Below are 273,999 nucleotides of genomic sequence, written 5' to 3'. Positions count from 1 at the left end.
ATTTATTTAAATATATATGGCCATGCCAAGAAACCTATATTACCTCCAGTTCTATGTTCTAACATGGCAACAGTTTCATAAAGTTCTACAATGACAAAAAAGAAAATCCAACATCAAAACACATTAATACATTGATATCAGGTATGAGGTTTACAGCTAAGTGTGGAAATTTTCATCATAGGCCTCACAGTGTTGATAACACTGCTAGAGTGGATTGATGGAAGCTAGTGTGGCTTGTTAAGAATACATCTAAAGTTTTTTTTTCATTCTTTATTTTTAAATTACAATGTAATTATATCCTGTATCCCCTTCCCTTTCTACTACAACCACTCCCATGTACGCCCCATCCCCTGCTCTCTCTCAAATCCATGGCATTCTTTCAAACTTAGGAATGTGCAATGAATGGCTTTTAAATGGACTAAAAATAGCCCAAAATAATCTGACTTGGGTTGAAACATTTTAATTTTCCACAATCACAAAATTAAGTCATTTGGCCTTGTATAATCTTTACCAGAGGTGTGTTAAAGCTCTTTTTCCCCTTCCCCTTGGGGAACTTCAGTTTATAATACAAAGAATATTATTGAAGACTTAAAACAGAGCATTGCTAAATCCTAGAAGGAATAATTTACCAGGAAGAAAAATAATTTTAGAAGTAGGTGCATCTATTAACAAAGCTTTAAAATTAATACAGAAATTTGTGTAAGTGCTGGGTTAGACTGATAGAGCAAGCTTTGTGATATACCTTTGTCAATAATTTGTTATGAAAATACAAAACAAATGTATGGTAGATTGGGCAGCATAACTAATTAACCTGATGTATCATGTGAATGAATATAAATATATATATATGTGTGTGTGTGTGTGTGTGTGTGTGTGTGCATATGCATATGCATGTGCAAACATTTATGGAATGCAAGTCAACTTTTGAAGCATGAGTTTTAAGTCAACTCTAAAGAATACATATTTTAAGTACACAGGAACATTTATGAAAACTGACCACAAAACAGACCACAATTACCAATCAATGAGAAACATCTAATTCTAATGCCATTAAATTAAAAATAAATATGCACAAAGCCCTAAGTTTGAGCCCCAGTACTGAAAAAAAAAAACTAAAAATCAAGCCATATTAATGGAGACTAAAAGGGAATAGTGCCTTCAGATTTACCATAAAACTTTAAAAATAAGTTCACAAGAATCCAGTAACTTTATGCTAAATTTTAACAAGAACAGAAATAACTGCAACATAAAAACATTTTGGTTACTGAGATAAAATACCCTGGCTGAAAGCATCAGAGTGGAGGAAAGTGTTTATTTGGCTTACAATTCCAGGTTCCAGTCCATCTTTTCAGGGAAGTCAAGACAGGAAGTCAAACACCTAGTCACATCACAAATCAAGAGCAAGAGTGAATATACACAGCCTTGTTTGCATGTACTGGTTTTCATGTAGCTTTCTCCTGACTCATGTAGCTCAGAGTCCTCTGTCTAGGGAATTATGCCATCCATAATGGGCTGGGCGGCAGCTATGAAAAACCTGAGGTCTTCAACCTATGTATACAAAACTCCTTTCCTCTCTCTCATTTTATTTATTTATTCATTTATTTATTCATTTATTTATTTATTATTTATTTATTTATTTATTATTTTACATGTCGATCCCAGTTCACTCTCCCTCCCTCCCTCTTTCCCTCTTACCCTCTCTGCCCCTTCACATGCACCCTAACCACCCTACCCCAATTCCACATGTAGGGCAATGCCATCCAGGTGGGGTCATGTAGATATGTCAAGTCATTTGAAGTGGGGACTAGGTCTTCTCTCCTGTCTCTAGGTTAAGGCAGTATCCATCCATGGGGGATGTGTCTGCAAGGTCCTTTTGTGCACCAGGAATACATCCTGGTTCCACTGTCTGAGGTCCCTTAGACTGCTCAGTCCTTCTGGCTGAGACCCATATTCAGGGGGGCCTGAGTCAGTCCCATGCTGGATTCCCAGCTATCAGTCTGGGGGTCTGTTAGCTCCTCCTTGATCATGTCAGCTGTCTCTATGTGTTTCTACAACCTGGTCTTGTCCTCTCCCTCTCCATCTGGATTCTAGTTTGACTCAATGTTTAGGTATGGGTGTTTGCTTCTGTTTCCAACAGGTACTAGATGAGGGCTCCATGACGGTGGATAAGTTAGTTGTTGATCTCACTATCCGGGAAGGACATTTATGGTAGCCTTTCCATGGTTGCTCAAATTGTTAGTTGGCGGCAGTCTTGTAGGTCTCTAGACCTTTCTTTACCTTTCTTTAGGTTCAGTTTTCTCTTCAAACCAATTTAGGCTCCCTCTTTTATGTTCTCTCTCTCTCTCTCTCTCTCTCTCTCTCTCTCTCTCTCTCTGTCTCTCTCTTCTGTCTTCTATTCCTCTCTCTCATTTTAAAACTGACTGATAATGCAGGGTTTGAGAAATGTCTAAACCTTCAGGCAGTCTCTGATGACTATATTTTTTTTGTTATTTTGTGAATATCATTTGGTTATTTATTTCCAGACATTTTTCTGGAACCCTAGAAAAACTATATAGGTGTTGATCCTCTTGCTCAGATCTCATATTTACCTGCTCACTAAAACTTATTTGTATTCTGAAATTAATATGTGCAATCATCATGTACAAAGGTGGTGAAAGAAATAGGTCAAATGAATGATCCCAGTTGAGGTCAAACAAGGTGACATTTTGCCTTTTTGTCTAAGCTTTCAGATAATAACCAAATGTCTTTTCTAGAGATAAACTTATGCATCATGCTTTTCATGTATGTGTGTGTTTTGTTAGTTTGCTATTGAAAATGGCTCCCAAACTTAATGGTGAAGTGTTCCCTAATATTTCTTAATTGTAAGAAAGCTGTGCGGCAGGTACCTTATGGAGAAAATACATGTGTTAAATAAAACTAATTCAAGCATGTATGATGTTACTGTTGGCATGAGTGTAGTGTTAATGAACTGACAATATGTAGTAAATGAATTCTGTTTAAAGAGAAATACTTGTAAAACTGGTATATATTGATTAGTTGATAGAAATTGTGGCCAAAGCCTGGCAAGAACCCAACCCTATATTTCCCCAAGAAGCATTCTTCCAGTATTTGCTAATCTAGTGTTCACTTAGAATATATAGATCAAAAATACTATAAATACTATGAATAATGAGAATCAAATGGGTTCTCCAAAGATGTTCTTCTTTTTTTAATTTTGTTTTTCAAGAGCATTTATCTGCTTAACTCACTGTGAGTGATTTAAGGGTATTTATTGAATAATTTATTTGTTTTTACTAATTTATAATGACACCTCTGTCATATAGTAAGCTCCTACATGCATATGGCTCTGATTTTAGGCTCCTTGTTACCATCCACTGATCTCTGGAGCTATATTTTCACAAATGCTTCATTATTAAATACTATAGGTTTATATATTTTTTAAATTTCTGGTAGTGTGAACCCTCCCCTCACCTGAATTCTTTGATTTTGGGGGGGGCATTCTTCTGCCCTCTGTAAACACTTTAGAATCAGCTTATTGAATTTGTGAAATTAGCTATTCTATTTTGATTGGAATTGCATCATTTATAAATTAGCCTTTACTGTAGTGACTCTCCCTGCTCATAAACATGACATGTTCCACATTTCAGAATTTGTTCACCTATTTTAATGAAAAATTTATGTCATTTCTATAATTACATAAGAGATTTATGCTGAGGGGGAGAAAGTTTGGAGAGAAAATAGAGAAGGGGGAAATAATGTAATTATAATCTCAGAAATAAAAATTATTTATGCCAAGAAATACTATGTGAGTTTCTGCTATTGTTATTATTCTATTTATTTTTTTAATCTTCCTCTGTCACAGAGTTCTATTTTTAGAGTTTGATTATTTTCTATTCTTTGGTTACTTTAAGTATTTCTTGTATGATCGGTATGTATTTGTGGGGGAGAAACTATTTATGTGTTTGTACTATGTACAGACACTTGATCAATCTGGATTGTTCACTTGTGGGCTTTGTAATTTTTTATTGTGATCTCATCATTAGTGGCACTTTGTTGCTGTTGCATAGGTTTGTATATGTGGAATAGTTCATGATATTTGGGATGTGGGAGCTTTTCTTCCATGTCTTTGTATGACTTGTTCCCAGGAGTATCAGTGCTTAAGGAACTGTTCTTATGTAACTTTTTAGTTTGGAGTCTCTGAATTATGTGGGTAGAGTGAAAGCAGTGTGAATTGTAGTCCTGTGGTTTTAAATTCTCAGAGAGCTTTTATTATTTTTCCATCCAAAGCCCAGTTGCCCTGTGGTCTCTCTTGTTTTTAAATCTTCCATAAATAAAATAGTTCTTTGAGGGTCTTGGCTTTATGTGAAGTTCTCAGTTTAATTCTCTACCCCCTAGAGCCCAAAGCCTCATTTTCTGTGCCTATGTAGAGGTATTAAATCCCAAACCCCTAGGTTCTGGAGACAAATACCCCCTGTTATCTCAAGCATTCACTCTTCTGCTTTTTCTTTTTCCCCATTGTTTCTGGCACCTAGGGGTTGGCTTTTATAATTTGTGAGCCTCATTGTACATTTAAAATAATCATGCAAGATTTTACTTGGTATATCTAGGTGATTATAGTAAAAGGATTTTCATGTTGTCTGAGTTGCTATATTGCTAGCAGTGATAAATAGGGTTTTTGTGTTCTGTGGTGTGATGATATATGGCATCCTTAGTATTTTTTAATAATCTTTAGACTTTGGTTTTTTATCCAGTGATTAAATGTTCATAATATGCCATGTATTTGAATTATGTCATGTATCATTTATTGGACCACAATTTTAAAACCATGGTAGGACTTCTGAATTTCTATGACAATTTTTACATAAATGGTATCATATTGCATATATCATTAAAAGGAAGGCCACACCTTTTTTTCTTAGCACTTTTCCTTCCCCAGCATTAACATGGCCTTCATCCATTCTTCCTCACACACAGAAATCATATTCACCCACTATAAGACTTTCCATATTCCTACTCCCTGCATACAAATCTGTATAGAACCACTTATATCCTCATATATATGTATATTCATATGCACTTTAAGACAATTGCAGAGTTCTTATTTTGTACTGCATTGAAAACAGAATTAGATAATCACTTTTTTTTTTTTTTTTTTTTTTTTTTTTGCATTCTGCTTTTACTGGTGCCAAAGGTCCAGGGAGCTGTTACACTTCCTGCTCTTTTATCATTTGAATGGTGATATATTTGAATGTGCCACCCCCAAGGTAATGTGTTGAAAACTTAATCTCGACATTCATATGCTAATGATTTTTAGAGAAAGGGCTTCTGGTGAGTAAGTAGAATTAGAAAAGGCCATCAGAGTGAAGGCTCCATGATGGCATTAGTGAATTTATAAGAGGAGAGATACCTCAACTAGTACAGGTCTTCTCTGCCATGTGATGTTTCCTGCCGTGTTGTGTTATGCTGTAGTAAGAAGGCCTGTGTAGTAAAAAGACTCCAAAGCCATGCTCTAGAACATCCCAGCCTACAAAATCATGTCCTAAATATATTTCTTTTGTTTGTAAATTATCCAGTTTCAGGAATTTTGTTCTAGGCAACAGAAAATGGACCAAGACAAATGTACAAATCATCAGTATACTGTTTAATGAATTCCTACATGCAACCGGCACCCAATCAAGAAACAGTCTATTGTGGTATCAAGATGGCTAAGAAAATAAGGGGACTTGCCACCAAGCCTGGTGACATGAGTTTGGTCCCTGGAACCTACATGGTGGCAGGAAAGACCTTACTCTCCAAATTGTTCTCTGACCTTCACATGAACATGGCATGTGTGCACTCACACACATATGCACAAACACATATACAATGAATATGAAAACAATTTGAAAACAAAATAGAATGTTACCAATGCCCCAGTGTCCCTCCCACCTATGCCTCCTCCTAAAGGTACCCCATCATCCTCACTTTAACCACATGAACTTCTTTAGCCTCTTTTTCTTTCGGATTCTATAGAAAAGAAACCAAACAATAGTATTCTATAATATAACACTATTTATAGCATTAATAATGCACTTGCATTTAGTTATCCCATCTGATGGCTGTATAATACCTCATCATGTGAATATATCAGAATTCATCTACTGGTAGACCTTGGAGTTATTACAGACAGTCCTGCCATGAACATTTTTGTTCCTTAACTTATTCTTTTCAACAACTATAAAATATTCTGTGTTGTGGAGGACTACCTTTAATTCAGTCACTCTGCTTTGATTAATGGGCTGCTTGTATATTGATAATAAACTTGACAGGATCTAGAATTACCTTGGAAACAAATTTCTGAGAAGAATCATCTATACTAGGTTAATTGAGGGAGAAAGACTCGCCTTAACTGTGGGCAGCACCATTCCCTGGGCTGGTGTCCTGGACTGCATCAAAAGGAGAAGCAGAGCATAAGCATTCATCACTCTCTGCTTCCCAACTGTAGATGTCACGTGATAAGCTAGATACCTTATGTTTCTGACATTATGGCTTCCTTGTCGTGATGAACTGTATCTTCAAATTGTGAGTCAAAAGAATCAATTCTTAAGTTGATTTTTGTCAGGTATTTTATCATAACCATGAGAAAGTTAACTTATACAGAAACTTGGTACAGAGGGTGAGGTCATTGCTATGATAATTCTGACCATGTACTGCTTAAGCTATTGGAACTGGGTTCCAGGAGGACTGTTCAAGAATTTGGAACTTTGTGCTCTAAGAGTTTTTCTAAGAGCAGAGATCAATAGTCCATTCTGGTTGGAATCTAAATAGAAGAATGCTGAAAGAAACAGACACTGGAGGCCCAGCTCATGAGGTTTTAGGGAGAAAGAAAAAAAAAGGAGAGAGGAGAAAATGGACACGCGCGCGCACACACATACACACACACACACACACACACACACACACACACACACACGGGAGAAAGAGACAGACAGAGAGACAGATGAAATTCTATGAGGAAAGGGGTTTAAAGTTGTGGGCAATAGCACAGGTGCCCTGAGGGCAAGACCCCAGAAACTGAGGGCTATGGGCTATGAGAATGCAAATCCATTTGAGAGACTGTGAACTGAAAATGATGCTGAACTAATTCCTTACTTCAAAATAACTGCAGATTCAGTTTTATAGGTATGATGGGCTTCTTAAGGTTGTGCCAAAGTTCAAGAAGGCTGCTGAGGCCAGAGAATGCCCAACAGGGTCAGATTCTCTGAACGAAAAAAAAAAAGGTCCCGAGAGCCCATTGCATAGAGCTGGATAGATAAAGCTGGAATTGAAATGAAGAGTCCAGAATGTTGGAGATGCCAGGGTCATGGGACATCTGCCAAGGAAAACTTCAGCTGTGGAGTAGAGCTAATCCACGAGAAAGGCTATATATGCTACAGATAGCAGAGCTGGAGGGGTGGAGCTGCTTAATCCTTTTGGAGCCCTATTCCATTAGCACCCCAGATTTTTAACATGGATCTGCAAGATTTGGTATTTTCCCTTCTCAGTTTCTATCTTGTTTTGGGTTTGATCTTTCCACACTACATCCACATTTCCTCCCGTGTGGAATGGGAATGTTTCCTCTGTGCCATTGTATTCTGGGAATATGTAAAAGGAGTTCACAGTTAAAAGGCTGCCTAAGCCTCAGAAGAGAGTCTACAGTTAACACTCTTGAATAGTGTTGGAACTGTTTGATACTATGGTAATTTTGAAGTGAGACTGAATGCATTATGCATTATAAGGTGGCCATGAAGACATGAAGTAGAAAGTGATGGCTGAAAAGTGATACGTTTGAGTATCAAGCTGGCAAGGGATGAGCCTTTGAAGTTTTGTATTGATTGCCAACTTGACAGCATCTAGAATTACCTTGAAGACAAGTCTTTGACACATCAATGAGGGGTTATTTAAATTATGTTAATTGGAATGGGAAGACCTACCCCTAACCATAGGTGACACCATTCCCTATGATTGGGTCCTTGACTGCATAAAAAGGAGAAAGATGCAAGCATTCATCACTTTCTGTTTCCTAAATGAAGATGTGATGTTACCAGCAAGCTACTGTATGTTCCTGTCTCCAAGACTTCCTTGCTATGATGAACTATACCCTCAAACTGTGAGTCGAAATGAATTTAGGCTGAATTTTTTAGGCATTTTATCATAGCAATGAGAAAATTGATCAAATAAGAAGTGTGTTAGATTACCAGAGATCAAATTGGCTACCCTTGGGGAGATAGGAGATAAATAGAAGCAAGGGTGAGGATGATTCTGGGGAACTAGTAATCTGGTTCTTCATCTGTGTGCTCTTTGTATGTGGAAATTAATTAAGCTATGTTCTGGTGAGCTGTGCATTTGTCTCAGTGCAGCAATAGTCTTTAAAAATTTAGAGCTGTTGCTTGAGTGTATATTAAAAGAACAATACAAACCCACGGTGATAGCATTATCATCAACAATGTATGGAAATCCCTTTTCCCTCATCTCTACTAACAGCAGCTGTTACAGCTCTTTCCATGTGTTGTGAGCCTGATAGCTACAAAATGATATATTTCCAGGTTCTTATATTCCTTGGAGGGCTGGAGAATTTGAGCATATTCATGTGCTTAGATTTAAATTGTTTCTTCATGTTTTGGTTATCTTTTCTTTTGGTTTAAACATCTTTTTTTCTCATCAATTTGTAAATTAATCCTAGCTGGGAATGGTGACACATACCTGTAATCCCAGCATTCTGGGGGCTGAGGCAGGAGGGCTGCAAGCTCCTGGTTAGCTTGAGCTAGTGAGACACTAACTGAAAAGAGTTAACACATTAGTTGTTTTAATTGAAACTTATTGCCATGTCTACTATTTCTCTATTAACCTTCTTCGCATTAATTTTGGCTATATAAAAATATTGTCTGGAATGTTCTCACATGATCTTCATTTTTAGATTTAAGTCTTTATAGTACAATGATTTATTTTTACTCTATATGTACTTTATTTCTATATTTTTATGGTTTCCCCCTTTTCCAGTACTGGGGGAGTGGACTCAGGCCTTGAGCCAGTCAAATACTCTACCCCTGATCTAGCTGCCTGCCCCCAGTACTATGGTTTATTTTTGTATTATTATATATAGGTGCCCTGCCATGCCAGCCTCATTTATTGACCAGTCCACATTTGTAGTTGTCATAAACTAATTTCTAAATAATTTTTGATCATTTTCATACTATTATTATATTTAGTGGGTGGATATACTACTATGATCTCTAATAATACAAGAATCATTCTGCTGTCTACTTTCCAGCTTTCTTAGCTATATCCAGACATTGATTTCTCTACTGGAAGTTTAACATAACTTTATGAAATTAAAACAAACAAACAAACCCCATAATGCTATTGAGCTGGGCATGATTGTTCATGCTTGTAAATGCAAAAGAATTGTGACTAGTTTGAATGTTACCTGGACTACACAATGAATTCCAGTCCAGCATGGAACTCCAAAACTAAAACAAAAGCCTCCAAAAGATTCTAATTATAATAGAATAAATTTATATTTTACATTAAGAAAATTTTGTTTTTTGATAAATATACCTATCATTTGTTCATATATTGTTTCCTTTTTCTGTCTTATATTTATTTCTTCTATTAAATATATCCCTAAACATTTATATTTTCTCACTATTTTAATGGGTATTTTTTCAGTTCCTTTTGCATTTATAGGTACGTACAGTTAGAGTAAAAGAGGAAAAAGGCTGTTTGTTGTTTTATCTGGTATCTAGTCTCCTTAAAAAAAATACTGCTATTAATTCTAGTATTGCATGCATTTTCAACCTAATGAGTTACAACATCAGTAGAAATAATTTATACTTCTTATTTTAGGTTGTCACATTTAGTAAAAACAAATAATGATCAGGAAACTGAATTTCATGTAAACAATGAAAAGTTTTTTTTTTTTTTAATGAAAGTATGTGCTTTTTGCTTTGTTTTGTTTTATGTTTGGAGACAAAGTCTTACTACATAGCCCAGGGTGGTCTCTAACTTGAAGTCTGTCAATCTTCCTGCCTCAGTCTTCCAAATGCTGGCATTATAGGTGTGACCTACCCTATTTTATATTTGAGACATATGCTGGACAGAATTCATTGTTAGTTTGAAATCCCAACATGTCTGGATGGCGTGCATTTTTTTTTTTAATCAGGCAACAGTGATGATTCCTGCTGTTTTATTTTCTTTTTATGCTGCATTTGCTGAAATCTATAAAGAATACACCTCTTACCTAGGGTGCACATTAGTATGAACCAGGAATCTAAGATTTTTTTATTTTGTTTATATTCAAAAGATTTTTATTGAATGTTTCCCTTTTATTGATGTCATGGTTTTATTTACTATTTTTTAAATTAATTCATTTATTTCCCCTCCCTCCTCTTCTCCTAACCCTTCCCCTCCACCCTCTCTGTTCCTACCCATCCCCAATATATTCCTCCTCTGTTTCTGATTAGAATAGACCCTGACCAAACCAGTTTCCTCTGACCTCAGAAATCTATTTTTAAGAATTATAATGACAACAAGTCCTTAGGTTCAGATGGTTAACCGGAGATCTATACATTTAAAAAGTTTTCTAAATATTCTAATGTATACCCAGTGTTGAAAGCCACTGTCTTAACATTAAATGATAATGATGTCAGTGTGCGTTATGAATTTAACTCAAGCCAGGCAGTGGAGGTACATATCTTTAATCCCAGCACTCGGGAGGCAGAGGCAGGTAGATCTCTGTGAGTTCAAGGCCAGCCTGATCTACAAAATGAGTTCCAGGACAGCCAGGGCTATTACACAGAGACACCCTGTCTTGAAAAACAAAAACAACAATTCAAAAGTTGTGTGTGGCCTTTGATCCTAGCACTTGTAAGGCAGAGGCAGGCGGATCCATGTGAATTAGAGACCAACCTGATATACAGAATGCAAGATCCTGTCTTTAAAAAAATACAAAAACCAACAGAATCTGTCAAAAATGTTCCAGTGGAAGGCCTCACATCTAAGACTATATGGGCAGTAAAAATAGGTTTGATAGCTTTTTAAAAAGACACTGTGGTGTTTTGAATAGGAATGGCCCCCACAGATTCATGTGTGTGAATGCTTGGCCTTGTTGAAGGAAGTGTGTCACTGTGGGGGCAGGCTTTAAGGTCAATTTTGCTCAAGCTTCCCTCAGTGTGACTTTTAGTTCTCTTCCTGTTGCCTGTAAGATGTAGCACTGTCAGCTCCAGCACCATGTCTGCCTGCACACGGCCATGCTCCCCACCATGATGATAATGGAGTGAACCTCTGAAACTGTAAGCCAGAAATGTTTTAAGAGTTACCGTCGTCATGGTGTTTCTTCACAGCAATCAAAACCGTAACTAAGACAGGCACTAAGTTAAGTGGGTAGGAAAGGGGGTGAATCCAGAAGGGATTGGGGAGAGAAAATAAATATGAACAAAACACACACTGTATAAAGTTTTCAGAAAACTAAATACATTTTAGTTTACATGGTTTTATCTGCTTCTGTTACTGGGGTGTCACTCTAGATTCCTTAACTTCTCTGTCCTTGTCATTTCCATTGAAAGAATTCAGACCAGGCAGACAGAACATAGTGTAGTAGATAGGTGCAGTTTATTACTGAATAATTGAATAAGAATGGCAGTGGCCAAAAGGGCCTCTGTGGAGGAAGATAATCACAGAATGAGAATTGGACACTGGCCAGAGACACTACTGTCCAAGTGATTGGCAGGCCCATTTGGTTTGACTCTTGGAGGAAGGGGCAATGATTTGTTCTTCCCCCTCCCTTCCTCTCTCCTTTCCTTTCTTTAAATTAAAAAGTCTCCTACTACATAATAACCTTACATGGTTTAGGGATCTTGGATCCATGTTAGCAGTAAGGTTTTTCCTGCTGGCTGGTCTGGTCCCACTGCCACACCAGCCCCAAGTAACACACAGAGATTCTGTATTTGATAGAATGCTGTAGGCCAGTTACTAGTTTCTTATAGGCTAGCTCTGTCTTAATGATTAACCCATTTCTATTAATCTAAGTATTTCCATGTGGTCTTATCTTACCGGAGAGAGGGGCTGGTTTCTCTCTCTATCCTCCATCTTGGATCTCCTCCCTATCACTTCCTCTCTCCTCCTTGTCTCCTAGTTCCGCCTATCTTGCTTTCCTATTGAACAACAGTGCTTTATTCATTAACAAATAAGAGACACATATTTACAGAATGACATCTCCCATCAGATCTAGTTGAGGTAATTAGTAATTAATGAACTTCTAGGCAATTCAAGATGTCACAACTCTTCCTGAAGCTAGAGATGGAAGTCAGGTCCTGTTCGTCCAACTGGGAAGTTCTGTTTTTATAAGCAGTTGGTTATATGGAGGGGTCCAATCCTACTAACTTCTAAGGCTTTTATCTGACTACTTAAGTGACCTATTTTATTGTTTTGTTTGGTTGTTGTTTTAAGACAGGGTTTCTCTGTGTAACAGGCCTGGCTGTCCTGGAACTCACTCTATATAGCTCAGGGTGGCCTCAAACTAAGAGAGCTCTGCCTGCTTCTGCCTCTTGAGTGCTGGAACTAAAGGCATGCAGCACATCCTCCCAGCAAACTGACCATTTTAAATAGTTGCCTTTATTTTAAAGATTTATTTTATTTTTATGTGTACACATGTGTGTGAGAGAGAGTGTATGCATGTGTGTGCATGTGCCTGTGGAAGCCAGTAGCACTAGATTCCCTGGAGCTGGAGTTTCAGGCAATTGTGAGGCACTTAAATGGGCGCTGGAAATGAGATCTCTGGATTCTTTGGTAGACATTCAGTTTGAGAGATGCAGGAGCAAGTAGCCCCGAATTCATTTGTCTACCAAGCTCTGATGACATTCAGTCTAGAACCAGTGTGGTCTCTAAGCATCCTTTAATTGGTAGATAGATATATCCTTTCAAAACTGTTTTTGTGCTAATTGGTCCATTTGTCAATTTTGGTAGCTTCAGTTTTGCAAAGCAAACATCCTTTCCTCTGAAATTTTACAGATTTACTTCTTACTGTCATCATAGTTCTTTTAATGTTTACTAAATCTCTAGATGAATTATGGTCTTAATCTCCTCTGGTGAAACTCTGCTTGTTTACTCTTTTTTTCTTCGTGAGCTGGCTTTTGAGGAGTCTTGTAAACTAGAGTGTAAGCCCCAGCAGATGAGGGGCTGCCACTCTATATACCCAATATATATCCATATATACACAATATATATTCATATATACCCAATAAATATCCATCCCAGGAGGACATTTAACAAATGTGGCAATATTAGGGAGAACAGATTAAAGGGGTCCAGTGAGCCCAGGTCCATCTTCACGGTACAGGCACGAATTTGGGTTTAACAGAGGAAGAATTTGAGCAAGGAATAAAAGTCATACATACTTCAACAGTCCTCGTGAGACTTGATGATACTCATCTTTGTCTCAGTGCAGATCCTGCAAGCTGGGCCAGGATGTTGTTACAGTCATCATCCAATTTAGTTCTCAGGATATAATCTCTGTAGAGTACATCCTCACTGTTATAGATAATTGCCCTCATCTGGGCAGGGCAGTGTGGACAGCCCTACAAGACTTTGCTGTTTCTGGGATCCGAGGTGATTGCAGGTTTAAATCAATAATTTATTTCTATATCTTTAGTATTGAAAGAGAGTGAAATAGGTTAGGTGTCAGTGGGTGCTTAGACACACCTGCTTTGAGGGATTAACATACCTATGCAAATTCAAGCAGGAATCTGACTCCAGGTTAGGGAGATAGGTAGCAAAGGAAGGAAGGCAGAGGTGCCAGGCTTTCATCCTGCTCTTAGTTACCTTGTGGGCCCAAGTCAGGAGTCTGCATTTCAGCAAAAGCTCTTTCTTTCTTTCTTTCTTCCTTCCTTCCTTCCTTCCTTTCTTTCTTTCTTTCTTTCTTTCTTTCTTTCTTTCTTTCTTTCTCCCTTCCTTCCTTCCTTCCTTTCTTTCCTTCCCTCTCTCCTTTCTTTCTTTCCTTCCCTCTTTCTTTTCCGTTGTTTGGTTAGGCTTCTTTTGTTGTTGTTGGTTGGTTGGTTGGTTTTTCGAGACAGAATTTCTTTGAATAGCCTTGGCTGTCCTAGAACTCAGTCTGTAGATCAGTCTGGCCTTGAACTCACAGAGATCCACTTGTTTCTGCCTCCTGCGTGCTGGAATTAAAGGCATGTGCCAGCACCACCCAACTCAAAAGAAGTTTTTAAGTGGCTATTCCAATATCCTCTCCTATGAATCTTTCCAGAGCACACACGCACATATATATGCAAAAATCCAGGGTCTCCTGTAGCCCAGGATGGCCTCACACTTACTGTGTAACCAAGGATGACTTTGAAATTCTGATTCTCCTGCCTCCACCCTGAAGGCTTAGGTTACAGGTATGTGCTAGTGCACCCTGATTCTGTGGTCCTGGAAATAGAACCAAGGCAATGTCCATGCTATACAAGCGCTCTACCCACTCAATTGTGTCTTCAGCCCTAAGTGCCAGCCTTTGTACTTATTTGTCTTTTGAGCTATAGGGGGTGATCTCTTTTACGTGTTCCTTATTCCAGTTATTTTCATCCCTTTCTTTTCAGACAATATATCCTGTAGCCCAGGCTAGCTTCAAAATCACTGTGTAACTGAGGAAAACCCTCACATTCTTGAGCCTCTAGCCTTTACCTCCTAAGTGTTGGGATGACAGACATGCTCCACCTTGCCAGCATTTCATATCTTTTCCCTAAACATTGTATTCTGATTTCCGTTGAATTATATTAGTTTTCTAATTTTGTAAGATTGTCATATAGACTTAATTTGTACAGATTACTTAAAATAATGATGACATCGAAGGGTAAGCACTGCTTTCAATGCATGTATCAATTTTAGTGTGAAGCATTCGCCTTTACATTATTTTCTAGGGAGTAATCTCCCTTTTGATTTTTCTCTCTAAGAGTTTTCTCGAAGCAAGGTCCTTATTTTCTACATTTAAGAGTCCATATTTAAATTTTTCTGTTTGATTTTTCCTTAAAATTTTAATTGTCTTTGTGTCCATGTACCTAGCTTATGGTTATAAATGTTTCATATAGGCAAAATGTCTTTCAAGTGAAGAATATATAATATTGTGAAATGTATATTTGTTTCCACCCCACCTCCTGGCATACAATTCTGAAAACCTTCTCAATCTTCCAAGTCATGTGCTCTTTTGCATGTCAATGAGTTCACTGCACCCTGAGAAAGTTTCTGATTGGGAGCTGAACTCTGAAAAGACCAGAGCAGGATTAGAGTCCTGAGGCTTTGAGCTCTACCCACCAAGCTCCAGAAAGGGGGGGGGGGGTTAAATTCATAGCTGATGGCTGGGACTTTAATCAGTTATGCATATGTAATGAAGTCTCCTTGGAAATCCCAAAAGTACAGGGCTTGGAGATAAGCCAAATTTATGAAGTCTTTTGGATGTCCATCCCTGCATGACCTTTTCTATTCATCTCTCCATATCCCTTGTGGCATCTTTTATATTAAACTAGTAACCGTGTTTCACTGAGTTATGTGAGACACTCTAGAATATTAATCAAACCTGAGGAAGGGACTGTGGCAACTCTGATTTAAAGCTGGCAAGTCAGAAGTGCTTGTGGTTGGCATCTGGAGGGGGCATTGGTGCAGTCTTGTGGGACTGAGCCCTTAGCCCGTGGAGTCTAACCCGACTTTCAGGTAGACAGTGTCAGAACTGAATTGAATTAGAGGATGCCCAGATGGTGTCTGCTACAGAATTGCTTCTTGGTGGGTATGGGACCTCCCCAAACATCTGGTAACAGAACTGTTTTGTGATGTGAGATTATGGTAGGAGAAACTGAATTTGAGCAAAAAAAATTTTTTTTTCTCACACAATCTCTATGCATTTGCTTTTACCATAAATTATTAGTTATATCATTTTTGTTTGTTTATTTGTTTTCAAGACAGGGTTTCTTTGTATAGCCCTGGCTATTTTGCAACTTTTGCTAATTAAATGTATGTAGTTCTTATTTCTAGTGTATCTGTGCTAGGTGCATATGCACCTGTGTGTACATATGCATGTATACATTCATCTGTAGACCAAAGGCCAATGCTTTCCACCCTTTTGACATAGGGTCTCTTGCTGAACCTGCAGCTCACGGATTCATCTACACTGGCTAGTTAATGAGTTCTGGGGATCTGTCTGACTTTGTTGGTTACAGATACACATTGCCATTTTGCTTTTATGTTGATGCTGGGAACTGAACCCAGGTTCTTCCACTTGCATGACAGGTACTTTACCGACAGAACTATTGCTACAGCTCCAGATATATTTACTTCCTAGAGGTGTGAATTGAATGAGCCCACTAAAACTAAATTTTATTTTGTTCTGTTTATATTCCTACAGACTTACTACTTTATGCTTTTGACATCTATGTATTTAGTACTGTTAGTTTATAAATATTGTGTGTTTTTAGTTGTATTTCTGTCATATATATTGTCCTTTTGGAGTATGTTTTGAGCCTTAACTTTCTCCTTACCTCTGCTCTTGCTGTTTTCTTTTCTTAAAGATTTATTTTATATAGTATTCTGCCTGCATATTTGCCTGCAGGCCAGAAGAGGGGACCAGATCCCATTACAGATGACTGTGAGCCATCGTGTGGATGCTGAGAATTGAACTCAAGTCCTCTGGAAGAGCAGCCAGTGCTCTTAACCTCTGAGCCATCTCTCCAGCCTTCTTGCTGTTTTCTCACTGGCACTTTTCTGATTTTTTCTTGATTAAAACTTTTTGTAAATTATTTATTTTTATTTTATCTGAATGGGTGTTTTTGCATACTTGTATGTCTGTGTACCACATGAATGCATTACCCACAAAAGTCAGAAGAGGGGATCAGATCCCCTGGAACTACAGTTGCAGATGGTTGTGAGCTGCCATGTGGGAGCTGGGAATTTGAACTGGGGTCCTCTGGAAGGGCAGTCAGTGCTCATAAACATCGACCCATCTTTCCAGCTTCCTTTCTGAAAATTTTTTCTTTTCAATCTCTATCATTTCATCCATGTTTTTCTCTAAGTAGCATATATCTGGACTATTTATTTATTTATTTATTTTGGTTTTTCGTGATAGGATTTCTCTGTATTGCTTTGGAGCCTGTCCTGGAACTGGCTCTAGCTCTGTAGACCAGGTTGGCCTCAAAATCATAGAGATCTGCCTGCCTCTGCCTTCCGAGTGCTGAAATTAAAGGCATGTGCCACCAATACCTGAATCATCGAACTCTGATAGTCTCCTTTCTTAGGCAAATTCAATTTAATCACCTTTGGTAACTTAGAGATTGACTTTTCTAGTTTTATTAAATTGCCACTTATTTAATTTCCCCCTTGTTAATATACACTATAGACAAATACACTTTTCTATTCTGTTTTGTTGTGTTTGGCACAATCTTTCTGAGTAGCCCAGGCTGGTGAGTACCCTGAAATCCTTCCTGGCTCTGCCTCCCAACCATACATAGCTGACAAACACCCTTCAGTGAGATTTGAAGTCTTCATTTTGTTGTTTTATTTTGAGACTGAGTTCTACTGTGTAACTTGGGCTAGATTTGAAGTTATTATACAGCCCTGGCTGGCCTTGACCTCAAAATTATGTTGTCTCTGCCTCTTCAGTGCTAGGGATTACAGACCATGTGTCTGGCTCTAAAAAGTCTTTTGCATGACATCTTAAGTGAAATATAACAAATGGCTTTATGGAGTTGGAAAGTCAAACTGGCATCCCTTTGACTGTAATTCAAGTGCCCCTTCCACAATATTGGGGATCCAGAGCAAAGACAGGCATTTCTAATTAATGAGCCTGGCTCAAGTTTAGGTCAGCATAGGGTGGCTCTGGCACATCAGCTAGGGTCTCAGATGGTGGGCCAGACTGACCACAGGTAAGTAAGTATATCAGGTGGAAAGCATATCAGATGGTGAGCATAATAGGCGATAAGCTTATTAAGTAATGAAAATGTTAGATTGAGAGCATATTTGGGGATCAGCATATCAGGTGAGCATAGTAGTAGGTAGTAAGCATATACAGTAGGGATAGCTGACCAATAGTGTTCAATGGACCCACATGTCTGGTATGGAAGTATTATGTCAGTTGGTTGTCTTAGGAATGTGTCTTCCTGGCATGGGATTTGTGGCTTCTCAGGGCAGAGCTTTAGACCTCTGAGTCTTGAGGGTTCAAAAGATGACAGTCTAAGGAACCTCTAATGCCCGTCATCAAGAAGTAGTGCCAGGATTGTTGGAATGGGTAGTCTACCTTGGATCCGTGTTCTAGGCTTTGTCTCTAGCATCTTTCCTCTCCAGAGAAAGACACATATCCATCTTCTATATACAAACATATCCTATGGTGGGATCAGAGGCCATTTCTGCCACATGGCTGTCTTCTTGGGGGTCTCTGGACCACTTGGGATGGAATTTATCTTAAAAGAAGCCTGTCAGATACTGTCATAAGCCTTCCAGAAAATGTTCTCAGAGCTCCAAATAGATTATCCTGGGCCAATGAAAATGAAACATTTCTTTGTTCTTGGCAAGAATTCCAGCTCCTCAGCTTGGGAACACCATTTATTCCATACCAAATGGAAACTTCATTTGGGTATTATGTTCATTTCCAATTAATAAATTACAAGAGAACAAGTTAATTCATCACTTCAAGCTTGGTTCATGAAATCTTCCAAAGCATTGGAAATATAAGATGATAAAGAAATCCCTCACTGAGATAGGGGGTGGGTTTCTTTGAGGTTACTTATACATTAAATAGCTCACAGGAAATCTGCACTTCAGGCAGCCCCCACCTTCGGAGGAATCCAAATGAGGTCACAGTGTTAGAACTTGAAGTGCCTCAAATATGTATGTTGAGTGATGAGATTGGCTTTGTCATGGCTGTAGGGATTCTTAGTCCAAAGCCTGGCATTGTCCAAAGTGGCAGACAATTCCTGGTCATCGCTATCTGCTATAAACCCTACCCTACAAATCTCATGGGAGAAAGCTGCTGCCTTCTCCCAGAAGGTCAGTGTGGTGGTAGACTGCATGAAGGAACTCTGCTCAGGCTTGCTGCTAAAGCATGCAGTGCAATGAGTGTTTCCTTGCTTTGTAGCAAAACTCATCACCTAGGCTTCAGGGGAGGCCTGGACAGCTCCCCTCCCCTGGGAATGCCACCTCTCCCCTGTCTCTTGACTGTGCTTTTCTGCAAAGCTCCCTTGGTGTTCAGGGATGCCACTGAATGGCTGGTGACACTGATGTCAGTGACGAAACCAGCAGGTCCTCAGCATGTCCTCTGAGCACTGGTCTCAGCATTTGTTATATGGAAACTCAGGAACGTTTTATAGCCACCCTGTGAGGGAAAAGACTATTGTCATGACTACTGCTTCACAGAGAAGAAAACAGAGACCCAGATAGCACAGGCAGATACTGGGGGCTGCATGTGCTAACTGGTCTATGCTGCCAGGTACTGCCCTGGTCCCGGAATCCCAAAAGCTACTCAGGAGACTTCATTTGAGCCCAGAATAGCAATCTCCTTTTTCCAAGTTTTATGTTAAAAAAGAATTTCATATATTATAATATCAAAATGGTCAGATTTCCCCCTATTGTATTTCCTGGTTTTGGCAAGCCTAGGGTGCCATCCACCCCAGGCAAGGAACGCCTGGCACTGGGGAAATGATTCCCTCCATGTCTGCTAAGCCCCAGTCTCAGAGTTCTCCTTCCTGGCTGCCCAACTGCCCCTTAGTGATCTCCATCCTTGAAGCTTTGTCCCCAAGAAAGAAGAAATAGGATATAGTAATCCTGAAGTGAGGTATAAAGTCCCCAATCCAGCAAATATAAATGGCAACTCCAAGGCTGTGTGATTCACTTTGCCAACATGACTCATGTTCTGCTAAAGGTTTCCATGAACAATATGTTCACAGTCTGGTTTAATTATAGCCTAGGTCTGCCACTGGCTCGGTGAGCCCCAGAGGCACCCGGCCCTCACCCCCAGAGTTGCCAGTTAAAATGCTTCCCTGGGGAGAGGACACTGGAAATGTTTTTTCTGCTGGTTCTATTGGTCACATGACACAGTGGGAAGCTTCTGCAGGACCCTCGGTGAGGGTTGCCCCCTCCCACCAAAGGTGTTAGAAAAGCTTGTGCTAACAGGGTGTTTGGACTGATGGGGCTTCCCCTCTGCGTAGAGTTGAGAGTCACAAGCACCCAGTGTGGGTGTTCGGAGTGATCAATTGAGAGAAAGAAACAGGGTTGAGTCAAAGCTCCCTCATGCGAGGGTGGAGGGAACCCCAAGACTGCCTGATGAGCTTGGGGTGGTTCTACACAGAGGTCTGGTAGCAGTGGACAGAAAATGATAAACAAAGCCTGTCCCATCTACTTTTTAGGCATCTTGCCATTGCAGTGGGAAGACACCAGGGTTCCTGCCTGGGAAGGGTATCATTTTACAAATGGAGAGTGGACCTCTGGTTTCCTCCCCCTTTGTTCTAGCTATTAGAGTCTCTGGGGCAGCAGGAGCTGGCTGCTACCAGTGGAGGGGAGAGAAGGCATTTGGGGCTGTTTCTAAAAGGAATTTGCTGAATGTTTGTTAGGTTCCAGGGGCTTTCCCCTAACTATATTATACATTTTAATGTTTGTTTAGCATTTACTATGTGCCAAATGGTATCTATGCACTATACAAATGTTAATGTTTATCTCTTTCAACAACCATAGGAAGCACAGGTTTGATCACAGAGGCAGTCACTGTGGAGCTGCAGGCAGCTGTGAAGAGACACCATGACCACAGCAACTCTTATAAAGGAACATTTAATTGAGGGGCGGCTTACAGTTCAGAGGTTCCATCCATTATCATCATGGTAGAAAGCATGATGTCGTGCAGGCATATGTGATGCTGGAGGAGCCAAGAGTTCTACATCCAGATCCACAGGCATCAGGAAGAGAGAATGAGCCACTGGCCCTGGCTTGAGATTCTGAAACCTCAAAGCCCACCCCCTACTAACCCATGTCTTCCAATAAGGCCACACCCATTCCAAAGCCTTACCTCCAAATAGTGTCCCTCCCTATGAGCCTATAGGAGCCATTTTCATTCAAACCAACACAGAGCAACACATATGGCTTGGTCTGAGACCAATGTGCTGGGCAATTCTCCCCACCCAAGGTTGTGGTGAAGGGACAGAAGGTTGAAGAAAAGCAATGCTGTTTGTTGCATGCTCATGACCTCTGTTGTTTGCTGCAGCTCCAAGCTATGAAACACATACCACAAAACTCAACAAAACCCACTGGAGTTTATTGGGAAAAGAAGCGAAGGGAGGGGTAGCTGTTGGTCAACTGGGAGAGAAATGGAAAGAGAGAGAACAGGTAGCAGGTGCTTGCTTAAAAGGGAAAGCTTGCACATGTGTACAGAAGCCTTCTTATGTGACCACTTAATATGCACGACGTAGCCACACAACGCAAGGCCCTTTCTGCTGTCTAAGTATCTGCCCGAAGGCCAGTCGCATACCCTACCAGTTGTCATGGGGCAGGGTCAGCATAATGCCAGGTTATAAAAAAATAAGATCATCGAGCATATCCAGGTGCCCTCAAATCAACCATCTATGCCTCCTGAATGAATGTAAAGGTCTAAGAGGCATCAGAGTTCCATACAGCCTGCGAACCCTGGGCCCCAGGTAGGAATGTTGATATCCTGGCTGACCCCACCCCCTGACAGGGTACGAAACCAGCCTTCAGGCAGATACGTAGACATCTCAAAGGGCCCTATGTTGCATGGATACACCATGCCCGTTATGTGGCTGCATAAGGATTGAACACATGTGCAAGTTTTCCTTTTAAGTAAGTGCCTTCTACCTGTTCTCTCTTTTCATTTCCGTTCAGTCGGCCAACAACCACACTTCCTTTCGATTCTTAATAACCTCCACGTGGGTTTTGTGGCTCGCGTTTCATTGCCTGGAGCTGCATCAAACAAAAACCACCTCATCCTTCCATAGTTGCAGATGGCCATGGTAGGTGAGTCTAGCACTCCATCCCATGTGTTTAAGGGTACCCAGTGGCCCAGACAAAAGGCAAGGTCTGATTCTTCAGCCTTCTCCTGATAAATTCCAGGTTCATTCCTGTGGTTCTTTTCTTTCTGTGTATCTCTTGTGTGTGTGTGTGGGGGGGCATCTGAGCTATGAGGCACATTGTGGACCATGCGTCAGTTGTTGTTTTTCATTACTGCTTTTGCCAGGCTACCTGGCCTACCAGCTTGTTTCAGCCTTAGGCTTGAAAGCCATGTTATAGTAATGACAAGCTATGTTCATTCCTGTTTGATAAATCTCTGATCTCAAGGATTGGGCTATGACCTACCTGTAACCTTAACTACATATGGTTCTGTACTGCCTGTTCTAGGAATGGCAACCACATCTTTGTTTCAAAAAGGTTTTATTCTTTTATGCCCACCTTTGTTTCAGAGGGTCATTAGGACTAACTTGTGCTTATGTTCTGCTCCTGTAACCCTACCTATCTGCCCACCAAAGCCATTGGGAAACCCCCTACCCCTGAGCTATAAAAGCCTTATCTTCTCCACATGCAATGCTGACCTCCTGAACTCCACCTTAGGGAGAGGAAGCCTGTGTACACAAATAAAAATGCTTGCTTTAATTAATTTGGTCATGATGAATTTTGGTCAGTGGTCTTTCTCCTTGCATCTTTGGAATTGATAGCTTCTGGGATTCTTTCTCCTATCACATTGTCAGGGGTCTTGGATTCCAGAGGCACTACAACATACAGCTTTACATGGGCTCTGGGAACCCAGACTCAGGTTCTCATGCTTGATGGCAAACACTTTACTCACTGAACATCTTCTCATTCCCACTCTCCCTTTTTGTTGTTGTTGCTTTTGTTTGTTTGTTTTTTCAAGACAGGATTTCTCTGTCTAACAGCTCTTATTGTCCTGGAACTAGCTTTGTAGACCAGGCTGGCTTCGGACTCTCAGAGATCTGCCTGCCTCTGCCTCCCAACTTCTGGAATTAAAGGCTTGTTCCTGGCCCCACTCTCCCTTTTAAGAGCATCTATATTTTTCTCAAGGAAGGCAGGCAGCTCCAGCCCACTTTGTAATAAACAGGCCCTTGAGTGCCAAGAGGCAGAAACTATATCAGTTAAAACTGTAAGTGGGGCTTAGGGTCTGCTCCCCTTCTCTAGTGCCATACCCTATGCCAGGCTGCAGGGGAGAGACCTGCTTTGAGTGGAGCACAGGACATGGCATTCTAGGTGTCCACAGCAGCTGGTTAAACTGGCCTCCGACCAGGCAGGCCATCTTGGGGTCCCCAGATTCCATCCTCTCACACTCTTTCTACTGGCCGTTTTGTAAGACTTGCCAAAACTTCCTATGATGTAAATTACCACCCACTTTGCATACTGAATAAACACACTGAGAGAGCTGAGTCACCATCCATAGTCATAGTTCGAAGGTCACCTATGTGAATGCGAATTTACTTTGAGAAGCATCCTGGCTTGACTTTCAGAGTACACAAGTGCTTGCAGACAGTGCCATATGGGGGTGACAGTGACAACTGGCTCCTGAGCTTCTGCCATATGCCAGCAATTCATGTATAGTATAGCATTATATGCATTCACTGTTGCATTCATTTATTGTCTTGCTGACTTCTAGACCCACCACACAGATATGAATTGGAAACTGAGGCACTCAGAGACTATGTGTAATCAGAGGCGCTCTAAGCATCATATATGTCTGCTGGCAGAGCCTCTGGAGAAGACAGGATGGGGGCAGGCAGTAACTAGGGGAAGTTAGGACCCAGATCAAAAAACAAAGTTGGTCTTCCTTACAGCCATGCCAAAGGCTTACCACCTGGCCAAGGTATTTAGGGTCTGTCTATATTACATCTGAGGCCCTGATTAAGAGCTTTGGCTATTTCCAAAATGCTATCTACCCTTCTTCGGACCTTCAAGTGGGCCCTTTGAAAGAGCTTACTAGGTTGTTGTCCCAAGACCCGCAAGCTGGGTGACCTGGAGAAATGGTCTCAGCAGAGCTCTAAGCATGGACCTTGGATCCCCTAGAGGAATTAGGGCCAGCAAAAGCTGAGCATGTTGGTGTCATGAGCCATGACAAGACAATGTGTTCTTGGCAACTCCTTTGCTAACATGACTGCAAAATCCCAGGCTGGATTTAGGGTGTAGGGTGTGTGGTGTAGATGTTCCACATATGAAACAAGCTCTGCCTCCCTCTTTTTCAACACCCCAGGAATACCAGGCAAACAGCTCACAGGACAAGGCCATTTATCCCAGGGCCTCCTCAGAGCCAGTCCTCTTGTCTTACATGATTTCTGCCCATTTCCAATTTCTCTACCCCTCAAGGTATATGTTCCTGGCTAAACTTCTGGAATTTTCCCTATGGCCACCTTTCCTCAAGGAGGGTCTCCCTTCTTTTAGCAAGTGATTCTTATTTCTTTTTTGCTTTCTCTTGTTTTTCTGATTATGCCTTTTTTCGGGGGCAGAGGGGGTGAGAGTCAAACTGAAAACCCAGCCCAGCACATCTTTGCAATCGCATGGGAAGCAGCGTTTGAGCAACTTGCAGAAGGCAAAAACATCAGCCTCCTGACTTGAAGAGCGGCTGCTCCTAGAAACTGGTTATTGTACCTGGTGCAAGTTTAGCCACTCTGGGCACTTGCCCCTTACCTTCTCACAGTAGAGCAGAGCAGACCTCTTCTCCCCTTTGTCTCTAGATAGCCTCATTGCTCTGATTCTCTTTAAAGTAAGCATTTATATCAGGCCTCTGCTCAAAACTTCCCAGTGACTTGAGAAAAAAAGCAGTGTAGATGCTCCTTTACCCCTGACTTCCTTGTACATTTTAGGTGTTCTTCTGCCTCAGGACCTTTACACAGGGTGCTCGCTCTAACACTCTTTCCCCATCCATTGCCTGGCTCAGTTTTGCCTCCTCTCCAATCCTCCCATACCACAGGCCCCGCCCTTGCACCTCTCTGCTTTATTCTTCTCCATGGCTCATCTCATCTCACCCAAGCACATCTAATTACTCATTCCTTCATTGCCTAGTGCGGAGGAGGAGCTGGAGTTGGCTCTCACCCCCTTGGTCAACTACAGGAGACCGAGATGGCCTGTGTTATAATGCATGAGGGCTATTTGGCAGATTCCATGGCAGGCTAGGGTGACTGAGGGGAGGGACAAACATGCCAGGCAGACAGCTTAGTGAAGTTTTATTAGAAAGGGGAGGGAAGGGGAAGGAAAGAGAGAAGAGGTAAAGAGACACAGAGGATAGAAGAGAAGAGGGAGACAGGAGAAGTCCTGCCTGCCCCAGGGGAACAGTAGGCAATAGAGGAGTGGGAAAGACCCTAACTGGGCAGGGGTCTTCCTTTTAAAGGGGTCCTTTGCCCCTTTGTGCAGACTATGCAACCATGGAACCCTGGGCTGACCAGAATACTGTCTGAGTGCATTCTGCCAGGTGACAGGGGCAGGCTATAATAATGCCTGAATCTGACAGCCTGGCCTCACCCAGCTGTACTATCTGTAGAGCACTGCACTTTGACAGATCATGTTAAGCAGCTGCGGCTCCAGGGAATGCATTTGCTGGAGGTGCTTTAGTAATCCTCTTGCAGGGGTTGCATCCATCACTCAGGGAGGGTTTGGAGGAAGCAGCATGCATGATCCCATGCACTCTTCGTGGCAGTGCCAGTGGTTCCCTTACTCTCTTGCATTGCTAAGCAAACATGGCTGCCCTGGTATGTGCCCAGGAGTGGGATGCCTGGCATTGAGTGACAGAGGATGTAGGCTGTGTTCCACCCCCAGAAACCTGTGCATCGCCTTGGCGTGGAGCCAGCAGCTACCAGACTGCCTTGCAGCCTGTGTTTGTTTCTTCTGTTGTTCAGACTCGCACCTTGCAGTTCTAGCACTGTTTGCACCGACAAGCCAGCACTATAGAGTGCCCAGACGGTTCCAGACTCCCTCTGACCCCCTCATCTGACCCCTCTCATGCTGGTGACTAGTTTGGATCCTTACTAGACATGGGGCCTCTAAACCCCAGCCTGTCTATCTTGGCACCAGGATACATGTATGCTGGCAGGACCAAGCTGATGGCCAGCTGGTGCCACCCTCCCCCGTGTGTGCATTCAGTAGAGCAGGTCTTTCATGAGTCCCAGGCCCTGGGCAGGAAAAGGAGGGGATCAGGCCACAAGAGCCCAATCCTTCTGGGTCACAGGGCCCACTCAGGGCAGCTACTTCAACTGCTGCACAGAGGGCTCCTCCCCTGGTGTAGTGCCCACTGCAAACCTCAGGCAGCCTGCACTGGAGCTTGGCAGCTTGTGCTTAATGAGGAAAGAAATGCAGGGAACTTGTGCCTGTCTCTCCAGACAAGGAGAGGGATCTGGGGGAGGGGGAAGCCTCCTCTAGATAGCTGTGCCTCCCTCTAGCTAAGGGGAGGGCCTCCCAAGCTCACAAGAATGCAGGAGCTGGTCCTGGTGACAGCTGGGGAAAATTATTCACACTGTCAGGAGGGAGGCTTATACCATGATTCTGTTCCAATTCTTTATTTTTAAATCCCCCAGCTGGCTAGGGGCTTAGAAGGAAAGATGTGACAATCATTTGCATCTTGTTCCAGATGGGCTGTCACTCAGTGTCCAGAGAGCCTAGTGGGGCTGGGCTTGTGGTCACAAAGAATGCCTGGCCCATCAGCAACTGCCCCAGGCTTTGCTGGGTTGATTTATGTCAGCTCACTGGGAGCGGAGGACTCTGTGGTGGTGGTGGGCAATCTAACTGTGGCTCGGCAGCTGCACTTCCAAAGAGAACAAATATACAACTGTCTGGATTCTAGACAGGGGTGACATTTCCATGTGTTCTCTTCACACTTGCCACACAATGTCCACGGCCAGTTGTCTGGATCAGACACTTGGGGTGGGTGGGTGACACAGGTCCTTTTCTGGCCAAAGAACAAAAATTAAGACCCATGACCTCAATGACATTTGTATAGGATGGCTGGCCTCAAGTTCATACATCATCCCTATGCTGTAAGGTTGAATCTGCCTCAACTGTACAAGGTAGAAGGTCAGCTAATGGCCTCTTCCACCAGCTGGTACTGCATTCCTGCCCAAGGTCTTATACTGACAGCTTGTGGCTGTTTGCAGTCCATGCTGATGACAGGTGGCAGTACCTACATTCAGTTTTCTGAATGGTAGAGGTGGCACACTTTACCTTTGTGGCAGTGTCCTACATCAGGGGCATCTGTAAGCCTAGGAGCAATTGGAAGACCTGATTCTGGTGATATGTGACTTAGCCAATCTTCTTTATGGAGTATCTTTCATATTTACCCAGCCAGGGTTTGATTCTCTTATTTTCAAATAAGAACTAAGACATTTGGCCAAAAGTGACACTACAGCCACGAGAGCAGTTACTGGTATTTCTCCTTGGCAAATCTATCATGAATGTGTAGCTGGGAAGAACCTTTGAAATGGAAGTGGGTGGGGTGACTGCTTGCAAAAAGGACCTGAGTTTAAACCTTCAAACTCATAAAGGTCAGGTACAGCCACACACGTGCTGCTAGCTCCAGCATTATATGTGTACTTGGATGCACGCACACACAAGTGGGGCATGTGGGAAAGTAGAGACTAAAGGCTTGCTGGCTTCCAGTTTATCACCAGATCCAAGGAACCTGCTTCAAGGGAATGATGAGGAGAGCAAAAGAACACATCTTCCTCTAGCTTCTAAATGTGCACAGGTGCACACTTCTACACCTACGGAATATCCTAAACAAATAAAAAGCAAACAAACAAAAAATTATGGAAGCAGCTATCCCTTGTGGTCAACCCAAAGCCTTGTCCTTTGCAAAGTTTGGCACCTCAGCGGCACTAGCTGGAGGTTGAAGGCTTCGACAGCCACCAGATTTAGAACAGAGATGTGAATGTCAACAGATCAGCATGAATAACTCTTGGATCAGCAGCTTGGTCAATGTCCCTTCCTCTGAGGGCTTCAAAAATGAGCAGGCTGCTCGTTATCTGCCACTGTGCATGCTCAAGTTTTTATGTGCTTAGTTAGTGATGCCTGGTCATGGCAGGCATGCTGTAAATGCCTTCAGATTCATTTGTTCATTTTTCAGAATAGCTATGTACTGCAGTAAGGCAAAGGGAAAGTCACACAAGTTCAGAGATCATTGCTTCTATTGATTTCAGTCCCTCTAAGATATTATAGTCCCTTAGAAATGTATGTCTTCTCTTAGAAATATAGTTTTCTGATGGAATTTTTCCTTACCACCATCAGGACCCTGCATAAGATTGGAAGCTAGTCTCAGTAACCCATCTTTTCATTCCTCTGAGGATTCCCTCAGTCACTCAAGGTTATGGTTTTTTCTAAGTGTCCTTCTGATGGAGAGACAAGAGGCACTGTGCTCTGAGAGGACAGAGTGCTGCTTTTTTCTTCACAAGCAGAACTATCAATGACTATGTCTGGGAGAACAGAAGACAATCCGGGAACATGATGTTCTCCCATCCTGCAAAGAACACAGCTGCACATGGCAGGGACTTCAAAAGCTGGAGTCACCTTGAAAGAGAATGGTACACAGGGAGAGATGGGAGACAGTTGTCCTCTTTGACAAAAAGGAAGCAGAAAAGTCAAAGGTGACTGGTTGGACTCGTGCACAAGTCAACAGAATTGAGAGATGACTCCGCTGTAATTTATAGAAAGAGAGGCCAAACCTCCTGTTATCTTGTCCAGAAATAAATGGCATCAATCAACTGGCAAAGTGTTATTCTTGCCTCTTGATTGGTGGGCTCTCCTTTTTGTTCTACAAGGAACATTTGCATTCTTCCTATCTGGGAAGCTGAGGCCTAACAGCCACACTTTCCTAACCCTGAGAAACAGTGTAGACTATCCTGGAAGATGTTCATACACACCCCTGCCCGGAGCCACTGACACGACACAGCCTTCCCTCACTTTAGATGCCTTGATGTTGTCTAGGGTATATCTGATCACCAAACTGCCAAAGGAAGGTTCTGTATCAGTTAGGAGACCTCTTACTCTTTTTTGCAGATGGGTAAACAAGGCACACAAAGTCAACTCCTTCACCCAATATCAAGTACTGGTGCCAGTGCCAGGAAAGTGAGTGTGCCTTTGGTAAAATCAGGGCAAGCAGATCCAGGGCAGCCTACTGCCTTTCAATTTGATATGATAACTATTAAACTGACTCCTGCATTCACTAATGTATCCCGAGACCATATTCTAGTCCCCTTGCAAAGGTTAAAAACTGGCTTGTCAGCTTTGAGAGGGCAGAGAGGAAAAAGAGGTTCCCTGCCACGCTTCTGGGGGCTGGGGTACAGCCAGCCAAGACAGAGGCCACAGAGGCTATGAGGCCTTCTCCCCAGGCAAGGATGGTGTCAGGATGGGAATGTCGTCATCCTCTCAAACATCTGTCCCTCTTGGGCATGGCATCGGCTGCTCACTAAAGGGATCATCTTGAAAGCATGCTCTCCTCCCTTGAAGCTGGCAGCTTGCTGCCTGTGGAAATGCAGTCCTATTTCAGGACTTCATTTGAAAGATTTCAAAGAGCAGTTGGGAAGCTGCAGTGAATTGCTTATTGTGGCTCATCTCCTTGGCCAGAGTCTCATTTTGAGCAAAACCCAGCATCTGCCACTTCTCACGTCACAGCCACATCACTGGCAAGCTAAGAGTGTTCAGAATTAGCACAGGGCCCAGTCTGAAGGGCTCTACTTCTAGAACTTCTCCCATGCAGCACTGGGCATGTTCGTACCTTGTCTCTTTCTCACTGTATGTTTGAAATTATCTACCAAGGAGTCTCTGTCAGTCCATTAATTACATGACTCTGGTTTATGTTGAGAATGTCTTAAAGGTAGGTATAAGAGGGCAGGAGAGATGGCTCTGCAGGTAAGAATGCTTGCTGTTCTTCCAAAGGACCTAAGTATGGCTGCCAGGCCTATGTCAGGGTGGTTCAAAACTACCCCAAGAGCTCTAGCTCTTGGGGATCTGATGCTCTCTTCTGGCCTCTGCAAGCACTCCCACATAGGTAGCATACACTCAGACAGACACACACATGAAGATAAATACATTTTTTTAGAACTGCCTAGAAGTGGTAAGGAACAGCAGGGCAGCCTGCCACTTTCTGCTGTGAGAATACAGAGAAGTCCTGGATCTCTACTCCAAAGGATGCCGTGTACCTCCGAGGACTATCTTCCCTTCCTCTCCACACAATCTCTGAGAAGCTGATCCAACAGCCTGATTTCTACTTCAGAGGTGAAGAGTCACTGTGAATTGGAACCTATCACAAGCAGATGGCAATGTAGCACTTGGCCATAAGCTGACTTTGTCCTTCACAGAAACTACTCTTTCTGTTGTTTATTCCTGTCCCAACATGGGGGGCAACCAGGCTTAAAAACAAAAAAAAATTGAGTCAGGGTAGGAATAGAAGACAGAAGAGAGAGAGAGAGAGAGAGAGAGAGAGAGAGAGAGAGAGAGAGAGAGAGAGAACATAAAAGAGGGAGCCATTATTGGTTTGAAAAGAAAAATGAACCTAAAGAAAGGTCTAAAGACTTACAAGACTGCCACCAACTAACAATTTGAGCTTCCGTGGAAAGGCTACCATAAATGTCCTTCCCCGATAGTGAGATCAACAACTAACTTATTCATGGAGCCCTCATCTAATACCTGTTGGAAACAGAATCAAACACCCATACATAAACACTGAGTCAAACTAGACTCCAGATGCAGAGAGAGAGGACAAGACCAGGCAGCAGAAACACATAGAGACAGCTGACCTGAACAAGGAGGAGATAACAGGCCCCCAGACTGGTTACTGGGAATCCAGCATGGGACTGACTCAGGCCCCCCTGAATATGGGTCTCAGCCAGAAGGACTAAGCAGTCTAAGGGACCTCAGACAGTGGAACCAGGATGTATTCCTGGTGCACAAAAGGACCTTGCGGACACATCCCCCATGGAGGGATACTGCCTTAACCTAGAGACAGGAGAGAAGTCCTAGTCCCTACTTCAAATGACTTGACAGATTTATATGACCCCACCTGGATGGCATTGCCCTACATGTGGAATTGGGGTGTGGGATGGGAGAGGAGGGTGGTCAGGGTGCATGTGAGGGGGCAGAGATGGTAAGAGGGAGGGAGAAGGAACTGGGATCGACATGTAAAATAAAAAATAAATTAATTAATTAAAAAAATTAACTCCATTCACCAGGACAATGGCAAAAGATTCTCCAGACCTTGTTGGAATCCAGCCTTCTCTGCCATAGTTCCTGACCATACCCATCTGAGAGGGCTTCTGTAGAAAATGGTTCAGGCTCCCAGGCTATTTTTAACGGGACATTGTTTCTACAGGAACACACCACTAATTACCATGGCAAATGCTGACTCATGCTCAGAGCATGCATGACAGTGCTCTCTGGGAGCTGGGACACAGGCCTTTCCTTCCACAGGAACCCTGCCTGTTCCAATCTTAAAATAACAGTCTGGCTATCAGAAGAATCAGAGTCTTACCTTCCTTTTTAGTTTTTTTTTTTTCTTCCTGTAATTTGTAGACAGTCAGGACAAGGTCCTCTGAACACTATGAGCTAATGTTATTTAAGGCCAATTTAGTTCATTTGGGCAATGAAGAATTACAGAACCTGAACAGAGTGAGAGGTTAGGTAAAATTTCCAAAAAAGACAGAATTATTCTGTTTGGTAAACAGTTTGGTTCTCAGACAGTCTGTATTCTGTTAAGATGTTCCTCTGTCAAGGTCTGCTTGTCTAGCTATTGTTGCTGGAAGGATCTTTCCACCTTCAAGATGTGTCACTAGCTCATCGAACCTATTTCTGTAACTCTTGGTGAGAGCCAATTTAAGCTGGCTTCTCAGTTCACTCTGCACTCAGAAGAGACCAATTTCCAGTTCCTTTTCAGAGTCCATGAGACCAGATGCTGTGACAAATGTTCCAGTGAAATGAACCTAGAAAATGATCCCAGGGTGCTTCTCAGGGGAGCAGGGGGGGATTCATCAGCTTTATCTGTGGCTTAAACATGCATTGCTTCCCGCTAGAGTGCTGTCATCTGCCTGTGAAACCTTTTGATGGGGTATGCTTTGGGGAAAGGCAGAAGAAAATTCCCAATGAGGCTACAGGACAAGTTGACAGATTCAGAGGGTGACCATGTTTATGGGTTAGGCCTTATTGCATCTGGCAGCCTGAGTTGGGCAGCAGTTCCTGCAAATGAGAAGCCACAGCTTTTGTTAGGTAGGTCATTGTACCATAAGCCCCACTAGGAGCACTATCATAAAAAAAGTGGCAAATTCCTGTGGCTTGGTCTTTTTCCAGGATGTCTGTGGCTCCGAATGACACCTGCAGCCAGAAAAATCAGGAAAAGAAATGAGTGGAATCAACCTCTTTCCTTCATAAAGCAGTCCGCATGTCCGACTGCTAGACTCCAGATGGGTGAGGCTGGGAGCTGGAGGGTAGGCCTGACTATAGGAAGCCAGTGCCCTGAGGCAGGTAAGAGAATGGCAGCAGCAGTGTTCTGCCTCTGTTATGGATGCTGTGTTCTTAGAGTCCTCTTTTGTTGCTCAGTACTGATTCTTCAAGAGGACAGCTTCTTTGCCTGACTCAATTATTCTGTGTACGGGGAAAGCAGTTTACCAAGAGCCAGGTATGCAGCAAGTGGTAGTAGTGTCTGGAATAAAACCTACACTAACATAAACCACTTTCCCCAAAGGTTGTCAGATTTCCCAAGTGGCCACTTTGCCATTTCCTAACCAAATGGTTGACATTTGTTAGCCATCTGTGATGACATTTTCCTGGTTTGAATATGTCTCCCAATTGGACACAATCTCTAGCATCAACAGGCATAAATGGCAACCAAACTGACTACTGTGCTTTGGCAGTGGGGTGAGTGGGTGGCCTATTCATACCCACCTGATCCTGCAAAAACAGCTGATTGGCCAGCTGCACAATCTGGTCCACATGGATGATGCCCCCGATACTGTCCATCTCTGTATCCGAGAGTAGTGTCAGTACCATGATGGCTTCCACGAGCAGTTGCCGATATTCGGGCTGGGACACACGGTTGAGCACTGACTCCACATGGACAGCAAACTTGATCTCACATGGAGTCATCTACCAAAGGGATCAGCAGGTTCCCAGAGTGAGATTTGGGACAGACAGAGCCCTATCATCAATGTTTCCCTTAGCACTACTGGGGCTCAGCTCAAAAGGTGCCTTCCTCCTGGACACTGACTTGACTCTGGAGCAGGGGCTGAATGCTTTTCCCTGAGAGCCAGCTGCCATTGTTCTAGTTCTTTTTGTCTACCCACTGTACGGGTAACTCCTGGGGAGCAGGGACCATTCCTTATTTCTTTCTCTTAAAAAGAAGAGAAATTCCCTGTGGCAGGAAGCCTGGTACCTTGGACAGGGTAAAACCAAATGAAATCTCTTGTTAAACGAATGCTTGGAGGTATCAGGTGTGGCTAAAGATACCCCAGAATGCATGGAGGGCAAATAAAGAACAGGAAAGACTGTTCATGGGTGAAGTGGCCCCTGCATGTGTCTATTGCGTGGGGGATAGAGTTTGCATGGAGTTTTAAGGGTCCAGGTAGTATACTCTTAAAGGTATTCCTGAGGAATGATAGACAAAAGGTGACAAGAAAGGAACTTTGCACAATTTTAGGGTGAGATGGCTAAAGTGATCAGACCTACAGATGGCCTGTCTACCTAGAACAGACTTGAGAGGCACATGCAGAATCAGCCATGAGGCGAAGCCATGGAGGGGCTGGTATTTGGGTTTTGTCACCCTACCTCTTGGGTTGTTGAGGATGGAAGGACATAACCATCGATGGACAGACCATGACACTAGAAGCAGAACACAGACATTTCAGTCAGATTGCAGAACACAAGTGTGTGCTTGCTCACACACTCATGCGTGCACACACAACTTTCCTTGCCCTGGAAATCTGCACGAGGGCTGGAACATGCCAGACTGTCAGAGTTATTTTTAGAGCGCTGTTCTCACTACCCACAGGCTGTGTTTTTGATGGAACAATTCTGGGGGAACCAGCAGGCATCTTTCAGATTGGTGCAGGAACAATGTCGTAGGGAGCTGCTGCGTCCTCCTCCCAAGAGGCTCTGCATTGCACTTGGCAACTGGGCCCAGGGGCCTGCCAGACCCCCTTTGGTGTCATAATGAAGGGAGATTTTCATGGCTCCCATTGGTGAAGTTATTCTCCTGCGCCTTTGCAGCCATCTATTTTCGAGATTTCTATAATAAGCACCAATCACAAAAGGCTGGAGCACATGCACACACACACGCAAACCCATGTATATAAATACCAATGGGGCGCAATACAAAACATTGCTTTTTCATAATAAAAGCTTCTTGGTATTGGGCCAATGGAAGTCTGGCCAGAAATGTATGGTGTCCCAGGAAGAGTGAGGAGATTTTCGAGGAACAGCTGGGGCTTGTCTAACTGGCTACCTTTTACCCTTCAGTTGGCAACAGCTTCCCTGGCTTCAGGACAGCCTAAGGGCTCCCCACTAAGATCTAGAAGGGTGAACCTCAGGCCTCTGCAGGCTCAGAGGGCATACCCGCTCTGCCCTCCTACCCAGCTTGGCAGCTGTAGGCCTCAGGCGCCAGAGCATAGCCCTGGAAGCTATGTGACTGGCCCTGGGCACCTGCTGCAGAAGGACGACAGTGGGCTGTGACTTCACAAAGGACCTAGAACAGGTTCCCATTTGGGATCATAGCGGTTGTCCTCTCTTCTACTGTGAAACAGGCTAAAAAGGAATAGTTCAGAGGAAAAGGCAATTTGTCTTGCTTTGCAAGCTTTTAAATAAGGCATAGTGTCCCTCCATGGGGGAGGTGGGATAAGCTCTGGTGGGGCCTTGGGAGTATGAATGTGGGAGAAGATGGATTGTGGGGTGTAGAGAAGTGGCCCTGACTTCCCACACTACCCCCACTTCGGCAGCAGCTGGTTGTAAGACAGGCCCTCCTGCACTCAGGTGTGTGTGTGGTGCCCTGTGGTCTGTGGATTTGTCACTTCCTGTCAGCTTCAAACTATAAACTCTGAGGAAATTTTAACAGCCCCTAGGCAGACGGGAAGCACTGCCCTCTCTCGCTGTCACATGGCTAAGGGGTAGGAGCTCTGGGGGCTCCATTGTTTAGCCATGGAACAGGGGTATCCCGGAGCAGGAGGGAATGTATGCCTTACATGGCTCCTGGGGTGAGGCTCTGTACCCCCAAGACCTAGCAGGAGCAAAAGCTCCATCACATGGTTGAATGATAGGGGGGCCATGTCTGTCAGCCTCAAGCCATGACCCAGAGTTAATGCTGCAGGCTCTCTGTGGCACTAATTTTTGTTCAAAGTCTCCCCACCCTCTCTGCTTGTTGCCTAGTTTTCTATGATCCTAAACTGTGTCAAAGGGTTCCACACAACCAGGGCTGCTACTTTGTTGTGCCTTACAGGGCCATTTGGCAATGTCTAAAGTTATTTTTGGCTCCATGTCTGGGAGAGGAGATGCTACTGGCAATCAGTGGGTAGACACTGCTTCCTATACCACAGTGCCCAAGACAGTACCATAGCAGAGTTACCTAGCTTTAGATGCCACAATGCCAAGGCAGAGAGACCTTGCTCTAAGCTGAGCCATTCAAGATTGGGGCTGCATATTCTAGAGCCATCTGCTTCTTGCTACCTGGCATGGACATTATGCTTCCTGAATGCAGGTAGAGTCTGGCTCAATTCCTGAGTCTGCGTCTCCTCAGCACCCACCTCACCTTCTGAAGTATCTTCCACACTCTCTGGTAGAATCCCACGGGGACCCTGTTGATGGCCCCATCCAGCCTTCTCCTGCGCAGCCACTGGCCTTGCTGCTCCCCCCAGCCCATGTGGTGTCCTCCGGAGTCTGTAGATGATGTGCCTGTTGGAGATGATGGGGTGCTGGACCTCTGTAAGACAGATAACATTTGGCCTTCAGAAGCAGGTGCCCACAAAGAAAACTCAGCAAACTAGTCAGAATCTCTCTCCGCATGTCATCAGGGGCACAGGGATCCTGGGCTCCATTTGGTTGGCTACTTGATGTTAGATTTAGTTTCCCATGCTGTTTTGGTAGCTTAGCTCTTCCCAGGTCCTAAGAAGTAGCATAACACCAAGGGACACTGAGCTCACAGGTCAGAGGCCAAACAGATCCAGGTGTGGGCTTCAGGTAGGCTGTCATAGCTAAGCTCAAGAGTAGCTGTGAAAACACCTGGGTTGATGCTGCCTGTACCCCTACTACTAGCACCCCCAATTAATCTACATGTTAGGGACATAATGTTTCAGAGAGCTGTCAGCTGCCACTCACGCGGTGAGGCCACAAAACCCCTGAGAGTCCTTGTTGCTTGTGATGAGTGCTCAGGGGGCAGCCATCACCCAGAAGGCCACTCCCTCAGAGGTCACTGGCCAGGCATGCAAAGCCTACTTAAGGGAACCAAGCCACAAGAGTACTTGGAGAGGTAGTCTCAGAGAAGATGATCTGGGTGGGAAGGAGAGACAACCTGGGGTGGGGGGCAAATGCCCAAGAGCCTCATTTACTTCAGCAGTGACACAGAGAGTGACCATCACCTCCCCATAGCATGAATACTGCAGACAATGTCATGTCATGTATGTATGTATGTATGTATGTATGTATGTATGTATGTATGAATGAAAGATCAGGAATCGAAGACAGAAAGTCAATTAGGAATTCTTGCTTATCAGTCCTTGGGGTTTGGGGCTCTACCTCTGCTTTTCAATCCTCCTCTCTGCCGTCCTGCTCTTGGCCCTAAGTTTTCTTCTAAGGTGGCCTTCTGCTTGGACGTGCAGACCACGGTTAGAGGGTGACATCTTTCCATTTCCTTGTGGAGGCTGCACTCCACAAGGGAAGTGCTGGAGGGCTGCTGACCACTGGGGTCAGGTTGGAACGACTGCCAATAGGCAGAGATCAGGTGTGGAAGTTCCCACACCTAGGAGCGATCCCTCAGGTTGGAACAATGCTAACACACATCTTTGCATATGTTTTTGTTTGGACTGTTTGGCACTTTTGTTTCTCAACGTGCAACATCAAATTTAAAGGTTTAAAAATAAAAACCAAATATTAAGCATACCAGCAGGGCAGGAGGTGGGATTCTTCTCTCAGAACTCATTTTGACTTCAACAGATCTTATTTTGAAAAGGCAGTTAGTTAGGCTGGGTTATTTTGCTGGGCTCATTACTGCCATTTAAATAAGGCAACAATTAGCTACAAATAAAAGTAATTACAGCCACACTCATCAATGACTCAGCTGATTTTCTCCTTCTGGTTTTGGGAGGCAGATTCAGACTCGCCTCTGCAATTAGAACATTTCCTGGGCCTCCACTTGAGCTAGCTCCACATGCTCAGCTGGGGCAGGAGAATAGAAAGTGCTAGCTAGCCTGGGGGCAGCAGCTCAACACTCAATATAAAGGCAGGAGGGCTGGGATGTGGGTCAGTGGTGGAGTGCCTGCCTAGCAGGCTCAGGTCCTTAAGGTCTGTCCCCAGCACTACAAAACAAACAAGGAACAAGCACAGAACCAGTTTTGAAAACTCAAGAAACTCCTGGGAGTTGGCAAGGTGAGCACGCCTCACCACACTGTATTGAATTTCACAAGCGAAGATATGATAGTATGAGATGGAAAATAAAGTTCAGTTCAAGAACATTTAAACTTGTCTAGAATTTTCTCAAACTTATAGTTGAAGGTAACTTCACCATCAAATTAAAGTCCTTAACCCAGGGGATCTTAACCTTTCTAATGCTGTGACGCTTTAATATAGTTCCTTATGGTGTGGTGACTCCCCCAGCCATAAAATTGTTTTCCTTGTTACTGTTATGAGTCATAATGAAATATCTGATATGCAGAGTACCTCTTGATATGTGACCCCTGTGAAAGGACAGTTTGAACCCCCAAAGCATTTGTGACACACAAGTTGAGAACCACTGCCTTAACCTTCACGCAAACCATCAGAAGTCAGGGATGCTTGGAATGTGTGAGGTCCTCAGTTCCATGTCCAAAACTGAATGTGAACTTGTGGACATACACACACACACACACACACACACACACACACACACACACCCTAAACAGAAGTGGAGACAAAGTGGGAACATGGGAAAGGTCACGAGAGAACTTGGACAGTACAGGCATGGAGGAGGAGACAGGGAGGGCTGTGAAGCCAACACAGATTTACCGCAGACTTGAAGGAATGCAAACTGTTGGCAACAGCCTGGCCCACGGGAAAGAACTACAAAACAAAAAGAATAGACTCAGTCACGTGCAGTGACACCAAGAGACACCAGCATTTGTGAAGGAACACAGCAGCACGAAAAGCACAGAGACTGAAGGCAGAGACAAAGCTTAGAGAGGCTCTCGGTGAACAACTGTGACAGACGCAGGACCCCACTGCTCCCTTTCAGCCCAGCCTGAGTTTAAATAGCAGGTGTTGCCAGGTTCTTTTCCTTTACGGAGCAGGCCTAATCAAACTAGGACACATGTTCCAAAGTCACAGCCACGCCACACTCATGCTTTATGTTGCATTGTGACCATCTATAGAGGTCAAAATATCCCTAACTGCCCCTAACACCTGGAATCCAACAGGTATCCCACAGATTATTGTTAAATGTATACGGGGAGCAAGCTGATGACTTTTGACCATATACATCTTTCCTCATCTAGAGGAATTAATTTGCATGCTGGTCTGTGTCTGTGCTGTGCTTGCAAAAATGAGTAGACACTTACAATACCATGACACCTGTTAAATTTTGACCAAAGAACATTTTCTTGACACAAGTAGCCAAATACAAAACTGGTACTGGCTGACTGACTATAAGCACAACAGAATCATTTCATCCCCTCTCAGGCAAGGGCAGCACTAAATGGGAGAAGCCATCCATATTACCCATCATCAGGCTTCTGAGCTGTGGGTAACCAGAGGGACGGTGCCACCGAGTGGCTGACAAAGGAAGATGCTCGGAAAAATCACTTCCTTAGAAGGAGCATAAATGAAACTGAGAAAACACTCAATCTGCAGTATGTGCCATCAAAGGTTTCCTTTCTCCTGGTCCCATAGATATCAAATCATTAGAAAATAAGACTCCAAAGGCAGGTCTGGTAGTGTGCACCTGTAGTCCCACCTACTCAAGAAGCCAAGGTATGGGGATCCCCTGAGCCCGGGAGTTTGGGGACAGCCAGGGTTGCATGGAGATCCCCATCTCAAAAAAAAAAAAAAAAAAAAAAAAAAAAAAAAAACAATTTACCCATTTTTTTCTAAAGGGAAGGAGTATATCACAGGGTGATGTACATGGTGTCCTGACACTTGACACTATTTTCCTTCCAGGATTAAATCCCCACAAGTTGGATAAGGGCAGGAACGAGTAGCATCACCTTATTCGTCCTTATTCTTTCTATTGAGATTACTAACCACACTCCACTCTTTTAGCTCCCTCTTTTTGCACAGAAGTGATGGTGGAGGCAGAGCCTGGACCACCTCTTTCACAAAGAATCGTCACAAAGGCTGAGTTTGATAAATGGAATTCGTTTGATCAGAATCATGCTCTACCCTAAATGATGGCTCTAACTGGCCACCCTAAATGGATTTTTTTAAAGGTCCAGGGCAAGGTCATCTCTCCTGCCTTCTCACCCTGCTCTTTGCCTCTGGGGTTGGCCTGCCTGAGCTACTGTGCCATTTCACCATGTGCCCACATTCACACTCTGTATTTGCAGCTTCAATTTCCACATTCAAGCCAGACAGAGCATGCAGCTAACACAGAGAAGGACAAACAAAACAAGGCACTTCACCTGCTCATCAGCACTAGCTCGCCTAGTCATCTGAAAGTAAAAACATCAGGAAGTGAAAGCCCGCTTCAAGTTAAAAATACCCCACGGCCTCCATTGCCCTCTGGTCAGCCAGGCCATGCTGCTCCCACCTCAGGGGCTGGCCTTTATTGCCTCACAGACTCAAGCCAGTGAGGCTCTGTGACTTAGTGGATGAGCCGATTTCCTCAAGGTGGATCATGGCCATGTCCTAGTACAGGTCAGGTACATCAGGACTGATAAAGGATTGAGGTGCAGACCTGTGAATGTCAGCTCCAAAAGACTTTTTCGTTTGTCTGGTTGGTTTTTTTGGTTTTTCCAGACAGGGTTTCTCTGTGTAGCTTTGGAGCCTATCCTGGCACTTGCTCTGTCCAAAAGACTTCTATTGTGAGTTAGATTAAGCTGAACAAAGAAAAGAGACAACTGTGGATGGTGGGAAATGAAGGTATCACGATTATTTCAGTCTATTTCCACATCCTCCTGGCTATTTCAGGAGGCTAGTTCAGGAAGAACAAATTTGATAGAGAAATAGTTGTCTCTTTTGGCATGACTCCACTTTTAAAATGTTTATGAGTATTTGCCTACATTATTATATGTGTACCACTTATGTGCCTGGTGCCTGCAGAGGCCAGAGGAGGGCATCAGATCCCCTAGAAATGGAGTCACAGACAGCTAGCTAAAGGCTGTCATGTTGATGCTGGGAACTGAACCCAGTCCTCTCTAAGAGCAGCCAATGCTTTTACCTTGTGATCCACCTCTCCATCCCTATGACTCTACAAAAATAAACACAGACAAGAGATTATTCTAGGATGTACATGTAACATCACATGAAGGCTAAACATTAGTGGGCGTGAGTGCATGTCAATGGCTTTGGGGCACCTACCTGGGATATAGGGCTGTATTCAGATCCTACAACTTCTACACAGAGCAGGCCAAAAGCCTCATGCCCTTGTCTTTCTGAGGCTTTTGGAGGTGAGCCCTGGTACCTCCCTTATGGCTGCCATGCTAAGGCCTTCTTACCTGTTTCATCTCACTCCTCAGTCTGGTGATACCACTCCTCTCAGTTTTGGTGACTCCAGTATGACCCACCTCATGGATGGAGATGGCAGGGCTGGATGTGGAGGAGTGAATTGGGCGCACTGAAAGGGAAACACACACATGAGGTTTTTAGGGAGCTAGTGCATCTGCCTTGAGAGACACACTGTGGAAAACATGCTTCTGAGGTCCGTACCTCTTCCCTATTTGACTGTAAATTTGATGAGAGGAAGAGGCCTTACCTGTCCCAGCCAGGCCCAGGCTTGCAGTGCTAAAAGAAGTACAGGCTTACCACATGAGGCCTGAAGGTTTGTGTGAAAGTGTGTTGACTTAGTTAGGGGTTCTTTTGCTGTGAAGAGACACCATGACCCTGGCAACTCTTATACAAAGAAAAACATTTAATTGGGGTGGTAGCTTACAGTTCAGAGGTTCAGTCCATCATCATCACGGTGGGGAGAATGGTGATACGTAGGCAGACGTGGTACTGGCTACATCCTCATCAGAAGGCAACAGGAAGTGGCTGTGACACTGAGCAAAGCTTAAGCCAGAGACCTCAAAGCCTGCCCCCACAGTGACACACTTCCCTCAACAAGGCTACACACACATCAACAAGGCCACACCTTTCAGCAGTGCTACTCCCTATGAGCTTATGGGGGCCATTTACATCCACAGTACCACATATGAGTGCTGCTTAAGCAGCAGACACACAGAGAGAGACAGAAAACTCTTGGCTGACTGAATTATTTTTGAAAACTAGTTTTTTACTTATGCAAAACACATTTTCTTTGTAGAAAAGTGAGACCACCTAAAGAAGCCCTCCTACTAATGGGGACCCTATGTGGGCATCTGCACTCAATACTCTTCCATTCCAATGTTCCTTTTGTAGTGGGAACACAAAGATTACTTTCTATAGAATCTTGCCAAAGCCAGGAAGATGGAGGGCAGTTGGAGGGAGGAAGCCACCAAGGAGACCCAATGATGGGTCAATAGGGAGGAGTGGCACCAGAGAAATGGAAAACAGAAGCTCCATTGTGTTTGACGGAAAGTGTTGGAAATAGTAATTTTAGGATTTAGTCAGACTTTCAGCTTCCTAGCTTATACAACATTAACAATTATGTGGTAATTTGAATATAATTGGCCCCCATAAACTCATAAGAAGAGGCACTATTAGTAGGTGTGGCTTTGTTGGAGTAGGTATGGTTTTGTTGGAGGAAGTGTGGCACTGTGGGGTCACGCTTTGAGATTTCCTCCGCTTAAGCTTTGCCCGTTGCCTTCTGATCAAGAATGTAGCCAGCACCATGTTTGCCTGCATGCCACCATGCTCCCTGTCATGATGATAATGGATTGAACCTCTGAACTGTAAGCCACCACCCTAATTAAATGTTTTCCTTTATAAGAGTTGGCATGGTCATGGTGTCGCTTCACAGCAGTAGAAACCCTAAGACAAGTTATAAGACAATGAAGAAATACTTGTTTGAAAAAGAGAACATATCTTCTGTCCTTACTCACGATTAGACATGTCATGGCATTCAAATGGCATTCCTCAGTCTTGGTTTTATAAGCATCTAATATAGCTTTACATTTACTGGCAATTATCTGTCAAACCATTTTCATTATTATGATGAGCATTACACATTAAATATTTATCTGTTCCTTTTACATTTCAAGGATTGTGTACTTGAAATAACTGTAAATTACTTTTGGGTTCGGATCTCTACCATACTTCCTCAGAAAGGAGAAAAGCACGAAGACAGCTGACTGCCCCATGCAGCTTTGTGTGAGACTGGCACCCACTCAGGAAAAATAAAAAGTACCCAGTGTCCTTCTTATTAAATAAAAGGAATGATAGCCCACAGTGTGTTTCTTTGGCTTGAGGAAATAAATTCATCGATGTGTCTGCGAATCATTTAGCTTTTTTATGAGGAAGAGAAATGATAATTGCTTTAATTATAATTAGGGAACATTTGGGAACAAGAATCACACCAGGACTTGGGTGATTAGATTTCTTAGCACTGCAAGCAGATTTGCAAGATGGATAAAAACTAAATGAGTAATGCTGGGATGAAGGAAGTGAACTGGCCCCGACAGGTCATAGAGCATTTCCTCCCACTCTCCAGACAGTGACATAGGACCTGGCTATAAAAGCTTGATACAAACCAAAGGCCAGACCACAAGCAGGGGTTTGTAATGGCAGACCTGTGATCCTGAGCCTTAGAGTTACCTCTCCTCATGACACTTAGGGCTACAGGAGATGCAAGGTACAACGGTATGCAGTTCACTCAGCCTGTCACATACCACTGTAACCTACAAAGAAATGCAACCCTTTGAGGGAACTCCCTGTCCCTAAAAGCAGGAACCTTGATCCCATGTCTCAGTTTATCTCCCTGAAAGAGGAAATGCATAATCCCTTCCTTGTGAGGAGCTGTTGACACTGGTGTTATCAGTACGTGGGTTCCCCATGAAGTCCTCTCAGCACTGACTCACCGCTTCTCTCCACACCAAACTCCTTCCCACTCAGAATATGATGCAGGAGGTTCTTCATGTCGAAGGGGCTGAGGTTCATTAGACTCTCTGAAGCTTCTTCTCCTGCAAGCAAACATCTTATATGAGGCCCAGGCATGGGCTGGGAGTGGGTGCTTTGGAGTGGGAGAGTATGGAATAGAAGGTAGTGGCAGGTCCCTTTGCTCAGGACTGCTTCACTGGTGCTGCAGGCCTGAAAAACACTGGCCCTTAGGAAATGCATACACCTCTGTTCGGGCCTGTACGGATGCATTTAATTCCTAGACACAGATTTTCTTTATGCATTGCACTAATCCCTGATGTTGGGATGTGTTCTGCAAATGATGCTTATACTTATTTCTTTCAGTGAAGGCATTATTAAGTGGAGGGTGGTATCTTACAGTGAGGCTATCACTGTGGCTTAGCTGTCAGGTTCAGCAAAAGTTCTCATGGAAACATGGCTGCTGCCTTGCCAGCCCCAGTGAGGAATGCTGTTGTGCTATGAGGCCTAACAGCAAGCACTGCTCACAAAGGAACCTGGGAGAGCCTAGGCTCACCCACAATGGAAGCCTGTTCAGAAGTGCTTGAGCATGGCTCCCTGCACAGCTAGGACTGGGTGGGTTGGCAGGGATGGTAAGCCACAGCCAGTTACCTGAGCAGTTCAGGCTCCGTGCCAACTCTGTGGCCATCACCTGAATGATCAATCCAATCCGGAGTCTGAGCATCTCTGCAAAGAGGCTAGGCTGGGCCCGGACATACATAGCCAGGTAAACCACGATCTCCTGGTGCAGATGAGAACAAGATTTTAGAGAAACTGAGAGGCCTAGGAAGGTGTGACCCTGCTGGCCCATCCTGTATCAGCATCTGACCTGTGTGAGGACAGCAATGCTGATGTCCTGTCCACTGGCCTCATAGATGAGTTTTGTGAGCTCCTCTGGGGGAAGAGGCCTAGGAAAGATCAGCAGGTCACACACAATGGGGGCCTCAGGGCTGGGGGTTTCCTTGCTCTCAGTGTAAGATCCCTGTTTTCTATACTACAAGTATCTATGAGACAATATGGTCTAAAAGCCTCTGCCACCCTTCCTCAATAGTGCAATGCTCTTGCGGTGCTTCTCTATAGGCTGGAGGTCCTCCAGCAGGGACTTACGTAGAGATGGTCTTCTCCCGGGGCTCAGGGGGCAGGCCCACTGTAAGTTGCTTCTGGTGGGACAGCAGATCTGCACAGGCCTGCACATTTTTTAGAGGGCAGGGAAGGTGCACAAAAGAATATAAATTAAGCAAAAATAACTGAGAAAGTTAAGTGCCAACAGCACCCGAAATTTATCTTTATGAACTTCATAATCCACATTGGCCTGAGAAATTCAAACATAAAACTCAGGGCTTAGCAACGCTCATAGGCTGTATTTCTGTAATCTTTGAATCTGTCAAGTATGGCCCCAGGCCTGGTCCAATCCACTACAGCAACACCCCAGACTTCCTATTATTCCAACAAGGCAGGGATGAAGTTTCAGAAAGCAAAGATTAGAGTAATTAGCCACACTGTGTTCTTAGCTTATGGGCTTGTCAGTATTCACATGTAATAATGACTAGCATCTTACTGGAATATTTGCTTAAAGCCACAGGAAGTGGTTCTGGATTTTGTAGTCTCGTGGATATAAACATTATTGATTACTGTACTGTGACATGTGGGTATAAGTACTTTGTTTTATGTGATTGCTTAGTAAAGCTTTCTGTGGTTACAAAAGAACTAAACGAATCAACTTGAAATTTTCTTCCTCTCTCCTCTCCTTCCAGAGCAGTGAAGTCAGCAGAGGGCCTGCCCAGTGCTGTGTTTGGTTCCCTGAGTCCCCTTATTGACAAGAAGCACTTGCCTTGAGCTTCCACAACTAGAAGACTGGGAGAAGGAAGCATGGGGCTAGAGAGAACAAATGGACAACCTGGTAGACATGCTTATTCTGACCTCAGCCAGGACCTCCACTTTCTTCCTGAGCAGGCCTGAAATGTAACGGATCAAACTCCATTCTTGGTTCAGGCCAGCTTTTCCATAGAGCTCACTGAGAAGACTGTGAACAGTGACTCCGTGTTGTCCAAACAGATTGGTATCCCAGCTGGGACCCCTGAAAGGAGGCAGAAATACAAAGATAAAGGTCAGAATGTCTAGCCTGGAATGCTGTACATTTTGCCAAGTATGTGGACATTTCTCATAACTTTGGGTCTCACCAAGAGGGTTCAGTCCAAGCAAACATTTCTTTTTAATTAATTTTTATTTAAATTAAAAACAATCTTATTTGACATACCAATCTCAGCTCCTCCTCCCTACCATCTTCCCAGTCTCCCCACCATCTCCCCATCCCACCCACCATCCACTACTCAGGGAGGGTGAGGTTTCCCATGGAGGATCATCAAAGTCTGTCACATCATTTGGAGCAGTGCCTAGGCCCTCTCCATTGTATCAAGGCTCCATGGGGAAAGGGCTCCCAAAGTCCATTCATATACTAGGAATAAATACTTGTTCCAATGCCAGAGACCCCATAGACTGTCTAAGCCCCCCTGATGGGAGATGTCATTCTGTAAATATGTTTCTCTTATTGGTTAATGAATAAAGTACTGTTGGCAAATAGGAAGGCAAGATAGGTGGTATTAGGAGATGATGAAGATTCTGGGTGATGTAGTAGGGAGAATCAAGATGTAGGGACTTGAGAGAAGAGGTCCGAACCCTCTCTCCAATAAGATAAGACCACGTGGAAACAGATTGATAGAAAAGGGTTAATATTTAAGACAGAGCTGGCCAATAAGAAACACTAGTAACAGGTCAACAGTGTTATATCTACTATAGCATCTCTGTGTGTTATTTGGGGCTGATGCAACTCTGGGACCAGGATGGCAGGAAAGCTTCTCGGTACACCCCTCAACTGACACCCACATTCAGGGGGCCTGGTTTGGTCCCATGCTTGTTCCTAAGTTATCAATCTGGACTCCATGAGCTCCCCCTTGTTTAGGTCAGCTGTTTATGTGGGTTTCTCCAGCCCGGTCTTGACCCCTTTACTCATCACTCCTCCCTCTCTACTTCACAGACCTTGAAAGAACAATACTCAACTTTATATGGAAAAACAAACAAAAAACCCAGAATAGCCAAAACAATCATGTACACTAAAGGAACTCTGGAGGCATCCAATCTCCAATTTCAAGCTCTACTATAGTATTATAGTAATGAAAACAGCTTAGTATTGGCACTAAAACTGATAGATAGACCAATGGAATCGAATAGAAGACCCTGATATTAACCCACACAACTATGACCACCTGATTTTTGAAAAAAACAGCTAAAATTATACAATTGAAAAAAGAAAACATCTTCAACAAATGGTGCTGGCATAACTGGATGCTGGTGTGTAGAAGACTACAGATAGAGCCATATACATTGCCATGCACAAAACTTAAGTTCAAATGGATCAAAGACCTCAATATAAATCCAGCCACACTGAACCTCTTAGAAGAGAAAGTGGGAGGTACCCTTGAACAAAGTGGTACAGGAGACTGCGTCCTGAACATAACTGCAGTAGCAGAGACACTGAGATCGACAATTAATAAATGGGACCTTCTGAAACAGAAAAGCTTCTGTAAGGCAAAGGATGCAGTCAACAAGCAAACATTTCTATACCATGTTTTCTAAAATAAAAGTCTAGTGTTCAAACATCACTGTAGTATCCTGGTCTCACCCAGACTTCTGGAAGGCTAGCATTAAGAGACAGAGAAAGGGAGAGAAGTCATGTGTGTGGTGATCTTGGGTAATTTGGATGGATGTGATCATGGCTTGGCATTGCTGAAATGCCAACAGGACAATGAACTATGGAGAACTAAGTTCAACATGGTGAAGCCCATAAACTTACTGCTATGTCTTAGATGCTTGTGTCCCTCTCAAATCCCTATACTACAATCCTAACGCAAGAGTTATAGTATTGGGATGTACAGCTTTTGGAAAGTAACTAGGTAAAGAAGTAAGATCCCTCATAATCCATCAGTTATGAGAGGCCCCAGAGAGCTCATACCTCCCTTCCACATGTGAGGACAGGGTAAAAAGGCACCATCCATGAGGAAGTAGGCTGTCAGCAGACACTGTATCTTGGACTTTCAGTGTCTAGAACTTTGAAATACACTAATGGTGTGTTGCCATAGCAGCCCAAAGAGATTAAGGCACTTACTTTAATACATAAAGAATATACAGAATGTCTGCTTGGTCCTGTAGGTTTGAGCAGTCTTTCAGTTGCCCAACTAGCTTCTCACAGTCCATTTCACCACGGTCATCTCTGGGCCAGTGGTAGTCATATTCAGGAGTCTGGCCGTTTTATAAAAGCCAAAAAATAAGGGAAGGAGTTGAGAACAGGAAATTTTAGATGACCATAAAATGAAATGCCAACTTTGTTTTTGTATGCTAGCACCTTGCTAGGCTTCATATTTTTCAGGAAATCTTTTGTACTTTGTTATTTATGGGCCTTTGCTATCTTCAATAGTGATCTGGGTCAGTTAACATTTGCAAGGCACTAGACTGAACAGGTTAAAATGTATGCAAGTTTTATTTATTCAAAGTTTAAAAATAGACAAAACCAACTTCTACTGTTAAATATCATGTGCCTCTCCCCACCACGTACTGGGAATGGAACCCAGGATCTTACAAGGCAAATGGTCTACCACTGACTTGCACTCCCAGGCAGCAGTTATCTTTGGACTATGGGGTGGGGGTAACTATCAGGAGGCACAGAAAGTGGCCAATGACAAGTGCATATTGAATTAGTAGCAGTTCATTGCACTCTACTCATGAGTGCAGTTTTCTATCTGTACATTATAGTTTAATAAAATATTTATTCATTTTCTTGAATAAGGTCTCATCATATAGCCCAGGTTTCCCTAGAACTTGCTACATAACTCAAGTTGAATGAAAAATTGCTACCTTCTGCCTCTGCCTACATAGTGTTGGAATTACAATCATGTGCATCACAACATAAAGTGCATGATTAAAACTACCTAAAAAAATGAAGTTAGGTTAAAATATTCTTCAATAGGCATGGAATTCACATGGAATAATATCAAGAAAGCTGTCTGAATAAAACAATAAAAAGAAGGACCAACACCCTGAGATCTTATGTTTTTGAAGAATATCATTACATTAAGAGGATGAAGAAGGTAGACGTTGTGATGCATGTTTCTAATAACTACTTAGCAGGCCAGTGCATGAGGATTGTGAATTCAAGGCCAGCCTGGGCCAAAACCTGAGACACTGTCTTTAAAAAAACCAAACCAAAGGATGTAAGTAATAAATAATAAAGCCCCATGCTCTGTTCTGAGCTCTGGCTGGATCAGATAAGGTAGGGAAGACAGTTACTGCCTGTGTTCTTATGATCAAGCAGTGGTCAGTGACAGGCCTTTTCCTCCAGGCAAAACACAAAGGCATGAGCTCATGCAATAAACTCAGAGCATGCAACGATGCAAAGTGCATTCTAGACACTAAGCGCCTGGGTTCACATCAACACGTAGATTATCTCAACTGGGAAACCCTGAGTATAAAGAAATACACTCTTTATGTGCCACCGTTTGAGATCCCTCTTGGGACTAACCAAGTATTACAAAAAACAAAACAAAACAAAACAACTACAAATACTTTACCTTCTTTAGGAGTGGCTGAGGGGAGTCAACAAGATTCAGTGACTTACGGTGTCCACTCAGAACTTTAGTTGGCAAAACCATTGGAAAAACTGGAAAAGAAAATAATGGAGAAAGCTCTTGTGAGGAAGAACAATGACAAAGCCCTTTTGGTAGGTAAAGGGCATATCAGGATGGCAAACAGATTTAAAAGAGGTGATGCTTGACTCCACTCCTCTCTCTTTTTTAAGGGCTTGTGCACCCCACACATGGCTTCCATTTACTCATTTATTTAGTATATGAGTGCTCTATCTGCAACGTATGACTTTATATAAGAAGAGGGCACCAGATGTCATTGCAGAGGGTTGTGAGACATGGTGTGCTAATTGGAAATTGAACTGAGGACCTCTGGAAGAGCAGCCAGTGCTCTTAACTACTGAGCCATTCCTCCAGCCCCACACTCCTCTCTTTCATTTTCCAGATGGGGAAACTGAGGCCTAGTGAAGGTAGAACATTTGCCCAAAGTCATAGGGTTTCATGATCAAGGTGTCTGGGTTTCCTTCTCAGTTTCACTCTGGGATTGCTGGCTGCTCTGGATTTTACTTTTCATTAGCTCTGTATGCCTGTCTGTAGTCATTCAATATGGTGTCTCTGTCCTCTAGGCTATTATCACAACACAGAAAGCTAAGAAGTAGCTCGTGTATATTTTATGTGTGCACACATACATGGGGAAGCCAGGAATTTGTGTCAGGTGTCTTCCTCTCTTTTTTTGAGATAGGGTTTCTACACTGAACCTGGAATTCACTCATTCAGCTCTAGGGATTATCCTCCCCCAACTCCCCACTCCCACCACCATAGCTGCAGTGCTGGAGTTATAGATGCACACCTAGATTTGACAAGGGTGTTGGACATATGAAGTCAGATCCTCATGCATGTTTAGCAAGTCCTTTACTACTAACCATCTCCCTTACTAACACATATTTAAAAGGGATTCATAAAGCAAGCTAAAGTGGTCCACAGCTGTAATTCCACCACTCTGCAGGAGAACGACAGGTTTAAAGTCAGCTTGCACTATATAGCTGGGTTCATGGTCAGTCTGTACCATACAACAAAACAAAATACCAAAACCAAAACACCAAAGCAAAAAAAAAAAAAAAAAAAAAAAAAAGCACCCAACTGAAACCAAACAAAAAAGACAAATCCTCAAGAACAGGTTAAAAATAGGAAAGATGATAATTGCAGCATTTTCAGGAATAGAAAAGACAAAGATTGAAAGGTAAGTGATTTAGAAAACACAGAGACTGCATATATGTTAGGGTAGTGGTAGCTTGGTGTTTTTGTGGGACTCTGACTCTTTTCTAGCTCTTGGGACCCGTTTCCTCCTACTGGGTTGCCTCATCCAGCTTTGATATGAGGGTATGTGTCCAGTCTTATAGTTTCTTGTTATACCATATTCAGTTGATATCCCTAGGAGGCATGCCCTTTTCTGAAGTGAAATGGAGTAGATCTGGGGGGGAGGAGGGAAGGTGGGGAGCCAGGGAGGAGTGGAGAGGGGGGAAATTGGAGTTGGGATATAATATATGAGAGAAGAATAAATAAAAAATTTAAAAAGGGAAAAAAGAAAACACAGGGTCAGAATTCTCCAAGAATACGATGGGGGAATCAATGAGCCAGTTACTCCTGCCTTAAGAGAATCCTCAGATGTCGCAGGAATTTGCTGTCCTAGGTACTTCTGGAACTGGTATGGAGCCCAAGGGAATAAAAATAAAGAAGACTGAAGAGACAGTGTGTGAAATGCACTGTGCTCACTATATGTTCTGCTTTTCTGCACACAGCACAGCATGGTGTCTGTCCCTTTCAGGAGGACAGAAGACAAGAAGACTCTCCAAAGAGAGTAAAAGAGGGAGGATGCCAGGGCACAGATATATTAATACATCTCAAGGTCTGAGTTCATTCCTTAGAGGGACAGACTAGGGATCCAGGAGAGTAGTTCTTTGCCCTTCCAGTAGGAGAACAGTAGCGTTCCTCTGAAGAATCTGCCCATACCTCACAGGCCTAAGGCCAGAAGTTCCACTTGGAGGCTCTGCTGCAGTAGCAGCTATACACCCTGTACTACAGGAGGGATTCTAAGGTGAGAAGTGGGAACCATTCAGAGAGAAGAGAGAGTAAAGACAGAGACAAAAATCCCCATTATAAGAAATTATATTACATGTATGGAACAATAGATAGAATTTGGGGAATGAAAATTAAAACATAATACCAAAAGTGAAAAAAACCTTGAATGAAAGGAGAACAAAAAGTTGAGCTAACTGCACTCAGAACAGTTTAGAAATATGGAAAACAGAACAGAAATGATAAAAATTTCTCTAAGAAGTTAATAAAAATATATGAAAGAGATACAGGGATAATATGAGTCAAGGAAATGAGTCGGAAGGCTCACTGTGTCCCCAATACAATGGATGAAATGATTCCCAGGTCAAGACATACAATTAAAATTTCAGAACCTGTGAATAAAAGATTTTAAAACTTTCTAAAAAATAAGCTAATATTTGAAAAATCAAAAGAAAAAACTCAATATAGGAACCTCTTCACCTAGCCAGATCTCCCACATCTTTCTCCAGGGTCTAGCCTGGTTAGTCTCTCCCTCATCCACCCAACTTTCCCACCCCACCAAACCTAGCTTGGCTCCCAACCCAGTGCCCCAGCCTAACCTGGTCACCCCAGCCTGCACCACATCGATATTTAGGTTTCCACCAAGATGGACCTTCCCTACCTTCCAACCCAAAGGCCACTCCTATGTCACATTAAACCTTTCCATTCAGCTAGATCTACATCCACAGTCCAGGTCTGGAACAAGAGGCATATCCTATATGTCAGCCTAGTATATTCTAGCTAGGCCTATTTCACCCACACATCCATTTTTTGGTTCCAAGCTGTTCTATGCATATCAGACTTAGAACTAATAAAAGAACTCCACAAGCCTGGATCTTATCACACACACACACACACACACACACACACACACACGCACGCACGCACGCACGCACGCACGCACGCACGCACGCACGCACGCACGCACGCACGCAAGCCCGCACGCACGCACACACACAGATAGAGAGGGAAGAGAGAGAGTAGAGAGAGAGGGAGAGAGAGAGGAAGGGAGAGAGAGATATCAAGCTAGGACATTCTTTCTCAAGCTTATAAGTCCTGTTGAAATTTTTGCCAACAAAAGTTACCTAGAATTTTTTTTATTTTATATAACCAAGTCCATTTAAATGAAAACAAACATTTATAGACCTAGAATTTAAAAAGAGCATGCAGTACAAGTTTGAGAACCTGAGTTCCCACACCTACATAAAAAGCTGGACATCCCCCACCTACATAAAAAGCTGGACATGGCTACATGCACTTGTAATCCCAATAATTTGGAGGTGGAAACAGAAAGAGCCCCAAGACTTGCTGGCCAGCAGCCTAGCCTACTCACTGAGCTTCAGGCCAGTGAGAGACTCTGTCCCAAAAACATAAAACGAAACAAATTTAACAAGATGGCAAGCATCCTTGTTGAGGAACAGCCAAGGTTTGACTGTCAGCCTTCATACACACACACACACACACACACACACACACACACACACACACACACACACACACGTATACACATATACATAAACTAATGATATGAAGTGATGCTTTTTTACAAATTTGAAGAAAAATGTATTTTTAATCTAGATTCTACACCCAGACAAATGGTCAAATGGGTGTAAGATATTTGCAAGCATTTTCAGGTTCAATGTTACCAACTACCTCTTCTTTCTAATAAGACTACTGGATGTCTTCCTCAAAAACAATAGTGCCAAGAAAGAGAAATAATTGAGGTATAGAAAACAGAAACACTAACACAGAAAGCAAGTAAAGGGAGCAGGGTTACAGCACAATTGGCCTAGAAAGGAGTAGATGTTTTGTAGACTTTAAGAAAGAAATAGTCTCAAGAGATTAACTAATATAACTCAACTTATGGAAATTTTATTATGAGGACATTGGAAGACTTAGAAAAAACAATGCTCATTTCAGGAAAACCATAAAGTAAAAATAGGAACTTTATCATAGTACACTATAATTTTCAGTAAAGAATACTATCTATCTATCTATCTATCTATCTATCTATCTACCTACCTACCTATCTATCATCTATAAAGTGTGAAGACTGATTTAAATTTTTAGACAATTCCCTTTGTAGGTTAGGGAACAAAGTAGGTACGTGGTAATTTATGACATCTAAATCTTGATCCACATACTAGAACATTATAGAGTAAATTGATACCTCAAAGGACAGAAGTAAATACATTATTTTAGAAATATGGAGATATGAAAATGCCAGAAGAAACATCTAGAAGAGCTGAAAGTGGTCATATCGAAGTAGAAAGATGGGGGAGGGGGCACATCTTGTCTTTTAGGATTGACTTATATTAACACATTACTTTGATAACAGAATGTATCTTAATGGACAGAAGATGTTAATAACATACATGGAGTATCCAAACCCTTTGCTTTGGCCATCACAGAAAGTATGTCCCGAGTGGAGTGGATAGCACTGAAAACATGGCTGTCTTCTGACTTCTTACAAAGAGGGGGCAGGTAGCACTTCGAGGATGTGCTTTGAAGAAGGTGGCTGATATACTGGTCAAGTTCATCTTGGCTTTCTGCAATTGGACAACCAAGGAAAAGATTAATGAAAACAAGCTGTTGAGTAGACAACATTTAGCAACACACATTTGCACCTCCACTGACACTAAAAAGATAAAGCTAGTGACAGGTATGTCATATGTGCATATAAATTTGTTGTTTGAAAATCTTCATTCTAGGCCAAGGAAATCCAGAATGAGACAGTGTTTAAGTCCCATCATCCCAAGGTAAGCAGTAGAACATGAAAATAATGTGAACAGCAGCTGGCAACCTGTCAATCTTAGAATAAGCCAAGTCTTAATGGAGCTTTCTGCACCATTAACACATGTTATCTCAAAGTAAAAAGTGAAGGCAGGTGCTGGTAGTACATGCCTTTAATCCCAGTACTCGGGAGGCAGAGGCAGGCAGATCTCTGTGAGTTTTAAGACCAGCCTGGTCTAAAGAGTGAGTTCCAGGGCAGCCAGGGCTGTTACACAGAGAAACCCTGTCTCAAACAAACAAAGAAATGAACAAACAGAACAAAACAAACAAAAAGCAAAACAAACCAAAAAAGTAAAAATGGGTCACTTTGAACTGAAACCACATTCAGATTAAGACATGCTATATGTATTCGGTTTTACCACTCACATCTTATCAAAACTAGGTCATTCTACCATTCCTTTCAAAAGTCAAGCAATGCATTGCTCCTTTACTTTTTCTAAATTTAAATTAGAAACAACCTTATTTTACATATCAATACCAGTTCCCTCTCTCTCCCATCATCTCAAGCCCCTCATCAACCCTCTCCCCCTTATTGTCCCACCATCCACTCCCCAGGGAGAGTGAGGCTTTCCATGGGGGATTATCAAAATCTGTTACATCATTTGGGGCAAGGTCTAGGTCCCCCTCCCCCTTGTATCTAGGCTGAGAGAATAAGCCGTCATGGGGGAATGTGCTCCCAAAGCCCAATGGTGCACTAGGCATAAATATTGGTTCCACTGCCAGAGGTCCCATAGACTGCCCAGGACTCCAGCTGACACCCACATTCAGAGGGCCTGGTTGGGTCCTATGCTGGTTCCCCAGCTGTCAGACTGGGGTCCCTGAGCTCCCACTTGCTCAGGTCAGCAGCTTCTGTGGGCTACTCCAGCAAAATCTTGACCCCTTTGCTCATCACTTGATTCCAGGAATTCAGCTCAATACATAGCTGTGGGTGTCTGCTTCTGCTTCCATAGGCTACTGAATGAAGGCTCTAGGATGACATTTAATAGTTAGCCATCAATCTCATTATAGGCGAAGGGCATTTAAGGTAGCCTCTCCACTATTGCTTAGATTGTTAGTTGGGGTCATCCTTGTAGATCTCTGGACATTTCAGTAGTGCCAGATTTCTCTTTAGACCTACAATGGCTCCCTCTATTATGATACCTCTTTTCTTGCTCTCCTCTATTCTTTCCCTGACTCAAACTTCCTGCTCCCCCGTGTCTTCCCCTCACCTTCTCTTCTTCTCTTCTCTTTCTCCTAACTCCCTCTTTCCTCCCCCCCATGCTCCCAATTTGCTCAGGAGATACTGTCCCTTTCCCCTTCTCCAGGGGACCATGTATGTCTCTCTTAGGGTCCTCCTTGTTTCCTAGCTTCTGCTTCCATCAGCTACTGGATGAAGGCTCTAGGATGGCATATAAGGTAGCCATCAATCTCATTATAGGGGAAAGACATTTAAGACAGGCTCTCCCCTATTGCTTAGATTCTTAGCTGCAGTCATCTTAGTATATCTCTGGACATTTCCCTAGTGCCAGATCTATTAATGGCTCCCTCTATTAAGATATCTCTTTTCTTGCTCTCCTTTATTCTTCCCCCAACTGGATCTTCCTGATCCCTCATGTTCTCCTCTCCACTTCTCCCCTCCTCTTTCTCCTATCTCCCTCCCCACTCTCCCTATGCTACCAATATGTTCAGGAGATCTTGTCCCTTTCCCCTTCTCCGGGGGACCACGTATGTCTCTCTTAGGATCCTCCTTGTTTCCTAGCTTCTCTCTAGGTGTGGATGGCAGGCTGGTAATCCTTTGCTTTATGTCTAATATCCATGTATGAGTGAGTAATCTGCAGGCAAATGGATGGAACTAGAAGAAAGCATCCTGAGTGTTTTTCCTTTAGGAATCTAATTGTAAGGGTCTGTCAGTGCAACTCAGCAGTACAGGCCTGCATGAAGCTTTGGGTTCACTCAGGTCAGGATTTAGTTTAAAGAGCTGTGAAAACCCCTTTAAGAAGTGCAAGGAGCAGCTGGTGCAAATAAACTCACAGAGGTCTGAGGGGCAAATGGAACCATATTAAAACAAATATAAAAAGAAGACTGGTAGGATGGTTCAGTGGGCAATGGTGGCTGCTGCCAAGCTTGACAGCCATAATTCAATCCTCAGAACCCACAAGGTAGACCAAGAGAATCAAAAGTTGTCCTTTGACCTCCACATATATGTTATATGTCATGGTATGACACACACACACACACACAGAGAGAGAGAGAGAGAGAGAGAGAGAGAGAGAGAGAGAGAGAAGAAGAAGAAGAAGAAGAAGAGAGGTGGATGAGATAGAGAGACACAGAGAGAGTATAAGTAAATAAACGAGAATACCAATTTATGAGGCTGGAGAGATGGCTCAGTGGTTAAGAGCACTGGCTGCTCCTCCAGGGGTCCCGAGTTCAATTCCCAGCAACCAAATGGTGACTCACAACCATTTGTAAGGAGATCTGGATCTGGTGCCCTCTTCTGGTATGCTTGCATACATGCAGGCAGAACAATGTATACACAATAATCTTAAAAACATATCAATCTAGGAATAGTCTTGTACCCGAGACTTTCCTACTGTGCTTATGAAGCCCTGCTTTCAAGGGCACCAGTGTAATTTAGGTTCTTAAACCAGCATGTTATTCATTTGAATGAACAGAATCTTCAGAAGCCTTGTTCTTATTTGTTTGCTTATAGGTTACTTTTCAATTATTGTCTGTATTTGGGTCTTAGGCAATTTTGACATAGTGTCAATGTTCAAACCAGTTCAACCAACAATCTACAGAAGTTTGCCCCAAGGTACCTGGATGACTGCTGTCTTCTAGGAATCCTCCCAGATCTGACTCACTGTCAGGACTCAAGCTCCTATCACTGATGTCATCAAACAGCTTCTCGTCACAGTCTGGATCCAGGAAGGTCAGGTATGTGTAGAATGAGGTAGTGAGGAACTCTGCGAGGTTTCCTAGTTTTACTCTGTCAAGAAGGTAATGCCTCAGAGTTAAGGTTCTCTATGTAAGGGAGTCATCGGAATGACCTACCATCCTCAGATTGACACCAATGCACCCTGTACTGGACCTACTGTATCGGCCTGAGAAATGTTCCACTGAAAACTGGCAGCTTGAATCTTGCTAAAGAGGTATCAACAACCAAGATACTGGGAGCCCATGGAGTTTCTGCCTACAGAATTGTCAGATATTGAAGTGGAGGACAAGACCTCCCTCTGAGCTCTACCAGCATCAGATCAGAACTTAGTTAATCTATGTGAGAGAACCTAAGAATCTCAAGTAGAATTGTTTATGGAGGAAATCAGAGTATGCAATACAAACACCTCCACAGGTGCCCAAGTTTCAATGGGCAAACGGCATATGACAAGATGACAGTTAGGGAAGAAAAGCCTGCCCTCAACTGAATCAAAGCCTTCTCATGGAGAGCCAAGGGCCAGTTCCAAGGCTTCTTTTGTTTTACCCTGCGGTTGAGGAGGTCAGCCAGAAAACCAAAGTGCAATGGAGACCTTTCTCAAACAAGGGTGAATGGAGTGGGCTTTATGAGGCTAAATAGAGCTCAGAGGAAGGTGGTCACTTAAAAAGCTTTTAGCACTGTGAGACTCCAAGTGGAGTCTGTATGGTGAGTTCAACTTTTTAACAAAACAAAACAAACTTAAATATAAAGAAGCCCAAATGGTATTCAACCTTAATTATCAAGAATTGAATTGGGGGCTGGAATATTGCTCTGAGGTAGAGAGCATGTAAGCCCTGAGGCCCTGGATTTGATTCCTAGCATTGGAAAACAAACCGTAATTGAGTACAACAGGTAACTGAAGGAGCCTCAGCACTCCAATTTGTTGCATGGTTCTCTTCCTGGTGCTCTGTAAACAGGAGGCCCAAGGCCTAGGGTTAGCAGTTGGTTTTAAATCCCCAAAGGGATTCTATACCTATTTGTCTTATAGCCCTGGTACTCTGAGCTCACAGTTCCTTATCCATAGATGAGACTCCAGTTTGCCACAAAGCAAAGACTAAATGAGACAATATTCAGGGCAAATTGCAAAATTCCTAACTGTACAATATATTCTTTTTTACAGTGATCAGATTTCAATTAAAAAATGTATTTGGTAAGATGGTTCATATAGAGCTATGATATTTTCTTTTGGCCAGGATGCTATATACCAGGTGACAACTTAGCCAAGCTAGAGACAAATTGCTCCACAGTGAATGCTGATGGGAGCTGCAATACTAGCTTTGCAAATGTAGACAGTATCACACTGGGGACTATCTTGACTGATACTCCTATGAGGCCAAGGGCAGCCAGCATGGGAAGCCACTTCTAGGTTACAGTGGGGGCCACAGGAAGCTACAAAGGCACAGATGCCAACTTCAGGAGCTGCAAAAAAAAAAAAATCACTTGAGGCCAAAGTTAGAAAAACAGTTAGGTTCACCTTGAAGGACAACAGTGAGGTGGAAAAAGGAGACAATCATCAAAAGATCTTTTATAAGTTGTCGGCCTAAGCCTAAGACCATGAGGACACAAAATAGATAGGGTGCTGTAGACAGGCAGGCCAACAGAGGGTTGTTTCTTGCATATGGTGTTTTAGTTCTTCTGTAAGATGGAAAGTGTTCTGGAGATCGGTCTTACATGATGGGAGTGTACTTGACATACTGAGCTGCATACTTAGATATAGTATAAATGGCAAGGTATTTTACCTAAAATTGAAAAAAAAGATGCTTTTCCTGTGGCAACAGGTGGGACGATGCAAGAAGGGGTAACTTGACTTCCAAACACTGTCAGCAGCTGGTAAGCTAGTTCAAGGGACTCCTCTCTTTGCCTGGAGAAGACCCCCATGGTCTGGCTGCAGAGTGAGGAGGCTCCATTGGGGAGTTCTCTGACATATCAAGAGATTCATGGAAGATGAAGATACAAAGAAACCTTCTGGCATGTGTCACTCGGACAAAATGAGAAGGGGATTCCTGTAAAGTTAGATACTCTGTTCACCTGAGAGTTACCTAAGTATCACACTCAAGAAAGTCGTACTCTTAGACAACAGACCCAAATAGAGCTCATGCTACTGAAACTGGTGGACAATGACTTATGCACGATTAATCAGGTGCTTTGTTTCTGAGGGGCATTGAGAAGTCTGTCAAATGTGTGAATTATTATTCTTAAGGTGACAGTGTACTCAAGTCAGCTTTTATTGAGCACTTGCGAGCCCCCCCCCACACACACCGGTCCAGGAAAGAGAACACCTGCTCACTTCTCTATGACAGTGATCTTCTGGTGGCCAGGAAATGTAGTAGGATATTCACTTTGTCTCCTTCTGCGGCACTGACCACGCCCATTGGGGGTGGAGCCAGGGGCGGAAGTGACCTGTAGAACTAGGTCTGAGGAAGAAGGGGGGGAGATGGACACACACACACACACACACACACACACACACACACACACACACACACACACACGATATCACATGCCTCTTGCAAGCTGCACAGGGACAGGAGACTTCTGGAGGCATTCTTGGAAGCAGGAACCTGCTGGTGTTCATCTGCCAATGTTGTGAGTTATTTCTCCCTGAATAAACATCTGTTCGGCCTAATTGTTTATCCTGATCCTTATTAAACCGCAATAAGGAAAGTTTAACAAACAACAATCAAATGTTGCTTTAGACCTGGTTCAAGCTTTCCAAGGGAGATGGAATTAGCTTCATTTCCTTCTTACTCTAAAATTCTGTGTGTCCAGGTTCAGAAACTGATACAGTGGGAAAAGGACAGTGAAAGACTCTCAGAAAGGTTAATCCTATTCTTATTTAATGAAAAGAAATCCCAACTTACCTAGCACCTCCAAAATATCCATCTTCTAGTTTCCTAATTGTAGAAAGAACTGCAGGATGAATGTCTGATCCATCATTGGCTAAGGAAAAAAAAATGATGAATGAGTTTTCGTCATCTGGGAGTACAAAGGACTGTAATACTCTCACCAGCACAACCCAATCAAACCCCTTATGAAACAACGAAGGCAAACGGCTAAGGATTCCCATCAGTACTTGGCACTGTCCACAAGGATTGTCCTAAACATTTAGATAAGAGCCCATGACCCAACAGATGGAGTTCATGGAATTACTGAGCATGGTGTGCGTAACAGGAAAGGTGAGCGTGGGGCGGCCGGTCATCCGCCAGCAGGTGCATAGATAGGCCAATTCAATCCTCAGCATCTCCACAATCATCTCGTTGTCCAGGGCCAGGTAGAAGTGATGCTGGTCAGTGAACTGAAAGTTAGAACAGGCCAAGTCAAGGGACATCCTTCACTTATTTCCACATGACACCCATCACTCAAGGCAGCAATGATCCTGAACCTGTTGCCAGGGAAGATGTTTGGTATTGGTCTCAAGTCTCTCATCAGGGGGCCACTTTCTCCAAGATGAGACAACAATCTGTCACCTGTCCAGAAGCTGTAGCTACACTGGTATGAAAGAAAAAGGTATGTTGCTAGACATGCCTTCAGCTCCTCCCATAGGGGATATAGGTGTCTTGCTCACCACTAAGAGCAAATCAAGAGTCTATAATTGATGCCCCTTTTGGGGACCCTTGGTTCACAAACATGTCTCAAGTGAGGGAGAGCTGGGGAGATTGTCCGTCTGACTGATGCCTGCTTAATGCCTATCAGAGGCACTGCCGCATAATGATAAAAAAAAATTGTTCTCTTGACCTGTGTGTTTTGTATACTCAGCTCTGCATTTAGAATTTGGTACTAAGGGAACTAGTTTGCAAGGTTTAATGTGGCAGCTACTAAGGTAAGACCCCACAGTCAACCACATGTGCAGGCAGGCAGGCAGGGATCCATGCTGTGTCCGCAACTGGCAAAGTGATCACATTGTTTATCTTTCTAGCTACTCAAATGGATAAAAAAATATATTTTGGTATGTTCTTCCACTAGGTTAGTTTCCAGAAGGAACAAAAATTTTGAAGATAAATACCACAGTCAGTGTATTCTGAATCTCAGTAAGGGGTTGGAGACCTGCAAATCAGTCCAGTTGTGTGTCATACTGAGGGTCCTATGACAGCCTTCACAAAGGTTACTGACTATTAAATTTAGGTGATGCGAGCCAAATGACATGTCACATTGTAAAATAATGTGAATTTCTGTAATATTCATGTCTGGACATGATGACATACTCATTTTGATTCAAGTAACATCAATTGAGCACCTACTGTAAGCATTTTCTATTCTTCCATGTCTGAAGTAGAAATGCTTGCCAGACAGAAAGGAGAACTCAGTGAGAGGATGCTGGATCATTTTCTACTGCACCCACTTTTCCTTTCAGTTTTGTTGTGGTTCTTTTTGAAACAGGGTCTCACTCTGAAACTCACAGACCAGGCTGGCCTTGAACTCATAGAGTTCCACCTGTCTCTGCCTCCTCAGTGCTGAAATGAAAGGCATGCACCGCCACGCCCAGCTGGCCTGTTCTTTTTACCTGGGGTGTAAAAGTGAAGATCTGGTTCCTAATCACGTAGAGTTTAGAGGTACCAAGGACACCAATGTGTCGATAGGGTCGGCCACTCAACTTCATATTCTTATTTCGTCCTGTTTGAAATATAAGGGAGAAATTGGGAGTTAGAGAACATAAAGTAACAGCTATTCCTTGTGACCTACTAAGGCTGGCCTTATTTTTGTGTCAGATAATATACTCAGGGATTTGTTTTCCTAACACCATGGCCTTTTGAAAAGTGGGACAAAGCTGAACAGAGAAACAAATCCTACCCCCTCTCTTCATGCATAGGCACGAACAATACCCGTTTGATCTATATGGTGTAGAACTACTAAAAGGTCTTTATTAACACCAGCTTTGAACTTACTTAGTAGTCAGACATGAACTAAATGAATTCAGATTCTAAGAGAACCAATTCCTACTTTAATGGGTAAAATGAGCATTTTGGGTACCACAGATAATGATTAGAAGCTGTATATAGATCCTAGGACTCTTTCAACTGTGACATTTCAAAGGGGGTTGCTAATTCTCCAGCAGACCTACCAAATAGTGGGGCCCTCCTATGGAAGTATGGGCTGGTTGAATGAGGGGAATCTGCTTGCCTGCCCATTCTTCTTAGTGTCTGCTCAGGTCTTCAGAACTTATAACGAAGTTTTCCTCACAACCAATCTAGAACCTAGAAAGGCCCTTTATGCCAAATAGACCCCAATACTTCCCTGACCTACCAAGTTTGGCATATATGTGACTAAGAATCCGGCCTGGCTGGACTCGAATTGGATGAACGTCAGCAATGCTCTGGATGTTTATTCCATGTTGCCGCAACAGCCCCTTAATGTGACCGTTTTCTGCCAAAACAGCGACTGCGAAAAAGGATAAAGAATCAACATCACATCCATGTCTCATGTAGCTGCACACTGACACATGCAAGTGATTCCTCCTTCTGTCTTGCATTAGGCAGGTTAGTCCATTCCTTGTGGTTGGCTTTGGAAATGGTGGTGTTTGTCCTGCACTCCTTGCTTTTCTCTGTGCTTACTGTACCTCAACACACACAATGCATATCTGACAACTGCCTATTCATGCAGGGCAGTCTGAGAGCTTTTAGAAATGGTCTTCAATAGGCTTCACACCATCTTAACCTATCTGAAAAACTGTCTTACCTCCCTCTGGGTCTACAATTATCTAAATATGCCTTGTGTCCTTTCACACAGGGTTAGGAATAGAAACAGCTACCTTAGGGAGTGTCAGAAATCTGTGCTCTTGCGCACAAAAAGCAAGGGAAATGAGAATATGGCAGAGTCTGCTTACATGGAATGTTTTAGCTTGGGAAAGAGAGGGAGAGGACATCTTTCTTTTCCTCCATTGTTTTCAGGATTCCTTGGAGAAGAGCAAGCTAACGAGGAAGGAAGGGAGGGTGAAAGCAGGTGACAAGACCTGAGACCTCCAGGGACAAATGAACTGCTTTCCTTGGGTTCTGAGTTTTCATCAGGCTCAGACTCTCTTTTCAGAGTGACAGTTATGAATGATGCTCAAGGACTCATTAGTGCTCCAATGATAATCAAGCTTTAGATCCCAGAGAACAACCTTGTTGGAAGTAAATCTGTGGGTGGGAAGAATCCCATTGTTTTGGGGGCCTGACAATGAATCATACATGCACATATTCTTTAAACCTTTTTTTTCCTGTGTCAAGGTCTTACTATGTAGGCTAGACTGGCCTTAAACTCTCTATGCAGCCAAACGTGACCTTGGCCTCGGATTCTACTGCTTACTTCCCTAATGCAGGGATTATGGGTGCATGCCTCCATGCCTCAGTATATATCATGCTGAAAATTGAGCCTGGGGTCTTGTGCATGCTAGGTAAGCATACTACCAACTAAGCTACCTCCCCAGCCTGGCTTTGAACTCATGACCTTCCTGCCTCAGCCTCCTAAGTACCAGGATTACAGGTATGCACTGCTAGAACCCAGCTAAACACCCTTTAAATTTTTTCAAAAAGGAACTAGGGAACAGTGTGAATGAAAAGTTTACATTGATTTTATACATTAGAGATGATAGTAAACACGCTCACAAACCTTGTACTACAACATCAGGCTTGACTGAAGTAGAAAATCTTCTATTTAAGGGATCAATTTCACCAGTGGCAAGGAATCCCTAAGAAGAGAGGCACATTAACACTATGAAACACTGCTTTAACTAAGATTTCACCTTGCACTTACCCTTGACCATGACATATTAGGGGGTCCAAACACTCAAAACCTTTTTCCTCATATTTGTTGAATCTCTCACCATAGCTGAATATGCTATTCAGAATGCTCCTGGATAAATGTATTGCATGCTTGGTGCTTAGTTACTCAAATACACCCCCACGTTGTGAGAGTGAAAAGAAACGCATCGCTAGTGCTAGCTGAGTCCCTGCATGTATACTGCCACACTCCTACATGTCATCACCATACTACAGGTGGGGAGGCTGAGGTGAAAGCTCGCACAGTGAGACTTTGGTCCAGGGCTGACTGCTTTGGAACAGAAAACCCTCCCCACCTTGTTATCCATGTTCTTTAAAAAACTCCTTCTTGCACTTTCTGGAAATGATCCAAGCATCCAAAGGGGATGAAGGTGATCTGAAATGGAGTGGACCTACTGCTGGGCCCATAGGAAGACTTTTACATTGGAGAGGAAGTCTCAGAGGAGTGCAGTTAGTTATTTCCCACCTCACATGTTCCGAAATCTGAGCTGGAATGTATTGTACAATTAAGCCAAAATTTTACTTTATAGGTGAGGCACTTGAGGTTCAGAGAGGTTATGAGACCTGCCAAAAGTCATGGAGCTGGTTGGATACAGAGTTGACTTTCAAAATATGTGTGCACTCGTATAAATAAAGCCATAGCCATGAAACTTGGGACATTAAACATACCTGGGAACCACCTCAACCTCAGCAACTAATGTTCCCAGGTGATGTGCCCACTGTGCTATCTTTCACTGGTCTGTACCACACCAGTAACCCAGGAACATTCTGGTGCACTGTCCTCTTCCCCAGTTTTATAGGTGGTGAAGCACACAGGCTGGCCAGCCTCAGGTGGCTAGTCCCTTTCTTCTTTAGGCTCCTTCCCCACACCAGAATTCTCAGCTGAAGTTTCTCACCCAGACTGGGAGATTCATTTTAAAGCTTTTCCAACAGAAGCCTGGAGGCAAGAGGGAATGGGTCAAGAGGTGGGTGGTGTGGGCTGTGGTATTTGAAGGATGACCCGTGCCTGTTGTCTCATTTTGGGGAGAGATATGAAGAGCCCTTCTACCTCTTGTGTCTTAGGCTGAGAGAGCTTCCAGCCTATCTAATGACTTCCTAAACCCTGTCTCTTCTTGGCTGAAAAGGTTCCTATGACTGTTGAGCAACAATGCAAACAGATTCTAACTACATACCAGAGATTCCGGTAAGAGGGAGACAGGGAACACGGCATGCAGGTGATCTGAACTGATTTATTGTAAATATGAATATGCAAGGCCAGAGAAAGCCCGGGACCCAAAACAGCCCAGGCGACCTCGAAGGTTATGAAGTTGCACAAGCTATTCACAGTCACTCAGTAAAGAGAACCACTGTGCTCTTCCCAGTTTCCTGTACCTCCTATCAGATAGATGGCTTTCCAGCCTAGAAAGCCTACCTCTGCCAGCAGGGAGCTGAGGATGTACAAGGACTGTCCCCAAAGATGGGGCAGCTTCCCCAGTGGAATCCGGTCTACTGTGTGTGGGTTCTTGTACTCTTCATCCACCTGGCAGGGGAAATGAAAAGTTCAAGGTCAGAATGTCAGAGGGCACAAAGGTCAGCAATATCTTACATTAGGGGAACATATTGAAGATTTATAAAGCAGTTCTCAGTCTCCAGAAAAATTCTGTGCAACACAGGATAGTGGACTCAGAAGGCAAAAAGTTATTCTTTCAGCAACCCAAGGCTATAAGCAACAGAGGGGTATTTCAAATCTTGTTGGCCTGGTCCTAGGCTTCCCATAAGCATACCTGGGGCCACTGGTCCTGGAAGCTTGACCTGCCTGCTTCATACCCAGCTCTGGGCAGCAGGAAGCTCCACAGCACTCACTTATGGATGGCTGTGTTCTCACTTAACAACAACAAATCCAGCAGCCTGCAATATGCACGTTGCATAGCTGGATGTCAAGCCTGGTTTCTTCTGCCTTACCATCCCCAGGGATGTGTGCCCATGCCAGCAAATTACCAGAAGGTGGCACTATGCATTGAGGAAAAGCAATAGTGCCTCTACCACTCCCCAGCCCACCTCCTTTAGAAAGTGCAATTTCCCAGGAGCTTTATCTTACCAATATAAGCTTCTGTGTTTGTTTGTTTTGTTTTGTTTGTCTTAGCACCTGGCAACACCTGCTTGTTCTGAAGACAGTGTCAGGTACAAATGGGATGCTCTCCTTCTAAACTCCACGCTTCCCTTTAAGGTTTTAGTCATTGGAACATTGATTAGGGTAGTTACTCAAAGGAAACAGGAAACATTTATCCCTCTATAAGGGAAAAAAAAAACTATCACAAGTGTTTCTGTGTGTATGTGTGTGGGGGGGGGTTCATTCTCAGTACTGTGGATTAATCAGTTATGTTATTAATATACTCAGTAAAAATTTATATTTCTTGGTAGTAAACATTAAAAAAACACTTAAGTTTGGCACACACTGAATGGAATTGTCACTGGTAGTCAAATAGTCAAGAAAGAAATAATAACATGGAAGGATATTCTCCAAAATGCAATAATAGCATTAAGAATAACAAATGTTTTCTTCTTCCCACAGAACTCTGTATATATTTTACAATGTTTAGAGTTACTTTTACAATTGGCTGGCACATAAAATATACACCAAATACCAGATATACTGAAATCCAACTATTAAGTAAGACTGCAACAATCTAGAATGAGAACTACCTAATGCAAAGAACAGAACTCAGACAAGCTTTCTAGGTCAAAAGATGAACTTGTTCTGCCCTCTTTTCCACTAAAGTTCAAGCCTATCTCTTCATGGAGGCATCTCTCTCCTCCCTACTCTGGTACTTCTGAATGCATCTGACCATGTCTTTGCTTCCATCTCTCCTGTGGCTGCCTCCATCTCACAGCCTAGTTCTGCTTTCACCTTGCCTACATACTCAAAGATACAGAACCACCTTGTGTTCCAGGCCCTAGGCTGTGCCAGGCTGCTACTAAGTGTTTGCTGGACATACTTTCACTAATTCCCAGTTGTGCAGTGGAGGGCCCAGATTGTGGCACCTTGCCCAAGCATACAGGCTGCATGCCACCACGGTCCCAGGCTTTTTCTAATATGCACAAAGCTGCCATATAGGTTTGTGGTATCTTGCAAGATTCCTCCCCAGTGGTCTCTATGTTATTGATGTGACAGATGAACCTTGCCAACTCTCACCTGCAAAGCTAACAAAATGGAATTAAGGTAAAATACTGTTCAATGCTTGTGCCTAGTATATAAGCTAAATACACCGAATTGGAAACAATTAGAAACAATTAGAAACCTAACAGTCAATGTGATATTTAGGATACAGAGTTGTAAAGTAACATTTTATGATTTACAACTAGCATTATCCATCAGAAAGCAAAGTACAGATCTGACACCAAGCAGTGACTGTGGTTGGTGTATGTGCCTTTTGGGAGCGCAGGATTGGCTAGTTTCTATCATAAAATAGTGGTACCATCTCTGAAGGTATGCATTTTCCCTGGTTTGGCATCCAGCTTCCTCCCATTGATGCCTCAGTACTAGAGAACGAGCAATCTGAACAAGAAATATGAAAATGTAACTGTGGAAAGTGACCCAGACACCCCTTAACCTCATCAGCATTCACTCTATCCATAAAATACAGATACAAATATAGAATGGAGAAATCTGCAGGAGACTCTGTGACACAGAAAACATTCCTGGAGGATTTTGTAACTTAATATGTATGATGAGGTATGACAAAAGCCTTGTCCTTAACGTGTCCTAAGAAAGCTTGGATAATGTGAAAAATGTCTGGTCATGCCACAATGGGAATATCGAGTTGCTGGATGGTCAGACTCAAAAGTCTAGGCTGGCAGGAATGAGTGGTGTCTGGTCCCTGAGTGGAAACTGGACGGTCTTAGATTAGACAAGTTCCAGAGGCTCCGCAGTATAATTGGGCTCTTTCATATCCTTTGGTCATATGTGTATGGGCTTGATTCAAACACAGATTAGGTATGTTCAAAAGTATTAGCTGCTGCCTCCCTAAGATATCCACAGTCACATGTTTCTCAAATCCATAATTCCTTACAAGGGATAGAAAAACTAGCCCTTAGAAACCACTTCTGGAGAAAAAGGTCATTTGGCCTAAAAAGTAGGTGGAGAATAGCAAAAAGCCAAGCCCTATCTCACTCTGTAAAGATGAGCAGCACAAAGGGTTTGATAACACCTGATTACCTTGTCTGGTGGGATGGCATAGAGTTCTGGCACCAAGTGGATCCCACCTTTGCCTCTGATTAATATTCCCTCCAGAGCTTCTCGGTATTCTTGGACCTGGAAAACAGCCCCAGCACGTTTAGTGTGACAGAGGTCTGACAGTCAATGATGCATGGCAACACAACTTAGAAAACAATAACAAACTAAGCCTCCTGGCAACAAACAGGGCCAAAAAATTACTAAAATGTTTGGCTGTAGAAGACCCGAGAGGGACTTCTGCTGACAGTAAATGTTAGGAGAAGGGGACACTATTGCTTGTTGCTCCCTGAGTCCAGTCCCACTTGCCAAATTTCCAGGGAGAAGGTAAGGGCAGCTACAGAGGAAGTAGCTGTTTGGTTCTCAAACTTTCCACAGTACTGTCATTTATACTATGTACCATTCCCATACCCCTCTCATTTAAATTTTCTCTTAAGTTTTCTCATATATAAAACTTATTTTACCAAGTTTAAAACATCTTGGTTTAGATATCCTATATTAGGCAGCATATTCTACTTCTGCCTAATATACTTTTTTTTTCTCAACGTTCTGGGGGAAACAGCTCAAGTTAGCTAAGTGCAAGTGTGAGGACCTAAGTCTGGATGCCCAGAATCTACAGAAAATGCCTGGTAACACATTTATGACCCCAGAGGTGGGAGAGGCAGGACTGAGACCAAGTTGACTGTGTTGTGTGTTATTTTGATTGCATTCTGATGCTTCTGAATCTGTCAATAAAGTCTGTTTTGAACCAGAAAGAAGAACTAGCTAACCATAGAGGTTTTGGAGGACTGACGAGAGATAGACACAGGAAGTAGTAGGACTGGCTTTTCCTCCCTTGCTCCTGACCCTCTGAGTGAATCTGGAACTTTTCTGTTGTAGCTTCTCTACAACAGCTTTTAGCTGCCACCCATTCCTGACCCCAAACTCCACAGGTTCCTGGGCTCCAAATATCTCCAGTGTTAGCTACCCACCACCATTGGCTCTGCCTTCAGGACATGTAATACATTGTGGAAAGAGGTTTTGCTTTCATTTCCACAGGAGAAGAAAAGCTATGGATAACATCAAAATTGATAATTAGATTTCAACAGGAGAGACCTCTTGATTAAAAGAGGCAATAGTTCATCAAACAGCATTTTTTATCAGAAATAACGTGCCAAAAGGTAATCTCTCCAATGTTAGGAGTGGGGCAGGATTTTGTTTTTGTCTTTCCAGCAGAATGAAGGCATCCAACTAAGGAATTTGAAGACCACTGCACAAACAAAACATCTGAAGAAAAGGGATGAATCATCCAGACACAATGACCCAAGAAAAAGAGTAAACTGGCCTAACAGTATAGCACATTTACAACAGGATAAAATTTAATAAATCTTCCCAAATGTTTGTTTCTGCTTTTCTCTAGAAATATAATAGACAAATGGTCTTTCTGTCCCAATTTAATTAAAATTAAAGTCAGTTTTGGAGCTGGAGTGTGGCTCTCTCCTTCTCTAAACCCAAGCATGCTTGTTAAAGGAAAATCCAAAATCTCTGTCTCATACCAGAAGAGCCATTTTATATGGGACAGAAGAAAATCCAAAATTAAGGGACTATTCTATTGCCACTAATCTCATAATTCTTTGATTTTATTTTGACTCTTTAAACTTTTCTTTTTTCCTTTTTCTTTTCTTTTCTTTTTTTTTTTTTTTTGTTTTTTTGTTTTTCAAGACAGTGTTTCTCTGTAGCTTTGGAGCCTGTCCCAGAACTCAATCAGCAGGCCAGGTTGGCCTCCAACTCACGGAGATCCACATGCCTCTGCCTCCCGAGTGCCAGCATTAAAGGTGTGAGGCACCACCACCTGGCTAAAACTTTCCTTAAGGTATAAATATTACCTCAAAATTTATAAGATATATATGTGTATATATATATATATATTTGTGTATATATATATACATATATATGTGTGTGTATATGTATGTATGTATATTTTAAACTTTCTGTCATGACACTTATTAATGGTCAAGGCTTCATCTATTTTTGTGTACATGGTTTCAGGCTTGAGTCTGAATTGGATAACTAGGAATTAAGTTTGTGTATCCTGGATGAACTTAAATTGTGGTCCTTTAACCTCTCCAAGATCTGTTGCATATAACATTTAAAATGTTTAAGTTTTCTGTAGTGAACCATGACCATTCCTAATAGCGACCTTTGAAGTATCCAAAAGGATGATGGGGCCCAGAACAACAATTCAACCTAGATTGTGTTTATGCAACTAAACTGACAAACACCCCACAAAGACCAGTTTTGGATTACAAAGTGCTCAGGACAATTTCAAGAAGGCTACCTGAGATGGTCCATCCTCATGCACTACTCCAGCCAGGGCTTTCTAGGACATAGAGACTGGCAACAATGATTCAGCTAGCTCTCCCAGAACCTGGCCATTATCTTAATTTTCTCAGGGTCCCCTAGACAACAGGAAGCAGTCTAGAGAACAGGACACCCACATTCCCAAGAGGTAGGGTGGGTAGTTTTTGATCATTCAGTGGGTTACGAATATTTGTTATTAGTTTGGGTGGTTGATTACAAGTTTTATCACTAATGATCAGGAAAAAAGGTGAACAAAGGAATTAGATTCAGGGATCTCATTCTGAAAAGAAAAGGGGGGGTGGAAATGATAGGATAAAATGACTTGACAGATTTTGAGGATCCTTCCTGGAAGACATCATCCTCCCTGTGGAGTGAGGGTTGGTGGGATGGGAGGGGGTCAGGGGCATGGGAGAAAGGGAGGGAGATGGAACTGGGATCAATATGTAAAATAAGAAAAAATAAATATATTTTAAAAAGAAATGATTGGACAATAGGGTAGAGTATTGAATCTACTTTTAAACCAAAAAAGCAACTAGTAGTCATAAATATTTTACATTGGTATTGATTTTTCTATATTGATACAAACTTAAGGTTATTTTTGTTAGCATATACTGTACATGTTTCTACTCTTGTTTAAGTTATTGTACCTATGCAGCTCATTTAATAATGCAATGTACATTTCTAGGCCTTGAAAGCTATTATTACAAACTATTTAAGATAATAAAGAAATGCAGGTTAGTAGTTAGTCACCTGTAACAGTCAAACTTGTATGTTTTCAAGGTCAAACAGATCTATTTTAGATAGAGAGGTAATCTTCAAACACTTCAGAGATCTACAGAATATGACATTTAAAATGTTTTAATAATATGAAGCTTTTCATGCAGCATCTCACTGTCATGACAGTGGTTCCTGAAAGCATCAATCTACTTCAAAAAAGGATAATGAGCCATTTGGGCAAGAAACTGCCCTTGCCTCAACTGCTGACAGTATGCTGTACAAACTGGACAAGCAGGACACGAAAGAAAAGATGGATGCAGAGCTGACAATTCTGTAGTTTTAGAAGTTGTTTGCTCTGTACTTCCTATTTACTAAGGTAATAGTCCTTTGATAGAGTTGAACAATAGGTAGTTATGGGTACAGTTTTCCTTAGTTATGATAGAAGGGAAATTAGGTAAAGCTTTGAACTCATCAAGATTGAGTACATAAAGGAGTGTTTTCTCCAAATATGCCAAATACAACTGGACTAGACATTGTAAATATAATTCTTACCTGATAATTGTTCTTATTGTTTATAGTTTTATTATGTTAGAGTTAAACCTTTCTTTTTATTGAGACAAAAGGGGGTAAACATTGGGAATAATTTTTTTTTTTGTACTCTGTGATGATTGTCACTCTAATTGATTTAATAAAAAGCTGAACAGCCAATAGCTAGGGAGGACTTCGGGGGAGAGAGAATGCTGGGAACAAGAAGGGCAGAAACATGAAGAGTTGCCAGCCAGAAATGAAGGAATCAAGGAAGCATCATGGGCAGTACAGAGTAAAAGTAATCAAGCCACAAGGCAGAAAGGAAATTAATGGAAATGGGTTAATTTAAATTATAAGAGCTAGTTAGAAACAAGTCTAAGCTATCAGCTAAGCTTTGCTAATTAATAAGAAGTCTCTGTATTATGATTTGGGAGCTGGCAGAGGAGACAGAAAAATCCACCTACAGGGTCCCTAAATCTGATTGGCCAGCCAGTCTAGCTGAATAAATGAGTTCTAGTGAGAGACCCTATCTCAAAACTAAGGTAGAGAGAGAGGTAGAGAGCAACTGAAGAAGATCAACCTCTGGTTTTCACACATGAGCATCCTTTACCCACATACATGATCATGTACATACTACACACACACACACACACACACACACACACACACACACACACACGTTTATTGATTAGGTAATATTTGCTGGGGTTGGGAATATGTCTTGTTGGTATTTGTTGGTAGTAATTGACTATAATGTACAAGATCCAACTTTCATCCTCTGCAAAACACACACACACTTTGGATAATTGGATAAAGCAAAAAAAAAAAAAAAAAAAAAAAAAAGGCTAGTTTTAAAATTGTACACTGATTTTACTTACTATAGCTAGAGATATCAAAAGATTTGGGTTAATTCTTACCTAATTTATACAAAAGATATCAATGTCTAACAACAACATTTGGCATGTTTTATGCCATAAGTATTGATGTTTCTTGATTTAATTTCTACAATGTCATATACTACAATCAGCTGGGATTAAAAATGAATTAAATAGTAGTTGTATTTTACTAATAGAAAGGGAGACTACCCCTACAGTGATGTCTTCCAAGTCCCATTTCTAACCATGTAAATATAAGTAAGATAGTTCATTGAGTACAAACCACTGTAAATACAGAGGGAAGGGTATGTATGTATGTATATATAGTCTCTTGAAAAATATGCCAATTCTGGTTATTTTAGATATGTTTGTTTCATTGTTAACATTCACTCTATTAGGTCAAACTGTAGTCTGATTTACTTAATTTCAGATACAGTAATCCATGTCACATGTAAATGTTATGTCAGATACAGAGGGGATAAAAAATAATTAGGATCCAGATCATGATGCCAATAGTTTCCACATGATGTAGGAGTTTCTTTTCTTTTTATTTATTCTTTTCTCATATAAAATATCTGCACCTCACCCCCCTCCCTTCCACTCCCCTAGCTCTCCTTCTCCTCCCCCACATCCATTCCTTTTCCGTTTCCCTTTAGAAAAAAGCAGGCTTCTCACAGATATCAACCCAATACCACTTAACAAGTTATAATAAGAGTAGACACTCACTTCATATTAAGGTTGGACAAGGTGGCCCAGTAGGAGCTCAAGAACAGGCAAGAGTCAGAGACAGTCCCCACTCCCATTGATAGGAGTCCCAGAAGAGGACCAAGCTACACAAGCACAGCATTATGCAGAGGGCCTGGTGCAGACCCCTGCAGGCTATGATTGTCACTTCATTCTCTTGCAATATTTGATGTATAATATGTGGACCCTGAATTGGCACACAATACAATGCTGAGCCAACAGGAGGAACTATGAGTGAAAAACTCTTGAAAGGAATCTGCAGAGACGATTGGCTGATTAGGGCTTGGTATGAAAAATAAGATGGTTTTAATTTAAATTTAAAAAATTAATAAAAAAAAAGAATTTCAGGACTGTGGAAAGATTGGAATGTTGCAAGTCCAGAGACTGGGTCTAGCCCTCCAAAATATCCACTCCTTGCCCACTCCTCTGTTAGTACTAACACCCTGTGACTGATAATCAAAACCTCTTGAAATCTACTAACTAGTTTCCACCAACTCAAAAGCTCAAATAAGCATCTTGGCTTTATAGAAAAACTTCTATTATCGCGCTGTACCTGCCCCTCTGGTATGCCTGCCCCACCAATGTATTTTAAACTTGCCTTTATTTATGATTTTCTTCTGTATAACTATAAAAACTTCATGAAACTGTTTCCATGTTGGAATGTGAAATTTGGAGTAGCCTAAATACATGTTCCTGGACCATGAACACTTAAAATTGTTACAGAAAAGCTCTCTTATTCCCTTAAAAAAGATCTGAAGCACAGTCATTTTAATCTCCTTCTCTCCCTCTGTCCCTTTGATCATTGTTAAGTCTATTTTCACTGAAATTCAAAGTCATTCATTCAGAGAACATTCAATGGTTAGAATAAAAGACAAGAAGGTCCAAGATAAGCTTTACACACAATAAAAGAGTGAATCACAAAGGGACATTAATATTTTAAGTTTACTGCTTATGTTCCTGAGCACTGGGTTTTCAAAAGCCAAAATGCTCAAGACAGAGACTAAGGTCCATCTCCTTCTCCTCCAGACCTGAAATGTGATTGGAATGGGCTCTGAGAAGCCAGAGTGAGATAGTGGTTAACAGGATCTATTGGCATTACTGAGTGTAGTAGGAACTAGCAGATAGGGCCTACTTGGAGAAAGTTAAGTCATTGGAGTTATGTTCTTGGGAGAGTGTACTGGGGCCCTAGCATCTTCCCTGGCACATAGCCTGTTTCTTGGCAAATACGAGGTAAATAGTTTTCTTTCACTATAGCCTCCATACCACAGGACCAAAGCAAAGAGGTTAAAGCCACCTAGGAGCTGAAACCTCTGAAACAGTGAGCCAAAAAGGAATTTTTCCTCCTTTGAACTTGTTTATTTAAGATATTTCATCACAGCAATAAAAATGTGACTAACACTGAAGGGCAACAGCATAATCTAAGTGTGTCTTTTAATAAAGTCATTCTGGCTCAGGCGCAGAGAATGGAAAGAACACGGAGTAAAGCTGGAGCCTGGGAGACAGAGGGCTGATAGACTAAACAAGATGTTATCTGAGAGTATCACTAAACCACCTCTGAACTCGACCTAACAACAGCAAAATGACAGACTGATCTGAAAGGAATAAAAGGAACGCCTGTCTGAGATAGACAGGAACTATGCCTCCTAGCACTCATGTCCTTGTCTAGCTCCCCCGCCCCCCCTCCCCGCAGCACTCTTTAACTGACCATGTGATGGAGGCACTTTGCCAGTTCTGTAATAAGACTTGAGAGAACTTGGCAGCCTATGCTTTTTCATTCTTCAAGAAAAGACAACTACGGCATGAAAAATCTAATGACCCAGAGATTCTACTGCCGTGAAAAGCCCAAGTGAGGCACATGGAGAAGAACCAAGTCCCTGCCACAGCTCAGCTCTGCATCAAGGCTTAGCCGGCAGCCAGATTTCACTCACAGATCATGTGAGTGGGACTATCTTAAGAAAAGGTCCTGTAGCCCTGTGAACTATCTCAGGGGACATGGAGAGAGACAGAGATAACTTGTCCCTGCTGGCTCTGCCCAAGTAACAGAATTACGAACAAGTCAATAAAACAGCCATTGCTGTAATGCACTAGGCTTTGGCCAAGTTTTTAAAATGGCAACAGATAGCAGAAGCAATGACGTGGATTGTGAATGACTCTGCTAATAGTGATGAGCCCATCGATGGGATGAACAGACTTATGAGCACGATGCCCAGTATTTTCTCACCTGAACAGCATCACCATTGAAGATTCCATCTATGATTAAGTAAGTCCAGAACACAGGCCATTCACATTCAATGTTTTCAAAGAGCTTAAGTTCAGCAGGGTCATAATGCAAACGGTGTGGGTCCTAGAACCAAATATAAAACTTTTAGAAAAGGATGTTAGACTTCATACACAATGCCACTGTGCCTCACTGGGTTTCTCTTGCCTAACTCAGTCAGTGCAGCTTTGGTATGAGTAGGAGTCATGGGGGAAGTACTAGTTTGGGCAAAATTTCAGACACTAAATTAGAAATACATACAGACTCCTCAGTAGTTTATTACACTAAAGCATCCTAGCCTTCTAACGAATAGCAATTTGCCTATCTCAATGCTTGGTAGATGATTTGATTCATTTATATCATTATATTAGTTACTGTGGCAGTAAACATAAGGAGAAGGCTACAGACTACCTTTAAAAAAATAAGGTGTGAGCCACAGGCTTACTCATCCTTGATTTACAAGCTTGTTTTATGTTACTGGCTTGACCTGATGATCATTCTTTTCTACTTAACTCCAGGTTTGCTGACTTCAAAATTAATACTTTCCTTCCAGATATCCAACATATAATTATAATCAGTACAGGGAGAATGACACACTGGAAAGTAGATATGGAGTAGTTAAAGAACATAAATAATATTTAAATACAACCTCTCTTGGGGTTTTATAACCATCCCGAAGGAAGCGACAGCATCCATAACGGCCCTGGTAAGTTGAAGGGGAAAAAAAAGCAGAGCTGATGAAATCAAAAGAATTTTTCTTTGCCTTTTAATTTCAACTCAGGTCCTTCATCCCCTTTCCCTTGTGGTTTTCAGTGAGCAAATATGTACCAGCGTTCTTCGCTTTAATGTAAAGAGTTCTTTCTAAGTACTAAGCAAAGCAAATTCAAACCTGATGAGCATTCAAAAGAGACTATTGAAACATTCCATCTGAGTCTAGGGTGGGGCTGCAAATACGATTATCAAGGACCCAGTGAATGGCCACTCTTCCCACCGCTTTACAGTATCAGACACAGATGCAAAGGTGTCCTCGCTAGGTGAAAAAAGCCACTGGTACTTGGAATGGCTGCCTCCTGTCTATATGTCTGGGAAGCTGAAAGGATTCAATGCATTCAGGCTGTGCATGCTGGACGGTCTGATTCAGAGGCCTGGCAAGGCTTAGAGGAGGGGAGGGGATTAAGAGACAGAAGTATATGGAAGGGAGGCTTCCTGAACTATTGGCAGCTGATTCACTGGGTGCAGATGCCAGAGCTCCTCTTCAGCTTTTGGGATGTCAAGAAAGGAGGCTGGGTGTGATGGGGTCTTATCTGATGTCCCTAATCCCTGAATGGTAGCTTTGGGTGACTATTTTCCAGTTTCTTTTGCAGGTGGTGCTGTCCTGGCAGAGTTGGCTATCACTTGTTCTAGAGGCTTGTACAAGTTCTGTGTGGTTCTGGGAAGCATCCCTGGACAAGAAGCCACTTGTCCTGTAAACACATTACAGCTGCCCTTTCAGCTAAAGCTACCTAAATTATCCCCTTTTTCCACAGAGCTTCATAATGACAGTTGCTTTCTTTTCTGAATATGATTGGAGACACTTTCATTGCTTTGTCTGCAAGGGACAAATGTATTTCTTACTGAATATAGGTGGGACAGACAACATGAAGCTTTGACATAGGAAACTTGCATCCTTGGATAATTTCATGGGTTTCTGTTTGCTGAGAATGTAATATGGTCTCAGCTTACTGATCTGTTAACTGAATTTCACTGAATGCGGTAACATATTTTCATCATTCAAATTTTTATTAGAATACAAAAATACTGAGTTTCATTATATTTTATAATAAAAGTACTTCTTAATTTCTATATTTTTATAGTACTTTGTTCTCATTTATCTTCTATTTACTTTCTTGTCTTTCCCTTCCTCCCTCTACTGGCTTCTTTTCTCTCTTCAAAGCCAACCTGTCTCCTTTTCTGTGTCGTGTGCATATGTGTGTGTGTGTGTGCGCGCACACATGTGTGTAGATTAGAGATTAATGTCAGCCATTTTCCTCAATCCTCCTCAATCCCTCTCCACTTTTTTTTTTTGACAGAGACTCACTGAACCTGAAGTTCACCAATTCAGCTAAACTGGTTGGCCAGCAAATTGTAGAGATCTACCCATCTCCTCCGGATTATGGATGTGTACTGCTGTGTCTAGATTTGTAAATGGGTGTTGGGGTTATGAACTCAGGTCCTCATGCTTGCACGGCAATCAGTTTGGATATACACTTTTGTTCTGGCAGGGTCTATAGGGCTTTCTAGAGATTCTGTAAGGAATCTTCCTATAACATCTACAGTAGTGGTCCTCAACCTTCCTAATGATGGGACCTTTTAATATAGTTTCTCATGCTGTGGTAACCACCAACCATAAATTTATTTTGTTATTTCATAACTTGTAATTTTGTTGCTGTTATGAATTGTAATATAAATAATTGATATGCATGATACCTGATATGTGACCCTCATGGGAGTCACAATACACAGGCTAAGAACTGCTGATCTAGGAATAGCACACTAAGAATCACAAGGAAAAGGTATCTGCCCCATGTCATCACATGAATGTGGCATTTAATGCAGAACAGAAGAGCACTGTCCAATACTTACCTGAAGCTTGGAAATGATTTCATTTTTGGTCACATTTACTAGGTTCACATCTTCTACTGCAAAGGCCGGGAAAGAAATAATAGAAAGAAGCCCAGCATCGATTTCTTTAGATGTTGATGCTCTTGGCAACATGGAGAGAAGAATTGACTGAATAAAAAACAAGGAGGTAGTTTAAGCTAGAGAAGCAGGACTAATTAGATATAGCATCTAGGGAATCATCGCCTTGGCCTAAAGGAAACATTCAAATGAATTTGTCTATTTGGAGAAGGCCCTAATCTTAGCAACATGGCAACCACTGACCACTCTTGCTTACCCAGCCACCCAGACAATGCTTCCTCTTCCTCTTGCTCAGGAGAGGAGGGGGGTTGAAGAGAGCATGACAGTCTGAGCTTGTGCTAAGAACTGCTATCTCCCTTCTTTCCATGCCCAGCAGTCAAGATGTCTGGCTACAGACACAGACACCTGATAAGAACACTAATACAGGACCAGCAATGAGAAACGGATGCTTTTCTGAAATGGGACTATATGAATTAGGTAAGTTAGACATTGCTTTAAGGAAAAATAAAATTCATAAGATCTCATGAGTGGTCAGACAAAATGGTAAGAACTAGTTTAGTTCCAGAATTTTCAAAAGCTTATTGAGAGGTACTATATGGCCTCAACAGTAAGGTAGCTAGATTAAGCATTATACTCATAGAACAGGTTAGAGTTATAAGGGAATGTTTGGAAAAGTAAAGGAACTAATGTTGAGATCTAATGTGTACAGACACAGGCTAGGCACCTGCAAAAACAAGCTCATTAGATATTCCACCTGAAGATACAGATAAGGCATTATACCAAACTAATACACAAGGACTCTGAGACACAGGATTCATGCCTAAGGTCATATAGCCAGTGATCAAACCTGTATTTAAACCCAGCTTATACTTTCCCACCATACTATATATCTACTAAGAACACATATTAATGTATACCATAAGAAAATACCATAGACTTCATTAAGGGCTATGCTTAGTGGGAAAAATGGAATGAACAGGAAGGTGGGATTAAGATGAGTTGAGCCCTTCAGCTCTAGACTAAAGCTTTTTTTTATAGTCAACCAATTCTTGTCTCAGTCCTTTAACTATACTTGAGAATCATTTGATGAATGGCACATTCTGAGAAATACAATATTAGATGATTTCATCATTGTATAAGTATCATACTTACACTTAGATCGTGTAGTCTATTACACACATAGGCTGTATGGTACATTTTGGTCAATAAGAGACAAAATTCACTATGATACCACAGTATATGCCATCCCTTATGGACCAAAATATAACTATAAACTACATGGTTATAATCACTCCTTCTCAGGGTTTCTTTGCCTGGAAACACGAACTCTCACTGGAAGCTTTTAAAAAGTGTTTTGAGTTTAGTTTTTTTTTTTTTTGAAGACAGGGCTTCCTGTAGGTTAAGCTAGCCTTAACCCTGGCAATTCTCTGTGTAGCTGAAGATGAGTTTGAAGTTTTGGTCCTCCTGCCTCTTCCTCCTGGGATTGCATGCATACACCATCATCCATGGTTTATTGTTTACAAGTTATGTATCTGGCTCATTTTAGTCCCAGCACATAGTAGGTCCATACTAATAATTAAAGACTGTCTACTTACTGGTACCCCTATACTGTACAAATTATTCTAGTGATCTGTATTTCAAAGAAGTTCTATGAATTTGACATCTCTCTCATTTCACCTCTCCTCTCTCCCATTCTGTACACCATGCCTCCTCACTTCAAGTGAAATGCCACTTGTGAGCCACTCCATTTGGGAGCACTAAGAAACAAACCTGTGAGAAAACCACTTATGTTCTCAAAAATCACACAACAGATTTTGCTTCTAGCACAACCAAGATGCTTTGGCTGCTGCCTCCACACACATAGCATCACTATGGATTATGTTGCATGGATTATGTTGCATAGTACTTTCTGAAGTACTTGGGCAAGTTGTCCAGGTTCATTTACTCTGATCCTTATGAGGCAGAGGGATGACACCTATATACATGCCCAGTTTATGGATAAGGAAGCTGAATCACAAGGAGTCAAATCAATAACGGAATCCAAGCCTTTCCTGGCCAGGATTCTCCTTTCCCACTTTCTGGAACTCTGGAGGAATAACTATTACCTGGCAATGCTCGACCTCGTCAGGCAGGACATGGATGACTGACTTGCGTCCTCCATGGGCTCCAAAAAGATCAAGTTCATCAATTGCCTCTAGTGCTGCCTACACAAATGGATGACAATTACTTTTCTTTTTAATAAATACATGCATAATTAATTGGCAATCCTTTTTCATTTAGCAATCTAACACACACATTTCTCCTAATGGCAATGAAGAATGGCTATCGAATCTAGCTAGAGTCCTATTGTCATGGTCTCTCTTCATTATCAGTAGCTTTCCAGGATGACACTGCTCATTCTATGAATAAGAAAGAAAGCACAGGAAAACACTTCCTCACAAGAAAGTAATATTCTACCAAAAGATGGAATAGTAGCAAGTATATAACATCACGTGTGGGAGCACTAAAAATTCTTTCACTTAAGTTTTGCAGTTAACCTACCTCAGGGTTAATTGAGAAAGTTAATTTGGTTTTCAGTAAAAAGTGTATTTTTTGTCAGTTTGGCATTACAGAGCATATTCATTGTTGCTTTTAAAACTGTGGCTCTGAAGCCTTCATGCTGTCTAAGTTTATGCCTATGTTCAGCCAAATATCTTTAGCAAGAGATTCACACTAGTGGCCTACAGGCTGGATATAACCCCATAGGTATACCCCGTTTAGCTTTAAGAGGTTTCCCCCTTTTGTCTTCTGTTTCCATTCTTTTCATCTCCATCCCTGTCCTGCCTTGTCCCATCACCTCTCTTCTCTTTTTCCTTTTTAGAACAGGGCCTCACTGTGCCCCCCATGTTGGCCCCGAACCTCTGGGTTCAAGTCACCATCCTGCTTCAGTACTCTGAGAAGTTGGGATTAGAGGCACACATTACAAGGCTGGCTGGAAGACCATTTTTCTAACTGGTTTTGAGTTGAAATACTTTCAGGGACAGTTGCCAGCATCCCCCGCATCTCCCTCTTGCTCTGCTCTCTTTCTATCTGGCCAGCTTCACTGATTACTGTTACTTATCTGACCTTGCAGACTTGACGATGTGCATCTCACCCACAAAGTGCTCGTGCTACCATCACTATGACCTAGAGAGGAAGACTGGGCACTACTAACACAGCTTAACAGCAAGAACTTGGACCCATGGGTGACACCAACTCGTAAGGGTTGAGCAATTTATTTTCTGTCACATGCAGACTTGGGAAGCTATTTTTCTTGACCTATAATTTTGCTTGGCTGGAGCACAGGTGCCACTTGGATTTCATGTATTTGCTTCTGACTTTTGCAAAAAAAAAAAAAAAAAAAAAAAAAGTAAATAAAAGCACTAGTCATATTAAATTCAAATCCCTAAAAAGAGAACCAAAGAACAAAACACACACAGATGGGAGAGCAAACAGGACTGTCACCTTGGCCATTCCCACAGAGCTTGCATTCAGTTCTGGAATGCCCTGATTAGTCTTATCTCCACGTTCCCACATTCCATAATCCTGAGGGGAAAAAGGCAGCTATCAGAGGTGGGGGAGTACATGATAAATACTACAGAAAAGCAATTTCTTTATGTTAGTACAAACACAATCAAACATGGGTATGGCTTCCCAAAAGCTGTGGCTTCATATATTCATTCTGTTCTTGCTCAATTTCAGCTTAGGTGGCCTCTATAGAGAATTCTAGAGGAAAGTACTCAAGTGGAACAAAAGAACACACAAAGACACTCTGAAGGATTATTTCTAAAATGCATTAATTTGTAACAAACTCAATTTGCGGTGAACAATATATTTTACTTATCTTAAAATCAAAGTGTTGCCCTTGTAAATTTGGCCAATGCCTTTGAACTTATTTAAAACAGTTTCAAAAACTATTTTTAGCATTAACTCTTGTGTAAAGAATGTTTAGTGAGTAACTGAATCCAAGGTCAAAAGTGACTCACTCAACACACATGGTATTAAAGATTCATTCATGCAAATTAATTCAGACTACTGTCACACAGAAGACTCAATACATATATACCTAACTTTGGTGATTCATATTTTTATTAAAAACCCAAGTGTCATATGTTGTTTCAAAATGCTGCATACAATCTAAAAGAGCAAAAACCTAACAAAACCCAACATGGCTGCCTAAACATGACACTATGAGCAAATATGACACCAACAGACATGTAAACATGGAAGGGGAAAGGCTCATGAAGCCTCAACCATAGACAAAGAACTCTAAGCAACTAAGATATACTGATAGTGGGAGTAATGGTCTTCCTTAGGGATGAGCACACCAACTGGTTATCCAATACCAAATGGTCAACCCTGAAAAATATATACACAAGTAACATTACACAGACAGAGTAGATTATATTTAGACATTTAAGAACACACACATACACAAAGAAAAAAGGCCATAAATTTGAAAGAAAGCAAGGGGGGTTATATGGGAAGGTTTGGAGGGAAGAAAAGGAAGGGGGGAATGACATAATTATATTATACTCTCTCTCTCTCTCAAAAAAAGAGCAGGGTTGATACCAAAATCACTCTTTATTTTTAAATACCCAAAGAAGAATGATGAACATAGTTGCTCCTACTATGTAAAGTCATGAAAATTAAAAAGTAAGACTAATGACTTAGATGGGGGGGTAGTAAAGGCTTCTATACTCCAATCTAGCAGCCACTAGAAATTCATCCTTGAAGACTGTGTGATGAGTTTAGCCTCCACTTCAAATAAATTGAGCAATAGTTTCTTTACCAGTAGAGCATGTCAATGACTCTCTGCATGGTGGCCATACCCTCTATAACCTGGCCTCCATCTTTAGAATGCCAGCAAGTTGACAGACACTCCCATTTCTAGTGCCAATTTTCCTCTGAAGTCTGTGCCTTTACTCTGAACTCTACTCCAAATGCTTCTAACCTCTGCTCTCCCTAAATCACACCTTCCCCACATAGCCTGTTCCTGTATGCAACTATTGGTTACTCATACTATTCCTGCACTCCAATGCCCTTTCTCTTCCTCTCTTATGGAAACCTATTCATCTCCCAAGGGCCAACTGAAAGCACACCTTTCCCAAAAAGATCTCTCAAGTTTGGCACTACTGACATTTTGAGACAGGTAAGTCTATGGTGCCTCAGTCCCCATCAAGGCACCAACATGGCCCCTGTTCAGGCCAACTTATATCCTATGTGGCATTTTAAGGTGTTATTTATAATATAGTAATGTATTCAGACAGAGTGTATGGTACATTCTAAAATGAAACCCCCAATTATATCACAGTACTATATATATATATATATATATATATATATATATATACATATACATATACATATATACATACATCCATGCATACATACATACATACATACATACATACATACATACATACATATATATATATACACACACACACTTTGCATACAAAGGTGCCACATGCTAACTTTCTAGTAAGCCCCAAAAAGCTGGCTTTCACAGAACTGGCTGCTTCCTTCCTTCCTTCCATCTGTCTGTCTATTTTGACAACTGGAATAAAGACTACCAGCATGGGTACTTACAGCAACTTTATATGCAGCTTCTATGTAAAAGACAAGATTCTGTATGAAGGCCACTTCATCAAGGGTGAAAATAATACGCAAGCCTAATGAAGAAAAGTGATACTGTGAAGAGATACTGTGAGCAGAGTTGCCAGTTACACACAACAAATATTTTGCTAGCAGATAGGTAGGTCTTTTTTTTATCCCATCTTTACTTTTCTTATTGAGCATCAACAGTTAAGTCTGAAGTAAGTCCTAAGGTTGATGCCTAATCTCAGAAAGCAGAAGGGAAGAAGGAAAGACAGAAAGTGGGGGTAGCACCATCATGAGGGTGTGCCTATGTGAAGAAAATTCAGAGATAAGACACAGGCTCTCTGGAACGTTATGTTTGTGCAGAGAAGATTCTAACAAAGCAAAGGTTTGAGCCCCAACATATCGATAGCCTGTGCCTAGCCTTGAGTGAGTAAAAGCAAAACTTGCACATGCCCTGGTAAAGGCTAATTTCTGTCTATAGGTGACAAAGTGGGACCCTGCATTCCCTGCCTTATCCCAGACACAGATGCATATGACACCACAGGGAAGCAGCAACTTTTCCTCTGTATAATCTACTACTAATTCACAGTATTTGGTATGCCCTCAGTGCATCTCTCTGAAGTGCAGTGTTGCTAATGTGCCAATACTAAGAGTATAGGCCTATATGAAGTTAGGCCATGGATGGATTAGGGCCCTCATGAAAGAGGCTTCAACCCATCTGCCGTGTGAACACCAAGCTTTCTTCTTCAGAGGAGGCAGCTCTTACCAGATAGCTGAACTTGTTGGTACCTTAACCTTGGCCTTTTCAGCCTCTAGAATTGTGAGAAAAGAAACTTCTATGTTGTTTAAATTTCCCAGACTTGGGTATTTGTTATAGTAGTACAAATGGACACTGCCTCTGTCACCTTCTGATTTGTCACTCAAGTGGCTGTGGCTCACCTGAGGCAGTCATCTGGGCCAGGAACAGAAGGAAGAGGGAGGTGGCATCCACCTGAAGGTGGCCCCACTGGTCATCACCCACCACGGTACTGCAAGTAGCTGTATTGTACTTGGCGTGCAGGCTGTCCTTGGTACTCTGAGTGTGCTTGAATTTCTCCACTTTGTCCACCTGAAGAAGAAGGCAAGATGGCATCACACACATAGATAGGCAGCTTCATGGCTGGCAGAAGTCATATGTAGTCATATGTAGTCATTGAATCTACTAGAGCTATTATCTGCTATCTCTGGGAGCCAGGAGGCTGGCAAGTAGCTACTAATGAGCACTACACAGAGAGGCCATGATGGAGACATTTACCACTCGTTCAATGGAAATACCTCAACCCAGAGTTCATAGGTCAAAAAGTCTCCTTGTCCATAGATTCCCCAGCAGGGGTGTATGGTAGGTTCTCAAGGACATAGGAAGGGAAGGAAAAGAGCCAGTTTAAATGCCAACTTCTCTTTTTTAACATGGCAAAGAAAAGAGCACAATGTCTTTGGCTATGCCAACTAAGGATGGTGTGGTAGCACACACACCTCTGAACCAGTGCAGATCCTTGTAGAAGGTTCTGTGTATAATATTGCAACAAATTGTTTCATTTACCCTACACTGAACATATCAGTAAATAACGAAGTCAGTTTAAAACCATGAATTACATTGATTTATATTTTTGTGTGTACATGTGCAGATGTGTGTAAGAGGAGGGCAGAGGACAACTTGTGGAAATGGCTTCTCCCCATCTAGCTGGCATTGAATTCAGGTCTTCAGGTTTTGTGATGACTGATTCATCTAGCTGGACCCAATAATGAAAAAATTTAAAAATTCAAGCAGTTGATCTGAAGCGAAAACACCCAGAATAAACAATAAGCAGTACATCGGTTTCTCTGGGTAGTTTTAATATTGTTTTTTATATAAATAAAAAAGCTATGTTCTCCATTCTGTACACATAAATCTTTGAAAGAGGGCCTTCAAAACTGTCCTTTGAAACTGTGGTACTATAGCATAATAAATTATTGAGGACAATTTTAAGAAGAGGAAGTAAGCAAACCATTTCTGGTTTTTCTTCTTGAGGAGGTTCCAAATGTAACAAAGATGTCATCTGACTTGAAATGACATAAATGCACATTCCAATGTTCTGTAGGTATTAGTCTGTCACATCCCACCTACCTGTCTCATCATGCACTGAAGAAGGCCTCGCATCAGCTTCACCACATTCTGTGGAAATACAGCAGCATCAGTAACAAGGCTTCAAGAAAACTGATTACTCATACATGGCCAATAAGCCAGTGTTGTCTGGCAATGTTCCAGAAAAGACAGATCCTAACTATACATAACTATTCTGATTGTTCACATTAAGACTTTTCTATTCCATCACAAAATAAATATTTTGACAAAGTGATTTATCTCAAATAAAAGGGTTGGAGCAGATGCATCTTTGGGCTCTGGAATTCAGTGACTCCCATCTGACATTTTTATAAGCTTTGTATTTGGGAACTCCATGTTACATTTCTTAGCAATTTATTTTTGTTATACCAAGTACAAATTAATCCTACCATGCCCATCCAAAAGTAATGATATTTTGCCAAAAGAGCCATTTGTGACACTATTATTGGACCACTAAGCAAAGTTCTTAAAAATACAAGTGGTATCCAGGATTTTTTCATAATATGATTATTAAATATTTCAACTAATTACTATCACTATCATCATCGTTCTAAATCATAATAATGCTACATTAACTAATTAGGCACTGCATCCAAACATTGTGAAAAACATTTTACTTATATTACTTTGAATTGGAGCACCAGCCTTATTAAGGTGGGTAGTATTTTTACCTCAGTCTCTGCAAGAGGAACCTGAGCCTAAAGGAGATGAAGTAACATTTCTCAACTCTGTGATGACAAGAGGTGGAGTAAAACAGAACCTAGATAATCAGACATCATGAACTGAAAGAAGTTTCTATTTACTGGCATGTGTGTATCATGACACATACCATGCCTTACCAGTGACAGTAAAGCAAAAGGGCCTGAAAGTTCATGGCCAGGGAAAAGTCTGGAAGTCAGACCTTTCCTCCTCTAAAATCCTAGGATTCTAGTATCCTAGGATATCTAGTACAAGATAAAGTTGGCACTGTTACAATGCTTACACTCAGACAACATACACATTTGTCAACTGACTTTCCCTTAAACTAAGTAAAGCTATTTCCTATGAAAGAAATAAGAGCTTTCCAACTTGGTTGATGCTGCCAAACCCCAGTAGTAGGAAAGCATCTGGAAATGTGATAGGGGCATTCTAATAATGACAATGACAGAGATAAAGATTACTAGAACTTAATGATCAGGATCAGAGTCCCTAAATATCCCCAAATGCACAAGACAATCTCACACAATGAACGATTGTGTCAATCAAGCCTCAAGTGCCCCAACTGCTTATTACTTGAAGATGCCCAGTATTTATTATTATTTTCCATAACCAAAGGCGATGTTTCTATTAGTACTTATTTATTGAGACAGAATATCACTATGCAGCCCTGGATGGTCTGGAACTCACCATGTACACCAGGCTGACTTTAAACTCAGAGATATATCTGCCTCTATCTTCTGAGTAGCGGGATTAAAGATGTGTACCACTATGCCTAGTCCCATCGTTTAGTTAATTAACCACACATCAAATAGTAAAAAGACATTAAATCTGAAACACTGTGGTCTATTTGGGTTTCAGTAAAGAAATAGAAAATTTAACCAACCTTTCTCTCTCTCTTCTATCTCTCTCTCTTTCTCTCACTGTGTGTGTGTGTGTGTGTGTGTGTGTGTATGATGGGAGAGTTGCAAGATACCTTACATCAAATTATTGTACCAGCAAATAACTGATTCACTCATTCATGCATCTTTCTGGAGGAGCAGTCACTGACTGCTATTTGTAATGTTAAAAATTAGTGATTTCATCAGCTCACACTGAGCAAGCCCTGGTCCAATCAATGCAAACTTTGCTCCCAGAGATAAGCTCCCTTTCTGAGCTTTCCCACAGTTGTCAAATTCCCTTCACGCTGCTTATCACTCATACCCACTTGCTTACTGTAACAAGCTACAACTGGGCTAAAAGAACTTTTTCTGGGCCCAATCATCCACTAGCTATGAAGGCTGTCCAGGAATGTATGAATTAAAGATAAACCCCAGGACCAGGCATTCATTTGGTACAGTGTATACTTATCTTGAGACCCCATGTTCAATCCCCACCCCCTATAAAGATACACTTGAAATGTTCTCATGCCAAGGTGATTATACTTTCATAGTTCAGTGCTCCTTACCTAAACACGATTACTCAAAACATTTGGAAAATACATCCTGTGCTCAGGGTAGAAAAGTAAGTACATTTTTGTCTTATTGGGTATCTTGATTTTTTATTTTGGAAAATTTTTCCAGTACTGGGGAATGAACGTGGCATGCCAAGCAAGCATTTTACCACTGAGTTACATTCTTCCCTGATTTTGGAAAACTTAATGAAATATCTTCATTGAGCTATATGCCAAATAACATAGGCACAAAAATTAAATAATGCCAATTTGGCTCAAAACTAAAGGGTAACTATGAATAAGTAAGAGTCACTTCCTAGAGTATGGTGCAAACTAGAAAGGTGTTTTTAAAGGACATTTAAGAATTGTCTTAAGCAGTGGCACCAGCATTTAGATAAATAGTCTTTGGGATGTAACCAATCCCTCTGAAAAGTTCATGCTTTGGGATGTCTACCTTTGATGCATCAGCTTTTTTGCTTTCTATTATTTTTTTCTCATTTGGTGCCCAGGGTGAGGAGCTGGTACATGTAGTGGATGGCCATGCATCAACTTTTCATAAACAATCATATTATGAGAGAGAAATAGAACCAGGTAGGCATATTAACATATTGGAGGTAGGAATTTGGATGTTTTTGTTTCCCACTTGATGTGATTTGTGGTGTTACTGTTTTATCTCAAACACAAAGATAAATGTGTGGTGTCAACCATCTGAATGCCTTCATAAAGTACTCTACAGCAGAAATGAAGGACCACACCTTGAACTGTTCTGCACATACAACTATTTCCTCATGGATTTTTTAGTTCACTGAGCAGACCAAACACTGATGTCAGTCACTATTACCTGTTCCAACTCATAGGCCTTGGCTTTATCCTCATCACGGTCAGCATTCTTGCGGTAGGCCATACCCAGGCCCCAAACAGCCAGTATGCTATAGATGTTGTCCCGTACCCAGGCATCCTTCTGTTCATGGCTGGCTGATAACAATCCAGTGACCGGGTTCTATTAGAGAAGAGACACACACACACACAAAAAAGACACTTGGGCATCACCATTCATAAATTTCCTACACAATTAATGTTCACCTATGGAGGTGGATGAGGACTGAGGACTTGAGAACAAAGAGCACAGAGAAACCTGAGTTCCTTTTCTCTGTATCTCAGATGCCTCACTCGTATAATTAGAAGATGAGACTAGAAAAAGTCTAAGGAACTTTCTGATTCTTATGCTTTTTTTTAAAACCTTTAGACCAGACAAACTATTTCAATGTCTAAAAGAGAAGAAACACCAAACAGAAAAAAATTCTATCAGGCTTTACTAATATGTGTATTGTAGACGTTAGGTCTTCTTGGCCTTCATGTTTCCTATCAGTTATTAAATTACTGAAGCTAGGAACAAGATATCTGTGTTATGGGCCCTGATCCATCTTCTAGCTCTATGTGGTCAGAAAAGCTACCAACCCTGTCTGCAACTCAGATACTTCATTCATCTGACCAGAAGATGTTATGTAGTAGGGCATATGGGAACCCTCATTAGCTGTGAAAGCACTGATGTATTCTAGAAAAGCAGCAGAGTCAACAAAAAGGTTTGGATCCTCTCATGAAGTTGTTCACAAATGTTTATAACAGCATTATTCAAAAATGTTGACAAGCAGAAATAGCAAGTATCTATCAACTGATGAATAATCAAACATTTTTATTTTTCTTTCTTAAAAAATATTTTATGTGTATTATGCTTTGCCTGCATGTATCCATATACACCACATGCATGCCTGGTACCCACAGAGGTCAGAAGAGAGTGTTAGATTCCCTAGAATTGGAATCACAGATGGTTGCAAATCATGTGAGTGCTGGGAACTGAACCCAGGTCCTCTACAAAAACAAGTGCTCTTATCCATTAAGTCATCTCTCCAGTCTGGTTTTCTCTTTTCTTTATAAAATAGATTAAAGTTAATTGAGGCAATAGATAAACAACCCCATGCATATACTAAAAAGCAGTTGTGCACTTTAAATAAATGAATTCTAAAGAACCTAAATTATATCTCAATAAAGCTATTTATATATTTGGGGTACTGGGAACTGAAACTAGGTTAGACAAATATTCTACCACTGAGCTATATCCCCAGTCCAATATTTTTTAAATCCAACCCTAATAAAAACTCTGAGCTCACAGATAAAACAGTTAAGGAATGAGTCACAAAGTTGGCTGACTTCTGAAAATATACAAAGAAATATGTATGTAATAAAATATACTTTTACAATTAAAACCTTGCCACCTTAAAAATATCTTACGTGCCAGTTTAATATATTATCTGTACCACTACCCACTGTTTTTATGAGCCACCCAAATGGGTCTCTGTGTTTAGAAGTCTGGGGTCTTTGCTTGATATTGGTATACAAATGGAGGGATACTGGTGCAAGCTAAAACAAAAACAAAAACAAAACTGCATGGCTTAGTAGTACAGTGCTTGGCTGGTATGCATGAGGCCTTGGGTTCAATCCAAGTGTAAAGCAAAATAATAATAACCATTATTCAGAAGGCACTATATTATTTATAGGAAGAGTCATGAAAACTTCCATTGGGTAATTTTGAAAGGACACTGCCACAGCTACTAGATTAAAAAAAATATTGGCAGTTTTAACATGGTCCCACACAAGAAACTAAATATTTGACTTTCTTTTTTAACTAATCTACAATCTATAAAAATATCTAAAACTCAACAGCTATTATCTGTAGGAGCAACAGCATTCAATGCATTAAAATAGTTCTGCTGCCAACAACTACAAATCAATGGCTTTAAAGTCAATAAGTCTGTGGGAAATGGGGGTGCTACTACACACAACAAAAAAATACTTTCTGATTTTCTTACTGCTTTAAATCTATAAAATAGAATGTGTTATGAAACAAGAAGATGTGGGAATTTACATTCAGCTGCCAAGGGTTGAAAGTGTTATGTGTTGTTCCTATAGTGGATTGCTGAGTCTAAAAGAATCACTATTCCTAAATATCATATACATAGTGTTTGCAGTTCTATCTGTTCTGAGGCTTAATGGGTAAGCTTGTGACAGTAAGACATCAGAAGAGCCTAAGTAAGAAACCAATCTCTTCCTGGCATGCCCCACTAACCTTGAGTCTAAAACAGCTTTCCAATAACATAGGAGTGACAGCTTACACAGTGTCAAGTGTAGCTTAGATTATAAAATGTCACGATCCTGTTAACTAAAAGTCCTCTCTTTTATTCTGCTTAGTTAATCCCCACCTTAAGACTAGATTGTCTGTGTCGCTCATTCAAATACAGAGAAGCAGGAGGGTGTTCCAAGGGATCTTATACTCAAAATTACAGGCACTGGATCCATGGAAAACTGGTGTGTTAGCTGCATACAACAAAAGGAATAATTTCTGATTTGCTTACTGCTTTACATCTATAAAACAGGATGTGTTATGCAACAAGATGATGTGGGAGTTTCCATTCAATGTGACTCATAAAAACTGAAATATTCATAGTTTTGTAGATACTCTGGTGTACCAGGTTCTATTGTCCTTTCTAATAAAGATATTCCAGGAGTTTGTCTTTGTGTTCTTCTCCTACTTGGGGATGGTCTGTACCATATCCCCTGCATTTCCATCCACTGAGTCTTGCGTGCCACTCACACAGGTCCATTTCATTAGAAGCTCGGGGCCTTTGTTTGAAACAGGTATGCAAATGGAGGGGTGTCTGATGCCAATCTGCCAGCTAACAAAGACAAATGCACATTACAAAGAGGAGGGGAATGGATCTGTCTAGGCCAACCTTACATTTCTGAATGATCACTTTAACTACATGCTGCTTTTGGGTAGGTGGGAAGGTGGGGAGTATCTGGGAGGAGTTGGGAGGAGGGAAAGGGGAACCATAATCCAAATATATTGTATAGAAAAACCTATTTTCAATACAAATGATTTCATTATAATTAAATCCTCATATAACAATGCAGAAATATGGAGCTATAATCATATAGCTGTTTCAGCTTTTCCCCTTCTCTTTTTGGTGTGCTGCTTCCTGCTCATACTAGCAATCTATAAAAAACCCAGTCCATGTAACAACGTGTGTGTGTGTGTGTGTGTGTGTGTGTGTGTGTGTGTGTGTGTGTATTTATGTATATGTGATGTTTTCCCTTTTTTCTTTGTTCTACCAAAACTGAATGTCATATATTAAATATTATAGTAAAGTGATACATATACATATGCTTTGGCAAAAATTCTTGCTCACACAGAAATTTTTTTGGAGGGTATCAGTTTTTAATGACACAGGAATCATAGGATCACTGCTCACCTTGCATTTCTCACTCAGCAGAACCTGAGGAGATCCTCTCAAGCCACCTGGAATAACTCAAATTTAAGAGCTTGGAGCTGCGTAACATTCTATGGCAAATATACTTAAGAATGCATGCAGGGATCTACCCTTATGATAGATATCCATTATAGGGCTTTCATTACCACTACAAAAACACAGTAATAAATGTCCTTATGGCAGATGCTGTTTTCAATAATGGGCTTTTTTGTCTTTTAAACGGGGATGAATTTTATTTCAAGAGGGCTTCATCATCACCATCTGATGACATCCCAAAGGTTTCCACCCCAGTACCCTCACCATGGGGATAATGGTTTTAGCATACACATCACATCATAGTCAGGAAAAAGGAACAACAAAAAGGGAAGGGACTTAAATTGTACAACTCCCTCAAGGAGACAATCCTCAATGATCTAAAGATAGCCACAAAATACTGCTGTTTAAAGATTTTATGCATGAATTTGCAGATAATGCTCCAGATCAAATCTATAATCAGGATCCACTGCTGTGGCATAATTTAACTTGAATAACCTTCTTAAGCACTATAGATACAGATGTATATAGACACTTTGGGGTTAAGCCTTCACTTAGCACCTAGAGGGGAGAGCACAAATCTTATCATAATATCAGCTTTTGCTTCTTGTTCTGAATGATGCTTGTTTCCGCATCAATTTAACTCCCAGCTAGCATGTTAACACCTTGAAGAAAGACAGTCACCTGACTGCAGCTCTGTATCTCAACAGTCAGTATAAATAATATTATTTGCAAGGAACTCTAAAAATGGCTATCACTCCTAGAATGTAGGGCACTCGCAGCTTCAAGTACTCTGTACACATCATAAGCAACACTTACTCTCCAGGAGCTGTTTTTGGTATGGAGTAGAATCTCTAAATTGGAATTTCTAGATTGACAGAGTCTATTTATGTGCACTTTTAAAATAACTATTCTTCCTTCCTGTAAAAGACTTTTTAACATTTTCAACTTCTCTATCTTTTGGAAACAGGCCACTGGATTTGCTCTTCTGATAGCTAACTTCCCATTTCTTTTTAACCAGGAACTATTAACACAACTTCCATGTACCATGTTGAAGACCACAAGCTCTAGACTCCATTGGTTCAAAACTCTACCACAAAATAGCTGTAACTTGGAACAAATGACTTCAGCATCTCTCTATGAAGTGGGGATTATACCATTACCTCCATCTCATGAGGCAGTCTGTGAGGGTTAAATGAATTAATGTTTATTAAGCACTTTGGAATACTTGACACATAGTGAAAAACACTACACGTTTAATATTAACAAACTAAAAAGCCTTTATCCATGCTATTTATTTTTATGTACTCATAATTTGAGGTAATAGATAGATACATTGCCAGGGGGAAGAATTCAGAGCAAGTACCATTATTGTTATTTTAAAAAGGTTTGGAGGGTCTCCCTTTTATCATTACTGAAAATATTGCTAATGAATTTTTTTTCTGAGAGTCTCACTATGTAATTGAGACCAGTCTAGAACTCAGCATCCTCTTGCCTCACCCTCCTAAGCTCTGTAATTACAGACAGTTGTGTTCACGCCTATTAAGTCTTTTTCTGTGTACTATACCAAATTCTGTGTACCTTGCATGAAGAATGCCCCAGCCTTGTACCAAGTCATTTGCCTCACCTGCCTTATTCCATTTCTTTTTAGTTTCTAACTAGGAAAAGTAAATGAGAATTAAAAAAAAATAGGACAACAGAGCTCTGAGGTCTAGAATGCATTAATCCCAGGATTTCACCCCTATGTTCTGGTACTAAACAGGACCAAAATTCCAGTGGCTTCTAATACCAAATGATCTTTCTATTGAATGCTTTGTATCTACCCTTGGTCAGATGTGATTTTGTCATTTTCTGCTTCTAGGAACCAGAATACTGAGCAGCCTGCATCTAGAACCTTTTCCATCTCATGGAAGTGGGGCAGACAGACAACTACCCACAACAGTCAATTCTGCATAAAGGTGCAACAATCCTAAATATGTGTGAATCTAACAAAACATAAAGGAATAGATACACAGATAGATGGAACAATTTTACTTCAGAAATGGAGCCATGGGGATACAGCAAACTGAGTCCTGACAAAGATCTAAAGATAGTCCACGGAAGAAAAAAGAAAGCTTTTTTAAACAACAGTGTGGAGCTCATGGATCCAAGACTGCTGGGAAACCAGCATAGACAGGATCGATCCAGACTTCCTGAATGTGGGTGTCAGTTAGAAGAAGGACTGAGCTGATGGGAGATGCCATTATGTATATATGTTTCTCATACTGGTTAATGAATAAAGCACTGTTGGCCAATAGGAATGCAAGATAGGCAGGACTAGGAGACAAGGAGAAAAGAGGAAGGAGTAAGGAGGAGTCAAGATGGAGAGTCTGGAGAGAACAGTATGGCAGCCGGCTATCCGGTAAGAGGAGACCATGTGGAGATTAGCAGAAATGGGTTAATTATTAAGACAGAGCTAGCCGATAAGAAACTAGTACCTGGCCAACAGCATTATATTAAATACAGACTCTCTGTGTGTTAATTGGGGCTGGCGCTGCGGCAGGACAGACCGGCAGTAGGAGGAAAAATCTTACTCCTTACATATGGCGCCCACATGGCTAGTAAGAACTTCCACTTAAAATTTAACAAAAGCTTAAAAAAGGGGTTTTAGAAACAAAAGAACAGAGACAAGCAAGGTTTCTTGGTAGCAGCATTTTTCTCTGTTGGACTCTTCTTTGCGAGAGACAAGCAGATAATTGCACGGCTCCTTTAAGGGAAGATTCCTGACTCAGCATAAGCGGCAAAAAACCGCAGGGCTTTTAAATAACTCTGCTAACAATTTATTGCTGTGTATGAGAGATGTCAATGGCAGTGACCACATCTCCAAGCCTGCAGCATGCTTGCTGGATGGCAGAACAGACCCAAGGCAATGACCACAGCTCTCAGTGCTGGCAGTAAATAGCCACCGCCATCTTTGATAAACCGCTGCTGACACAGCTATGACTTTCATTTTCGCAAAGTTGTTGTTTACCTGATAAAAGACTAGTGGCTACAAAAAGATAAAGGTTTACATTAAAGACAGATTCATATTAAGAAAAATCTCTAAAGGTTTACAGTATGTTCTAAAATATATATAGGCTTGGGAGAGAAAAGGAATAAAAAGGTTTAAAAATACAGTGAGGAGTTGGGTGTTGTGGCATACGCCTTTAATCCCAGCACTCGGGAGACAGAGGCAAGCAGATCTCTGTGATTTGCAAAGTAAACCTGGTATGCAGAGTGAATTCCAGGACAGATAAAAATTACACAGAGAAACCCTGTCTCAAAAAATAAAAACTAAAAAGTAAAAGAATAAAGCCCCATAAAGAGTCAAAGCTCAGAGAGAATCTGGTTACTGTATGGTGTTATATTGTCTTTGTATCTTTTGACTACTGAGGAAATAATAGCAACTGTTAAAACAAATTCTGCTGGATCAATCCAATTTATATATTTGAAAAATGCTTTGACTCCAAAATTTAAGTTCAAGGACAAGTTACTGGGGAAAAGGATTTCTATTTTTGTTTCCACAGAAAATAAAAAGCTGTGGATTCCTTCTAGACTAATGTGGTTTGATCAAGCCAGACCCCCTGAAACAGAGTTGCTGGTGATCCAACATTCAAAACAGCTTGAACAAGGCAGCCTTGCAGACTACAGCCAGGATATCTGCATCTTCTTAGGATCCCCATAACAGCCAAAAGAGGGTATCAGATACCCCAAAGTTACAGAGGGTACTGGAAATTGAACTTGGGTCCTCCAGAAGAACAACCAGTGCTCTTAATTGCTGAACCATCTCTCCTGCCTCAAGAGTTCACATTTTTCAGTGGTAAGTTTCTAGACCACTTGAAGTTTACCTATCAGATTTTTACAAAAGCTATCTTTGAAACTAACGTTCAAGAAGAGAGAGAGAGAGAATGTGAGCTGCTACATGTGGCTGCCTCTTGCTTTACCTAATAGACCACAGGTATGCAATCTTCATTTTTTTTTCTTTTTGTGCTTATTAGCTCCCTCACCACCACACCTAGTTTTACAAACATACAAGTCAGGAGCCACATGCCTCAGGCAACTGACTCATTCCAGATCATTTATCTTAGATATTTCCAAACTTACAGGAACAGTGCTGGGTCACTTAACTTCCATCAAATGACTTTAATCACTCTCCTAGAAGATTTTAATGTTTTGCAACTCTTTCATCAATCCCTGTAGTAAGAAGGGAGCAGTTAGTGAGATGTCAATATTCAGTTTGGTGTTATGTTAACTTATGGAAGACATTCAAACTCAAGGGAGAAATCAGCTCCCCATTGGCCAATACCTGAAGTCTCAAGTATCCACAGATTACTGAACACAGGGACAGCAACAGAAACAATGTAGAAGTCATTATTTGATCCTTGCATTTGCAATACTGACTTTTATGTCTTAAATTTCAATTTTGGCTTCAAAAGACAGAGTATACCACTCTATATCTGTTTTGTTTTCTTCCCAGACCGTGTATTGATAAAAAGCTCAGCCTGGCCTAGAACTCATGATTCTCCTCCTCTGCCTCCATAGCACCTGTGGGATCTTGATTTGAGGTCTTCAAAGGATCTTCCAGGAATTCACAGTGGATTTTGATGGATAATTATATAGAGAGACACAAAGGATCTCGAGACTCCTGAAATTTCTGTGTGAAATTTTTTCAAGAGAGGACAAAATATTTGGCTAAAATACTCAAATAGGTCTACATCCACTTCTTGCCTTTTATGACCGCCAATTGTAATCTCTTTATCTTTTGTGAGATAGCTGTCACACTACTATTAATTAGCAGTCACATCTAAATATAAGTAACAAGTTAGGCATAGTGTTGTGTATATAGAGAACTCCAGCTACTTGGGAGGCTAAGGCAGGAGGATCACTTGAGCCTAGGAATTTTAGACTAGCCTAGGCAACACAGGACTATCCCAGTCCTATAATTTTTTAAAAAAAAATATTTGAAATATAAGCACAAATGACAAGGGCAACATGGCAGAAGTAAGCCTGGTGAAATATTTAAAGAAACAGCCCACTCAAGTTTCACATTTTGTTATTCACAGTAAGCTGGTATAGCTAAAGTATTCATCTCTACACTCTAGCTCGTTTTGAAAGAAGACAGAGCTTATGATGGCTGTCAGCTCACAAGAAGGATGACCTCGATTCTATATGCTGTGATTCTTTCACTGAGAGATGAGATCTGACTAGGTGATATTTTGTATCCCTATGAAGGTGAAAACAATTTTAGATCTTGTCCCTACACAGGCTGTTGCAGTCCTCTATGTGTGAGTGGAGGAGTCAAGGATGTTTCTGTTTTTCAGTGACTTAAATATTTTTAACTGACAATAAATTAAAACTGCTCTGAAAAAAGCATAGCAAAAGCACTCCTCTTTGTTGTACCACAAAAGCTACAGAAGAAGATGGCAGAAAATAGGAAGCTAGATTGCACCAGGAAGAAAAAAAAAAGATTTCATGGAGTACCTCGTTTCAACAAGACAACTGTCTCTCATAGACTATTTCTGCCTTTTATCGAACGTAGTGTACTTTTAGAAAAAGATTGTATTGTTAATTATGTATATATGTATGATATATTTATATGAGTACAGGTGCCTGTGCAGTCTTGAAGAGGGTATTGGATTCCATGGAGCTTGAGTTGCAGATGGTTGTCAGTCATCTGACATGGGTGCTGGAAACCAAACTCAGCTCTTAACTGCTGATCCATCTCCCAGGTCTCTCCTCGGGGGTGGGGGGGTGGGTGGGGGTGTGTGGGGGGTGTGGGTGGGGGGTGTGTGGGTGTGGGTGTGTGTGTGTGTGTGTGTGTGTGTGTGTGTGTGTGTATGTGTACACCTGTGTCTGTGCATGGGGAGACCAGAGGTCAACATCAGATGCTGTTCCTTAAGGAGGGATCCACCTTATTTTTTCAGACAGGGCCTCCCACTGGGACCTAGGGTTCACTTATTAGGTTAAAGTAGCTAGTCAGCCCTAGGGACACTACTGTCTTGGCCTCCCAAGTGCTAGGACTACAAGTGTGTGTGTAGTCACACACTGCTTTTTATGAGTGCTAAGGATCAAACCAAGGTCCTAATACTTGCACAACAATCACATTACCAAATAAGCTATCCTTCCAGGTCCCTGAACCCAGAATAATGTTGATGGTCCTTGAAGAAGCTTGCTTTGGTCACAGTAGGAAGAAATTCTGGACAAGGGGTTGAGGAAGCAGGGAGAAGATGAATGGGAAAGTTAGTATAGGAGATAGAGAATGACAGGACTAGTATCTTTAAAAAAGGTGGTGATAACAATATAAAAAAGCATGAGAAGTGTGCAGATTTGAGGGATGTTTAGGAGTTAACAGATTTGTAATGAAGAAAATGCAGCTAAGAGAAGAACAAGCAGAATCTCAAATAGCTGTTATGCAAATTGGGTGCCCAAACAGGTGACTATACCATGACTTATAAGGAAAGGCTTGCTGGGAAGAATGAAAAATTGGTAATGGTTCCCTCTTACCTTCCTTCACTCTTTTATTGGGTCTCATTATAGTCTAGACTGGTCGGGAACTGATCACCCAACCACAGCCTCCTGGATGCTAGGACTGCATGTGCGTAGCACCAATCAATCTCTCTCTGTCTCTGTATGTCTCTCTCTCTCTGTCTCTCTCTCTCTCTCTCTGTTGTTATACCTATATGCATGTGTTTGGTGGCCCAATGCAGATGTCCAGAGCAATCTTTTATCACTTTCAACTTTATTCTTTGGGGCAGGGTCTCTCATTTGAACTCAGAGATCACTATTTTGGCTATTCTGACCAACTAGCTAGTTCTAGGGATCCCATCTCCATCTTTGGAACATTAGAATTACAAACAGGCTGAGTGGTGGTGTACATCTTTAGTCCCAGACACCTTTAATCCCAGCACTGGGAAGGGAGAGACAGCGGCAGGTGGTTCTCTAAGTTCAGAATCAACCTGCTCTACAGAGTAAGTTCCAGGACAGCCAGGGATATACAGAGAAACCCTGTTTCAAAAAAAAAAAAAAAACCTAATTACAAATAGGATGCCATGCCTACTCAAAATTTACATGTATTCTGAGGGTTTGAAGTCTGGTTCTCATACTTGTGCACCAAGAACCTTAACCATTGCTCATGGTATGACCCTTGACATAGATGCAAAGTATACAAGTCAGTGGAGTCCATTGTTAAGTACTTACTAGGATGCCACTGGTAGTGAAGAAGAGACCAGTGGCATGAGGGATAGCTAGCCAGTATCTTGGTAGGCCACAGGAAGAACACAGCTTAAGTATGATGATGGGCAGGGGAAAAGTGTAAACAACAATGGAGTTTAGTGCCAATGGAAGATCTCTCACTGCTCTGAGCAAGAGGGAAAGAAAGGGAGCAGGAAACCAATCAGGAGTCAGAGCTGAGATGTTTCATTCATCTTTTTCATTAAAAAACTCTATTAAAGGTGGGATGAGGAAATGAAGGAACCAGAGGTGGCTTCTAGATTATCCTTAGATCATGCCCATTATTTTACTCTTAAAAGAACTAATAACAACCTCTCGTGGTTTTCTCTGAATAAAAGTCAAATTCTTTTGCATTCAGGCTGGCCTTGAACTCACTATGTAGCTGAGGATGACCTTGAACCTCCTATCTCTACCTCCCAAGTGCTGAGATTTACAGGTATGTAGATATGTACCACCATACTCAGTATTGCAGATTGAACCCAGGGCTTTGTGTATGCTAGGCACAAACTCTACCCCTAGCCTCCTTACCACTTCCTTTCTTCTATCTTCTTGGGCATACCATGCTGCTCTTTTCTCAATCTCGAGTTTATTACGTTTTGTCTGCTTTCCTAGTGTACATATTTAAGGATTTAAATTTGTATAATATTTATGTACGGCTCAAACTCCATTTTAATTGAATCCCATACATTTTTATTCAGAGTGTTTTTACTGTGATTCAGTGATATTTCATCATTTCCATTATAGTTTCTTTTTCAGATAAACATAGTGGGGTGGATGCTTGTGATCCTAGACTTGGAAGGTAGAGACAAAAGGATCAGGAGTTCAAGGTTGCTTTCAACCTATATTAAGTTTCCAACTTATGAACTAAAAGAAAGCTTAGAGCCATGTATGGTGGGGCACACCTTTAATCCCAGCACTGGGAAGGCAGAGGCTCGGGGACCTGTGGGTTTGAGGCTAGCCTGGTGTACAGAGTAAGTTTTAAGACAGCCAAGCTTAGGCAGTGAAAGACAGAAAGCTGGTGAAGATATAATTGAATGAGAGGGCCACGTTACAGCCCCAGCAAGAACCAGAACTGGGAAAGCTTCAGCCATGCATCTCTTTGAAACAAGTTTGAGACTGTTCTATGGGGACTTTTGAATGTATTTTTTTTCTTTTTCTTTCTTTCTTTCTTTTTTTTTTTTTTTTTTTTGTATTATGATATGTCTATAAGCTTTTGGAAGGGCCAGGGAGTGGAATGTGGTGGCTTGAAAGAAAATGGTCTCCAAAGGGAGTTGCACTATTAGGAGGTGTGGTCTTGATAAAGCAAGTATGTCATTGTGGGGGCGGGCTTTGATGTCACTTTTCTCAAGCTTCCTCAGTGCAATTGTCAGTTAATTTCCTATTGCCTGAAAGATGTAGGACTCTCAGTTCTGGCAGCATGTCTGCCTGCAGGCCACCATGCTTCCTGTCATGAAGATGATGGACTGAATCTCTGAAATGAGCAACCCCAATTAAATGTATTCTTTATAAGAGTTGCCATGGTCATGATTTCTCTTCACAGCAATAAAAACCCAAAGACAGACCTGAAGCTCTCTGATCATGCTAGCTAGCTGGCTAGCAATCCATCACGATCTGCTTGTTTACACCTTTTCAGTGCTGGAATTAATATGTATTACCATATCTGGTTTTTACATGGTTGCTAGTGACTGAACTGGATCCCTCATGATTGCAGGGCAAGCATTTTACCAACTGAGCTAAGTTCTCACCTCTTCATTTGTATTATTTTAATGGTAATTCTTGACTGAAAAGCCATTACAATTCCTTTACTCTCCCTTCTAGGGCAATAAAGGACTTAGAACACTTTGACACAGTCTTTCTCAGTCTTCTGTCATACTGCTTCCTAGACTTAATTATATTATTTTAAACTCTTCTACAATTAGTCACTAAAACTGCTACTTATTCTATATACCATTTTCTATTGATGTTGTTCTTTTCATTTTAAATTCCACTGTCATTATTCACAATGTAGCTCCTGCCCTAGTCTCTTTTCTGATTTATTATACCCAATAATTTCTAACTATAGAGCGCTGATTTAGTTATTATTTTTGGTTCATATTCTCTTACCACTACTTCATACTTCACACATATTAATGAGCCTTTAAACAGAGCCACTACTGAAGAAATGTTAAAAATAATATTTTATACAGGCTAAAATAAATCTAGAAATTTCTTTCTAAAAGTCAACAGATATCTGCAGAGACTCCTCAGAATGTACATTCACAAAATGAAACTTGCTAAATGACCCTTTTATAGACATAGGTCTTTCCTTTTGCCTTAAAGATTCAAATAATTATAGTAGCCAAGCATTCTATATCTGGCAAATTACAGATGTAAAAAATTCTTCTCCTTTACAGACACAATAAAGGACTTACTAGACATGCTAGACAATGTGCATAAACTACTGATCTAAAAGGAAAAATAATGATCAGCTTGACATACTTAGGAAATATCTCTGACCAGTGAAACCAATATTACTGATCACAGTATAAAAATCTAATAAAAAAACAGAGTTCAGAGCTTATAAGAACAGACTTGAAAAATGTGTGAGAAACATGCACATAACTATAGAAGATGGCACAGTACAGCAGAAAGTACAGAAACCTAGCTCATTTTTAATTATGATAAAGATTACAGAACACAGGTGATCTACCTATTATCACTCAGAAAAGATGACGAGGCCCTGAAAAAGTTAAGCCTCTACACTGTGAATAACTGTTGGAGCAGAATGGGTGCAGGGGAGTACTGGATGAGGAAGCATGCAATTGTCTACTTGCAGATTCACAGATTTTCCCAGCTGAACTGTCTGGAGTATTCTGGTTATTCAGAGGAAAAGAGAAAACATGAGGGCCTTTCACTGACTACCTCCAAAATAAATACAACTAAAAGATTAGACAACTGGTTTTTAATCATTAAAATGTTGTGGAGGAAAGTCCAATCCTGAAGCTTTAGTGAGAATACAGCTGTTTTGCTCCTGAGCAAAGGCAAGCTTGGACCAACAGCTCTGCCATTAGGGTGACACAGAACCCACAGGGAATATTTTTTTCAACAAGGATTGAAGGATGCCTTTAATGTGTCCGAGACATTGCTTGAGGAATAGGAAGGAGTCACTGAAATATCTGTACTTAGGATCTGACTATACCAATAGAACACATAATTATGGCCAAAGACCAGAAAGTGGTATCAAGCCTTCCAGAGAAGGGAGCAACCTGGGCCAGAATGATCTTGCAAGGACTGAGTAACAACATGTGGCCTATATCAAAAGCACCCACTACTTACTGATTTCACACAATGCCCCAGGATGTACACCACACATTCATTTATCCTTACAATAACCCAATCCCCATTCTACAGATGAAGGTGTTAACTCAAAAAGGATAAACAAAGAGCTGGACATGGTAGTATACAACTTTAATCCCAGCACTCAGGACACAAAATCAGGTAGAACTGTCAGTTTGAGACCAGCTTGGTCTACATGCTGATCTCTAGGCCAGCCAGTACTACATAGTGAGTCCCCTACCAAAAAAAAAAAAAAAAAAAAAAAAAAAAAAAAAAAAGGAAAGGAGGTTATACATGTTGCTCAAGGTCTCAAGGTAGAATTGAGTATTCAAATCCTGGTCTGGCATGAAAAACAAGGCTTTCCTTGGCTTTTTTTTTGTTTGTTTGTTTTTTTGTTTTTTAAAGATAGGGCTTCTCTGTATAGCCTTTTCCTGGAACTTGCTCTATAGCCCAAGCTGGCCTCAAACTCACAGACATCCTCATGTCTCTGCCTCCCAAGTGCTGATATTAAAGGCACATGACAACACTATCCAGCTTAAAAAAAAGCTCTTTTATCAGTTCTCCTTATAGCTTGTTCTATCACAGTAATGGAGGAATTCTGACAATATTAATCTGTAATTACATTCTGAGAATAAAAACAAAAAGCAACCTCCTTTTGTTGTTGTTTTGTGTGCACTGGTGTTTTGCCATAGGTGTTGGATCCTCTGGAACTGGAATTACAGACAGTTGTGAGCTGCCATGTGGGTCCTGGGAATTGAACCCAGGTCGTCTGGAAGAGCAGTAAGTGATCTTAACCACTAAGCCATCTCTCTAGTCCCAGGTTTTTTTTTTTTAATTGAGAAAGTAACCTCCTTTTACCTGCTTACTCCCTTTTCAAATATGGCTTGGCTGGGGGGGGGGGGGTGTGGCAGTGTCTTTCTCCAAAGGTCTCCAGATAAACACTACAGTCCTTTTATGAGTAATCCCCAAAGCCAATGAGCTTTGGAAACTCAAGTGTTTCTCCTAAGTTTGCAGAAAATTCTTTTGGTTGCAAAAGATAAGCTGGTCTTTAGTGAAACTCTGCTGAAGTCTTTATTTATTGCACTTAGTGTGACTATTCATAATCTCATGCAGAAATAACAATGGATATAACTAAAGGGTACCGTCTGGAGTACTGTGGCTATTATGATGTATGTATGCATATGACTTATTAAGATCCAGACATTTCTGGTTTGCAAGCCACATTTGGCCCCAAAGTGTTTCAAACAAGGAATACTGAACTTATACCTTATTCATAAATTTCACTGTGGTATAAACATTGTTTTTCTTTTGTAGTACTCCCAAATCCAATCTAGGGCACAGAGAATGCCAGGTAAGCTACCATCCTACTGAGCCACAGCACCGGCAGCACCATTCATTCATTTTATGTAGGCACGGCACTATGTACAATGTCTTGAATATAAAAGCAACATACTAAGTATTTCCTGAGTGAGGAGCCAAGGCTGAGAAATCAGCTGAGAAGAAAAAAAATGGTTTGCAAATGACCATGGGTCTCCAACTTGTAGGTCAAGCCTCAAACCACCAACTGCTACTTCCTTCTTTGACTCTGAAAGCCCTAAAAATAGCCACTGTTGATTAAAGGCAAGCAACATAGCTGGTGTCTTCACTGGAAACAAAAATAGCTCAGTGGTCTTACACTGGGGACTCACACATAACTTGCCAAGTAAAGCATTGCAGGCATATTCATACCTGAGACCATATGCTTAGCTTTGCAGCTGTACTGCCTTGATGGTGATGCTATGTGCTCAGAAGTTTTATTGGCTGCAAAGCAGCAACCTGAGTGGGTCATAGGGCCCTCTCAGGTAGATGTCTAACAGGGTAACTCATGGGAGAGACAGTAGCAGTTGCTCACACTAAGACAGATTGTTTTTTTTTCCATTCATGTCTACTGTTCCCAAAGTTCACTGTTCTTACTTAGTTGTTATGTTCAACCTAACACACCTCTTTTATCCAAAAGAAGCACCCAGGAAGGATATTGAGGGGTCCTGTTCCGATTTAAAAAATAAACAAATAAATAGAAAAAGGAAAACAAGGGTCCAAAAACCAGAAAGCTTGACTTGTGAGTAAAAAGAAAAGGAATAGCAATGAGAGGGGAGGAGGCTAATAACTGGCTAGCAAGGACTGGACTAAAGTAGAAAACCTCTTAACTAACTGCAAGCTCTCAGGTCTCAAGAGAGGAGAGAGGCCTAGGGGAGAAGGACTTATATTAAGAGGGCAGCTTTGGGACTTCTCTCGGACTGGTCTCAGTTTACCTGGTAACACAGGATGGTTTGCTGCACCAGCCTCGCGTACCCGTCCAGGCGGACCCCAGAATTGCTCCTGCTCCGCATCTCGCCCACGCTCACCGGCAGTGGCGCAGAATCTGCCCGGTGGTGTCTGCCAAAGTTGCAGCCGCCAAGCCGGTCTGATCCCCACTCAGCTTCAGTGAGTGCTCCGAATGGGGCTGGGCGGGAGGAGGTCGGGACTTTTCAAAATGATAGAACCAAAGTATGATTTGCGAGGCAAGCCAACCAGAGTTTTGCGCCGCTGGGCGTTGCGGGGGAGGAGACGGGGTGGCGGCGCTATCGCGGCCCCGCCTCCGCGATGGTTTCTAGTCCCGGCAGGGCCAAGCCGAACATACCCGTGACGAAATAAAGGCCTTTGCCATACTCTTGTTTTCGGGACTTCATAATGTGCCTCCGGGTTGCCTGGAAGCCCACCGGAGCTGGACTCGGCTCCGCCCCTCGTATGGAAAGGAATTCTCCAAGTATCCACCGGAGGGGGGAATATAGAGAGGAAGGCCAGTGGGAGCCACAGAAAGCCATACTCTGAGCAAGAATTAAGTTTTGTCATTGATCTCTCTCCTAGTTTAACCGACCTCCAACCCCAGCTGAGGCTAAAGGAACAAACCTCTCTGTCGTGGCCACCTGGTTGCCAAGGCTACCCCTCAGAGCGGCTCGCACCACGAAGTGGAACCGGTGGAGCCCTGCCCATAGGCCGCACGTTAGGAGGTGGCGCCCTCTGCTCGCAGCCCCGCCTCTGGCCCGCCTCCTCCGGAGCAGAATCCTGCTGGTCGCGGGCTGATGGGGGAAAGAAAATGGAGCAGGCCGCAGGAGACTCGGAAATACTGGACCCAGGCAGACAACAAGTCATCTTATTGGGTCAGCAGTGACAAGGTCTACTGAGCGGGCCGCCAAACTCATCTGAGACTTTGACATCCTTCCAATGACTCGCCATTGTAGCCCTGCCCTGGCCCAAACCTCACCTGAAAACAAAAGTGGAGCCCAATAAAGAAAGCAAAAACAGCAAGACCTGAACACGGTCCCCCATATACACTCCTGGCACCTGTGGCCTATGACCTTAGCCCCTAGGAGAGTCTTTCAGCTCATTTATAGTAGTATAATTTGAAAGCTGGCTTCCGTAGTTGTCGAGGTCGCTAATTAACTACAGGCTACTTACTTTGTTCCAACTACCAAAATCTGGCCCACATTTGAATTCACTTTGACCCATTTCCTTGCCTGAAACCTATCTTTGCCTTAAGGACTATGTCAGTCCATGCTCCTATTGTCTTTCCCCGTTTCCTGGTTTCCCAAGGCAATTTCTTCAGTAAAGATAAGTCAAAGAGTCAGTTCAAACTGCACTTTATTCTAGTTCTGGTTGTTTGAATTTTAGTGTTTTTATCTGTTGGGACAGACTGCATAACTTGTAGAGTGATGAGGTCAAGAGCATTTAGCACATGCTTGGCTCACAGAATAGCGTTGAAATCAGTTCTTTTAATCACCATTTGGAAATAACGTATTGTCTTGTATTATTTCTGTTTTCAGCTGAGGCATGTTTTTCTAACTGGGTTATGGATTGCTTACTGAAATAGCCTGGTATCTCCCACCATGCCTGGAACAGTGTTGATTGAACATGTGTTTAGGGCTCAATATTGATTGAATGAAAATCAGGCCTGCTTATTTGAGTCCCCTTTTGATTGGTCCTGAACTAAAACACTTAAGTCATTATCAGCTCACATACATTTTTTCCCTGAAACATTCTTATAGAAGTCTTGTCATATAGCCCAGGCTGAACTCCACTGCAGTATATATCCAAGAGTGACCGCAAACTCATTGAATATCCCACTACAGCAGTATTCCTTTTCTTAGCATCCAAATTGCTGGGATAGTAATCATGCCCAACATCCAGCTCACAAACTTTTAAACGTTGTTTCAAGCCTTGGTCCCCCTCATATCCCCTATCTTTCCTTCTCCCTTCTCAACTCCTTTTTGTTTTAAGATTAGATCTCAAGTTATGAAGTGCAGGATGTACTTCCATTCAGGACTTGCTGTGGTCTTTGGAGTAAATAAGATGAAACATCAAATTTTCATAATAGAATCTCATCTGTAATCTTTACGTGTGCCTTTACTGTTGAGTCCCTATATTCTGCTGCATCATTGCTTATTTTTATGATGGCTCATGTTTTCATTGGAAGCTGCTTAAGAATATATTTTAGAGGCCAACATCTAAAGTAGAGATTTCATGTCTTTTGACTCCAAAGTCAACTTGCTGAAGCTAACCAATTAACCAAATTAAGTTGTTTCTATGACAATTTAGTTGACCTGGAATCATTTTACTTTTCCATTACAATAGTGTAAAGACTGTTAAATTTGTCTCTGTTCCAGCTTGCTGCAGCTATATAAGATGGAGAGTTGAGGAACTATAGGGTTTGCTTCACAGTAAAGAACATATATATTACATGTTTTAAAAGCTTATATTTTAGAACTAGAAGCAGTGATGCACATTTGTAATCCCAGCTCTCTGGATACTAAGTCAGTAGGATCCTGAATCTGGGGCTATATGGATATACATATGATAAAATAACTATATGAAATTCTCATATAATTAATAAAATATTATTTTAAATGCTATTTATTGCATAAGAATATATTTAACTGCATCTGCTTTGATTTTTTGATGTTATATCTGGAAACTGAGGTGGAAGAAAAATGAATATATTGCTAAAAACACTTAATTCAATTTTATTTTCCTTTTAAAATTATTCATTTTATTTTATGTGTATGTGTGTTTTGCCTGCATGTATGTATGTGCACTATGTTTCTGGTGCCTATAAAAGTTAGAAGAGGTGAGGGAGGAGAAAAATAAGAACAAAGGAGTCAAGACCATGATGGGGAAACCCACAGAATCAGCTGGCCCGAGCTAGTGAGAGATCACTAGCCCAGGTATGACAAATGGGGAACCTGCATAAGACTGAACTAGACTCCCTTAGTATAGGTGACAATGGTGTGACTAGGACAATATATGAGGCCACTGGCAGTGGGTCCAATATCTAACAGTAATGCACAAACTAACTTAGTGGAGCCCATTCTATATGGAGAGATACAATGTCCAGCCTAGACATGTGGGTGTGGGGGTGGAGAGGTGTCTTGGTCCTGCCTCAGCTAGATGATGGGACAGACTTAGTAGACTTCCTATGGGAGGACTTAGCCCCTCTGTGGAGGAGATGGGAGGAGGGGAGAGTGCAGACAGAGGGAGGAAAAGAGGGAGAAGGGACTGGGTTCGGAATGTAAAAAATACATTAATAAAAAATAAAGTGTAAAAAAAAAGATAAAAAAGTCAGAAGAGGTTATGAGATCTCCTGGAACTGGAGTTATAGACGGCTGTGAGCTACCCTGCGTGAGCTGGGAGCCAAAATCAGGTCCTCTGCAAGAGCAAGAAATGCTCTTAATCTCTGATTTCCAGTGTCAATATTATGGTTTTTATTGTACTCACTCAGATTTTCCTGTTTTCTGTCCCTCAGATTCCAAGAAGGAGCTGAGATAGAGACAAACTAATAGTCTTTCATTGCTGATCGGGAGACAAAAATCAATCAATCAATCAAACAAACAAAAAACCCACCAAACAAGCATGCTTGGTGAGTGTGTCACTCAGTATATTAAATCTCCATTGAAATACCCTTCAAAAACACATGCCTCCAAGGTGACCTTGTTAGATCAACATGAGTCGCCAAGTGCAACAGTTTTTCTAAAGAGGACAATTACAGTGCAGCTCATTAAAATCAGCCGAAGTCCTAGGTAGAATCAATGATTGCTGCGTTATCTGGGCAGAGATTTCTCCAATGCACGGAGGAAACACTTCAAATGTTGGACACCGCTTTAACAATCCTTGAATAATAGTAGCTCTTCTGTCTCCCTTACAACAGAGTCTCAGTTTGGGGGAACAATTTTAAAACCAGAGACGGATGCTTCTCAGAAACATTTGTTTCTGTCTTGTCATGCTATTGCTCTGAATTTATGAACAAATAAAAAACAAAGAGAATTTAGCTTAAGGACCAGAATTGAAGCATAATACAAAAAACAAGGATTGTAGGAACCGAAGGACATGTGGTATTGTGCCTTTTAGGTGCACTCTGGCATGTCTCATCCACTCTCACCCTCACCCTCAAATCTAGTTTGGAACTTGGCTTCTCTGTAGGAGCTGAGGAGCCAGGAACGAGCCTGCTCAAACAGTTCTTGTCTAGAGGCAGCCAGCTCTCCCCATTTGGGATTTCCATACGCTAACTAGACTCAAAGCCTCTTAAATCTTTCCATTTTCCTGAAACCCCACTGTTTGAGGCTGTGGAAGAAGACTTTAGGATGGAATCTGAAGTGAGTTTCATACATTTCCTACAGTTCAATGGCAGCAAGCTTTTGAAAGAGGAAGATGAAATAGAAAATAGCCCTGGGAAAACTCTCCCACGTCACAAGGCAAGTCATTTTCTAATTTCACAGTCCAAAAGTTCAGAAGGCGTGTCCTCCCACTTCTGGGCCAAGGTGCCAGGGCATGGGGTGGGGGGAGAGAATGCAAACCAAACTTAAAGGTCTTAACTGAAAATTTATTTCACTGATTTTAACATTTTTTCCATTGTAACATATAAATACAAAATAATTAAATAATTTGGAGAAGAAATTTTGCAAAGACAAATGAACACACACAGAAATGTATATTCATACTATGATTAGTCTGGGATACAACATTTGCTTGAAAAATATGCAAGGGAGCTTTAGTGAAAGACCTAACTAAAAGAATTTGAAATGTTCTTAATGAGGATGTACTGTACTTGAGGCATCACTCAAACAGGTATAAATGAGAAGTAGGATAGACCCTCTATAACTAGGAACAATCATAGTTGAAGATGTATACATATTATCACAGGATAGTTCACTACTTCCAGTAGCTGCCCTCCACCCCCCGGTCACTGTACACTTTTCAAGATTTGACAAGTTTTAAAAAATACATACAAAGCTGATTGGACCAGAATGTAGCAGTTGTAACAATAACGTACCATGCAGTTGTTATTTAAAGAGCTGATTTGTTTGTCAAATGCACACTCTTAAAAAGTAACCCTGCTCTGATCCCCTCTTTGGAAAGGGCTCTAGGTATCTGAGAAGTGGCAGTGTATATATTTTCCACCTTCATAATCTTTCTGACATGGTTTAGATTACAGTGTTATCCTCTATGACCATTGTATTAAACTAAACATCTTAATGCAGATTCTGTAATCTGATCATTAGGGTTGAAGTCCGGGCATGGGTGTTGGCATTAAGTGTCAAATATGGTTACACAAATCATCCTCTGCATAAGGATGCATCCAAGAGGATGCTCAGGGCTAAAATGTGGTACCACTGTTTTCCAAACCATAAGCTCATAGGGATATATGTGCCCAGTGTGGGCACCTTTTCTTGATTGCTCAAAGGCACTTTCTGAGCTAATTGTGGCACTGTCTGTTTATAATTGTTCAGTTTGCCTTATCATTGTTTCTTGATTTCAGCGACATTTCTGAATTTCACATCCTATATGATCTCCCAAAGGAGGGTTGAATTCACTGAACAGGTAAGTTATCACATTAGATAAAATGATGCAACCATGATTCTACAAAAGAATAAATTTACACAGCAGAAAATAAATATAAAAAAGGTAGAGATAAGATTTTTGACATGTGAGTCACTAGACTTTAACTTATATACAACAAAGGCATGCACAACTAAACTCACCGACAGACTGAAGTAAACATTTTTCCTAGGATGTTATCAAGGATAACACCTTCTTTAAAATGTGACTGGAAATGAACATTCATTTTTCTTTTCCTCCATCTTATTTTGTGGTTTTAACAACAATCTTCTTTCAAATGAAAGATAAGAAACCAAATTGCAAATGTCTAAAGATCATAATTATGCCATGGTTTCTTCTTCCAAGAGTAACCACTGACCTCAATTAGCTTATGTTTCTTTAGAGGTTGCTGAGTAGAAAACAATCTGATTTTCATACATCTCACATTGTGTAAAAAGAAAACTGGACACTTTACATCATCAACATCATGCTTTGACTTTAGAAGAGGAGAATCACATTTGCTCAATAAAGTGTAAGCTTCCCCGCTTTGAAGTCCTTCTGAGTGCCATCCGGCTTTTACCATTGCAGGAATCTTCTTTGTCACTAAACATGTGCTGTTTCCCAGTGAGATCATGAAGGCACACATCTCCATTCTGAACGCTGAAAGAAACCCCATTTCTCTCTGTAGATGCATTGCCTGGATAAGGAATATCAGAGTTGGTGTCATGAAGTAGGCAGAGAAAGCACATAAGACCAAGCAATTTAATGTTAAAATAGGAACACTGGAAATGGATCTTTAAAAAGCACCCATCCTATGTTTTCATATTTTATTTTAATTCATTCTCAACAGTTAGCACAACCAATTTGAGGTTGATCAGAAACGAAATTCTTATGACAGTTTCAAAAAAGTGAAACAGTCAAAACGGAGGGAAAAAAAAGCAAGACTTTTTTTTTTTTTTTAATTTTCAAAGGCTCGTTTCCTAACTCCAATTGAACACATTGAATTTAACTCTGTATAAGATAATCTACAGTAATACTTAAGATTTAGCAGAGATCCTACAGGCACACTTATAGGCTCCTGGTTTTCCTTGTAATTCCTATGAAATGAAATTTTGTATTAAAAGATCAGCCAAAAGAACCAGCTACAAACAGTCAGAGCAAGAAGAAATCATCTCTCTCTAATCATTTCTAAATCTGTCTTCCGATGATTATCCCAATTTCCCATGAGGAAGCCATGGATTTCAACCTAAGGGTCCAGCCAGAGGACAGCAAGGTATTAATTCAGTGGTACTGTGATTTAGACCAACACCGCCCACCACACAGATCCTTAGGACACAGCGTCTACGAGCTTTTAGCTATGTAACACCATCCTGCTGATAGTTTCACCATTGAAAGGCCATGTGCAAAACTGAATAATAAGCCCATTGGTATTTTCATGGCACAGTCATAATAATGATGAGACTAGCACTGAATACATCATACATATTGTCTCAATTACAGCTAGTGCTAAGGGATGGGTGCTATTCATTCCCCATCTCACAGATGATATGACTAAAGTTGTAGAAATTAAACACTTTGCCTGAAAGTCTATGGCTCAAAGGTGATGGACTGAACACTAGAGAAGGTTGTATTCAAAGTGTGAGCTTGTGGCCCTTCATACTAAATTACATAGTTCTAAGGCAGCTTGGAACTGAAATATGTCACATTCACGCCAATGAGGCTGGGGATATGGTTAACACAACCCCATCTGTGCCACAGCTCAAACAGGGCATGTGACTATCTAAGGCAGCTGTTCTAACTTAGGCATTTTGGTTTGAGGACATTTTGGTTGCAGGAACAATTTGTCCCAGCATAATAAAGCACTCAGCTGCCAATTGCTTTTTTGAAATTTCCAGTGCCACTCCTCCTCTTGTGTGAGGGCTGACAAGCCAGAGATGTTCATTTGACAGGCATATTATCCTTTTTAAAACACATAGCCATTCTGTTGACTGTAAAGCGCTCCCCTCCCCCACTGTCAGCCATCAAAACTAACTGTGTTAAAAGGCAGTGTCAAGATAGGCTGCTTCTATAAGATCTGAGTCCCTGAAGAATGACAGCATTTTTTTGAGAGGGCTAGGCAGGTGAAGCCTCACCTCTGAGCTCTTTTCAGAAAATGGTAAACACACAGGAGTCTAAGACTTCTAGATGATCTAGCTTGATCCTTTCTTTTTACTCCTTTCAACTTGCTCTTTCACTCTTACTAAGCAGCTTTCGTCTCCCTGTCTTTACTCCAGGGCCTACAATGCATCTTTCCTGATATGGTAAGTTGGCATTGGGCCCAGAATTTTACTCGTGGTATTGACAGTGAGGAATAAAGCCACATGGCAGCAATTTCTTATCTTCTACAGCAATGGTTCTCAAAGAAGGACAATTTAGTACCTTTCTCCACAGGAGAAAGTGTCTGGGAACATTTTTGCTTGCTACAACTTGGGGCAGGGAACTGCCAGTTCTACTGGGTAGAGAGGCTAGGGATGCTGTTCAACATCTTACAGTTCTCTGAAAAGAATTATCTAGCCCCAAACGTCACTAGTACCTGAGATTGAGAGGTCTTGATGTCAAGGAATCCTGTTGTATTTTCTTTGTGTAAAAATGAATATGTGGTATGTATGCACATGCATGCTAGTATGTATATGAGTTCACACTAGTGCATGAATGCACATGTAATGTGTCCCTGAATGCATGTGGAGGCCTGGGTTGATGGAGACTCTCTTCTTGGATTGTTTTCCACTCTATGTTGAGGCCGGGTTTCTTGCTCAATCTGGAGTCAGTTTGCTTGGGTGTTTCCTGTCTCCATTGGCCCCTTGTGTGCTAAGATTACAGCAGGGCTGCCATACTAACTGGGCTTTTAAGTGTGATGTAGGGATCTTGTCCTCACCCTTATGCAGCACCCGGTGAGGCTCTCCTCAGCCAAACCCCAGTTGTATTTTTTTTTAAATCAAACTAACAGAAGTCCTTATCTGTATGAGACTAAGAAACTATTTGGTAGAGACATGAACCTTATCACAAACTGATTGAATTAGTAATGGAAAGAATTAATATCTTAAAACAATGGGCAGAGGGTGATTATCCACTGGAAGGAGAAAATGTACTGGCATACAATAAGTTTTTAATAAAGTGCAAAAGATATATTAAGAAGCAGTAGAAAGAAAAATAAGCACTATAAGCTTTATGAATAATCAACAGCCCAGTCTTGAAGAAAAAGAAAATATAAGGAGGTTTTAGCTAGAAATTTTAGACTTAATAAGTAAAAGAAGCATAGCTGTAATAATCTGTTTATATCTGGGAGACACAGATAGTGATCAATATTGCTCACAATTCATCTTCCAGCATTTGATGTATTCATGGGGACGTGGATGCTGTCACAAGGCAGCCACATTGTGGGAAAGGATTAGCAAACATGAAAAGTGAAAAACAGGAAGGTTTCAAAATGCTAAGAATGTATATGACTAATAGTATGCTTTTAAAAGATAATATTCTTTGGTAATTTAGGTACTGCTCTTACAGAGATAGTGCAGCACTGATGTCTTTGGGAAATATTTAAATTAGGCTTTGAATATAAAACCTTTTAGGTTATGGTCAATTCCTATTATGGGAAATTAAATCTTTAAAAAGTCATTCTCAGATTAGCTCTAAAATAAATAAATTTGAATTTATAAATGTTCTGGTTTATGAGGTAAACTCTATTTTGATCCACTAGTCATAGGTGTAATCATCCAGTTTACTTTTCAAGAAGAACTACTTCAAAAAATAAACACTGGCTTGAGAAACACTATATTGAGACAGACATACATACCATTCCCGCTTGCGTGCACTGAGCAATCATTATTCACTAGTAGTGTGGTGGAGTTAGTGGAGTTACAGCTTGACTGTAAGGAATTTGAAGAGCTGGATACTCCTTGGTTTACAGTCTGCTTCTTTAAACCATTAGTAGCAGTTTTACTCCAGTCTACAGCAGAATAAGCATTACAGAAAAACAGGGCGGTATGTTGAAGCTCAAATGCAAGAGACAGGTCAAAGTGTAACAAGTTCTAGTAATTGAATTCTCACTTCAAGATCTCATAGAGAACTCATACATTTGACAAGCCGGTGTTCTAAAAGGTACCTTCACTCCCACTGCATGTATTTACCTTTCAAATGACTGCCTCATTAACAGGAACCTGTGTCCTCCTGTAACTAAAGGCCGCACTAACTAGATTGTCTGGAAATATCCACTGAATTAGGAAGTAACCCAGAGCCTCTCTCCCTCTGCCCTCATGAGAACATGTATCAACTCTGCTATGGTCACTGTTCTTGAATCCATACGGATGACTGATCTCCATACACTGTCATTCTCTAAATACAGACCCCAGCACTCATCGGGTCCTGAGAGGTGGTATTCATGCAGAATGAAGCTAGCTTTTCAAACAGACCTTTTGTCTTCTTTTTAAAAAAGAAAGAAAGAAAAGGAAATGAGCTTTTTGCTCTATTAGTCAGCCATGACTATGTGCAAAGAACTACAAAGTAACCAAATACATGCCAAAGCTTATATACAAAGTCTGGCCAGTTAACACATGAAGCCACTGACAACCTGTACCTGTGAGGAAAGGTGAGTCAAGCCTTAAAGCGTTATGAAGGAAAATATTAAAAATCACTTTGGGAAATGAAGAACATGAGCTCAATAGGAAACAAACACTAAAAATTTCATTGTTGCTTCATTCAAGAAGCAGTCTGTCACTAACTCTATTGCTCACCAAATTCCCATGTTGAAAGAATTCTCCCCCCGTCCCCCAATGATCAATGAACAGCATTTTCTGTTGTACAGGTTGTGTTCCCCTGCCTTCCAGATCTGACAACTCCTTGGCAAGAATGGTGTTCATCTTAATGTATACATTTATTTTCTTGAGATTTAAGAGAAGAAAAAACAAAGGCAAATCTTTACCAGAATTTTCAGCCAGCCGTAATTTTCCACAACAAATGTACCGCCTCCACTGTTTCCTGACATTCTCTTTTGCTGCACAGTAAAAGATAAATATGAAGAAGCCTAAGGGAGAGAAAAAAAAAATCCAAACCATTCTTCAGTGAATTCCAGATAAAACCTACATCTGGGGAGTTTGCTTTGCACAGAAGAGGAAATCTTTGGCAGTTGAGGACAAAGTGAAATTTTGTTAATTGAATAAAATGTCTAAAATCAAGATCTTGTAAGATAGAGTGCTTATAAAAGGAATTGTATTTCCACAGCAAAATTCACCATCTCTTGTCTGAGGTCTTGCCCGCATCCTTCTCTGTCCTGATAGCCCAAGCCATCTACCCAGGATTCTAGCTGAGGCCTCAGATCCCATTTCTAGAGTCCTCACAATTTGCAACCTAGTTCCAAGTTCTGTCCAGTGTTATCTCCTCCCCAGTCTCATGTGCCTTTTTCCTATGCCAGGTTCCTTGCTTGGGTCCATTGAGCCTTCTGCTCTGAGCATCAGTCTGTAGAATGTTTGGATTTATATATCTGCCATCTTCCTGCCTCCCTTCAAGGCACAAGGACAATTTCCCTGATGCTCCAGCATAGAAAGCTAGCTGCAGGTTTGAACAGGCCTTTAGACTTGCTTCCTATCTACCACTGTCCCCAGCTATAGGGGCCAGGGATCCTTACTCAGCACTGTGTCTGCCAAGCCCCCAAGGCTTTTGCTAGTAAAATATTTGTGGACTGTATGGATGAATTCTGAACCATCTCACTCCCCCCAACATTACCTACTTTTAAAATTATTCATTTAAAAACACCAGATTTGCTTCTAATGGGGTATGTATGAGGGAGCCTCAAGAGGTGGTGGACATTGCACACCTTCACCTAATGTTACCCTGGGAGGCTCCCTTGGTTGCACAAAGTGAGAAACAACATGTGTGAGAGAGGTATGCGCGGAGATAGGCACCAGTCAAAAACAAACAAACAAACAAACAAACAAACAAACAAAAAAACAGCTCATCTTCAATCAATTCAAAAATACTGTAAAACTAGGCCTTTGTTCCCTTTTACGGAAGCAGCAAATTAATTGTAGTCATTTATGTTCTGGTAAGATAGTCTAGGGAAATGGAGAAAAAAGAGGGAAGTTTGCTTGCTTATTAAGCCACATGAAGGCAGGTACATAGATTTCATGTTAATGATTAGTGTGAGTTTGCATAACATATATTTTTTTCTCTTAAAATGTCTCCTACTTTTAGTATCCCATTGTTAGGATATAAAACTTTTCTTGAGCCAAATGTGGTAGCACATGCCTATATAATTACAGTACCAGAGAAGCAGAGGTGGGAAGACCACTGTGTGTCTGAGGCCAATCTGGTGACTCCCAGGCCACCAGGGGTCTAGAACAACACTCTACCTGAAAAGCCCCCCTAAAGAAAACTAACAAGAAAACCTCTTAATATAATTTTCTTGTTTGTTTTCTATTTAATATTACATAGCACAATACCTGGGTATACCAATTTAGGGACTGGTATGCTGTTAATAAAAAGAAAATCACATATAGGTAGCCGTATGTGTGTGTGTGTGTGTGTGTGCGTGTGTGTGCTTCTTCAAATAAAATAAGAACATTGGCCAAGTTAGGCCTTAGAACTGTACTTATGGAAGGGATTTCTTTGTAAACTAGCAAAATTACCTATTGCCTGATGGGGCCGCAGGAGGGCAGTATGGGAGCCAAAAGCAATATGAAAACAAGCAGAGGAGAATGTAATGGAAAAGAGTTGGAGTAAGAGAAAGCCAAGGAACAATTCTTTATTGTTTCTGCAATGTAAACCTATCAGCCTTCTGGACTTTCAATGCTAAAGCACTTCCATTAACTATTAACAGCTGACAAGACTTTTATAACACTCCTCCAAAAGGAATTGTAATTTGCTTTTCTAAAGAGTGCAAATGCTAGAGTCCCAAAGTCAGAGTGGCTGGGCTTTACTACCATGTGGGAAGCTAAGTAGTCAAGGGGACTCTCCAAGCCTACCTCAGGCCTGCTCAGGGCATCTTGGCAACATCTAGAGATTAAGCCCATGGCCAAGACCACTGCCACTTGGGTTTGTTTATTATCTTCCCAAATATCATTTTGTTTCCAATCGAAGGCTTAAACCTAAGCCTTAGGTCTGCGTGGTGAACTCTTATAGTGACATGCTTTCTGGGTTTTTCCTGTGTGTGAGTTCTCCTTTTATTAATTAGCTTAGAAAATAAAAAGGAAGGAATTAAGAAAAGGCAGAGTAATTGGCAGGTTCCTTCAAAATAGTTTCTTCAAGGAGATGACGATGGATAAAAGGAAAACACCATATCTCAAAATTAGTAAAATGGCTTTCTTCTAAGGACCCCAAAGCTCCTGTTCTAATCAATAAATTGATTCTAAAGGAGCACATCTTCAGCCACTAAATAACCTTAGAAGTTATATTTTTATTTTCCATTGGGCTCTTTGGGTTCATATTTAATGCTGTAGTGCTTACCTTGTAAGGTGTTAAAGACGGCAAAGAGATACATGAAGGTGACATTAACTGGTCCCCAGGCAAAGAAGGCAAAGCCCCAAGTAATTCCGAGTAAAAATGTGAGGCCAGCAATACTCCTGAGGTCTTGAATACTAGTTTTGCGCTGTGCTCCCAGTTGCTTCTTCCTTTTAATTCGACAGAGCTGAACCAAGACGACAATGAACATGCTGATGTTCAGTAGAAATATCACACAGAAATATCCCACAACTGTGATATAGAACACTGCATTGCTGTTGATCCAGCAACTGGATGGGGGAGAGGAGGAAGACATTAGAATGATGGAAACATGCTTGCTCCAAGTGACACACTGAATCTATAATGATTAGCTAATTTTTTTTTCTTCAGGTACAAAAGAAAAAACATGATAAACTGCTCTTCTCCACAATCATTTATAGCTCCAGGGAACATAATCTAAGTGTTTATCTTAGGACACTTGGTAATGAAAAATATTGTAGGGCCCGGAGAGATGGCTCAGTGGTTAAGAACAATTGGTGCTTTTCCAGAGGATCCAAGCTCTGTTACCAGCACCTATGCTGGGAAGCTCACAATTACCTGGAACTTTAGCACCAAGGGATCTGACACCCTCTTCTGGCCTCCACAGACATAAACATGTGGCATACATGAATGTGTACACACACATATACAGAAATAAAAACAAATCTTAAAAATATTTTAAAACTATTTTAAAGCATTCAGAACTGTGTAAACTGTAGTTATCCTAGTCTTCATGTACTTATTAATGTAATATCTTGAGCATTTCATTTTTATCAAACGTTAAGTGTCTTAATATATTTCTTCCTAATATGAATACTCTCAGAAAAATTCCTTCTAATTTGCCAATTAAATAGTAGTGTGGCATTTTCAACTGGTTAATCTCATTACATGAAGGCTCTTGTTAAAAGTGATTTTAGATTTTATCAAGATGCTGGATATAGCCAATAGACTAATTAGATCCTCCATTTCTTGGAGAATTTAATTTTCTAGTTCCCTGGACATTCCTAAGATGAATTATACTTACAAGTCATCTGGTGTGCCATTGGGGAATTTCCCGTAAGATCCAATCCCATAATTATCTGGGGATATAGTCAGGACGATAGTCACAACCATAGCTGGTACCCCTGAAACATGGGAAACATTATTCACACAATTCTGACAACCAAAGAAAGATTGGCTGGAGGTCACTCTATCTTCCTTCCTGTGGCATGGCAGAGACTGGTTAGCTATTCACCAGATTAAGTTTCTTTTCATTTTTGCCACATGGATGGATAATTTGCCAGCCAGAACTACATTCTGGCTAGTGGGCTATAAGCTTAAGTAATTTGCTACACTGTGGCCCTGCTCTCTAGAAAATACCTGCAAGGTCCTCTACTCTCTTTCCTCCCAAGTCAAGAGCAATCTTAGAAACTCCATCTTGAGGCAGACTAATCACCAACTGGAGTTCATAAATAACTATAGAGATGCCTTCCTTCCCTTCAACTGGGATGCAGGTGACTGAGAAATGATCTGCTGAGATCTAAAGACTTATTTCTTATAGCAGCTAGTGTCAACATTAAATCATACATGTCTGGGATGTAAATTTAAGCAAATCCCAACGAATCTTCCATTATAAAATTAAAATTCCTCAGTTGATTATTTGGAACCTAATGATGAATAGAAAATCCTGTTTTCACTAACTTAGGGTTGGTGATGCTACTATGCTGTCTTTCTCAAGGGCCATGAGTACTTCTGTTAAAAGGAGGCACAAGAGGGATCCTGACAGTTAAAATGGCTTTCAGCTAGGAAAAGTTGCCTCTCAGGTTGTCACTCATCAGCTCCATGCTGCCACTCTATACTACACAGAGACTAGCCAGTCAGCTTCACTGCTCTGGGAAATAAAACAACAATAACAAACAATAATGCCTTTTATAGATTGGCTGGGGTGCCTGATACAATCAAATCTGTTTTTTATTTTAATTAATTTGTAAATCTAATGATACTGATATGATGGTTTCCTAAGTAAGACATTTTTAAAGATGGAATACTGGTGAATGAAGTTGTAGGTCATTCTTGGCTTCTTTGTGGTCCTGTGTTAGAGGGCCAGAGGTGTAGGAGCTTGTCCTTGTCAATGGTACCTGGCATTTTAGCTTTCTCTAAAGAATATAAAATTCCTGCCAATGCCTGGACCTGTGACTTTCTTTCTGGACAAGTAAAGGAAACCATGTATTTTGTTATTCTTCACAAAGATATAATGACAGTCAGGGTGACACTTAATGGAAAGCTTGTAGTCCTGTGGTGTGGGAGGTACTGTTTAGGCTGAAGAAGACAAGGGAATATGGGAGTGTTGATGGTTGGAATCCAGGGAAATGATATGTATAAAGAATGAGAAAGCCATCCTGGGCTGTTTTCTAGCCTTGCAAATGGGGGCATGCCATACCATCACCTAGACTCAAGGTCTTCACCTGGGTGTTGCCTATAACTGCCTTGCTAGCCTCAATGAAGCAATTTATGTGAAACTACATCAAAACAATAGGACACGACATACTTGTGGATTATCTACTGAACTCTTGGGGGAAGAGGTATCAGCATACTATATTTCACTGAAGAGATCAGTACCAAGCTCACTGGAAAGTGCCACCAAGAGCCACGGACTTAATGGAAGGTAGAAATGGATAATATTGGAAATGATCTGGTCGTTAATGCAACAAGATTGTTCTAGAGACAGTGCAGCCCACATGGAGTCCAAAGCGCCTTTAAAAAGTTCGTAAGTGGGATCTGATTTATCAAATCTCTACATGAGTACAAGTCAGAACACTGGAGAAGTTCACGAAACACACAAGCAAACTGATACATACCCCAGCCAACAATGCAGAATTTAAGGATGTACTTTCTGATGTAAGTATTAAACACCTTGACAAGTGCCAGGTACATGTGGAATGCTTCTAAGCCCATCCATGTGAATGAGACCAAGAGGAAATAGTGAAGAAATACAGCCACAGAGATGCAGAAACCTCGGGCATTATACAGAGCGATCCAGGAGTCTAGCAGGAAGACCAGGTTGAGCAAAAGCAGGGCAGCACACAGCTGGATGAGGATTTTGGAAGGGTAATCCCTCCGGATCTTTCTAAAATGAGAGGACAAGAAAAGAATTAGCATTACAGTCTGGCAAACTTTGTATAAGAACAGTCCTCAGGCTGTCCCAGATATGCACAGATTTCCTCTCAGAGTGGGTAAGTGTACAGGGGACATTAAAACCAACAACAGCTGGGTGGTGGTGGCAGTGCACACCTTTAGTACCAGCACTCGGGAGGCAGAGGGAGGCGGATCTCTGAGTTTGAGGCCAGCCTGGTGTACAGAGCCAAGAAGGAGGTGGTGTTATTTGCACAGTCATTCCTTGTTTTCACTTAGAAAGCCACACTGACTGAATTTTTTTTTCAGTTAAGTTTCACACTCATTTTCCTCATTCCTATACCAGTTAACAATAGTTAATCTTTCACATTTGCTCAGTGTAATTTAAAAACTTAATTTGTAATTTGTTTTTTGCTGTACATTGTGCTATGATCTCTTTCAGATTGTAACCTCTTGAGTTTCATTCTCTCTCTCTCTCTCTCTCTCTCTCTCTCTCTCTCTATATATATATATATATATATATATATTCTTATTTTACATATTAGTTCCAGTTCCCTCTCCTTCCCTCCCTCCTATGCCCCCCGACCCCCTCCCATCCCATTCCCCACCCACTCCACAGGGAGGGTGATGCCTTCCAGGAGGGGTCATCAAAACCTGTCAAGTCATTTGGAGTAGTGTCTAGGCCCTCCTTTCTGTCTCTAAGTTAAGGCAGTATTCCTCCATGTGGAATGTGCTTCCAAAGTCCTTTCCTGCACCAGGAATACATCCTGGTTCCAATGTCAGAGGTCCCTTAGACTGCCCAGGCCTTCTAACTGAGACCCATGTTCAGGGGGTCTAAGTCATTGTTTCTCTCTTTTTTCTTCCACTGAATGCTTATGGCATACCAGGCATCCATGCTGGGCACAAAGATGAACTCACAAACTAGTGGAAGGCAGAAGCATACAAACAAAAAACTCACATAGCATTTCATACACAGACACTTACTCTGTGGATATAAAGGAGAAGACAGGCCAAAGAAAGGATACTACATTTTGGTGGTGAACACCAAAGTTCAAGTTGTAGATACTCACTCAAAGGCTATGTAAGTTACAAGAGTAACTGACAGAAAAATTGATGAAAGCCCACAGCCAATATATGTGATAAATGTCAGAGCCATCATTTGACTTGGTGGTAAGGATGTCCGAGATAGGTCCTGGGAAATAAAATATTCTATCAGTGATCAATCCATCTTAAATACATAATTATTTTTGTTATATTTTTTGAATATGCTAAATACCATTAGTCTGTTTAACCAACATAGGAGATAGGCACAATCACTTTCATCAGGTACAAATAAAGATATAAGGAGTTCCAATAAACTACTCGAGGTAGTAGCTAGAAGTGGAGGAATCAAACTTCAAATTCAGCTCTGGCTGACTCCAAAGCTCATATATTTGATTGCTGCATCATAGTGCACAGGGGAAACACTGGATGAGAGCCTAAAGACTGACATTTGGCTCCTGGCTCTTACATTTCTTAGTTCTATGACTATGAACAATTCTAATTGCAAAAAAAATCCACCTGTGTTTAAAGAATGCTGGGAAGATTAAATGACACCATTTAAGGATGGATGTGTGGCTAAGTGAGTAGAGCACTTGCCTAGCATGCACATAATAATAACAGTACCAATAATAATTATAAACATTTTAAGTGTATTGAAAAGCAAATAATTTGTGTTGCCCATTCTAATCAGAATCCCTTGCTACTTAAAAGAGAAAAATGTAAATGTAAATACATACCGTGAAGAAATAATTGTATTCTACATTCAAATATTAATCTTTAAATGCATTTAGTTATTAAAAGAGTGGTTTCATTGGTATATAACTATCCCACAATATTGTGCTTTGTGCTTATCTTTGTAGTCATCAACTAGCCCTCAGACCCAGAATCTAAGGCCACGGAGTAGGGGTATGTTACCATTAGGATGCCAAAACTTGTAAGGTGGCTACAGGTACAGATGGTTTCATTCAGCCTCTTGTCTTTGATGAAGCAGCCATCAGATGACCAACCTCCTCTGCCACCTGTTGGCATCAAGAGCAATGTCTGTCCCATCAGCAAAGCCACAATATAGTGACTTAACAAGCTCCCCACTCTCTCACTTAAGACCTTGAAAGGGTTTAAATTGGAACCTACCATTTCTGCCCAAGTCCCAGAAGACACATTTCACAGTTAAGTCATCCTATAGCAGAAAGATAAGTCATGGCTAATTAATTTACTGAACTGAAAAGGAATTAGAAGAACCAGATATTTTTAATTTTATATTATGCTTGACTTTTGGAGACTTATGTGATTCTTAGAAGCAAATGAGCCACATATAGGTCAGTGTGTCTTACAATATGTATAGAAATAACTTAAGGGATTTGTTTAAAAATGTAGTCGACTTGGTGGTAGAGCACTTGGCTAGATGGTGAGTTCAATCCCCAGCCCAAGGGATAGGGAATACATTTTGGCTCAGAGGGTCTAGAGTGGGACCTGAGCCTTTGCAAGTTTAATAATTCTCAGATGGCATTGATGTTGCGGGTCGGAAGACCACACTCTGAGAAGTGAAGTTGTAGCTGAAGCTCAGTATGAGACAAGTTCCCTGGAGGTGGGAGTCAGACTTGCAGCCACAGCTCTGCCCACAGTATAATTGAGCAGTGGCTAAGAGCTTGCTTTTGCATTTGTTTGCCTCAGAACCTACATGGTCAAGGGTGAAATGATTCTGGAAGTCAAAATTCTGCAAAGCAACAAGCAATTGTAGTCTTCCACAATCTCCTGTCTCAAGTCATGCCCTATATGCATAGTTTGTCCAAGGTGTCTTTGGTCAATGAACAAACCAGACAGGCCTCTCCTCACCTGACTTGGGTTGATGTGCTTCAGCATGACTGTCACATTTCTTGTTAAGTTCTTGATAGTCATGTTTGCAACACTTGATGATATGACATAGCTGATCAGAGAGAGGTTCTCCAGGGAAGAGTCCTAGCACAACAAAGAACAAACAAGATGACAATGGAAATGAAATATGATGAGGGGGTTTTAGGGCTAGAAGGACACTAAGGGCTATTTGCATTCACATTGTTTACAATGTAGGTCAGAAATTGTGATTTAGTAAAGTAACTTTTCCAAAACCAGTAAGCAGCAACTTTACCTGAAACAGGGCAGGAGTTTCAAAAAAATTGAACTGAATCCTGGAAGCCAGTTCTACCTCATTAGTTGGCAAATTACTCATCAGTGATGAAGGCAGAGTAATGGCACCGATACTGTTCTCAGGAGCTTGGGTTTCCAGAGAAACCTGGAGATCAAGTAAGAGATAATAAAAGGGTCTGAGTGGATACAAAACACTGGTCAAAACCACAGCTCATTGTGGAGAGGTCTGGAAGAGCTTAATCTGTGATCAGACTTCAGTGTTTCTAGATTCCAGTCCTTCTAAAGAGTAGATAGAAAGCACTAGAAGTGAGATTGCTTTTCAGCACCACTATACACAATATTGTAATTGTAAAAATTCTTAAATATATTGAAATTCATCTCCATGCCTAGGTCCCCCAACTGCCTAGTACTCCTTAATGAAGTTCCATGAAGATACCATTCCTTGCCATCCCTCCACACACCAAGCATCACCCCTACTTTCCACTCTCCTGTTGTGGCACATCCTCTATCCAAAGTATATATCGTTAGAATGCTGGTGATTGAATCCAAGACCTTGTGCATGCAAAACATGCCTGATATCACTCAGTCACATCCAAGCCCCTGAAAACAATGTCAGTTTTTTATTCTGTTGGTGCTTCTCTGGCTGCTCTATATACCAGGCTGGCCTTGAACTCAAAGAGTTCTGCTTGCCATCGCATCCTCAGTGCTAGAGTTAAAAGGACTCAGATGTTAAATCTTTTGAAAGCTGAATATCACCCCTGATAATAAACAGTGATTGCCTCCATCAGGAACCACAATAGGGGCCCCAGTCATGCACCAGAAAATGTTGTTTCTATAAGAAATTAGCTTGTACCTGAAGATTTTCTGGGTCTTGGGCTGCAAAGGTTGTTGTATTGAAATTACTGGCATTCACTCTGATGACAGCAAGGGCCAAAGAAGGGGAAGTTAGACTGATGGTTGTATTTGAAAACTTCAGCTGTAAGCCAATGTCATCTACCACTTTTAGCAACCTGTAAAGACAGTCGGCAGCTTTAATTTTAGCCCCCTTCCCCCCCCCCATTCTCATATAGGGTAGCAACTGAACATTATTATATTATTATGAGCCTAGTCCTTGGGGGAAAATACTTAGATATCACTAGTCATATAAGCAGTATCTTTAGCATTAGAGGGGCACCTCTTAGCACCCTGTAATGTACATTATGTAGGTAAATTGCCCATGTGTTGTTAAACACTGTTGAAAGAGAACTTGTAGAGCAAGGACAGCCCTCCTGTTCTAGATTCCAGAATGCTTATTTCAAGAGTTCACCCAATGTTATTTAAAGCACCATTTCCTGGGACAGGCTGCTTCTCTAATGCTGTAACAGGAAGAAAGGAAAAGGCAAGCAGTGGAGTATATTAAAACATTGTGTCCTTGAGAAGAGCTAGAAGGTGAACTATTTACAATGCAGGTTACTATTGCTTATCCCATAATATAAAGATGCCTACAGCAGGAACTGGAGCCTGGAAGCTCATCCATGGAGACAACAAAGAAGACCCTTTCCCCTGACCCTCTCAACTGGGAAATCTAGTTGACTGCTTCAGTTAGTTTTTGGTAGATGTTTGTAAGCCCCCAACTTCAAAAATGTCACCCTTTGCTTCTTTTCTTATTTGGGCTACATCAGTCAAATGTCTTTGCTTGATGTTTTGAGCTCCAAGTTTAGTGATGTTTTGCTATTTGTTGCTTTTCTCTATCTGCTACTCAATATTTATTCTTGCTTTTGCTTGTTATATACTTAATAAACTCATTCATTCAAAACAGAAAGCTCAGCTATCATGGCTCATTCTCTGAACCACGAAGAACACACCCTTTCTGTTTGCTAAGTCATACCTTTGAGCCAAAGGGGCTAGCAAGGCAGGTGGAGAGTGAAGGAGTTTGCTGACTCGGTTTACCATTTCACCTGCAAGGTTAGGCTCTAAGCCTCCCAAGGACAATACTTTCTCCATCTGTGAGATTTGGGCCTCAAGATCAGGAACACTGTTGGTGTTGGCAATTTCTGCATGAAAAACAAGCCATGTTATGAATACATGATGTGAAATATTGCTTCCAAAGATAAAGATATAGATCTTATGATGTGGCCAGCTCACTTCTAGGTATTTGTCCAAAAGAAGAAAATATATGTGTTTAGAAGACTTAGTTGTGATTTTTCATGGTGACATTTTTCATAATAGTTCTAAACTAGAAATAACCCATATGTCAATGAATTGGAAAATGGATGAATAAGTTGTGGTATGTCCACAGTGGGACATTATTTAATGATAAAAAGAAACGAGCTACCAATATATTCAACAACATGGATGGCTCTCCAGTTGTCCAACATTGTGTTAAAAGACAAAATCCAAACTCAAAAGTGCACATCCTATATGATTATCTTCATATGACATTTTTGAAAAGTTTAAACTACAGGGAAACACAACATGTCAGTGGTGACAAGGGGCTAAAGGTAAGCTCTGACTTCAAAGAGACACAAAGGAACTGTAGAAGTTGTGGGAAAGTTATTTATCTTGAATGCATATCAAACTGCATAAAACTATGAAACTTTCATTTATCCATAGGATTGAAGAACTTTTATTATATGTAAATTATATTTTAGTAAACCTGACTAAAACTATAAAGCCACATCAGAGTATTTATACAATGATATAAATATAAATAATTAACTAGTATTCAATTTATATTATTTGAAAAGAATTTAATATGGGTTACTAGAAGCTCTTTTATGAACGAGAAATTATGAAGTCAACAGCCAGATTATCAGCTATGTTATTTTTATAGTGTTCAATTAAAAAAGTAAACATCTTTTTTAACAACAAAAATCTGTGTGCCCCTGTCTGTCTATATATTGGTCTCTCTCTGTCTGTCTGTCTGTCTGTCTGTCTGTCTCTCTCTCTCTCTCTCTCTCTCTCTCTCTCTCTCTCTCTGTGTGTGTGTGTGTGTGTGTGTGTGCTACTTTCTTTCTTTCTTTTTTTTTTTTTGAGACAAGGTCTCAAGTTGGCAAGGCTTCCCTTGAACTCCTGATCTCTGATCATCTGGTCTTGACTCTCTAAATGCTAGAATTATACCACACCCAGAATTTTAAAAATACAAAAATGATTCTTAGTTATAACAGTAATATCTGATTTCTTATTTTATATATTCCTTTGTGGTCTATATCCATGGAACATTTTAAACTAGCTAGCTGTTGTTTGGTTCCCACACTTTTGTATAGCTATTCTGATGGCCCACGTCATTGTGTTGAGGTAGCATGTCTTATATAATCACTCTTCTGTTATGGAGTTATTAAGTTTTAATGACTTTTGAACTACTAGGTTATACTCTGATGTGCATCTTGTATGCATATGTTATTTCACTTCAGTTGCCCCAAGAGTAGAAGCATAGACTCTGGGTCCTCTTGATGGCCTTTGGGGTAGCCTGTTTGATTGTTATGGGAAAAAATCACTGTGGGCCCAGGACAAGGAATTTCAACTATAATTTATTATTCAGCTATTGAGCCTTCTCTTAAATTGTGATTCCATAATTTTGCCTAAAGTTTCTACATTTATTAAAAATAAATTGAGAGCAATGCTTACTGGGAGAGATAGTAAATCACTTGGGAGAAACTCTAAACATCCTTGGGGATGCTGGCACAATGGCAGAGGAGCAGAAACCATAACCTGGGCTCCAGACTAGTGATATACCAAGCTTGGCTTTGTCTCCCATCCTCTAATTTCTAATTTCTTCTTCTCCTTCTTTCCCTTATTCCTCCTCCTTCCCCTGTCTCCTCATTCTCCTCCTCCTTTCTTTTTCTTTTGAAAAAAAAATTGCTTGTTTTGAGGCAAGGTTTCTATGTAGATCAGGCTAGCCTCAAAATTATAGAGACCTGCCTGCCTCTGCCTCCTCCTCCTAAGTACTGGAATTAAAGCTTTGTGCTACCATAATAGGCCCTACATGTGTAGCCCAGGTTGGCCTCTAACTCAACTCCCTCTGCCTCCTTTAGCAAATCCTCCTGGTAGGCACCACCACAACTAGCCCATCCTCTGATTTCTAAAGGAAGGCCTGCTTTTTATCCAATGAACTCAAGTTCCAGATACTCTGGAATACTCTCTGTTCTTTCCCTTTATTCCCAAGCACTAAGCCCACATGGCTTCTGGGAACCCTTTTCAGTTTCCATGGCTTTTCCATATATATTATTGTTCCTAGCCAAGTGTAACCAGTGTCACATATCCATCTATCATCACATGGAATATGTCAGAAGGTGCCAAAATATATATTTTAGCTTTTGTTGCATGCTAGGGCTTAAGCCTGGGTCGTCCAAATGTTTCAGAAGAATGGTTTAATGAGGTCCTAATTTTGCTTGATTTTGCAAGCTGGAAGCCCGAATCCCAACAGCCCCCATGATCAGCTTGCCTTCTCATATTTACCTGTCTCACCAGGAGGTATGCTGATGGTGATCACCTTTTCAGGGACAGATGGAGCTGGTGTGGTAAGAGGGGGAAGGGAGGACTGCACAGGTGCCAGGGTGTGGAAAAAATCAGTTTGGGGCAGAGAGGAAGAGGCAGCTACAGATTGAACAGACATGCCAATGGCAGGACTGGAGACCAGGGGGCCAGCTGGCTGGGGAGATGGGAGGTGACTTTCTTGTGCCAGAGAGGGTGTGCTTTGGGTCATAGAGGTGTGATCAAGAGGTTCAGACAAAGAGAAGTCACTAGCAATGTGGGACAAAATGGTGGCCTGAGGTACTGGCACGGGCTTGCTGGAAGAAGATAACGATGAGCCATGTGGCTGATAAGCATCACAGAAAATGGGATCCTGCAGTTCGCTAAAGGAAAAAAAGTCAGAGAGATACATGTGAGACACCAATAAGGTACAGAGGGCTGAGTCCTCACCACCAGCAGCTACCTGGTACCACCAAGTTAACAGAGCTTCACTCTAAAAGACTGGACACTTCACATTCTCTATGCCTCTGGGACTGGATTCTGCCCCTGTTTCCTTCATACTTTTAGGGAAGAGAAATTGGCATTATTCTATAAACCCCAGTTCTGGTTCACTGATTTATCACTGTTCTAGAGCTCTATACCATACTGTGTTTCACTCAGTTGAGAGGATCTTGCACCATTCTCTCTGTCCCTGCAGGAAAGACATACTAAATGTCCCATAATCCCACTGATCTCATTACACTAGATATCTGTCTTAAACCAATTTCATAATTATAGCCAGGTATAGTGGTCACTAGCACATGGTAAGTGATCAACAAGTATTGGTTGGATAAAAATATGAATCAAGCTGGAGCCAAAGAGATAGCTCCTAGCTTGTCAGTCAACTACCTCTTAACATTGCTTTAGTTCAGTGGTACTAAACCTCAGTTATACTTGAACTCTATTAAAGACCTTTGAAAAATATATCCATATAGATAGACAGATTATATTGCAACTTGACTAGATTTAGAGTCAGCTAGGAGATACCCTATGTCTGTGAGGGTGTTTCCAGACAGCTTTAACTGAGGATAAAAGACCCACTCTGTATATGGGTATCACCATATTTGGGCTAGGGTTCAGCATTCATCTCTCTCAGCTTTGAGATCGTGGGTGCAATGTGACCAGCCCCCTCATACTTGTGCTTCCATAACAAACAGTATCCCTTCTTAAACTAAACAGCAAAATAAATCAATTCTCCCCTTAAGTTGCTTCTGTCAGGTAATTTGTTCCAGAAATAAGGAATCTAAGATAGGTAGAGAGAGGACAGATAGATTTCTGTGGCGTACCCTCTTGCCTTATGCAGTTGGTTTTGAGGTAGCATATAATGGGTCCCAGACATATATATTTTCTAGAATCTCAGGTGACTTTTGTGGTCATCAAAGGTCAAGAACTCACCTACTATCTGCACATGATCAATCTGTCTTAGGACATATTAGGGAGAAGTAACTAGAGTGGACAAATAAAAACCCAAGGATGTCTCTGATAGATCCAGTTTTAGATGGAGACAGAAAAAACAAAACAAAACAAAACAATGACACCATATTCTTAGAGCTTCTTTTATACAAGAGGAGGGAGAACGATTGTATTGAGGGACTGTGCTTGCTAGTCTGATGTCAATTTGACACACAAACTACTGTGACTTGTCAGAAAGAAGAAAACCTCAATTGAGGAGATGCCTCCATAAAACCAGCTGTAAGACATTATCTTGATTAGTAATTGATGGGGTAGGGCCCAGCCCATGGTGGGTGGTTCCATCCCTAGGCTGCTGGACCTGGGCTCTGTAAGAAGGCAGGCTAAGCAAGCCATGGGGAGAAAGATAGTAAGTAGCACTCCTTCTTGGACTCTGCATCAGCTTCTGCCTCCAGGTTACCTGGTTTAGTTCCTGTTCCGACTTTCTCCAATTATGAACTATGATCTATAAGTGTAAGCTAAATAAACCCTTTCCTTCCCAACTTGCTTTTGGTCATGGTGTTTCATCACAGCAATAATAACACTAAGACAGGATCTTTAGATAAGCATAAGAAGTGTTGCTGGATTGGGGTGAAACTCAGTTTGTAGTGTGCTTACTTTGCAGGTATGAAGCACTGAGTTTGATCCCAAGTGCCACATAAAATTGATGATCCTGCCACTTGGGAAGTAGAGACATGAGGATCTGGAGTTCAAGGTCATTGACTACATAGTGACTGTAAAATTAGTAGGTTTAATTAGGTTTAATTAGTAGGTTCTATTTCAGAGGGAGCAAGAGAGTGAGACAGAGACAGAGACAGAGAGAGACAGAAAGACATAGACACAGAGACAAAGAACGTCCTCTGGATGATTGATTGAACACATGCCTGTAAGATGCCATTTTTGTCGTCATATACTATAGCAACCCATCTGGCCATGTTGTGGAAATGTGCCTTGCAACATGTACATGGGATCGTCTTCAGGATATATGGAGGCTGCAGAAGCTAGACTCCAACCACAAGCTTCCATCATAGTGCTCTACAATAAAGAGGCTGCCTTGGACTCCTGTTGCTCATGCTAGTCCCGAGCCTTCAGCCACCGAATGAAGCACCCAAGTAAATAACAGAGCAGTAGATGACAAAACTCTTCAACGCTAGTGCATAGATACTCCTCCCATACAAGCATGGATGCTTCTTTGAATGTTCTTCCTGACAGAGGTGCAGCCTACATGCAGTCAAGTGTATTTGCTTTGCATTTAGCACCTGATGAATGCTATGTATATAGACCTAAGTGTTCACCACCCAAGTCTAAACATAGAGCAGTCCTGGCACCACATAAGTGTACTCTAACACATAAGCATGTTTTCAAAGTGTCCTTGGTGTTTCTACTAATCCTAAGGACCAATATATTTGAAAGACCCAGTGATCATACAATTCTAGACCAGTAGTTCTCATATTGGGATGACAGGGTACACTTGGCCTTCTCTTCCCTTATGGGAAGCTTCACATTTTAAAGTATGTATGTCATTTTTTTCTTTTATTGAAAATAGACTTTTTCATATAGTATATCTGATTATAGTTTCCCCTCCTTCAATTCCTTCCAGTTCCTCACCATGCCCCTTTCTATATAGATCCACACCCTTTCTCCAGGCATTTAAGGAATAAAAATAAAATGAAATAAGCAAAGAGGAACAAAATGGAATAGAACAAAGCAATCATACAATCAGAAGAAAAAGAACAAAATAAAAAGCACTAAGAAACAACACATATAGATTCAGAGACACCATGTTTGCACACATAGAAATCCCATAAAACCTCAAAACCAGAAGTCATAATATATATGCAAAGGACCTACACAGTTTAAAAAATGCACTAACTCCCTAACTATTGTTTTCTGACTATAGAAAAATAAAAAATTCTGTAAAATAAAAAATTAAAATGCAGAGAAGAGGAAAAGGATAAGGAGAAGATAGAGGTAATAAAATATTCAGGAAATCAGTCATGGGTAGCCATCTGAACATTTTCAGTGGCTCATTCATTTTTTTTCTATGTATATTTTGTTATATCCATGCTCATATCATATGTGACTTTTGCAGTCTTCTTCCTAGTTCCCCTCCACAAAAAAAAATGAGTTTATGGAAGTAAGCCTCACTTTTGATTGTACATTAAAAGTCCCAAAGAGTCTTTACCCCCTTTATTTTGAATTTTTGAGAGAGGGTCTTACTCTATGCAGCCAAGGCTGAAATTCAAACACATTATGTAGCTCAGGCTGGCTTCAATCTCAAGGTGAGCCCCTTACCTCAGCCTTTTGAGAAAAGGGCTTTAAAGCCTTAAATACCTGGGGTATGTCTCAGAATATCTGAGGGTGGTGATTGGGAATCAGCCTGTCTAAAAACTAAAATCTGAGCTAATTTTTGGCTTATAGAAAGAGTTCCACGTGTCCTTCATCCAGCATCTTCCACTGTTCACATCTGACATCCAGAATGAGACCCAAATACTAGTTAACATTTAGCACACCACAAAGATGTATCATACCAAGCTATAAAAACAATCTGTAAGGCTTTCCCAGTGATCCCAGTGTATGGCCAAGATTGAGAAACACTGTTTTAAATTAGTGGTCTAAATGGAAGCTTCACCAAACAGAAAACCATTTTCTCTGAAATTGAAAACCTCTCTTCAATCTGAAAATCCTAACCATCCTTGGATAGTGTTGTGCTGTGAAAGAAAATGGCCCCCATAGTCTCTTAGGGAGTGGCACTACAAGGAAGGTGGCGTTGCTGGAGTAGGTGTGGCTTTGTTGGAGGAGGGAAGACTTTGGGGTCTCAGATTCTCAAGCCATTCCCAGTGAATCAGCCTCTTCCTGCAGCCTACAAATCAAGATATAGATCTCTCATCTCTTTCTCTAGCATCATGTCTGCCTGCATGCCACCATGCTTCCCATCCACCAAAATGATCATAGCCTAAACTTCTGAAACTGTGAACCAGATCCAATTGTTTTCCTTTATAAAAATTTCCATAGTCGTGATGTCTCCTCATAGTAATAAGACTAAGACAGCTAGCATGGTGATTACATGTTATATGTATATTCCATTTTATTTCCACATATAATTTAATTTGTTTGTTTTTATATCTATTTGTTTATTAATGAGAAGCTCAGCAAATGTGTTACATACCACTGAAGTTTTTCTAATTCTTCTGGTGAGGAAGGACAGGGAGTCCTGAGAGAACAGCAACACTGTTCTAAAGGAGACAAAATGGAGAGGGAAAATGCATGGTAAAGGATAAAGCAAAAGCCAGGGGGTGGTGGTGAATGCCTTTAATCTTAGTACTGGGGAGTCAGAGGCAGGTGTATCTTTGTCAATTCCAGGCCAGAATAGTCTACAGAGATAGTTGCAGGACAGCCAGGGCTACACAGAGAAACCCTGTCTCAAAAAGCAAACAGGATATAGAAAAATAGAAGCCCAGGCTCATATAGTATACAATTATACTCATAGGCTGTGTAAAAAGAGTAATTTTCCAGAATCAATGATAAAATTTATTGACTGTGTATATATTAACAGTTATATATACAATATGTGCTAAAATATTTATTGAGTGACTTTTTTCTGTTTGGTTATGTATCAATCTTTCTTCAGAAACTTCAAAGAGGAATTAAGAAGTAAACATATCCTGGAGGGAATTAGAGTAAGTGAAAAAGGCAAGGTATAGAAAGACAAATATCACATGATCTCAATTACTCGTGGAATCCACAAAAGTCTAACTCATGGAAACAGAATGAAACTGGGGGTTATCAGATGATTTAAAATGAGAAAATTGGATAATTTTACTAAATGCCACTAAATTCAGTTAGACTTCAAGAGACCTATTATGTGACATGGTAACTACATTTACTATACTATATACTTGAAAATTGCTGAGAATACATTTTAAATGTTCTCAACACATAAAGAAAAACTTAAGTATGTGAGTTTATGCATATGCTAAATAGCCCGTCTTAGAAATTCTACAATCTACACAAAAACATCAGTGTACAGATAAATATACATAGCTTACCTGCCAATTAAAAATGAACCAGACAAGGCCTAGCAACAATCCACTGAATATTGTACATAGGGCCCTCCATCTCAATAGTGGTTTTTAAAATCATGTTTTCATATGATATATTGATAGTTTAAAAAAAATAGGAAAAATAACCTTTTCACACATCAAAATTCATTTGAAAAAGAACATAGTCACAGACAGAGGCATCTTACCCATTGGCCAAATCTGTACAGTTTTGAAAGTAACCATTATGGCACACACATTTGCCGTCTCATTCATTTTCATTGTGAATGTACAGTTTAATGTGCTGTAAAGAGAAATGCATACAGTCAGAATGTTAGTATTTATGGATAGTTAGTATATATATTGGAAATCTGCCTACACTTTGTAATTGATTTTGCAAACTCAAGAGTGAGGAAAGAGGTACTTACAGAGTTTACTTTGCAATATTACATTATCCCAGTAACCTTACAAATATCCCTCTTCTAGAGTGTGATGGCTATACTTGGTTGTCAACTACATCTAGAATTAACTAAAATCCAAATAACTGTGAGGAATCTCTTCTTAATAAAATTATTTGAAGTGGGAAGATGCACCTCTAATCTTGATCTTTGATGTGGGAAGATCCACCTTTATTCTGGGCCACACCAGCTGGCAGCCTATGTAAAGGACACTGAAGAAGGAAGCTTGCTGCTCTCTCTTTGCCTGCTTGCTCTCACTCTCACTGTCAGGTCCATTTCTTCATTGAACCTGAGTCTTTGGGATCCAGAGTATACTGAAGACCAGCTTTGAGAACTGAGTAATTACTAAATGTTTGGACCTTCTGTTGGCATGTAGCCACGTGGTTTGTGTGTGTGTGTGGGTGTGGGTGTGGGGGTAATCTATAAATTCTGTGTGTGTGTATTCTATTAATTCTGTTTCTCTAGAGAACCCTGACTAGTAAGTATATAATGGTCTGTACTTCACTTTCAAAACTTTATTATAAGAGACATCAGGTTCACATTCACAGATGCATCAGACCAGAGACCTTCTGTCCACACCTGGCTCCAGGTTTCTTTTGGAGGCATGCAACATTTTGCTATCCCCCCCAAAAAAACTGACTGTTTTGCCTGGTGTCCATAGGCATTTCAAATTTCAGCATAGAAACCTAGTCTAAGTTAAATATTAAGGTCTCTTAACTCCTAAAACTCCCTGAAATTCAATATCTAGGTATCAGATGACTAACCATTTAAGCTATTCTCTCCATTTCTAATGATGTAGGTGGAAAGAAATTAATGCTGAAAGTATTGGAGAGAGAGAGAGAGAGAGAGAGAGAGAGAGAGAGAGAGAGAGAGAGAGAGAGAATGAAGTAGATAGCCATGATATATAGGGATCCAATGTGCAATTTTATGGAAGACTTGCCATATCTGGTATCAGTGAATAGTTGATGAGTGCAAACTGTCATTTTATTAAGGTTCCAAATGTTCAGGTTTCTTGTAGTGATGCTTTATTTCCACAGATGGAGAAAATATATTTGTGTTTTTTTTTTTAAATTCTGAAATTGTTGGCCAATGACTAGGGCCTCTCCTTAATGGCTAGCTCTCTCTTAATTATTAACCCATTTCTATTAATGTAAGTATTTCCACATGGTCTTATCTTACTGGAGAAGATTTATTCTGGAGAAGATATATTTATAAAAAGTAAAATTACTTACTTTTGGGTCTCTGCTGTAGCACACACTATAAAGTAAGTCTGAAATAAATAAACAAAAATATGTACATTACTTAACCAGTTAGAAATGTCAGAAAAGACAAAAGACAGCCCAGGCTAATCACAGAATTTCTGAACCACAAGGACTCCTAGAGATATTGTACACCCCTGTGGAATTCTCAACATAGCAGATTCAGGCCATACAAGCTCTGTTTGGCTGCCCCAGTGTCAAGAGAGGTCACTTGAACACAAGGTAGGTCAATCTCCTGGAGGTTTTATTTGGAGAAACTTTCATTCCTATATAATAACAATCCTACCTCCCCACTGTGCCTAAACATGGCTCCTAGTTCTGAGCTTTGAAACAATGCAACAGGTTCATTTACTTTTTTAGCCTGATAGATTTGGGAGAATTTGAATGGGTGTCTCCAAGAACACAGAACTCCCTTGAATAGTAATAATGGTAAGCCAAGTATAGGGTATTCTATGGTTAGTTACCTCACTTAAGGTCTGCAGAGTTTTGTTGAGCTCTGATCGCCTGTTAATAGAATGAGAGAAATCAACGTGAAGGAGACCATTAGTGATATGAATTTTGAAACAAGGTAGCTTTTTAAGCAATTAGATCGGGTATGTGGAAGATACCACTTATAGTGTTCACTTGGAAGAGACATGGGGCATAATGAGAGATTGCTATGTGGGGAAAATCAATTATTTATAAAACAAGGAAAACTAACCAGATGGGAGATGGATCAGTCTGAGCTAAGAACAAGATATAAATTATGGTTGAGCAATCGTGTTATTCGTTAGGCTACTGCAAACCCCGAGGCATCTTCTTCTGGCAGACAGCCAAAGGAAGAGCTGGCCTGGGGCAAAGATTTCTGAGAAAGGTAAGCCACTCATCCTGGGCCTCTGTTTAATACCTCATCTGCTATCAATGGACACAGCCTTCTCTTTCTAGGACTCCAGCCCTGTTTTTCCCTCCTCCAACTCTCCTTTGGGGATTTCTCTCATCCCTTGCCTCCATCCCTGCTCCTACAATATTTTCATTTCTTTCTACAATTTCTTGTATTCCTTCTCTGACTTTTGAATCACTGCCGGTTCACAACAATATGAACAAATGGTATATAGTGTGTCCCATCTTTTGACATTGTGACATGATGCTTTCATCTACAAAATAAATATAAAAAAACACTCAATTGAATTATCAAAAAAAATCTACTAATGTTTTAAGTATGTTTACAACTTTGTGCGGGGCCTCTTTCTGTATCACTCCGCAGCTGCATGTGGCTTGCTAGCCTTAGGTTGAAAAATCCTGCATGAAGTCTGAATTTGAACTTGCCTAACAATAATGCTGGATAATGAGTTGTATTAAAATTCAAATACCAATTCACATGAAGCTGTTTAATTTCAGATCACCAGAGAAGACAACCTCAGGGGACTGTTAGTCGATGACAGATAACTACGATTAGTTTGCAAAGCAGGCAAGAACCAATTTTCTCTGCATTCTTTGGGCCTCTGTATGTAAGGAGTAGGTTTTTCCTCCCGCTGCTGGTCTTGTCCCACCACTGTGCCAGCCCCAATTAACACACTGAGACTCTGTATTTGATATAATGCTATTGTCCAGGTACTAGTTTCTTATAGGCTAGCTCTGTCTTAATTATTATCCCATTTCTATGTATTTCCACGTGGTCTTTTTTTACTGAGGAATAGGGCAGATATCTCATCTCCCAAGTCTCTCCATCTTGACTGCTCCTTACTACTTCCTCTTTCCCCCTTCTCTCCTAGTCCTGCCTATCTAGCTTTCCTATTGGCCAACAGTGCTTTATTCATTAACCAGATGAGAAACAGATATACAGAATGATATCTCCCATCATCTCCTACTTCTGACACCAGATATTGTAGTTAAATAAGGATCATGATAAGCAAATAGGCCGAATAGCTGTTTATTCAGGGAAAAATAACTTACAACCTAACTAGATTAACATCAGCAGGCTCCACCGGATGCTCTCCTCTCCATGACCCACCAGCAAGAGCGTTCCCCGGCTCCTCCTCAGACCTCCTTCCACAGGTTGCTTCCGCCCCTGGCTCCACCCACCAATGGGCATGGTCAGTGCCACAGAAGGAGACAAATATCCCACTACATCTGTATCTTATTCTTGGTGTCCAAAATCAAATCTTATTCTTGGTATCCAAAAGCAAAAATAGCTCAACTGTATCTTTCCACATGGTGTATATGAAGTTTTAAAGCAAATATTAGATTACTTACTTTAGTTCACTTAGAGACTGAACTCCAGGAAAAGTGCCATTAGCTGTATCCTGATTCTGTTGATGGTGAGAAAACATTAAGAAAACAACAAGTACTATCTCTAAACACATTCTCTGACAAAAATTACTCCCTAAAGAAAGAATCCTAACTCCATAAATTACTGATGAATAAATTGAATTTACATAGATAATGAGGGTACCCAAGAGTGCATAAATATTGGCTGAGCTAGTTTGGCTTTATTTATTTTTAAAGTCAGAGTCAAGTTCTTTCTTCTGTTCAAGGGTTGCTCCCAAACAGTGCTATTAAAGTTCTCCTTATGACAGGTTTCAGAGTTAAGGCACATCAACGTGGAAAGGGAAATTTGACAGGGCCATTACTATATTTCTAAGCACCCAGACCAGGGCCTGTATTATAGTAGACATTTAGGAAATTGTTAGGAATTTCTAAAGTAATTTGATACTTTTAACTGGTAATAGGACTGCACAATATTACCATTCTTATTCAGCAAGCAAACCTAGTAAACACTAAAATACAAGTATTAGAAAAAATATGATTATTATGAGTTTAAACCCTTAGCACAAGGCTACAAAGTCAAGGAGAAAGAATTTACTTCAATGTGTTCATAAATCAAATATATCAAGTATCAGCAATAATCTGAATCTTTGTTAGATCTTTAAACATATTGGAATGTTCTTTGGAAATTTGCAGTTAAAGAAAATCATGAAAGCCTACCTGGGTAACATTGTGGTCGTCATCATTTTGAAACACTATCTCACCTCTATAAAACACTAAAAATAAATTTTCAGAAAGAAATTTGAGATTTGTGTCCTTATAGTTTGATGATTAATACAACATATTACAAGGTCATTAAATTATTTTATAAACAGTTTAATCACAATCTTTGAGTCCTACTCTTCTATCAATGGTTAGTCATTGCTTGTCAATAGAATTTTCAGAAGATGGGAATTTCACATAGGCATTCACTAAGACAGAATGTCACCTGCTGTCCTAAATGTTTTCATTTCTACTTGAGGAAACTTTTTTATTTTAGGACAATTGGGGACTATGGTTCCAATGTGACTTTGCAAAGAGCATCTTTGAGAGTTGGAGTGACAGTGACATTGATGAGTGAGAGTAAATGTGTTCCTTGGCAGCTAGGCAGTCTTACAGAAGTTGGTTCTTCACCAGTTTTTAAATTTTCTTTTTGAGAATGTCCTACATTTACATCATTTCCTTCCTCCCTCCAACTCCCCCCAAATCCACACATGATCTTAAATTCATGGTCTCTTATTCTTTAATTATTATTGTTTTACACACACACACACACACACACACACACACACACACTTAGAAATGTAATCTGCTGAATTCATTTAACAAAATTTTATTATGATATACAAATTTCAAATGACATAGCCCATAGTTATTTAAAACAAAGATACTTCAAATCTGTATAAAATTATGCACTTTTAAAAAAATCAAGCTTTTAAAACTTTGTTTAGATTTTCTCTTGTGTATGTGTATGTGTTTGTGAGAGAAAGAGAATTTATCACCCTCATATTCTTGTTGAGTGCATATATTCACAGCATAAGTGTTCTGGTTGCATGGAACAACCAAAAAGCTACCATCTTTTGACCTTTAGCCTAATTCTTCCTGGCCAGATAGCTCCCAGCTTATTCATAGGTCCTTAATGGACCTAGAATGGAAACCTGCAAGAGGCAGACCTTTCTAGTTTTTGGCAGGGTACCATGAGGTTTCTGGTGCCAGAAGAGTTGATTCCCTGATGAGGTGGTTTTCACCAGTCACTAGGACAAATGGTCAATTCAGTCACTTAATTGGGGAAAACATTACTCCAACCATATTTCTGGCATCTGTTATTCAAGAAGACCATTTATAACTACATGTTTGATTTTTGGTTATCAAATATGATTTATATACAAAATGAACTAGAAATTAGTTACAGCCCCAAACATATGTGATTCCTCCAAATAATGGCATTATAAGGATATAGTAAAGAGAATGGTGAGAACAAAGAGTGAGGAAAATGAAAAAAAGGAAGAGAAAGTTATATAAATGTGTAAAAATAAAATGTATTCAATATTTGTGTGTGTGTGTGTGTGTGTGTGTGTGTCTGTGTGTGTGTTGGTTGTAGGGACTGAACCCACAGCCTTGTACATTTTAGGCAAATGTACACTGAGCCACACCTTTGGCCCATTTAAAGAAATCTAAACAAGCTAACAGTTCCCTCTTATAGTGTCCCTGGAATGTATTAACAGGAAGTTCATATGAGCAAATCTCGCACTTGTACAGTAAGAAGTCTTTGTAAAATACTAATTTTTTTATTTTATTTTTAATCGTGTGTATATGTATGTGAGTTTGTAAACACGAATGTAGTGCCCTTGGAGATGAGAAGAGGGTGTAGGATTCCTGTGGAACTGGAGTTTACAAGTGCTTGTGAGCTGCCCATAGGTGCTAGGAACCAAACTTCAGTCCTATGCAAGAGTAATATGCTCTCTTAATTTCTGGGACATCTCTTCATTCATGAAGTATTTAAATAGGAGATTTTCTTGTTTTCTAATCTATCCAATTGTATTTTTACTTGAAATATTACCACAAATAAGACAAAATAAAAAGGTAAAAAATCCTCTAGTGATTATTACTGAAATTGACAGCAAGGCTTTATATCATAAAATACATTAGCTTCCTTTTCTCTCTATCCGCGATCTCCAATCCAGTTCTGATCTGCCACAGCATATTTTTGGTTTTTCACATTTCCTTTCATTGGTTTTAATAAGGAAGAAAACCCAGAGAGCTAAATCAATGGGAGAAAAGAAGTTGTTTCATACCTCTGGCCCATGGCAGCAGGAAAAAAATATTCCTATTTCAAAAATAGCATGTTCTCAAGAGATTTCCACCTCAATTTAAAAAACACAGTGGACAGACTTAGAGATGGCAAAACATTACAGACACTACTGGAATAAGCATTTAATTAAACATCCAAAGGCTCCACTTTCTAAAAGTCTGGCTTGTTTTACTTTTAGCAAAGGATAATACCCTGTTTTTGAGTCATAGGACTTAAAGTCCTATGAAAAAGCTTGATGGATTTACATATAAAAAGTGACTTTCACCAATAAATTATAATTTTATTATTAACTACATTCATGAATTAATTCTAAGATTACTAGAACTAGTATGGATTTAAAGCTAAAGTGAAAATAGCGTCCCATGCTTCATAGTAAGGATGTTTATCTATCTTCTCTGACTAGAGTATGGAAAGATTATTTCAGCCAGGTCTAAAATTTGCTTTTGTTTTTATTAGAAGCTTGTAGTTACCTGATTATTATTATTTTTTTAAAAGGACAGATTAGAAAGACACATGCAGACACAACAGGGGAATAACAAACCATTTCTATGAACCAAACTTATCTGGTAATGTGTTAATGCTCACTAGAACTAACCTGAGTCATTGCAAATAGATGACAAATTGCAGATATTTTTCTGGGATTTGACTCCTGAAAGAAAAAAAGAAAGAAAGAAACCTAGGTGGTTAAGCATGCTAATAACTGTGCTCATACACTGCATTGTCAAGAAAAATTGCAAATGAAGACATCAAATGTAGACCAAAAGTATTAAAAAAATTGATCAGAATTGGCTGGATAAATTACACCAAGAATAATGGAATGCATTTTTACTTAATTGAACAGCTACGGGATGTGACTCTACTACTCTTTGGCATACCACTGTCTGAACTTCAATCCTTCTCTGAAATTTCTTTGTTCCCTCTCTAATTAATCCTTCTCCTGTCCAATATAAGTAGAGAATCATGGAAACAAATCATATATGGAGAATTTAAGTGGGCTAGTCCCACATAATAGGCCTTCCTTCTCTTCTAAGTAAGGAAAATCCTAGAAGACTTTAATGTTGGTCTTAGCTCATATACAGTACTCAACAAATGCACATTAGAAATAATAGTAACGTTACAATTTCACTTCATGAACAAAGGTTACAAAATTCAAAGTATATTTGCTGAGTACTTACTGTATTTTGTGGGTCTTGAGAGGTCACACATACAGACCCTGCCCTCAAGGAGCTTACACTCTGGTGGGTGATACCAATCAGGAAATAAAAGGGTTGCATGATGGCGCTTACAATTTACTGGATGATTCTAGCCAGGAAATAAAAAGGTTGAGTAATGGGCAGGACATCAGGCCACACAAACGCACAGAGGAGGAAGTGATGAATGGGAGATTAAATGACTATGTTTAAAACAAAAACAAAAACAAAACAAAACAAAAAACCTTATGCAGATCCACTTGAGAGACACTTTCTCCTTTGTGAAATATGTGCATCTTTTTGTTTTATTTGAAAAGGGATCATAGTTCCTTTCAATAATTGTATCTTTCTGTTGACATGTAAGAAATCCATACAAAATGGGAGGGTGTGTAAAGCAAATGCTGTTGAGGTACTAAGAATACTAGTAAAGGAACAAAGATAATTCAAAAGATTATTGTGCTAAGCAATGTTTTGTCTCTTTGTCTTCTTTGATCAGAATTATAAATCCATGACAAAAGCTTATTTCCACTGGACATTATGAGTTTGTTCCTGTGAGAAATTAGTATGGATGCAAATGAAAATTGTAATTTGACTTTGTGCCCGTGATATGTTGATTATCAGAGTGATTTATTTGGTGTATGAATGTCATGCTTCAGCTAAAATCAGATTCTGTGAATAATCTGAATTTCACACTGTGCAAAATATTACAAAGTGTATAGATGGGAGTAGCCTTTAGACCACTGAACTCTTGCTAAGCTTGTAATTCTCCTCCAAATTTTACCTGCACCTCCATTTCTGCTCTTTTGGCACTCCTTTTGCTGCTCTTCCACAATGAGAAATTTCTTTACCATTTCTAGGACTGTTATCTATATTTCCCACCCCTCCCCCAATACATGACCACAAATAATTCTTTAAATCATGACTGAGAAAAATTTTGTCTGAGAGTGGACAGATAATAAATATTTTAGGTTTTGTGAGATAGGTAGTTTCTGGGGGCAACTACTCAATTGCATGCAGCAGAAAATAATTTAAACATATAGGCAGGGCAGTCTTCCAATAAAGTGCTATTTGTAGAAAGGCAGTAAACCAGATTTTCCTATTGAAATCAATAAAAAAGCCTTTGTTAAACATGTCTTGTGTGCCTGGGCTTGCACTAGACACTGAAAAGTACATCACTTCTTCATTTAAAAAAAAGGTTCAATTGTTTAGTTCTTTTGTTTATTACATCCTGTGGATAATCTCATTACCACTAGCCCCTCTGTTGCCTTTGTATCTTAATAATGTTAGAAATATCTGTGGGTCTGGGGTGTAGTTTCGGTAGTAGAGTGCACACTTAGCATGTGGCAGGACCTGCATTCTATCCTCAGCACCTAAACAAAGAAACAAGCATACTCATAGAATCCTTGACTGTATCTGCATGCACGTTCATGTCAGTTAACTGTTCGCTTACCCTGTCTTACCCTTAGACGAAAAGATTCTTGAATGTAGACACTGGTATCCGATCACTATTACACAGACCAAAACATCTAGTACAATTTTCAGTACCCAGTGAATATACATCTATTCATTAAGAACAGATTTTATTTTTAAAAAGTACAAAAAATACAAAGAAATCACAAACACCAACCATTTCTTTAGTTTTTACTTTAGTCATAAAAAGAAAGTCTTGATATTTATAATAAGTCATACCTGATGCATTGAAGGTTTTTACTATAGTGATTTTAGTTTTTTCTGCAAAGAAGCAATTTAAATATTAGAGCAGAATTTTTGCTTTTCTTAAAAAAAAAAAAAAAAAAAACAAACCATTTGCCATGAGTATCATTTTTTTAGTGACGTGTTAAGAAAAGCACATTGTTGACATCTGGGAGATCCCATCAGTCATCTCAACAGCAGAATGAATGGAACTCTCAATCAGAGAACATGTAGCATTGGCCTAGGGTGGGTCTGAGAGTTGGAGTCTCATGTTTACCCAGTTAGATCATACCCATTACACATGCCCTTACTTGTGTAATTCTACTTCAGTTTCCAGGCACTACTACTAGGCCAACAAATGTGAACTTATAATGTAGGTAGGTAGAACTAGGTTAGAAACAGGGCCTTCAGATGACAGGCTGTAAAGAACACAAGTGGCTCAGAATGAAAGTCAGTGTAAGTATATACCAAATCAAGAACATTACTACTATAGTGTAAATCAAGAATCCTTATTTCTTCTTTAGGGGTAATACAATACTATCCTCACCATACTGGCAGATAAAACTGCTCTCAGGAAAGACAAGACCATTCAACAACTGTTGCACAATATAAACTCATAGTAGAACCAGAACTGCTCAAGTTAGGGACTCACAGACAAACAATGTGCTCTGAAGTGTCAAGCCTTAAGATTATCTTTCCAAAGACGTTTGGAGACAAAGTCTGTAATCCATACTCCAGATGATGGAGAATCAGGTTCAGAAACACTTGTGTAAGGAGGATTGCCAACTACAAGAAGATGCATTCAGGGCACAAATCTGCAGAGAAATTCTATCTCCTAGAGAAGATAGGCAAATGATGATGGAAAGACTAAGTTCAGAGCTTGGAGACATTCTGAAGAATAATGATATTATAGGGACAGTTTCATGAACTTTTGTATGTTTGTTACTGATTGAGTTCACTTCAGTGTGTGATTCATGGTAATTAGAGAGGTGATTATCACTTTGCACTGTCATTAATAATCCTTTATATGTTTTTGTTTGCCTTATTGTTTTTCTTTCCATAGCAAGTGAAGCACAACTGTGAAACAAACTTGTACTTTTGTAGCTAAATCCATAAAAATATTCAACTTCACTAATAATCGAGAATGAAAAAAACTAAAGACTCAAGAAATATATGTACACACACACACATATTATAATGTAGTCTCAGCAAAGGTACAGTGGCATGGCTATTCTCATCCACTGCTGACAGAATGTTTCAGGGTACAATTTTTCTAGAAGGAAGGGCCTTAAAATATTCCTACTGCTGATCCATTATGTTAAATCCATGGAATGTATCCTATAGAAATTAGGGATGAATGCAAAGATGTTGGCATCACAATTCTCATTGCAACAACTTCTTTTAAAAGTACAAACAACTTTCATGTTTAACATAGCACACAATGGAATATCAAGTTATTAGTAGCAAGAGACAATGGAAAGTACTTGTAATTTAATATTAATTTAAAAGAGAAATATAAAATCTGTATAAATTATAATTATTCTGTAAAAGCTATATACATAGTGTATATATATACACATATGTATATATATAATTGCACATGAAATGTATGAATATATATATATATAAATATATAAACAAAACTGAAGAGGTACCAAATTACAAACAATAATTGTCTTATTAAAGTAACTCTTTCCTTCTTTATATTTCCCTATGCTCTCCTTATGAGCTAATGCATTTTGTTATGATATTCAAAAATAACAAATGTTATTTTTAAGTAGAGTGATATGGTCATGGTAGGAAGTTTAGGAATGTGGTGACAACAGAATGATAGTCAAAGAACACTCATTCAAAGGTTGAACACCTAGGGAAATAAGCAAAGGAACAACAGAAACTTGTTTCTTTACTAATCCATCAGACCCCATGTACAAAGAACTCAAGAAGCCACAGAAGACAAGCTACAAAATTTGGAAATAATTTGAAATTACCTGTTTTGTTTAAAGTTGACAACACTTCTGAAGCAGCATCTAAAATAATAACAAACAGCATAATTACTGGTATGTTGACAAATGTGATTCTTCACAGATTCCTTAAACACTTCAATTTCCCTGAAATCTAGAAGTTAGAATTTTGCAAAATCTAACTGGTACTAGCCAATGTACCACCACCATACCCATTCTGTTTTTCATTCCCAAGATGAATTTGAGTCCACATCCATTCTTTGATAATGTATTTTCTGAATTCTTGTTATGTGTATAACACATAGCAACACTCCAGTATTTGTTAGACTTAACTATACCCACTTATGTTATTCAATATTTTTGTCCCATTGCAGAAAAGGGGATGGAAAGATTGTAAGAGCAAGAGGTCAAGGAGGACAAGAGTGAAACAGTATTTTCTGGACATGACAGGATTCCTGCACACATGAACTCACAACAGCTGTGGTTACCTGCACATGTTAACATTCTAACATGGAATGAGAAGGGGCTCATGAGATCCTGCTACCCATAACTGAGGAGCTATGGACAGCTGATGCTTTTGGGGGGAGAGAGAGTCAACTTTCTTTAAGGGTTGACCACCCTTCAGTGGATGGCTCCATAGTCAAGAGAATATGGGCAGCACAAATTGGAGTTGATGGGTTATTAAAAATTTTTAAAAGAGGGTTGTGTAGGGATGTGAAGGTGGACCTGGAGGGAGTTAGTGAGGAGAGTGGATGGTAACCAGGATCAGAATACATTGTATGGAATTCCTCCAAAATTCATAAAAATGTTACAAAAGAAAAAAATTGTCCTTTCCTCATGTTAATGAGAAATCCCTCATGAATGTGAAATTTACAACATGAATAACTTCAATAGCCCTGGGGATGCTTAGTCGCTTTTTAACCAGTGGCACATTCTTACATAGAAAGTCAAGTAATGCTAGTTTAAGTTTAGTGTTCTTAAGCAACTTTTAGAAAAATTTCATTTTGATTCCAATTGATATAAAATCCAGTTAAAATGGACTCTACTGATATTTATTTAAATGAAAATAATTCTAGAATTTATTATTAGAGATGAATTTTTAGGAAAAATGGTATGATGCAGGCACAGTGGCACATGCCTGCAATCTTAACAATCGGAAGGCCAAGGCCAAAGGATTATTTGTGAGTTTCAGGCCAGCCTTGGATACAAAGAGAAAACTCATCTCAAAACACAAATAAGCAAACAACTAAATAAACACAATGCACTATCATGGTTAAAACATAACCATATATATTCCACACATTATACACCACAATAAAAACCACTGCTGCCAAAGTTAAACTGAAGATAATCTTTTCACTAAACAAAGTAATTACACACAAATATGACAACTGCTGGCTCTTCGCATTGGGCAAATTATAAATTTAATCAGTTTCAATCAGCATAAGATACATTTATGATTATTTGTCTCTTAACCACCATACACAGGGTAGAATTTTATTTTAACCAAGAGATTCTTGGAAGTGTTGAAGTTTGATCAAAATAAGATAGAAAACTCTTCCCCCTCAGAAGGGAGAGAACAGAATGTCCTGCTCCACCTACCTCCCTGGGATAGAGTGAGGTTCTTTGTCCTTTTTGCTAACATGATGGGAAGCCAGGGTTTTTCCCCCATTTCATGCTATTTAAAAATTGATAAAAATCACCCATAAAGAGACTGTCTTTGAACACTCTGTCCTCCTTTTTCAAGCTGAATCATACTGAAGTTACTGGATATGCCTCCCACAGTTTAGTCTGTCATGTCAAGTTTGCGGGCATTGTGGTAGAGAACAAACGGAATGGAGTATTTAAAGTGTGATCAATGTTTCTAGTATTTTCTAGAGTAGTTAGAACGGTAGAGGGATTATGTTTTTCCTTCCATGATCACGGACATTTTATCAATTAAGCAAAATGATTACTCTCACATGTTGGCAGGTTTTAAGTTTTGGAGTGTTGGATTATATGTGATTCCTTAGTGCATCAAGATATAATTTAGAGATAGAAATCCTCATCACCACTCATTGTGCTTCTACCTGTATGAAGGGTTATCAATTTCTACTTGTTTCAGAAGCATTCTTACCATTGAGACTTGTGGTTTCTACCTCTTTATTTTTCCCAAGGAGAAGAAGACAAAGGTATAATTAAAACAAAAACTTAACAAATTGGACTACATCTAGGCTTAAAGATTTTCAAAATCTTGCCTGGTGTACCATTGGAGTAGGGGACAAGACTGACAAGAGATGATTCAGCTGCAGAGAGAAGAAAAAGTAAGTTAATACTTTGAAACGATTATATTTCTTTTGAGCCAAGGTCTCAATGGCTTACTAACTATTCATGAAATTTAAAGAAGTAATAAATCTTCAGATACAATTATAAAAAGCAGAAAAAGTACTATGAGACTCAAAAACATGGAGTCTGCTGCACATTTAGCATACCGTGACAATAAGTTAGGAACCATATAAGAATAAAATAAATGATAGTTGCATGATTTTTTCCAGTCAAGAGAGTTCTAGAAAACATTTAAAATAACTTGTTGAGCTATAGTTATGGATACATTGTCATGTTGACTACATTCTATTTTAATAATGTCTGACAACTGCCAGGTCTTCCCATGGTAAAAAAATATATTCAATATTGCAGTACCTAGTCCATTTCTTGGTAAGCCATTTTAAAATATGGATGCCATTAAGGCAATAAAGAAAGCTATAAATTTCTTGTGGTATGACTCCATTTATGCTAGGAAGTCAATCTGCTACACACATTTCACATGTTTAAATATTTAAGAGATTCAATGGTTTGATTTCTACCTAAACATGGAGAGACTCACAAATACTTCACAACTAAAATAAGTCCTACAGTAGAGACCTTGATTTTCAGTTGGTATGGACAAAATCTGGGTGTGTCAAAGCACTTGGCTGGCTTTTTTCAGACTGCTCATGGGTTAGCTAAAAATGCACACACCCTGTCTGTCCCATATTATTGCTTTCATATTTTGTTACTTACTATATTTATTCTTTTAAACAATTGCCAATATCTTTTTTGAGGAATAAGACTGATCCTAGGTAATTAAAGTCAAAGGGTGCTTAAGGGGCAGAACAAAATAATTGGCCAGAGTCAGTAATTAATGAATGACTATTAATTATTTTGGATGTCGACAAATGGTGACACAATTCAAAGAAGAGGCATGTTGACATAGCTGTCTTCCTAGACACTACACTGGGTCTTACTATTTGGCTTGTGCATCCCTAACCCCAGGGCACCCAGAGCCCAAGTTATGACTAGAACTCCCAAAACACTATTCTGGATTCTATACAAACAGAGTTTTGCAGACTTTGTTATGATTGTGTTTTCAAAAAGCTATTCTACTAGAACAGTTGTTCTCAACCTTCCTAACTGTGACTCTTTAATACAGTTCTTCATGTTGTGGTGATCCCCCAACAATAAAATCATTTTCATTGCTATTTCATAACTGTAATTTTGCTACTGTTATGAATCACAATATGATTATTGGTGTTTTCCATGGTCCTAGGTGACCCCTGTGAAAGAGTCATTCAACTCCTAAAGGGTCTTGACCCCAGGTTGAGAGCTGCTGTACTAGAAGAAAAATATACCACCATGCTGAACCTAGAAACTCAACTACTAGGGAGCAAACTGACAAGGACAAAAGAGCTTGGTTTGCTGGCTTAAGTTTCAAGGTTTGATTCTTTACCCCATAACATAATAACCTATGCCAATAATAGTCATTTATTTACACTGCAGTAAGAACATGGGTTTTTTTTTTTAAATATCATCTTTAAATATCCCACGAAGCAGATACTATTGTTTCCAACTTACAGAGAAAGAAACTGAGCCACAGAAAGGTTAAGGAACTTGCCCCAAATCTGAGCTGGTGGTGGAGGCGAGAGGGTGATGGTTTACTTAATTCAAACCCAAGAGACAGATTGCACAGAAAGGTTAAGGAACTTGCCCCAAATCTGAGCTGGTGGTGGAGGCGAGAGAGTGATGGTTTACTTAATTCAAACCCAAGAGACAGACTGGTTTCAGAAAATGTGTTAACATGATCAAGTCTCCCCTGCTGAGCCTGCTTCCACATCTATAGCATGAACATAAAGTTTCCTATACTGCAAGCCTGAGAGGAATGAAATGTATGAAGACTTCCAGGCACAATAGTGCATGCATGAGAGATGGCTGCATTTATTATTTTTAGACATTTGAAGGAATAACAACACGTCATTTTCACAGTCCTAAGGATGGGATACCAACTGACTCACAACCCTTCTAGGACACATGGTGTATCAGAAAGAGGACAGGTACTACACAAAGAAGCCATGTGCTACCTCTGTGTGATACGGGGCAAGAAATTGTGAGGTCTTAGATAAGTTATTCAGTAGCCCTGGGCTGGGTTCTCTCACCATAAGATACTAGGATGCTAGTTCCAGCTGTTAGTCTCACATTAGAGTACAGTTGTCAGTTTCTGAAGGTTTGAGTTATATACATTCCTCTTTAGTTTATTTGCCTTCCCATTGTCATGTGAGCTAAGTTCGTAGAAGCCTCTGGAAGGTACTGAAGGAGTTTATGTAAGAGAACAGCTCCCCCTGAAAATACAATAAGTCTTGGTATGTTTAAGTTTTTGATGCTGTTCAGACTTGTGAGTTAGAATATTGAACACAGCTAAAGCATTTAAGCAGCTACCCAGTGAAGTTCATAGTCCCTAGAGACTTATTCCCCAGCTTTGCTAGGCAATATGGAAGGATCGATATGCCTGTTTGCTCTTGGTCTTGTAGGTGTGTGTTTAATGACAATTTAACCATGCTTCTTAAAGTAAAACAGTTGTGCTTGATCGGACCATACATCACACAGCACAGAGAACTTGTGAGTGACACTCTCCTGAGATTCCCCAAAGTCATAAGATAACTCTTACCAGATGGTGAGAGCAAACTGGAATTACCGCCATTTTCTGTCAAGGAAAAAGGTGATTTAGTATTAGTTTGGTTTGTTCACATATTTGTGGGAGACTAACATTTTTTAATGCCGATGAACGTAAACTGAGCTGCAAATGACTACCAAAAGAGGGCAGCATGTTATTTTACTATTACTTTCCACACCTGTTTTTTTTTCAATTCTGTACAAACAGCTTTCTAGTGAAATAATCTTGTGTGTGTGTGTGTGTGTGTGTGTGTGTGTGTGTTTATGCAAAAGCTGGAGTGTCTTCCTCCATCTCACTCAACTTTATATTTATTTATTTGTTTGTCTACCTCTGTCTGCCTGCCTTTATGACTGTCTGTCCATCTGTCTGTATGTCTATTTATCTATTTAGAGACAGGGCCCTTCACTGAATCTGAAACTTATTGTTTGTGCTAGGCTCACTAGTCAGTGAGCTCCTGGTATATACCTGTCTCTGTTCGCCAACACTGGGTTATAGGCACATGCAACCATGCTGGATTTTTACATGGGTTCTGGGGATTTGAACACAAATCCTCTTGCTTTCATGGCAAGCATTCTTACACAATAAGCCACCTTCCCATGTTCTCAATTTTTAACTCTTTGTAGTGCTCTATATACAGTGTTGTTTAATGTATAAATGTATAATGCACACTTCAAACTATGGAGATAGCTAAGATTTAAACTGTTGTTTAATGATAATTGAATATGTAGAAAAAGTGCATATCTACACAAGTTAAATTTTATTAACTATTCTTATTTTTTTAACACTAACTTTTTTTTTCTATTATGAGTTGAACTAGATCATTCACCATGGGTGTATAAACTACAAAAGTTGCCAATTCATTTGTTTTGGAAAAATGCTTGGATCCCTTAAAAAGAAAAGCGGTTCTATTTTTTCCCCCGTGGCTAATAGCACTTGCTGTTCTACAGGACCTAGAGTCCGTTCCCAGCGCCCACATAAAAATCCAGCATGTTCATATGTGCCTGTAACCAGTGCTGGAGGCAGAAACAGACAGATAGATCCTGGAAGCTCACTGGCCAGCCAGCCTGGCACAAACAGTGAGCTTCAGCCTAGCCCAGACAGTGAGGCTAAGGAGGTGTCGGGTACCCTGAAACTAGAATTGAAAATTGATTATGAGCAAACATGTGGATTCTAGGAATGAAACCTAGGTCTTTTGGATGAGTAGCCAGTTCTTTCCACTGCTGAGCTATCTCTCCAGCCCTAAAGCTAGACGTTTAAAATTTGCTATTCTTTCTTTTTTCTTTTGGCATAGTTTTCCCTTTGGATATCGACTTACTTTTTCTATGTCTCAGGACTCTCAGTATGATGTTTTATTGTTCCACATCACCCTTCATGGTCCAATATAGCCACCTCTCCACATGTCTTACAGGCCTTGTTTTTCTGAGTACTATTCTGGATATCTCTGAGGGTTTGCCCCCATTCACTTCCCACTTACAATAAAGATGCGGTTGTCTTTTCCAATGAGTCATATATTTGAACTCTATGCTACTCTTAGGAGACAAACTATTTCCATTGTTAAAAAGTTTCATGAACAAACAAAAGGAAAAAAGTAAGTATTTTTCAGATTTTTTTCTTTTGGAAACCTACAAAGCAAATCTTAAATTGTTACTAATTTATTGAAATCTTGATTTAAACCCATAAGCAAAATTATTGGTTTGTGTCCATAAAATTTACTTAATATGACAAGACAGAATAGGGATGTTCTCATATGCTATCATCCTATCACTTAAAAACACACATTTGATTGGGTTTATCCAGGCAATCTATGATAATCTCCACATCTCATGATCTTTAATGCTAATTACAGCTGTAATGTTTTTTCCACAATATACAATTTAACCCTGTCTTTTAAAACTGTAAGTTTTAGATGATGACATTTTTATGGCGATTCTCTAAGTATTCTTTGGCTACAGAAGCTAATGGAGATGGCTGACTCCTCTTTATGTCTTAAAATATTTACTGACTACATCGTGCACTTGGAATTCGGGCATGTTCTTAAACATTTCTACTGTGTCTTAAGCCAGATAAGCCAGATAATTGAGGTGCTGAAGCAATAGCTCAGGGATTAAGAGTATTTGTTGCTCTTGCAGAAGACCTGGGTTCAATTTCCAGCACCTATATGATGGTTAATAAACATATGTAACTACAGTTCTAGAGGATTCAATAGTAGTGTTCCTATTGTCCGTGGGCAACAAGTATACATGTGGTGCACATACATACATATAAGCAAAACCCTCATTCATAAAATAAAAATGGATAAATCTTTTTAAAAAGGTTTTTTTTTTTTACTCATAGTTTTGGGGTCTAGGAAGTACAAAATTTGAGAGGCTACATCTGGTGAGGGTCCTTCTGCTATGTCATACATAGAAAAAAGCCAAGTGGGCTCACAAGACAAAAAGAGTGATAATTCCTGTGAGAATGACAATGATACATTCAAGAGGGCAGGGCCTTCATGACTTAATCACCTTTCAAATGCCCCACCTCTCAACAATATCACAAAGGCAAGTAAATGTCAACATGAGTTTTAGGGAGGGTGTATTCTAACCATAGCATACTGCTATTTCTTGTTTTCCCAACTAGATGCTAAGCATTTTGATGCTTTATCTATTATTCTCCAAAAGTTCATGCCAGTGTCATGGATCTTGTAACTATCCAAAAAAAAATCTTTATCTTAACTGATAAAATGATTAAGAAATCTCTATCACAGAAAAGCACTTGCCTACAAGGGCCTGGGTGTGATTTTTTTTAGCACCAAAATACTTAACATGTCTACATACATAACTGAAAAAGAAATCTCTATCAGCCAGGAATCAAATCATGAAATTATGACAGGTAAAGTGGAGAAAATTAACTCAGAGAAACAGTGCAAAGGTAGAGGGCTGGAACAATTTTCTAGGACTAAAGGAAGAGATATGAAGCAGAAGCTGAGACCATGGAGGGATAAGGAGGCGCCCAATGAGAAGGGAATCATGGAGGAGACAAATCCATTATTAGAGATAAGGGTAAGTCAGTCAGAGGACACACGGACACACACACACACACACACACACACACACACACACACTCTTTTCCTCTTGCACTCCCGTTTCTTTTTTATTACCACACATTGGCTAAACTTAGATGGAAGCCAATTGATAAGGGGTTATTCTCTGTGTTGTGAAGCACAACACAGGGGAAGGAGGCAGAATGGACCTGAGAATGAGGGAAAGTGATCTAGGCAGAGATCTTGAAAATACTTCTTGGATGACTATTACTCAGAATGTCATATATGGAGTAGTAGTTATGCTTGACAGTCATAGCAGAGAGATCATGTAATGGATCTTGCAAATATGTGCTGAACTGTCCATCCAAATTCATACCAAAACAATGTTAAAAGACCACAATTATGAACCCCCATTGTCTAGAGTGATAACTTCAATAATGTTCTCACAATTGACTTCATCTTTAATTAATGTCCTGTCTCTGTTCTCTGATAGCACTTTCCAAATAAACAACCTGCACCCAAGTCATAGAAGGCCATATCTGAGTGCTGCTGAAGTGTCCATGTTCCTCTCTGCTGTTTGACAGTGGGGTATGCATTGCATTTTCTAATGTGAGATGGTTGTTTTAAAATTGTGGCAATGCAATGAATCTTCCAACACACTGCCCCTTAAGCTGGATGGAAACAAGACTTTCTCTTCCAGAAGTGACTCTATAAAAGATACAGCGAGGCCCCCTTGTATGAATACTGTTTACCCAACTGAAACTCCTCCAGATTGAATTACTATTCCATAGAGAGATGATTAAAAACAAGCCACCACGCCTAAGTGCTATTATATGGGAACCCTAAACAAAACAATATTTTTGTTATTCTATTGACTTTTCAGAACTTGGATTAACAACCACTCTCCAAGAGACCTTCTTTCCAGATTTTACTATACAAACAAAAAGATTTAATAAAGGCATTTCTAATTTGGCACATCTGAAGCTTGTTTACTTGATCTGTGACTGTCTCACATCACACTGCTCAATAAGTACTCTTACATAACATATTTATTAAAAGATTAATAATGACATCATTGAAGAAAACTTTAGCTCTTAGCTGATGGAACTTCCGAGGAGAAAACAGCATTCTAGGTGGGCTTTCACCATGATGGGAAGAAGGTGAAATGTGTTATTGATCCTCCAGGGACCAACTTGCTCTTCTCCAGCTTCACATACACCTAGCTCATCCCCTTAGTCCTTTACCTTCTAGAACAGAGAAGACATGAGGCATCAGCCATTCTGTAGCTCATGCATGCTGACAATTACCACCAGGTTCGTATGACTACTATAAGGAAGTTATGAGGTCTAGAATGAGGCCTTTTCCCTGGATCCTTTAGATATGCATCAGCCAGATGTGTGTTCAGTTTTGTGATAGACGATCAGGGACATCCACACCACCAAGGCAAAAGGCAACGCAAACTAACATGAAGTTCATCTGGTTCCCATGGGCTACATTTCATACCCTATGGCCTCCGGCTCTTGTTGTTCTCCCTTCCTAACTGCCTGCCCTATTAATGTTAAGTTCCAGTGCCAGCTGTGAGGGAGGCAGTTTCATGAAGCTTCAACCAGCTCTCAGTTTGATTCAGTCAAATCCCTGTAGCAAATGCCTTGGGGAAGGGGAAAGTTAAAGGTTTGTGTGCAGTTTGAAACAGAAAACTTCTAAGACAATTAGGTTATATAGTAGTATATAGTTGTACTGTCTAACATGGCAGCCACTACTCTCGTGTGATAGTTAAAATTTAAATTAGGTAAGTAGTTCTTCCACTGCCTCCATTTCCCCCTGTTCTCTCTGTAGTGTGCCACATACTGTTTTTCCTAAAAGCAACTTAACTAGTTGAATACAATAAAAACTTCAGTGCCCTAGTGAAGGTTGAAGTGCTCAGCAGTCACATGTGGCTGGTGGCCACAGCACTGAGCAGACAACAGATACAGACCACTTGATCATCACACAAAGCCTTCTAGCAGACAGTGTTGGTCTGTAGCACTAATAGCTTGATCCACTCACAGTGAATCAGGTGCATTACTACAGGCATCTGCTCTATATGCATTAAGTCACAAAAAGCTCTCTGAGATAGGTACTTTACAGAAAAGGACTTTCAAACACAAGGCTTAAGTACTTTGCTAAACTCAGGTTAAGACATAGCCCCCAAAGTCTAGGGCCTAGAACTCTTAACCTTATGACTGTGAACATCAGAGTGATTTGGCTTGGTACAGAAAGAGTAGTTGGTTCTGCTGAATCTTCCTGCACTCAAACAGCTCTAGTTCAGATAATGGTTATCTCAGTAAAGGCATAACTGACTCCCAGAGTTTCCTTAGGGCATATGAATTTGGGTTTTCATATGATCAGTAGGAGGACAGGATGTCTATCTCACCTCATTCTACCTTCAATGACAGAATGAGCTATACCAATAAACCTGGTTAGAAGGGCAAAATCAGGTGCATTAATGAAGCTATTGCAAGCTGTGGTAAACTGGGAAATCTCAGGGCTTACAGAAATAGAAGTGTGTTTTCCATTTATACAATTCAATAAGCAACCTCAAGTACAGTGCTGGGGGTGGGGGTGGGGGTGGGGGGTGAGGAGAGGAAGGGGTGTTGTTGAGGGACCCAGATTGACAGAGGACCTGCTTTCTTCAATGTGACCAGCCCAGATTTTCCACAAACAGCATCACTTGGGGACAAGCAGGAAAAGTGATTGATATCTTTTATTTATTTGTTTTGTTTTTTGAGACTGGGCTGTTTTTTGAGACACCCTGGCTGTACTGAAACTCCTCTTCATCCTGAGTGCTGGGATTAAAGATGTGTACCACCACTGCCCATCAAGAGTGATATCTTTGTTTGTTTGTTTTTGTTTTTTCAAGACAGGGTTTCTTTGGGAAATAGACCTAGCTGTCCTGGAACTCATCTGTAGACTGGCTTTGAACTCACAGAGATCCGCATGCCTCTGCCTTCTGAGTGCTGAAATTAAAGGCGTGTTAAAGAAAGCTGAGCCACTTGGACTGACAATGTTCCCCACAAGAACCATAGACTAATAAAACCCCCATACCTGGCAGGGGAAACCTTCCAAATGGTTAATCAGGTGACTCCCATAAACTATCGATGTAGCCCCTAGTTGACTCTCAGGGGTTGAGGGTGGACCCCTATTGTTGAAGTCACTACACGCTGAGGACTCAGAACTAGCAATTATTTGAGCTGGATCTGGCTTGAAAGCCTCCTTCCTGTGGTCTAGTTTCTATGGTACCAGAAAATACCATGCAAGCTGCCAAGGAAGGGAAGCAATTAAACAGTCCTACCCAACTGAACCAGGTCAATGACCAGCAAAACATAACAGTACAATAAGTGGCAATCACATGCTGGTGGTAACCAGCAGCTAATTGGACTTAAGACCCATTCAATGGGTAGGGAAATCATGTCTGGTACTGGAAACATAGCTAGCTTCTCAGGGCTAGTGAGGTCATAGGCCTTATTTAGAAAAGAATCTACCATTGCAACTTTGTTAGAGCAGCATAACTGTTTACTATGTTCTAAATTCTATCCTTATACCTGCAGATAATTATAGGTACCTCCCATCATCAAATAAGCCTCTCCTTACTTGAAATGGAGACCATCACAGACAACTACACTAGACACATAATAGAGATCAAGAATTACAGGAAGAGTATACCCAATGGGTACATCTACACTATGATCCTGCCATAACCATGGCTCAGGGAACATAGAGGAAAAAGGAGCAGAAAGATTATGAAAGCCAGAATACCAAAAAAAAAAAAAAAAAAAAAAAAAAAAGCCTATCATCTGCTGTGAAATGGTCTCTCCTAGAAATGGCTGCATATACAAGTCTAGAACAGTGGCAATATCAATGGACATGCTAATGTGGTAGGGAAAATTTTGCAGGTCACACCCCTAGAAAAAGAAATTCAGGTAACTACTGAGAGAAGAATTAGCCTCCCCTAGGGGTAAACCCCTTTACTGGCTGTTCAATGCAGAGGAGTCAGCCTTAAAACCATATATGAACAGCAAAGGCAAACTCAGTAGGTTGTATATGTGTGTGTGTGTGTGTGTGTGTGTGTGTGTGTGTGTGTGTGTATTATATATATGGGTGTATGTATATATTATATGTAACAATATATGTATGTATATGTGCATTATATATGTAACAATAACAACCAAAGAAAAAGAGGCTATCAAGTTGAGAGTGGGGGCCATGGGAGATGTTTGAGGGAGGGTACCTAGGAGGAGCTCGTGGGAGGAAAGGAAAAGGAGAAAGTAATGTAATTTTATTTCAACTAAAATATCTGCCAGGTGGTGGTAGTACACACCTTTAATTCCAGCATTCAGGAGGTAGAGACAGGCAGATCTCTGTGAGTTCTAGGCCAGCCTGGTCTACAGAGCAAGTTCTAGGACAGCTAAGACCGTTACACAGATAAATCCCATCTCAAAAAAATCAACATGTATGTATGTAAGTATTTAAACTAAAAAGGGTACAATTGAGTAATTAATGTCCATTAAGCTAATAATAGGATATGATTAATGCCAAAATCATTGTCCCTAGCTACAATTTTCTCTCGTATTCTCTGTCATGACAGTGACAAGGTCACAGGTCAAGCAATCAGTATGAATGGAAGAAGTCCTTTCCATTTTCAGCCTAAATATGAATTCCCCTTTCTTTGTGATTCACCATCCCAGCTTTGTTGCCAGCAAACCCCTAGACCATAGTTTTTCCAGGACCCTCAAGAGGAGGACTACCATGTGATGAGTCAGCTCTGTTAACAGTTAATATGCTGGGGAAAAACACACTAAGAAAGCTTGAAATTATAAATATTCCCACTTAAGGGGGGCCTATTTAGTCAAGAAATTTGCATTTTATGGCCTCTGTTTGATGCCATATTTAACCCTTAATTCTTGCTGCCCTACTCAAACATGGAAGATCCTTATCAGGCCCCTATGCCTTTGTAAATTGGTAATTTCTGTTCTAATGGCTTTTCCTATGACAAAACAGCACACCTTGTTTCTTACTTAGGATTTCTATTGCTTTGAAGAAACACCATGACCACCTCAACTCTTATAAAGGAAAACGTTTAGCTGAGATGGCAACTGACAGTTTCAGAGGTTTATTCCATCATCATCATGGTAGCATGCAGGCAGACATGATGCTGGAGCAAGAGCTGAGAGTTCTTTTCCTTAGAATTTTCTTTATTAATTTATTTTTTACATTACAATCCCAGTTCCCCCTCCCTCCTCTCCTCTTTCTCATCTGCTCTTCAGAGAGGGTAAGGCCTTTTACATCTGGACTCACAGGCAACAAGAAGTGACCTATCTCACTGGGCAGGGCTTGAGCATCTATAAGAACTCAAAGCTGCCTTCACAGTGACACACTTCCTCCAACAAGACCACCTGTACTCCAACAAAGCCACACCTAATAGTGCCACTCCCTTTGGGGGAAACTTTCTTTCAAACCACTAAACAAGAGGGTCACAACGTTGCTGCACATCTTAATTTATTTTGGTGGCTTTTCTTTTTTTTCTTTTTTGTATGGTATTGCGACCTTACTCACATGAGATCACTTATCATGGGCTTTGAACATCTGATCTAGAACTCCTCATTTTTAACAATCCAAGACTCTGACTTGATAATCCTCTCTCTATGATAAAAATGCTCACTTTAAAGTACCCATGATCATTTATTTCCAATGTATGAATGAACATACATGCTAAGCATTCATTCAGTGTGAATAAGAGACTGTTGCTTCAGGGAAACTGACTTGGTCATGGCTCTGTCTTAATTAAGATCCCAATGTTTCTGTTTATATTTACTTGGTTATAAAATGGGGTTGATTACTTTGAAATTAAACCACATTTGTAAATCATTTTATCACAACAGTACCAACAAAACATTGTAATTACTATTCATCCAGACTGTATTCTTCTGTGTTCCACCCAGACTGTATTCTTCTGTGTTCCTGGATGGAGTTTACATTTATATAATAAAGGGAACATTTTTCCCTTTGTGAAAATAATGTGCTATCAGTAACTTATAGAGAATATTCAAAAGATAATGCTGTTATTTTATTATTTGCATGTTATACGCTTTCTAGTCTAACTATGAAACATTCTTATCTATTCTCTAACATTTGATTAGTGAGAATATCCATCCACTAACATCTGATTAGTGAGAATACCTAATTCAAGTTAAAGAAATAGCAGGTAATTTGTCCTACTTAAAAAAAAAAAAAAAAAAAAAGAACCCAAATGTTGAAGGCCTAGTGTGTGTCAGATATGGAAGTTACAGTAAGAAACAAAGCAAAGACTCTGACCTCAAACAGTTTCTACTTTGAAAAGGAAATTATTTTTAGTAAACCAGTCATTGTCTCCCGCTAGAGCCCCCAACACAGAATTTGTTTGATGGAACTGTGAATCCAGTTATGATTAATGATAAAACATATTTCAAATTAACAACAAGCAAAAATGTCCATGTAGTTGGAAGGCAATATGAATTGGCCAATCTGCCAATTCATAACCATCCAATTAATAATGCCATCATAAGACACTTGAATTTACTTTTTGAAGCAAATGTGTTGTCCATCTTGTATTTTCATTTCCTCCTTAAATTAAAAATAATTTGATACTGTACTGAATATTATAGTCTCATGAAAGAAGTCTGAATTTCTAAAAGAAAAAAATGGAAGAAAGGATATGGACCAAACAAGACATCATGTAAAAGACTAAACATGATAGTAGTAACATCCTTGGGAAAGCATCTATGCTGTGTCTTGGTGGGTTGTTTTCATGGGCCCATGATCTTATTCACATGCGCTCTCTTGCTAATTGAACTAAGGGTGTACCCCCTTCCCAAGGTTCATTTTACTAACATGCTCTCCTTAAACTTCAGCCTAATCCCTAATAAGTAAAATCAGTGGAACTATGGCTTTTATTCCTTTGGGCCTTTCTTAAACTTTACCCAGTGCTTTGGGGAACACAAATCCATCCCAGAATGAATCATGCATGGCAAAGTCATATAAAAACCATGTTCATGTGCCTCTGTGAGTAAACACTGTGGAAGCAGTTAAGAACACAAATTCTAGAGTCCTACCACCTCCATTTGCCAACTGTGTGAACTCGGAAGTGACTCAAACTTTCCAAGCCCTAAATAAGCCCTTCTGGCAGTCTGATACACACAGGGTTCTGGGGATCTTCTTTCCAGACCTTGATATTGTTTCCTTCTGGGCCCCCTTCTTCCCATTTGTAAAGTGAGAATTAATAGATGTTTGTCTACCTCAGTGAGATAACATATGTCAAGGTATCTTGTAAACCATGAAGACATAGAGATGCAGTCATGTTGTTGCTGCTACTGTTGTCTACATTAGTACTCTGTGCTATGGCTACTGAATTACACAAAGAGACACTGGGACTTCCATAAAGGGAGAGACATTTACCAGCTAGCAAGAGCCACTCTATAACCTTTCCCAATTTTGTTTTGTTTCTGTAGCTTTGGAGGTTGTCTGGAACTTGCTCAGTAAACCAGGCTGGCCTCGAACTTACAGGGACCCACCTGCCTCTGCCTCCCGAGTGCTGGGATTAAAGTCTTGTGCCACCACCACTCAGCTCAATTTTTGACAATTTTGAAGTCAAAAGATTTGTTGGCCTCATTGTAACTTAAAAAAAAACCTTTAAATGTTGCTCATGTTTTAAAAAGTATTTTTAAAAATTATATGGCTGTTGCAGAATAGAATACCTGTTTAACTATATAAAATGTGTTGCATTTGTTTTACCTTGCCTGCCTAAGGCACCTAATTGGTCTAATAAAAAGCTGTACAGCCAAAAGCTAGGCAGTAGAGGGATAAGCAGGGCTGGCAGGCACAGAGAATAAGTAGGAGGAGGAATCCAGGCTCCAGAGAGAATGAGGGAGAAAAAAAGAGAGATGCTAGGGACCAGCAGGTAGCTGTCAGTCAGACAGACATGTAAGAAGCAGGAAAGAGGGACATACAGGATGAAAGAAAGGTAAAGCGTCCCAAGGGAAAATGTAGATGAAGAGAAACATGTTAAGACAAGTTGTAAAAGTTAGTGGGACAAGCATATGATAAGGCTGAACACTCATTACTAATAAGTCTCTGTGGCATGATTTAGGTGCTGGCGGTCCAAGAAAGCCTGATACATAAGGTTTTGGGCTTGGGGACATAGATCAGTGATAGAGTACTTGTTTCGTATGAACAAAGCCCTGGTCTCAATCACCATCACAGTCTAAATAAAGATTTTGAAGTGTTTTTTCACTTTCATAACCAGAACTTTGAATAGGAGCCATCCTTCAGATGGGATCACAGATGTGAGTGGCTCCAGATTCTGCTAGAATCACTTAGGTGATGTTAAAGAAGCCCAGTACCCAGACCAATGGCATAATGGGTAGTAGGTTCATGTGGCAGGTTTTCCTTAAAAAATCTCCAGGGGATTCCATGGAACATCCAAGTTTGAGAGCCTAGCTTAGATAACAAGCCACCCAGACATTACATGGAATTCTCAGAATGGCATTATGTCCAAGGCAGAACCCATGGTTCCCCCTAAATCCAGGACAATGACTTAGGAATCTGAGCACCTTAAGACTGGATGGAGAATCTCAATAGGCCATCAAGTGAGATCAACATGAATCCTATGAGAAGGGAAAACACATCTTTTTTTTTTCTCAGAAGAAAGGGGGAGCTCATGGACCCCAGACTGATAGCTGGGAAACCAGCATAGGACTGACTCAGACCCCCTGAACATGGGTCTCAGTTAGAAGGCCTGGGCAGTCTAGGGACCTCTGACAGTGGATGTATCCCTGGTGCACAAAAGGACTTTGGGAGCACATCTCCCATGGAGGGATACTCCCTTAACCTAGAGACAGGAGGGAGGGACTAGGTCCTACCCCAAATGACTTGACAGATTTTGATGATCACTCCTGGAAGTCTTCACCCTCCCTGGTGAGTGGATGGGAAATGGGACTCGGGTGGGGGGGCATGGGAGGATGGGAGGGAGAGGGAACTGGGATCAATATGTAAAATAAGAAAAAAGTATAAAATGAAAAAATAAATTAAATTTAAAAAAGAGAAAACACATCTTTCAACAGGAATTCTTGGCAAGGTACAGCCTCCTCACTGAAGTCTATGTAAGTTTGGAGGGGTAGCATGTTTTCTACTGCAACTTAATGGATTCAGACAATAACACTGATGACATAAGAGCTGTGGAGAAAGGCCCATGCTTTAGAAAATCTCTAAGTTCTATTCTATGGTCACAAATTAATTCCAATTAACTAACCAGGATTGACTGGGCATTTAATATATACTAGATACTATGGAGGGCAATCAAGAAGTAGAAGAGGTTAATCTTACCCTCAAGCACCTGGATAGATGAAACCAGAAGGAAAAGTTCAATTCAGCATATGATAATGGCCCTCAACAATTCCTAGCATGCTATAAACATACCTTAAGTGTCTACTATGTATAACTTTTTAGCATGTCTTAAAGTTTACAGCATAATTGAGCTGTAGAAATGATAACTATCATAAACAAACAAAAATGCTGAACTTCCATCGATGTCTAGAATTGCTTTGCCTTGTTTTGGTGCTTTAATTACACAGATAGAAGAGGGAAGGGATGCTGAAGTCTGATGACCGAAAGCAGCTTTGTTGGCTCCAGGAAAATAGGTCATCAGTAAAATGCTGATATTTCATTCATATGGCTGTGTGCTCAATTCCCACTCCCCCCCCACAAAAAGTATCTTTGCCTCCCTTGCACTAAATCGTTCCAAGTTATATTAATGAATGCAAGATCTTTGTTTTCCTCCAGTTTATTCTCATACTCAAGATGGCATGCTGGCTAGGAATGGGACATAAGGAAAAGGGAGTGTGAACCTGTGAAATCGTCTACTGCTCAGCCTGGAGTGCTCAGTGGTCTCTACAGAGATTTCTCTTAACCTGGAGGGTTCCTACACTTGATGGTTAATATTAACTGTCATCTTGATGAGAATTCCAATCTTGTTGAAACCATACCACTGAGCATATCTGTGAGATCATTTCTAAAGTAGGTAAATTGAGGGAGGAAGAGGTGCCTTAAATGTAGGCAGCGCCATTTCAGAGGTCAAGGGCTTGGAATAAATAAAAAGGAGAAAAGAAGCCAAACAGTAACAATCATATCTCTTTTTAAATTCTGTGTGCAATTTGACCAGTTGCTTCAAGCTCCCATTGCAATGACTTCCCTGCCATAATGACTATATACCCTGGAACTGTGAATCAAAAGAAACTTGTTCTGATGCCCCCCACCTCTCTTCCTCTCCCTTCCCCCTCTGTCTGTACTTTGTCACAGCAATAATTAAACTAACTAGTATAGTCAGCATCTAATTGGCACCCAGTCCTAAAGGGTGCACCTAGTGGGCCTATAGTCTTTTCTCTTAGAATCCTATCCAACCTTGGATAAGTTCCCTTCAGCTATCACCACCAAGTATCCTTCATCAGGCATCTGTCTGGGTTCTTCATGTCTTTTCTGCCTTGTCTCTTCCATGGCTCTCAAGATAGCCAGCCACCTATTAGGAACCCAAGGGCCATTTAGAATCCCTACCTGCCACAAAGAGCTGAGAGACACTTGGGGGAGACTTCCCCTGGGGTTTTCTTTGCCTAAATGCAGTTCCACCACTCATTTCTAGTCTTGTCCCATGTCAATCCATATATAGGTCCTTTCCTACAATCTATTCTGAATCTCTATAATTCATTGTCACCATTCCACCTTCTAGAGAGAGTCACAGTTCAACAGAAATGACTCCATATCTGGGTGTAGGGATAGGGTCTGGGAGAGTTGTGAGATTAGCTGAGCTTCTAATTCAGTCAATGTCATGGTGATTCATAATTTCCATTATACAGGCACAATAGAGGAGGAGAGCAGCAATGGGTTTGGTAGCAGAGGATTACCAAAGACGATACAAGTCATCACTTTTGTCCACCTACTACTTCATTAACACCTACCCTGCAAGGAAGAATGGATACTAGAGAACAACATGAGACGGTAAGAGGGAAGACAGTGAAGACTAGAGAAGCAACTTATCAACAGAAATGTCTCCAGCCAGAGAGATTTCTAGACCCAGCCCAGAGAGAAAGTTGGGGATTATAGTTTATGAGCTCACCAAGCTGCTTCAAGTGTATAATTGTTTCCAAATGGTGAAGACAATTTGGCAGGAATGAAATTATAACCATCTTCCACTATTATGTCATTCACCCTCTGGAAAACAGAATAGTTGTACCTAAAAGGAGACCTCCTTCAAAGGACATAAAGAAATAAGGCATTAGCCCAGGAAGGAAGAACTAGGGAATGAAGATGAGTAGTGACCCAACAGAACTGATCTGGGCTTCCAATAGGCTGAAAATAACTCTCACAAAGTCATGTAGCAAGACAACTGGATGCATTAAAATCTGACAATTCTTTCAGTTGGCTGTTAGCCTCACAAGAGTGTCAGGCCTACCTCTCCCTGCTGACAAGGGCTACCGAGTCACCTCTCATGCTTCCAGGGTGAAGCTACTGTGTTTGCATTCTAGAGCTGGGGAGCCATTGGTCTCTAGTAGCTTGCTCTAGTGTTTCTTCTCTCCCTCTCCAGATCTCAGTGACTGGTTTTTTTTTTTTTTAAATAATCTTATTTTGCATATCAATCCCAGTTCCCTCTGTCTCCTGTCCTCCCACTCCCATCCACTCCTCAGAGAGGGTGTGACCTCCCATAAGGAGTCATCAGAGGCTGTCACATCATTTGGGGCAGGACCTAGCCCCTCCCCCCTGTATCTAGGCTGAAAGAGTATCCCTCCATAGGGAATGGGCTCCCAAAGCCAGTTCATGCACTAGGAATAAATACTGGTTCCATTGCCAACTGCTACCCACATTTAGGGGGCCTGGTTTGGTCTTATGCAGGTTTCCCAGCTGTCATTCTGGAGTCAGTGAGTTTTCACTTGCTTGGGTCTGCTATTTTTGTGGGTTCCCCCAGCATGATCTTGACCCCTTTTCACTTATTATTGTTTCTTCCCCTCTACAACTGGACTCTAGAAGTTCAGCCCAGTGCATCTGCTTCCATCAGCTACTGGATGAAGGGTCTAGGATGGTATTTAACATAATCATCAATCTCATTGTTGGGGAAGATTATTTAAGGTAGCCTCTTCACTATTGTTTAGATTCTTAGCTGGGGTCATCCTTGTGGATCCCTGGGAATTTCCTTAGTGCCTGGTTCCTTGTTAACCCCATAGTGGCTCTTTCTATCAAGGTATCTCTTTCCTTGAGCTCCCTCTCTTCTTTCTCCCAACTCAGCCTTCCTGATCCACCATGACCAAACCTACGAATACTAGGGATAGAAGGTGAAGAAAGCCAGGCGGTGGTGGCTCATGTCCTTAATCCCAGCAATAGACAGGCAGAGGCAGGTGGACCTCTGTGAGTTTGTGACCAGCCTGGTCTACAGAGCTAGTTCCAGGACAGCCTCCAAAGCCACAGAGAAACCCTGTCTCCAAAAAACCAAAAAAAAAAAAAAAAAAAAAAAAAAAAAAGAAGTCCAGTTTAGAGGAAATTCAGTGACAGGTTTTAACTCATCTCTGACACTTACTGTCCAGATCTTCATAGCCCCATGACTCTGATCAAATGAACTCACTCCTCTGATAACAGTTTTTCCATCTGTAAACTGGAGTGAAAACAATGCCTACCATGAAGAGTTTTGGAGAAAGATACATGAGATAATGTTTACAAACACTAGAAAGGCCCAGTGCAGAGCAGGTTCAAAGAATGCATTGGTTTTCCTGGCATTAGTTTACCCTTTCCCACCTGGCACTGAGGATGCATCAAAAGACATGGAGTTCACATGAAGTTCATAATCAACACAATCCCAGGTGGCACCCATCAGGAGAAGGGATAAAGAGAGAAGGACACATCAGAGAAAGAGACCTGTGAGTCCCCTCTTCATCTTTATAGAGGAAGACATTTTTGGCTGAATGCTGAAGGGGAATGTGTTTCCAATCAGAGGTGAGGAGTTGACCCCAATAAGTAGGGGTAGGGAGTATTTGAGTGAAACAGAAAGAGAAGCAAAGCCAGTAATAATGGGAACATCAAGGAGCAGGTGACTACTAAGGGCATGGGGGCACAATTCAACTGAAGAACGCTAAGAAGCAATGGAGAACATTCTTCAGCATTATCCTGTCAAGGGACAGCAGGATGTCCCTTATACAGCGCTGGCTGGTCTTGAACTTGTCTCGGTTCTTCAGTGGGAGATGTGGCTCTGAGGTATCTGAGTGATCCGAGCCAACTTATGTTCAGTGATTCTCATCATTAGGGATTTCTGCCATGGTTTATTTTTATTGTATAGATGTATAGCAAACAAGCAACAGAATCTCACACAGAAGAGAGGTTAAGATGAGTCGAACTAGAATCCAGATGTAGAGAGAGAGGACAAGACAAAGTTGCGGAAACACATAGACAGCTGACCTAAACAAGGAGGAGCCCCCAGATAGCCAAGAAGATAAAATTGAACACAAAGAAAGGTCTAGAGCATACAAGACTGCTGCCAAGTAACAATTTGAGCTTCGGTGGAAAGGCTACCATAAATGCCCTTCTCGGAGAGTGAGATCAACAACTAACTTATCCATGGAGCCCTTAACTAATGCCTGTTGGAAACAGGAGCAAACACCCGTACATAAACACTGAGTCCAACTAGAACCCAGATGCAGATGGAGAGGACAAGACTAGGCTACAGAAACACATGGAGACAGCTGACCTGAACAAGGAGGAGCTAACAGGCCCCAAGACTGATAGCTGGGAATCCAGCATGGGACTGACTCAGACCCCTGAACATGGGTCTTAGCTAGAAGGACTGAGCAGTCTAAGGGACCTCAGACAGTGGAACCAGTATGTATTCTTGGTGTACAAAAAGAACTTTGGGGGCACATCCCTCATGGAGGGATACTCGCTTAACCTAGAGACAGGAGAGAAGCCCTAATCCCTACTTCAAATGACTTGACAGATTTACATGACCCCCACCTGGATAGCATAGCCCTACATGTGGAATGGGGGTGGGGGAATGTGAGGGGAGGGAGGTCAGGGTGTATGTGATGGGGGAGGGAAGGTAAGAAGGAGGGAAGGAGGGAGGGAGGTAGAGGGAACTTGGATAGACATGTAAAATAAAAAAAATAAATAAAAAATTGGAAATCAATAAAAAAAGATGGCTAAAAGAAAGCTATATGTGGTGGTAGGGCCTTAGTTTAAATCATAGTCTGTCTCTCTCTCTCTCTCTCTCTCTCTCTCTCTCTCTCTCTCTCTCTCTCGTGTGTGTGTGTGTGTGTGTGTGTGTGTGTGTGTGTGTGTTCTTATTCACATGGGTGCAAGTGTAAATGTGCCATGGCATACATGTGGAGGTCTAAGTACAACCTTTGAGTTTTGGTCCTTGCCTGACAACCTTGTTTGAGACAGAGTCTCTTTGTTATGTAAGCAGAGCCTGAGAACATCTGGAAACACCCCTGTCTTCACATCTCATCTCCTGGTTGGGGTGCCTGGAATTATAGATGCTTATGTTTTTCCATGGGTTCTGGTGATCTAAACTCAGGTAGTCAGGCCTTCATGGCAAACATTTTTACCCAGTGAGTCATCTCACCCTACCCTGTCATTTCCCTACTTTAATGGTTAAGCTATCCAGTTCCACCATTTTCTTGTTAAAAGCATGATGGCTTCCTGGTTACATGTCCCATATCTACTCTTTGAAGGATTGTCAGCTGTGTTTTAGCATGTTGGGAAGCATTTATTTAGTTTGTGTATAAATGGGTATATTTGTTTTCTTTGTCCATGTTGTTACTAGTGTTTCCTGCTAGTAGATTTTTAGTTTCACTGTCTTCTTAATAAGAAAATTCTTTTTCTGTGTAGTTAATATTGTCTTCTTTAAAAATTCATTTGTTAGTCTTATTTGTTAGTCTAATAAACATACATTGCATTATATAACAACATTCTTTTGGCAGTTGTACACACAGAAATTAAAGCTCTTACTAGGCATGGTGGTGCATGCCTGTAATTTCAGAACCTGGGAGGTAGGGACAAAAAGATCAGCAGTTCAAGGTCATCCTCAATTATATTTTGAGCTGGAGGCCAGCCTGTACTACACAAGACCCTGGGAAAAAGAAGGAGGAGGAGGACAAGGAAAAGGAGAAGAAAACAAAACAACCATATATTAAAAAAAAAAAAAAAAAAAAAAACAGGATTGAAGCCTTAGTGTTACAGGCCCTTCCAATCCCTCCTTATGACCTTTTCCCATAAGCTTCCAAAGGACCCCCCCCCCATTTCTGAAAAAAAAAAACTGCTTCATTTGACTATGTTCTTTTTCTAATTCCTATACGGAAATGCCTTCAAGTAGATACTGTTCAAAACAAACACCAAAATAAATCCCCATACATGTGGTCATATGACAAAGATGCTAAGACTGTTCAAAGGAAAAAGGACAGTCCTTTCAACAAATGATAATAGAAAAATTGGTTAGCCACAGGTTCAAAATTAGCCCTCAATGAGTCAAAGTTAGCGTAAATATAAGAGCTAAGACTATTGGATTTGGCAAAAGGAGTTTCTTGGATTTGATACTAAATTATAGACAATAAAGGTAAAATATATTAATTAAACTTCATCAAAATTAAAAACCTGTATTTGTGGAAGGGTACTATAGAAAGTGAAAATAGGAGCTATTTCCCAATCATAGCCATAATAAATAAATAATTCCTAAAAGTCAATAACTAGAATAAAAAGACAACCCAAGTCTTAAAATGGGAAAATTATATGAATAGACATTTTTCCAAATAAGAGATAGAGTGGCTAATTAAGTGCCCCCTAAAGATGCTGGAATCACTAATCATGAAGGAAATGCAAATCAAAACCACAGTAAGATGTTACTTCATTCCTACCACCAAAACAAAAGAAAACACAAAGTGTTGTCAAGGATGTGGAGAAAGTGGAATCCTGGTGCTTTGCTTGTAAGAATGTGAAACGTATAGCCAGTAAGGAAAAGAGGTTGCCAGTTCCTCAAAAATGCAACTGACACAGCAATTCTAATCCTAAGTGGATACCCAAAGAAATGAAAACAGGTAGTCAGATATTAGGTTTATAGCAGCATTATTCACAGTAGCAAAAACAAACAAACAAACAAAAATAAAAAAACCAAAACACAGACAATCAACATGTCCAGGAACAGATGAATAAATACAAAAATGTGATACATGTACATACAACTGAATATATTTAGTCTTAAAAATGATTGAAACTCTGATACATAACTACAACATAGATGATAAATGAAAAGATGTTAAATGATATTGTTTCTACTTATATGAAGTGCCAAGAAGAGGCAAATTCATACAAACTAAAAGAATAGAAGTTATAGGAAGGATAAGCACATAGTTTTAAACTAGGATGATTAAAATCTTCCTGAAATGAATAGTGCTAATAGTTGCACCAAAATATGATTGTACTTAATGCCAATAAACAGTATATTTTAAAACACTAACTATTGGAGCTGGCAAATAAAGGCAAGTCTGATGCCCTGAGTATAATCTCTGGAACTCACATAGTGGAAGGAGAGAACCAAATCTCATAACACATAAATTGTCTTCTGAACACATACACATGCACACACACACAGACATAAATAAATGTAAATGATGATAACTATTATACATATAAATACATATTTTACTATGCTAAACATTATATACAATGACACAAAACATACATAGAAAAAAGACAGACAGGAAAAATGAAGGAAAGATCAGCAAGATGTCTCAGTGAGTAAAGGCAGGCAATTGCCTTGCAAGAAAGATGACCCTAGTTTGATCCCTGGGACCTACACAGAAGTGAAAAGAGGGAACTAACTCTACAAAGTTGTTCTCTGACTTCTCAACATGTGCCATGGCACATTCTGGCCCCAGAATAAGCACACACAATAATAATAATAATAATAATAATAATAATAATAATAATAATAATAATAATAAATGAAGTAAGGAAGCAGGGAAGGGGGAAGGAAAGAGGGAAGGAAGGGAAGAAAATTGACACCTTACCTTTCAGGGATGTAACCACAATGATATGAAAACAAGCAATGACAAGGAATATCTTGTATATTAGTAAAACTTCTTCAGGTCTGCCAGTATGGCCACACTGCCCACCAGAGAAAAGCATCCTGGAACAAAATAGGAGGGACAAAAGATAATCACAGCTGCCATAATCCTAACATAGTAATAGCCCAAGTTCATTCCTCAAGTGTGACCACCTCCAGGTTGCCTTCTTAGTAGCACCATAGTTACAATGATAGCTTGCTTGCCGAGAACTAGCAGAGCCAGGTGATCACAGGCTATCAACATGAAAAACCCAAGTTTACTAAGATCTCATAATTAAAATGATAAACATTATAAACCTTGTGGATTTATGGAAAATAATATGCGAAATACCAAAAGAACAAATTAACAACTAAACTATTTCATACATACTCATGACCACTACATAAAGCTTGTTAGTGACAATGCTAACAATCAGACATCACAAAGGCCTCTACATAATCTACCTCATTTGTTTCTATACGATCAAAGGAAAGGTACACTGTATTTCTTCCTCACTGTGACTGATTTTATTGCCATTGTTTGCGTATCTAGTAGTCAACATAGCAACATTTTTAAATGCAAACTTTATATCACATTTTAATTCAAAAGTGTCATTTATCATTCACTTATTTATTTGTTCAACCATTCTTTATCAAGGACCAATAAACGCCAGGTAAGACATTAGGGTTGAACTGGAGGTAACTAGAAGCAATTTATGTGGTAGAGACAGGGCTCAAACTTGAGGAGACCTCAGCAAATGGAGAGAACTAAAAGTGCAAAGACTGTCATGATGCTGAGGCTGACAAGGGAAGCCCAGAGAGGAAGAAGCCAGCAACACATTCACAGGCTTAGGCACAAGGAAACACAGATACCCAGTGAGGCCACTCCTTTTATTCATCCAGAGAGGTAATTACTGTGAGCAGGCTCTGTACTCCCAACTAACAGAATTTCTGGCCAAGGTGCCTATGAGTCTAGATACAATGATAACTACAAACTAGAGACAGTATGTGCACACACTATGGTGAAGGCTAGAAAAAAAAGGAGTTCAAACCTCCCAGTTCTGGCACATAATGTGAGGGTCACTGGGCAGGGCATTTTCAATGGACAAGCATGCTATTTAGTGAATTTGGATAATGGCATCAACCAGACAGTATTGCTCTGAGTAGTTATCGAGAGATCTCTGTTCAGTGGCTGATACTTGTGAGTACTCAACAAATGTTGGTTACACTCTTCATTCATTTATTCACCCATTCACTCAGCAAATCCTCCTTTTATAATTAGTATGTGCAGGGTCAAATAGTACAGGGATTAGAGTGATGAGGGATAAAAAAAGAAACAGAAAGTGCATTGCTATCTCAGTCTCCAGGTAAAGCTGACCATCTTCAAGAATCCTGCCATTTATTACTTACAAGAGTACCAGGACAAGAGTCTTTTGTTGATTTGGTATGATATTGTCTTAGACCATAAAGTGATTCTGCCTTCAAAAGAGGGCTTATGTTTTAAAAATTTATAAATTATATGTTTTAGCTAGGAGAATTTATCTTCATGTAGGTAAAGAGTAATTAAATAGGAGGAAGTAGCTTGAAAGTACCATATGGTAGGACTGAGTAAGGGCTATTCCTTGGTTAATTGTTATAATTTAAATATAGCATAACAGTTTTGGGATATGCAATGATCAATATATTGACCTATGTAACAAGATATAACAAGTGTTTTCTAAATACTCAATTCCTTTAAGATATTTACACTGAGCCATAAGTGTCTAAGAAGTCTAGCACAAGCTGGACATGGTAGCACACAACTTCAATACCAGCACGTGGGATTCAGAGACTGGCAGATCTCTGTGAATTTGAGGTCAGCCTGTTCTATAGAGTTAGTTCCAGAACAGCTAGGGCTACAAAGAAAAATCCTGTCTTAAAAAAAAAAAAAAAAAAAAAAAAACCAAACTAACCCCCCCCAAAAAAAACAAAAAACAAAAAAACAAAAAAACCTAGCACAAGAAGACATTTAAAGGGGAACTACTGAAAAGGTTCTTAGTGTGGGAAAAGCAAGAACAAAAAGTCAAAATGCAACTGAGTTAGAATATTCAGCCTTCAGCCTTCAAAACAGTCAGAAGAAACAAATAAACTGGGAAACCATGAGTAAAAGCATAATTAAATTTCTATCTGTATTCAGCTCAAAGAACAATGCCTGGCAAATCTCTCCTAAAGCACACACAAGTCTCTTCTGTGTTATAGGACTGTGTTGAGCCAGGTTATTTAGATTGAATCTTCTGTTGAAAACAGCTTAAAATCATGGATAAAATATTAAACATATCTGGCCAAAGTGGAAAATTAAATAGGAAACCAGAAAGGTAACCTAAACAGTGAAGCCACGTGTATCTCTCAATGAAGCAAATAGGTTTCAGATGTGAAATATCAAAGAAAATAGAGAGATAGGGAGAAGAGAAATAGAAGGCCAACATATACTTAAATAAAATTTAAAGATTAGAGAATAAGGAAATTCAGTATTTGGAGTAAGAGTCCAAACTGATGAAAAAACAGTAATGCAGGTTCAAAAAGTCCATAGAATCTCAAGTACAATAAGCAAATAAAAAAAGATCTACACCAAGCCAGCTCATAATGAAACTGGAGAAAACTTACGGTTTTCAAAAAGTGTTTTGACAATGACTAGAGGAAAATAAGGTCATTTCATTTCAAAGAAGCAACTGTTACACTGACAAGTCTCTTCTCAGAAGCCACAAGACAATGTAATATTACATTGTGTAAAGAGAAAATTGTACTCCCAGTGAAAATACCTTTTGTGAATGAGGACAAAACGAAGGCAGTTTCAAATAGAAAAACAAAAACAACAACAACAACAAAAAACCAAAAACAACAACAAAAACAAAAAACAGAACAAACAAACAAAACTGTGATTTTGTTTTCCACCAAAAAAAAAAAACTACAAACAAACAAACCCTTACTTAAATAAATCTAAACGCACAAGCTCAGGAAGAAGACATTTGACTTGAGATGCAAAGGAACAAAGGCACTTGAAGAAGGTGGTTAGTATACAGCCAGGCCTACCCCTAACATTCCTAAGATGGAGGGGGGGTCAAGGTTTTAAAACATGGCTTCAGGTAGGCATATTTTCTTGGTGCAAGAGACTTCTATTCTTTGGAGACACAATCCAGAGACCATGGTTTTCCAGCCACCAGGTCTAAGGATGGCAAATCTGATGAATCTGAATGGATTTTGATCATATAATAAAGAGCAATATTCTATTTTCATATTATTGATGTGATAAAACACACTGACCAAAATCAAGCTAAGGGAAGGTTCATTTCAGCTTTCAAGTTATAGTCCACCACTATGGCAGAAACTTCAGCAGGAATCTAAAGCAGAGACTATGGAAGAACACCATTTGTTGGCTTGTTCTTAGGCTCATATTTAGCTAACTTTCTTAGATAGCCCAGGCACACCTGTCCAGGGAATGTGTACCTGCAATGGAATGAGCCCTCCTACATCAATTAACAGTTAAGACAATGATGTCTTGATCTGATCTGGTCAGTACCTCATTTGAGACTCCCTACTCAGGTGACTTCAAGATGTGACAAGTTACCAAAGCTAATAAGGACAAGTAATAATAATATCTCACAGGGACTAAGGAAATATCAAATAAAAACATAAGCGTACAGTTGAGAATGTAGCTCAGTTGGTACAGCCCTTGCCTAGCACCAGATAAAAACAGGCATGATGATGCACAAATTTAATCTAAGCATTGGGAGGTAGAGGCAGGAGAAACAGGTCAAGGCCATCCTTAGCTACATAGTAACATAATGAGTTTGGTGTTATCCTGGGCTACATGGGACCTTGTCTCAAAAAAGCCAAAAAACCAAAAACCAAACCAAACCAAACAAACAAAACACATATGGTACATATGTATACATGCATACATATTTCACATATATTTTTTATTTTCAGTACTGGGATACACACACACACACACACACACACACACACACACGGGTATATCTATGCATGTATCTATCACAATATAAAGTATGTGAATTAATGTAAAGCGACAAAGAAAAAGAAAATTTAAAAATTAAAATCTTCAAAGGACCTTGAATTTATCCTTGATTGTGCTGAAGGTACTGTTTATCTTTAAAGATAGAAAAATTGAGTTGATATGTTGTATGTTTTGGGGATTGTTACTTGGTCTTGTTACGCTGCCTAGACTGGTAATGAGTTCCTGGGGTTAAATGATAATCCTACCACAGTCTTCTGAGTAGATAACACATAATTTAGTGACAGCATACTTACTTTCCAATATATTCTAATAGCTATATACGTTAGTAAAGAATAGAAATATCAGGGGTTGGGGAATTCAGTTCAGTGGTAGAATAGGCCCTGGATTTTCAGTTTCTCGTATGGTGGAGTGGAGAGAATAGGAGCAGTGAGACTAGAAACGTCCCATCAAGCTTCCTAATAATGAAGACAGCAAAAATGGTGTTTAAAATAGTCAATTTGAAAGAAGACAAAAAAGGGAGAAAGAAACTAAGAATGGTTAGGAAAATAGTAGAATATGATAAATTTTAAAAATTGCGAAGTTTGCCAGGCAGTGGTCGCACAGGCTTTTAATCCCAGCACCTGGGAGACAGATGAGGCAGATCTCTGTGACTCTGAAGCCAGGTCTACAGAGTGAGCTAGCACCAGGACAGCCGGAGCTACACAATGAAACCCTGTCTTGAAAAACCAACCAAACAAACAAAACAAAACAAAACCAAAAAAAAAATGATAATTTCAATGATTCATTATATATAAATAATACAAATGAAGATAATATATAAATGATCCCATTAAAAGGTGAGTGTAGATAGGTTAAATAAATACACAGTACAACCTCCAATTCCATCTTACTACAAAACAAAGGCACAATTAAGACTTGTTACTGAAAACTTGAGGGTAAAAGGATGGGAACATTCTATGTCAAAATCAATCCAAAGGAAAGTAATGCTAAAGATACAGTTCAGTGGAGGAGCATTTGCCTAGTATGCATACGACCTTGGCTTCAACACCTAGTACTGAAAGTAAAAGACTATTTTTCCAGGCATGGTGTCCCATGCCTGAAATCTTAGCACTTGAGAAGTGGAGGCAGGAGGATCAGAAGTTCAAGGTAATCTTTGGCTAATCTAAGAAACTCTGCCTCAGAAAAAAATTGCATACTATATTTGTATTGATATCAGAAAAAATATACTTTAAAACAAAAACATTACTTTATAAACAAGACAGTTAATTAAAAATTTAGTCTGATCACTAATAAAACAGTGCATATCAAAACATGGACTATACATAGTTGAGGACATGGTCACATGAGATCCTAGTTATACACAAGGCTTAAAATTAATAAGTTAAGGCCCCTGTTAAGAAATTTGGGAAAATAAAATAAGCCCTAAGAAGAAAGTAATGGGAAAATAAAGCCATAAAATATTGACAAAGAGAAAAGCACAAAGTAATGAATTAATAAAGTTAAAGTTCTTTTCTGAGAAGACAACTCTGGAAGGAGAAAGTGGGAGGAAAGTGAGGTGGAAGAGCTCACCAAGAGAACCAATGAGGACAGTAAAAGCTATAAACATATGAAGATAAAAGGGCCTACATGAGATCTTTATTTAAAAAATCTACACACAATGGACAAATTCTAGGGGGGAACAATAAGAAGAGCTCAACAAGAACTATTAAGCCTGAAAAAGATGTACAACTATTAAAAATCTCAAAAATCTTCCCACCAAGAAAGTTAAGGAACAAAAATTTTAGTCTCACAACAATTCTAAGAAGAGAAACAAAAAGTAGAGCACATTTGAATTCATTTTTACAACATCAAGGGGAAATCTTCATGTTTTTACTGCATGTGCATGCAAGAGGAGCACACACACACACACACACACACACACACACACACACTAGTAACTGACAAAATTCTCTGGATGCTCGCAGACATGTATAACAGCAATTGTAAAACTTTTAAATTGAAGTAATCAGAGTAGATATAAGACAAAAAAATTGGCACAATTTTTTTTCTTGAAGATAAGGTCACAAAGGACTGTAGTAAGAGAAACAATATCACATATGACAAAAGAAAAAACAATCTATTGCCTACAGATGACAGAAGCTGGTTAACTGCTAAGTCCGGAGCATGAACTCTGAAATTGCAGCTCTATGTAATATTTATCATAACACATATGAAACCAGTGCTGAAGTATATAGCGTAAGTGCATATGTGAAGCTTTGATGTTTCTAGGAACAAATGGAAGGAAAATGATTTGTTTATTCTACACATTAAGAAATTAGGCTCTTAGTGAGCCCTAAGAACTTTCTAAAGCAGACAAAAACCTTTCATTTAAAACTATTGAATCAATATTAGACTGCAAGATTGACAGTCAATTGTACACAGTAAACATATACTCAAAATTGGGGGGTATTATTCTCGGCTCCCTTGCACACTTTCACATTTCCCCACTATACTCCTGATTTCCCATTTGAATTGCTGGAGGTAAGCTGAAAGCTCACTTCATCTCTCTCCTCTCACCCTTCAAAGCTCAGAAATGTATATTCAACATGCACAAACAAACAAACATGAAATTAAGAAAGCATGCTTGGTAGAACAAACTGTGGCCTTAGCACTCATGCTCTGCCTTCTACAAGTACAACCTTGAGCTATTCATTGACATCTATGAACCTTACATCTTAAGAAATTGATAATAATGCTAGTTTCCTGGGGTTCTATAGGGATTGAATGAGGTAATATAATGTCTGCATACAATCAAAACTTATTAACTGTGATTATAAGCAGTTAAAAGATAAGATTACAGTGTGTTCTAATGCTGAGTTTGAACATAATTTGGGATACAGTCTTTCATCTAGTTTACATTCAATTTCTGAGGTTCTCTTATATGCCAGATACTATGCTAGGGCCTCACAACTCTTCAATAAATAAGGTATCTGACTTGTCCTTGACAGTTTACAGCCACTGCTTAGTAGTTATTGGCATTGTCAGACAAATAATAATGATTTTCAAACATGGTAAATGTAAAAGACACTTTCTCTTCATGACTGATGAGGCTCAAGTTGACTTAAAACAATAAGAGAAAATCAAAGCACTAGAATGCAATACGATCTTATATTGAGGATTAGACATCATCTCATCCCTACAGTAGCCACTCATAAAAGATTTTAAAATGAATTTGGTCCAAAATCTATTGCTACAAAATAATTCTATGAATATATAGAGGAGAGGAATAGGAGAAGAGACTGTGGCAGTTTTATAATTTGACACAATCTAGAACCACTTGGGAAGATAATCTTAATGAGTCATTCTTTAGATCAGGTTAGTCCATAGGAGAGTTCTCTTGATTATGTTAATTGAGTTGAGAAGACTGTCACACCATGAGTGACTCCATTCCCTAAGCAGGAGATCTTGAACTCTGTAAAAGGAGCAAACAGGCAGGAGTTATCACAGGACCAGAAATGAAGCTAGAACAGGCCCTCATTAAAAGCACTCATGAGGCAGAGGCAGGCAGAACTCTATCATTTCTAGGCCAGCCTTGTCTACACAGCGAGTTCTAGGACAGCCACAGCTATACAGAGAAACCCTGTCTGGAAAACAAACAAACAAGCAAGCAAAAATCCTTCAGATGCTGACCTGCACTGGGCTTGAAGTAGGAGTTGGTCAGAGCACATGGTATGGGTGTTTCAGCAGATCATACTGTAGAGGAAGATGGAGTCTTGGGAAAACCAAATCTCCCACACCTCCTAAACCAATATTCTGGCTATTCTTTGCTTTTGTTACCAAATCATGCCAACTCCTGCTTTAAGTCACAGCTTGTTTATCTACCTGCTATGTGAACCTACGTGGCTGTTTAAAACTTATTTATAACAATAACCTTCTAGTATTTACTTTAATTATGTGTAATTTTTCATAAATCATTATAAGGCTGTTCTAATTTAAATTTGATATAACAAGAATTTATGTTTATAAGATTTTGATAATTTATATAAACCAAAACCCCAAAACAACCACAAAAGATTTAATACCTGGCTTAGATTATTAGTAGAGCATTTGCTTAGGACATGCAAGGTACCATGATTTGACCCAAAGTACTGCAAAAAGGAAAGAAAAGGACAAAGGGAAGGATAACCGTCAGTAGTGGTTTCAGGATTTCTGTCTAGAAGAGTTAAACAGAAATCTTGGGAGGCACTCTCAAAGTTGCATGTGCACAGCCATTCAGGTGACCAGGAAAATACACCACTTTCTGTTTCAAAACATGACAAAAGCCATTGAAGCCTGGGAAGCCAGTCCAAAGGACAAGACTGCTCGACAGCAATCCAAAAACCCTATGTAAAAAGTAAGTCTTCTTCAACTTTCATTATAGTATGTCATTTCAATGTCTACTCCCACTCCGAAATCACCACCCTTTCCTGAAAGCCTACTCAGAAACAAGTGAGTTACTGAGAAGAAAGGTTCAACAAGGGTCTTTCTATAAGAAAGATCTCTGAAGGACAGAGATTCAAGTGTGAGTGAAGAGTTACAAACCACACAGGAATATACAAGGTTGTGAGGAAAAGGGAAATCTGGAATGAAGAAGGCAAAGGAATACGGAAGGAGAAAAACCCAACAAAACCAAATATGTTTATTGTTTTTACAGTACTATCATGTAGAACTATCCTGACTCACCTGACAGGAAGTTTAGAAAAAAGAGGGAAGAAACTCTGTGCACATCTGAAAACAAAAACAAGAACAGATAATTAGGCCAATGCAAGTGAAGCTTCATGGTGCCAGAAGGCAATACTACTGCACGCCAAGGTTGCATGTTGACAGTAGAGTCACAAAAGAAATGAACAATGCAAGTCCTGCTACCAGAACAGATTATAAATGGCAGGAACAACCCAGAAGCCAAGATTTTTTGGGGGGTGGAGGGGTGACCTCATCCACATAGGCATTGATGCTCAGTCAAAGTCAGCATTAATTTCGTTAGAGGTATGCGTTGATTCACCTAGGGGTTGAATCACCTAGGAGACAAGTTTCTGAGCATATCTGAGGTGTTTATTTGATTGACTTAGCCTCTGGGCATGCCTATGAGGGAACATCTTCATTAGGTTAAATGGTTTGTGAAGACCCACATAAGAAATGGGTAGCATTATGTATGCACAGCATAAAAAGGAGAAAGCTAGTTTAGAATGAGCTGCCAGAACTCTCTTTTTCTGACATGGACACCATGTAACCAGGTGCCTCAAGCTCCTGAGGTCTTGACTTCACATTCATGGTGGACTCCATGAGCCAAAATGAACAGTTCCTTCTTTAACTTGCTTCTGTCAGGGTACTTTTTCACCACCAACAGGAAAAGAAACTTAAACAGATGGTGAGGTGATTAGAATAGATCAGGGGTGTGGCAGACTCTTTTAGAGACAATTGGTCATGTATCACTTCATATTCAGTACCTTTTTCCACTAAAATTTTTTCCCAAATATTCTGTATGTTAACTTCTCTAGAACCTAAACTCCTAGACATTAAGAATTGGGTAGTTAATTACCATATGTTTGCAAAGACAAAGACATTTTTTTTTCTCTAAGAAGATTGAGATAATGAGCATTTACTGACTAAATTCGGCCCTGAGCTGAAAAGGGGAGATGGGGTCATTCGTTACAGAATGACTGAGAGAAAGACCAGAAACATGGTGGACAGAAGAAATAGGGTAGCTACACAAAAGAGGGCACTGTTGACTCCTCAATTTGTATTGTTTACAATATTTCATCACAGTTTACTTTGGCACAGCTATTAGCTCAAAGAGGACAATCACTTCACATAAATGGTATCATCTCATGTAAAACAGAAATACATAACTTTCAAAATCAATATTTTTTCAATAAAGGAATTATCTATTGGGTCATCTTAGAGCCAACTGACATACTTCTGTCATTTGTCAACTTACTGCTAAGACAGAAGTTAATGTTTAAGGAGGAATCCAGGATATGAGTACAAAGAAAAAATAAGTCACCACAGTGAGATTCTATTGATCACTGTAGGTTTTTTTTGACAGGAAAAATTCATGTCTTAATGAATTAAAACACAACATACCAAAAAAAATCTATTAAGCAATGTTTATAGAAAGCAAGAAATAATGAAGGCCAAACATGTTTTGTACTTGCATGAATGGATTACAAATGAATGGATGTTTGATTGCCACCAAAATATTAGCATAACCAAATGGAAACAAATTGTGAGTTGAGTCTGGAAATCACTTCCTTGAACATTTGTAAAAAATATTTTCTATATAGGAATTTCAAATAATATTTTGATGACATTTCACAACTCAAGCATATTGTGTCTTCCAAAACCTTATTGACAACCCAAATGAAGCATACTTAATTATTTTGGGTAATACAGCTGATAAACATTTGAATGCACCGTTCCTCAGAAGAAAACTTTGAGATTTTTGTTTTTTAATTTTATATATGTAATTTTTGTTTTTAGATTTTTATTTTACTCATAATTGTTTTTAATTTTTGAAATTAAAAGAAAATTACATTTTCTTCTCCCTTTCCCTTTCCCTCCTCAAACCCCTTCCAGGTACTTTACAAAAAACTACAGGCAACTAAGGACTGCTGATAGAGGGTGAAATAGTCTTTTCCCAGGGATGAGCCTTCTAATTAGTTACCTAATTCCAAGTAGTCAGTTCTGAAATCATATACATACATGCAACACTGGATGAACTAAGCAGGTTGTATTTGCATAGCTATGCATTTATATGTATCATTTATTTTAAAGATATTATATTAAAACACTAAAAATATCCAGAGATTTTTAAATTCAGAGATATACTGGCATCCACAGATACATCAAGGAAAGTACTATTATCACAGTCTTATATGAGGTGACGGAGGAATTCTCAATATCCCAGGAGATGACTATTTAAATGATGGCACAGTCACATTATCTGATATGATTCAATGGCTAAATGTGCAGTTGATTTAGATGACAGTATAGAGACTGCCAGTGAGAAAAGCAAGCTCGTGGTACACTAATATGTATACACAAGGCCATGTTAAGAAACAATCTAAGCTGTATATGCATGTGTTTGTTTGTTTAATGACATGGGTCAGCTCACATAAAAAAAATCATAGAAGAAAACCTTCCAATCTTTCACAAACAGCACTATTACATAGATGGTGAAGCCAGCTTTAATTTTATAGGATACATCAATGTCTTCATGTATTATATATTCAAGGAAGAAAAATGGAAGAATGAGAACTAAACAGCACTCCTAAATGAAGTTCTAGGTTGGGATACATGGGAAAGAATGTTATCACTTTCTCTGTTCATTGTCATCTCCTCTCCTACTTCGGGGCACAAAGGGTGATCTCAGAGACAAGAAACCAGTTTCCCTCCCAGAAAGTAGAAATTCATTTGATCAAATTACTGAAGACAATAGCAAAAGAAATACTGTGACCTTGCCTCATGAACACTGAGGCCTAAACTTAATCAAAACACTACCCATCCTCCTATCTGTAAATCCCAACTTACCTTGATGGATACCACACCCCCATTAGTCCTCATCTCCTGGAGCAACTAAACAGGAAGCAGAATCCCATCCACACCAGCACTTCAGTAACAAAACATAGTGGCTGCCAATGTTTGGGGATCTTACATCATTAAAAGGAAAGGGCAAGTCACAAAAGAAGCCCTATCAAATTATGTAAGACATGGCACGGAGTAGAGAAGTTTCTCAGAGAAGAACAGCTAAGTCACCAATTGCTGGGATTAACTGAAACCTCCCACAGTTGTAGAATGCCCCAAACCATGACATCAGGAGGCTGGGGATGCATCCAACTTTCTCTATTTATCAGGCTGGCTAGAACCCAGGCTAAAGCTAGTGTAACAAAAAAACAAAAAACAAACAAACAGAAAAAGGCAAGCAGTCTCTATAAATTGTTTGAGTGGGAAGGAATCTCTATATTGGTGTGTTTAGGACTCTGCTCCATAGCATAATGCTTTGCGGTAGTCTGTCTCTAAAACTCAGCTTTAACTTCCCTGTGGTTCTGGGGAGCAAACCCAAGGCTTCTTGAAGGTGGGACAAGTACTTTACCAACTGAACTACACACCCAGCCTCCCCTCTACTTCCTCCTCCCTCTCTTCCTCCCCTCTCTTATTTTGTCCTCTCTTCTTTTTCTAGGTATGGGGCTGGTACAAGAGATTCTGCATGCTAAGCAAGGGCTCTATCACTGGATTGCACACTCAGCTTTCATCATGTTGTCTTTATGCCTTTTCAAGAGTTCAGGCAGAGGTAGCCAGCCACATTCCATTCACTGGAATATACTTGGCCAGTTTCAAGCTAGAGCAGGGAAGGGAAGGAAAGGAAAAGAGAGAAAATATAGAACAGAGGGTAATGGAAGGGGAAAGAGAAAGAAGGAGCAGGGACAAAAAGAAAGGCTGTCAGTGTTGCAGAAAAGTGCCATGGTGGCAGCAGTTCCAAGAGGTGTACTAGCCACTTCTAAGCTGGACCATTCTATCTCAGCACACATGCTTTCCCTGTTGGCTAAGAGGTCATCTTTTGAGATGGCTCAGGAAAAATTCCAGATGCTCTCTCTGTCTCCCCTAGAATTTAATCATGACATTGCTCTTCCCTTAGTACTTTGGCTCTGTGTCTCAGTGTAAGCTGTTTTCTCTCTTTGGAGTGATCAATCTCTCCTTTGTCCTTACATGGAGAGAGTTGTACATTCTTTATAAAATAACCAGATCATTACCCTACAGAGGCAATTTGCTTAGATATATTTTCCTACTCTGTATTAGGGGACCCTTCCACAGTGCAGCACAGAAATCATAGTATTCTGGATTCAGGTACCACTAGTCCCACTAGACAGGGGGTCTTGGATATGGTATAATCTGCTTGAGACAAACATGTAGGCATTTGGTATATATTTACTGAATGTATAATATTTAGAAATTCCAAAAGCCAACTCACATTTGATATCTTTTGAATGGGCTATGTCCAGAAACAAATAAGCCAGTCGGTGGAGACAAGATCTTATACAGAAGGGTTGGAATATGAATAGGGTGACCACAAGGTTCTAGGATCTCTCATGTTTGTTCCTCAAAGATAGCACTGACAAACTTAAAGCATGGTCTGGTTCTGGACATGTCTACTAGGCCCCATCTTCAACACCATCACCATTTATGTTATTTGTTTCCTCTGCCAGTGTGGGAAAAGTTCTCTTCACTGATATCTGGCCCCATTCCTAATTACCAAGGCCCTTCACCCTCTAGTCCTTTCTTCTGTGATGTTAATGTCATTGACAGGGATTGTGAGCTAATCTCTGGTCCTCAGTCTGGGTCACTTTTTAATCATTACATCTGTGGAAGCACCAAGCCTTCTAAGATGCTGCATTTCACAGTTCTGTTTTGTTCTTTGACCAGGGACACAGTGCTTCGGAGGACAACAGAATAGCTTCTTAAGGCTATTGTCACCCTGTGCACTTTACCCACTGGGTTACTCGGCATCCTCAAGATGCATGGCCTGAGGACCACAGCATAAAACAGGGCATGATGGTGTATAGTTCTAACCATACCAAGTAGTTAAGGCAGTAGCATCGAAGGTTCAAGATGATTTTTAGCTACATTAACTAGTTTGAGGTCAGTCTGCTCTACACAAAATCCTGCCTCAAGGGAGGGAAAGAAGGAGGTGGAAAAGTCACATAGTAAGATGCTCACCTCTAAAAGGCTCCCCGACCTCCACTCCTTATGTCCTAGATAAGGCAAATATTGCCTTCCATACAACATGATATTACTGACAAATGCTACAATCAACACGATTTCAAGACAGGTCATGGTTCTTTTTTGTATATAAGCAATTGTCACCTTAAAGGTAAACACATCTGCAATGATTCACCAATTAACCATTTCACAAAAACATAGTCATACTATTTCACACAAAGGACATTTACAATGATTTCTTAAATGTGAGTCTCACATTAAGCTGTAGCCATACAAAATTAACTTCAAATGAACTTTCTTTCATTTACATGAAAACATCTCACCAGGAAAACTGAATATAGACAAGTAACTATAATCAACACTGATTGTTATGACTGGCACGTCCTAATTAACTGCAAGCTTCTTTCTCCACTATGAAACAATAATGAGCATTTCATTCCATATTTAAACTGTGGTTTGATGCCTTCTTTCAGTACTGAGGGAAAATATGACTGAATAATATATGGCTGAGGAATGAAGAAGTGATTGGAAACACAGAATGAACTCATCAAATAACTAAGAAAACCACACATATAAATGCTTCCTTCATTTAGTCTTTGCCTGTTTTTGACACAAGTTAGAAACAAAGTCCAGTTTGTTAAATTTTTTTGTTTCCAAATATATTTGCCATGTGATATGCACTAAGCCTTTGATTGTGCCTTAATTCAATCCTAGGGGGTAGAAGATGAAGAAACACTCAAAAGTTTTATTGTTCCCGCTGGGAATGAGTAAGAAGTTACGTTATCATCTGGCCCTAATTTGACAGATAAAGCTGTGAAAGGTAGGACATGGGTAACATTGCTATTTTTTTTTTATTCAATATGAGGACTTCAAACACTTCCTTGGGATTGCCATATCTTTGTTGAATTTGCTAGCCAAAAACAAAAAACAAAACCAAAAAACAAACAAACTTGCTAGATCTTTCATATGGTGGTAGACTATACAACATCACTTCTTCACATGTCAGTATGTCTGTCCAATGTGACTTTGCAGAGCCTGTCAAAAAGTGGAGTCTGTCTGTCCACTCCTTCAGCATGCACTGACCTTGTTCTTGCTTTGTCCTCAGGGACCATTCAAGTGAGATGCAAACAGAAGCATGGAAACAAGCCTAAGTTCGCCTGCCAAATGATGAAAGCCACATGCTGGGTCACGCCAGTGCTCCAACAGCTGGTTAGCCCCCAGTGATGGTCATGTAGCTAGCTAACTTACAGTTGACTGCAGATGCACGAGTGGTCCCAACTGAGACCAGCAGAGGGACTGTACTGCTGAGCTCAGCCAAGAGCCTGTGCACCAAAAGCTAAACTGATGAAATGGCTATTGCTGGAGACTGTCAAATTTAGACTTGTTATGGTCTGAATGTGTTTTATACTTGATCCCCAGCTGGTGGCACAATTTGGGGAAGTTGTGCAACATCTAGGGGCGTACCTGTAGGAAATGAATGATGAGGAAAGAAAGGCCGGCTTCAAGCACTACATACCAAGGTACTTCCAGGTCCAATTTCTTTACTTCCTGTTCTGTGTAGTGTGAGAAGCTGAGACATTTCAGCTGCGCACACTCATTGCCACCTACTGCCATGATTTCCCCGCCATAATGGCTTTTGTCCTGTCAAACTGGGAACCAAAGTGTATCCTTCTTCCCTTAGGTTGCTTCTTGCCAAGTATGAGAAATGTAACCAACACTGAAGTTCTTTGTTTCATAGAAAAGGCTAACTTGTACCTCTCCTTTTTCTTTCCTTCTTCCTCATTCTTTTCTCCTGTTCTTACTTCTTTGCTTTGTGTGAGCACTACAGGGAAAGAACCATTCTATTTAAGATGGTTCTGGGGTGCCTCTTGTTCAAAAACATTTCCCCAGTGCTGTAGTTTGAATAATGGACAATATATGCCCATCCAGGGATCGTGTCTTGAACAATTAATATACAGTTTGATGATGGTAGGAAATGATGGGACTTTTAAGAGTTTGAGCTTAGTGGGAAGTCTTAAGTCCTCAGAGGGAACCAAGGTAGTTCTTTATGGACTCACAAGTTAGTTCTGGTGAGGAAGTCAAGAGAAATGTCCAGAAACCTACAAGACTGACCCCAACTAACAATTTGAGCAACAGTGGGAAGGCTACCATAAATGCCCTTCCCTGATAATGAGATTGATAACTAACTTATCCACCATCCTTGAGCCCTCATCTAGTAGCTGATGGAAACAGAAGCAGACACCCACAGCTAAACACTGAGCTGAACTGGAATCCAGATGCAGAGAGGGAGGACAAGACCAGGCTGCAGAAACACATAGAGACAGCTGACCTGAACAAGGAGAAGCTAACAGGCCACCAGACTAATAGCTGGGAATCCAGCATTGGACTGACTCAGACCCCCTGAACGTGGGTCTCAGTTAGAAGGCCTGGGCAGTCTAAGGGACCTCTGACAGTGGAACCAGGATGTATCCCTGGTGCACAAAAGGACTTTGGGAGCACATTCCCCATGGAGGGATACTCCCTTAACCTAGAGGCAGGAGGGCCAGCCTAGTCCCTACTCCAGATGGCTTGACAGATTTAGATGACCCCTCCTGGAAGGCATCACCCTACATGTGGAGTGGGGGAGGAGTGGGATGGGAGGGTATTCAGGGGTCATGGGAGGGTAGGAGAGAGGGTGAGAGGGAGAGGGAACTGGGATCAATATGTAAAATAAGAAAAAAATAAAAGAATATGCCCAGCTCATTTATGTACCAGCCTTTTTTTTAGGCCTCCAGCTAGCTCCCAAATCAGTATACTGAGACTTATTATTAATTTTGAATGCTCAACCTTAGCTTAGCTCTTTTCTTGCTAGCTCTTATAACTTAAGCTGTTTCTCTTCATCTACATTTTGCCTCAGAGTTTTTTTTTTTTTTTAATCTCTCTCTCTCTCTTTCTGTCCTACTTTTCCTGCTTCTCATGTCTATCTAGCAACTTCCTGGTTTCTGGCCCTGGGTCCCTCATTCTTTCTAGATTTCTCCTCCTACTCATTCTTTTTTTCCTGGCAGCCTCATCTACCCTTTTTCTGCTTAGCTCTTGGCTTAGATCAATTAGTGCCTTATGCAGGCAAATTGAAACAAATGCAGCACATCTCAACATAGTTAAACACACATCCCTACATTATTAAACAAATGCAGCATAAACAAATATGACACACCTACCTTTACATCATTAAAGTAATATTCCAAAGCATAAACAAATGTAACACATCTTTACATTGTTAAATATTCCACAACATCTTGTCTTCCTTTGTAATGTCTCCTCGTGACTATCTGCTGTGAAAGATTGCAGCCAGGGCTCAATTGCAAAGCCTCGGGTGTTTGACCATAGCAGTGGAAAACGGATTAATATAGTCTGGAATGCTGCAGATAATGCCTGGCATAAGGGTACTATGCATGAAATGATGAAGTGAGATGTCTCTTTGGCCATCAGACTATTGTATGGAAACTGGCTGTCAACAGATCATCTCGGCATTTTCTGGTGATAATCTCTCTAGGTGAATAATTTGTCACTGACATCCGTTGAATGTGTTCCAGACATTTCTTATCCCCATTAACCCTAGCTATGGGAGGAGAAATATAATAAGAAAATACAATTTCAAGTCAGACACCCAAGGGTTAAGAAATATATCTAAGACTTCTCCCTTCCTCATGTGGCAGCCCAGGCTAAGAGGGCAGAAAATAAAACTTTTAAGTAGAGAAAATAACACACTGTGAGTGGTAAAAATGCTTAGATTTCTAATTGTTTACTAAAAAAATAAAAGAAAATCAATAGGATCATTTTGCTAATGGCATCAAACCACTCAGTGCAACTCAGAAGCCAGAAAAAGATCTTTTCTTCAAATGCTTTTCTTCCCTTCACCATATTTACAGTCTGTGCTTTATTTCCACTCCAACTTGGTTTTATTCCCCCTCCTCAGTGATATTTTCTCAAACTTTTTGAACACTTACTTTCCCTTGATGTTTTGGAACTTACTATTTTTTCTGTGGTTATGACATTAATGTTTAGAAAGGTCAAGTTAGATGCCAGGGCTGGATAAATATATATTTTCCTTTGATGATACTGTGAATGGGATCTTTTTATTACTCAGGACTCCCTGAAGGAGGTAGCATCTTCTCTGGTGCAGTAGTTCTCAATCTTCCTAATGCTTCGACCCTTTAGTACAGTTCCTTGTATTGTGGTGACCCCCCAACCATAAAATTACTTCATTGCTACTTCATAACTGTACTTTCATTACTGTTATGAATGGTAATGTAAATATCTGATTTGTAGGATATCACAAACCTACAAATTAAAACAAACAAAAACACCAAACCTGCAAGCTGAGAACCACTGTACTAGCTGTATTTATTTCCATAATAATCAATAAAATATTAGATGGATAGTTAAGTTCATGGCTCCTATCAGATAGGAAAAATAGGAAGTAAACTTTCAAGACCACATTTCTAGGACTTGACATAACCATGTTCAGGATGGTAAGAGGACATCTTCTAGAATCTCCTGTGGTGGTTTGAAAGAAAATAGCCCCCAAAGGGAGTGACATTATTAGGAGGTTTGTCCTTGATGGAGGAAATGTGTCCTTGATGGAGGAAAAGAGACCTTTGAGGTCTCTTTTGCTCAAGCTTCCCTCGGTGTGATATTCAGTTGACTTCCTGTTGCCTGCAAGATGTAGAGCTCTCATCTCCTCCAGCATCATGTCTGTCTGCATGCCACAATGGTCCCCACCATGACAATAGTGGACTGAATCTCTGAAACTGTAAGTGAGCCACTCCAATAAAATGTTTTCTTTATAAGAGTTATCCATGGTCTGGAGTGATACTCCCTTAACCTAGAGGCAGGAGGGAGGGTCTAGTTCCTCCTCCAAATGTCTTGACAGATTTAGATGACCCCTCCTGGAAGGCATCACCCTACATGTGGAGTGGGGGTTCATGAGAGGGTGTAAGAGAGGAAGGGAGAGGGAACTGGGATCTATATGTAAAATAAGAAAAATAAAAATAATTATTCATGGTCATAATGTCTCTTCACAGCAGTAAAAACCAAAACCAAGACACCTCCTCTCCTATATGTATTTCCTGATACTTTCTACAGAACCTCCCCCTTAAAGAGGAAATATTTTTCTTCATTAATTTTGTTGCATATTTTGTTTTTCTGAGACATAGTCTTATATAGAGATAGACAAGACTTGCCTGGAATTCACTGTGTAGTCTATACTGGACTCAATTTCACAATCTTCTTGCCTCAGCCTCTCAAGCACTAGGATTACAAATGTGCAGCACCACATCTGGCTCATCGTTTTGTAAAAGTAATAATCTCTTCCAGTTATACCATGATTTGAAGTAGGTAAAACACCTTTGTATACATTACCTTGTTCAACTCTTGCTTCCAAAGTAGCTTGGAGTAGGCAAATCCACAGCCCTGTGCTAAAGACTGGTGCTACGCTGGAGAACAAAGTAAGTGGGGCCCTAGGGAAGAGCCAAAACTACAATGAAAAAATGAACACAAGAAATGCAATACTTCGCCTGAAATAGGGATTACAGTGGAAACCATCTACACCTCTAGATATGGACAGTGGTTTATGACCTAAGAGGTCATGGAATGCTTCAAAGGTAAGTGGATAGAATTAGCCTCATACAGAGGCAGGGAAAAACTATGACAACAAGAAGGCACTGTGGTGGGAGGAAATAGCACTTATGTAAGGAAGATAATATAGGCCAGAGTGGGGAGAAGAAACTGTAAAAGATAACACTGAAGAGGCAGGGAAGTCCCAGATCCTGTGCAAGGTAGGACTTGGAGGCTGAGATAAAGATAAATGTTTTTTTGTTTTGTTTTTTTTTTTGGGGGGGGTTGTTTTGTTTTGTGATGAAGAGTCACGGAAGGATTTTACACAGGGGGTAATCTGTTCAGAACTTCTGACAAGAACATTCTAGCTAATGCATGGCAATGGAATTGGCAGAAGTGAAAGTACAGTTTGGGGTTTCCGTGCTCCATTCTCAAACACTGTATAAGCAATTCAATAAAATGAAAATTCCAAGTCAGGGGTATTAGCAAGGAAATTGAAACTCATATTTGGCTATGTGGTAGAAATATCTAAAGTACCATGGGAACTCCAGTTCAAAAAAGTGTGAAGATTTAAAATAATTATATATGTAAGCATTCCCTCTGCATCAGGGGTCACAAACCTCTCCTATCAATCAGTGGTTCTCAACCTGCCTAATGTGTTGACCTTTTAATACAGTTCCTCTTGTGGTGACCTCCAACTATAAAACTGTTTTTGTTGCTACCTCTTAACAGTAATTTTGCTGTTATGAACATAAATAGCTGTGTTTTCTGATGGTCTTAGGCAACCCCAATAAAAAGGTTATTTGTTCATCCCCAAAGGGGTTGCAATGCACAGGTTGAGGACCACTGCTTTAGAGGGTCAGATAATAAATATGTCCAGTTTTGTGAGCAGTCGTGTTTTTTAAGCAACCTACCATTGTAATACAAAATGACCACAATCTGTCAGTGAATGCGTGTGACTATGTGCAGGTAAAACAGGATTTACAGAAATGGGTAGCTCTCAAGGGTTTGGCCTATTGGCAATAGCTTGCCTTGCTCAATACCAAGAAGAACATGACTTTGGTATTGATGGTGACAGTGACAGTGATGGCTTGGAAGGTGGTAGTGGGGACGATGAACTATCACGTAGGAGATGGATGCGATGGGTCTGAATTGGATGCTGTGGTGGATAATTTCAGTTGCCACCTTGATTAAAGTCAGAAACACCTTAGGGCATCTCTGGGACACACCTTTCAATGGTCTGTGAGAACTTTGCCAGAGAGGATTAATGGAGAGCAGAAGGCCCACTCTGGATGTATATGGCTTTATCTCATTGAATTGGGTCTCAGCTTCCCTGACTCCCAGAAATGAGCAACATCCCATTGCCACTGCTCTGAGCTGTTCCTGCCCCCATATTTTCCTGTCTCGATTGACTCTAACCTCTGAACCACAAACCAAAACAAACCCTCCCACCCTCCCTTCAATTGCTTTGTCAGGTATTTTGATCACAGTAATAATAAAAATACATAAGAGATGTTAAAAATGGCAAAGTGCATCCACCACCTAGAGTTCACCTGACCCACGGGAGGCTCACGGGAACCTAGCCGTGGGGTCTGCATTAGAGCCCAGTCCAACAAAGTTCCCACCACAGCCCCTGCCCCTCTATCAACCTAATCATTGACCCCTCCATGTCCCAACATCCCATGGTTGCCAGGTTATACAGTGTAGGCTGTGTGAAATTCTGCTTCAAATTCTTCACCTTCGTGATCGCATAGTTTCCTCACAGCTAATGTCACCTTCAGGGTTCCCTTTATATCAATCTACAAGAAACAACCCCAAAATAAAGCAAAATATCAACAACCTAATATTGGTACAGTTGGCCGTCAATGCTGAATTTGGTGGGAGCACAGAATGTGGCTGTGCCATTCTCCTCAGCTCCCTCAGCCGGGAAAATGCTCCCAGCTGTGGCCTAGTCATCTCTTTGTTTTACTTTTCTTCATCTCTCATCAAGGACATTCTCTCCTAAAGCATCACCACTACCTGCTCCTTATGCTTACAAGGCATTCAAATGATTTTGTGTGGCTACACCGGAAGTGGAGTTATTTTTAATACTGGATAGTGTAAAGGTTGGGTGGGGAAAGCCAGAACGGGAAGCCTCCGGCAGTGGAAACTCCTCTATCACCAGGGAACTTGGCTGTAGCATCAAGCCCTGGCCTCACACCAAAGCAGGGCCATCCATTTTCTTCTTTTTTTAGTACTATCCTCTTTGACCCACCCAGCACTGAGATTTGTCAGTGTGTTTTGCCAGCAGACCTGGCAAACAGCAACTTGTCAGGTTCAATGGCTCTCATTGACTGCCTGAACAGAGTCCTCTGAAGATTGCAAAACTGGTCTCACAAACAGACCATAAAATTCCTACCACCCACAAGTGTCTGGACGCTGCCTTTTCCTAAATGACCCCCAGCACAGATGCAGCATGGGTGGCTTCAGAGCACTTTTTGAAATGATCTTTCCAGAACGGAGGTGTTCCAACTGGTGTGGGGCTTCTTTTATTTTTTTCCTTGCAATAAAAGACTGCCTCCCCAGACATTTTTGAGAAAACGGGAGCCAGCTGCACGAATTCGAGTTACTCACCAAGCAACTCATTCAGCACCAGACCCCAAAGTCTGCATAAACTGTGAGGTGCACTGGGCCTGTCAGTTCTAAGGGTTGAGACTTACTTGAATTCACTGCCAAGTTAGGTGGCATTTGTGTGCCTTAGGTAAAGTGTAAGCATCACAGTAGCAAGGTCACAGAAGTTGCTCATAATAGCCATTCTAAACCCCTAACCTGTTTGACAAGCCACACTCTGCTATTTGGTATATTGAATGGCAAAAACATTCTATTGGTAAACATAGAATTCATATGATGAGTCAGGGTGCCAAGAGCATACTAATCACAGTTCTCATACATACAGGTTATTCTGGGGGACAGATGAAATAAGTGTAGCATGAATATGAAATGAAGCATCCCTATTGTCTTCCAAGTTATCTTTGGAAAGTGTGGGCTTGAAAAGCTGGGGGTTCAGTTCATGGTACAGCATTTGTCTGACATGAGCAAGCCACAGGACTGAGGGGGTTAAAAAGAGTAATTGCAGGGGGATGGTGGTACACTTCTGTAATCTCAGCACTCAGAGGGCTGTGACAGGAAGAATGCTGTGAGTTCAAGGCAAGCAAGCCCTAGAGTGACTCTCTGTCTCAAAAAAAAAATACCTTAGGACCTTAGGAGTAGAGAGATGGCTTAGTAGTTAAGAGCACTTGATGCTCTTGCAAAAAATCTGGGGACAGTTCCCATCATTCACATGGCAACAGCTCACAGCTGTCTATAACTCTAGTTCCAGGGGATCTGACACCCTCTTTTGACCTTGGCAGGCAATGTACTCACTAATACAGTGTATATGCAGACAAGTGGACTCATACATAGACAAAAAGACAGAGTGTTTAAAAGCTACCCTAAAACAACGCCACAGATCAAAATCAGAATGTCAAGTAACATCTGGTGTGGTTCCCAGAAAGGATTGTTCAATAACTACGGAGATCTTTGTGAATGCCATTAAGTATCAACCACAATAAAGATAGATCTCTGTGGTTGTACATGAAGAGATGACAGCATTTAAAGAACTATAATTACCTGAATTTCAGCATTGTCACTGCTACTTGCTACCCCTAAACTTCAAGCTAATAACTAGGTTTCTCATCTACAAAATGTGTCTGTTCCCTTATTTACAAAGTGGGAATAATATAAATAGTATCTGTCTCCTGGCTGTTACAACATACACATGTATCAGTACTTTAGAACACACAAGATGATTCCTGGCACATAGTAAATGCTCAATATGGCAATTATCAGTTTTGTACTTAGGAAGACATAGACAACACCATTTCCCATGAATATAGTTTTGCCTGAATAACACATAATAGGCTCCTATAAGGAAAACCAAGTTATAATATCTCAAAATGTCCACTTTAAAAACTCATTTTCCAAAACTGGTATAAGTTGCCTTTATTCTATATAACATTGCCACATTGTTGTGTGGTACTGAGGATTAAACTCAGGGCCTCAAGCATACAAAGCGTATGCTCTACCAATGAGCTGCATTCCCCCAATCCAATGTTGCCTACTCATTGACAACATTTTAAAAGAGTTTTCACATATAATATTACATAAAAAATGAGAGATGGAGGGATATGATGGGATGCTTTGCTGAATCATAATGATAATGGCTATTATTTATTCTGAGCCCATCACAAATTACTTATTTTTGCTGCCTTTCTGCCTCTGATTCTTCACCCATGAAATGGGGGTAATTGCCATCTTTGTGTCCTGAAAGCTGGTCAGAGTAGGGAGTAAGTGAAGGGAAGGTTCTTGACCTGGTATTGGTGGGTAGTCCATAGCTGTTGATGTCATCATTGCCTGTTTAGATGAACCAGATACCCTTCTGACTGTTTCACATCTGCTTATGGCCTATGGGTGAAGTTGTGCTACTCTAGAAAATACTGGCTGACATGCTCATGGTCCTTCTGCCCTTTTTCCTCCTTGACCAGCTCACCTCATATGGTCCTATGCCAATCCATTCCCCCATGCCCTATTTTTCTACTCCCATCTTACTAATTAAACAGCTAATCTCTGTGCTTGGCCCTTAGTGTGAAGGCCTTGTCTCAAAAGATTTTTGTACTTTAAAGCAACTCAGATGGTTGAATTAATAAATCGGTCTTATTTTAAAAGAGGAATTTGGGGACTTTAGAAGAAGGTTCATTCTCTCATACTGCTAGGGACCTCAACCAGGCCATCCCCAATCTGATCCTTGTAATAGGACTCCACCATTGCATGGAGGGCAAGTGCTCTGTCTTCCTTGGGCTCACTCCCAGTCAATAAATATTTGTTGAGTAAATACTATGTGCCAGGCACTATGTGAGGCACTAGGAACACACTGGTGAGCAAAAGAGGCACAACTGTGCCTTCTCTGGACAGTCTACCCTGGCAGGCATTCAAACGAGTCCCACTGTAAACAGAGACAAGTCTGCAAGAGAACCGTGAAGTAAACACATGGGGGCTGAATTACATTCTTAGAGGAGGCCATAATACAGACAGCACATTGCTCATTAGTACAAAGAAGGTTAGCAAACAAAAAGTGTGGCACATATGATCATTCCTATTGAGACACAATTTGGCAGGAGTCATATTAACATTTTGCCAATGGGTTGGAAAACCTGAGATCCAAGCTGGAGAACATTCCATTTCACTCAGTTTCTCTTCTCTATTGCCCTCACTCCCTTTCCTTCTAGAGTCTAAACTAGGCTAGACTGGAACATTTATGTTTTCTCTCATGTTTTTCCCCTTTCATTAAGTTCTGCTTTCCTCTCTCATTAAGTTTTTCTGTCACTTACATTTTAGATACAGCCATGTAGGAAAAATGTTTATCCTTCAAATGACAATATGGGTTAGGCATCTCTTACCTGGAATGCTTGAAACTAGAAGTGTTTCAATTTTGAAAGTTATTTTGAATTGAGGATATATGCATAGATTTTACCCATTGAGCATCCCTAAACTCCCAAATCTGAAATCTGGCATGCTTCAAAATATAAAACACTTTGAACTTTGTGTAGGTACTCAAAACAAACAACAAACAAAAACTCCAGACATCGAAGCCACTCTGGACCTTAGATAGTCAGATGAGAGTAGTTCAACATATACTTAGAAATCATTAGGAAGTACTGTTGATTAGTTAGTTGTTGACCTAGTTACACAGTTAGAACTACAAAATGCACTTCCTGTAAAGCAGGGGATGTGAATGGGGGTGAGTACCATCTTACTGTCTTATTTGGTATAAGGTAAGACTCCACTGTCTGGTGGTAAATTTGTTCATTCCATTGCTTTTTTTTTTTTTTTTTTTTAGGTAACTTACACAATCGTAGTGATAATGACATTATTTCTGAAAACAAAATAATGAATCATACAGGCAAAACAGTTTGTTGTGTTTTTCTTTTTCCTGTGCATATAACTACACAATGAAGCAGATTAAGAACATGATCATGAGTTTGGTAAACCTGTGTGTGAATCATAAAGCATGAAATAGAAATATGAAGTAGAGGTGGGGCGGAAGAGATAACTCAGTAATGTTCAGTAAAGCACTTGTTGTGATTACAAAGGACCCAGTTTTGGTTGCTATCACCTACTAGATGGCTTACAACTGTCTGTAACTCTAGTTCTAGGGGGATCTGACAGCATCTTCTGACCTCCATAGGCATTGAACACATAAGGTATATAGACATACCTTCAGGAAAAATACCCATACCCATAAAATAAAAACAAATAAATCTTTTTAAAAAGGAGTATAATTCTCGGAAGTGGGTAGGAGGGTTGAGTCGGGGTGGTACAGCAGTCCCAAGTAAAATCCCGGTGAAAAAATGACATCTGAGCCAGGAGCAGTAGGTTAAGGGTGTGCCAGGAAACATGAGGGGACAAATGGTTCTGGCAAAGGCTCTTCCAGGACCCATGGGCTCACACAAGCAAAATCACTTCAATAGTTTGATTCCATGAACAGGTCAGAAGAAAATTAAGTGATGGGCTAACGTGGTGTTGGTAAGAAATGACAGCCAGGTCTTTGTTTCACTTGTACCAATGCACTTAGTGTCTGCAGTGAGCCTAGATATAACCAAACGTGCAAACTGGAGTCAAAATGAGCCCTGTTACTTAATGTGGCAAATGCAGACAGACATCCGGGCTGTCTTGATCAAACCAGCTCTCATCACCATCCTATCTAGCAAGTGTCCCTATTACAAAACGAGACACTGCTTTGTAGACAAAGACACCGAGGAAGGTCTGGAGAGGCTAAGTAACTTGCCTGATATCACAGAGTTGGAAGGGACAGAGTGTGTGTTTCAACTTGGGCATGAGAGCCTCAGCGTTCGCACTCTTGATACCCTCCACAGCACTTATTGCCTTTCTGCATTGTTCAGGCCAGAAAGCTGCTCAGGGTAAAGCCTGGGCTATGCTTACCTCTGGGGGGGCAGGAGCTGGAGTTGGGAAAGGTAAGCACTTTTTGGAATTAAATACTAGCACTATCCAACACCTGTAATGCTGGAAAAGCATGTTAACCTGGACAAAGTCTCAGTTTGGTCACCTGGGAACCAAAATTACTGAGACCTGCCTCTCAACACCTCCACAGACAGGATTTGGGACAGTGCTTTGGAAACGCAAAAATGTAATACAGGTAATGGCTCCCCACAGCTCTGTAATGGAAAACTCTGTTCCTCTACAGAAGGGCTCCATAGTATTCCCTGTCAAAGCCCACCAGCTTTGTGGTTCATTGGTATAGGCTGTGTCTACTGAACTCTGTAGAGACATTGTCTAAACATCAGAGGCAGTCTGTAAATGAATAAGCTTGGCTTTCTCCCAGCTAAACTCTATTTACAGAAACAGGTGGAGGTCCCCAGGTAGTTTGCCAACCTCTAGCCTAGAGAAGCATTACTTCAGAGTACAGCCCCTCAGTGCACTCCGCACCTCATTCCTGATTCTTTTTCCTAATAAGACAGAATCCCTTCTCACCCAACACACTGTACACTTCATTCAACTATTGCCTTCTTCCTTCATGTTGTCTAGGTCTGGCTTCTGTCTGCTTAGCTCACTGTTGAGGTCTCAGTGCCCAGTACTGGCACATAGTAGGAGATGATTGATAAGGGTGGTTGACACATTGTAGGAGGTTTATCAGTGTTCGAAAGAATGAGTCAAGAAACAAAAGAAATTGAAGGTTGTCTTGGGAGAGGACAACAAAATCAGGCCAAGCCAATAAGAACAATGGCAGGGAAAACCTGAGGATTGGGGACTATTCCTTCAAATAAATGCATAATCAGTTTTGTCATTCCTTGTAAGCTAAGAGAGAAAGAAGGCTTATTCCCAAATCCGGTTTTGTTTTGTGGGTTGTGAGCATATGGAAGAACTAAAACTTTGAAAATGTCCAAAGCAACCATTAAACGTTAAATGGTGTGGTGGTGGTGGTGGTGGTGGTGGTGGTGGTGGTGGTGGTGGTGGTGGTGGTGGTGGTGGTGGTGTGTGTGTGTGTGTGTGTGTGTGTGTGTGTGCGTGCGCGCGCGCACATGTACAATTCCTGCTCTCTTCCACCCTGCCAGAAGTGGGCTTGTTTATTCCCTGGGAGTATTTCACAGACAAACCCAAAGGCAAAGAAATAAGCTGTGGCTATTATCTAGCAATAAGGCTGAAAATGATGTTGAATGAATTGCAAATTGCAGAACACAGTCAAAAAGACCCTGTGATGGTGGCCTTAATGGTCAACTTGACACAGCCTAGAATCTCCTGAGTCATCTCAAAGAAGGGCTGCCTAAATTGTGTTGGCCTGTGGGCATATATGTAGGTGATTGTCTTAATTATGATAACTAATGTGAGAAGACCAAGCCCACTGTTGATGACATCATTCCTTAGGCAGGGTGTTTTCTGCTATTAAAAAAAAAAGTGGAGCATTTGAGCCAAACACAAGCAAGCATATTCATTCTCATCTTTGTTCTTGATTGTGGATGGAATGTGACCAGCTGCCTCAAAGCTCTTGCTGCTGTGACTTCCCCTCAGTGAATGGACTACCACCTGGAATTGTGAGCAAAAAATAAACTCTCTCTCCTCAATTCGTGTTTTGTCTAGGTATTTTATCACAAAGAAATAAAACTTGAATGACACCAATCTAAAGTTTGCCATGCAGAGATGGAAGAGGGGCTCATGAAGCTCCGCCCCTAACTTAGAAGCATCTGATGGCTGCTGAGGGAAGGAGAGTCAATTTTCTTCTGAGATGCAGACCCTGGTAAGGTAGGTAGGTGTGTGTGTGTGTGTGTGTGTGTGTGTGTGTGTGTGTGTGTGTGTGTGTGTGTGTGTTAAAATCTAGGATCCCCATATTAGAAAATGCAAAGTCAGAGTAGCTACAACAGCCCCAAAAGGACTAGAATTCTAGATATGTTCTTGCTAGTAGATAGTGACAAAGCACTGACCTGGCCTCAACAGGTCTCCATAGAGCAAAGTTCACATTAATTGGCTGATCCATATGTTTGATGGAGATACCCTGTTCTAAATGCCAATGTTGAATGCCTACAAGTAGCTGATTCCAGCAACAATGACCACAAGATGATATAACTCACTGTACTTTGGGTACCACTGTGATGCTAGCAGGGGAAGAGTTACCAAAGAAAAGTAGTGTAGTTGATAGATAAAAATATATACATTATGTTTTTATAACAAATTATCAATACGAATTTCTCACAATCACACTTAATATGAAAATTATCCCACAGAGAACTAATCTTTGACATTTCCAAAAGTACTTAAATTGAATAGCTCACAGCACCATTACAAACACCTGCTGTCATTACACAAAATTTACTAATTGATGAAGAATTCTAGTTGATAGAGGACTAGATAAACCATCAAGAAGTTGTCAAGTTAAACTTATACCATCTTTGAATGGTGTCAGTATGATGCCCTCATTAAAAAACCATATTCCAGGCTGGGTGGTGGTGGGGCACACCTTTAATCCCAGGTCTTGGGAGGCAGAGGCAGGCTGATCTTTATGAGTTTGTGGCCAGCCTGGTCTACAGAGCATATTCCAGGATGGTCAGGGCTACACAGAGAATTCCTGCCTCAAAAAAAAAAAGCAAACAACATAAAGGACAACATCCCACAAATCTTTCTCATACATCTAAGAAAGCAAAGATATACATTATTTTATTAAAAGGTCGATTTTGCAGGAACTGATAAGAAAATAACTTTGAAGATAAACTAACACAATCCTGGGCGGAGGTAGACCATGTCAAGATACATTAGACAGGTCTGTGCCCATTTACATTTAAACAACACATTTAAACCAAGGGGATGAATCTCAAGTTATGAACTTTTCAGGCTTCAGTCAGATAAATAGATGAGATGCTGGAGAAAGGGTTGGGAAACTGCAAAGCTGGGACTGCTGTTAAGGACCAAACTGTGCCCCAACACCCTGACTCCCGATGTGGTCACATTTGGATATAGGATATTAGGAGGAAATTAAGGTTAAATGAGGTCATTCGGGTGGGGACTTACTCCAATAGAACTGTGGCTTCATAAGAAGTGGAATGAGCTTGTGTCCTTGTCCCCCACCCCATCTCCTGCCTCCCTCCTTCTGTCCTTTCCTCCTTCTGTCTGTCTTCCATTAAGTGAGAATGCTATGAGACATTACCTCAGCTATCTGAAAGTCAGGATGAGCAATCTCACTAGACACTTAACCTTGAACTTCCAGACCTATGGGAGGGGATAGAAAGTCCAGAACCATGTTGCTACAGAGCCCTGGAAAGCAACACACAGGGGACATGATTCCCAAGCAGCCCAGTGACATGGAAGAATTTTCTGTCAGTGGCCTTATTTTCAGCCACCTGAAAGTTTGGTGCCATACTAACAAATACCAGTGAACCTTGCTTTCTTGAAATGGGATTATATTAAAAGTGAACAAAAAGCACTTTCTGACTGTTGACATCACAGCAACCTGCCTTGGTTTTGGCTGGCAATCTGAAGGTCCTGATCAGAGAGCAAGTGCCTCATTTAGGATGTGATCCCAAGAGACACAGATGGAGAATGGTAAAGTGGGACAGGAGCAGTGAGGCCACTGAGGCAGCATGTTCAGGAAGTCAGTTACCACTGGGGCCCAGGCAGTTATGCCACCTGAAGGCAAAGGACCTAGGCCATCCATACCTAGAGAAGGGAGTAGTTTGATGGGTACCCTGGCCCACTTCTTCTTTATGAAAGTTCCTAGGAAAGGAAAGAGACATACACACAGACAGACACACATACATAGAGAGTAGTAGAGAGAGGGAGGGAGGGAAGGAGGGAGAGAGGAAGGGAGAGCGGGAGGGAGAAAGGGAGAGAGAGAGAGAGGTGTGGTTTGGTGCATGCTTGAAGAATTCAGTAGCTCTCCTTCAGGCTTTTGACTCATTTGAGGAGAAACCAGGTGGGGAACCTTGAGGTTAAAAACAACTTGAGGTTAAAAGCAACGCCTAAAGTGCACAGGGATTCTTCTGATGTGCTAATACACACAACACATGGTCTTCTTCATCTTAACAGAGGTTCTTGGTTAGGAATATTCATCATTATAAATGAGCAAAGGGCAAATGAATGTACCATGAAACCTCTGGCTGCGCCCCAAGGCTTCACTATCCAAATTGTGGTGTCTGGTCAGCAGCACCTGCATCCCCTAGGAACTGAAACACAGAAGTCTTGGGGCCTAGGGTAGAGCTGATGAATTGTCATGTGCATTTTTTAAATTTCAGTTACATTAATTAACTAATTTCATATTCCCCTCCCTCTTCTCCTCCCAGCCCCCTCTCCCCACCCCACCCCTTCTGTTCCCACCTGCCAATCCACTCCTCCTTTTCCATCAGGAAAGGGCAGGCCTCTCTCTCATGAGTATCAACAAAATATGGCATATCAAGTTGCAGTAAGACTATGCACCTCCCTATGTATTAAGGCTGAGCAAGACGGCCCAGTATGAGGAGTAAGGTCCCAATGACCAGCAAAAGAGTCAAAGATAGGTCGTGTTTTCAGCATTTGGAGACTCACTATAACAACAAGCTACACAATTGTGACATACATGCAGAAGTCCTAGATCGGTCCCATGCAGGCTTCCTGGTTGTCAGTTCAGTCTCTGTGAGCCCCTGTGAGCCCAGGTTAGTTGGTTCATTGTATTTTATTATGGTGTCCTTTACCCCACTGGCTCCTACAATCCTTCCTCCCTCTCTCCCATAGGATTCCCTGAACTCCACCTAAATGTTTGGCTACGGGTCTGCATCTACTTTTATCAGTTGCTGGATGAAGCCTCCCTGATGGCAACTGGCATCAGGCAGGATGGACTGTATGTGGAAGGTTAGGTGGCTGGTTTGGTGTCCCAGTCCCTCTACTTGAAGTCTTACCTGGTTACAGAAGATGACCACTTCAGGCTATGTACCCACTATTGCTAGAAGTCTTATCTGGGGTCATTCTTGTAGATTCCTTGGAGATTCTCTTGCACCAGGTTTCTACCTGACACTGAAATGACCCCCTTTCCAGTTGTTTCTTTCAATACGCTCTCTCTCTCTCTCTGTCCCCCCAACAACCTGATCTCTTATGTTCCCATCTGCACCTGCCTACAGTCCACCCACGAGATCTCTTCTATTTCCCCTTTCCTTGGAGATCCAGGTGCCCCCCCCCCCCCGCATCCCACCATGAAACCTTGTTATCAAGTTTTTCTGGAGCTGAGGATTGTAGCATAGTTGTCATTTATTTTACAGCTAATATCCACTTATGAGTGGATATGCCATGTTTGTCTTTCTCAGTCTCAGTTACCTCACTCAGGATGACTTTTTTTCTAGCTCCATCCATTTGTCTGCAAATTTCCAGATTCCATTGTTTTTAACAGCAGAGTGATACTCCATTGTGTAAATGTGCCCCAAGGTGAAAAGTGCCACTGCAAACAATATTATGTGCTAACTGTTTCTTCTGCAAAGTAAGTACACAGAAGGAAGATGTCTCACAGCAAAAACAAATGGTATTTTTGTTCAGTTCCACCTGGTGGGCAAAAACAGATTTGCTGAAGAATAAAAAAAGTTAACCTCCTGGCCTAGTTGTAGTCATGACAAAAGAAGGCATACGCTAATTAGCTTCTCAAAGTCTCCTTTGTATACATACATCTGTGATGGTTGGTTTGGATTGTCTGATTCTTTATCCCCTCGTTTTTCCTTTATTCCTTTCCTTGGCAAACTTAACAACTGTGCCTGGGAAGTCTGAATCATTCTAAAGCCACCCAGGTGATGAACCCACACCAAAAGAACTGCCAAACATACTCAACAGTTCCAGGAGTGGGTTTGTTTGTTCGTTTTTAAAAAAGAAATATGGGGATGGAAAGACAAAGACCACAATGAATTTTTAGGAAATGAAAAGGTAAACCAAATTTCTCAAGGTACTTAAAAATTATATCTTGATATAGGTGTCTGTAGAGGAGCAAATAAGCATAGAAACAAACTCTTTGAAGGAAAAGACAAGAAACAAAAGGTTATGCGAAAACCTAAGTTATAAAGAAAAGGTTTGCACTGTATGTGGATGTAGACATATCAGTTATGTTCAAACATATCTACTAACCCTAAATGAACTTAGAGGAGAAAAGAATTGACAACTGTGCAAAAAATATATTGATAGAATTCTTTTAGCCAATGTCCTGCTGGAACATCTGTGTTCCCAAAAGATATGTAGAAAAAAGTTGTCACAGCACTATCTGTAAAAGAAAACAATGGAGAGTAACTAATGGCCTATCACCAGCAAAAGAATGAATTGTAGGAGGCAAGGGATGCACATGCAACAGCAGGGAGGATGAACCAAATACAACTAGTCAGCATTGTGGAAGAAGTGAGAGCTCCCATCCAGCACCGTGCACATTAAAAGTTCACAGCCAACATGAATGTATGGAATCTATGGTGTTTAAGATAGTGTACTGGCAATTGTTAAAGGAGCATTAAGAGGGCTTCCAAGAGCTGCTTATGTTGATTCTCAATCTGGAGGCTAGTGGCAAAGATGTGGCCATATTCTGGACATTTTTCAAGCTGTACAACTTACAATGTACATAATTTGTACTTCAATAAAGCTTCATTAAAATGTGCATATGTAGACTCCATCCACTTTCATGAATGACACAAAAAATGTCTCTAAATAATATCCATGAAATGTTAATTGGCATATTTGCCTACCTCACTACTAATGTTGCTGTGTAGGTTATAAATATTATCTAAGTGAATAATAACACCCAGTTCTTGGCTCACTTATGAGCTGTGACTATAACAAACATTTGGCTCCATTCAGAGAACCAGATCCTACTGCATCAAAGGTACTAGGTTTTGCAATTACCTTGAACATGTAATATATTCTGTCAAAAATTAAACATATATAAAACCAAAATACCAGCTGGGCTCAGTTGTACTGATTTTACTGTAAGTTTTAGAACCATATAGAGCCAATATGAAAAGCTCAACTCAATTCTAGATATACAACTCAGAACCTGCATTAGACAGTAGTCCCTGCATTCAGTCTCTAGAACCAGAAAACAAAAGAAAGATGCATTGTTATTCTTCCAATCATGTCTAAAAGTAAAAAAAAAAAACCACTTTGCTATACAACCTCCCAATTTCCGCCCCCCCATGTCTTCAGATCATGAATTTCAGATACAAAAGCATATACTCACAAACATCGTAGGTGCCTTTCCCCTAGCTTCTATCACACACACACACACACACACACACACACACACACACACACACACACACGATATCACTTGTGTTATTGCGGATACTATAAGAACAGTGAAGAACACTAGTTCCTTCATTATCCCCTTCTTCCTGCATCAGCATCCACATACACACCTGTAGAAAGGGCCATTTGAGAGCCAGAGAGATAACAGAATTGATAGGGGCTCTTGCCACTGAGTCAAGCCTCATGACCAGAGTAAAATCTCCAGAAATCATATGGTAAAGGAAGAGCACTAACTCCCAAAGAGTGTTCTTTGAATGCCACACACCTGCTATAATATGTGTGCTCAAATAAATAAATAAATAGATGTAAAGAAAATTTACATGTTTAAAGCCCAATGTTAACATGTCAATTTGTTAAACTCCGAGAATAGCTTTATGTTTAGGAGGGCCAAAAATTAATTAATTAAATATAACAGTGGTGATCTCTGATCTCTGGTGAAATAACAATACCCCTTTGTCTGGAAACCTTAATTAGGATCCCCACACATAAATTTATTAGATTCCTATCTTCAGCCAAATCATTTAGACTAACCCAAGACACATGGGTATACAATTAAAAACAGAGAACATTGAAGCTGGATATAATAGTGAACATTTGTAATCCCCTCACTCTCTCAGGAAGCTGAGGCAAGGGAAATAGTAAGGCTCTAGAGAAGGGAATGGGAAGGAAGGAGGGAGAGGGAAAGGGAGAATATATTTTGTAGTGTGTTGAAAATTATATTAGATTAAATGTATGCTTCATCCATCAATGTGCTTCAAATATCTACTATATTCAGAATACTATTGGAGACACTAAAGATAAAGCACAACAACAACAAAAAATAATCAACAAAAGCAAAGAAACAAATAGACAGTAAAGTGCACTACCGAGGATTAAAGTAAGGACAGAACAAGAGTGACTTACTGGCTATTTTAAGTTAGCTCATCCAAGAGGTACTATGAACTGGCCAGAGAAAGATGAAGGGGTTGTGCAAAGAGAGCATTCCATGGTAAATGGCTAATACAAAAGGCTCAAGAGCAGCTTGATGTGCTTGAAGAATCAATATGAGTATAGTAGGAGGAAGGAGGGAAAGGAAAGAGAGAAGAAATAGGAGTAGCTGTATGGCTGGGCATGGTAGAATGTAGTAATCCAGAAGAAAGTATGTTGCATGATCCAATTAATGCTTCTAAGATCTGCTAGCTGCTTCATGGATATTGTAAGCCACCACAATCATCCAAGAAACACATGGTTAAAGTACAGTGGTGGAGAGGGCATAGAGGGAAATGGGAATACTTGGGATTGAATTTGAAAACAAAATTGATAAGATCTGTTGATGGGATAAACATAGGACATGAATTATGTGGGTCTGAAGTTTAAACAACTAAACAGATGGTGCTAGCAAAGACTGAGATGGGTCTTCCAAGATAAAGGAGATTCTGCATGGGAGGAGTACTTTTCTTTGGAAAGGTTACACTTGATGTGCCAGATAGACATCCACGCAGAATAAGTCTTGGGCACTAAGAAAGGTCATGCCTGGGAGTGCTGGCATCTGTGGAAAGTCACTGGATTGAATGGGGTCATCTCAAGGCAATAGTCTTAAAGACAAGAAAGTCCCCATACTTACAGAGTTGAAAACTTCTGTAAGTTAAGTAGAGAAGAAGGGGACAAAAAACAAAGGCTTAGAGTAGAAAAACCAAACAAATGCAGGCTAATCGTGACCAAAAGAAGTGTATAAAAGGGAAAGAAAGAAAAGTAGGTGGTGACTATTTTTTAAGTGTTCTTCAAGATGTCTGCTAGAATACCAGGTAGGCTACCCACAGTCCTCCCCCAAGACCCAATTCCTAAGTCTCAGTCCCTAGTGCTACAACAGAGCACCAGCTTCCAGTCTTCTTCCCCATCTACCCACATCCCCTGTGGATCCCACAGACCTTCCCAAGTTACCCCACACCCCTGACTCTTTCCTCACTGTATTCTAGCTTCTGACACCAACAGACATTCCCTGTGCATACACCAGCAGGGCAGGCAGGAAAACAGGAAACACACAGCTAACATACTCTCAGAAAATCCAGAGAAGAAACAGAAACGAAGGAACAAAACATCCACCCAACAAAGACAAACCCAGAAATCAGCTGCTAGACCAATAATCACTCCAAACCCATATGCCTAGACAACAGCAAACAAACACAATCACTGTCAGTCAGGGCAATATATGTTCTATTAGAGCACAGCTATCCTACCACAGTAGGCCCTGCATATCTCAATGTAGCTGAACCACAAGAAAAAGACCTTAAAATCAACTATATGATAATAGTGGTCCTTAAAGAGGAAATGAATGAATCTCTTAAAGAAATCCAGGAAAACACAAACAAATAGTTGAAGGAAACAAATAAAATTGTCCAAGAGCTGAAGATGGAAATATAAGAAATAAAGAAAACACAAATTGAGGAAATTATAGAAATGAAATATTTAGGAATTCAAACAGGAACTACAGAGGCAAGCTTCATCAACAGAATACAAAAGATGGAAGAGAATCTCAGGCATTGAAGACGAGATAGAAGAAATGGATACAGTGGTCAAAGAAAACGTTAAATCAAAAAAAAAAAAAATCCTGACAAAAACACAGGCAGAAAATCTGGAACACTATGAAAAGACCAAAACTAAGAATAATAGGAATAGAGGAGGGAGAAGAACCCCAGTTCAAAGGCACAGAAAATATTTTCAACAAAATCATAGAAGAAAATTCCTTACCTAAAGAATGAGATGCCCATAAGGCACAAGATGCATGCAGAATACCAAATAGATTGGACCAGAAAAGAAAGACCTTTCACCACAAAATAATCAAACACTAAACATATGAAACAAAGAAAGAATATTAAAAACTGCAAGGAAAAAACAGCAAGTAACATATAAAGACAGACAGAATTACACCTGATTCCTCAATGGAGACTGTAAACCCAGAAGGGCCTGGACAGCTGTCCTACAGACTCAAAGGGATCACATATGCTAGCAAAGACTATTATACCCATCAAAATTTTCAATCACCATAGATGGAGAAAATAAGATATTCCAGATATTTCATAATTAAATCAAATGTAAATAATACATATCTACAAATCTAGCCCTAAAGATGGTGTTAGAAGAAAAACCCAAACCCACGGAAGTTAATTATATCCATGAAAACACAGGAAATAAATAATCTTATAGCAGCAAAACCATAAAAAGGGAAGAGCCCCCACACAACACAAGCACATACATACCACTACTACTACCACTACCATCAACAACAACTATAACAAATTAAAAGGAATCAAATATCACTGGTTTGATAGCTGTCAGTATCAATGGTCTCGATTCCCCAATAAAAAGACACAGACTAATAGAATGGACAGGAAAATAGGATCCATCCTCCTTCTGCGTCCAAGAAACACAACTCAACATCAAGTATAAACATTACCTCAGGATAAAGGGTTGGAAAAAGATTTTCCAAGCAAATGGACGTAAGAAACAAGGTACTGTAGCCATTTTAGTATCTAGCAAATTAGACTTCAAACCAAAACTAATCAAAAGAGACAGGAAAGGAAACTACATATTCATCAAAGGAATAATCCACCAAGTTGACATTTCAGTTTTTAATGTCTATGCCTCAAACACAAGTGCACCCAAGTTTGTCTAAAAGAAACACTACTACAGCTGAAATCACATATTGACTCACATGCTGATAATGGGAGACTTTAACACCCCACACTCACCAATAGACAGGTCATCCAAACAAAAACTAAACAGAATACTAGGGCTAACAGACATTACAAACCAAATGGACCTAACAGACATTTATATAACATGTCACTCAGACACAAAAAATATACCTTCTCAGCATCTCATGGAATTTTCTCAAAATTTGACCACATACTTGGACAAAAGCAAGTATCAACAGATACAAGAAGATTAAAATAATTTTCTGCATCATCTCAGACAAAAGCTGGATTTCAACAACAACAAAAAGTTAACAAACTCATGGAAGCTGAACAACTAGCTACTAAATGAAAAATGGCCAAGACAGAAATTAAAGAGCTTTTAGAATTCAATGAAAATACAAAGCATACCCAACCTAATGGGACACAATGAACGCAGTACTAAGATGAATGTTCATAGCCTAAATTAAAAAAAAAAATGAGAACTTAACAGCACATCTAAAAACAAAGCAAACTCACCCAGGAGGAGTAGACAACAGGAAATAATCAAATCGAGGGATGAACTCAATAAAATAAAAACAAAAAGAACAATACAAAGAGTCAATGAAGCAAAGAGTTGGCTCTTTGAGAAAATCAACAAGATAGACAAACCCTTATCCAAGCTAACTAAAAGACAGAGAGAGAATATCAAAATCAATAAAATTAGAAATTAAAATTGGGCCATAACAACAGGCACTAAGGAAATCCAGAGAAACACAAGGACATACTTTGAAAACCTGAACTTGAAAAATTGGAAAACCTATAAGAAATGGATAATTTTTGGATAGGTGCCACTTACCAAAGTTAAATCAAAGTCATATAAGCAATTTAAACAGGTCTATAACCCCTAGTGAAATAGAAACAGCCAGTAAAAGTTTCCCAACCAAAACAAGTCTAAGCCAGATGGTTTTAGCACAGAATTCTACCAGACTTTCAAAGAGTTAATGGTATACTCCTCAAATTATTCCACAAAATAGAAACAGAAGGAACATTACCCAGTTCATTTTATGAGGTCACAGTTGCCCTGATACCCAACCCACACAAAGATTCAACAAAGAAAGAGAATTACAGGCCAATTTCCCTATGAACACATATGCAAAAATTCTCCAAAATACTTGCAAATAGAATCCAAGAGCACATGAAACATCCACCATGATCAAGTAGACTTCATTCCAGAGGTGCAGGGATGGATCAATATATGAAAATCAGTTAGTGTAATCTACCATATAAACAAACTGAAAGAAAATATGCATCTCATTAAGATGCAGTGAAAGTCTTTGACAAATTACACCACCCCTTTGTGATAAAAGTCCTGGAGAGATTAGCAATACAAAACAAAATAAAGGCAATGTACAGCAAGGCCATAAAAGAAACTCAAAGCAATCCCACTAACATCAGGAACAAGACAAGGCTGTCCACTGTTTCCTTAGCTATACAATATAGCACTTTAAGTATTAGCTAGAGCAATAAGACAACTGAAGGAGATCAAATGGATATAATTAGAAAGAAGTACAAGTATCTTTATTTGCACACATAAGCAACCCTAAAAATTCCACCAAGAAACTCATAACTTCCATTGAAGTAGCTAAATACAAAATTAACCAAAAACAAAACCAACAACAAAAACAACCAGTATCCCTCTTATATACAAATAACAAACCGACTGAGAAAGAAATCAGAAAAACAACACATTTCACAATACAAATATTATAAAATATCTTAGGTAGCACTAACCAAGCAAGTGAAAGACTTGTATGATAAAAATTTCAAGTCTTTGAAGAAAGAAATTAAAGAAGATATCAGAAGATGGAAAGATCTTCCATGCTCATGAGTTGGTAGGATTAACATAGTAAAAATGATCAAAAAATCTACATATTCGATGCAATTCCCACCAAACACAATTCTTTAGAGACCTTGAAAGGACAATTCTCAAATTCATATGGAAAAACAAAATGTCCACTATAGTTAAAACAATCCTATACAATAAAAGAACCCCCCCAGAGGTAACACCAACCATAATTTCAAGCTTTACTACAGAGCTGTAGTAATGAAAACCACATGGTATTGGTATAAAAATTGACATTTTGATCAGTAGTGTCAAACCGAAGACCCAGATATACATCCAAATACATATTGTCAATTAATTTTTGAAAAAAAAGCCACAAATACACACTGAACAAAAAGACAGCATCTTCAATAAATGGTGCTGGTCAAACTGATATCTTCATGTAAAAGAATATAAATAGATCCATATTTATCACACTGTGCAAAACTCAAGTCCAATTGGATCAAAGACCTCAATATAAAACCAGATACACTGAATCTGATAGAACAGAAAGTGTGGAATAGTCTTGAATACATTGGCACAGGAAAAGACTTTCTGAACAGAACATCAATAGCACAGGCACTGAGAGCAACAACTAATCAATGGGACCTGATGAAACTGAGAAGCTTCTGTAAGACAAAGGACATGTCAACCAGACAAAGTGGCAGCCTACAGAATTACAGAATGGGAAAAGATTTCTACCAACTCCACATCTTATAGAGGACTAATATCCAACTAATATAAAGAACAGAAGAAACTAGATATCAAAAAACCAATAATCCTATTAAAAATTGGGTACAGATCTAACCAGAGAATTCTCAATAGAAGAATCTCAAATGACTGAGGTACAGTAAAAAAAAAAATGTTCAACATCCTTAGCCATCAGAGAAATGCAAATCAAAACGACTTACACCTGTCAGAATGGCTAAGATCAAAAACACAAGTGACAGCTCATGATGGTGAGGATGTGGAGCAAGAGGAACACTCCTCCATTGCTGGTGGAGTGCAAACTTGCACAGCCACTATGGTGATCAGAATGTCAGCTCCTCAGAAATTGGAAATCGATTTACATGAAGACCCAACTATACCACCCTTGCGTATATACCAAAAAGATGCTCCATCCTATCACATGTTCAAACATCTCCATTGCAGCTATATTTGTAATGGCCAGAACCTGGAAACAACCTAGATATCCCTCAACTGAAGAGTGGATGAATAAAATGTAGTGCATTTACACAACAGAGTATTATTCAGCTGTTATAAAAAGTGATATCTCCCCTGGAGAAGGGGAAAGGGACAAGATTTCCCAAGCAAATTGGGAGCATGGGGGAGTGGAGAGGGAGTTAGGAAGAGAAGGGGAGAGGTGGACATGACAGAGAAGGGAGATTGAGTCAGGGAAAAAATAGAGAGCAAGAAAAGAAATACCATAATAGAGGGAGCCATTATAGGTTTAAATAGAAATCTGGTACTAGAGAAATGTCCAGAGATCTACAAGGATGATCCCAACTAACAATCCAAGCAATAATGGAGAGGCTACCTTGAATGCCCTTCCCTGATAATGAGACTGATGACTACCTTAAATGCCATCTTAGAGCCTCCATCTAGTAGCTGATGGAAGCAGAAGCAGACACCCACAGCTAAACACTGAGCTGAACTCCTGGAATCCAGTTGCAGACAGGGAGGAGTGATGAGCAAAGGGGTCAAGACCAGGCTGGAGAAACCCACAGAAAATGCTGACCTGAACAAGGGAGAGCTCATAGACTCCAGTCTGATAGCTGGGAAACCAGCATAGAACTGACCCAGATTCTCTGAATTTGGTGTTAATTAGGAGGACTGGGCAGTCTATGGAGCCTCTGCTAGTGGATCAATATTTATCCCTAGTATACAAATGGACTTTGGGAGCCCATTCCACATAAAGGGATACTCCCTCATCCTAGACACATGAGGGAGGGACTGGGCCCTGCTCCAAATGATATGAAAGGCTTTGAAGACTTCCCCATGGAAGGCCTCACCCTCCTTGGGGAGCAGAAAGGAGTTGGAGGGGGTTGGTAGGGAAAACAAGAGAGGAGGGGGGGGTGCGAGAACTGGGATTGATATGTAAAACAAGCTTGTTTCTAATTTAAATAAAATTTATTTAAAAAGCGATATCATGAAATTTGCAGCCAAATTAATGGAACCAGAAAAAAAAATCATTCTGAGTGAGGTTACCCAAACCCAGAGAGACAAATATGGTATGTATTCGCTTATAAGTGGCTTTTAGTCATTAAGTTAATGATAACCAAGTTATAACCTATGAACTCAGAGAGGTTAAGTAAAGAGGAGGAGCCTAGGAGGGATGCATGCATCTCCCTGGGAGGGGTTAATAGAATAGATTTAGAGGGTAGACTAGGAGAAGGAGGGATCAGGTGGTGGGGGAGATAGGATGGAGGGAGACAGAGCTGGGAGAGACAGCTGAAATTAGGGGGCATTTGCGGGTGGTATGGAAACCTAGTACAGTGGAAACTTCCTGGAAATCTAGGTGTTCCTATTGAGGACTCCTAGTAATGGAAGATACAAAGTTGGATTCTATTAAATTGTTGGTCAAAAGATCCCATGGGAATACTGAAACAACCTAGGCTGTTGATAAGACAATGGGTTGTTTTCCACAAATTGGCAGTGGAACCGCATTGCCCAGGACAACACCCTCACAACTCATTGAACATGGAGAAGTTGACCTGGTGCCTACATTCAGTCTTCACGCTATATTCTAGTCTCTTTGGTGAAGGAAGGTATGCTACAGGCTTCCAAAAGAGAAATGTAAACACTAATGCAACCACAAAACCATTGACCTACAATCTGTCCTGCCTGCAAGATGTGCTGGGGCAGTGGTGGCACAGAACTTGTGGGAGTACCCAAGTAATGTCTAATTTGACTTAAGGCTCACTCCACATGAAGGAACCCGTACCTGACACTGCTTGGGTAACCAAGAATCAGAGACTAGATAGCCCAGAGACCTAGGGTAAAACCATACACTACTGTTCTAAAAATGTATCAATAAAATGAGTGTTAATGATATTCTGCTGTACTCATAGGTTGGTGTCTTAGCCAGGCATCATCAGAGAAACTTCCTCTGGCAGCAGAGAACAGATGCTGAGATCCACAGACAGGCATCATGCACAGAAAGTCTAAATGAGAGGTCTCCATCAAATCCTTCCTCTCAGAGCTCAGGGAATCACACAGAGAGGAGGCAGAAAGTTAATAAGAGCCAAAGGGGATGGAGCACATATAAGGTCACAGAGACTGAAGCAGTAAACACAGGACCTACATGGGTCTTTGTATGTATATATTGTAGCTATTGGCTTTGCTATTTTATGGGACTTTTGACCTGTCAATGAGTGGGTCTCTGACTCTTGTGCTTGCTGTTAGAACTCTTCCTTATGTTGAGTTGCCATGTCCAACTTCAATATGAAAGTTTTTATTCATCTGATTATATTTTATTTTGTCTTGTTTGGTTGCTACTTCTTAGAAGTCTGTTCTTTTCTAATGAGAAACAGAGAGTTGATCCAGAAGGGAAGGAAGGTGAGGAGGAACTGAGAATAGAAGGAGGGGAAGCTATAATCAGAATATATTGTATGATAAAAGATTCTATTTTCAATTAAAATGTGAAAAGAGAGAAATGTTCTTTAATGTCATGCGTGGTATGCTAGGGAAGGGACAGCTGCACTTGGCAATATGGAGTTTATCAGAGACAGGGGACAGCTTCTAATCCCAATTGAATTACATGAAGGGAAAATGCAGAGCAGTTTGGCATAAGCATTCTTTGAGAAGTCCTCTGAGAAGTGACCAGATAGAGGGGAGATGTGAAATTATGGGAGAGAGTAGATATTAGAACATAAGGATAAGCTTTCAGAAATGGTCAAGAAAAGGGGTTCATTAAAGAGAGAATCAAACAGGCAGACAACTAAATTTGAGGGCTGGGGATATAGCTCAGTAGTAAAACATTTGCCTTTCATGTATAAAACACTAAGTTCAATCCCCGATAGTAGAAAAAAAATAAGTCCATCACAATTGGGCAACAAAACTAAGCATGTATGTTAATAAATTATAAACCAGTAAAACATAGGAATTCATGAGTTTTTATCAATAATAAATAAATGAATAAATAAATAAAAAAGTAAGGGAGACAGTATGGCTCTTGCCTAGACTAGCTGGAGTTAGAAAAATCATTATTTTCTACCATCACATTAAAGATTGATCAGGCAAAAATCATCACTAAGCTAGAGAGAAGTATTAATGAGGAGCAGAACTTTTGTGTCTTTCCAAAGCTTGCTAATTTTAAAGGAAAAGTCAGTAATTGTGACTCTCCAGTGAGGAAATAATACAACACCTTCACTGAATTTTCACAATTATCATTGCCAATAAGGAGGCAATGAGCAACATGAGTCTCCAAGATGCCATGCTCTGAAAAGGACACATCACCTATGTCTGATGACAAGAAACACTAGATAAGCACAAATGAGGGTTGTTTTATTTTTTAAAAGATGAATCTAGGGAGATATCTCAATTAGTAGAGTGGTTGCCTAGAACATACAAATCCCTGGATTTGATTCCCACTTAAACCAGGTATGTTGGTGGCATACACCTATAATCTAAACACTTGGGATGTGAAGGCAGGAGAGTGAGAAGTTCAAGGTCATCTTTAGCAACATCACAAGTTGTAGGCAGTCAGATATACATGTGACCCATAAACAAGCAAATAAATAAAAAAACGAGAGGGAGTGGTCTCTATATTCATCATAAGTATCATTGTCCTTTAAAAGATACAAAAAGGTTGATGTAATGTCATACACCTTTAATTACAGCACTTGGGAGGCACATCTCTTTGAGTTCCAGGCCAGCCAGGTCTACCATGTCTTTCAAAAAGAAAGAAAGGAGGGAGGAATAAATGGATGGAGGGATGGAAGTAGGGAGAAAGAAAAAGAAAGACTGCAATAATAACCCAGACTAAAAAAAGAATAATAGATAGGACAGGTAATTACAATAGCACTTGACAAGTAAATGCAATAGCAGTCCTAAACCAGATCCTGTACCAGAAGGAAGAGGTCTAGTGTCAAAATTTAAATAAAAAAATAGTAGATTAGATAACACTATATTATCAGTGTTAAACTTACTGAATTGGTAGCAGTACTGCAGTGATTTAAGAGAATGGTCTTATTGTTAGGAAACTTACCCTTAAGTATTAGGCAGTAAAGAGCCAAGTAGTCATAAAACTTATTTTCTAGTGGTTCAGAAATAAACATATGTTCATGGATAAGAATACAAAAGGTAAGGGAAATAGGGCAAAATGTTAGATTTTAAAAAATACAGATAAATTGTACATTGGCATTTTTTTTCCTATTTTCCAGAACCCAGAAAAAAGATGTTGCTATGATGCAATAGTGGCATCTCATTCACAGTTTCACAGTAATGGTGGGGAATGTCGTGAGTATCTCTACAAATATAAGTGTGTTGGGAGTTTGGATAATGCAGATATGAAAAGATTCCTATCTAATGAGCTCAGGTCAAGTAAAAAGAAAAGAAAGGAAAAGAGTAGAACGACTCTTCTGGAACACTGGATAGAAAAGTCAGTGCACAGCAGGACTGGAGACTCATGGAGGTTTGCTAAGGTTAAAAGTGGCTCCAGACATTGCTATTTAGTTTTTAAACTCTTCCCATGATTCTAACAGTTTTTAAACTCTTCCCATGATTCTAACAGACATACAGCTTTCAGGAGCACTATGCCAAGGCAAAGATTCTCTACCTGAGTACTATATGACATATAGGCAGGGGACATTCTTTATGGGGGCAACCTGTGCATTATACGATGTTCAGCAGCATCTATGGCCTCTACCTACTAGATGCCAGTTAAGACAACAAAAATGTCTGCAAATATTGCTGGAAATCACTCCATGTTGAGAGCCACTACACTCAGAGAACAAAAGCCATAATTACAAATAAATAAAGGACAGGAACTATTCTCTTTCCATCATGGGTTCCAGGGATTGAACATCAGGCTTGCACACCAAGCACCTTACTTGCTGAGAACTCTTGATTCTACTAGGAGCATTTTAAGTACACAGACTTCGGAATAAAGTATTCTGTATGACCATAGAAAAAGTACTGAACTTCCTTGGACCTCAGTATTCTCTTCTATAAAGTAATAAGATTCTTGCCTCAGGTGGCTGGGAAGATTAAATGAGCTCATACAAAGAAAGCAGAAAAAGTATGCCCACTGGGCAAATAGTAGCTACCAGCCATCGTTACTACTACGATTTCCCTTTTGGAACTTACAGTCTATCAAGGGGAAAAGTGTGGGATCAGTACACAAACTGATTTAATAATAGAGGTAATAAATAACATTGTCACTAAGATCCAAATTAGGAGATGAGCCAGAATCTGCCCAGTGTTAGGTGAGACTAGTGTTTAGAAGGAGGGTTTGAGAGGACACTAGTGAAACCAGGAAATAAGTTACAGGAGTGTCTGGTAAAATGGAGTTCTGGGCAGGAAGCACAGCACAGGCAAAAGCTGGCAGGCAGGCAAATGTGTGGTTTTTATGAGAAACAGCATGGTGGCCAGTGTGCTTGCAGAAGTTTGAGAAGAAAAATGATAAAGGAGGCTGTAGTGGCATCTAGAGATTGATGGCAACTGTGGTAGGAGGTCATAAGAGAGTTTTGTCCTATGAAATTATAAGACTGCCTTTATTGGCTAGTCTGTGGGGTCAAGAATGATCTTCAGTTTAAAGTTACATGATAATTAGAGAAAGAAACATAGTTATCTCACTTTGTATCACAGTGTGAGTTAGTAGAAAAAAATGAATGTCAGCAGAACCCAGAGAATTAAAATTTTTAACTTAAATTAAAAATTATTTATTATTATTTTGTGCATGTTTCTCGCTGTGGTGTGTGTCTGTGTGTGTGGGGGGGAGAACTAATGCATTCACATGTGCTGTGGTACACATATGGAGGTCAGAATATAATTGCCTGGAATGGGGAATGGATCTCTCCTTCCACCGTGGGTTCCAGGAACTGAATTCACATAAGCAGGCTTGCATTGCAATCACCTTTACTTGCTGAGAAATCTCGCTGGTCACAAAAGGTTTTATAAAGAAATACTTTACAAACTGCGCTAGGAAATTGTATGAGAGCATGATCAAGCTAACTTAGAAGATCACCATTGTGCTGAAATGGAAGAGGGCAGATGGGAAAGAATGGAAACGATCAGTGTATGTATAATGCTTCCACCTTGAGAGATTTGGTTTCAATTATATACAGATATGCTTGAATATAAAATACATTTTCACTGAAAATGGCAGCCAGAGAAGTTTGAAAAATACCACAAAGCTCTTGTGTTTGTACATGTGTATGCTTAAAACAGCCCACTTATTTTGGGTTTTGAGTCTAGCCTTTAATGGCTGAGCCATCTCTCCAGCCCAAAATAGCCCATTTATTTCATCCCTCCCACAATGTCCCAAGTATACATCAATGGGGACAATATTAAAATTCTCCATGATTTCTCTCTAATCTGTCTAAATAAAGCTATTTGTATTAATTCTATATAAACTTCAAGAAAAATCAATATCCAAAGGTCACTGAGTGTTTGCATAGCATGTGAAAACCTGGGTTCTGTTCCCAGCACTATTGTAAACTCAGTGTAGTGACTCACGCTTGTAATCTCAGCACTTGGGAGGTGGAGGCAGGAATAGCAGAAGTTCAAGATCATACTGAGTTCAAGTTTGAAGCTAGCCCTGGATACATGAGACTCGGTCTCAGAAGAAAAAACTTGAAAGGCCTACAGTATACTATTAGTGTAAGTCACAGCAATAAATGGAACACAATAGAGGAATTAAAATAAAATAAGTCCATTTGTAACAAATGAGTTGAGAGGGTATAATGGAGAGGAGGAAAAACTTTTTAACTAACAATGTTGCAACCGGATATTTCTATGTAAAAAAATAATGTAAAAATATGTAAAAAATATGCAAAAATATGTTTCACATAAAATTAGCAATGAAGTCATACACCTATGTGTGTGTGAGAAAGAGAGAGATAGAGATGTCAAGCAATAATAAACTATGTGTAAGAAAACACAGGAGAAAAATCTTAGTGATCATTGGGTAGACAAATATTAGGCTAGTTACTGAGACGTTATTAATAAAAACAACTTGATGAATTAGACGTTATCAAAACTAAAAAGTTATGCTCTTCAAAGTAAAATCATTAAGAAAATTAAAAGGTAGGTCACAGACTGAATGAAGTTAATTTCCCATACATATGTCTGACAGAGAAATTGTATCTTATTATGGGAAGAACCCATGATTCAAAAACCAAACACTATGAAGGGAAAAAAGGAGAAGGCATGTCACAGAATATCTTCCCATGACCAAGGAATAAGGCAGAGCAAACTAAAGTCACAAATATAGGTCATTACAGAATCATAAGAGTGACTGAAAACAAAAGCAAAACCCCTCAAGGATATATGTGAAAGTAGTGTGAAAATTCTGGTTAAGCATACAATGCCATCACCAGTAGACTGTGATTGATATATATATACATATATATATATATATATATATATATATATATATATATATATATAGTGTGTGTGTGTTAAGGTAATGACTAGGAAAGATACAGTGATGTACTAAAAAGATAACATAAATAAAATAAGATAGACTGACCCAGCTCTTTCTCAGAAAGGCAAAACAAAACAAAAATAGGAGCAATGGCAAGCTCTTATAATTAATAACTACTTGAGATAGTGGTGCTTTCAATGTACAACTAAAAACAATGTACAAGTAAGAAACAAACATCAGCAATACATTTTAAAATAAAATAAACCAATAATAACAACCACCAAGCACCTGAACTCCTCATTCATCAATGGTAGGAAAGCAAAATAGGAAAACCTGACCTGGGTATGGAAGTGAGTGGTAGAGTACTCACTTAGCATGTACGAGGCCCTAGATTCAATCTCAAGCACCACAAAGTGAACAAACAAACAAAACGGTGTGAGCACTCTGAAAAAGTTAAACAGGTTTTTAAAACTAAAGTTAGCTTACCATTCAAAACAGCAACTTTAATTTTAAATATTAAAGCAAGTGAAATGAAAATGTATATTCACACAAAATGTTATCTGTGAATGTTTATGTTAGCTGTATTCATAACCATCAAGAGTTGATGAGTGGATAAAGTATGCAATACCACTCAGCAATAAAACGAACAAATAATGGGAATACTCACCCACATAGATAAAAATCTCAAATGTATTGTCATAGGTAACAGAAACTAGACTCAGAAGGCTATATAGCATATTATTTCATTCGTGGACCAGTATAGAAAAGACAAAATTATAGGGAGTGTGGTGGGAAAGGTTGAATACAAAGAATCAATAGGGAAGTTGATATGGTGGTACTTATACTACTATATGTGTTTTTAGAATCTTACACTGAAAATTATGGTTTTTCTGTAAACAAGCTATACTTCAATTTAAAAAAAAAACAAAGTTAGACTCAAGAATTGAATAGATGTATAAAATGGAAGTGTTCACCAGAATCTTTTAAAGGACTTATTTTATGATTTACCCCCGAAATGTTTCAACTACACTACCTCCCACCATGCCCCAAAGTAAGTTCCACACAGATTAAAGAATTATGTGATTTTGAAATCATACATGTTTTAAAAGAACATTTGTTCTGGAAATAGGTACCTTTCCCATGCTTTTACTGAGGTTAGGCATATGTTGTGATGTCTCTTACCTCCCTGAGTCCCTAGAATGACTGCACCAGCCATGGAAAATCAGCTTCTTTTGCTGACTTTCCACAACACCTGAGCAAACTTTCTTTGCCATTTCTGGAAGGCACCTACCTCATGGTACCCAAAACAGTGAATTTCCTGGCCCAACACATCAATGAAATTCCATTTCCCTGACTTTTTTCCCCCTCAGCAGACCCATATCCATAATTAGTTGCATTTTTTCTTTTCTGTATTTTTAACATTTTTTTTCTCCAGAAAAATACACACACCTGCAAATCTGCAGGGGTTTGGAGTAAGAATGATTCATACATAGAACACATGCCCCTATATTTGCTCAAGGTCTTGCAATAGCTAAACTGTTCTAGCCCCATTTAATGAAAGTCACCTTGCAGGGATGTGGGAATGATAAAAGCAGAAGGGAATCTGATCAGGGCTGGCGTGGTGCTGAGGCCATGGAAAACAATATCCCTGAATAGCTACAAAATTTTGGCCGCTTTTATCTTCCAGCTTTGCATTTGACCCATACAGGCAGCCAAATGAAGTGATATCCAGTTCATTCTGGAGCTCACCTAAGCAAAATTTTATGAGCCATTAAAAACTTCCCAAATAATATGGAAACAGCACACACTTTTCCAGTTGACTTCCAGATTATTTTGACACCAAACTTAATTGTATCTTGTACTGACAAACTTTTTTATTTGTTTGTTTGTTTGTTTTTGAGACAGGGTTTATGTGGCAAAGCTGGCTTTACATACATTACATAGCCAAAGATGACCTTGAACTCCTGATCCTCTTGCCACTACTTCCCCTGAGCTGGGTTTATAGATGGGCAGCATCATGCCCAGCCATAATGAAGCTCCTCTAAAAAACAACGATGCTCTTAATGCATTGTTAATCATTAATATTCACAATGAATAAAAAGCAACAAATTATGCCATACCATACACAACTAGGGTTCCATACCCATAAGCTTCCTTAAACTAGCCAAGAGACCTTCAACAAGATCCGAATAACTGCAGAAACTAACCTAATAATCCCTTTCGCAGCATCACCTGCCAGTCTGAACCCTAATCAGGCATGGCTCCGTTATAAAACAGGATCCACTACACAACTGGAGATTCTTTGTTTAAAAAAAAAAAAGTGAATTCACTATTAGTCCATTAGCAATTGATTAACCTTTTTCATCGCCTGTGTCTGGGTTAGAATTCTTAGCATTCTATCTTGTCTTTGACCTCTCACTTTTTCTTAAGATTTTCAGTCTATTGAACCAAAAAGCAGTTCTGTAGAGTCAGTCACAGAGTGTGGTCCATAAGCAGCAGTACCATCTGAGAGCTTGGACGAAAACGCAGACTCTTGGGTCCCACCCCAGACCTACTGAATCAGAACTTCATTTTTAAAAGCTCCCCGGGGGACTCATACATTTGTGCCAGGCCAAACTAGAAGTGTTTCTGTACAAGCAGCCACGGGACACTTCGGTGTCAAGCTTCCTGTGTCTCATGTGAGGCGGGTCAGCTCTTTCTCCCTCTCACTTTCTGTATGGTCATGGGGTTTTGAAACCCAAGCTCCGGTGGAAACGTGTACACCCCAAGACCACTAGTCTCTTCAGATGATAACCATCCCTTAGTTCTGAGATGCCAGTCCATCCCCTTGTACTTTGGGCCACCTGTTCTGGGCCTTGCCTGCTGGTGCTGTGCCCAGCCATTCTGGGTCCTAGGCGCACTACTTCAGTAGCCTTGCACCCACTTGCCAGACACAGTAAACCGAGTCCCAGGAAGCCTGGTGACAGCAGATCGCCCTCCCGAGTAAGGAAGGTTCATGGTTCCTTGGCTCAGAGGAGTGGGGAGGGTCTGAGATCATTTAAAACTTTGCAATTCACTGGTCCCCTCCCTCCCCGGGATAGCTTCACCTCTTTCCCACCAAACACACTTTCCCACTGCGGGACCTATGGGACTGGTGCTTTGCCTCTGCCTTTCAAGACGGCCCAGGAGCTCCAGCTCAGAGCCACCAACCCACCCAGTGACACCATCACCCTCCTAATCATCGAGCCCGCCAGGGCCCATCGCCCTTAGTTGACTCAGCAGCTAAGGTCTTAGGACCCAGAGGGGTTCAGATCCCCTTTCTCGGCCTCGCACACTTACCTGCGGGTTCCCACGACTGGCTGGCTGCTGGCGCCCTCGCGCCCTCCTTTTCCCCTTTCTGTCGGCTGCTTCCCTCCTCCTCCCTCCTGCGAGCTGGGCGCCGCCCCCGCCACTCCCGGACCACTCGCCCTCCTGCTCTGCTGCTGCCCAGCCCGGCGTGGCGCGGAGGGCGCTCAGCGTGGCGGGGTTGGGCATGGAGGTGGGGAGCGGGCGGGGCTCCCGACACCGGGGAAACAGCCCCACGAGGAGCTTCAGCCTCCACCGTGGGAAACCCCTGGGACGCGGGGCAGCTAGTCCGGTGCACTTCCCCACCCCAGCCTCCACCCAGCAGCTTACCTTTAGGGGTCTCCTTGATCCCCAAAGGCCTGGTCAGGCTACTTTGAGCACCACAGGCTTGTGATAGGTGGGAACCTAAGCTCTTTGCCAGAATATTCCTGAATGCAGAAACCAGACCTCCCCAGAGGGGCGGGGTGGGGATTGGAGACACTGGTAAAAGAGAAACATGCTGGGAAAGGACTGGGCTCAGTGAGTGGTTTCTGAAAGTAACTAAGCAGTTTGCTGGGTAGCTAGAAACTAGGGGCGCAGGGGGGGGGTTCTCATCATTCCCCTGCCTGCTGGAGAGGAGGCCAACACAGGGGACAGGGTGGCATTATAGGATATTGTCTTGGCTTCCTGTACCTTTTTCCACTGTCTGCATCTCCACCTTCATCGAATAAAAACTAGATCTGGAAAATGCAGATCACTTAAGCAACTTGTCAAAGTATCCCATTTAACAGATGGAATTCTGGAGCATTGCTTCCCAAGTATTGAGTTTTATATAGAGACCAGAAGAAAGTATAAGCCCTCTAAATCCCCTTTCTGGCTCCTCTGAGTCAAGCAATGCCTATAGCTGCAAAGTACTTTATAATATGAAAGAACAGTTCTGCTTGCTTAAAACTTGTGGGAGAACAGAACTTTCTTTACTTTGTGACCCCAACTGGATTTTTAATTCTATTCACGATCTTAGAGATATGATATTTACAAAAGGCAAACCTACAGAGTGCAGAAGCTGCCATATTAGCCACATCGAGGCTCCAAGTATATATTCCACCTGGCAGGATGGGTTGAATTTGTTTTGCAAACACCAAATTATTAATGCTCACAACATTCTAGCTACAGGAATGAATGGGTAATGTTTTCAGACAGACTTTTGACTGACTGGATTAAGGGAGAGTTGATGGAGCATAGGAAGCTCATCCAGGTTGCATAACAGGCTAAAAGTTGTGGCTAGAAAAGGATTTTAATACATAGATTGTATGTCATTCCAAAGGGTTAAATTGGTTCTGTTTGGTTTACATGTTTGCCTTATTTTGAAGCAGACTTCTTTGTACTGTATAGAACCACAAGAATTCTTATACAAAGCTAGTGGGGATGTAAATTGCTTCTAGCACTTTGGAACTCTGGCAGAATGTATACAAACTGAGTACCACTATTGTACGATAAGCAATTCCCTTTCTAGATGCAACCTTGACAGAAATGGGCTGTATGTTTACCAAAGAAGATGAGCTGGGATACCACACTCCTGTGTTTATGCTAATTAGAAAATATTCAAATGCAAATTGGCCATAGAACAGACTGAGGCCTGGCCTGGTAATATAAACCCAGCTATTCTGGAAACTGAGGCAGGAGGGTAGCAAATAGCAGGCAAGGCCAGTATGGGCTACAGAATAAGTTCAAGGCCACTCTGGGCAATTTAATGAGAGCCTCCTCCAAAGAAAAAGTGAAAAGGGGGCTGACCATGTGACTTAGTGGCATCAGAACTTGCCTAACATGTGTGAAGGTCTAAATTCAATCCCCACCACAGAAAAAAGCAAAGGGTCTGAAATGTGGTGGAGGTGGTGGTAGTAGTATCAGCACAAACTAGGATACCAAGTTACCAATGAGAATGTACAGACACTGCATGGATAGAACTCAGAAAGATTGAGAGTGAAGGGAGTCGGTCATCCATGTTGATTATGTTTCAATAACGATTAGAACAGGCAGCACTAATATGTACTGTCGGGAGTCAGGCTAGTGGTCACTGGCGAGTTAAAGGGGAGTTTCCAGCAAAGAATAAGAAGGGTTGGCAGGGTTTAGGTACTGATCTGGACCTGGGTGCTGGTGACATGGGTTTTACATGTCACATTTGTGAAAACTCATTGAACTGTTCACTTATAGTATGAACATTTACTTACTAGACACAGTTCTCTCTTCACTGAAAAGTTAAAATACGGTTTTTCATATTGAAACTTGCTGACATTGCTAAAAGAAACATACCAAAATAAGTATGCTTTCCCTTTAAACAAGTTGCTATATTAAAAAAAAAAAAAACACTTTAAGGAAACATGCCTCAAAAACAAACATGAGTCATTCCTTACCCTAAAATTAAAAATTCATATTTTGATCCACTTCCAGCCACTTGCATTCTCTCCTTGACTCACAGATCAACATAACTCTGACAGCACGTAAAGAAAAGGGAAGTGGCTAGAATCAGACCCCTTCAGCCAGAGGCAGAGAGCTCACTGCCTTCCCCAGGAAGTAGCTCTGACTACCTGCCTCCTACTCAGATACTGTCTGATAGCATAAAGGAAGACAGTAGGTGCTCAAGATTCCTGGTTAAATATTTATCCAGAGTAGCCAGAGAGCAGGTAACTTTAGAGAATAGGTGGTGCCAGAGTTTGGTCACCAGGCACAGGACAGTTAACAAATAGAGCATAGACTGAGGAGAGACACTAGGTAGGGTAGCCTTGAATCTTAGCACTGGAGGACCCTATAGTGTCAGGCCTTCGTCAAGAGAGATGGCACTGGAGGACAGCACTCAACTGGACTCCTTAGAACCTTAAATGTAATTGACCTGTGACAAGATAGTGTGCAGACATAACATCCGATGTTCTAAAACAGATTCATTATTTACCAAAGGTAGAAAAGCATGACAGGAACATGGGGATCAGGAACAAGTGAAGACAATGGGCTGATGATATAGAATATGAACCATCAAAATAAGCAGCTAACATTTTTAGATTTCTGCAAACTTAGTCCCCAGGGCAACTCAAAGTGAGAAGTGTAGGTGAAAAAGAAAATGAGACAAAAAAGACACTGATTAGCTTCTTTCAACATTCACAGGTAGAAAGTGAAAGAGCCCAGACTGCCATCTGTATGACTGTTGAACTCCTGTGCTCTTAACACCTGCATAGGAAGAAAACAATGGCATAGCAAAAGTATCTGATACAGAATCGGGAAATTGATGGTGATCTACCAGTCTGGCCACTAAGTAATTGGTATTTCCAATTAAATAACCTAGGCCTCAGTTCCATGTTTATAAAATGCAAAGGAAGTAATGAAGGCCATTGGAACTACAGTGGTAGTAACAAGGGTTGGCTGGTTTAGGTTATTTAGGCACCCTTTTCATCTACAGCAAAACTCCAGAATCACAAGTAAAAGGCATGCCTATTGTGGTTTGGCAAGTCTGAAATTCTAGAACTTGGGTTGTGAAAACAGAAGGATCAGGAGTTCAAGTCATTCTTGGCTACATAGTTTGGGATTTGTAGTAACATGTCTCAAAAAATAACCAATGGCTATGAGGCTTCAACCCTACACAAAGAACTATAGACAATTGAGGAAAGGTAGGAGCAGAACTAATCTTCCCCAGGGAAGAGCACACCAACTGGTTGCCCAGTTCCAAACAATCATCCCTGAAAACAAATATACAAGTAACATTATACATACTTGACAAGTTATGTTTAGGAATATATAGAAATACATAATATGCATGCAACAACAATTAGTGTAAAAAGAGACCACAAATTTGAAGAAGAGTAGGGAGGGCATATGGAAGGGTTTGGAAGGAGGAAAGGGAAGGGAGAAGTACTGTAATTAAGCTGTATCTTCAAAAAAATTAAAAAAGATGTCACCACGTTAAGAAAAACAAACCAAACAAAAACACTCTGCAAATAAACACTATTTTGCACCTATGGGTTCAGCGAGGAAAGCCTATGTGTACTGAATTAACAAATAGAACCCAGAATATTAGTGGTTAGTACAGCAAAGGTACTTCTTATAGTATGTATTTATCATTGAATTAGGGACTCAAGTATGCACTCAGAGCTTTTCGGGGCCAGGGGGTCCCTTGCCCCCAAAGATACAAAAGTATCTTAAATGCCCAGTCTGGAATTGATGTGTACCATTCCTACTCTCACTTATCAATTGAACTGTTTACATAGTGTACCCAGACACAGAGGTTCAGTGGATACAGGTCTATAAAGGCTCAGGAAGAGAAGAGTTGGAGACATTTGGGAGAACATCATTGGTGATTGCCACACCTGATGAGTGTTAGACTCTGGGCAGAGAAGGAGAACAAGAGATGGCCTTGGCCCTCCAGGTACTCACCCCAGTCAAAGCAAAGTGATCTAATCCTCAGTGATAAAATGTTTCCCTTCTGGTGTAGGCTTTGGTAGATCTAGGTGAGAAATTGGTCACTGCCAAATTGGGTAAAGTCACCATGAGATACAGAAACATTTTCCTCCAGAACATTGTGTTAGTTGTAATGGTGGTGAGCTGATTGCACAATGGAGGAGATAAATAAATCATGCATTCTCCTGAGGGGTAAAGAAGGCCCTCATTTATTTATTTATTTATTTATTTATTTATTTATTTATTTATTTTTAAATCACTGAATGAAGATGGTTGGGCATGCTGTCATTCTGTTCAATGAAAATTACAAATGGTAGTTTAATGAAAAATGAAACCAGACTTTGGCCTAAACCAAGATGAGGATGATGAGACCAACCCTTTCTGAGAATGTGTTCCAGTTTGGAAAGGGCTGAATGTGGCCCTTGGCCAACATAAATAATTAGAAAATCCAGAGGAAGCAAAAGGCAACCCAGTCAATTTGCACACTAGGATTAGCTGGTGAAACTTAACCACCACCCTGGCTGGCAATGAGCAATCTCAAGGCCATGGATTTGGGGTGGGGTGCGAGGAGGAGCTTTTCCAGTTATTGAGAAAGAAGACAATTTACAGACTTGGGACATATTCAGCTCAGCACTAACACAAGAACTCCAAACAGCCATTACCCTTCTGGGTTGGGGAGGGTGGTATTCTATGGTGCCTGGTCACTCAATTTGAAGTGAGTTTTCCTGCCTTTTGAAACCATAGGCCTCCTCATTTCAGAGGGGGAATATCTGGAGGAAAAAGGCTCCCCATACCAGCCTAATTTGCCTTCTCTATCCTCTTTCCCCTAGAGAGGTCATGAGACTATTAAAATATTCTCTTTCACCTCAACCCCCCCTCCCACACTAACGGTAGCACTCATTAGATCTTGTATGTATCAAATCTTACTGTGGTATTGCTATTTTCCTCATTTCGTCTTCCTATATAAATGAGATTAATGCCTGGCTGGGTAATTTTATGTCAACTTTATTCAAGCTAGAGTCATCTAAGAGGAAGGAGCTTCAATTAAGAAATTGCCTCCATAAGATTGGGCTATAGTCAAGCCCTAGGGACATTTTCTTTATTATGATTAATGGGGGAGTGCCCAGGCCACTGAGGATGGTGCTATCCTTGGGTTAGTAGTCCTGGGTTCTATAGGAATGCAGGCTGAACAAGTGATGGGAAGCAAGCCAGTAAGCAGCAGCCTCCATGGATTCTGCATCAGCTCCTGTCTCCAGGTTCCTGCCCAGCATAAATTTCTGTCCTGACTTCCTTTGGCGATGAGCAGCAGTGTGGAAATATAAGATGAATAAATCCTTCCTACCTAAGTTACTTTGGTCTTGATGTTTTGTTGCAGCAATAGAAACCCTAACTAAGACAGTGTTCTTATTTAAAAAAAAAAAAAAGTACCCCAGAGAGTTTCCTTATCCCCTCTACTATGTGAGGAGATAGTTAGAAGATAGTTGCCTATGAACCAGAAAACAGCCCCACTAACCCCAAAGCGCTGGTGCCATGGGTCTTAGAGTTTCTAGCTTTCAGAGCTGTGAGAAATAAATTTGTCATTTACAAGTATCCGTTTCATAATTTCTTAGTTTCAGTGACTTAAAATAGCCACCAGCTGCTTTCTACCAAACTAGCTCTCCTCAAACTTTAATGTGTTTATGAATCATCTAGGAATCTTGTTAAGGATAGGGAAATAGGTCAGTGGTGGAAACCCTGCCTATACATCCACAATCCCTGAGTTCAATGCCAAGCACTAGGGGGAAAATGCCTGGTTAAAATGCAGATTCTACTTCAGTGGATTTGGAATGGTATTTGAGATTGCCCACCTCTGCCATAAAACGCTGGTTGATGTTCCCTGCCCTTTCGGAAGAGGTAGTACACCAACCTGGCTTGGGCTTTCATACTTCTTTGCTATCTGTGGCAGCAGCCTCCTAACATATGGCTCAGACTCTCATTTGTAAATGGTCTCATCAACTTTCCAAATCACCCCACACCAGTCCCTCTCATCAGCAGAATCCAGCCAAGGCTCCATGGCTTGGCATTCAGAGCGCTTTGGAAATCTGTCCTCAACCTAGGCCCCCATGCGAATCCTCAATTCTCCTTGGAATCTCCATCCATACACTCTTCTTACACTGTGCATACCTGTTACATTTGCTCTGCTTCTTGCTTGACATCCTTGCCATTTAGTTTTTGAACCATACACTTTTCTCAAGGATAAACTCAAACTCTGCCTCTTCTTCGAATGCTCACAATGCCTCTGTTCTGTAAACATTGCACTGTGTGAGAATCCTAGGATGCCAGGCAGCAATCTTGCTCCTTTCTGGTCACAAATTACAAATTCCCATAGCCCTAATTTGTCTGCACCTTTCATTAATGCCCTTGTATTTTTTTTTATTTATTTTTTGACACAGGGTTTCTCTGTATTGTTTTGGAGTCTGTCCTGGAACTCGCTCTGTAGACCAGGTGGGACTCACAGTGATTCATCTTCCTCGGCCTCCCGAGTGCTGGGATTAAAGGTGTTCACCACCAATGCCCGGTTTATGGCCTTGTAATTGTAATCTTCTTCAACTAGAACCTAAGTGCCCAGAGAGCAAGACCTGCTGCTGCTTGCTCCCTATTGTGATCACACCTGTTTCTGGCTAGAGTAGATGTGTTTGATAAGCAAAGTCAGATGAGACTATAGTGACAACCCTAAAATTCAAAGACAGCTGCACAAAGACATATATCTCCTGATAAGAATCCCAAGGTCGAACAGGATATCATCCCCCAACTCAAAAGGAAGTCATCAGAAACTCACACTTCCAACATGGCTGAGGCAGAGAAGAGAAAAGTAGAAACAAGTGAGCTTTTAAATGGCTTGGGCCAGAGACAATGCACATCACAATCAACTGACCCACATTAGTTTCATGTCTCAAACTACAGGAAGGCTGGAAAACCTCCAGCTACATTGCAAGGAAAGCTGATACCTACTGTACCACACATCTCAGTATACAGATAGATCTATAGGTCTAGGAGTTAGTTCTTGATTGATTGTTCAAGTCTCTTTCTCCAAGCCTTCTGTAGCTGCATTAGATCTTTCTTAGAGTGGATGACCAAGGCCATAGTAGATATTGTTCCCAATTTATACTCTCAAACCCCTTCCCTCTCCTCCCCAGCTTCATTTCCCTGCACAAATTTCCAAACAATTTATTTAATTTACTTGTTTTTTTAATTGTCTAGCAAGAGATGCTAAGTTTCATGAGAACTAAGCTTTTAAAAATTATTTTTGTTGTTCCCATGTCCCTAGTGTCTATATATGCTTAATTGGGGTTTCTATTGCTGTGAAAAGACATTATGGTCATGGCAACACTTTTTGGGGGGTTTCTTTTTTTCATTTTTATTTTTTCTTATTTTACATATCTATCCTATTTCCCTCTTCCTTCCTCCCATCCTCCCATCCCCCCCCCAATCCACAGGGAGGGTGATGCCTTTCAGGAGGGGTCAACAAAAGTTATCAAGTCATTTGGAGTAGGGACTAGGCCCTCCCTCCTGCCTCTAGGCTAAGGGAGTATCCCTCCATGGGGGATGTGCTCCCAAAGTCCTTTCATATACCAGGGAAGCATCCTGTTCATGGCAACTCTTACAAAGGAAAACATTTCATTGGGGGTTTAGTCCATTGTCATCATGGTAAGAAGCATGGCAGAGTACAGGCGGACATGGTGCTGGAGAGGGCCTGAGAGTTTTATACATGGATCCTCAGGTAGCAGACACTGGACCTGGCTTGAACATCTGAAAGCTCAAAGCCCATCCATCCCATTTTGACACTTCCTCCAACAAGGCCACACCTCCTAGTAGTACCACTCCCTATGGGCCTTTTGGGGCAATTTTTTATTCAAATCACTATAACATGTGTACCTGGCACATATATGACATCCAATAAACAACTGATAAATGAAGCCAGGGCTTGTGACAAATGCCTGCAATTCCAGTACTTGGCTGGTAGACACAGGAAGATTGGGAGCTCAAGGTCATTCTTGGCTATCTAACAATTTGCAGCCAGCCTGACTTACATGATAACTTGTGTAAATAAAAATAGGATAGGAGGATAAAATAGAAATAACTGGTGAACAACTAAACCTGTGAATTGGGGATTCATAGGAGGAGAAGTAGTGCTTCATTTTATTGGTTTTCTTATAACCAGGTGCCTTCTTGGATAACATTTACCTCACTTAAGTAGATGCTTAGATGAAGCATGCATGGTGACTGCTAAAAGTTTAGATTCTCTAAAATTGAACATTCCCTGGGTTCTATATTAGGATTATCTCTGTACTCAAGAGTAGGACAAGGAGAGACAAAAAGTGCAAGATACTGGTGCCCGGAACTCCCCTCTCTTGAGTTTTTCTCTTGATAGACTGTGTACCCAGTAGACACTGAGGAAGTCACTGGAAAGCAGACTGCCAAATACTTTTCAGGGGCACTGCTGCTGTCCCTCCACCTGAAAAGAGAAGCTTAAAAGCACATGTTATTCTCCAAGTCACCAGGTTAGTTGCTCAGGGTCTCTCCAGGGGGCTGCTTTCCTGGCAAGAGCAACAGTAAAACTCCCCTCTTGTAACACAAGAGGTGACACTCAAGAGTGGCTTTAGTTCCTTTGCCTTGTGCTTCATCCTCCTGGCTCTTCACTCCATGAAGTAAAATGTGATAGGAGCATAATTTTTGTACCTTTTCTAAGAAATTCCTCTTTGTTGGCATGGCACATAAAAGGATTCTCCTGGATTCATGCCATTGGCCATGGAGCTCTAACACATTGTTGTTGGCTCAGCTGGGGAGACAAGATGAGTAAAATATTCTTCAAACTCCTCTGGAAACACACAGCAAGTGTTTCCAACCATACTGTATTATTTGACCTAAAATATTTTCCCCCTGATATTTGCCAACCCTTGTGTTGGTCCCTCAGAACTCCAAATGACCCTCCTTTCTCAGACCCATGGCTATCGGCTTACTAAGAGGTTCCTAAGGCTGAGGGCCACCATTCACTAGTTCAGTGTCCTTTGGTAAGTTAATGCTCATTTCTGGATCTCCAATTTAATGTATCATGTAAAAGAAGTGCCAGAACAACATTTCTCCAACTTTAATTGTATGAATTCATTTGGACAGCTTGTTTCGCCAAAGGGCAAGACTCCAACCCTAGTCTTTTTGATTCAGTAGGTTAAGGGTGGGATCCCAGGGTTTGCACCTCTAGCAACTTTAGTAAGTCATAGGCTACTGCTTTCAGAGACTACTCTGAAAGCCATGTGGTAGATGAACCTAGATGTTTCTGCATAGTGTTCTTTCAATGAGTTTATACCAGTCAATCTGAGTCAGGGTATTTTGGGCACATGCGACAGAATCTTGATTCAACTAGGTTAAGTAAGAAAGGGAATTTATCAGCTCTTATGTCTGGGAATGGCATATGCTTGATGGGCTCTGAATACAGGAATTCAAATTATGTTGTTGGAGGGTTTTTTTTTTTCACTTTCTTTCTCATTCCCCAGCCCCACCCCAACTCAATGTTCTTCTGTGCTAAGGCTTCTTCCATGCTAATCACCATAAGGCACTGGCTGCAAATACCTCCAACTTATATTATACTAGATGGTAACCTCAGAAAATAAAGACAACTCTGACATTCTATCCCAGGGACAGACTCTGATCTGCCTAGACTGGTGCATCCATCATGTGTTGAGAATGAAGGAATAAAAACATTGGGTAATCTGAGAACATACACTTGCTCTGAAGTTGGGGACTACCATATTATGATGGGCTGCACTCTTCTAAGACTATAACCTCTATAGCCGTCTTATCTATTGCTTTTTCCTTTTTCTTTTTGTCTATGTTCCAAGTAGAATGTTGTACCAAAACTCATCATATCTACCACCTCTTAGTGGCCTTGTGTAAATACAAAGCTCATTACGATTCTCCTTTGTCTCTGAAGACACAGCCATATACCCATTTCTTCTCTCAAACTAATAAGTTAACTTTAAGTATTATTCAGTGAGTGTTCCTGTAGTGGCTAATCTTGCTTTTCACATCTTTCTGGCCACATCTGGGAAGAGAGAACCTCAGTTGAGGAATTGCTGTGATCAGAATGGCTTGTGGGCATGTCTGTGGAGCATTTTCTTAATTTGCGATTGATATAGGAGGATCCAGCTCTCTGTGTGCAGCACCATCCCCAGGCAGGGACTGGGATGTATAAGATAGCTAACATGAGCTTGGAAGCAAGTCAGTAAAGCTTCTTTCCTACATAATTCCCGCCTCTGTTCCTACTCGAGTTCCTTCCCTGACTTCCGTCAATGATGGACTGTATGGGAACATATAAGCCAAATAAACCCTTTCCTCTTCAAGTTGCCTTTGGTCAGTGTTGTAATCACAGCAACAGGAGGCAAACTAGAACAGTACCATATACTTTAGAGAATTGATCATTTCATAGGGATTATATTCTGTTTTGTTTGCAAAGAAATTTAAACATTTCCCTCCAACCCCAGCCTGCAGAACAATGGCTTATTTTCAGCACAGTACCCAATTAGGAGACCTGAATTCTTTGTTACTGTTGTTGTTGTTACATATATTACGTATCACAATGGATATCTTCCATGTGCATAATGTGTTTTGAACAGGTTCACACCATTATCCTCTCTTGTCCCCTTCCCACTCTTGCTGATTCCCTTCCTCGTCCCAACAAGCCCCCCTTTCTACATTCATGACCCTTTGTAAAAAAAACAATGCATTTCATTAGGGTTATTTACAAGAGCATGGGCAGGGGATTCGTTGACAGGAGTATAAGAACCTTACTAGTGGTTACACTAATGAAGAAAAATCTCTCTCCATCCTCTAGCAACATTGCTAGACTCACAGAAAAGGGTAGAGCCTGTGGAGTGCCAATACCCCTCGATGACAGGATGTTGAGAGGGCCCAATCTTGTATAGCAAGCCTGAATATGCATAAGTACTCACTCTTGGGGAACTCCCCAAGTAAGTATTTACTTACTTGTTAAAGAACTGGAATGACCTACATGTGTGGCACCTAGACTTAAAAACTGGGCTGACCTGGGGAACTAAAATGTTGATGCGTGAGCCCATCCTCAGCGAATCTGTTTGCTATGCTGGGGTTATATACATTTTAAAGCACTCTAAGTATTTAGAACTACTAATTAGGTAAATGCTAATGGTTTTCAAGAAATAAATACAACCTAATCTCCAAGCTCACTGAATGCAGTATCTATGGCAGAATTCACCAAACCCATCTTATGAGCTATTGATGTTTTTTTCTGGCTAGTCTAACAATTTGCTTTTCTTTTTTGTTTCTGGTCTAGACTACTGTTGGTTTTGTTGAAACTGACCAGCAATCGTCAGAAGTTTCTTGGTGTATTTTGAAACAGTTAAAGTCTTTAACCCTAATCATGAAGATGTAAGACTCCTGATTTGAAGAGAGTTAAAATCATACCCTAGTGAGCTCTCTGAGCATGGAAGCTTTGTTATTCACCTACTATAATAAGCAATAAATGTTACCAGCTAAGGTCTTCCTTGCCTCTTCATCCTCTTTCATAAGAGCAGAAGTTCTTTTGTTACTTGCTTATGATAGTTAAGGATATAACTTGTTAGTGAACCGAACTGTGTGAGTCAGACATGCTTGCTCATACTTCTAATCCCAGCACAGAGTAAACGAGATAAGACAATCATCATGGGTTGAAAGCCAACGTGGGCTACAAAGTGAATTTTCCACTTCAGCCTGGGACATAGTGCCTCAAAATAAACAAAGGACAATGACAAAAATATCTGAACTTTGGATTTCTTACTACTTCAAGTGTGGTACTAGGGGTAGCCCCCCTGAGAGGGTTAGAAATGCATAATCTCAGGTCCTAGTCTAGCCCTACTACACTGGAATCTGTATTTTAATAAGATCTTCAAGTGATTCATATGCACATGAAAATATGAGAAAATTTGTTGTAGACACATTATACAATGACTTCTCATGTCCTATTTTTTTTTAATTGGCTAAGAAGAATATTTGCACATTTTCCTGACTTTTTCTCCTCTCAAAACAAAACTATTGAGACAGTATCCCATTTTTCTTAGGCTGGTCTCAAACTTCCTATGTAACCAAGGATCAAACCCAAAGCAGTGTGCATGGTATGCAAGCATTCTACATTCCCAGCCCCTTACAACAAATTCTTAAAACTTCCAAACTTTTCTGGGCAGTGGTGGCACATGCCTTTAATCCCAGCACAAACAAACAGACAAACAAAACTCCCAAAACTTAAATAGAACTGCGAATTAGATAAATGCCACTTAAACATAGAGTTCTAGAGGCAGAATACCTGCTCCAGTGCTTGGGTGAATCATTCACTCTCCCTAGTAATGGATTTCCCTACTTGTAAATAAAATGGAGACATTAATAGTACACAGGGTTAATGTAAGAACAAAATGGTATGATCCATCTAGACTCTTGCTATCAGAGTATGTTTTCCAACTCAGTAGTAACTGCATCATCTGGGTGCATTTGAATAAAATTGTTATAGTATTCTTTCTTTAAAAATTATTCTGAGTGGGGCTTGAGAGACAGCTCAGTAGTTAAGAACTTAAATAGTTTTCAGCTCAGTAGTTAAGAACTTAAATAGTTTTCATTTTCCCTGATTTTGCACTCATCCCTACAGACATGATTTTCTCATTTGAAGTCATACACTTTATTCATCATTCCAGAAAGTGAGTTTGTGAAATTAGACAACTAGAGGACATAAGGCAGTTCCTTGGAGCCCCCAGGGACAGTGTGTAAAGCCATTGGTTACACCCCTTCTGAAGCAACAAGCTTCTCTTTGTCAATGTGGAGTTCCTTTGTGTCCTCAGCCATGGCTTTTGTACAAAGAAAATATTATTCAGAGGCTAACTTTGTTCTTGGAAATAATATTCAATTCAAATTAAATCAACAAATTTTTTCATTTAATTTATTATTTTACATGTCGATCCCAGTTCCCTCTCCTTCCCTCCCTCCCTCTTACCCTCTCTGCCCCCTCACATGCACCCTGAACACCCTCCCCTCCCATCCCCCCACCCCAATTTCATATGTAGGGCAATGCCATCCAGGTGGAGTCATGTAGATCTGTCAAGTCATTTGAAGTAGGGACTAGGACTTCTCTCCTGTCTCTAGGTTAAGGGAGTATCCCTCCATGGGGAATGTGTCCACAAGGTCCTTTTGTGCACCAGGAACACATCCTGGTTCCACTGTCTGAGATCCCTTAGACTGCTCAGTCCTTCTGCCTGAGACCCATATTCAGGGGGGCCTGAGTCAGTCCCATGCTGGATTCCCAGCTATCAGTCTGGCCCGTTAGCTCCTCCTTGTTCAAATTTTAAAGCTAAGATCGTTCTCAAATTTTTAAGTTCAAATAGTAAATTCTACTATTCATCTTATAAATACAGTTGGATTTTATTTAAAAAATTGCATGGACTTTAATAATTAAGTTCTTTAAAACAATTTAAACCACACTTATACATACATGTCACTAACTTCCTAAGTACATCCATTGTTTCCTAAAACCTTCCTCAAGAATGTCACTGACTCTAATAAATCTAACAAATTAGCCTTCTAAATAAGTTCTTTCAAATGTTCTAATATTTTGACAAGTGTGGTAAACTGGTTATTTCAAACTTAAATTAATTGCTCACATACACATTTTCAGTTAGGAACATAAGGCTAATAAGCTAAACAAGCAAATAGTTAAAATTATACATTAAATTAGACATTAGAGCAAATGAAGAATTCCTACATGTAACAAAAAATTAGAAACACTATTCATCTGATACAATTGCTCATTTTTATACTTAACTGTAGATCTCCTTTGAATTAGAGTACTGGTTCAAAGCAGAGTGTAATTTTGCCTTGTAGGGTACACTGGGAGATGTCTGGAGATATTTTTGATGTTACAACAAAAGTGGGGGAAGAGAACTCCTGGCATCTAATAGTATGCTACTAAATATCCTTTCATGCGCAGGAGTTGTGATAAGGAACATTTCCCTTCCATTTTCTATTTTCTGGGAATTAACTAACAGTGAATAAATAGGAGAAAGGGCATATTAATTTATTAATGTGCCAAAGGTAATAATTTAAGTACAGAGGATAAATCACATGAAGTTGATCATCTACTCTCAACAATATTTAGGAAACCAATGAGGATTGTAGACAATATTTAAAACAATAGTAAATTATATTTCAGGGGTACTTGATGCACTTAGAGAACATATAACAGCCTGAGACAAAAATCTACTTGGCCCATAGAAGAGAAAACAACATTTTTTTAGACCACTGAATGTGACTGAAATAGAAGACAATGGTGTCTGAAGAAACACATGCAGTACTAGTAGATCTAATATGTCCAGAAAGGTTGCAGATAAGTGAGCAAGATATGTTCACCTGATGATGATGTCAACTGTGGAGATTTCAGTTACTTTTCCCTTAGACTAAGAATTATTTCTTTAAGCATTTTTATTTTAAAAAATGGTGTTGTATTTTTCTGCACTCATAATGAACAATCCAAAAAATGAAAATTTAAAAGTTAGTCAGATACACTGTAATTGCAGCAGTTGGGAGGTCCAGACAGGAGGATCAGGACTTCAAGCTCACACTTGATTACATAGCAATTTTGAGGCCAGTTTGCACTATGTGAGACCCTGTCTTAGCATTTCCCCTCCCAAATTACACTTATAATAGTAACCAAATAAATAAAATTAAAGCAAGAACTATAAAGTGCATACTCTAAAATCAATAAAATATTCTTGAAGGGAATTAAATAAATGGCCACATAACTATATCAAATGCACTAGAAGAACTGTTGTTAAAATGGTAATGACCCTTAAACTGACATTAAAATGCTGTCCTTATCAAAATGAAGACTCTACAGACATTGATCCAATGACTCATAAAGAGATATAAATGACCTAGCATACACTACATGAAACACTCTTCAATAAAAGAACAAATGTGAACCAAAATTTTACAGTCTCAAAAATTACGTCAAAGCTACATTAACTGGTAATGGCATGAAGACAAATAAATCTGTGAATATAGTTTAGAAGGAAACTCCTATACTTAGTTGATTTTTAGGAAACTAGCCAAAATAATTCAATAGGAAATTTTAAAGATTGCTTTTTAAACAAACAAACAAAAACCAAGTTGTACTGGGATGGTTGAATATCAACATGCAAAAGAATTAACTTGGATCCTTACTTTATACTACATAACTGCAAATGGATCAAAGAACTAAATGTACGGACTAAGAGCTAAAAGTAGAAAACTCTTAGAAGAAAACAGAAAACATTTATGCATGTGTTTGCTTTCTTACTTGTTTAACTTAATTGTGTGTCTATACCACAGCTCATAAGTGGAGGCCAGAGGACAACTTGGAAGAGTCAGTTCTCCTTTTTCCACCATGTTGATTTCAGGGATCAAGCTCAAAGTGCCAGGATCCACTGAGCCATCTTGCCAGGCCAAATCTGCCCAGTCCTGAACTTGGTAGTGATTTCTTCCACACAAAACCAAGAAGTACAAACAATGACAATAAAATATTATATATGTTAGACTTCATGAAGGTTATAAACAATTGTACTACACAGGATATAATTAAAATGAGAAGATAGTACATAAAATGAGAGCAAAATTACTTATCTTGCAAGGGGCTTATATAATGAAAATAGAACTCTTACAGCTCAATAATAAGGCGGGTTAATTAAAAAAAAAATGGACAAAGGGTCTAAATGGACATCTTCCCCGAGAATAACCAATGAGCACATGAGAATTTTTCATTATCATTAGTCATCAAGGAAATGCAAATCAAACGCATAGTAAGGAATTATTTCATGTTCACTCACATGGCTATGATTAGGAGAGATAATAAAGACTAATGGTGAGGATATGGAGAAATTGAAACCTTCATGTGTTACTACTAGGTAAGTTGCAGTAGCTGCTTGGGAATCATTTTAGAGATCCCTTTAAAAGTTTCACATATAGGTACCATACAATCCAGCAGTTCTAGGCTTTGGTATACACTTTAAAAAATGTAAATATAGATCACACTAAAACTTACATTTATAGATCCACAGAAGCATTATTCATAACAGCACCAAAGTAGAAACAGTCCAAATGTCCACCAACTGATGAATGGATAAACAATATATAACATACCCACATAATTTGTCTACATACAGAAACAAAGGTGATCAAAAAGATAATTCAAATTGTGATGCCCTTCACGTTGATATTTCTCTTTAGAATATTTCTACAGAAGGGCAAAACATTTGCCAGCTGTGTGTGTGTGTGTGTGTGTGTGTGTGTGTGTGTGTATGCGTGCGTGCGTGTGTGTTTCTGTACAATTGGCATTTAGTTCACATGTTCAAACTATCACACATCAAAAATCTTGGAGCACTGCTTCAAATAATGTACTGATAAGAAAAGCCTTTCAGATATCCCCATCTTCTTCGGACATCCTCCTGTCTTCTCAAAGAAAAATGAGGTTTGAACTTTTCATGTCTTCTTAGATATTTTCTTGTAACTTTGTTTTACTTTGGCACAGCATCTCTTGTAGCACAGATGGGTCTCAAATTCACTATGTAGCTAAGGTTGACCTTGAACCTCTACTTTTGGATGCTAGAATTATGGAATTATGCAGTTCTGGGGTTGAACTCAGGGCTTTGTGCATGCCAGATAACTAGTCTATCAATAAAATTGCATCCTCAACCCAGGAAGGACCACTTGTATAAAAGGAAAAATATTAAAGTTGAAGAGAGAAGACTGATACAAGCAAAAAGGTACATGAAAATACATTTTTTTCTGCATTTCCCGAGTTGCCCCTTTCTTTTCCATTATTTTGACATTTTCAAAAAATGTTCTCTTTTCTTTTCCTTTTTTCTGTTTAAAAGTTACCTTTATTTTTGTTTTCTTTAATAAACTTCCTTTTCTTTGGCCTTTGAGATGAAAATGTTTCATGGCAGGCAGAGTGTTCACTGGCTGTTTGGTGTAGGTGTAACAGGAGGGTTGATGCTCACTCCAAACTAAGATATTTACGTCTTCTTTTGCTTCTTTTATCAAGTTGTTCCTTTAGGCATCTATGCATTGGTTCAATAAATACTTATTTACCTATCCACTTCCAAGTTCCATGCTGGGTTTGAGAAACACAATATGAGAGTTCTCCCCAGCCTGAAAGGAACAAATAATTTAGCATTTTTCAACATCACCCCTTGAAAAGTAATGTACCTTTATTTCCTAATAATTTCCCTCTTCCTCTCCTCATCTCCCTAAATTTTAATTTCACAGACACACTATTGATCTATTTGTATATTTGTGGCTCTTTGGAGGCTACTCACCATTATCATATCTAAAATTTGGTCCCTCTCCTAGGACTCAATTTGCCTCTTTTGGAGTCTTTTTATTCTCATTGAGAAGACATCATTTGTTAATGAAGCCCAGAAGGAGATAAGAAAATAATGCCATATTGTCAAGGCACAGAGGACTGTATCAGAGCTCCAAACAAGGAGACCTTAAGTACAAAATTACTTAAATGCCAAAACCTTGGGTTCTCAAATTATAGCAGAAAAATTTAAATCAGCACCTTTAGTTCCTTATCATTCACAAAATATCCTTCTTTCTTCATTCTTCCACTGCTCGTGGGAATGCAAACTCAGGTTAGAGCCCACTTTGGAAATTAGTATGGCAGTTTCTCAGGAAAATGGGAATCAGTCTACCTCAAGATCCAGCAATTCCACTCTTAGGCATATACTCAAAGGATCCACATTCATACCACAAAGACATCTGCTCAACTATGTCCATAGCAGCATTATTTGTAATAGCCAGAACCTGGAAGCAACCTAGATGCCCCTCAACTGAAGAATGGATAAAGAAAATGTGCTACATTTACACAATGGAGTACTTACTACTCAGCAGGGGGGAAAACAATGGAATTTTGCAGGCAAATGGATGGAACTAGAAGAAATCATCCTGAGTGAGGTAATCCAGACACAGAAAGACAAACATGGTATGTACTCACTAATAAGTGGATATTAGACATAGAACAAAGGATAACCAGCCTACAATCCACAACCCTGAGAAGCTGGGAAGCAAGGAGGACCCTAAAAGAGGCATGCATGTTTCCCAGGAGGAGGAGAAAGGGACAAGCTCTCCTGAAAAAAAATTGGGAGCACGGAGGAGAGGGGAGGGAGATAGAAGAAAGAGGAGGGGAGAAAGGTGGAGTAGATTATGAGGGATCAGGAAGATTGAGTTGGGGGAAGAATAGAGAAGGAGAGAAAGTAAAGAGATGCCTTAATAGAGGGAGCCATTACAGGTTTGAAGAGAAATCTGGCACTAGGGAAATGTCCAGGGATCCACAAGGATGACCCCAACTAAGAATCTACGCGATAGTAGAGAGGCTACCTTAAATGCCCTTCCCCTATAATGAGATTGATGACTACTTGAATGCCATCCTAGAGCTTTCATTCAGTAGCTGATGGAAGCAGAAGCAGACACCCACAGGTAAGGTAAGCACTGAGCTGAACTGGAATCCACTTGCATAGAGGGAGGAGTGATGAGCAAAGGGGTCAAGAACATGCTGGGAAAACCCACAAAAACAGCTAACCTGAACAAGGGGGAGCTCATGGACCCCCAGCCTGTTATCTGGGGAACCGCCATAGGACCAAACCAGGCCCCCTGAATGTGGGTGTCAGTTGGGAGGGAGGGCTGGATAGTCTATGGGACCTCTGGTAGTGAATCTAGTATTTATCCCTAGTACACAAATGGACTTAGGGAGCCCATTCCACATAGAGGGATAATCCCTTAGCCTAGATACATGGGGGAGGGCCTAGGTCCTGCCCCAAATGATGTGACAGACTTTGATGATTCTCCCATGGGAGGCCTCACCATCCCTGGGAAGTGGATGGGGGGGTATGATGGGGAGATGGTGGGGGAATGGGAGGATGGGAAGGAGAAGGAACTGGGATCGGTGTGTAAAATAATATAGTTTTTAATTTAAATAAGAATTTGTTTAAAAAATAAAAGAAAAATATCATTTTCCTTTCTTTTCCCCCCCTCCTCTTTTTACTTCTTCTCCTCTTCTTCCCTCCTTACTTCCATTCCTTTCTTCCATCCTTTCTTCCTTTTCCCATCCTTCATCCCTCCTTATATTAGTTACTTTTATATTATTATGACAAAACACCAAAACACCATGAGCAAGGTAACTTATAAGAGAAAGTGTTTAATTGGGCTTGCAGTTTCAGAGGGTTAGCATCCATGATAGCTGACCAAGATATAATGGTGGGTAGCTGGAGCAGCAGCTAAAAGCTCACATCTCACAAGCTGGAGGCAGAGAACACACTGGGCATGGCATGGGCATGAGTGTTTTGAAACCTCTAAGTGGCAGACATCCTAATCCTTCCTAAACAGTTCTACCAACTGGGGACCATGCATTGAAACATATGAGCCTATGTGGGGGCATTCTCATTCAAATGACTACATTCCATTCCTCTCTTCCTTCCATGTTTCCATCCTCTCTTCCACCCATCTTCTTTTTCTCTATTACTCTCTTTCTGTCACCTTTCCTTCATTCTGCCCCTTCTTCCGCCCATCCTCACTTCCTCCCTCTCCTTTTTCCTCCCACTCTCTTTTTTTTCCTCCCTTCCTTTTTTCCTCCCATCACCCCATCCCTTCTTCCCCTCTTACTCTATAAATTTTTCATGAGTAACTGCTAAGTTCCAAGCACTAATTCTTAATCATGTACTTTCTGGTGCAGGTACTCTTTCCTTCTCTTCATCTCAGATCCCTGGCTTTCTAATTTTGTCATAAAGTAATTATTTCAAGTCTCTTGTCTATACTCCTGCTTAAATGAGTAATGAAAGGTGAAAATGTTGTCTTTCTGTGGTGAGACTTTTCACTTTTTTCCTTAGGTAAATGTCTTACTTTTCTTTTAGATGACAATGGATAGAATGGAAAAAGTGACAAGATTTTGTTATCCAGCTTACCTTATAAGGGAGGTTGCCGGACAGTGTCTATGAAATCCTTTTAGAAGGTGATAGAAACTATCATGTGCCTTTTGCTTTCTCTTTCTTTCCTGCTTTCTGGGGTTACTAGATGGCCTAAGCTCCAACAGCCATCCTGGATGTTAAGCGGAGCTTGCTGACGGAATGTGCATGCATGCTTAGGATAATAAAGTAAATAGACAGAGGGACCCCAGTTTCTGGTGACAACGAGATTTCCTTCTCAACAGTGGACCTCTTCTGGATTTATTATATATGAAGAAAAATTGAACTCTAACACTCTTTAGCCATTATTTTGGGTTCCCCCCCTTTCCAGTCTAGTATTAATACCTTTCAGTGGTGGCACTAGCATTTCAACAGGTATTAAAAGTTTAACCTAAAGGAATGAAATTGGCCAAGTGTAGTGATAACAGCTAGAATCCTAGCACTTGGGAGGTAGAGACAGTATGATTTGGAGTTCAAGACCAGACTAGGCTACATAGTGAGTTCTAGTTCAGCCTAAACTAATTAAAAAGTGAAAACATGTTGGGAAATTTAAGTACTTGTCCCTTGCAGCTCTCTTCCTCCCCACCCCGCTTTAGAACTCCCATGCTCTCAAGGTTTGATCAAGCAAGGTTGTTCTCATAACTTTCCAGTGTGCAGTGCCCGTGCCTTGACCCCATGGGTGGTGCATGATTTCCTCCTTTGCTTAACCCATCCCCTGGCTTGGGTATATAAGCTTATTACTCTCTGTAATAAAAGGTAGCAGCTTCCTCTTCACTTCTTGTGGTGGTCTGTTAAGCGTTTCAATTCCAATACCCTCCACCAAGCTCAGTAATCTGGTCACGCGTGTGCGGCAAAAACAAAAACAGAAAAGAGGGGGGAAATGTCCCCAACTTTCAGGTAGAAAGCAACAGTGAGGATTTTGAGGTTGGCCTTTATGTAGCCCTAATATATATAAAATTAGGAGCTAGGCTTTGAAATTTTCCTCTGCCTTGGCAACTCTGCAATGCTATTCAGTCTGTAAAATACCACTGAAAATGCTACTGGCTTATATAACAAGTCACTTAAATGATCATAAAATCTTTCAAGAGAAAATTTAAAAATTAAAAATAAGCTTATAAATGTTTAATGCCCCCATTTGATTGGTTTCCACAAAATCTCATCTTCAAAACTATAATAGACTTGCATTTAAGCACTCTTTTCTTCTTCCCTTTCTTTTTGCTCATTTCTGAAGTAAAGATTTATGTAGCCCAGTCTGGCCTTGAACTCATAAGGTAGCCAAGAACAATCTTGAACCCCACTTCAACCCTCCTGCTTCTACTTACTCAGTGCTGGGATTATAGGTGTATACCACCATGCCCAGTTTTATTCAGAGATCAAACCCAGGACTTCATGAATGCTCAGAAAGTACTCTGCCAACTGAGCTACAATCCCATCCTGGTTTGTGCACTCTTAGAATCTATGGTTTCTGCTTATTTGTTTCCTCTGCTAAGGGCATAAAAATCTAGAAGCAGACTTGAATAAGCTGCAAGTATCTTTATAGACACACTCACACAGTAAAATGTAATCCAGGAAGCAAATTGGTGCTCTAGCTCTAACAAGAAACTATCACTGCTTAGTCATACAGTTGAAAAACACCAATCCTATCAACTTGGAAACTATATGTAAGAATTCCAGTGGCTAAGAAAATATGAATCATGAGGGCTGGGAAAAGGAAAACTGGATTACATTTATATGATATTAAAAAAAACCTATTATGTGTGTGGGTGCCTTACACATCATTTGATACTGAGTTATGTCTAGAGATAGAGACTCCCAGGACAAGAAGTTAAGTATGTTTTCTTACTTAACCTCTAAGAGAATGGGAGCCAAGGTGAAGCTATAATTCTAAGTCTGGCTTTCTAATCCCTGCTCTCATTTCAAACACATGTTAATTCACCCAAACACAAGGTCATTTATCCATCTATAAAATTATATCCTAAATATTCAAGTTTTCCAAAGAGTGCAATTGAGCTGCCAAACACCATGAACTACCAATGGGAAAAAAAATCTCTCCTTCACAGGCATTGCAAAAGCCACGGGCAGCTTCTCACTGAAATTTGGCTCATCACATTTTCCAGAAATGCCCCCAAATGTTTATTTTGGTTTAAAGGAATAAAAAATGCTTGCTGGTTACTATAATGTGTGCTTGTGTCAAACTGAATACCAGCCCTTGAGACTTTCTTACTGCACATTCATGAATAAAAAGCAGCAATCCCAGTGTTTGCGAATATGCATATACAGCCAAAGAAGATTGTCCTGAAGCCAGAATCAAAACAGGTTAACTTTGTGTGTAACATCAGCTTCTCTCAAACAAAACAAAAACAGTTCAAAACAAACAAAACTCTAGAAGATGGATGTAAGTAGGAAGTTGTGTGGTCAGAATCTATAGCAGATAAGTTTGAGACCAACCAAATATTACCTTATTGAACAGGATTGCAACTGGATATAAGGCATGCTCAGCTAAAATCTATAATGGCCACTGATCAAAGAGACCTAGATGAAGGTATGTGCAGGGCTGAAGGAGCCAAACAGATATGTCAGAGTATCCAGGAGCATGAGAAACATGTGCTCTCCATGATGCAGAACGTGGAAGAGAATAAAACTGTGTTATGAGCTACCAGTAAGAGTTGAAGTTATGAACAGGGGACAAGTTATAATTGTAAAGGGAGACCAACTTCCCCTATCCCCAGTGTCTTCCAATCTCCTGTGGTGACTCCCATTGGCCAAATCCAAACAGAATTCAAAGATTAAAGACAAAGGGGTCTGGGACACAAAGCACAGACCCAGATTAAGGTAAACTTAAGGTAAGAAAATTAAAACGGGGTATCAGTGTGTGACAAAATGTAAAAGAATGGAAACAGTGTCAATCTCCAAATCTGACTTGAGGATTAAATGAAAGAATGCATGGATAATATGGATGGCAGACCTGCCACATGAAGAGGCAATTAATGATAGCTAGTGGACTTTTGTTTGCCTGCTTGTTTGTCCTGTTTTTGAGATAAGATCTCATATTGCTCAGGTTGTACTGGAACTTCTTATGTAGCCGAGGATTTTAAACTCTTGGTTCTCTTGCGTCTTCCTCCAGAGTGCTTGAATTACCAAAATATGCTGCCACCCAGCATTTATGCAGTGCTAAAGACTAAACCCAGGTCTTTGTGCATGCCAGGCAAGTACCTAACCAACCAAATTACATCTACAGCACCTACATCTGCATGTACACCTACATTTACATCTAAGGTGTTTTTATTACTGATGTTTCCAAAATGTGGATAGTATAGTAATCAATGTTAAGATTTATGAGTCTTAAAGCTGGCTTACCCAGATGTCCATTAAACTATATGAGCTTATTTGTCATAATAAGTGACATACCAGACAGCAGTTTCCTCTTATTTAAGGCTGTACACTGGCAAAATCAATTTGAACAATGCAGCACAAAAAAAATGAATGCAAGCTGGGCAGTAGTGGCACACTCCTTTGATCCCAGCACTTGGGAGACAGAGGCTAGTAGATGGATTCTACAGAGCAAGTTCCAGGACAGCCAGAGATGCTACATAGAGAGACTTTGTCTAGAAAAATAAAACAAAACACACACACACACACACACACACACACACACACACACACACACACACAAATGCAAAGGAGCATACCCCTGCAAATATTGGAAAAACAATGTCAAAATCCCAGATCCAGATTCAAGAGTCCTTATCTTTACAGGTAGACCCATAAAACATTCACATGTTCTACGATCTTCAAGTCTCAAAATTCTTCCTCATCTGCCTTTGATGTCTGAATTTTTCCAAAAGGACAAAGCTGTTCTTTCTGCTGCTAACGTGAAGACATAAAATGAAAAGGACCCTTGGGAAGAGACTTGTTAGATGCTTCCTGAGAAGCAAATATTGGCGGAGGCATAGGGTGTGCAAGCCATGCTGACACTCTCAGTGGCAATGTTCCCTGCCAGCCCCGCCAGCAAAGGGAGTAAAGGAGGCCACAAGGCCTGGGCTGAATTAAGAGGGTTAAATTGAGGGCAGTCTGAGGTAGTATAGCCAGTGACACCAGAGAAGCAGCAAAGCTTTGATTGGGGCCAGGGTCAGAGCCAAGAAATCAGTTTCATGCGTGGCTACCAAAAGATAAAGCCAGTGCAGAAAACTGACCTGGAACCTTAGTTGTACCCAAGAGTGAAGTGAAAATATTTAGCAATGGGAATGTCAATGTAGATTTGTAAATATAGCCATAGTTGATGGAAGTAGAGACTTTTGGAGTCTGGAGCATCTTATTATAATATAGAAACAAAACATTAAGTATATACAATCCTTTTATTCTCTAAACTATATGTATACATCATAAAAATTCTTATTAAATCATTCATTCATGAGTGCTAATAATTTTATATTTTTCCTTTATTTAAAATAGGTTTTTGCATACAGTATTCTGTTTATAGTTTACTCTCTCCAAACTCCTCAGAGATATCCCTACCTCTGCTCCCATCCAAATTCATGTGTATTTATTTTTAGAAAATATTAGCAAGGTCTTTTCCTTTCTTCATTCATTCATTCTTTCTTTCTTTCCTTCCTTCCTTACTTTTCTTTCTTTCCCTTTAAGATATGGTCTCATATAGCTCAGGCTAACCTTGAACTCACTCTACAGTCAAGGATGACCTTGAGCTTCTGATCCTTCTGCCTCCACTTCCTGAGTGCTGGGATTATAAGCATGTGCCATTATGCTTATGCAGTTGATGGGAGATGCCATTCTGTAAATATGTTTCTCATACTGGTTAATGAATAAAGCACTGTTGGCCAATAGGAAAGCACGATAGGCGGGACTAGGAGACAAGGAGGATTCGAGGAAGTGATAGGGAGGAGTCAGCATGGAGAGACAGGGAGAGTACAACACCAGCCACTCTCTGGTAAGATGAGACCATGTGGAAATACTTAGATTAATAGAAATGGGTTAATACTTAAGACAGAGATAGCAGATAAGAAACAAGTAACTGGCCATCAGCATTATATCAAATACAGTGTCTCTCTGTGTATTATTTGGGGCTGGCACTGTGGTGGGTCCAGGCCAGCGGGGGAAAAAACCTTACTCCTTACATGCAGTATTGGAGAACAAACCCAGGTTTTTCTGAATGATAGCCAAGCATTCTGCCAACTGAGCCACACCATGGCTTATAGCTGTTTTTTTTTTTTTTTTTTTGCTTGCTTGTTTGTTGACATTGTTACCATCAACTACTATCAGTGAGCAATGATCTGAAACAAAAGACAACATTAAATTCTTTTAATAGGAGCTGGGGATATAGCTCAGTGGCAGAGTGCTTGCCTCCTATGTGTGAAGTTGTAGGTTCTATCCTCAGTATTACAAAAAATTCTAACAAGACCTCTATGTAAGTTGTAATCTCACCCAGTAGGTAATTCATCTTAATATACTTCTATGGCTGATACACATTTCAGCTTCTGTTAAATGCTGACATTTGGAGATTTTCTGAATCACATAGTTCTGAGAATTTTTTTTTTTTAATTCAACATTTCTTTCCATGCCTTAATCTTGAAAATCAATGGTCAAAGTACATGATGTACTTGGAACAAATCATGCATATGAAACCAATCATACTATACAAAGTTATCTGTCTTAATGTTTTTATATTTGTGTATAAATGAATGTGTATGTGTTTGTACATGTGAGTGAAGGCATGCACTATGCATCTGACAAGGTCAGAGGGCAACCTCCAATGATAGTCCTTGACTTCCATTTTGTTTGAGGCAGGTTTTCTCTTTGTTTGCTACTGTGTATACCAGGCTAGCTTGCCTGCAAGCTGAAGGAGGTCCTTCTGTGTCTGCCTCCCATCTCATCATGAGAGCACTGGGGTTACACAGACACTACCAGGTTTTTTGAGACATTCTGTTGCCATGGGCAAAAACAGTGACAAACTAGAAATGAGTGGGTGTTACGATGTGCCAGTGCAACATTTAATTTTTGAATTCTGGGATTCAAATTTTATATTATTTTCACTGTTGAACATATTCTTATTTTCAGCTTAGTAGCTGATCATAATTAAGCAGTGGACCAGATTTGCCCATTATACCCAGGGAGCATTCTCTGTTCTATGTGATTTATTATTACTTTATTACATCATGCAAAGAGAATGAATAGAGTGTTTTATTTCAAAATTAGATTATTCATAAACTTACCTAAAATGTTGGCCAAAGCACCATTACTTTAATAAGCAATGAAGTTTTCCTGAAAAAATATTTGTCTGTTAAATAACTTTTAGCATAGCAAACTAAATCTTCCAGTTTTACTATATTACCCAAACTCATTAAAATATATTCACTCTGAAATTTCATAATCAAAACAATCTTATGTTACAGGAAAAAGAAATTATAACTAGTCTGATTCACTCTGTAGTTTTACAATCAAAATAATGTTACAGGAGAAAAAAATTGTAACTCTGATTTGCTCATCTGTTTTATACACACACACACACACACACACACACACAAACACACACACACAATTATCATATGTATTTAAAATTTGAATATAGTTTTACATGAGATACTTTGAGTACTTTTGCTAATCACTAGGTTTTTTTCTTCCTTTTTTTGATACAGGGGTTTTCTGTGTATCCCTGGCTAGCTTAGAACTTCTTCTGCAGACCAGGCTGACCTTGAACTCATAGAGATCTGCCAGCCTCTGCCTCCCGAGTGCTGGAATTAAAGGCATATGCCGCTGCCACCTGTCAATTTTTTACTTCTTTTTCCAGATTCTTTTCTAAAAAATTATTTCTTCATTTTGCTAGAAATGAGTTTTTTCTTTTGCTTTTGAGACAACATATCTTGAACCCAGGCTGGCCTGGAACTCTACAATGGAGGATGCCCTTGAGCTTCTGATTCTCCTAGCTCTCTACCTCTCAAGTGCTGGAATACTACCAGGGCAGGCACTTACCACACCTGATTTATGCAGTACATGAGGACCCAGTGCTTGATGCATTTTAGGCAAACACTCTACCAACTGAGTTATAGCCATAGTCCTATCTAGATAAGTTTTGCAGTAAGGAGAACCTTAACTCTAGGTTGCATGAATATGCTAATTCATAACAGTATTATTTTTTCCTTGAAATTTTCATTAAAATTCCCTTTCTTAAGTTGGGCAGTGTTGCACACCTGTGATCTCGACACTTAGGAGGTAGAAGCAGGAAGATCAGGAAGTTCAAGGCCATTTTCTGCTACAGAGTAAGTTATAATTGGTTTCTTTCTTTCTTTATTTTTTTAACCTCTTTTGGGGACTGACACACAGCTCCAAATAAATACATGGAGACTTATTCTTATGACTGCTGGCCTTAGCGTGGCTTGTTTCTAGTCAGCTTTTCTAACCCCATTTCTCTTTAACTACATTTTGCTTCTGGGCTTTTTCACCTCTCTTTATTCTATATATTTTGCTTTCCTTCTTACTCTATGGCTGGCTGTGTGGATGGATGGATGGCCTCTGCCATCCTCCTCTCCTCCTCTTTTGCCTCTCTTCTCTTCTCTAAATTTCTCCTCCTATTTATTCTCTCTGTGTAGCAACCCTGCCTGTTTCTGTCTCCCATCTTGCTATTGACCATTTAGCTCTTTATTATATCAATCAGGTATTTTAGGCACTCAAAGTAACACAGCTTCACAGAGTTAAACAAATGCAACATAAAAGAAGACCTCACCCTCCTGAGGAGCAGAAAGGGGATGATGTGGGGATTGGTGGAGGGGGACAGAGGAGGATAGGGGGTGTGGGAACTGGGATTGATATGTAAAATAGGCTTGTTTCTAATTTAAATAAAGAATTATATATATAAAAAAGAATGCAACACATCTTTGCATCATTTAACTAAGATTGCCCAACAGTAAATTCAAAGCCAACCTGAACCCCATGATACCCGCCTCCAAAAAAGAGAAATCCTGAAAATTTTGATATTTGCCTATGCAATGAACATTATTAGAAATTTTTATTTTGCTTGTTGGATGTTTTTCATTTGATTTTTTGACATTTTTATCAAATTGGCAGTGGGGCATTTAAAAAATATTTGGAGAGAGAACATGAGAAGGACAGAGGCCACACCATGCTCTGAATGTCTTTGGCAATAATCAGTTCCTTAACAACTTAGTGGGAGTACTTGCAGAGACTTTCCAGGAACTGAAGGAAAGGTGCAGTGGATTGAATACCGGATGGGAGGCCAGTAATGAAGATCATAATTGAAAAATACTGCATGGAACAGGAATAGGGAAAATGTCTGTGACATAAAGGTTGACAGGACCTGGTGTGAAAGCTTTTATGTCCCAACTGAACAGAAACCTTAAGGGAAGGGGCTGGAGAGATGGCTCAGTGGTTATGAGCACTGGTTATTCTTCCAGAGGAGCTGTGTTCAGTTCCCAGGACCCATATGGCAGCTAACAACTGTCTGTAACTCTAGTTGCAGAGGATTGGACACTATCACACAGATACACATGCAGACAAAACACCAATATACACAAAATATACATACATACATACATAACCATAAGGGAGACTGTGGTTAAAGATGTAGGGTATTGCCCAGAGGTGAGGAAGCACTCCTCAGTGCTGGGAAAGTGGACACTCCTCAGAAGTAAAAGAAAGACTAAGGATAGGGTGGAGAAGTAATCTGCCCAGACATAGTGCGTGAAGAACAGGGCTTTCTGTCTCATTTCTTCTCACTGTAGTGAAGAAGGTGACAAACTACAAGGAGAGGGATTTCCAGTGTTATGAAAGTTGAACAGTTGCTGTGGACAGTGAAAAGGAGAGGAAATTAATGATTGCTGAGTTTGAGATGTGGAGTTAAAGATTTTAACATCCTGGACAAGTGCTTCTAACTAATTCTATCCAACTGCCCTGGCCTAGCTTTCCAGACATGCCGATTTTAGTAGCAAATTAAAACTATGCAGCTTATATTTTGTGCCTGGGATTTTGCAGTTCCAGTTCCTAGTGCTTCCTTCTCAGTGGCTATGTTGGGTTCCCTGGACAGTGGTGGTGCAAGCCTTAAATCCCAGCACTCACAAAGAGGCAGAGGCAGGCACATATCTGTGAGTTTGAGGCCAGTCCAATATACAGAATGAGTTCCAAGACAAGCTCCAAAATTAGAGAAACCCTGTCTCAAAAGACCCCCCCCCAAAAAAAAGGAGTGGTGTTCTGATGTACGATGATGCTCTTGTTCACTATAAAGATTTGTCACTTGTATTGATTTAATAAAACGATGATTGGCTAGTAGCTAGGCAACCAGACTAGAAGAATGCTGGGAAGAGGAAAGCAGAAATGAAGTCACCAACCAGAAGTAAGATGAGAATGCTGAGAAATTACTGAGAAAATATACCAAGCCATGTGGCTAAATATAGATAAGAATTATGGGTTAGTTCAAGTTGTAACAGCTTGATAGTAATAAAACTTAGCGATAGGCCAAACAGTTTATAATTAATATAAGCCTCTGTTTATTTGGGACTAAATGGCTGCAAAACTGGGCAGGGCAGAAACTTCTATCAACAGGATTCATGGTTGTTTACAGTGTCTGATAAGGCAGGTGCACACAGTTTAGAGGAGCCCAGTCAGGCTTCCACCAGCCTTATAACATCATAAATCCCTAAACCATTCTACTTGGGCTGTTTGCCAATGGTGCTTACACAATCAAGTTATCAGTCCCAGGAGTCCTTTCCTCATAGCCTTAGACCATCACTGAGTTCTCAAAAGGTACCCTATGAGTTGTTTCTTTTGTTTCAGAGAGATTAAGTGGCCCTAAGTTCTAATTTCTAAAGTCACCATCCAATACCAAGTCCCAATGGACATGATGCCCCTCAGAGCGACAGGATTTCATCTGAGGCTTGAGTACTGTCCAGACTTTCTCAGTCTGACAATAGTCTTCTTTGCTATCATAAGCATCCCCTACCCTTGTCATGAGATGGACTCTTCAAGTCATGTCGCCAAGCAGCACCTGGATCCCCCCCGGAAGATTCACTCTGACAGGTGTTCCCAATAGCAGCAGCCCCTCCAATCTGGGCAGTACCAGAAGTGGCCTGTTGACCAGTTTCCCAGTGCTTATGCTCCAAGACAAATATGACCCCTCTCTAGTTATGCTGAATCCTGGCTTTCAGGAACTGACCCAGCCTAACAAAGTCATTTCAGGTAGGGAAGCCTAAAACTCCTTAGCCTCCCAAACATTTTAGTGGGAGCCATTTGTGGAGCATGTACCTCCTTCCCCTACCCCCCCCCAGCATTCTCTCACCTCCTGGAGGAACATAGACCCATAGCTCTTTGATCAGCAGGCCTGCCAAGTAATAGGATATAGGCTTGCCAACCAAGCATTTACTTCCCAAGAGGCAGATTTAGCACACAATATAGAATAAGATGTTGGGTCTGGGGTGGTTCAGTGAGTAAAGAGCTTGTTATGCAAGTCTGATGATCCCAGGATCCCACATAAAGGTAAAAGGAGAAAACCCACTGCACAAAATTGTTCTAGAACCTCCATATGCATGCCATGGCATGTGCATCTTGACCTTGGAACACACACGCACCCAACAATGAAAAAAAAAAAAAAACAAAGGAAGGGAGGGAGGGAGGGAGGAAGATGCTAGAAATATGCTATTGTGGCTTGTTTTAGTGTCAATTTGCCAAAAGTTAGATCACACCTGAACAACTATCCAGACTGCTGTAACTGATACAGGAAGACCCATCCCGACTGTGGGGAGCACTTTCTGATAACAATTCAGATAAAAAGAGCTCAGCAGAAGGAAGGTTACTCACCTTTCCTTTGATATATCCACTGAGTTGATTTACACTACTGTTTTTATTGGTGAACACCTCAGGAACCTTCCAGGTTTTCAACACCAGCTTAGGACTGCTGAGATACCCAGCCTGGTGGACTGATCAACTTCTGGATTATTGGATTACCCCTATAGGACTACCCCAAACACTGATGAATCTAGATTCAAGCACTGAACAAGACAGTAAGCAACATTTGCTCCATAATTTCTGATTCAGTCCCTGCCTCCAAGTTCCTGCCTTGAGTTCCTCCCCTGACCTCCCTTTATAATGTACTGTAACTGGAACATGTAAACCAAATAAACCCTTTCCTCCACAGGTTGGTTTTGATAAGTGTTTTATCACAGTGACAGACAGCAGCTGTGACATATGCCCTTCCACATCCATGAATTCTAACTACCAGTCAAGACAGAAGCCAGAGGCCACTTCCTGCCTGAAGCCTTCCTTTATATTGGTGAGTGAATATTTACTCTTCTATACATATAAAGTGTTTCACTGGTGCCTTGATTCCATTCATTCAGTTCTTCAATTAATATTTATCAAGAGTTCTGTGGAACTGGGCTCTGTGTTAAGTGGTAGAACTCAAAAATGAAAGTATAACCCTTGTATCTCAAAGGAGATTCCAAAATAACTATAAAGCTATATTCATTGAGCATTTTGGGAGCAGGTGGCAGGGCAATGAGTGGAAGGGAGTTAGGAGAAATAGAAGGGGATAAGAGGAGAGGAGAACATGAGGGACCAGGAAGATTGAGTCTGGGAACAAATAGATGAGAGCAAGAAAAAAGATACCATAATATAGGGAACCATTGTAGGTTTGAAGAGATAACCAATTCTAGAGAAATGTCCAGAGACCTACAAGACTGACCCAAACTAACCATCTGAGCAACAGTGGATAGTCTACCTTAAATGCCCTTCCCTGATAATGAGACTGATGACTAACTTATCCACCATCATAGAGCCCTCATCTAGTAGCTGATGGAAACAGAAGCAGACACCCACGGCTAAGCACTGAGCGGATCCCCTGAAGTCCAGTTGCAGAGAGGGAGGAGTGATGAGCAAAGGGGTCAAGACCAGTCTGCAGAGACCCATAGAGACAGCTGACCTGAATAAGGAGGAGCTCATGGACCCCAGACTGACAGCTGAGAAATCTGCATTGGACGGACCCAGACCGAATCCAGCATTGGACCGACTCAGACCCCCTGAACATGGGTCTCAAGTTAGAAGACCTAGGCAATCTATGGTATCTCTGACAGTGGAACCAGGATGTATCCCTGGTACACAAAGGGACTTTGGAAGCACATTCCCCATGGAGGTATGCTCCTTTAACCTAGAGACAAATGACTTGACAGATTTTGATGATCTCTCCTGGAAGTCCTCATGCTCCCTGTGGGGTGGGTGGGGAATGGGATAGGAGGGAGGGTCAGGGAACATGGGAGGATTGGAGGGAGAGGGAACTGGGATCAATATGTAAAATAATAATAATAATAATAATTAATAATAATAATAATGCTATATTCATATAAGACCTAATACTAAAAAAAATCATATGTGACTGTGGTTGTAACTCAGCAACAGAAATCTTACCTAGCATGCTTGAGACCTTGGATGTGACCCTTAGCACCACAGAAGTAAAACAAATACATGAGGTTTGGGAGACAGCTCAATCAGTAAAATTTGCCTTAAAGCATAAAAACATAAAAACACAAGGCCTGGTAGCATATGCTTGTAATCCCAACCCTAAGGAAATGAAAACACACAGGTCCCTGAGGTTCACTAGCCAGCAAGCCTAGCAATTTTAATTGGTGGCTATAGGCCAATGAAAGAACATACCTCAATGTAAGTGGACAGAGGTCCTGAGGATGACATCAGAGACTGTTCTCTGACCTCTATATGTGTTCCCACAATATGTGGGAACCCACTCACATACAAAAATGCACAAATAAATAAGTAAACAAAACCCTTAACTTTAAAAACCAAGAGAAGAAATAAAGCTTCCAAGTACATTTTTTAAAGTTGTATAATATGTGGTTAAGATTATGTACAGGTTCTTCTGAAGAGTACATTAGTGGCATACACACCTTGGTGGTAACCAAAAGCTCTCTAAATGGACTTAAGATCCACTCAACAAGAGGGAAATCTCACCTGGTACTGGAAATCTAGACAACCTCACAAGCCTAGTGAAGTCATAGATGTTGGAAGAGAACTACACCCTCTACTTTATTAAAACCAAGTAATCCTTAACTGCATTCTATTTGTCCATGTGCCCAAGTATAATCCTCATGAAAACTTCTCTGTGCAGCAGATGGAAACCATTACAGAAAACTACAACCTAACAAATTGCAGAGTTGGGAAGCCCAGTCCCAATGGATACATATGCAAAACACTCCTGCACCTAAGTCTCAGGGAACATTATGAAAGAGGGGACAGAAAGACCATAAGAGCCAGAAAACCAGGGAGCTTGCTGTGAGATGGTGTCTTCCAGTAATATCAGAAGCTACATGCACATAAAGTCTCACCAGGACTACCCAAACATGTGCAACATGAGGATGACACCAAGACACATGCCATAGTGGACATGAATAGACCAAAAGGCCTCAACCCTACACAAAAATTACAGGCAACAAAAATTGTGTGTGAGGGAGAAATACTCTCACTCAAGGAGTAGCACACCACGTGGTTAGCCAATATTAAATGGTCAGTCCTGAAATCATCCATATAGGTAACATTATACGACTGTATTTACATATTTAGGAATGCATATGTGTATGTATATGCTTGTAACAAGAAATAGTGAAAAATAGAGGCCATGGATATGAGAGAGAGGACTAGAGACATATATAGGAGGGATTGGATGGAGAAAAATTATGTAATTCAATTATAATCCCCCAAATAAAAGAAACAATAAAAGAGTATGGGCTTTGATAGCTTGAATTGGGTGTTTTGTTTTGTTTTCCTTGTTGGTTTTGTTCTGGAGGTTGCACCCAGGCCCTTGTCCCCTTGTCTATCTTAGGCAAGTCCACTACATCCCTAGTCCTACTGCTTAGATTTGAACTTCAACTCTCCTACTCACTATCATTATGAACTTGGACAAGTGCCTTAACCAAGATCTGTATTCTTACCTCACAGAACCCCCAAAATTGTTTTATCAGTGGATCCCCATTACTGTTTTTTATGATCATCTTAACAGTTACAAGAATAATGGGAACTTAGAGCATAGAAGCATATTTAATAGGTTTTATGTTTTGTTTTGTTTTTACTTTATGAGACTTTCTGTGTTTAGCTTTCCACTGAATTCTGAACTCCTCCAGAGCAAATTTACCTGACTTTAGTGCTTTGCACTCACTAGCTTCTCAACAAATATGCACTAGGCTAGTGTGAATGAGTTGACTGGGATTTGGTTTAGCCCTTGGGCCTTAATTGGTATAATATTAACAGGAGTCTCTTAGAACAACTCCTGAGGAGCTGCATAGACTGCCATCAAAGGGAAAGGCCACACATAAAAGAAGTAAATGCTGTCTCACTCAAAGGTGCCACATGTTCATTCAGGGCCTTACATTTGTACTCTCTCATGAAGGCTATCTGAGGTTTGATTTTTCTACTTCCCTGATGGAAACATATTTTTTACAGATTGATTACTTGGCTCTGGAGTTTATTGGGTATACATCAGTGCTCAAAAATCCATCCTGGGAGCTGTTAGTACTTCCCCACTCCCTAGCAATTTAGTAAACTAATTAAAAGAATAAAGGAGATCACCTTTAATGTTCATAAATGCAAACAACTTATTTTTCCCCAAGGTCACATCTCTTTTATTGGAGTTGCCATTGACCTACTATGCAATTTTCCAGAAATTCCTCAAATTTCTTAAATTTTGAGGTGCATGGTTCTGAAAAGAAATCCGTCATGCTGGTTTGAATGTTGAATGGTTTCCAGTATAAAGTCCTGGCAACTTTCTATTCTCAAAGCTGGACTTTGAATAAATTCTAATAAATGCTGGAGATGGATAGCTTGCCTGTTGCCAGCTTCACTCAAGTATATCATATCAAGTTGTCTTAATATGTTTTTCTTTCCTACCTTGTGTATCACATGCCTAGCCATTACCAATATTCTGTAATCTGAATATGAAGTATTTTTAAAATAGGGTTCTATGATATATGCAGGACAGGATTTGCAAGTTCTTTAAATAAATTCATACTACAGAGTATAATTTTTAAAGGGGGCATGGATTTAAAGTGATTATTGGGGCTGGGGTGTAAATTAATGATAGAGTGCTTGTATGTGACCCTGGGTTCCATCCCAAGAAATATCCCTCAAAGTTAGAATTAGATGTTGGTAAGAATGTAATGTGTGCTCATGGGATGAGCTTTTTTTGAAAGTTAAGGAATAACAGAATTCAGAAAAGAAAATTAATTAGAATTCCTTCTACTATACAACTCCCAAGAATAAATTCTATTTCTTCTCTATTCAAAACTGCTCGATTATCATCAGGGAGAAATAAGCATCAGAATCAGACACTTTTGGCCCTCTACCCATACTCACTTGACATTCAGTTCTTTTCTCCTAAGGCTGTTTATTGCTGGAAGCTTCCACTGTCTTCCTAGGTAGTACCTCTGTCCCCCCAGGCAAGGTGAACCTTGAGCTTAAGAGTTCATGGGTCTGGCCCACTAGTGTAATAGTGGTATGACTGTTGTGGGATGAACTGACTAATTTTTGTTGCATTTGAGAACCTCTCCACAGAAGGGAATTTATACCTGGTTCTCTAAACCTGGATTTGAGGGACACTCCACAGAAGGGAACTCAGTCTTGGTTTTCTATTTGCTGTTGTCCACAACAGCAAAACTTCTTACTGAAGCAAGTGGTGGGTGATGTAGAAAACCCATAACAGGCTAAACTGCTGAGAATAAGTGAAGGTGGAATGCTTGACTCAAAAAAGGACAGCTAAATCACCCTTTCCAAGCCTCAGGGAACACCCCAGAAGAGTAGACAGAAATAATCTCAGAGTCAGGGGAGGCGGAGATGTGCAGCAAAAAGATATCTTCCAGACGTGTCTTTATAGCCATTGCATTCAAGAACTCACTGCAATTGTGGTTATCTGCACAAGACCTGCACAAGGTTGGATCTGTCAACACTTCATCAAGGATAGGGGAGGCGCGCCCAAGAAACCCCACCTCTCCCTGAGGTACTATTGACAGTTAATGGTTCTTAGACATGGGAATATCATTTTCTTTAGTAGTATAGCCACTGATAAGTTGACTTTGTTCCCATAAATAACCTCCTACCCAAGCTCAGGAAAGAAACTTTAGTTAAACTCAATGTGTTTAACACAAAGAGAAGACATGAAAATAGGAAGAAAAACGTATGGAGAAGGAGGTTTCAGTGAGGGAGGTTGGAGGATGAGAGAGAGCTATGAGGGCAACTAAAATTCATTATACACATATGTGAACAACAAAAGATTTAAAAGGAGTTAGTGAGTCTAGAATCAGTTGTTTGTTTGTTTTTCAAGATGGGGTTTCTCTGTGTAGCTTTGGGGTCTGTCCTGGAACCCCATCTGTAGACCAGGTTCACTTAAAACTCACAGAGATCCACCTGCCTCTGCCTCCAGAGTACTGGTATTAAAGCCATGTGCCACCACAGCCTGGGAGCAAGAAATTCTTAACCAGTGACAGAGAAATTATGGATGAATCCTCCACCTCCCTGGTCCCTTGCAGGGAGACCATTGAGGTATGTTCATCATGGTCTCCCAGGGCATCTCAACCAGAAGGAGCGAGCTCCAGTGTGGTCTCAGTGGGTGACTTGCCTTTCCCTAATCCAAACCCAAACCTAACCTTCCTGTTACTGGTTTCTTTTCTGTCCCTCCCCTTTTTCTAGGCTTTTACCAGTGATCCTAGGGTTCAGTGATCCCCATATGTTGCTTGTACCTGAATCCTTTGTTTCAAAGTGGCTACTGAAGCCACTCAAATTAAGATAATCTGTGGCTCTAAAACCCTAATTTAGACCTTCTTTCAAAGCTTCTATTCTTGATGACTTGGGGGTGGGGGTCAATGCTGGAGCTAAAACCAAGGGCTTCACACATACTAGGCAAGTGATCTAGAGCTGAGCCACATTACCAGCCTCTGCAACGGTTTGGTATGTTCTCTCACTAGCCTGCCAGACTACAATCTCTTGAGCTTTCATTTCTTGTCATACATAGCTCCCAGGTCATCGTTCCCCATACAGATTTATGCAAATGTGTCATTTGCAATTACCCCAGGATCTAAGTGAGAAGAAAAGCCCAAACTCTGGTAATCTAGCCCATAATGCTCATAGTCCTTGGCTCACAACACCCTTGAATGTGGTGCCTGGTCCCAGCTGCTACATATCCACAGAATGAAGAACTTAAAAGGGAGGAAGAGAAAAATCATGTGAAATTAGACTTTTACCTTTATCCCACTTAAGAGAAGTTCAAAGTACTTCACTGCCCTTTTAAATTTACTGGAAATAGATTAGAAACAGCTTTGCTTCTCCAGGTCTTTCATTCCAGAGATAAGGCTTTTATCAGTTCAATTAGAACAAAATTCCACATATGAATGTCCTCCTATAGTTTTCTAGAACAGGATTTTAATTCCAGGAAGGAACTAAGCCACTGATTTTCCAATGGCTTTTCGATTGTGTTTAAACTCAGCCAATAGACGCTGTCATGATAAAGACAATACAAATGCACCCAGAGAGGGAAGGAGGCAGTATCCTGTGTTGGACTGAACAACAAAAGAGGCCTCAGCTCTCTCTCTGGATCTATCCAAAATAGGCCAGTTGAGAATGAACAAATTGTTTATCTTTGCTGAATCTCAAGGGTTTTTTTTTTTTTTCATCTGTGAAGCAGGTAGGCTGTCTCTAAGATCTTTTGCCCTGACCTGAAGGGGTAGTTGCTGGGAACAAATGGATAGACAGATCCATGCAAACGTGTGCATTCATCCCAAGGTTTTAATTAAATCAGTCCAAAGTCTACTTAATCTTTTAGATCCCTAGTAATGATCAGTGGATGGAAACCCCTTGAGCTCCACACACACACTAATTTCTCTAAGACCCTTTAAGGTGGAGAGGCTATGCCCCACCGACAGACTGCCCTGACTACCTGGCCCAGCCCCTAGAGGCAGGAGAATGTCCAGGCCCCATCCGGCAGGAAAAAAAAAAAAAAAAAAAAAAAAAAAAAAGCTCAAGATCAGATGACAATATCCCACCAAATCCTGAGTTTGCCCTGAGATCAGGCCACAAAATCCCTCCAATTCCAGGTCATCCTGAAAATCCCCACCCTACCCCAAAAAACTCATATAAATAAAGCCTGCTTTCTGCTCAGTCTTCTCTCTCAAGCAGAGGCAGCCACCCTGTGTGTCTCTCCCAATAAATTTCTTGTGTGAGGTTTGTTATGCAGTGTGACTTTGTGGTGTTCCTTGGCTCCTGGCTGCCAGGACACTTTTCCCTTCAGTGTTGTAACACTTAGAGTAAGTGTTCCCCATCAGGGCATAAGCTGAAGGCAGCTGCATAGTCCTTGCTTCTTGAAAAAAATCCTTGCCTCTTCCCCATTTACCAGTACCTTCCTGACCTTAAGTCTGGATGACTATAACATGCTTAATTTAGTTCTGGCCTCCTCCTGAGAAAAATAAATATTAAATGTGAACTGAAAACCACACATGTAATAATATTGGGATTAATGAGGTGCTGAATTGTATTCTTACTTTTGCTGTTGTTGGCAACTATGGTAGTCAGCTGAATTCCAAACTGTGGAACCATCTGTAAAACAGAAACACTAGCTTTACATTCTCCATGTGGCATTTACCTTGCTGAAGCCTGTGTATGGTGTGGCCCCAGGATTTCTAGAAAACCTCCACCAATAGCCTCTATGCTTGAGCAGCCACAAAGAAAACCAAAGGGGAGGGAGGAGAGAACGGAAAAAAGGACAGGGGCAGAAATGAGGAAAAGAGCAAAAAGAAACAATTGTTCTCACTTGGCAGCAATGAAGGTAGCCAGGCAGAGTTGTCTGTCAGATCATTATTGATAACTAAAATGTAAACTCTCTTAGGTTCCAAAATCACCTGGTCCCCATGCTGTGTTCAAAGGGGGATGTGCATCAACTCTCATGGGTCCATTTTCTTACAGATTCATTCCAGTACTTCTGTAGAGAAAGTATCTTTAATCCCATTACCCATGTCAAGAAGCCATTATTTCCGAAAAGTAAGTAACCCGAGCATGAAGGCTTATGCCTCTAATGCAAGCAAGTGGTAGGCTAGAGCAAAGGATTGTTACAATCTTGAGGCCAACCTGGACTACAGAGTAAGAGCTTGTCAACACAGAAATAGGAGAGGGGAGGAAAAAGGAAAAGAGGGGAAGGGGAAGAAGTGTAGTGATGAGGAGAGGAGAGATAAGGAGAGGTGAAGAGAGACCAGTGATCCATTCCAGTCACACAGTTGGAAAGCCAAAGTTTAGAGCAAGGCTTCCTGGCTCTGACTCTTGCTCCATAATCAGTGCAAACATCGCCCATTCCCACCCTTAAAAATTCAAGAACACCTGCTAAAATGAGCAGTTTCTATTGTGCCTTGTGGTAGATGAAGCTGAAAATTGGAACTACCCTTGTAAAAAGTAATTCATACTATGCAATAAACCCTTTTGAACATTTATACCTTGTGATTATAATTTTACTTGTATGGCTTTTTCAAACTATTACCAGAAGTACAAATGATTGCTAGTTATTTATGCAAAAGATGCTTATTATTGTAATATTAGAACCGTGAAATTCTGTATAACCTGTCCCCTCTGCAGGGAACTGGCCAGCAGAGGTCCAGTTAGGTCAACACAGAGACTTAATGAGTTGTGCATTTCCACTCTCTGAGTAGAGATGTGACGTAACTGACGCACATGGACCTTGAAGCATTAAAAGCTTCAGCTTAAGCCCCCAGCTTGAGATCTATACAAAATCTATACAGAGGGACCTGAGGAGAAGTCCTGGGTTCAGTTCTTAGCACCCACTGGTAGCGAACAATGGTAACTTGAGGTCCAGGGACTCCGGGACTCCAATGTCCTCTTCTGGCCTCCACAAGCATCAGGCATGCCTGTGGTACACATATGTATACTCAGGTAAAATACCCTACAGATAAAATAAAAATAAATATTTTTAAAAGTTATACAGCTACATCAGGCAGATTGATTACAGAAGCAGTGGATTTGCCGATAGGGAGAATTAATCAAAGAAGAGATTGAGAGACTGGCTTAGCAATAAGGCTTGAGATTCTAAGACAAACCAATGGTACAATATGATACAACACTAGAGATATCAAAGTGGTGTTTGCAAATGCAGAGAACTGCCTCTCTGAATTCTGTACAGGAGACATTGCTGTGGTATCTTGAATCTGTGATGATTGATATTGATTGCCAACTTAACTGATGCAGAATCACCTAGGAGACAAGTGTCTACGCATGTCTGTGTAGGAATTTCTAGGTTAGGTAAGTTTAGATGGGAAGACCCACACTAAATGTGAGCAGTACCATTTCATGGGGTGGGGTACTGGACAGAGTAAAAAGTAGAAAGCAAGTTGAGTGGCAACATTTATCGCTGCTTCCTGTCTGTGGATTTAATGTGAGCAGCTGCCTTAAGCTCTTGCTGCCATGCCCCGCCATGCTGCACTGTACCCTCAGACTCTGAGTCATAACGAACTCTTGTTGCTTTTGTCCCATGTATTGTCATAACACGGAAAAATGTAACTAATACACAGCCCAGCAGAGAATATATCAAGGGAGAACATGCTGCTGGGTGACTGGCAGATAAAAGGACTGGCCACACTGACTCTCTTAGAATTTTTCCTTCTGATGGTAGAGACTGACTGAGGCAGAGATTCTTCCCAAAGTGGACAACCAGGGCTGAAATAAAACTCAGAGATACAGAAACCAACAGAGTACTGTGAGCCAAACTAATGGTTGAAGCACATAAGGCGCCCTTTGCCCTTCTTCCAATGCCCAAAGACACAAGGGACTAGAATTTCTAAATGGACCTTACAACTTACACAATATAGATATTCATATTAAAGATATTTTCATCAGTATCCATGGATGAGAAGGCCTGGGATTTAGGGTTTATGGGTTTATATTTATTTTCTTTTTCCTCCTCCTTCTTCTCTTCTTCCTCTCCCTCCTCCTCTTCTTTCGCCTTCTCTCTCTCTCTTTTTTCTGTCTTCAGGGCCTTTCTATGTAACTCAGACTGGCTTGAATTTTTGATCCTCCTGACTCAGGCTCCTGAGTGTTGGGATCACAGGGGTATGCCATCAGGTCTCGCTCCAGGTTTTAGCTCATATGGCACATTTTGCCCACTCTTTTCTGATATATTTAATCTTCTGAAACAAACTCTCTCCTCCCAACATTCCTCTTGGCACCTCAGCAGCCCACAGTTTTGGCTCTCTTCTTGATCTGCAGGGCTGCTCGCCACCTTTTATACATCACTCATCTGCCCTTCGCTGGTTTTTACACTACTCTCTTGGAGAGGTGTGAGTTCCAACATGCATGGCCAATTTTGTACTTTCTCTTGATACATGCAAAGAAAAATGTCATAGCAATAAAATAAATAATGTATAGAAGGACTTGTTAGTGAGATGGATATAGTCTTAAGCAGGCATGCAAGAATTTTAAATCCTGCATATAAACAGCATGCTTTTCATTATCAAATGCACTGGTAACATCAGAAGCAAAATATAAGAATGACATATGCTAAAACCTTAAAATGGGTAGTGTGGTTACTGGGTTATGCATGACTTATTTCATTTTTACTTGACTTTTTTCTATGAACTTGAAAGCATTGTTTCACACTTACAAAGAAAGAGTACTAAAATGTGCTCCTTTTTATCCCTCCTGGGGCTAACAAGTGAAAAAATCATGCTGTGCACACAGCTATTAAATTTGGGTTGAAAAATAAATGGAATTGACTTGGATGTTGCTAAAGCCATCCATCTGGTTTAGCTGTACTGAATAAGAATCAGTAGATTTCATACTTTAGCCTTAGCTTGGATTGCCAGTACTTTTATACAGCCTCAGAGAGAGAAATGAACTGCACTGTATCTGCAAAACTGAGATGATACTATCCTGATACAGGCTTCCAAAGGGAATACTTTTATAAGATGTGGCAAGTTAATGTTAGCAGAGAAAATGCTGTTCTGTTCTTCATGAGTTCTCAAAAATAGCACATAGACACTAGACAGCCTCCCCCTTCAATTATAAAAGTACCTCCAGTTCTCATTTATGACAAGTGACCCTTGACTCCAACATTGATCAGTAAGCCAAATGTGATCAGAGGGGGGTTTTGTTAGATTATAATATAAGCAAGAACATACATTTATACTTTAAAGACAGAATTTATACTACGACCTTTTCTTTTGGTTAAGATGGCAGGAATTTTTGTAGTGATATTTCTGCTCTAATTTTCTCTTTAGTCTCATTTTCTCTTCAGCATTGATGTATGAAGTTTTGCATTGTTTCTCTGAACGAAGTTTTAAAATGGTATGTCCATTTTTCCAACTATTACTGGAATGTTGATTTTAACTGTATCTGCTTCCTCATGTCTGCCTAAATGTAGCATTCACTGGACACTGTAGATGCTTGTTGAAAATATAAGAACTGCCCTAAGTGTACCTTACTCTTTGTCTCTTTAATACAAGAAGGGGGGTGAGGTGGGGGGTATAAAATAGCATTGCTTCAGGTTCTCCTTGAAAATAGGGTATAAATGGTTAATGATCACAGCCAGTTCTTTTTAAAGGTAAAAAGGGAATTATGGTATAGATATGAATACTTTGTTTTGGAATAGATTTTCATTTATTGATACAATTTAAGGTCAATAAGGTGATATGTATATTTCTCCTCTTGTTTAGGTATTGTGTTTATTGAGCTCAGTTAGAAATGTAATGTATAATGTAGTATAGATTATAGATAGTTACCTATGATAGTTAGAACTTATAGTTAAGTTAGTTAGTATTTCTAGATATACAGACATATATTTGAGATGGATAGGCATTCTTCAAACCTTTCAAAGACCTACAGAATATGGCATCTAAAATGGTTTAGGGTTTTTCTTGACAATGAGACATAATTGTTCCTGGCAACACCACCTGCGTCAGAAAGGAAGATGAAGATGGACATTGAAGAAACTCATTATGGAGTTTACTTCCAATATGGCAAGACTAGCCATTTGGACAAGATACTCCTCTTGTCTGGACTGTTTGACTTTGTGATGTATAAACTGGACATGCAGGACCCACAGAAAAGTGACTTCTGATTCAAGATGGACATTGCTAACAGAGATCCTGCTTCATGGAAGAGTCTGCCAGACAGCATGCAGGACACAGACAAAAGTGACTGACAAACTGCCAATACAAGAAGACAGTTTAAAGTTTCCTGCGTTGCTGAAGAGTCTGCCAGACACACTATGGCCTATGGGCTGAAGATGGAAGATTACAAAAGAACTTCGGGTGACCAGGCAGTGAGTTGTCTCTGTCATTTCTAGAGTTTATATACTATCCTTCTGTGGTCTTTAAAGGAGTTGAAGACAGATAGTTATAGTTATAGTTTTCCTTAATATTAAAGATAAGTTACTTTAGACACACAAAGATAGGATAGATGATGGAATATTTTCTTCAAATCTTGCTAAATGTTAATGGACTAAATAGTGTTAACTGTGATTATTTGATAACTGTTATGTGATATATTTTGCTATGTTAAGGTTAAAACCCTTCATGTTATTTTAGACAGAAAAGAGGAGATGATGGGAGATGTCATTCTGTATATGTTTCTCATACTGGTTAATAATAAAGCACTGTTGGCCAATAGGAAAGGAAGATAGAAGGGACTAGGAGACAAGGAGGAAATAGGAAGTAGTAAGGAGGAGTCAAGATGGAGAGTCTGAAGAAAGCAGTATGCCGCAGGCTCCCCGGTAAGAGAAATACATAGATCAGCAGAAATGGGTTAATAACTAAGGCAGAGCTAGCCAATAAGAAACTAGTAACTGGCCAACAGGATTATATCAAATACAGAGTCTCTGTGTATTATTTGGGGCTGGCATGGCAGCAGGACAAGACCAGGCGGCGGCAGTAGGAAAAACCGTACTCGTTACACATAAAAGATGATGTGGCGAGTACAGACTTGTGAGCAGGCCAGCTACCAGTTACTCATGCTAATTCAGAATTCAGTGTCCTGATTTTGAGAGCATGGTGTAGCATGCTTCTTATTTATAAGTGTTGTATGCCAAGTAGGCTGGCTGCCAGGTCATGCCTGCATTTTCTCCTACAAGTGAGTGAATGTTGAAGACACCAGACATTTATCTATCTCTGGTCTATGTATACACACACACACACACACACACACACACACACACACACACTCATACAAACACACACACACACACAAACACACATACACTCTCTCATACAAACACACACACAAATACACACACATGCACATACATGCACACACAAAAATATACATTTTAAATACACTTTAAAAAATCCAAGAAGCTTTGAATTTACATACCATTTATCTAGAGTACTCATACCTGCTTGAGTCTCCAAGGTGTCCGTCCAAGTTTAAATAAAAACAGGATTATCCATAATATTCTCATTTGTATCTAAGTTTTTAGTGAGTGAAATTGTATTGTAATTTTTCCATTTGTAAATGAACCGCAGAGTTTTGTCCTTTCCTTCAAGTGATTTGTTTAAAACAAACCACAAAAACATTCATTGCAGAATCATTGTTCTATTTGCTCTGCGTAGTAAATTGAAAAAATATTTTAACCTGTTATCTGTCCCAACAATGTGACAGATTTTTTTAAAAGTCTGAGTTCCTGTTTTAACATACCTTATGAAGCCAGATCGATAGGTCAAATTAAGGCCATCTTCCTGTAGGTGAAATTTTCTCAAGGAACAGGAGCTGGAGAGATGGCTCAGTAGTGAAGAGCACTTGAGTGCTTGTTCTTGCACAGAGCCTGAGTTTGGTTCCTAGCACCCACTCCATGGCTAATAACTATCAGCAACTTCAGTTCCAGAGGATCTGGTACCCTCTTCTGATCTCTTACCACATGTCTTATCAGACATGCACATGGTGCTCATATATACATGCAGACAAAACACTCATATACATAAAATAAAATAAATCTTTTAAGAGTTCTCAAGGAATGTCAGGATAGCCCTTCAGTTTATGTTGGAATGTTGTACACTGGTTCAGTGAAAAGCAATTATACATTATCTATATTTTACAAACGGATGCATTCTATTTGTGAGTAGGCACCATTTACTCCATTACCTAGCACTAACAATATATGATTTTAAAATAACTGGGGCAAAAGATAAGCTATGCATCAGTGAAAAAATATATAACTAATGGATTTGCATCATTTTTTACATAATTGAAATAACACACACAGTCTACCTCTTAATTGAAGGGAGGGTTAGAGGATTTGTTATTGTTCTTGTGTATAATTCTACACTGTTTAGGATATTAAAGCAGAAGCAGAAAATTCAAGTGTGAGTTTGTCTATATTGAGCATTTCTTTGTATTATAGTTGTGGCCTGGGCATTAAAAATCTTTCAGTAGTGTATTGAATGGAGAAACTAGTGTAAAACATTTGTTTCTGAAAATTAAAGACAATTATTGCCACCAAATCAATATGCTGTTCCATATGCATGTTATCTTTGGTCATTTCGAAGTACTGATGATCAGCTTGCTACCTTCTGCTTTTGTTTTTAATTTTTGAGATAAAGCTCTAGAGATAAAGCTCTAGCTTAGGTTGGCTTCACACTCTGTATAACAGAGAATAATCCTCCTGTCTGTGTCTCTTAAGTACTGGGCTTACAGGCCTGATTAATGTGGTGCCAGGGATCAAACCCAGGGTCCTATGCATGCTATGCCAGCACTCTACCAACTAAGATACGTTATTAACCCCTGCCTTTATTTTTTGAAATGGAATATTTATTTAATTGTTTGGTTTTTAATTAACTCATTTTATTTTATGTATATGAATGTTTGTCTGCATGTATGTATGTGCACCATGTGTATGCCTGGTATCTGCAGAAGTCAAAAGAGGGTATCATATCCCCTGAAACTAGAATTATGGATGGTTGTGGGTGCTGGGCATTAAATCCAGGACAGCACACATGTGGAAGCCAAATTCTCTTCTTCTATCACATAGGAACTAGGGATAAAACTCAGGTCCTCAGGCTTGGAAGCAAGTAGTTTAACCAAATAAGTCATCTAACTGATCCAAACCATTTGAATTTTAGTGTTGATTGTTGCTAGTGAAATGGCTTTATGTGCAGGTATTAACAGTGTAACTAGTGCCTCATGTATCCATGAGGATTATTTGAGAATTTACACAACTACAATGTTAATTTCAGGTGACTTATTTTCATCCTTTAAATATCTGGAAAACTTTATTAACAAAAGAATGCCCACTATAAGGGAAAAAATAAAAGGAAATAGAACAATAGGATTTTATAATCAATATCTCCAGTTATACAGTGCCATCTCCTCTAAAAAAATATCTCCACCCCAGTTAGTTTCACTTGTGATAGATTCTTTCACAGGTTAAGAAAAACAAATTTTTGAGATGGGGTGTTATGCATCTAGGACAGCCTTTAACTTTCAGTGTAACCAAGGAAGACCTCTACTACTTCTGTGCTGGGATTACAGGTGTGTGCCACCACACCCAGCTTAGGCAGTGCTGGAGATCAAACCCAGGGCTTTGTACATACCAGACAGGCATTCTACCAATTTAGCTTCATTCCCAGCCCCCAAGAAGAGTAATTTAAGAAAAAAAAATTCCATCAAATATTAACTCTAGAGTGTAATCAAATTCATATCTCTATTGTCTCAAAACAACACTAGAACAAAATAGTTTCAGATTAAAATGGTAACCAGATACTGCAAACAGAGGTTGAGTCTGGGCCCTAAAATATTGAAGGGTGGGAGAGAAGTCACTCTAGATGCTCCCAGCAAAAGCCACCCTTCAACATGTATATCTACACCCTCACACTCTGATTTTTGTAAATTGTTGGGGCTTACCCTTCCCATTTATATGCTGACTCATATCTAATTCAAGTTCAGATACTGAACTTCTAACCCCCAGTAGCTCATAATATAGCCATATTTAGAAATAAGGTCTTTATGGAGATGATTAAATTAAAATGAAGTCCTTAGGGTGGACTTTAATCCATCCAGAAGAAACATTACAAAAGATAGCCATTTGCAAGTCAAGAAGAGACCTTGGAGGAAACCAATCTTGCTGGCACCCAAATCTTTGACCTCTAACCTTAGGAACTTTGAGATGTTTTTCTGGTGTGGAATATTTATTTACCTATGCCAACACACTATGTAAAGATGTGTTGCATTTGATTAACTATGCACCTGATCGGTTTAATCAAAAGCTGAATGATCAATAGGGAGGGAGGAGGTAAAGGTGGGACTTCTGGGCAGGGAGAGTAAGTAGAAGGAGGAATTTAGGCTGGTGGGAGGGAGGGAAAAAAGAGACTAAGGAGATACAGGGGCCAGACAGACAGACAGACACTGAGGAAGCAGGAAAGAAAGACATACAAAATGAAAGGTAAAAAGCCTCAAGGCAAAACATAGATGAATGAAACAGGTTAAATTAAGTTATAAGAGCTAGTGGGACAAGCATAAGCTAAAGGCTGAGCATTCTTAATTAACAATGAGTCTCCACATCTTTATTTGAGAGCTGGTTAGTGGCCTGAAGAAAGTTCCAACTCCATTTTCCTACTGTTCAAGCCATCTAGCCTGTAACATTTTGCGACGGTAGCCGTAACAAACTAATTTATCTTCTGTCCCTCTGTGAATAGGAAGCTAGGACCCCTACATTAACCCTCTTCACACTTTCTATTTCTGAAATCCTCATGCTTCCTTAATAGTGGGTTGTGAAGTCAATTGAGTTAATGAACCTTGATCAAGATGGTAGACTAAAATAGGGGTGAATGAAACATAACAGAATATACAGAAGGGGTTACAGTAATTAGAGAATATCACTTTGTGAAGTCTTTATTTCTTTTATATATGTATAGATGTGTATGAAACATATACATGGATATATGTGTATTGTATCATGTTATAAAGCTAAATTTCAAGCTCTTGATCATGAAAAAGTAAATGAAAAGCCTGTAACCTGATAGGACTTCAAAGTTAGTCTCTGACAAACTCCAAATTACTTTGATTCTGGTTCATGCAAGGTTCATCATGCACTTAATTCCTACTAAGTATTCTGCTTCTCTGCCCAAAAGACAAGTAAAAAATATCTACAGGTTTCACACACAAAATTTAATTTTTCCCAGAATAGGTACTGTTAAATATGCTTCAAGTAAAGAACCTGGTTCATCTTGACCATTCTCAGAGGAAAGAACAAAATTTAAAACCATGTCTGAAAACAAACATGCAAAACTATATCTAAAACTCAAGAAAGAATCTAAAATTTACCTGAATTTTCTCTTCTCTAACTTGTCATTAATTGTAAATGTTTTGAATCAAGAAACAAATGTTGTATAGTTGTGCTGACCAATATGGTAGTCACTAGTCATATGTGGCTACTTATATTTAAATTCATTAAAGTTAAAAATTCCATTCCATGGTCTCACTAGGTACATGACTTTGATAACTGCATGTTTTGTACTATAGATATTCCCATGATTGTACAAAATTCTACTGGATAGCATTGCTTGTGAAAATACTCAAAAACAAGTTCTTTTGGAAGAAATGGATTTTAGTATGTGGTGCTTGGAGGTTGCAGCAGTGTCTGCTTATTTCAAGAAGAAAGTTGTGAAAGAAGAGTACTACAGAAATAGGTATAACAATATATAATAGTAATTATAAACATTTTTATTGACCTCACTGTTGCAGTGTGCTGAGTATTTTGCAGATGTCCTATGTTTACAACACAAGGAAGAATTAACCATTTTTAAATATAGAAAATCCGAGGGCTGAGGACTGAGAAACTTCCTTAAAAACTGATGAAAGAAGAAGTAGCGAATGGATTTGAGGCCAGTTTCTAAGTCTCTTTGTCCTTCTTCTATACTAATAGTTCTCAACTAGGGACTCCATCAGAAGATGAAGGGGAGTCAAGAGGTGTTTATTCTCCAGCATTTGTACTGACTAGAAATCCAAGAAGACTCTTTATTTACAGGAGATCCTTACTAAAGGTCTTTTAAGCCAACCCCTCAATGCTCTCCCCTACTATATTCTCTGATCATTTCCAGTGTACAATTCTCAGAAAACTATAGAGATGAGGCAAAGGCTGTCCTGAACAGTTACAGTGAAAATCTCTAAGTGAGATGTAAACTGGATAATGGGGAATTGCCAAAATCTGAGTGATTCTCACATGCATCCTCTATTTTATTTCATTAAAAGTTTAAGTTTATTTTATTGTGTTTATATCTAAGTGTGTATATGTCTATGAATAAGCCACATGAGTGTAGGGCCCAGAGAGGCCAGAAGAGTGTGCTAGATTACTTTGGAGCCAGAGATATAGCTGGAGATAACTCATTGGATATAGGTACTAGGAACCAAACTCATCCTTTCAAAGAGCAGCAACTGCTCTTAACCACTGACCTCTATTTCTAGTCTTATATATTCTATCTTAAAATATATATCATATCGTAAAAATCTTGGCACTAAATTTGGAAGCCAATTAGATATTAGTTGCATGAAAATGAGTGTTTTATGATTCTCAACTGTATCACTAAACAGCAAATTTCAAACAAAAACACTATCTAAAAATGAACATTTTGGGGAAAAGAATTAATGAATATATGTCTGCTTCTCTCTCTCTCTCTCTCTCTCTCACACACACACACACACACACACACACAGAGAGAGAGAGAGAGAGAACATAAACCTCAAAATCTTGAACAACAGTGTTTATATAAAAAGTAGCATATTAATGGTCTGAGTTTTAACATTTTAGATTACATTAATGAAGACAGGAATTTGCGGGGAATAAAAACAAAAATAAAACCTACTTAATTGTTAGAATTTTTTAAAATATGCTTTTGGTCTTTATTTCAAAACTAGAGAAATAACAGATTGAAGGTTACATTTCATAAGCTTAATGGTAACCCTAATCAATACAAAGTTTAAAGAAGAGGTGAAAAAACCCCAAGACCAAGTTATCAGACCAAGTTCTTAGCACAAAATATATTTATATGCCCTAGAGGGACAGGGAGCAGGAATAAGGGACAAAGACAGGAGATAGGGGATGAGGAAGAAGAGAATGGAAGCCAGGGAAAGGGGGCAGGAGTATTTGTCCCCAAGGAACAAAGGACAGCCTCTGACTAGAGAGAAGACAGACAGGGCACATAGGCAAACGGTGATTTATAAAGGTAAAGGGGGAAACCCCTTATTAAGATGAGGTGTTCAATTTTGGACATGTTAATTAGGTGAGCCAAGGGGACTTTTTATTGCTGGACTTCAATGTTTTGATAGCTGGACCTTGATAGTCTACCTCAGGAGGAGGAAGTGGCCAAATAAGGGCACAGACCTTGGTGGCTAACTTCAGGTATTTAATCTAACAGTTTTTAGCAAGGTAGGGGGAGTGGGGGAGAAGGGCAAGGCCTGCCAGAACCATAAGTTCAAGTGGGCTAGTGTCCCTTCAAGAGTGAACAGTAGCAAATTAAGAACCACTTTCTAAATTACCAGTGAAGAAAAAAGGGAAAGAAAGACAAAAGAAATAGGAAAATACCATACATAACATAAATAAATCAGCTCTTGTACTATTTCTAAAAGACAATCTAAAACAAAAATACACCAAAAGATAAAATTTAAAAGGAGACTTAAAAATATATCAATATGCCCCCCCTCCCATTCATGCACACACGAATCAATACATGTAATGAAACTGCACCAGTTAAAGGAGGTCAAGGAAAACACTGAACACAGAATTTGAAACCAAAACTCTTACCCCAAAAGAGTATTTATCCAACACTGGCATGGGACAGGAGTATTCACAAGCTTCAAACAATGTAAAACATTGGGGGGGGAGAGGGTATTTTTGATGAAAGTTCTCATATATCCCAGCTGGCCTCAAAATAGTTGTTAGGTTGACCTTGAACTCTTCTTGATCTTTCTCTTCTTGCTTCCATCTCCTAAGAGGTAAGATTATAGACATGTAAAATTTTAAAAAGCATTTGAATGCATAAAAGCTGCATGAACCGATTGTCTAAGTAAGCTAAGAACTTTGAACTAGTGTGATACAAGATCAGTATCTTTGATATATGAAGTGTTTTTGCAAATATGTGAGAAAACCCTAAGACAAAGTCAGACAATTCAGAATTCAGGAAACTGGGTCAATGCAACTCAAAGAAATTCAGCAGATGAACAGA

At 40.2% G+C, this 273,999-nt stretch overlaps 2 protein-coding genes across 4 annotated transcripts; both read right to left on the bottom strand.

The window, feature by feature from the left end:
• Positions 1-32,125: 32,125 nt before the first annotated feature.
• Phka2 (phosphorylase kinase regulatory subunit alpha 2) lies at positions 32,126-105,393 on the bottom strand. 3 transcript variants are annotated; one of them, XM_051178894.1, is made up of 33 exons: positions 105,091-105,393; positions 88,720-88,878; positions 85,754-85,801; positions 84,550-84,718; positions 83,599-83,681; positions 81,472-81,552; positions 80,094-80,192; positions 77,932-78,078; positions 75,959-76,012; positions 75,274-75,396; positions 67,834-67,929; positions 65,050-65,157; positions 63,469-63,547; positions 62,125-62,259; positions 61,385-61,494; positions 60,034-60,178; positions 59,745-59,823; positions 56,729-56,898; positions 53,516-53,689; positions 49,014-49,102; positions 47,555-47,688; positions 45,313-45,469; positions 44,500-44,579; positions 44,222-44,300; positions 44,005-44,134; positions 43,338-43,439; positions 40,839-40,957; positions 39,804-39,833; positions 38,197-38,250; positions 35,750-35,920; positions 33,778-33,831; positions 32,899-33,099; positions 32,126-32,328 (listed from the first exon to the last, which is right to left on the bottom strand). In XM_051178894.1, the coding sequence occupies exons 1-33, from the start codon at positions 105,166-105,168 to the stop codon at positions 32,158-32,160; spliced, it is 3,708 nt and encodes a 1,235-aa protein (XP_051034851.1). In that variant the 5' UTR covers positions 105,169-105,393; the 3' UTR covers positions 32,126-32,157. The 3 variants fall into 3 exon arrangements, with proteins under 3 accessions (XP_051034851.1, XP_051034852.1, XP_051034853.1); XM_051178895.1 differs by lacking the exon at positions 38,197-38,250; XM_051178896.1 differs by lacking the exons at positions 38,197-38,250; positions 39,804-39,833.
• Positions 105,394-110,191: 4,798 nt separating this feature from the next.
• On the bottom strand, positions 110,192-179,988 carry Adgrg2 (adhesion G protein-coupled receptor G2). Its single transcript, XM_051178893.1, has 27 exons — positions 179,948-179,988; positions 171,197-171,315; positions 151,064-151,099; positions 148,344-148,391; positions 146,134-146,172; positions 144,143-144,184; positions 141,859-141,912; positions 139,133-139,188; positions 138,401-138,456; positions 136,633-136,672; positions 136,142-136,179; positions 134,661-134,755; positions 133,581-133,647; positions 128,909-129,306; positions 126,339-126,504; positions 125,325-125,481; positions 124,473-124,616; positions 124,181-124,303; positions 123,479-123,524; positions 123,263-123,366; positions 122,377-122,498; positions 121,033-121,301; positions 119,220-119,319; positions 118,163-118,446; positions 115,644-115,745; positions 114,519-114,671; positions 110,192-111,383 (listed from the first exon to the last, which is right to left on the bottom strand). The coding sequence occupies exons 2-27, from the start codon at positions 171,312-171,314 to the stop codon at positions 111,199-111,201; spliced, it is 3,042 nt and encodes a 1,013-aa protein (XP_051034850.1). The 5' UTR covers position 171,315; positions 179,948-179,988; the 3' UTR covers positions 110,192-111,198.
• Positions 179,989-273,999: the final 94,011 nt, after the last annotated feature.

This window comes from Phodopus roborovskii, unplaced genomic scaffold, assembly GCF_943737965.1.
Source record: "Phodopus roborovskii unplaced genomic scaffold, PHOROB, whole genome shotgun sequence".
NCBI classification, from domain to species: domain Eukaryota; kingdom Metazoa; phylum Chordata; class Mammalia; order Rodentia; family Cricetidae; genus Phodopus; species Phodopus roborovskii.
Note: the sequence above shows the minus strand (reverse complement) of the source record. Positions and strands in the feature narration are given on the sequence as shown.

Excerpts from the sequence above, each read along its gene's own strand:
- Adgrg2 (XM_051178893.1), bottom strand. The coding sequence starts at position 171,314 with ATGCTTTTCTCTGGTGGGCAGTGTGGCCATACTGGCAGACCTGAAGAA. Across the intron at positions 151,100-171,196 it reads TGTGGTTACATCCCTGAAAG|AAAATGGCGGTAATTCCAGT; the intron begins GTAAGGTGTCAA and ends TTTCCTTGACAG. Across the intron at positions 111,384-114,518 it reads AGTGCACGCAAGCGGGAATG|GCAATGCATCTACAGAGAGA; the intron begins GTATGTATGTCT and ends TTCCTTATCCAG.
- Phka2 (XM_051178894.1), bottom strand. The coding sequence starts at position 105,168 with ATGCGGAGCAGGAGCAATTCTGGGGTCCGCCTGGACGGGTACGCGAGG. Across the intron at positions 81,553-83,598 it reads AAGCTGCATATAAAGTTGCT|GATTATGGAATGTGGGAACG; the intron begins GTAAGTACCCAT and ends TTTTCCCCTCAG. Across the intron at positions 49,103-53,515 it reads AAAGGGTTTGGATACTCCAT|TTTTTCCAATGGTTTTGCCA; the intron begins GTATGTTATTAA and ends TTTCTTTTCCAG.